We start from the raw sequence: 288,358 nt of genomic DNA, 5'->3' as shown, positions 1-288,358 counted from the left end.
TGGGCAGTGTCAGTGGAGTTTCTTATTGTTTGATCTAATTTGAAGTCTGCCATAAAAGAGTGTAGTGAAAAGTTTTATTTACACATTAAGCTTTGTGATTTTGTAGTCTGAGAAGGACCTAATATGTAGGGGAAAGGGACCAGAAAAGGGAAGAACAAGATAAATTATAATGGGGTCTGAAATGTGGTTAGATACTTCATGCATTAAGGAAGTTATGTTAAACTAACTTTCTGGGCACAGTCTTTTCCTGACACAGCACATGCAGTTCTGATCACCTGGGGAGAAGGCTGAGATTTATACCATTTCCTAATTAAATTAGGAAGAAGAGTTTAAGTACCATTTACATTAGTATTGCAGAAGAAAGAGCTGGAGACTGTTTCAGTTTTAAAGGTATATGAACCTGGGCTGAGAATCACTGCTCCTGTGATGTGCTCAGTGTGTAATGCACTAGGGGTTGCCACCCAGGCAGAGGTTGTGCTGTCACAAGGCGAGCAACGGATTTAGCCACTGAATGTCCCACTGTCCCAAGCATCATCCATAGCGGAGGATTGTAGTGGTGGTAGTTTTTACATTAGAAGCACATCACCAGTTTCCTGAGGGTATGGAAGGGAATTGGAGCCAAATATCTCCATCCTGAGCTTTGTGAATAAAGGCTCCTCTTTCCCTATAAAAGAAGTGTTTCTATACACAGAATTGACCCTTTCTCTCTTCAGATGTACTGTGTGATGTTTTATGTTGTGATGCACAATGTTGGGTACTGTCTGTCAGGTCATGTTAAGCTAAAGGAGTGGCCTGCAGCAGAGACTCAGTGTGATTCCCAATAAATTATCAACAGAGTGGAAAGCAAGAGTCACCCATAATTTGAACTTCATGCCAGCTCATCATGGAAATCTTACGTGACAGTTTGATGTGCCCGAGAGCTTGCTCAAATAGATGCCTGTATCCTTAGAAAGTCTGTCCGTTGGTCTGTGTTGCCCACACAGCTCGCTGGACGCTCATCACGTGGCATAATGTTGTTCCACCAGAATCACAAATGCTTAAAATAAAAGCTTTGTCAGTATTTTAGAGGGCCCATGTCCTAATTGTAACAGCTGTGTAGAAATGGAAAGCTGGAAATCACTGAAATTGAGTTTTAATTTGGCAACAGAAAAAAACAAATCTAGATGCTTTTGTCCTGGCTCAAACAAGGCGTACACAAAACATCCTTCTGGGCTGCTACTCTATTTTAGGTTCTTGTGCTGCCCAGGAGAGATTTCTATGGCCTTTCCATAAGGCAAATAATTCTGCAAGAGATAATGCAGTGTTTCCCCAAGGTCTGCAGGAGCTCTGCCCAGCCCCAGCAATATTGAAGTTCCAGTGTTCACACAGGAAGATAAATAAGGCAATATAAGCTATGTCACCTGATGGGAAAAAACACCAAGGTGCTCTCAGTCATTGCAAGGAGCAGATGTCTCTACACCCAGTGGTCTGTTGTCAAGAGGTTTCTCATGGGTAACATAGTCTAGGAGAGTTTTTAAAAGAGATTTGAAGGAAGGTAATAAGGGGTCTAGTGAATTTCTGCAGGAAGTTTGTTCAAGCAGGAAAGGCAGCATGGGAGAAGGTGGGAAAGTGTTTGCAGTGTTAATAAGTTGAGGGCATTGGAGGCTGCTGCCTTGGGCAGGAAAGAAGCAGGAGCAACATCTTAATGAGAGATAATACATAAGGGTAAAATACATAAATAGTGAAAGTGAGGACGAATAACAAGTATATTTACTGCTTGACAGAAGAGGGAGAGCTGTGGAGAAGTACGAAATGAGACACATAGTCAAAGGGAGAGGTTAGAAGAATTCTCTCTGCAACAGCATTTGGGACTGATACCTGCCAGTAATGAAAAAAAGGTAGTGCTTGCCCATCTCACATACTTCATGTGCATGTGAATGAAACTGAGGGTCTTTCCCTCAGAAAAATCCTTGATGAATTCTGTCCTTCTCACAGAATTTCACAGGAGAGCCAAAAAGTCTCCAGGACACTCTAGTTTGTTCTCCAGACCTTTAGAGCCGTATCTGTCGAACCTTTTAATTCTAGCATTAGCAAATTCTATACATTTCCCACAGGAGCATTTACTACAAAAAAAAAAAAAAAAAAAAAAAAGGTACTAGTGGCCTATTCCAGCCAACATTTGTAGTGTTAAGATGTGCACTCCAGCCTGAACTCCACCTCGGCCACCAGTTGAGCAGCCACTGAGAGAGAAAGCAAATCTCCAAAACACCAAGATCCTGTGTTCAAAACACTCACAGATTCTTCAAGCTTTGTACAAACACCACAATAAATTTAATTCACAAACCAAGGTAAATAATGAGGAACTACCTAACCTCAGCTGGCACCTTCCCTGAAGTATTATTTATGGAAAAATCCAGCTGTCTCGTGAACAGATCTGAGACTAGACTTCCAGGCACAAATACAGCACTGCTGTTATTGCTGCAATGATTGCTTCTACTACAAATTGTTCATTAAAAATGAGACATCATATGTATCTAAAGGCAAGAGTTTATCTGAAATGAATGACTATCTCCTATATCTACTGCTGATACCAGGCAGAAAGCACATGCCAGCTCTTTGCTTATGATAACAAGCAGAGGGCAACTGACACCTCCACGTTTTTCCAGGGAATACAGAATGTGTTTTTCTCTCACATTGCCAACAAACAGGTTGAATCTGTTTATGATGCCTAGTAGAAGGTAGGTAGTATAGGGTGCCAAGAAACAGGTAAGTGGCATTTGCTCATCATGCCACACAATTTTGAGTCAATTAACATTAAGGTTGATATTTAAAATGCTTTAAAATAATGAAATTGGAAGTTAATTATTTAAAAAAAAAAATAAATAAAAGAAAGAAAGAAAAAGAAAGCTACATTTTTATCCCAAATTGTTTATCTCTAACAATTTGGAAGCCATCTCTGACACTCCGCAACTTATCACAGGTAACCATCTAAATCAAACTCTTTCAGGGTCACCTCCTGCAAAGTTTTGTTCACAAAAATAGCACTGATGCACCCAAGAAATTGAACAATGGAGAAGAATCTGTGAAAGCAAAATACTGCAGGACTTGCATAGGGTAAGACAGCACACAAGGAAGAAAAGGCAACATGGTTTGGTCTCTCTCTGCAGCCCCCTTTTATTCCTAGTTCTAATACATGAAAACCCCAAAAGCTATTTTCATCTAATGCTTTTCCTTTGTAGTAGTAGGCTGTAGTCCATTAAAAAAAGGAATTTGGTAGATCCCTAGTGACATGCTCTCACATTATGTGGCTTTCTGACAGTCTCATACCCTTGGACAGGATCTAGTTTTCCCACTTACCCACCTCCAAGAGCAGAAGCAGTGTGAGAAAACTTCAGAAAAAATTATATTGATTAACAACTTTTTTTTTGGGAAAACAAAATTGAATATTTCATTTTGTAGTGAAATCTCCAGGACTAAGTAATTGCATTATTTTCTAGCTGGACCATTTCTCCACCAGATATCCAGATTTCTTTCAAGAGAATGGAGAGCCTTTTTCAGCCTGTCTCTTGGAATGTAATAGCTGTCATGAACATCTTGCATGGCCCATCAGCTCTTCTCTCCAAGTGTTTCACCTCTGGCCAGGGCTCACCCAAACACCTTCCAGGGCTCATTTAGGACAGGACTCCTTGTCCCAGTCCCAGTACCAACTGACTCATAATAGGACAAGACAGGATATTCCAATACAAGCCAAAAAGGAGTTGCAGAAATATCACAGTAGTGATTCAGACAGTCAAACACTGTCCCTTCTGAGAACAGTAACCCCTTTGGAGGGGGCAGGAGGCTTCAGCCAATGCTGACAGATACTGGTGAAGGACTGAGTATTAAACCCAGTCACAAACCCATTGCTCAATAAAGCTCACCCAAACTCAGTGCCAAGACCCTCTGGGAGCCCACCCAGTTTCTGAGCCCCTAGAACAATCACCCAGGAGAAATATTTATTACCAGCAAAATAAACTCCCAAGGACTTTCTCGTCATGTGATTAAAGACTAGAAGCAGTTTCTCAAATTGAGGGCTGTGTAAACCTTCAACCTTTTAATTAAATGTTTTAGGTGTTAGCAAAACCACAGCTATTGCAGGAGATGGTTAAATCCCTGACTTGTAATATTAGCTCAAGTCACCATCTTTTCAGCTCAATAAGTACAGGCAGAAAAGGGTGGACTGCTTAAATTTGATAAAACCTAAAAATAAGCTAATTTCACCTAAACCTTCAGACCCTGGAACAGTTTCCTGCCTGATCTGTTCTCACACCTCTGCCTCAAGCCAAACGAAATCTACATTTAATAAGGAAAAAAGTGTTAAATTATACAGGTTCAGTCCACTATGAAATAGACATTCAATACAAGGCTGAATATAGCTGATAAAATCAAGGAGAAGTAGCATTAGCACATCCTTTTCATGAAGCATCAGTATGCACAAGCTATGGTAGTCCGTGATTTACAGTGTAGCTGAATGTTACCTGTATTTGACAAACATGCATTCAAGCCCATCAGCTCAAATGAATTTCAATGCCTTGAGAGGAACAACTCCATTTATTTTCTTTTAATCTTTGAATATACATGTTCTCGTAAAGTGAACTACACCAACTGTTCTTGAATATGCTGTTTTCTCATGATTGTATAGCAATAATTATAGCTATGGAGTGGAAGCATTTCTGAAAGATGCTTTAATGTTTTAAGGTGCCAATTATAATTATGTATTCCCAGCAGTTCAGCTAGAAAACGGGTACTTCAGCTTGCCATTGTCTCCCTTTGCCCCCTGCTCCCAGCCCAAATTCTCTAAACACACACAGACACACTTGAATAAGCAGGAAACAAATCTTATTATGCTAGCAGGAGGTCTAGGGGGTTCTGATTTTTAGCGCTCTAAGATGCTATTTAGGGAGTGAAGTGATATGTGAAGAGAATTGCAAGTTGGAGTAGTAGTAAAAACTCCCAAAGCCATTTAAAGTCTCTTTTACAAGATAGGCTCTTTGAGCAAGGGTGGTGCATTGCTTAACTTTTTGAGGTTTGCTTGTTTGTTGTACTATAAGGTGTGCTGCACGTTTCGGAGGACTGGAGCGCAACCTGAGCTCTTCCCCAGGGCTGTTAGGAGCCATCGCTGTCTCCTTCCAGCAGGGCTGCTGGTAGCATTGCCAGCATCACAGGACATGAGAAAGTCCTTGGCCTCCCTGCCCTGTTCATACAATATCTTTCTTGCTTTCTGCTTTTTTCAGGGATGAGTGGAGAAAATAAGATACCAGAGGCTGTGTCACGGTTCAAGCTCTGGGGCAGAAATCATGGCAGGAGTCAAGCTCTCCCACTATTCCCCGAATTACATCCCTGCTTGAAAACATATGGCCAATAATACGCTTCCACATCTCCCATATACCAGAAAAATAAACTCAAGGAATCCAGAGATAAATAGAAATAAAACACAGGCTTTGTGCACACAATGAATTATTTATCAAAAACTCATTCTTTGAGGGTTGCTGCTGCATTAATCTTGAAATTCAGATAACCCAAGAATTTTTAAGCATGCTCATTTATATTCTTAACAGCTATTCATTGCAGCCATGTCGATTTCCCATGATGTTTAATATTGGCTGCAACAAAGTTTCGTCTGTGCGGTTTTCTGCAAAAAGGTTGTTTTTCATTTAAGCATCCATTTATCCCCACAAGAAAAAAAATCAGCCTGCAAACAGGAGCATATGTAATTAATTATTTAGCAAATACTATCTCCTAATCTCCCATTTATGAATTTTAAATTACCCAACCAGAAGCCAGAAACACCACCATTTTAGGTAGCTGTTCTGTTACGCAAAGGTAACAGGAAAACAGTGAGGCTGAACTGTTTGACACCAACACAAAAAACTACAGTTAACTCAGGCTTGTAAATGTTTACAATTGAAGAATACATTCACCAAAACCCCCTCTCATTTCAGCAGTGTCATGGCTGCAAAAATCCAGACATGCTGATGCCATATAATTTGTTCCAACAATACGAGCACAATACACTTTTTCAGTAAGTCTTGATGATGAAACAGGATTGTCACCCAGACATTTCTCCACCTAGAGCAGGAGACAGTTACTTATCCACCATACAAGTGGCCTGAACAACAGGAGAACCACCATGTCTGCACTCCTAACACTGAGAGGACAAGTTGTTTGAAAAGTCTGTACTACATGTATACTGACATCTGTACTACTGAATGAACCCACTTTACCCATCCTGCAGAAGATGGATCTTGCTCCTCCAATGCTGAAACACAATGGGATTTTCTCTGTGATAGGCTGGCCCTAAAACTGCATCCCAAATTGAACCACCTGGCAGAGCTGATCCTCGTTAGTATTCCTCCCCTTTCCTTAATCTAATCAATCTTTCTGTGTTGTAACTCACTAAGTCAGTCATTAAAGATGAAAATCCTCCACAGAGAATCCATATTATTGCTAACTGCATGAAAGTGTCCACTTACTACCTTTGTGGTAGTAACCACCTTTAACCCTGAAGGATGAAAAAGAGGAATTAGATGCAGAACTGTCTTATAGTCACAGGCACAAGGCTGACAGTCTCAGGGTCTCAAAAACTGAGTTTTGACCTTTATTATCTCTGTTTTAGCAATAATTGCTTTTCATTAGAAATACTGGTTGGTTGTCATCCCAGTGTCTATCTCCCCTACGCTTTTAACTTGTCAGATAATGATGTGTCCTTTTAGAAGCTGTTCCTGTTCACAAGTTCAGTCCAAATTCTTGTTGATAACTATAAAAATTAAATGCTTCTTGGGAGACCATCCATGCCTTACAGGGGCCTTCCCGGAAGGCAACTCACCAACTGCTTGACTGAGTTCTTTGTCACTAATAGAAATGTATGTTCCTTCCGCTGGTTAGGATGAAAGCTTAGCAAAAGCCCATTCTTGGGGGAAAAAATGTGCTTACCTCTTGAACAGATGATATCTGAGACAGAGATTCTCATAATATCTTCAGAGACACCAGTCAATTTCCTAAGGCACCTTGAGCCCTCATTCATCTTATTCCTTTGGAGAAGGGATGGTCAGGGAATTTTGTGGGGCTTTTAAATCCCCTTAGCAAGTACTCTTGCCAACCTGTGCAAAATATTGCTGTCAAGGTAGTTTCCCCCCTTCTTCTAAGCTGAGAAAATTACCTCCCTACATAGAAGTGAGAGACACTGTTAGCTGATATCTGAGCCCCACCAGCCATCGTAAAACTGATCTACTCCTCTGGTTTGATTCAGGATGCTGGAGCACTCCTTAGGCATTTCAATATTATTTCTGCAGGTCTCAGAATAATTTAGCCTTTTGTCTCTCCTCCTCTGAGGCATATTTAATATATCCTACGTGTAAGGCATTCAAAGCTTCCCAAAAATTACTTCAGAGACTGTGGGAGACTCACTGAGCTGCAGAAGCTGGCCTGAGGCCATCCCAACTGGTGTTGTGATTCTGCCTAATTTTGCAGTCCGAAACTCATGTTAGGTTGGTAGCTGGTGGGAATATGTGTTGGTGTATATGAGCAACAGTTGTCGAGGAAAGTCCTATAAGCAGCAGAATCTGGAAAAAATGCATCTCTAATGTTAATCTCATTTCCCCCACTTTAGTTCTGTAATACAATTATTCAAAGCCTTCTCTAAGCTCTTGTGCAAATTTGTGTGAAACTTGTAAAAATGGATCTTACACTTTACAAGTTTTATTATACCAAGTCTTGACCAGCAAATCTGATGGTGAGGTTTCTTCCAGAGGGCTATCCAGCCTCTGCAGCCCGTGGTCCTGTCATAACCATATTAGCCTGCAGCTTTCTTTACAATTTCAATGGTGTTTGGGCTGTTTATTTGGGAAAGGTTTTTGCAGTGGTTTTGGGTGAGCTAGCAATCAGGAGATACTCGCTGAGCACTGAACACAATATGACAAAAAGACACTTAGTAAGAGGCACTTTTGTCCTTCCAACATGCTGCTTCAAGAGATCCAATCTATCAGCAAGATATGTCTAATTATAGAAGTTATTTGCATGATCTCCAAGGTCACATACAGGTACCTTGATCCATGGCAAGACAAATGCAGTCACTCCATGGACCAAGTATATTAATTTCAATTCTTCTCAAATATTCTTAGATTATCCCAGCCTTATCTGGAGCTGGGCGTCAAAGCTGAGATGAAAACTGAAAGGCTACACACTACTGCTACGTCATGGCACCAAAGTAACAAGGGTCCCCACAGACAGTTCATCCCTCATTCTCCTGTAGAAGAGATGGTGATTCATGAAGCTGGGAGATGATCACCACCTATACATTTCATCTAATGGCTGCATGCATATGCATGGCATTTACACCTGCATCCCTCAGCTTAACCAACCCCGAGAGCCGCAGACAGGGGAATCTCTCATGGCACAGTTGTACAGACATGACAGGATTGCTGGCACAGACCTGCATCACAGCCCAGCCCCTCAGAAGCATTCAAAGCAATTTTGAACTCGTGTCCTACTAGGGGAAATGTATTCAAAACCATAAGTCACGTCCTACTATCTAAATAGCTGAGACATCCAATTACTAATTAACAGCTCTCTTTATACCCAGAGGGTGCAACCTTGCTGCTTCTGTGCATCTGTGAGTCTTCAGGAAAATCACAACTACTTGTATTGATTATTTGAGATAGTGTGAAGTGCTGCAAGGCAGTGATCTGACTCTGTGCTATGGCAAGCAATGCAGTCCCATGGAAAAAAGGGTTGGGCTACCTTTGGACTCTGCCAGAAATTGTGGCTTGTGGCAGAAGACACGGCTGGATGATACAAACTCAAGGCAGATCAACACCCAGTTTCCAGATCCAGCAGCACTAGAGTCTCCCTGTCCCTGAAAAGCTGGACTCCTTCCCCACCTCTACCAAGCAGGACTTCAGTGGGGCTGGCTATGTGGACACTGCCAGGTGCCCAGAAATGCACAGAAGTCATGTTGGCGGAAGGCTGGAGCTTGTGCAGCTCTGGCTGAAAGCAATGTGCTCAACAGTCCTGAAAATCAAAACCCTCACGCCATGGAGTTAATATATGTCCAGGTGATTGGTATAAAAAATAAGTGCATTAATATTTGTAAAGCATTTAGATACTGTAGCAATGAACATCAAAAGAGAGCCCAAGAGGAAATTCACATTTGTTTTCCAAATAAGGTTTGAATGGTGTGTGCAAATAATTCACGGGCCTGCACAGGGAACAATGAGGAAAACAGGACTACTGAAGGTCTGCTCATTCTTTAAGGACCCCTCTTCTGTGCACTGAAGTTGTGGAGAACCTGGTGAAAAAATAGCATGTAGGCATGTACTTATTGAACAGAAAGGTGGTTTACTATATTTGGATAAGCAACCTAATTGTCTATCTTTTCCTTTTACTTAAAAAACATAAGACAATCAAATGATAAGGAAGAAATTATATCAGACACGATTCCATCACACCTAAAACTTTTTGTGCCCATTCAAACCACAAATATGGCTGTGGGGCACAGCACTGTGGTCCCCATTAGTATAGAACTAAGTTTCATTCAGGTCCAGTTTTCTGGCACAGCTGACTGATTTTTCATCCTTAAACCATCAGAAATGAGGAAGAAAACAGGCAATTCTAAAAAGACATATACCAGGTCCTCTACTGCTGAAGGAGGCTAGCCAGGGTCCAAAGACTTTTCTTAGAGTAATTCTATACACAGAAGAAATGGTTCAACATATATCAAAATTTTTTCTTTGCCTTGCTCATTGGGTACAGCATCTATTTGTACAAAAAGTTTGGTGTCTTGAAGTGCCATTTTTTTTGTTTTGCTGATGAAATAATATAATTCTGTCGGTCTACGCATCCTTAATTTAAGTAATTCCATTCAAAAATGTTGGATTTGCTCCAATATTTTACTATCAAGCACTTAACATAAGCTGCAGAATGAAATCCAAACTCGATGTTTGTGCAAGTGACAGATCTGAAAGACCAGGTGCTCATGGCCTGTTCTGATTCATTAAAATCAGTGGAAGTGCTGGGATTGACTTTAACAGGAGCAGGCACGCACATTTATAGAGGAGGGATGGCTTTATGCAAAAGGGACTCATAGGCCTGTTCTCTATTTTTAATCTTGACACAGAGCCTCATTGCAAACCTGATTTAAGTCACTTAATCTGTAGAGGGGTTATATTAATCTTGTGCTTTATAAGCTCACCTGGCTCCTGCACAAATTGCTCTAAATGTTTTTACAAGACTTAACATGTTTCTGGCTATCAGTGATCACACTCAAATCCGCAGGCCAGGAAAAAACAAAAAAACACATTGAAAAAGTTCAGGTTCCAACTGGCACAAGGAAAAAAACACGTTGAAGGAAGAAATGCCAACTGCAAGTGCCTGTCAAGAGATGTGCCCAATTTTCCTTCTTTGAGACCCCTCCAAACTTTGTCATCTCCCTCATGCAGCACATTTTTTCCTGTGCATGTTCCTGTTGGCTCAGGTCAGACACAGCACTCACCTATTCTGATCTCTTACCCACTATATTTTTGCAGAGCAAGGCAAGAGCACAATGTGAGAAAAAGCACTCTGTGTGTGCATGACAGCCTGAATGGTCCAGTCCTCAACCAGCTTCACTGCTTGAAAGTTAGCATTGATATCAGTGAGGGGAACACAATGCCAAAATTCTCATTTAACATGCAGAGCCAGCACCTCCTCATTTTGATTTATTTTTCCTGTAGTTTTTTTAATACCACTTGATTTTACTGCATTTATTCACTGTTCCTCTTGCATGCAACATCTTGGCCGTGTAACACTAACTCATGTGTCTCAAACCACCACAAGTCAAAGTATTTGCACAAAAGTCAGTGCTGAAAAATGCTCCCACCCTTAAGTCGTTAGCATCAGAAGCAGTGGAGTTGTACTAGCAATACACTCGGTGTCTATTCCACTTTATAGATGTAACATGAAATTATTCCCTCCAAGAAGCTCCAGATTGTCCTGTACTTCCCTACTTTCCAGATCTGAATTACTGAAATATAACTTTATTAGGGACACAAACCAGTTTGCTGGTTGCTAACCATTTCACAACACATGAGTCTTGGATTTTACTGGCAGGTTTGCAGCCACAGGACTCTCCATCCTGCACACTGTCAGACACACTTCTCTGTTGAAGTCGATGAGGCTTGTCCAATTTTCACCAAAAGAGATTATTCCTAAACTGTATTTATTTGTTGTTCTGTTTATGAACAGTTTGAATTAAAATATTTTGCTAGCTCAGGAGAAGATATAAAATCTATTATTTTGTATGCAGTAAAATTATAAAGACCTTATTTTAAACTTATAATGATGGTGGTTGTGCTAAAGAGAAGTAGATTATTAAATGAAGGCAACAATAAATCTGTTAGTATAAACTGTAGAAACCATGGCCACAGCGTGGTAAAATGGCTGTACACTGACTGTTGTTTTACTATAACAGCTACCATTAAACTGCAGTTTTATCACTACCATTATTGATTTATTTTGCTGAACTACCAGAATACAGCCCTGTTAAAATCTTAATTCAAAGCGTATTTCTTTTTTGCTAGCACCAAAAGAAGAACATTAGGTCTTTCTCTTTACATCAGAGACAACTGTGTCAATCACGCTGGTCTGCAAAGAGCCCACTAAAACAATGTTTGAGCTTTCAACTGGAGGTGAAGCACTGGGAAGGGACTGGGCTGTGACTCCAAAGGAGTTCAGTCACCGTAGATTCCCTGGCTGACAGTTCCAGCCTGGATACCTCCTGGCTGGGATGATCTGAATCCTGAAAACACCAGCAGAACCATCCCCATCCAGGACATCTGGACTTGTCCAAAAGGTGCAATGAGAAATAGTCATCCTTTCAGCAAAGCCAGCACCACCTTCTAACCAATTTTACAAATGGGGGGCGGGGGGGAAACCTGGAGGTTTTATAGATTTAACTAGGCAGGTTAGAAATGGATGCTTAGTTCCCAAGGTCAACAGATGCTTAACCTCTACAGAAATTCAAGGCTTCATGAAAAAGGTTCCTTTTGGCTCTGGATGCCTAAGGCCTACCACACCTGAGCCTTGCATAACTGTAGACAGAGGAATTAAACCAAAGCAGAGAAAACAGAAAACTATGCAAATATATCAAGCCTTATTCTTATGCAAACATGGAGGGAGAGGGGGTGCAGGGAAGAGCCTACCTCTATTAATCCATGAGCATTTTACAAAAATCTGTCCCATTTAAATGACTCCAAATTTTCTATTAATAATGGCAAGGCAAAGAGTGTACCTACACAAACAGAAAAATTAATGAGAAAAAAACCTAGAAGCAGGGTCATCTGGTGATAGATCTGCTGCTGCTGTAAAAGCAAAAAAGGTAGCCAGCTAGGTGGGACAGAAGACTGCTTTGCCTTTGCTACTCTTTCCATTGCAATGCCCTTTATATATGCAGGCTGAGTGGAATGCATCATAAAAGGTGACATTTTATAACAGCAGTTTGTAAATTTTACAGAAGCTTTCTGCCTGTAAATCACACAGCTTATTCCCTCACTGACTTTATTACTGCAAACCCAACCATGGATAAATTCCATGCCAGTTTACTTGAAATTTATCTTTTTTCTTCAGACTGAACCGAGGTCTTTTAATATTCCTTTTCTTCTAATGATAAAGCCATCCTGATAATCTTATTTCCTTTACAGACATTTTGAAGGACTCTAATGTATCCTGAAAAAGCAATACGTGGTTTTGGTAGTTCCTATCTTAAAATGTACTTCTGCTATCAAAAGATGTGCTTTTCCCCTTTATTTCAATTACGTGTATTTATTTTTATTCCAAATCCTCCCTAGGCACCTAACCCTTTTTAGATCTAAACTATCTCCCTTTGACTTGCCTTGCTGTGCTTTGACTTGTTTCACAGCCAGATATAACAGACTGGTTTTTACAGGATCTATGCACAAACCTGTTCTTTATTTGGTAACATCCACATTTATTTCATAGCAGAGCTGCACAATTTATTCTCCCATCTGTGCAGAGGATATATTCATGGTTAGTCTTCACAGGCATTAATGGAAATCGATGGCACAGATTCTTTGTGCAGTACTAAGAGTTTTGTGAATGAGGTGCTCAGTGAATTAACTTCTTTTTCCAAAGGTCTTCATGGAGCTAATGAGTTTCCCTCTGTTTTCAGCAGTTCTTATGCTCTGCTTACGGCCTTGCTCATACTTCATTTTTTAACCCTAATAGAAAGCAAGCCTAGATTCTGCTCAAAACCCTGTTTCAAGGGTAGACAAGGCCAAACTGTTTGGAAACCAGTGTGAAAATCTATTTCTTCTGGATGGTTCTTTATGCAAATGTTAGAAAGTTCAGTTTTATTTTCTTTGGCTAGCCAAGCAGGACTGCTGGATTCCTCCAAGCTGGAGGACTGGGCAGAGAAGGACAAGGGCAAGTGTAGGGTCCTGCACCTGGGGAGGAATAACCCCATGCACCAGTACAGGTTAGGAGTGGGCTTGCTGGAAAGCAGCTCTGCAGAGAAGGACTTGGGAGTTCTGGTTTACAACAGGTTGACCGTGAGTCAACAATGTGCCCTTGTGACCAAGAAAGCCAAAGGTATCCTGGGGTGCATTAAGAAGAGTGTGACCAGCAGGTCAAGGGAGGTTCTCCTCCCCCTCTACTCTGCCCTGGTGAGGCCGCATGTGCAGTACTGCATCCAGTTCTGGGCTCCCCAGTTTAAGAAGGATGAGGAATTACCAGAGGGAGTCCAGCAGTGGGCTACAAAGATGATTAGGGATCTGGAGCATCTCTATTATTAGGAAAGACTGAGAGAACTGGGTCTGTTCAGCCTGAAGGAGAGAAGGCTGAGAGGGGATCTTATTTATGCTTACAAGTATCTCAAGAGTGGGTGTCAAGAGGATGGGAGCAGATTCTTTTCAGTGGTGCCCAATGATAGGATGAGGGGCAACAGGAACAGAATGAAACTCAAGAGGTTACATCTGAATATGAGGATAAAATTCTTTATTTTGAGGGTGCCAGAACACTGGACCAGGCTGGCCGGAGGAGTCTCCTTCCCTGGAGATATTCAAAACCCGGTGCTCAGTAGAAACAGGGCTTCGAGTCAGCCCATACAAGAATTATTTGCTTAGGTGCTATAGAGATCTGCTACAACTTTGGAGTATAATTGGTTAAAAATAACTTAATGTGAGATTTAGGTATTTTCAAAGGACCTTTTGGTCCTGTAGATGGAGGGAAATTCTTACTGGGATATTGTAAATTCCTAGGAGTTGGGGTTTTCATATGCTAATAGGTTTGGACATGCGGATGGTTTGTTACATTAGTGTGGGAGTTATCTTTTACTCTGTCTTCACTACCATTGACCAATAACCTCAATATCTTGAGAAGATGTCTAGCAAACACAACAGGCTCCTTTTACGTAGTCATCATCCACAGGGATGAACAGTCTCTATGAACACACCACAGAGGACTTTGTAGACATACCCATGGGTGTCCCTGCTGCGGCCTTAAGCTGCCATGGCAATCATGAAGGTGTTCAGCATCAGCACCTGATGCTGAAATGGAGATTACATTTCCCAGAAGACTTCCTCAAAGTGTCCACAAGCAAAATCCATTTACTTCGTATTTGGTCCCCAGAGATGCATCAACATGCACTTAATTGCTCCATTTTAAATGTTCTGCTTGGAGATTAAATACTGCATGGAAAAACTGATTCATTAAAATGAAGCACAAATCATTACGATTCCAAAACATAAATCTCTTTGTTACTTCGGATTACTGTTCTTGCTGTTGCCACTAATTGTTGGCATGATTTATTCGAGCTCTTTTTTGTTGTTTCTTCTTTTAAAGTACGTACACAGAAACAAGGTTGGAAAACGTGGGTGGAGGGTGAGGGCATTTTTTCAGCTGGCCACAGTGAGATGAGGAAATATATTTGTTTTATAAAATCAGATTTTTGCAAGTTCCCAGTTCCATGTGGAAAATAATAGGGGGTGAATCATTTGGAAAGGAGTTCCTAAAGATATTCCAGAAGAACAAACTTTTGAGATTATTCATTCCATGTGCCCAGGACATTTTTTTGTGTGAAATTTAATCAGCAATGTGTAAGGACATTACATTTTATATTGCAAATTACATATTGCAGTTACCTAATTATACTTTGTAATTACAAGAATTTGCACAAAAATTCATAATGACACTTAATTACACTAATTGCATCTATCTAAACTAATCAAGTACAAAACACAAGAAAAAGTCATGCAAACAAAACCTACAGAAATGAACATTTTGCAAGTGAGCCCACATTCCCGAAGTACCCACAGACACAACACTGCCTTATACCTGGAAAACAATTCCTAAGTAGACCTGTGTGGAAAACAGTTTCTCTGACCTTAGGATGCTTTTATGCTCTCAAAAATCTGCATCTGCACTGCAGTGGAGAAACACAGCTTCATACCTTAAATTTTTTTTTAAGGTGGTTTTTTGGTTTGTTTGGGTTTTTTTTTCTTTCTGCATAGAAATACATGAGGCTTCTCTTTCACTATAGTGTGCTGGTTAGTTGTACACCACTGCAGGACAGAAAAGAGAGACCAAGGGAAACAAACCTCAGATCAGCCCTGCAGGCCAAACTCTCCTCTGAGGTATGAGGAGACCAAAATTTTGGTCTGAACTACAGCTGGGCAGCCACTTAAAGTGAGTCCCCACTTGAACTAGAGCTGATTACATAAGCGAACTAGAGCTGATTACATAAGCGAGTGAGGGTAGCCATGCTGTGATGCTGACTGTGTCTCCCTCCAAGTGTAATCCTTGCTGAAGGTCCTCCATTTGCTCCCAGGAAAGGATCTGGCTTCAGTGAATTGCTGGTTTCCACCAGAAAAGTGGATACATTTGGTGCTGGTTTCACTGGGAGCAGCAGGTGCTTCACATTCCTTAAAACAGTCTTTAATCTCACGTGTCAGCAATAGAGCAGGATTTACTTCTGCTCTGCTCAAGGTGATGGTCTGAGGAGCTGGTTTAGCTCTGGAATACAGCCTTGGCCATGGGTTCAGGGCTTTCAGGCCAGCACCCTCATTTTTTGGGGTCTGCCTTGCAGCCCTGGTCCTTAAGCACTCTTTCTTGCAGAGTGAATACCAGCACTTTATAACTCCATTAGAGTAGATATTGCCATGCATTATTATAATTTACTTCCTTTCCTAGTTCGTGGCCTATCTTTCTGTTGGATACTTATCATGACTTCAGGGAAGGTTTCAATCATGGAAACACATAGTACTTTTGATTCACTTTCTGTAATTAAATCTCAACTTACATATATATATATGTTTCCTTCCTTTGGGGGATCAGTTCTGAGGAAACTGATGGAAGTCCTGGTGATCAGAGGGAAAGGCAGGCAATTATGGAGTATCCCTTCTTTCCATCCCTTTTATCACTGCAGTATCTGTAATTAAATCTGTTGTACTGTAAATACAGCTTTACATATCTCAAATGAAAAGGAGCTATTGCAAATAAAGTACACAGTGCACAGGCAGTGTCATCGGGAGGGGAACAGAGAGATGCAGCATGTTTCCCCATGGACGCACTCTTGTAAGTCCCATTCATACTCATAATTTAACGATGGGGTGGGCAAGAACAGGCTATCCCAAGCGTTTAGAAATGACATGACTCAATTGTGGTGAAGTAGATGTGCTTTAAAATGTTGCATCCGTTATCCAGTGCTCTGTTTCCCAGGTAAATGATCTCTCTGGCAGTTTTTCTTATTTGCCTAATAGATTTAAAAAATAAAAGAGCCTTTTCTCTGCAAGTTCTCTCTTGTTGCAAGTGTCCTTTTAAAAATGTCCCTTTCTTCTAATTCAGAACAGTGTTTCCCAATGAATGTGTTGTGACCTTCAGCTGTCCCAAATGGTGAGTGGGGGACTGGGAGGTATTGGAAAACAGCCTCTCAGTCTAAAGCAAAAAAAACCTCACATTCCCATACCCTCTATGTACTCCTATCTTCAAAGGCCTCAGCAAATTGTAGACTGTTATCCTTAGTGATATAATTGTACTCTCACAGTTAATTAAACTATGAGAGAATAGCATGATGTTTGCTGTTCAACCAGAAGATCCTACCCGGGAAAGACTAGACTCATACAAACTAATTACAATAAACATTGCTTATGCTCACAACCAGCAACATTTGTTTATCTACTGCCTTTCTAAAATGGCATCAATCACCCAAAATGTTTTCAATATAGCTAAAATTTGTGTTAAAGTTTCTATTCAAGCATGTCAAAGCTAGGCAGTCCTGCAGCTAAATTTACCCATGTAATCTCAGTTCTTGCTGTCTATAACATAGTCTTTAGGCACACAGCTACACATTATATTTTCCACCGGATTAAGTTTCTTGGCAGCCTTCAGCAGGGCATCACTAATTGCATCTTAGGTTTAGACCTGGAAAAGGACTTCATCTCACAGAGAGCAAAACCATATCTTCAAAATCCCCTCTCTGATTCCAGCTCACTTGGGAGATGATACAGGTTCCCAGGACTTAATTATTCCTCATCTCTCAGTAAATATCCTTAAGGACTCGAGGCACCCTCCCAGGGATACGTGTCCTGGTAATGCTGAGTGGCTTTGCATCTTGTTCATTCCCAGACCCCACTGGGATGAGCAAACTCATCGCTCCTCTTTCTGCTTTCCCTGAAGATAGCTAAAGCATGTTCATGGAGTCAATCTCTTCATGAAAGAGAAGCAGAGGAGAAGAATGTTATTTCCCCATGGTATGCATAATCTCATAGCTCTGGGGTCTCGCCCAAAGTACACACTATTCACATATGGCTCCCCTCTCTCCCCTCTCAAACAAACGTTCAAAGCAGATGACACAAGGGAACTAGTTGTGGCCTGGTTTGCCTACTCCATTTTACTGTAACTCTTCCACTTTACATAACCTAATAGAGCATTAATAAGTGCAGACACAAACCAACACCAAGTTTCATCCTGTCTTTCAATGACACCTCCAAGTATCTGTGGCAGCACCAGGCACCGCGACCTGCAAACTGTTCCATGGGTCAAGATCTTGCGCTTCCAACCAGCTGAATTTTGTCACCACTTGAATGGGGTGAAAGGATGTTATTTCACTTTGCAAAGACGGGCAGTGAGTCACAGAGATTAAATTATCCAAAGTGTCAATCAAATTCCGGTGCTCAGTTTGCTCCTCAGAGTGTTGCCCTCTCAAACCAGCCCAAGCTAGAATTACCCATGAGTTACTAGAGGAAAAGAAGGAAACATTTCTAAAGGTGATTTACCCCATTTACCTGCTCTTTGCCTGTACCACACACATGGCGTCACAGTGGACTTTCAAATATTGCTGGCAGTGGTTTTGCACAGAGGTGAAATTGTGATCTTTGCCTTCCCTTCACCTGACACTCTGTACAACATCAGCTAAAATATGTCCTGAGTTCAACCCCACAGATGAAACTATTTTGTGAGGTCAAGAGTGAAGCTGATGACTATATTGCTGAAGAAATTGTTTCTGCAGTATTCTACTCTCACAGCATCACATTTAAAGCTGGGTAAATACAAATCAATTTTCATTTTAATGTCTGTTTCTGAAGGAAACATATTTGTATACTCAGTCAAATGAAACCTCTCATTGTGGTTTTAAGTAAGCATATACACTTTTAACACAAGGGGGTTTGTGTTGTTGTTGGTTTTTTTTTGTTCGTTTGTTTTCCTAAATAAATTGCCATTTTATCTTGAGAAATTGATACACTTTCACTGTTTTCTCAGGCTGCAACTATTTCTCAAAAAAAATGCATACAGAAATGTCTTTAACCATGTTGCTAATTGTGGTGAACCTTCAGATAGGTGACTGCCTGTCACCCTTGGGTCTGGGCATGACGATCTTGGATACCTTTGGTCATTGGCTTTCTGCTCTGGACAGTTCATATGCCACATTCTTCCTGAAAAAAATCACTGACAGAAAATGGAGCATTCAGAAAAATCTCAGCAGCCATTTCTGCATACAATCCTGTACCAGGCTGATAATATTGTCATGAGATATACAAATTTATGTACACAGAGAAAACAGCTCCAGGATATGTATGTATGTAAAATGTATGCAAAACAGCAGGATATTAGCTAATTGTACTTCGGGCTGTTCTGCATTGTTCTCTATAAACATCAACTTGGTTGTCAGCAGTGTTGGGTATTGATAAGGGTCATGGCTGAAAGCATTGTGGCAAAACTAGTTCAGCCAGGAGATGGCACATTCAGAGCAGGGAGAACTGCGATTTACACATCAGTGACGAGCTAACGAGCCACAGGGTTTTGAATGTCTCCAGAGAGGGAGACTCCACAACCTCCCTGGGCAGCCTGTTCCAGTGCTCCGTCACCCTCACTGAGAAGAAGTTTCTTCTCAAATTTAAGTGGAACCTCTTGTCTTCCAGCTTGATCCCATTACCCCTTGTCCTATCATTGTTTGCCACCGAGAAGAGCCTGGCTCCATCCTCGTGGCACTCACCCCTAATATATTTACAAACATTAATAAGGTCACCCCTCAGTCTCCTCTTCTCCAAACTAAAGAGACCCAGCTCCCTCAGCCTTTCTTCATAACAGAGGTGCTCCACTCCCTTAATTATCTTGGTTGCCCTACGCTGGACCCTCTCCAGCAGTTCCCTGTCCTTCTTGAACTGAGAGGCCCAGAACTGGACACAATATTCCAGATGTGGTCTCACCAGGGTGGAGTAGAGGGGAAGGAGGACCGATCTACTAACCACCCCCCTTCTAATACACCCCAGGATGCCATTGGCCTTCCTGGCCACAAGGGCACAGTGCTGGCTCATGGTCATCCTATTGTCTACCAGGACCCCCAGGTCCCTTTCCCCTACACTGCTCTCTAATATGTAATTTCCCAACCTATACTAGAACCTGGGGATAATGTGTTGATAAGTTCCGTTACACTTTTGCCAAGTCACCATTCGCTGTAACCAATATTCCAACAAGTACTTTTAGTAAAACTCAATCGAATTGGACCCCGGAGATGATTGTCTGTCATTCACATAACCACGCAGAATTAACCCAGAGTTAACTCACACCTGGTCTCATCTGTTGAGTCAGGGCGCGTGTCGCGTCTAGAGTTAACTCATCCCTTATCCCATCTGTTGGGACAGGACAAGCAGGAATAAAAAAGGCAGGTAGAATATTTGGAAAGAAAATGAGAACAAAACCCCAGCATTATGCCAAATCGTATTGCTGCATACCATACCTGTACCTTGGATATCATGTAGTTCTGCTATCCCCTTTCTTCCCCAAGGAGGATGCATCAGGAACATAAAAGCTTGTGGCTATGACCAAGTAGGGAACAGCTCCACACAGGAGATGTGAAATAGGTCAGATTTTTGCATGGATAAAGGATGGCAGAGTGACCACATATGGGAGGTTAAGCTTGGCAATCTTTTTGGACGAAAGAAAGCCAATACAGAAAGATTAACAACCATTGCTCATAATCCAAGAACTAGATTAAAGAATAGTGGGCTTAAACCACAGAGAAGGAAGTATTGTCTTCACACAATGTATAATTAAAGCGCAGACTTCATTGCCACAGGATATTCAAAAAGCTGAAGGTATAAATGGTTCTGACCAGATAAATCCATGGTAGAAAGTTTATCTGAGAGTATTGAATCTGAGGGCTGAGAGTTAAGCTACCTCTCTGGCTTGCTGATTGCTGAAATTTGAGTAGATATAGATTTATATTTTTTCTCAAAATGTTTTCTTAAGTATCTGCTGTAGTCACTGGCAGAGGAAGGGTCCTGGACTGAACAGGTCTGAAGATGTCCAAAGGGGGACAGGTGGGGTAAGAGGCAGTGACAGAGATGGTGCACACAGCACAGCAAGGGTCACATTAATGGAGATGCCCCATCTCCACTGATGTCATGGACATACCGTAGCGGTGTTCAGCTACTGCTTGGTTGAAGCCAGTCTGAGAGCCCTGTGGCTTCACAACAAGGCAGACTGCTTTCACATGTTCATGTCCCCAGCTGGTTGTTCCCACCTCAGGGAGCTTTTATTCCTACGGCGAAGCTCACTCTCATTTTGTTTGTCACAACAAAGGCAGACGGCTTAATTTGCATCCAGGTGTAATAAACAATCTGCCTTTCAGGAGAGCCAGGAGAGGAAGCACCTTAATTCTTTCTAGCAAGCGCTGAAAACCCTGGCACCAAGGATGAAAGCTGCAGGAACCAAAAAGCACTCTCAGAACTTCATCCAATTAAACAGAGACATCCATGCACGCTGCTCTCTGTAACAGGCAGCAAAAAATGATTAGCCTACCAGTTAATGGGAGCACACATGGCTCACTTCTCTGGCACAGCAACAAAGGAGGCAACAGCAATTGCCATGTTTGAGTGGTTTCCTTACAATCACAGCTGGGCAATTAAACTCCTGCCTTTGTTTGATGGCTAAGTTGGGAAACTGGGGAAAGAGGCAAAAGGATTATTTTGGGGAAGGGAGAGTTTTTACTACAGTGTATTTGAATTAAGAAAATGTTTCCTTTATTATTTTTAAATTGTGTCAGGCCACATATCTAAATGAAATACTTAACCAAATGTTCAAAAGTATTTTTCTAACTTTTTAAACAAATCCCTCCCCCGCCATGTCCTTTGCCCAACCTATTTTGCAAATTCACCACATATTCATTAATAGTTTCAGTCAACTGTAGGTTTGGTTTAATATTTTTTTTTCCAATTTTTTTCATGTGATTTTTCTCTAAACTACTTCACTCTCATCATTTCAGTGTAGCTGGGTTGGGATTAGATGTCTATGCCCTTATTCTTTAGATTTAAAAAAGATATTGAAAGGTAGTATATTCTTTTTAACCTACTGAAAAATCTTGCCTTTACACTGTGGCTTTGATCCAAAGCTGAGCAAAACAATGGGAATCCTTCCCTTGACTTCAACAGGCTGGGGACTTGGCCCTTGTGCTGTTGCTGAAGAATAAGGAAAAGCTATTATTTTGGCAGTGTGAGATAATTGTTTCTTTTTTCTCTCACTGTGTCCCAGCACACCAAGCCAACAAAGCCAAAAGCACATCTTGCTCAGTGCAGCCTGAGATACATTTCAGGGAGGCCTTTGCCAAAGTTTTCTCCAATCAGAGAAACATACACGAGACAAATGTCGTTACCATATTCAGCAATATCAAACTCCACATTCTTAATACATATTTTTTAAAAAATCCAGGGGCTCACAAGTCAGTGTCAGTTTGAATATACAATGCATCACAGAAACAGTGCGGCTGCTGCCAGCTGAGCAATAGAAGCAGAAATGCTTTTTGGGAGATGCTGTGGAGCAAGCAGTGCAAAGGACCACAGTAGGTCATCATGGCTCAGGACCAAGAGGATGATGCCTTAGAAGCCAAACACTAGCAATGTGCGGTAGTGCAATAAAAATTAGCATTGGAGCAGACAGTAGGTGCTGGTACATGAGCTGGCACTCACAAGCCAGAGATGGACTCCATTTTACAACTCCAATTTGTTTTACTTACTTGTGCAGCTCATTGTTGTAAAGAAGCTGAGCAAGGCAGGGCCACTTAGGTTCATATTTGTAGCAAAGTATTTCACTGGGAGGGGCGAGGGAAGGAATAACGTGTCACTGAAACAGTTACTTCCCAGGAAAAATAAAAACAATCAGGAATTAAATCCTCACTTTAAGAAAAAAAAAAATGTTTTTTGCAACAAATCCCACGTTACAATTGTGAAGGTTTTTTGTGAAGCAATGTAATGCTGTGTGATTATGTATTTCTGCTGCTTGCTGCTCATGTCAGGGTCTGGGGGCTCTGCTGTTGCAAAACATTGGTTGTAGATACCATACAGAAACCAGAGGTTGTAAATCTGGAGTAAAACGTCAGTCAACCATACCCCTCCATTAGTCTCCCACTAGGCTGGGGCATAATATTGTTTGCCAGCAGAAAGCTTCTAAATCAGTGTAAACATTAACTTTTTAAAAAAGAATTTAAAGACAACTTGAAAATGAGATGGTGAAAAGTAAATATGAAAGGTCTGATCCGGCTCCAGTGATGATTTCACTTCTCCCCAGGAAATTACTAAGAATTGTGACTGCACATCACAGGAAAGATAAGGAAACTGGATATCCAGGACACGGTCTTTAATAAAGGAATGAAACAGAAATGAAACCATGTCTAGGCTTTTCAGTTCAGTTTTTAATGAGTTCTTTGACTCAAAAATTCTCCACAAACAGATTTCTCAGCACTGGTCAAAGTATATCAGGTTTGCTAGGAAACACTGAAGAAAGCAGCCCTCTAAGAAATCAGTGCTTTGCTATGTTAGAGGCCCTTTTAATTTTTCATATGAGAGTATAGAGAAAAATCTCCATGTATGTACACAAAAAGTATATATAAGCACATTTTCTTCAGTAATAAAAAGGTCCATGTGCTTATTGTGATAAGACCTTGAAAATTCTGTGATTTTCCACCATCTTTAGTGATCCAGAGGATTTGTTGAGGTCCCAAGCACTACCTTTCCAGAAGGTTTTCAGATCTCTTAAGATAAAGGGTATTTTACACTTTCAGAAGGCCCTGTTCCCCTTCCCACTTCCTCCTACAGATAGATCCTGCCCTGAGGTAGAATAACTGCAACAGCTTGGGGCTGTGTGTTAGGAAAAAAATTCCAACCTGCAGAGTTTACACACACAGATTTCTTGCACCATCTTTTGAAACATCAGTGACTGATCAGCATCTGAGACATTATTTTAGATTACAAGCAGGTGATGACATCATGTTTGGTCATTCATTAAGTGGGTGATAAGAATAGCCAGTAATTCCAATAAACTTTTCTCAATCTTTGTTTAAAACAAGCAAAACACAAAACAATACATCTTTTCACTCAGTGTGGCCCATTTCCTCCTGCAGTGGAGTCTGGAGCCCCTTGCTAGCACGGTAAATGTGCAGGACATGAGGCAACTTGCAAAGAGTGAAGACAGAGATTGCAGAAAGAAAAGATAGACACAACGCAAGTGTCCACAGGGCAGGTGAAGTGATATCTACCTTCTGCATTGGTCCTCAATGGCAGAGAAAAGACACCAGCACAAAGAAGGAAAATGGAGAAGAGCTTCTGTTAGGGTTACTACAACAAGTATAAATACTTGATATTTCTGTAATACCACCTATTCAAGCTTCAATACTAGAAAAGTCTCAGACTAACATTGGAGCTCTTTCAAGGGGATAACAAGCTCATGGGCACAAGTGATCCACCGATATAATCCGCTTTCCTAGTGATTTTCACAAAGTCCCTCCCCAGACTGAGTGACTGCACAATAAAATGACAGATGAAATGTCATGTAGATACATGTGGAGCAAAATACATGACTGAAAAAAATTCACAATCATAATTTCACTCATAAAATTAATATCTCTGAGCTGACCTTACCCTCCATTACTTGGGTTTTTGGTAGATCATATAGAATAGTTAGGGTTGGAAGGGACCTTTAAAGGTCATCTACTCGAACGACCAGCTCTAGGAACCTGGACAATAAAGATTCATCTCCACAGCCATGTTACACTTATAAAATTCCTACTCAAAAGTGGCCCAATCCAGTCTGTCCCACTGGCACCTTTTCAAAATATCCCCTCCTGAGCTCCTGCAGCAGAGCCAGGAGGACAGTGACTTGGCTGAGAGCGGTGCCCAGAGCCCCACATCTGGCTCCGGGCCCAAAAAGAAGCTGGGACAAGAAGCATGTTTCTGGGAATGAAGAGTCCAGTCCTCGATCCCCGGAGCTCCTGGGGACACTGCCTCTGGAGCAGGCAGAGGGAAGGCTGGGGACACCCTGTCCAGGCTGGTCACCTGGATGTGCTGGGGCAGCGTGATGTCCTCCCCACATAGGGCTGCCAGGGGCTGGCCAAAGAGCACCCTGCTGCAGCCAGAGCCCGCCTGCCTTGGCGCCCAGGCAGCACCCAGGCTTTGCTTCAGAGCAAAGGGCCAGGGCAGCCCCCTCCTCCTCCTCCTGCTGCTCCCTCCTGCTGCAAAGCAAAACAGAGCAAGAGCCCGTCAATGGAGAACACCAGGCCAGCAATCCTGGAGCCTGCCCTGCCCTGCCTGCAGCTAGTGCTGAACAGTGGGGCAGGACAGGCAGGGAGAGGCAGCTGGAGCCACAGCTCTGCCTCAGCAGTTCTGGCTCAGAGGCTCCTGCTAGCCTGTGTGCCACCAGGACAGCCTGAGACACCCTGACCCTGCCCTCCTCCAAGCTGTGGGCAGCAGCAGAGGCTCCACATCCCCGCAGAACCACATCCAGTGGCCGCTGCCCAGCAGGTGTCCTTGCTCCTCCAGCTGACGTCCTCCCTTGGGCTGCCCAACCTGCACAGCGACACTCAAGAGACAGGTGAGCACACCTCCTCCCAACTCTGGCTTGGCAGCAAGGACCCATCCACTCAGTCCTTGGGACAGCTCAAGGACTTGGGTGGGTCCCGAGGGCTCAGCTCTCTCCTGCTGCAGTGTGATGGGCACCGACGTCCTCTTGACAAAGGGCAGTAGCAGCAGCATCCTCAGTTCCACAGACACGCAGGTTCAGGAGAAAAGAAGGCCCTCTCTGCCTTTCCAAAGCTCACCTTGTGAGTGGAAAAGTCCCCCTCTGTTTCCACATGGGGCCGGCACAGGCCCTTGTTTGGGAGCAGCTTGCAAGAACCAGGCTGTGCTCAGAGAGCAGCCCGGCTGCAGAAAGGGCCACTGGTGAGCTGCCACCCAGCACCAGCAGCTTGAGTGCAGCAGAGCTGGGGCCCTCTGCCCTCCCAGGCTCTCTGCCTCCCATGGCCGATTTCCTCCCTGTGCCACCAACAAGGATGTGCCAGCATTCCTGGTGGCTTCCCAACTCCTCTCTGCTCCCCACTTGCCACACATTCTGGCACAGCCAAAGGTGGGTGACAGGCAGCCATTCTCACCTCTGCCTGGTGCTCCATCAGCCTCTCCAGGCTCCTGGTGCTGAATGTCCCCCACTGGGCAAGAGAGAAGGAGGGGAAGAACATGAGCAGTGTTGCTTCTGCTGCTCATCTGGAGGAGCAGTGTTTGGGGACAGAGCCCTGACCAGAGAGACACTCATGGCACGGCAACAGCTCAGCTCCTTCTCCAAGCATTTGATTGATGGGAGACAGGTCACTCAGGCTCTGCTTGCTCCTTCTGGTGTCCTGTGCACCAGGTAGGGACAGGGAGAGAGCTGGGTGAGCTCCAAGCTGCCTCTTCTCTCTTGTCAGCCGTTCTTTCCAGGAGCTGCCCTCAGCTGTGGGGGCACCTCTCCCCATCTGGGGAGCTATGTTCCCCCATCCAGCTGTGCCTGGAGCATCACCCTGACTTACCCCAGCAGTGTGCCCACCCACAACTCCTCCAGCATCTAGGAGCTGCAGAAAGAGAAGAGAAGCAGCGTTGGGCCCTGCTACTCCCCAGCCCGTGGGCAGAGGTGGGCTCTGCACAGCCCTGCCCCGTGGAGAAGGACACGGGGCAAGACAAAGCCCTGTGGGGCAGGATAGAGTTGCTGCCCAAGTCCTGGCTCCTTCTGGACTGCCACAGCAGCTGGTTGTACCATTCCCTTCTGGGGACCAAAAGGTGAGCAGGGGATGCAGGACATGCCAATGCCCCCATCCCTTCCTGCCAGCATGCTGCCCGCCCCCTGCCCAGGCTCTGCACGGAGGGCAGAGGCCATTCCCCGGCTGCTGTAGCCTTGGTGGAACCTGTCCTGCCCTGTCACGAGATGTAGGACTACAGCTCACCCGAAAGTGGCAACATAGGAGACAGTGGGCCAGATGAGGATGATGGAAGTCCTGTCCTCATTGCTGCCTTCCTCCTCTTCTTCTTTCTTCCTCACTGTCTCCTTCCCTTCACAGCTGGTCCAGGGCCAGGTGGACCTGTGGGCACATGGTGGTGCCATGTCTGCAGAGAGGAGATGCAGGCAGTGAGCCGGAGGTGGCCTCCTTTGGGTCCCCCTGGGCAGACCCCTGTCCCCCACCTGTCTTTGGCATGGATATTGGTGCATCCAGCACTAAGGTCCCGGGGCCTGGGGCTGGTACAAGGGTGTCCCTGCCTGGGTCCCAGGGCCAGGGATGGGGGAAAGGCAGGTGGGCTCTGAGGTTCTTGAGGCAATTTGGTGATGACCAGTTCCTCCTGGAGGCGGAGAAGGTGGCTCTCGCTCCTCTTGCGGCGCCTTGCCATGCACCAAGAATGTGTCCCAGATGGCGACAGTGAGGATGAGAAGAGGGTGCCAATGCCAGGGCAGCGATGCTTGGCCAGATCCTGCCTCCTCACAGCACAGATCCGTACTGCTGTCTCTGATGGCTCAACTGACCAACAGTCCCAGCCCAATGGAAAGTGTAAGGGACCTGGAAGGGCATCTGGCTAGGGGTTTGCTGCAGTATGGCCATGTCTGCCTTGTACTGGGGAGCCCAGAGCAGGACACAGCAGAGGGGAAGGACCACGTCCCTCCACCTGCTGCCCATTCTTTTCCTGCAGCCCAGGAGCCACCTTTGTTGCCTCCAAATTGATCAAATGGGGGTCCACCACGACCCCAGGAGTCTGCACAGCTGCTTTCCAGCTGTGCGTCCCCCTGCATATACTAGTGCAAGGGCTTGTTCCTCCCCAGATGCAGGGCTTTGCTCTTGCCCTTTTTACACAGCGGGACATTCCTGTCAGCCCCTTTCACCAGCCTGTCCAGGTCCTTCTGGTTGGCAGCACAATCCTCTCCCCCTACTTGTGTGCCACCTGCCAGCTGTCTGAGAGGACACTCTGCCCCAGCATCCAGCCCACTGAATGGGAACAGAATCCGCAGAGTGCAGTGGAGGGCATTGCAGACATGTGCTTGAAGATGACAAATTGTCACAGAAGGTTCAGAAATTTAGAGGGACATTCCATATTATTTTTTCATATTATATATACAGTGCTTCCTCTTTTTATTTCTGCAAGCTACTTCCCTATATCATTCCCATTCTATGTGCCACTTTGTCTGGCATTCTGCCTCTACTTGCTACCAATGTCAGAGTCTTCCAGGAAAAATTAAACAAAAAACATGTTGTGCAGCTAGCTACCTGTGCAATGCTACAGATGATTTGAAATTCCTTTCTGATGCAGAACTTTCCACCTACAATCAAATTCATGGTGAAGTTTTCCTCCTTCTCAACCACTCACTGGTGCCTCTTCTGCAGGGAAAACCTTTCCTCTGTTACACTATGGACCTCGTTGGTCAAAACAATGTAAGCCCCAAGCCTCAGCCACCACCCAAGGCTACCATCCTTCTTTAACCATGAGCAAGATCACAGAATCATAGACTCACAGAATAATTTGGGTTGGAAGGAACCTTCAAAGGTCATCTAGTCCAATGTCCCTGCAATGAGCAGGGACATCCTCAACTAGGTCAGGTTGCTCAGAACCCTGTCCTGCCTGGCCTTGAGTGTCTCCAGGGATGGGGCATCTATCGCCTCTCTGGGCAACTTGTGGTATATTATCACCTTCATTTTAAAAAGTTTCTTCCTCATGTCTAGCCTGAAACTCCTCTCCTTCAGTTTAAAACCATTACCCCTTGTCCTGTCACAATAGGCCCTGCTAAAAAGTCTGTCCCCATTTTTCTTACAGGCCCCTTTTAAGTACTGAAAGGCCACAATAAGGTCTCCCTGGAGCCTTCTCCAGGCTCTCCCCCAGCCTTCTCCTCTCTTCTCCAGCCTTCTCCCCCAACTCTCTCAGCCTGTCCTCACAGCAGAGCTGTTCCAGCCCTCTGATCATTCCTGTGGCCTCCTCTGGTCCCTCTACAACACATCCACGTCTTTCCTGTGCTGAGGGCTCCAGAGCTGGACACAGGACTCCAGGTGGGGTCTCGCCAGAGCAGAGCAGAGGGGCAAAATCACCTTCCTCAACCTGCTGGCCACACTCCTTCTGATGCAGCCCAAGATACAATTTGCCTTCTGGGCCGCAAGCACACATTGCCGGCTCATGTCCAATGTTTAATCCACGAGTACCCCCAGGTCCTTCTCCTCAGGGCTGCTCTCAATCCTTTCATCTCCCAGTCTGTATTGATACCGGGGGTTGCCCCAATGCAGGTGCAGGAACTTGCACTTGGCCTTGTTGAACCTCATGAGGTTTGCATGAGCCCACTTCTCAAGCTTGTCCAGCTCCCTCTGGATGGCATCCTGTTCCTTAAGTGTGTCAACTGCATTACTCAGCATGGTGTCATCTGCAAATTTGCTGAAGGTTGATAACTTGTTGATAACTGATGAAAATATAGTTCGGTCTTAGTTAGAGGTAGAAGAATAACTCATATGAATCATTAGGAAATAATAGAATCAAAACCATCATTATTGCTATTTTAGAAATATTTGGTCCCCTTATATCTCGAACACTACATGCATTTCTTTGCATCTGTTGGGAAAAGTCCACAGCAAATCCTCAGAGAAGGGCAGCAAGGCTGACCACAGTAACAAAATGGCTCTCCAGCACAGACCAACAGCATTAAAGTAGGTATGTTAGTATTGAAAGCAGGAGACTGAGAAGGAATATGGCAGGAGTTCATAAAATCATAAATGACATAGGAGATGGTAGACAGAGAGCGAGGGCCAAATGGGCATCAGTCTGACCCATACAACCTTCCTATGTGCTCTATCTTGAAGAGGCACATGAGGCATTATTGGCTCTTGCTAATCCTAAGAAGGAAGGAGCCGGAGGGAAGAAGGACAGCAAAAAAGGAAGACTTCTGGTGAAGTTACTGAAAATCAATAGTGTGTCAACACCAAAATACTTCTATAACATATTTTGTCCACGTCTCAATCTACTCAGTCCAAGGTACCTCCATGACAGGTACTGTATTTGTGACTTTACAGAAGGTAAAACTGATACACAGAGATTTCATAATCAGCCCAAGATTACACAGGAAGTCTGAGATAGAAACAGGTCTGTGCTCAGATCTTCAGCTTCTATCTACAAAACCCAACATGAAATGCCGAGACGAGGAAAATGTTCCCTGAGTGGTACAAATTAGGGGATGGCACACACAGTGTGCCTTGTTGTAAGCCTACAAATGAATGTTAAACATGGATTTTTAATGCAATTATTCTGCCCTCGTCATAGAATATATCTGAAAGGGCTAACTGGCTTATGTCAGCTTTCATCACTGAGGACCTCTACAACCAGCTCACAAATCCAGGGCTCCACTCTAGGTGCTTAAAAGTGACCTGGCAAAAAAAAAACCTTAAAAATTCTACTCTTGGTCTGTCATAGGGCTCACTTAGGCCACATTAAACAGAGCATTTTCACAATTCGAGGAATGTGAGCCAGAAAGAAAAAGCAGGAAAGGACTGCAGATTGCAGGACAAATCCTGCATGGTCACACACAAGAGAGAATGCATTGAAATGGTTGGGATTGCAGTGTTTTTTCGGTAGGGGAATAGAACAATCTGACATATCTACAAAATACACCATTTCTTGGAAAATATCGAGATATCCATGTAGCTTAGGGATGAGGAATAAACACATAAACAAATATTGAAATCAGTTTTTTACTGTTAAACCAGAAGTGCCTAATCTACCTGTCTCTAGTATTCAATATATTCTCGTGTAGCAGTTTCAAAGAGGGAAGTGGGCATTCAAGTTGAAAAAAAAAAAATGCAGGTATCATCATTGCTCATTTAAATTAGGCTGAAAAATCAGCTGTAATGTCTGCAAAAAGGTTGCTATGGGATATCCTGGTCCTCAACTCCACCCAGCAAAAGCCCTGCAGAGATTGCTCTGAAGTGCTTCCCATGGAGATCGTGAGGTTTTGCAGAGGATAAACACAGTTTGGCAAATAGATTTGAAATGACTGATTTACTCAGATTTCCATGTTTACTGGTTTGCCACTGCTATAATTTGTACTTGTTGTCACATCTCATCCGGCCACATTCTGCACATTTTGTAAGAGTGGGTCTGGGAGGATTCATCTTTTGTAACTTTAGCACCACCACATGGTTTGCTGTGTTTAAAACTCCTGTTAAGAAACAGTGATTTTTTTTTTTGCCTTTTCCATTTTTTTTCTTTTCAGTATTTTTCAGATACATTAAATAAATATTTGAAGTAATTTCCCACTTGGAGCAGGTGCAAGATGAAATATCTCATTCCTGAGCAATCAAAATCTGAATTCTCTCTTAGGGCTGTAGGGTTCCCATTATTCCCTTCAAAGCACCTAAAAGCAAATGCCATTTTGTGCTTAAATGTACTGGCCAAAAACATTTGTAATCTGACAGCAAGAACACTCAGTTCCCTACTGCTTCACATATTTCTCACAGAGCATTTAAAAAGAAAAAAAAAAAAAAAAAAAAAAAAGAGCTAATATTATAACAACTCTCCTAAAGAAAAGAAGAAAGAAGGTACCCGCACTGATGGCAGCAGCAGCAAATGCCAAAAAGACATATAGTTCATGTCTCTAAACACACTGAAGAATTACCTTCCTTCCCATTTCCCTTGCCAAGTACGTTTGTATCCATTTTTTTCTAACATGAACAAACATCATGGAATTTTCAGTGTTCTTGTTGATGAGGCTATTTAGCTGCTATGTTATTTTTCTAGATATATGCCTGTAGGACTAGAAATGTACGTGCCTAGTATGTTCCTCTCCTTGTTCATTACATGAACAGACTGATCAGTCTGCTCTAACTGGCAAGAAAACATCTCAGTTTACCTGAATTCTGCTGCATCTCAAACACCAAACAAAAATTCCTAAAGAAATTTTTAAAAATTTAAAAAAGAGGTGAAAATCAGAGAACCTATGCCAGGAAAATATTTGTATAATGGTCACATAGGAAAATTTGTAGAGCAGATTTGCTTTAGGGGATGAAACAAAGATAGATGTGACTTACATTCTGCTTCTTTTGAATAATTAAAAGTCATCTCAAGCTGCAGAGTAAATGCAAATGGCAAAGTCAATGTACCATTTATCTCCAAAGTTTATTCCTTGCTGAAGTTATTATTCCCAAGGACTTTTTGTCAGTCTCTAAAGGCAAGATGGGTGACTGTGATTCTGTGACCAACCCTACACTGCAAGAGGTATTTGCAGGTGCTAAGTGACATGGGATGCTCTAAATGTGGCCAAGTTGCCAACCTATACAGACACAAAATGAGGTGCCCTCATGGGTCAAGTGGAGTTATTCCTCAAAAGAAAAGGTGCTGACAAGAGTCTGCAGTCCAAAATCACCTGTGAAGTTTAATTTACCACCCTGTTGTATTTATTTCTGTTACATGATCCAAAAATAAAATGTCAGTGTCTGCAATCAGCTGAGAAAGACCAGAAAGACTGAGACCAAGGACTACAAAAGAAGAGTGAAATATCAAAGAAACAAACAACAGCACCACGTTTGAGGTTAAAGGGTTAAGGGGGGCTTTTTTAATCAAAATGTAAGAAAAGCTACTATGCCAGTGTGTAGTAGGAATCTAAACCCCCAGCTGGATTGGTGTGTCTAGAACGAGAAAGTGCTATTGAGATCAAAGGGTTTCAGGCTGACAGAAAGGTCTGCCCAGAGGGATTTGAATCAAAGATCAAGACCTTGTATTTTAAGTTGACACCTCTCAGGAGAAAACTTTTTACTGAGGACCGTAATGACTAACAGTTGTGTTTAGACCACGTTTTAGCATATCAGGTTAGCACAGGAGGTCACGTCTGCTTTTTTACAACCTGTACTTTTTTCCATTGGAGTATTTTTTCCCCTCTATTTGTGGTGGAGCAGAGATGAGTGTTAACATATATTTTATTCCATGCTGTAATATTAAAGACTTTGCCAAAACCCTGTTGTCTTTACTCTTCCTGACAGCACAATTTGGACAAGTGAGGCAGCTTTGATTGATGCTCTACATGTCACAAAACATTCCTTCACGTTTCATTTTCTTTCCTGCTCCTCCAAGTTTAATTTAGCTCGGATCTATCTGGCTCTGCCGAGGCAGCCGGAGAGAGGCACTGTGGTCCAGCAGACACAGGACCAGCTCCCACGAGAAGCTTTGCCCCCAGCTGAGACAAAGGGTCTGCAGAAGAGCCAGCACCCACAACGCAGCGAATTGCCAGTAGCTTGGAGCCCCTGTTTCTAGTCTTTCTGATTTCAGTCTCTTTGAAACACTGCAGACGCAGCTGTCTTACCACTTCAGTGTTTCCATATTGAGTTCATGACACGATGCTGCATCAATTTATGAAAAAACAATAACAAAGACATCATGCAAAGCATTTGCTGTGCTGGAGTACAGGGTATACCTGATATCTGCCCTCTAGCCCATACTGAATCAGTACTGGGCTGGAGTAAACATGTCTTTCCTTCTCACTTTTTTTACTTGGAAAAAAAATGCACATATCAAATGTGACATATTTTTCCGCTCAAAGCAGAGATGAGAGCGTCTGGACAATTTAATCCGGTCTCTATTCCAAAGATTTTGCTAATATTGAATGAAAAGTGCAGGATTGAGTGCATGTTTCAAGGAGAAAGGTGTTATCACTAAGAAAATGAGCAAGCCTACAAGTCGAGTACTTCCTTGGCTTAGATATTCAGAAGTAACTTAAAATCTTCCACATTTAATTTCTTGAATGCTTAGTTGGAGACAGGTTAAAGAGCTTTGCTCCTTAGAGACTGGGTGATAAGACACATGTTAAAAATACTGCTCCTCCAACATGTTTCTTCATCTGCATTCTGAAAAATCAGCTCCTGCCCTTCCAAAAGCTTGGGCTCTGTGTCTCATTCAATAAATACAAATTCCCAGTTACGCCACTGTTGCATCTCTGTCTATAGATCTGAACTGTGGTGTTGATGTTTATGCCTACAGACAGACACTGGCCACTTCGGTGCTCTGCAGAAGGGAGCCCTGCAGTTCCCTACCCGCCCCAGAACGCACATGGAGGGGCTGCCCATCCCAGTCTGCACCTACTTAATCCATCCTGGAGGACAAACAAGATGGTATAGACACACGTATTCTAACTTCCCTGCAATTTTCCACCCAGAAGCTGTAATTCACCCTATAAACCCACTGTAATAGGGGAGATCTCTAGTTATAGGCAACAGGTTAAGGCACAAAAATACCACCCTTACTACACACATAGTAAATGAGTCCATGAGGAAATTGGCTGTGAAAATTTCGAGGCTGCCACCAGAGACAACAGCAGCAAACTGATGGACCAACTATGAAAAGTGAGGAAAGAATAATTTCTCAGCACTTCAAAATATGCTTTGGTTCACTTGAAGGAGAGAATTCTGGATGAAAATAAAATAAAGAAACTAAAATAAACTAAACTAAACTAAATTAAACTAAACTAAACTAAAATAAAATAAAATAAAATAAAAAGAACCCCACACCTCTAACAGATTTACCCCTTTCCACTAAACAGTATAGATCACTAAATAAGACTCTATAACCCATTACTGAAACTATTATTTCTCTGCAAAGCTGCATCATGAGATGGGCCTAAAAGCCATCTGCTTGATTTTCCTTTCAGATCATTTATCAAAAGACATTTTTAATGGTTTCGCCTAACCAGTAAAGACTTTTGAGTTTCAGCCAACTGGCAAACCCCGACGAGTAATAAAGTGTCAGTGCCATGCATAATCCTTCCTCACGCAAAATAAAACACTTTTAAAGTTAATAGCAGCTGAAAACAGAACAAGGAAATGAAAGTTTGGGAATTAAACCCTTAGGGCATCCTAGCAGTAGCACAGCTGATCTAGACATACCTCTCTACTGTACAGGAGGCACTGGCTGGATAACTATCATCTTATTGCTGTCAACATATGTACACCGAGGTCCATCCTCAGCAGGCTATGCAAATAAGGCAAAACCAATTCTTTCTGTTTAAGACTTCCACGGAAGTATACAAGCATGCTTTATATGCCTTCTGTTCAAATCAGAAAAGAAATAATTAAATTCAAGTAGCACACAGAATATCTGGCAAATATTTTCTTGTTACGTATCACTACAGAAAAGCAAATGGAAGAAAAGCTTTGTGGAACTGCAATACTATATTTTGCAGCCCACAGAGACCAAGATAGCTGGACATTAGAGTTGTGTGCAGTTTAGCCATCTAACAAGCACCAGCATTGTCTTTCAATTAAATAAAATGAGCTTTGAGCCCTCAGATGATTAATCTGGGCACAATACTGTGAATCAACCGAAGGATTAACATGTAGCTCTTCTGCACAGTTTTCCATACAAGCCTTTCAAAGCACATACATAAACATTTAATTAAGCCTCACGGTGCCCACACAAAGTAAATAGATATAATTAAGCCAACGCAAAGCTTCATACTTGAACCCAGGCGCAAAAGGCACGGTTAAACATCTTCCCCTGCGGATTGAATGGGCAGCTCTGAAGATGCAGCCACTCCTCCTAGTTCTCCCTCCTCCCCTGATGAGCATCCTCCCCTGGCCAGAATGTCCACCAGGTCTTCTGAGCATGAGGCGTGACCACCTGTCACACTGCCCCAAGGCCATGCTTACCCCATCTATGTTCAGCATATAACAGCAACTGCATGGTCAATAGACAGCAGAAAGAGTGAATAATTTTTATATTGTCATCAAAAGTCCCACTGGCTGCATTTCTCGGATCACAAGTGAAAAGCCTGTGACCAGGCTCACACTGCACATTTATCAACTAAATTGAATGAAAGGTGTATCACACAGATAAAAAGTTGCTTCACTGTAACTAATCACATTTTACGTTTACGCTGTGAATCCCAAGCAGATCTGAAGAATTTAGCAAACCTCACAAATTGTGCAGTGGGCCAAAGTACCAGCTTTGTTAACTTGGCAAAGCAGGAGTAAAACCAGCAGACCCAGAACAGTTTATGCCAACTTTACATACATTTATATATGTATAAGTGCATGCATATGTAAGAACTTCATTCAGCTGCTGTTTAGCAAGCAACTGCAACATGCGGCTGCAGTTTAAGACAAAAAGGGTAGAACACACACAAAACACCCATCTCCTCTCAGGGATTTAGGGACACAACTCAAGAAGGGATCTGCCCACCATGCCTGGCTCTCTTCTGCTCCTCAGAGAAGACTCGTAAAACCTAAGTATCTTCTGTCACCAGTGCTCTTGAAGGACCAGTTGCAGGCAACTGTTCAGTTCCCACCTTGGAAAAAGCTTTTTAACTGAAATATTTTCCTAAAAACTACATTTTCACCCGTGCCTGGGAATGATTAGCAAAAATACCCTGTGATTTTTTGTTTGTTTGTTTGTTTTAGCATGTGAGTATCAGGTTTCTCACTCAGTGGAAGCTGGCTAAAGTCTCAAACCTCTGAGACAGTTCAGCTATCCAAGGACTATGGTACCATGATTTTTTTTCAGTCTGACTGATTACCACTTAACATAAATGCTAGAAACTGTGAAGACTGTGTCATGTTTAGTCAAAAGAACAGATAGTTGGTCGTTTGAAGCTGTAATTTCAGCCTTCAAGAATGCCCTTTTGTATCCTTGCAGGATTGCAGGAATCCAAGTGTCCAAGGAGGATACTCCACTCCCTCTGACCTGACAGTTAATTAATCTTTGAAGACAGCTGCCCTCTCACACACTGAGGAAGAGCCAAGAGTTGATGAGAGGAAAGCTTTGCAACCAGGGGCCTCCTGGTGGGCAAGGAAATGCAAATTATTCCTAGGTGATAGGTACAGGAACAAAGCACAGTTTTTATATGGTGCTTGAGTCAAGGTAATGCATTTATTATTGGACAAAATATAAACCATTTATCTCATTCATCATTTACCTTTAGAGAGAGGAAGATTTGTATCTGTTCCAAATTTAAAAAAAAAATAAATAAATAAAATAAATAAATAAAATAAAACCCCCATAGTTTGATAAGAATATGTACAGCCCCACCATGGCAAGCCTTGCAGTCATTTTGTACATCAAATAAAATATCAGCCTTTTATTAAGTCTATTACATTTCTTAATTTGTTTTAGACTGTGTTCACTTCCTTGTTATTGTTTTAAATTCACAAGGGATAATTTTAAACTAATCTTCTCATCTTTTGCGGCAAAACCTCATCAATAAGCACTGAAAGGATGATTAAAATATCACTCCATGTAGAACAAACTAAGTCAAAATTACTGTGGGGAGTAAATTACCGTAACAGAGATGTAATGTCAATGACTTAATTTTATGAAAGATTTATTATTGGGAAAAAAAAAAAAAAAGTAATCCTACCACTGTAAGCATGTCTTTGTCAAAATAGCTTTTTTATACAGATAAATGACATGCTTTGGTCTAATACTTCTTCATCTACAGTGAATGAACAAATCAGTGGAGAAAAATGGTAATGGCCTTATCAGCATACACATTCAGGTTTCTGTGACACCAGTATTGGTCTCCCCTGGCCAGTCGCTTGCTCTCCGAGCACCCACAGGGCCTGAAGGACCTTCTGTTTGCTGCTTATCTTTGACTTTCACATTAAGACACGAAGCTGCAGCACTGCCCACAAAGATCTGGTGGCTGAGATCCTGGTGGTTTCCCCCGGTCACCTGAGCAGCAGTGGGGTGCAGGTACCTGCAAGGCCACCTGCACACGTGGTGAGGCTGAAGCTTGCTTTCTCAGTGGGTTGAACCAGAGGAGCACTACCAGGACCAGATGAGCATTTCATCCCAATTGCAGCAGCCTGGCGTGGCTCTGCAGTCAGAGCTGCAGTCCCCATCAGCTGCAGAAGTGGGCAGTGGGTCCAGAGCTTTGTGTGGGACCTGGGTCCACCTCTATTCAGAAGACACATTTCAAATGGAGAGGTGGACGGATCTTAACATGCCTGATTGAATCAAAGTCCCAGGTTACAAACACATACAACTGTCCCTCTCTGTACATCTGAACTACATCTTAGTAAGCAACATAAAACTTTATTCTGGACTGACAAGCACTTTATAATTACAACACAGATTTTAAGTTGAATTTCCCTAGCTCTTTTACTGTTTGTTGTGGGTTTGGTTTTGGGGGGTTTTGTTTGCTTTTTTTGTTTGTTTCTTTGTGGGGTTTTTGTAGTGGTTTTGGTTTTGGGGGTTTTGTTTGGTTGGTTGGTTTGTTTTGTTGTTTGTTTGTTTGTCTGTTGCGGTGTTTTAAGCACTGGGATGGCAGCAGCTGAATTAAATGCAAAGCAAATAACAAACTGCAAGAGGCAGCTGTCTTTTTTCTTGGGTTCATTTCTACCCATAGTTGGACCGCAGACAGCACCATTAGTAACTACACAAGATTAAAATGCAAAAATTAGGCTAAAATCAGCACTAGCATTTAGAATTGTGTCTCTTAGGAAGGCAGGAAGCTTTTAACATGGCAGTAAAAGGTGTTTGTACTTGTGTACTCAAATCCAGCCTATAGCGATGTGGCAGTACTGGTTTCTTTCATCCTTCTATCTTGCATTGAGTGTTTTGCCACCTCTAGGGTTGATATTTCTGTCCTGAAGCATCCCTGTAGTCAGCCAAGTCCTCCCCCAGGTGTTCAATCCCACCCCATCTAATGGGAGCTGCAGCATCTCAGGCACATCACGCTCAGCCTGCCCCGCTTCCCCAACTCAAGACAGAACCGCTCCATGTTCAGCCGCTGCAAGATGGGCTTGGCTTGTAAGTCAAACTTCTCACCTATCAGCTTTAGAGATTTTTTAATTCTTTAATCTAGATAAAAATATATCTGAATGCTGCAGCTATTATATCACTTTGTTTTTAGCTAAATGCTTTAAAGATGTCTCACATTTTCACATTTCTTCCTGGCACTAACTGGTGCTGAGAAGGACCACATTCAGGTCCTTGACTGATACAAAAGAGCACACCATGCTGTTTGGCATTACAGCCTCTTTGAATTAAATTGTTTTACCTATTCAGATCTGATACATCCGTCTTTATTCTGCTGCACTTCGCACATATTCATAACAAGAGAAAGCCAAACCACCAATACATTTACAAATCCTGCCTGACGCTGTGTTCGTAAACTGACCAAGTGTGAATTTAGCCCATTAAAACAATTGTCAGCAGACCTTTCTTTTGCTGTTATACAATCAAACAGATTCCTGTGACGGGCAGCTAACAGACATCTAGGGCTGGTCTAACTCAAACGCTGTCAAATATGTATTGTGGCAAATTATTCTACAAGATAAAAGCAAAAGATGTGGCTGCCAATTTTTTTAATTTTTTTTTTTTAATCTAAATTTCCTGCCCTTTCAGTTATGCTTCCAGTACAGGAATGACAGTTATCTGGTAGTTTCTTGGTGGTGGACTGTCCTGGTGTAGTCCTGCAGAAGTAGGACAGGTCCTCAGGCAGGTCCTGCCTCCCACCAAACTGCTGGACAAAAAGGACAAATCTTTTCCCAGGAGATGACCAGCCTGGCTAAAGCACAGAGAGATAAGCAGACCAGTTCTGTATCACAGAGCAAATCCCAAGGAGAACCAGAAAGGGAGCCACAGCATCCAGCACTCATGCTTTGGTGGTGGGCTTACTCCTATTGTCCCCACCTTGCTCCAAATGGATGGTCCTCACCCTGCCCCAAGAATGTTCTTGTTTCTTATATATTGAATTTCTCCCATTCTTCTCTGTGAAAACAGACACATAATTCATTTTTTTATTCAACAATATATGCCGCTTCTGTTACAAAATTACCCTTTCCATTTTGCAGAATCCCTGTTGTCTCATTCACTTCTTTATCCACTTGAAGTCTCTCTTATTTATTTTTATGTCGTGTCCAATTTTCACTGTACCTTCTATCTTTGCTGCTCTCATGCCTCCTTTAACATTTTCCAGTTTATTCTGTAATCTCTTCAGATCCCCTTTGAGTTTGATCTTTCATAATTCACGTGTCCTTTGCTGCCCCTCTTCCTACTTGAAAGTCCCTGTTAGCTACCTCTGCCTTATTTTACTTTTACAGCGAAGTCCTGCCCTCATCCCAATACAATGGTAAAACTCCCATTGGTTTCCGTGCAAACAGGGCTCTTGGAGTATTATGGCTTTGCACAATTTACATAAACCCTGGGTGGGGGAAGATAATGTAATTAAGCAATACAGCATGACCATGTCACACTGCTGATCAATGAGTACGCAGTGTGTGTAATAAATGTGAGCCTCCAGCACACCTGAGGTGCACATCAATCAGACCTATTGTACAGTCTGAGAACTCTGATCATTATGAAATGGGTATTTAAACATTAAATGTCCTTTTTTTGTGTGATAGCAGTCATTAATCAGAGAAGAGATCTACTCTTGTGTCCATGACTCCATCAACCTGCAGTGACTTTCCATCACTGTTCCTCTTTAAGTTGCAGAAATAAAGACAGGATCCAGTACTTAGTTTAAATTGACAACTTGTCTATTCACCTCTATGCTTTTGTCACCCTTTGAGGGGGTAACATGTCGCCACAGGGATCAGGTAACATGTGCACCAATGGGGCACATCCCTGTGCCACCATCCTCTTCGGTGCTGAGTATCACAAGCAAGGGAAGACACACAGATGAGCATCTGCAGCCAGCTCACAACAGTGCTACAAGTTTTGGAAAACACCATGCAGTGAACAGCCCCGACAACACCTGCCTGCAGGGCACCTTCCACCTGCCTGGAAATATGATGGGACACTGCTCTTATGGCAATGAAGTCAATCCCACCGCTCATGGGTGACTATATGGTCTGGCATCTTGAATGCTTCTATCAGAAGACAGCAGCTTTCCCACCGGTTGCAATACTGAGCTAACAAGGCCCATTTGTGCTCATATTTTGCTTCTCCTGACTGCCTTTGTTACAGCTTCTCCACTTCTGATGGCCACAAGAAACAGACAACGCACAGGCTGTTTGCCCACCTCAGCTGAGAAGTGGCCTGATTTATCCAGTTAGCATCCCCCTGAGAGATACAGGAGCTCCTGCCTAGTACTACGACCCAAAGAAAGCATGGTCTCGTCCTTCTTATAGGTGCTCTGGTCACTGTGGGCCGCATTCAGGAGGGTGCACTGACTGTGACCATGCCGCAGCCGAGACACGGCCCACACTGTTATTTGCACAGGAGAGAATTAAAAACTACTTTCAGAGCCTACCACAGCGGGTCTTAAACCCATTACAGAACCCTGCTGAACCTGTATCAAGAGTGTTTTGCAGAAAGGATTAGGTGATATTCTTCACGCCGCTTGCAAACCCCAGTGCTGCGTGCTCCTGCCGACACATCACTCCTTCCCCACGCAGTTCTGGGCTCACACATAGCCTCTGGCACTTTCCTGAGCAGATGCCTTCAAATTCACAATTTAATATCATTTTCCTGTAGCCTTACCCTCCCAGATGCCTTTTGATGGCCAGGCCTTGTACCACCTGCATGCTTTCCTGCAGTGATCTGTGGAGGGGGTGAGGAGGAGGAAATCCAGTAATAGGTAACAGTGAGACTGCAGGAGCAGCACCTGCCATTGCAGCACCTGCCATTGCAGCCTGCTGCTCCTGGCTGCACTCCCTAATACTTTACAACAAACCCTCTCCCATCAGACAGGCTGTACTCAGGGTAAGAGAGGGTGAAACCTATACCCCTCATCGGGGGCTGCATTGCACTCACCAATGTCCCAAATAATCCTGCTTTAAGTTATCAAACCTCCTCTTGTGGATCACCTTTTGAGTACTGAACAAGATAAGTAAGAAACAAGTGACAATGGTAATGTCAGGAAGGAGCTGAGACGCAGATCTCACCCAACAGAAACCAAAGTTTTTTCTTGTCCAGTGCTTTTTCGCCCTGCAACAGAGTGATGCAAAAGACCCAGTCCTCAAATTCACCACTTGACTAAATAGTTGCTTTCTCTCCGTTTGCACTGAGAAGGGCAGCTCAGTGCTGTGTTTGTTTTCCAATTTAGGGCCCACGCCAACATGTTCCAAAAGTGTTGGCATTTTCATTTTGTTCAACTTAATGGAGGGTGACTCAAACCTTAAGCTGTTTGGTTTTGGAAAGCAAATTAAATACATGGTGCAGCAAAGGGTGAGGTATGCTGCGACTCTATACCAGATAGATACTTAAAAGCGAATTTCTATGTTTCCTTTCCAGAACAACCTGATCTCTGATCAGTTGTGTTGTACCTGCCTATTTCCTTGCTGGAGAGACCTACCACAAACTCCAGACATTCAATAGCACCACATACCTTCTATTTATTTTATTTAAAAAAAAAAAAATCCAGTTACTGTTATTTTCTTCAAACTCCCTCAAAGCCAAACTGGCATGAGTCTCTATATACTTCCTCTAACTGTCACATAAGCATAGGCAGAACATCCCCAGAGCACAATGAGAAGTCTAAGGCCCTCTCACATCCAGAAATGTTCCTCCTCGGTGCTGCAAATACAGCACAAAACCTCATTTGGGCCCAAGACCTTTTGCATACAGGTTTTCTGCAAGTTAGGCACTGATGCATCCCCACTCCATCAGTCCCTTTGCTGTCACGCCGTAGGTTATATGTGCACAGGTAAATTGCAGGTGGCAGTGATTTTTCTTTTTTGTATTAATTGGCTCTGCAAATCTGTAGCATATTTAACCATGCTGGATCCCAGCAAAGATATTGTTTTTTTCCCCCGTGTGCAAACTGCATGTTTTGGGGAAGCAATGAAACAGCAGAGAAAGGCACCAGACATTTTGTAGCCAAATCTCTTTTTTCATCAGAAAGACAAATACTCTCAAGAATAGTACGTGCCGCAATAAGAAGCAGGAATCTAGGCATTTGCCTGTTAGACCTGAATTTAGCAATACAGAAGAAAATGAAATCATGTATTTCATACAAAATACAGCCTGAAATAGCATGTTTCTAGGACTCAGCAGAACTTTGTAATTTCTTAATCATGTAACCAGCTGGTAGCTTTGTAGTTGTGCAATGCAAGAGGGGCAAAATTTACTACAAAGCATATGGGCAGCGTGATATTGAAACCTTTGGAGGCTGTGCTCCAGGCACAAAGGGAGCTGCACACCCCAGGCACAACCACGAGTGCTGGTGTAAATCAGAGCTAACTGCAATGAAACCACTGCAACAGAATCAATGTAAATCATCAGAGGCCCATAATTTAAATGGCAGCACAGGAGCAAATAAAGGCTGAGGCGAGTGACTTCAGCTAGAATTAGATCTGGGGCAATTAAAGGGGAAGCCCCACTGAAGAAGACAATCTCCAAGTGCCTCTTTGTTCAGCCTTTACACGTCTAATCTGAAATACTCAAACCGTTTTCAAATTACCCAATTTTGGCTTTATTTTATTTTTTTATTTTTTTTAAACATAAGTGAATCACTCTTTTGGCTGTGACACTCAGCTCTCTATTTAGTATGAAAATTTCAGAAGTTTTTGTAGTAAATAGCTTCCAGCAGAAAATGATTAGCATGAAGATTGATTGTGTGATTTGCCATCGTATATGGTAAGTGTTTTCCGCAACTCAATAAGAAGAGCATGATCCTACTCTGTGGGAGGGCTGGTTTAACTGCTCAGAACATCCCAGGGGAAAAAAAAAAGAGATGCTGTGAACAAACTATAAAAGAAGTACTAAATAGCATTTTCTCTTTCCACTGCAGAAGGTCAGAGTGACCTAGCGCTGTTGCAGTAACATTTTTAACTTAGACAACGTTAATTACAGGTACATTTTCACCTTTAATATCGAGAAAAAATATCACACTTGTTATTAGTTACATCTTCAATACCAAAGAGTCCTGTGTAGCCATCAGTGCCCTTCAGCTCCCTCATAGGACAAGTTGATGGGGCTCAGTGTCTACACCTGACCTGCGTCAGCAATGAGGACAGCTCTGTTCCTGAGCTACTAGCCCTGTACAGCTGTGTTGTGCTTCCAGGTTCACCAGAGATACAAGGTGTTTATTTCATAAAAAGTCTAGTTGGAGGCCAGTATCTAGTGGAGTCCCTCAAGGGTCAGTACTGGGACCAGTACTATTCAATATATTCATCCATGACTTGGATGAGGGACTAGAGTGCACTGTCAGCAAGTTTGCTAATGACACGAAGCTGGGAGGAGTGGCTGACACACCAGAAGGCTGTGCTGCCATCCAGAGACCTGGACAGGCTGGAGAGTTGGACGGGGAAAAATTAATGAAATATAACAAGGGAAAGTGTAGAGTCTTGCATCTCAGGTTCCATTATAAGTTGGGGAATGACCTGTTGGAGAACAGCGTAGGGGAAAGGGACTTGGGGGTCCTGGTGGACAGCAGGATGACCATGAGCCAGCACTGTGCCCTTGTGGCCAGGAAGGCCAATGGCATCCTGGGATGTGTTAGAAGCGGGGTGGTTAGTAGGTCGAGAGAGGTTCTCCTTCCGCTTTACTCTGCCCTGGTGAGACCACATCTGGAATATTGTGTCCAGTTCTGGGCCCCTCAGTTCCAAAAGGACAGGGAACTGCTGGAGAGGGTCCAGCACAGGGCAACAAAGATGATGGGTGGAGCATCTTCCTTATGAGGAAAGGCTGAGGGAGCTGGGGCTCTTTAGCTTGGAGAAGAGGAGACTGAGGGGTGACCTTATTAAATGTTTATAAATATGTAAAGAGTGAGTGTCAGGAGGATGGAGCCAGGCTCTTCTCAGTGACAACCAATGATAGGACAAGGGGCAATGGACACAAACTGGAACATGGGAGGTTCCACTTAAATATGAGAAGAAACTTCTTCAACTTAGTGAGGGTGACAGAGCACTGGAACAGGCTGCCTAGGGAGGTTGTGGAGTCTCCTTTCTGGAGACATTCAAAACCCGCCTGGACGCCTTCCTGTGTAACCTCATCTGGGTGTTCCTGCTCCAGCGGGGGGATTGGACTGGATGATCTTTTGAGGTCCCTTCCAATCCCTAACATTCTGTGATTCTGTGAATAAACTGTTCCTGAGAGTACTCCTGACACCCGTATCCTTTCACCAAAATGATAAAAAGTCTGCCTTCTGCTCACCAAATGCACAACTATAAACCCTCATCATGTGTCTGCACAGCCTGTTTGCTTTAATAAAGACCTTTTAGAGGAATAGCTCCTATATTGTCACTCAGAACAAATATGCAAAATTAACAGCATATTTCAAGATCTTTGCGGACACATTTTGTATGATGCAAGAACCTATGTCAGAGGAAAGCAAGCAACACACTTGTCTGGGACCCCAGGAAAATATGCAAACTCTCCAGACTCTCCCTGGGAGAAGAAAAGGACCCATCTGTCTCAGGTCACCAGTTCTCACAGTGCACAAATAACATGATTTCAGCCACTCCTGCAAGCAGCCTTGAATCATCTGAGTTGCTTTTCTCCCTCACCCATACTGCAGCACTGCCAAGGAGTGAAGTAGTGCAAGGCAGAGCCCTCCCTAACTGAGCACCTCCAGAGCAAAGTTGGGACAAAGAGCCCTTGACTTTCTCCTTTATCTCCCTCCCATACAAAAGGGAAGGGAATGGGGGTCCTCAGATCTGGGAGAGGAGATGGTATGTGGGCAGATGCTGGAATTTAAGACTGTTGTTTGGCAGCAGGCAGCTTTTCATAAAATACTCCATGATTCAGACTCATCTGGGGCTTCGCAAGCAGCAATCTAGCCAGTGATGGCAATACCATAATTTCCTTGCACGTGGTGCAGGCATTGAGAGGGAAAGGGTTAAAGGGTCAGAGTGCAGATGAGAAAATATAGTGTGTGCACAGGAATCCCCAGACATGGGTGGAGGAGGAAGAAATCAATCTCATAATACATTTTCATTTGAAGCTGGGACAGATGATCTTAGCAGCACAACTTTTTGGTTGGCCATGCAAACTTCAGCACGTTTTGGTATGCTGTAACGTACGCAGAAGGAACAAGATTTTTGGCAAGCAGATGAGAAGACAAAACTCCAGCACATACACGAATCGTCACATGCAACTATATATGCCATTAAATACATTACTACATTGCCCTCACAGAGGGGTAACTTTGCAGCAAGCTTCACATACTGAGTATTTGTTCAAAACAGGGCTGAGTGAAATTCCCTGTCTCAGGGTCCACAGACAAAAAGTGGCATATGATTGCATAGGCAGTCATTTACCTGCAAAGGTCATAAAAAGATCCAATTTAATTAGCAAAAGCCAAACTGGAAAGATTAGTCTCAAAAGCACTTCAAACATTACTTTGGTCCCACTGACTTTCAGATAGATTTTCCAAATGTGCTAAAAAAAAAATAAATCATAATCTGTGCTGCAGAGACCCTATGGGAAATCCTGAGCATGATTTCCCTGCCTGGTTTTTCATTTCACTTACCCTTCTATAGCTTGTGGTATCTATGCACTAACATTATTCTCCTTCCTGCTTTAATTTGGGCTCGGAGCCTTCTTAAACTGATTTTATGCTTACTTAAGGAACTGTGTTACTTCCAGCAAGAGATGGCTTTTACTGAGAGCATTTCCCCCAACGACTTTTTAATCTTCCTACCCTTGACCTTTCAGTTCAAAATATTAAACAAATCACAAGATATTACTTGTATTTATTAGACCATTAAAAGCCAAACCCACCTTTTCCCAAAAGTTACGTAGGAAAAAGGGAGCCCAAAGGGAGAAGGACTAGATAATTATAGCACAAAAGACCGAACATAAATGAATTATTCTTGTGACATTTTCCATTCTTGTTACCATCTTCGTAATGAAAATGAGGTGTCAGAAGCTTCATTCCTCATACCCAAACTTTATGTGATTTCAGTTATGTGCTACATTACTTTGAGGTTTTTCAAAATGTGGAAGTTGGGCCGGCTAGTCATTCCTCTCAATTTCTGATTACAGACTCAACAACCCGTGGGAAAAGAATAGAAAGCCCAGCTAATTGATGCATATTTCTTAAGTAGAGTTGACGCAATACTTGGCTGCGGAGGAATGCATTTTAAGACCCAAGTCTGAGTCGTCAACCTTTATAAATGCATAGATATGGAAAGTCTCATGCTATAGCTTTTCTGTGCACCTTATCTATTAAAAGACAACTCACAGAGAACTGCAATGAGTTGAAGGTCTAGAAAGGATTTTTAGTGAAACAGAAATTCTCAGTTAAAAAAAAAAATACACCAAGATTTCAGGAGCAAGAGGTTTAAGAACAGCACCACAATTGCAAGATTTGGCAGTGCTGATGGTATTTTAGATGAAGAAGGTGTTAGTAAAATGAGACAGTTTACAGAGATAGATATCACAGTGGTTACCCTTAGTTTCTTCCAGTCACTACATTTCAGACAAAAAAAAAAAAAGAAAGAAAGAAAGAAAAAACCACATTCATTTACCTTACCATCATCTGTTTTTAAGTTCAAGCGGGCTGTGAAGTATTTGAAAGGTCTATGTATACCAGTGCACTATCAGAAATACTTCCGCATTCAACACTGCCAAATAGAAGCATTTAGTCATTCACAGATGAGGAGCTGCAGCACATCAACTTGAAAGGCTAAATTTTGAGCTCTTGTTCGAAAGGACATAAAGCTCATATCAGTGAGAAAGCGGACAAAGACGTTCAGATGTAAGCCAAATATATTTAAATGTATGATTCACAAGTACAGAGTCAAAAGAAGGTGACAATAAGAATATTTGAGGCAGGTCTTTACTAGTTATTTTTCTCTGCAGCAGAAGAACCATGAACGTTTTCAGAGCTCCTGCAATAGCCAGAGGTGAGGAAGCGTAGATGCACAGCAGTGGCTGGGTGCTTCACCCTGCCCTGGCAGGGGAAGGTCAGCTTGTGACCCAGTACAGCTCACATTACAGCAGGAAAGTCAAAACTCTTCTTTTGGCATGGCTCTCAGCCCAAAAGAAAGTATTATGAGGTTTGCTGTTATTGCTTGTGTTATTGCTGCTCGCATCTGGACAAAGACATTAAAAGATATAACGAAAGTGCTCGCATGCTGGCAGGGAGCTTCTGAGCGGCACTTTCACGCAGCTCTTGGCTGTGTGTAACCCCATCTTCTTAGGAGACCTATTGGCATTTTGAGGTTACCAACCCCATGTAATAAGGTGAAGATGATAAACATTTTCCCTCTAAAACAGCAAACTCAATATTACCTCCACACTACTCTGTTAAGCACACATTACAGCACTGTCTTGGTCTCTGTTAACAATTGTAGATATCAGACATTTCCTAAGAATTGGGTTACAAAAATGTAGCTGAGAGACATGCAAGGACATAAAAATTCCAATGAGATAAAAGCATCCCTGTTTACATAGCAATTCTGCTTCATTAGACTCAATGTTGTTTCATTATATTCAATGCCGTTTAGTTTTGATGTTCATTTCAAGGCTGCTTGTTTATACTGAGGCAGAGCGAGGGAAACACAGTAAAAACTCTGGGTTGAATGCAATGTTGAAATGGGTTTTAACATGCAATAAAATGTATATATCGTGTTCTAGTTAAGAAAGCGTCACTGTTTGCTTACACATGTTATTGTGCAAACTACAACCTAAAATCAAATTGGACTTCAGATATCTGACACTAAATCCCACAAGCAGAGAGACTCTTGATTAAGACTGCTCAGAGAATATTCAAAACAGACAGATTTTTTTTTCCCCCTATTTATGCATACTTTCTGCCAGGCGAGATTCACTCCTATTTGCAGCTTTAAAGAAGGCTTTTTTTTTTCTCAGGGATTAATTTCACTTATTAGTATTAATGTATACATCCATCTAGGGTCTTTTGCCGATGGTAAAATCCAGGGGACGTGGGCTGGTATCTTTGAGGCAGAACTGACTACTTGCTACACTGCAAAATTTCCTAATTTCTTGAAATGCTTTTTATCAAATTTCTTACATGCAGCAGCTCAAACCCACTAAGGGTTTAATTTTTCATTTTATTGTATGCTATTTTGCACGTCTTGCTATAGGGTTTCCCCGAAAGTGCATAAACTTATTTTAATTGTTCCCAGTGCTGACACCCATTTAATTAAACGGTAGTACTATAGCAGGATTTATTATACAGAAACAGAGACTTCTTTAAAGCAGTAATGGAACATATAATAGATGTGTCACATTTTAAAAGCCTAATTAAATCTATTGTTTTTCTGTGTCCTCAGCACGTCTCTCTCAAGTGTAAAATATAATTTTAATTGGTTGAAATGTTTATTTCAATGATCATACGAGTCGGATTCACATTTAGGATAGTTGCTCTTGGCAAAGTTAAAGGACTATTCAGGGAGAGCATGTGTGGTATGGGGGGCTGCATCTAACTCAGATAAGTGGAAGGATTGAAAACAAGATGATGTGTTTTTGCAGTTTTCGTCTGACGTCCTTGGAAGGGAAAGGGAGCTGAGTCAGGCTCAGGGAGGCAGGTGGAAATTCAGTTCCTTTCCCTTCCAACAGACACAGCCTTTTGGGGTATCCCCCCCCCAGAAACTGATCCCGAGCCCTGCAGAGATGAACAGTGGAGAGCTGGAGGGGCAGGGAGCGTTCCCACCTCACCAAAGAGCCTTTACAAGAGAGCAAAACCCATCAGGCAGGGACTGAGCTCTACCTGCCTCTAAGCAGGGCACAGGGGTGGCTCTGAAATCAGCAAGCAGGATGGCAATGGGTGCAACAGTGCCAGCGTTAGCAACGGAACAAGAGCAGGCAATGCTTTCCTTTGGGGATGCCTCCTGGGACAGGCTGTTCTGCGCTGCCCCTTCCTCCGGGATTGCCTCACAAATACAAGTCCTTCATCTGGAGCTGGCTGGGACAGCAGCTCTGCACGAGCTGCCCTCCCAGCTCAGGGGCTTGGGTGCTTGTTTTGTTTTGTTTTAACCACCTCATGTGCCAGCTTTCAGATGCTAAGAAAAAAAAACACCACAGTGATTTTTAGGACGGAGTTGAGTAGGATTTTCCAAAATGCCCGGCATTAAGCCTTAAGTCTACTCCCAAAACAGAAGCTTCCAGAACTTGCAGGGATAATTAGGCTACAGCCTGCTGTTCTCAGACAAATTCCCTTTTCGTCCGTAATCTCAAAATAGAAGAGATGGAAAACATTTCAGAGGCAAGCTGAATTCCAGCAGAAAGGCAGGATTTCAGCCCATGAGGCCAAACTCCTTTGCCCCAGCAGCGTTTCAGCAAGTGAACAGAGCCCAAGGTTCAGCTCAGAGCTGTTACTGCTGTGATCAGAATCACTGCGTTCCATCCCTTCTGCACAGTTAATACAATCATGGCTGATTTTAAGGGCAATCAAATACTGCAAGTCCCTAAAAATGAGACTAATAAGAGGCACCAAGGGAAGTAAATTCCCTTAGAGATCATTGGAGATTATCTTAAAGAAGAAAATGCAGTACAAGCTAGATATCAAACGTAATAACTCATGCAAAATAGCCCTTATGGAGAATCAGAAGCATAGTGGTTATTTAGTCTTTGGCATCTATAACCTTTTACAGTGAAGAATACATTGTAATTATTTAGTCCTAAATAAGTAATCATTTTTTCCTGCTTTAATATTCTGAAAATAATGATATTACTTAAGGTTCATTAACTGTTTCCAGTACAATAAGCAGCTTTATTTAATTAGCTAGATGAAGCTTTTTAGTTACTTTCTTTCTTTCCATCACTGATTAAACATTAGTTTCAGAAGATTAGCAGCTATTTTCTTCCAGTCAATATGCTTTCTAGTTTATTGTCTTTTCAGGAAAAAAAAAAAATAGAACAGTAAATCAAACTGAAAAGCTATGATTACTTTGAAAAGACATCAATGAGAAACAGAGTTTGCTGAACTCTTCCCATAGCAGTAGAAATGCTAAAAATGCTCAAAAAAAAAGTGAATGCCACTTATAAGGGACCAGGTTATCTTGCTACTCACTCTGTTATTGAGTAAGAACTGTGCTCTGGATATCCTCGAAGGGACACTAGCATTAAATAAGCATAAACCTGATGAAATACGTCGGCCATGTATTCCACTCACCTAGCCTCGCTGCCAAAGCACATCACAGGTTGAAATATAAACTGTTACGCTCCCAATGCAAATTCACCATGTGGAAATGAACATCACATCACAGGCACCGAATATTCAGGATTTATTCTTTTTCTTAAATTCGTCTTCAGACAGTTCCTGTAACATCAAATTCCACATGTTTTCTTTACAGCAAGTGGTAAGTAAGCCTTGTCCCGGCATGCTTCAGCTGCCCAAAAAAGACAAAATGTGTGAGTCCTGTATATGTGAGACTATTTCTGCGAAGCACAGTTCCATGTATGATACCGTGGAAGAAAAGGCTTTTGAATGGAAAGGAAATTATGAAAGTATGGCAGAAAGCAACTTGGAAATAGATGCTCTCTGTGTTTTTACCAAAACCACCATCCAGGAAGAAAACACCCCTACTAAGAGGAGGGAGGAGCAGTGAGGGCTGTGGTCCTCATGCAGGAGCTGGGGCACCATGAAGCTGGCACAGGCAGCCAGCACATCCAGCAAGCACCCTGTTCACCTGGCAGGCGAGGAATACATTTATCAGCAATTAACAGTCCCAGCTGATGAGTTACTGCCATCATCAACCACCTGTCCTCACCGAAAACCATCTAGCCTGCACAATGCCGGAGATCTGGACTACTAAAACAAATGACAAGGGGATGATAACATAACTTTCATTGCATTAAGTAAACCAACAACATTGTAGAAAAAAGATGCAGTGACATCAGCTCTCAACTACTGTCTTATCTTTCTAAAATTTTAGCAAACAAAACCTCCACATCTACAAAGCATACAAACATAAGCATAACATTTTACATTCCTCATTTCAGTAAGGAAATAGTGTTTCATCTTACTTTGCCAGTTAATTTTTTGTGCCCTTTGCAAATCATATTTGCCTGCAGCAGTAAAACCAGAACTTTCTCTTCTGTCCCTGCAGCACATTGCCTTGGAAGCAAGCAGAGCCAAGCCAATGCATTCATCTGCCGCAGACTGCAAAACCACACACTCTTTGGACATGCCGTGGGTTTCAGGTGGTAGCTATTAGCAGAGGGTCATGATCAGGATATAGATGTTTAGTAAAGGCATAGATCTACTTATCTACTTTTTTGTAAACATTGAAAATGAAAATCCAATTGATTTTAACTGAAAAATACAAATTTCTATAGACTGCAATTTTAAATTATTATTTACTGTTACATATTATCACACAGTATCACAGTATCACAGTATGTTTGGGATTGGAAGGGACCTCAAAAGATCATCTAGTCCAGTCCCCCTGCTGGAGCAGGAATGCCTAGTGAGGTCGCATAGGAACATGTCCAGGTGGGTCTTGAATGTCTCCAGAGAAGGAGACTCCACAACCTCCCTGGGCAGCCTGTTCCAGTGCTCTGGCACCCTCACTGAGAAGAAGTGCTAAAGGCCTTTTTTTGCACACATAGAAACACAGATCTGAACTGTCAGTCACATCAAAGATCTCTTTGCCTTTGGCAACACAAAATAAATTTACTGTGAACTACAGCTAAACTTCTTAGGAGTTCTTTTATGACTCAGGCATAAAGAGTCAAGTTTTACAGCAGACCTCTGCCTGTCCCCATTTTGACTATAATACACTTCACTTGCAAGAAAGCTGCAGATGTGCCAAACAGCCAAAAGCAAACCAGAGAGTAAAACTATAGCTTCTAACATTTCTGCTTCCAAGCTGTTGCCATGCTACTTTTCTCTTGTTTTCTGAGCACAGGTATGCTACCAGCTAACGTAAAGGCCGCCTCTGATCTGTTCCAGTGCACAGATGGATGAGGGCAAATCCTGCTTATAGCATCTGAGTAAAATAACTCGCTCAAAACATAAAATCAGTTATACACCTTCATATAAACAAGCAAAACAAATGAGATAGGAATATTTAGTCTGAATTCCTATGCAGCATGTGCAATGGATGTCTACATAACAATGCCTGCAACAGAGGGAACTGAGCACTGTAGGCAGCTGACATGCAGGTTTTGGAAAAAGCCTTCTGTTTATTTACACAAAGTCAATATCCCACCAGCTGACAGTCAAAATTCAGGCACCATTTAACACAGCTGTCAGTAGAGTTGTTTACATTATCTCTCTGAGCATTATATACATTTTCACAGTGGGTAAAATCTGTCCAGAATTCAACAGAACATGCTCATCTATTGTCTGGGTATTGCCAAGAAGAAGGATGGAAGAGTGACACCAAACCATTTTTGTTTCTTTTTAGGCAAGTGATAGGGTCACGAAGCAAGAAAAGATTTCAGCCTCTCATTTCCTCCCTGCATAAATGGTTACTAAGTTAGAGACAAGCCTTTGCAAAAGAAGGACTTGATGTGGGTTGGTGTAAAGAACGAGGAAAAACTGATAGCAGGTGGTACTTCAGTGCCTATATTCTCAGAGCAAAATCAAAGCTGGAAGGTAACAGTTCAATTCTACCTGTGAAGAAGAGTTTCTCTTTTCAACATAATGCACCTAGGCAGGCTATTGCAATTCCCTGCAAGAGCAAAGCTACTGGGGTTTCTTCAGTACTTAATAGGCAAAATAGTGAAAACACAAATTATTAAGGATTAAAGACAAAGTTATTTCTTTAAAAAAGAAAAAATATATAGGTTAAGTGTGTTGTTCTGTTTCCCTGTCCCTCAAAATGTGGCTTGCAACAAAACCAGAGAACAAAGCCAACAGCTCTGATACAGACACCGCACTGCGTTTAGACATCAACTTCATTGACTCCCATGAGTTACTGGAGCTGCCACAATAAACTTGCACCAACAGCAAGTTCACTGCTGCAATTTAGCCAGTCTGTAAGAAGAGCTCCTCATTAAGCAAAGGGACTCCTAATTGAGGAATACAAATAAGATCAGGAGCCAGCATTGACTGGCAAAGCTTTGCTGACTGTAACCCTCTCCAGACTTCCAAAAATTTCTTTTGAAATCTTGTGGGTTTGACAATCATTTCACAGATGCTCCTCCCTTCCAGCTCTAAGCCTGTCTGCTGGCTCTGCCCTGCTTTTCTATACTTTGTTGGCATATCAGAACTCTGAAAACTACCATTTTCACTAAATTTCCTAGTCCTTGCTCATTGCCGGTGCCTGGTTATTTTGTTCCTTTTCGGTTTAGTGCTGTGATCTAGATTGACTAAATAGCAAGTCTTTGAATAGCTGTTGCGGTTTTCAACTCATTGTTTACAAAATAAGCCTCTAGTCCTCATTGTCACAGAGAGGCGTTGGAAGAGCAAGGAGGAAGCAAACCCAAAAAGCTAAACAGAAAACAAAGAAAGAAATCCCAGCATTTACTCCTGTTCATGGTGGGGTGATTTGAAGGAAAGCTTCATATGATTTTTAACTGCTTGGGACTATCAGAAGACAGGCTCTTCAGTCTGCAGATCCGTGTCAGGTTTTGGCAACACAAAACATCATTACAGTTAGGCCCCATTCACTGTCCACCAAAAAATAACCATAACAGCTTCCTAGACTGGCCAGCTGGGGATGGGTAGTGTGGGAAGCTTTTTAAAATAGCTGGTCACCAAGCCCAGTTTTCATCTACTCTTTTAAAGAATCTTTTCTTTTTCCCCCTGAGACATTTGCATGCCACCCTGCAACAGGATTCCATTACATCTTGATAATTTAAGATTTTCTTTCCCTGCTGCTTGTAGTCATGGACCTCTTTTTGAAAAAATCTGTTCCATCTGTGAAGCGCAATGAATTTGTTAGGCTTTACAGTGACTCTCCTCCCAGTTTAAATCTTCCCAGAGAACCTGTTTACCACCGCTTAATGTCCAATTTGGCTGTAAAACATCAAGAGATGCTGACCAAGAATACAATTACATTACAAGCAGGAAACTCTCATGTTATAAACATTGCTCTCTTGCATTAAACACAGTATAAGGTTAGATCTTTTATGCAGTAATGCAGGCAGTAGAGGAGGTTCTTCCTCTATATACATCATCAGTATATAGAGTTATCCTGAGTATGACAATATCTTGAACCTGACAGTGGGCCTGATTCTGCCCTGAATGAAACTCATTTCATTATGGATCCTCCTGATTTATACTAGAGCAAGTAAACCTGAATATCCCTTGGGAGATAAACATGTGCACATGTGGGTTCTATATCAGGATAGTATTTGAACAATATTATGAGTACGATATCCTTTCACGAAGCGGGGTTACCCCACATGATACCCCTCCAGCATGCACCAGCGTCTAATGGCACCCTTTCCCCCCCAGCCCTCAGCAAAGCCTCTGGACACAGAGAAGCGGGTGAGACTTGTGACATGTTTGAAAGCCATGCTATTTTATTGCAACAGCACCTAGCATATCCAAGCAGAGACAAGGGCATCATAGCTGTAGCTACTTAAAAAAAAATAAAAAAAAATAATCCTGAAACAGATGGCACAAAAGAAGAGGTATTACCATCATTTGATAAAGAAGAAGAATTCAGATGACAGATTCAAAGATGACCACACCAAAGCATCTGGCAGAGCCACGCAACATGCCCACACAATCTGGGTCATCTGCCTTCGCACCAGGATGCGCCTCCTTCTCCTTATTCAACTACAAGTCACTCTTCACTTACATAAAAACCTCAGCAAACAGAAACATCAGTTCCTGAAACATTCCATGAATGCATTTATATTATCTGGGAAGATAGTGCTGCCACCTCCAAAGGATGATATACGGAGCAAGAAGCATATCTATATGATACAGAAGGGACCAGAGCACTTGCTAAGTTACAGAGATGACAGCTCTGCATAACCTTACTGTTGAGTCTAGAAAACTCATGTCTACGCTGTTTACCTACATGCAACTCAGTGAATTATGGGGAAATAGGGATGCTATCCTATAGGCAAGGGCTCCCAAGGTATTGGAAGGGGTGGCAGTGCATTGCAGTGTTGTTCAAGAATGGTTGTTCAGAGTTTAGTTAAATTTAGCCTTTTTTCTTGTGGCTATCAAGAGACTTCACCAACCATAACAGAGATAGGATTATAACCCAAAGGCATTGCGAAAGTTCATGATAAGGAGTTAAAGGAGAAAATGAGGTCAAAATGATCCGAGTCCAAAATCTAGTGATATGAAGGGAGGAGAGAAAAGAAAAAAACAGAACAAACCTCCATACCACACACATATCTTCAGGCAGTAGGAAGGGAAGAGTCACAGAAGGATGAGACCCATCCACTAAAGCATTAAAGAGGCAAAATAAGGAGATGTAATGGTACACGAAGCAAGCAGTTTAGCAGCAGAAAAACACATGGAGCGTGCAAATGACTACCACATGCTTGTTGTTACCCTTGTGTTGCAGGCCTCCACTTCACCATCTGAAGAAAAAAAAAAATCATTGGTTTCTCTGGTTACATAGCTAAAGCTTACTACAGACTTAGTATGCGAAGGATGAGGAAAGTTCACATGATCTTTTACACTGTCTGACCAGTGTGAGTTGTAAACTGCAGCATGCTGGCCACAACGGTCAGCTGGCCAAAACCAGCATCTTTATCAGATCAAGAAGAGGGCATCTGCCTTCCCCTAACATTGTCTTTCTTGCTTATAAGTTCTGTAGACCTTCCATCCTGAGAAAGTCTGTGAAAACTCACACAGAAAAGCAATTTCTACTTATAAGGCTTCAGACAACACAATCCCAGGCTTCTTCTTGATGGATAAAAAGTTGATTTCATTTATACTTATTTTTCTAATTCATAGACAAAACATAAGAGTGTGCCAATGTAGAGTCAACTGATGATTCCCTGGGTCAAATTCTGCTCACAGTTGTATGAAAACAAATATGCACATTCACTTAATTGGTATTTACATTAGTGTAACCAAGTGAAGAAATTGCCTAGTCAACTCTGAACTGACTGTCATATTATGAAAATTCAAAGCACAAAAAAGGTGTTTAAATAGGCAATTTTTAGAAATAAACAACACTGTACAGTAAGAACCTACAATTAGATTTACAGCCAGAATTTTACCCTTTTTACACGCCATGAAACCTATTTATTCGGAGATAAATGTCAGATTAACAAGTTGAGGTTAAACTCAGACACCCAGAAACCTAAGGGCCAGATTCCTTTTCTGGCTTTGTCCCCCTTAGCCCATGCCCACAGATATGGGTCAGCCTTGGCACCAGGGCAGGAGGGTACCTGTGGCCTGGGAGGTGTTGGACTGGCCTGGGACAAGTACTTGTGCCCCACCATCCCCAGCACCACCAGTGGGATGCACTGGCTGAGCCTAGAACACCATCACAAAGCTGCAGCAACTCCAAACTTCAAAGAAAGCCTATCAAAACTAGATAAAATGGTATAACACAGATCCCTTAGCTGGCCTCGAATTACTCTAGAGACTGATTAAGCCTCCAGAAAAAGTAGTATGAACATGTTCTTTATTAGATGCCTCTCCGTTCTATCAAACACATCTTGTCTTTGCTTTCCATGCCCTTTGCTTCCTACACGGAGGTTATTTATCTACAATTTCTTTTAGGTTACTGACTGACAAGCTCTGCACCCTTACAAGTCAAAGGTACAACCTCTTAGTACCACAACTGGTTCTTCCCCCAGAGGGTGGTGGAGCACTGGAACAGGCTCCCCAGGGAGGTGTCACAGCTCCAAGCCTGACAGTGTTCAAGAAGAGACTGGACAACACCCTCAGACACATGGTGTGAACTGTGGGGTTGTCATATGCAGGGACAGGAGTTGGACTTGTTGATCCTTGTGGGTCCTTTCCAACTCAGGACATTCTGTGATTCTATGACCACTTCATTTTTAAGCATGCACTTCCATGCTTTCTCCAATAGAGACCTTATCTTAAAAGGGCTGTTTCCTACATATCTCAGAAAGTCAGCACATGGTCCTCCTTATGACCCCATCCCAAAACTTCACTACAAGGTCCCTGCTATCCATGCAGACAGGCATTGACCCACAAACCATCTCCTCTGCCCAATGCTTCCACCCATTAGTTCCCATCCACACCTCCACGAGTTCACCGGGATCTGTTTGTTCAGCATTCGTACGTCTGCTCCATGGGCCATACTGACTGTTCCCAGGCACAAGTGTAACGCAGATCACAAAGAAATAATTAGCAAATCAAAGGGCAGTAAAAAAAGAAGCAGCTTCTCACCCACTTTCAACATATAAGAGGGAACTTGTGCTTTCCCCACACTTCTTAGTGTCTACGTGTACAATTAACACTCCCCAATTTCACTTTATCATCATGGGGCATTTTTCTATTTGAAATTGTTTATTAAACTGAACCATTTTTTTTTACTACATATTTACATTTAATCATACAGCAAGCCTGATTATCTTGAGTACTAATAATAATCAACACATTACTAACATCACTTCAGTTTTAAACCATGTGACTAAACATAGCAAATTAATTCTAAGTTAATCAGTTTCATTAACTATGCAAATATTTCTTTGGTTTAACACATTAAATCAGATTTAATGTGCTAAGACAAAATTCATTGGGACTTTATGCAATCCATTATTGCTTTCCATTAATTAAGGCACGTTACACTGTGGAGTCTCAAAAAAAAAAAAAAGTCTAAAAAGATAAAACTGTTAAACTTGTGCCTTCATTTGCAACTTTGATATTATGACAAGATCTAAAGGCAAAAGAAAAATAGTCAAGTCAAGGAGACACAAGAAATCACAACTTCCCCCTTAGCAGAATGTAGAATGGATTTAGGTATATTTAAATTTAGATGCACCATAAATGTTGTCTCACAAGATCACTGTGTTGAGTCTTTCTTACCGCAAGAAAAGCAACATTCAGGTATTGAATTTATTGAATTTAGACCTGGTTTTCATTTGATGTACTATAACTGTCACGGGACTTCAAAAATCCTTCATTTTCAGATAAACCCTTATCTTGGCTTATCAAATGCCATTGATTTCAGTGAGAACAAACTACGCTTGGCATTTCTTCAGGTGCATCTCAACATTTATCAGTCAGATCATGACTGGACGTACGAGGAGTTACATTCTCCAGTCAGCTCACAGATTTGACCATACTGACATCTGCAGTGACTTGTCATCTACACTAATGATGCTCTCCCATGAAAGGGTTCTTTGGGAAATGGATCAAGTTAGGTCTACATTACCTGAATTTGAGAAAAGACAGACAGGTCTTCCCTTTGTACCTTTGGTATGTGGAACAAGTTAAATAATAATAGATTTGGTTCCCCTGAGCTGAGATATAGCTCTACCATGGCATCCCAAAGCATTAAGCAGGGTGGACAGCAGAGCCTCCAATTTCTCTTCCTCTCCCAAAGCAGCTTGTACTTCTCTTCTGGAACACAATTTCTGGATCACCACTGGGCCTTTCCAAATCAGTGGAAACTTCCTGCTGTTCTTTTCCATTCCTGCAAGCCATTTCTCACAAGCCATCTGCCTCAACTTTAGCATGTCTTTGGCATGAGGACAATCTGGTTAGATGTGAATAGGCACTAAACCTGTTGATTAAACCAGTACTCTCTGAAAAAGTGACTGCTCAAAAGGAAGTTTCCGTGACCATCCATAATTCAAAGAGGTTTCTTTTTCACATCTAAATTGCATCAGTTTTTATATGGAAGTAAAACCACATCTAAACAGCAACGTATGACTACAGCCTGGGACAAGTTCCACCCTGCCACGGCCATGTGAACTTGGAGTAACTGAACTTAGACAGATGGACTGGGTTACAAAAGTTGGATTTGACTGCTTCATCTGGGCAGATGGAAGATGAGAGATATAGCCATCTCATGTAGCAGCTTCAGCAAGTATTTCCCTCTTTAGCAGTTCTTTGCAAGACAAGAGCTATTACTCTATGGATCCACAGACACACAAGTAGCTGTACTTAGACCATTCACGCCCTTAAATTCAGTGGGATTAATACATACAACTAGCTTCAGTCCTACGAGTGCACTCAACTTCTTTCATGAGATTGCTCACGTCCATACAATTTCAATAATTGAAAGATGTCCCAGACATCAGGCATGAATAAAAAAGGCAATCACATCTTGTTGTTACAGTACTCCTCTCTTAGCAAATACTCATACATTTAAATAGTTTAGAATTGAAATCACTCCTCTCCTTCATGTTTTTATTAATCACAAATTAAAATATTCACATTTATTTTCATTCTGAGCCCCTTACTCCCTTTAGCAGAATACAAGCCTTTACAAAAGGGCTCATGGATGCATAAGGGGTACGGAATTCTTTCTCCTTCTTTTACAGTTTGGTCAATCAGTTATTTGTTTATTTGTTAAAGATCAAAGCAACAAATCTTGGTTTTTAAGAGGTTATTCATTGTATTTTTTTCAGTTTCTCAGTTACTAATCTAAACATTATGCAACTCAAAAATAATGAGGAAAGGCGCAAAAAGGGACTATCTTGACCTCTACATTTTTCACAAACGAGGTGTGTTGGATGAATTTCATCTGTGGGGCTGCAGCAATCACATACGAACTCACAGAGAGCGTACCACATTCCTGCTTATTTTAACCCAAAGCAGCCAAAGTGTAGGCTTAAAGCAACCAGCGTCCCACACTGATATCACCTGGCTGCATATTTAGCAGCCACACAAAGAAGTGCCCTCATCACAGCAAAGAAAGATCAGGATCCTCTGGCCAGCCTGCCTTTGGGAAGGGGCATAACACCTGAGGAAGTGAGGAGAAAAAGGCAAGTAGGGGAAGCTCCATAGAACGTCTTTCTGGTGTTTCTCTCACCCATAATCTTCTGCTTCATTTTTTATCTCAAAAAATGCTCTCCTCACTGGCAGCCTGTGTACAGTCCGACACTCTGAGCCAAAAGGAACAAGGTGGAGACAGGAGAGTTGAGCCGAAGGGCACTTGCTGTGTGATCTGGGCACACAGCAGCTGCTGGCTGGCTAAGCCTGAGCTCTTTCCAGCTCCACTTCACACCCACACACGCTTTATCTGTGCAAGAGGCATGGCAGGACTGTATCAGACCTACAGCTGGTGCTGACATTGGCTTCCTGGGCTTCGTGTGAAGGTAGAGGAGCATGGCCAAAGGAAACTAGTGCTGAAGGCAATAAGAAAGGAGGCTGTGCAGGAGCTGGAAATAGTGAGGGGAAAAAAAAAACACCTATGGATTCCAGGGATGTGGGATAGCAGTGCCTGCTTGCAGTTGGCTAGGCAGCAAGTGTACTTGTGGGAGAGACCCACTCTTCTGCGTATCTTGGGCTGGCAGGACCAGGGGAGAAGCAACGGGACTGGACTGAGCTGAGGCATGTCAAGGCAAACTTTGCTGGCATAAATGCAAGGATCATCTTTGGGGGGCAACAGTAACTTCCTACAACTCAAAAGAGGCCAAGGGACACGATCTGGGACACATCAGAGAACATGGAAGAAGACAGATCAAGGAAGGAAGTGGGACATCCCAAATTTATATATAAAAGTAGACAATGAGTCCCAATCCAAACAAATAAATAACCAGAAATACCACACCAAAACATAATCTGTGGCCCTTCCCCACTTCACTGGGCTTTGGTGATGCAAACCATTACCCAAGGACTCACTTTTATACTCTTTTGGCTGGTATTCAAAGAAGACTCTGGCCCTGATAAGCCTGAGCAAAGAACTTCCTTTCACCCACAGTAGGCTAAACTTAGCAGAAGAACAAATAAGAGTGTAGCCTGCAGAGAAAATAAAGAGTGAAGTGTCTTGGGACCATGTGGCATCTGCTGTGCCTGGGCAGGGGGTGGTGATTCCCACGCCCGAGCACCCTCTAGTGGCACCCACCCCCTGCCAGCCTGGCTCCCACCACCACCCCTTCAAACACCAACATCCAGCACTTCCCCGAGCTTCCTAACACATATCTGGCAAATACAAATATTTGGGTGATAGCACCAATGCCAGTAAAGAGCTGTTACCATATTACTCTGTGGCTATGGCAAGCCTATATAAGGAAAATATTGCCGTTGCCTTCCGTGGCGTTGAGAATCGAAACCCTTTGGATGTGCACACAGCACCTACCCAGCACACCATCTCTCTGCTAATTAGAGGAGGCAATTATGTGAGGGTCATTCACAGAACATAGCCCTGGAGCAAGTGATCAAACTCCCATTTGGTGCTAACCCAGAGAAAGGAAAGAAGGTCCATACCAGTAGTCCTGACTTCCAAGTATGCATACAGAGAAACTAAAGGAAACAGTGAAGTCAGTTGGAGAAGGGAGTGCAGAGGTTTACACAAAAGATTTTTCATCCTTAAATCAATAAACACCTGGAATTCCCCTTTCAGCCACACAAAAAACTTGCAGAGAATTGTTCAAGAGATAACTGGCAGAATACAGGGAACAGCAATAACACCACATCAGTAAAGACTGCCCAACTAATCAGAAATTACAGAGAAAAATAAGATCAGGCAAAAGTTATAGCAGCCTAAACCATAGAAGAAAAATGATCACTTACCTTCCTTTCTGCAAGGCAGCAGCTTACAGGTGCTCAAGCCTCAACCAAGAGCTGCGTCACTGACCTGCAACATGGGAGGCACAAATCCAAAAATCCCCTTAGAGCAGGAAAAGGGACAAATACATGTTCCCTTCCCCATATGCAGCAGCATTTCTTTCCCCTGAGGAAACACTTTAGAAGACTAGAACAAGTTTGCAAGGGTTTCTTCCTCCCAGATGACACACACTAGCGTAAGCTGAGCTTCACACTCATGCCTCTGCCCAGAGCTCCCTGGCTTGTGCTGGATGGCTCTTTATACTGCTTGCATAATTTGGGATTGCTTTTTTGGATGTGTTTAATTCCTTCTGCGAGCTTTACAAGAAGCTTACAGACCAAACTATGGATACAGATACTGCTGCAGTGGTCAGGTAGGTAGAAGCTCAGCAGAGAAGTTTGGTATCAGCTCCAGCTCTTCAACCTCAGCTGATACTATTGGCTTTTGCAAAAACACGTCACAGCTGAACCCAGGTAAGATATGGAAGAATTGGGGTTAGTCACCTCCTGGGCCTGTTCCCAAGCATTACTCTAGATCCTTAACCACACTAGTGAAGCACTGCATGCTTCACTATGTGGATCACAAATAAACTGAAAGTGCCTGTCATTTAGAACTCAATTCCTATCTCACTTCATGTTGATGTAAATCAAAATGTCTTTCATTGTTCTTGTATTTCTGCCAGTAATCATTAAAAGTTTTTACAAAATAATCTTTCTTTAAGGCACTGTACATTCAGGGAGATAGTCTGGTTGTCAAGATGGTTGAAAACATTCGTCTTTCTGGATTTTGGCCTCGCAATGCAACACACATACATCTCCTCCAAAAACATAATGTCTGCTCTAACTCATTACCTAAACAGCTGACAAACTCCATTAATTTGACATTGAGTTTGGGGGAAAAAAAATAGCTGTATACTTTGTAAGTCATATAAGGACAAGCAGAAAACATTCCTACACACTTTATCAGTATTAAAGCATTTTCTGACTGATGGCCAATTACACTACGTCCTGCACCCTTGGAGAGAAGCACCCTTGGAAATACTGACCTTGAAATAATGTAACCCTACTGGTTTTCAGTTGCAGAGGTAAGAAAGTGAATAAGCTGAGGATGGTTAACACTATTCCTTTTTGAAAGGAACACTAAGATTTGGAACTACTTTCCCTTATAAGTCTACATATATTGTCTAATTCAAGAACTCCCAGAAAAAATGTATTAACTACTTTCCAAACCACTTCATCATGTTTACCAGAAAAAAATTAATATTTTAAAATAAATATAGTATGGGAAGTTCTGATTTTTTATCAACAGATTGTGAACTTTCCTTTTATATAATGAACTTCTATTAACTATTAAACCAATATTTAATTATTGAAATTACTGCAGTCTTTTTTGACTCCTATCCATCTGTGCATTGTCAGAATCAGACAAGCTGGCCTGTGTTAGGTAGCAAGTGAAACTCACTGTATTATAATTGCAGCCTTTTTGAACCTCAAAGTCCATGAAATTCTTTAACTAAATCTCAGGATCTAGGCAGCATGCCTTTATTTTTTCATGCAGTATTTAAATATCATGGGAATGGCAAAGTGTAGAAACCCCAGTGGAATTTCACCAAGCTGGCCACATTTAGCATTAGATCAAAAATACTCATTCTGACTAAGATCATTAAAAAGAGATCAAATGTACCATAAATATTTTTCCAGGGTGATGTACCAAAGCACAGAGTCAGTAAGAGCATACATACAGATAAAATGAACAAGGTCGGGTTCAAAACTGCTTCTTACCTTAAGAACTTCTGAAGTCACATTTTCATCTCATTTGCAGTACTGTTAACCCAGAGTTCAATCAAATTCAAATTTATGCCATTATAAACAAGAGCAGAATTTGGGTCTTAAATTACAGCAGATAAGCACAACAGTTTTTGTTTCCCTTGGAGTGTTTTTAAGCTCCTGATGAAGAGACAGCTTTTATGTCTTTAATAATCCCTTCTTCCGGAATTCAACGAGGTAAGCATCAAACACACACTCGGAAGCTCAGGGCTTCCTTCATTTCTCGTGACAGTTTTAATGTATTTTAAAATAGTTTCTAAATCAGTGCATAATACATGCTAAAAGTGGCAGGGGAACCAGGCTCAGACCTGATTGCAAATGGCTGTACCACCCTTTTTTGAAATTTTGAGACAACAGGCAAAAGATAAATTACAATGTGAAAGAAAGTCTTCAGAAGAGGGACTGGAAAACTACACTGTACATAATTATTGGATTTATGATCCAACTGACATATGGATTACTGGATGAAAGACCACCGTTTTTGCTGTCTAGTGATTAAAGCTTACAATTCATCCTGCTTCAAACCTTACCCAGCTGTTAGGTTTTAGCTGTATAACACGTGCATGTACAAATTCACGGGCTGCCTTTTCAGCTCAGTGCCTCTTTCAGGCACCCAGACGTTCTTGCAAACAAGGAGCAACACCTGCCTCATTTAACAGCTGCAAGTGTATGCCGACGTACAGTTAGAAATAAGTAAAACTTGACTGATGCACTGGTCAAGAACTAATACTATGGCCCAACTGAGAAAAATCCCCACTTCTAGACTCCCCGATTTACTTTTACTCTCTGGCAGCTCTGGTCCCACTGCTCAGACCCCAAGGTTATTGTCCCATCACACTCTCAGCCTCCACATAAGGACACAGAACACTCACAAGGTGGTCATGGTCCTCTAATTCATAAATACGCATGTACTAACCATATGATATGGTATTAATGAAAAAGCAACAGCTCTAGCACCATGATGAAAGCGTTCACAGTAAAACACTGGGACAGTGTTACAGTCATACAAACACACAGCCAGAGCCAGACTGTGTTCTCAACTACTTCTGGAGAAGCCATGGGCTTCTTTCTCCCTCAGCATCCTTCAGGCTTTACTGGAGGTAAATCACAGGTTTATGTGCCCTGGACCAAGCCCTTCCAAAAATTTAATAATATTTTTGTTGTTGTTACAAGCTGCCACAAATCACAGCACAAGATTGCCAAATAAACTGGGGAGAGAGACTGGATAATTAAGTAATTGGCTAAATAACAGAGGCCCATTTTCTACAAACAAACTCGTATTAATCACTACTTAGGAGAATGGATGTGATCCAAAGCTAGTTACTACTTGCTGCTTTGCGACTACAGTGACATACTTTTTAATAATGTCTTTACAAATGCATTTCTTTTTGGAGTTCTGGGCTTGGTTAAAGCAGAAGACAGTGAAATGTTAAAAATGTGATTAAAAAATAAAATAATAGAAAGGAGCAGAAGGTTTGTGTTAAATTTGAAGCAGTATTTTACTAAGCTGGCTCAGTCACTGTCAGCTCTAATTCAACTGTAATTAACATAGTTCAACACACTGAACAGTATATTAGCAGGACTACAACTATTCTGGGATGTTTTGGACAAGGTAAAGTTAATCTATCAGCTAAAAAATAATGAGCCATTTTAGGTTTAGTTCACTAAACAATACCCAGAAGACCACTTCAGCTTTCCTATACCACAATGAAAAACCCCTGCAGAAAGCAGCAGTTCATCCTTTTTATATGGTAATTCAGTGAACAATGAGGAGCACCTCAGAGCTGAGCACAAACTCATGCAATGTCACACTGCCTGTTGTCTCCACACTGTTCCTGGTACAACACCTGCCCTTAGGATGAAGGATGGGATATGAACTACCATTGGATCATTCTAAGTCTGTCTGCATGGAGGAGTCTGAAGCCAAGAAAGCATAATTCATCATGACAGATGTATGCAGCATCAGATATTTCTAACAGAGTTTGGGTGGAAAAAATACTGGAGCATCTGCAGGCTGCTCTGCACTTCAAGCAGAAAGCGCAATCCATGGCAGCATACACGCCCACTGTTATCTTCTGAAAACTAGAAAAGCATATGGTATAGCAGATGCTGCACTATGATTTCCCCCCTTGGACCCTGTTAAGGGCATTCAGCTAATTGTAATGCTGTAATTAGCTGTGTTCTGTGTCTGAAAAGCAATTTTTTCTACACATGAGTATTCCATTGACAATACTTCTCTGAGGAACTGTAAAAAGGCATGTTAAGGTTAACAAATGGAGAAAGAAAGGGAAAGATAGTAAACTAGAACAACTGGCCTAAACGGGGTCTGCCGTGAGTGCAAGTTAGGGGCTGCTCCGGAGCAAAGCAGGTCAGCAGGTTCCAGCCCTGCTGTTAAATGTCAAAGTGAGAAACCTCGTACCAGCTCCTGTGAGCCAAATCGCTCAGTCCTTGCTCCATCAACCCCACATTTCAGAGCAGTGGGGGATCTGATGGAGGAAGGACTTCTGGGTTTTCCTGTTTACATTGTTTGCCCGTGCAGAACAAACCTACAACCTACAGCTGCAGCCCTCACGGCTGTTATCGCTCCTGCAGCTTCTGCCTGCAGAAGGGCTCACATACACTTCTGCAAAGCAGCCTTGAGGCAAGGATTCAGGAAAGCACTCCAACATGTGTAAAGCAATCCCTGCGTATGCTAGAACTTGAGCAGAAGAATAGTAACAGGCATATCTTTAATTCCCTGCAACTTCAGTTAAACTTCAACACATCAAAGTTAAGCTCCCGCTTAAGTATTACCAGAATAAAGATGGTTCCATGAATTGTAAAATACATGTAGTGGCACTCATTACTATGTAGCCATGTATGAACCTAGGTGTAAAACTACTTGTACATGTAGTTACAGAATCATACGAGGCTCATCCATATAGGAACAGCTGTTATTCCTGCAGATGTAAATTTAGGTTAACACCATATGCATCTATGCTATACTTAAGCATAATTACTGTTTCATTTTGGATAGATATTAAATCAAGTCCAGATGTTCAAGACTTCCTAATGACCATGTGTTTCCATCAGAAATAAAGCTTTTTGCTTGCAATTCTAATTTAGGTATATTAAAAATAGTATGCGATCAAAACGTTTGTATATATGTAGCTAACATCTCTTAAAGATATTTTCTGAGGAAGGAGTTTCAAGGATAGCTACACTTGTGGGGGGTGTAAATTTGCTTTTCCCTACAACGTGTACAAGATTCCCTGTGACTTGTTAGGTGAATCAGTGGGCTGAATGCAGATCAGTGGGCTGAATGCAATTAAGGCTGTATGATTGTCACAGATTATTAAATGGGTTTTGCAGTTGATCACCAGATCTGTGCTCTGTACACACATGGGCATAAAGATGCATAAATAACAAACTGCTTTATAATTACACGGCTAAATGTGATGCCCTCCTGTCCTCAGACAAACTTGCTGAAAGGGGGAAGGAGAAGGCTCAGAGATGTGATATGTCTTGTGGTCAGCACAAATCTAGCCCTCACAGCTATTGGCACTTTACTTCGAGGACAAAATACAGAAGGCAAGGAAAGAGAATTGCCCCTACAGCCTGTAGTATATTGACATTACTGCCAAAGATGTAACTGCAGCTCGTACCCAAACCAGCTTCAAGCTCACCAGTTCCCGTACGACAACTGAAGCAGCAACCCACATGCCCCCAGGCACGACCCGCCACTTGTGTGTGACACAGGCATAGCAGTGCCACCACTGCAGTGCTCCTGGGAGACACGGCACTGAAAAGAGTAATAACCTCAAACACCACACGCTGCTCTAGCACCCTTGTTAATAATATCCCTGAAGACACCTGAGCATCAGCAAAATCCTACAAACCACCACATGCTGCAGATAATGAGGGCAAGTCACAGCACCTGCCAGGCAAAGAGTGACAGCAAGTGTCACTCAGCGGTGCTCTCCCAAGATGGGTTGTCAAACAAGTGTTTTTTTACAAGACGCACTCTTTTGCCTGACTTTGGCAGTATAGGCAGCTTTGTGGACAGACAAGCCATATGGCAGCAGGTAGTTTGCTTCCTGACATAAAGTCTGCATGCAGCTGATTCAGGAACTGAACTGCTCCTCAGGAACCTTTGGCTTGGCAGGTAGAGTCCAAGAAGGGACTTTCTTGCTTGCCTTCTGGCCATCTCCTTCCCAAATCAATGTATATGAGCACATGCAAATAACACAAGAATATACCCAGATTTTTCCTCACTGATTGCTCCTCCTGTAGGAAACAAAGCTGCAGGACCCCAGACACGGTGCTGGAAGCTGGGTGTTGTGAAAGGGTCGGCAGTAGCATACGGACAGACCTCAAGGAAACTGCACTTCACACGAGCAGGTCCTCGCAAGGACTCAATGTTATCCTATGTTTGTCAGCTGGCAGGGTTCAGTCAGTCCCTCGCTTTTATAACCCCACCACTTTCCTTGGCTACAAAGGTGATGGGAAGGTGGGGAGGAGGAGGACAGATCAATATAAAGGCACATGCTAGCTGGAATTAGATAGAACATCCATCAGAATAACCCTGCTGTAGTGGTGGAGAAAAAGAGTATGCCAAGCATAGCAGAATAAAGTGATGGAGTGCACCTCATCACCATTGCAAGGTCAGAATAAAAGCTAACATCACTATCAGTTAAAGCGGACGGTATGATGCTGAAAGAAGGAGGCTGAATGGATGGTAGTGCTCTTGAGAGGGACAACAAAGCAGGGCTTTGCCACCCTATCCTCCTGCGCAAGATTTGTTTCTCGTTCCCGATCCGGATGGACACAGGTCATGCTGTTGATGTCAGAGCATGGGAGTTGTTTAGTGCTTTAGTGCTCTGTCTCCAAGCCCTCACTGAGAACACGGCGATGCACCTGGACTCCACACATCTCACACACCTCACTCCTGTCTCGTATTTTAGTCCTAAACACTGAAACCTGTAAAATGCTTTATTATTTAATTCCATTATTTTAAAGCTACAGTTGGAAGAATTGTCTCAGGCAAAACCCATGTTGTGCGTGGCCATTCCCTCCTTTACTCCTGGACTTTTTCCTGGATACATTTGAAGAGAGAGGTAGCTTTTGATGACATACTCTTTCACTTATTTTGCAAATCATACTCTGGGGAGCGATTATCTGTTTTGCTGGTTTACTCCATCACACGTCATAAACAGGGTCCTGATTTCTAAGTATATTTTCTAGAAGCTATAGCTGCAGTAATAAATAATAATAACAATAGCAATAATGATAGTTATGTGGAAAACAGCCCCTTACAATATGAATGGACCTTTGTGAAGATAAGTAGTCCTGAAAACATGATTACTTCTTTCACGCAAAGGGTATAATTGATCATAAAGTAATAAGTCATGCACCCTTAAATGCCTCTCTTTGATCACCCAGCAGACAAATTATAACCCTTCATCAGCAATACAGCAACTGTGTGTGGAGCCATAAGAGAGTGTTTGACAGGGACATTTGTATCCCAACCATTCCCATCCACTAACGAGGCTGCTGTATCAGCACAATAAGCATTTACCCTGTTAAGAGAACTGCAACCTGTTTTCCCCCAGATAGAAGCTCTCAACGCAGTTAATAGTCAGACAAATGGAAGCTTCTAGGGCCCACACCTCCATGGTCTCATCCTCTTGTTGCCCTGCACACAATGCAGTCTGATGCAGAGTTAGGTATGTGCTTTGCACTGATCCCACTGGCCAAGTAACACTTCTAGGAATGAAGAGCCATCACTTGTGCTCCTGACCCTCCTGGAGAGGGGAGCGTGGGGACTGAGCTGTTTGCAGAGCCCATGAAAATCGACGCAAAGTTTCCACTTGCCACCTGTGGGCTTTGCAGGCAACTTTATCAGTACCGGCACGCTCGGGGAGGCGGTTCCTCCGGAAAGCCCAGGGGGCTGGGGTGCGGGCGCGGCTCCCCCGCCAAGGAGGGCTGCAAGCCCGCCCCGGGGCGGGGGCGGGAGGAGCTGGGGGCGCCGGCCGTGCTCCGCGGGCTGCAGGCGGGCAGAGGCGAGGGGCGAGCGGCGAGCGGCGAGGTGCTCCGCGCCGGCCATGGTCCCCGCGCTGCTGGCCCTGCTGCTGCTGCCGCCGCTGCTGCCCGGGGCGGGCGGACACTGCCCGCACCGCTGCGCCTGCAGCCAGGGCGCCCTGCGCTGCCCGCCGCCCCCGCACGGGGCGCTCCCCGCGCCCGCCCGCGCGTAAGTACCGCGGGGCGCATTGGCCAGAGTTGGGGCGGGGGGGGGGACATGCTGTTACGTGCCCGGGGGAGCGGGCGGGGTGCCGGGGACCTGCTGCTCCGCGTCCGCTGCGGGGGTCTGGGGCAGTACGCGCACCGCGGAGCAGCGCTGCCTTTCCCGGCGCCCCGGCCGTGCTCTCTGCCGGCGCGGCGGCAGTTTGGGGGAGTCTCCCATCCCGCTGAGGGGAGAAGATGTGGTGTAGTCGGGGCTGAAGTTGTACGCGGGTTTCGCAGCCTGACGTGCCGCTGCCTGACCGTGAGGAGTCCGGCGGGAGCCCGGAGGCAGCGGTTTTGTCCTCAGGAAGAAGATGCCCGTCCTTTCGGGACTTTTTCTCAATGGGCAAGGTGTTGCACTCTCAAAAGCTCCTGCTGTACGCCACCAGCCTCGGTGACAGAAGTGGTTCGGTTGTCTGAACTTCATTCTCCTGCCGTGACAGGACGCAAAAGCTGCCTTTCCTATTCTAAAAATAGTGCCTTGTAGTGGCCTAGGTAACTTTAAAGAAACCTGATTAAACGGTCGATATTTGTTCATAAAACCTCTGCCAGTTCTGGAGTTTGTTTGTTTTTACTTTCACAAATCTGACTTTTCCCAGCATCTTCTCCCAAAGCTTATGCAATTTAAAGCCTCCCATATTAAAGCATCAGAATCCTCCTAGCAGTGCTCGTTGCCTCTTTTCAGGGTCCAACTCAGTGACAAGTTAGTGGCTTATCTTTTTTCCCTCTCTGGCAGTAAAAAAGCTGCTGTGAGTTTTCACAGTTGTTCAGATCTCTATGGGGTGGTTCATCATATCCTTCTGCCTAATGCTCCTCTGGGAATTAGGATTAAATTGTAACAATAGGGAATCACAGGCTTATTCCTTTACCTCACTTCCACATCATATTCCAAACTCATGATCTAGTAGACCAAACCAAATAGTTGATATATGTAGGTATTCGAGTGGTGTTGTGTTGTTTAAGGGCTCTATCACAACACTGATCTAAACAATCATGGCGTCAAAATATGGGATTAGACGACCAACAGATAGCACAGTTGTTGTTTCTAGGATCCTTTGGTTATCTGTGGAAGAATTGAGCTGGAGTTTTCTTATTGTGCCCTTTTTGGTAACAAAGCCTGTGTTTTTAATTTTCAGCAATTTTGTTTGTAAATTTAATATGCTCTTGAAATTCCCCAGAGATGATACTATCCCTGGTCTCCTCTTTCCTTTCTCCCTAGCTCAAGAATTGATAGAAGCAAGAAATACTAATTTGTAGTAGTCTAGAGCCATGTGAATCCTTCCTCCAAAGTCAGTTTTTAGAAACATCTCTATCCTGAGGTTTATTTCCTCCCCATTTCCGTTTTACCTTAGTGTCAGAGAAAGCAGAGCCTGTGGATGCTGGAGGGACTCTCCAGAGTTATTGCAACAAGCATGTTTCTAAACTTATTTGATTATTTTCTTTCTTTTTTGGTTTACACTTTTATTTTTCCTTTTTCAATCTGTCACTCTAAGCAGAAATCACATCCCAACTTCAGTGATGAGGTTAAGACAGATAATGGGCTTATGGCTGCTGCCAGTTACGTTTCACTCAAATCAACAAGACTAGATTACGGGCAAAAATAAGGGAAGATTTTTTTCCCTTTCAACCTTTAATATAACATTTAAACTATACAGTTATTTACAAAGTCCAGCTATTAGGCTGGCTGTAGAAACCAACTTTATAGTCAGAAAATAATTCAACCAAGATTCTGCACAATACTGCAGAGAAAATATTTACACTCAGAGGTCAAAAAAATCTCTGTTTTTCAGTCTGCATTTACACAGATATGTCCAGCTCCTGCTTCCAGGCCACATCCAACCTGATTTATAGTGAATCTGGAACTATAATATTAAATTTCAGTTTCTTTGTATTTTGGGGTTTTGTGGTGTTTCTTTGTTTTTAATGGAAAACTTACATTCATCAGACAATTACAAAGCTATACTAGTGAATGTAGTCTCCAAGCCTACAGGTGTATGTGTATTCTTACTGTATTTTAGTTATTTTTCAAGTTTATTTGCTTTCACCTCTTCCTTTGATTTTCATACTAGTGTCTTCTTATCCACTCAGCTGTTGCTTTTTCCCTCCTGTTTGCTCGTTTTCTCCCCCTCTCTTACTGTCTACCTCATGCTGTTTTTCCAGCTTTGTCATTTTACTGACTTCCTCTCTTTCCATACTTTACCAATATCTTTTTAGCCGTCTTCTTCCCCTGCACAGCTTCCTTATAAGAAAGACAAAGCAAGACAAAGTTTCTTTTGTACCTTCATAGTCACATCAGTACCTGTGTGCACCAGGGGAATGGCAGTGTAGTGCTTGCAAGCGCACTAATAATTTCGGGGAGGGGGTGGGGAAGGGTTTCTGCAGTAGTGTGAGTGGCTCACGATTAATTTCAGGCACCAGGTCCAAAGCTTTGTGGCAAAAGACTGAACAAGTAGACATTTCTACCACCACGGGCATATTTGCATCTTTGGGATATTCACCCGTCACCACCTAGCAGAAAGTACTCTTTGGCTGTTCATGTGATATATCCAGCATCATAGTTCACATTTCAGGAAGATAATGCCTGATATACAGGACTTTAGAACTCAATGCCAACTCTTTACGCTGCCCCCAGAAGCTGGTAAAAACTATAGGAAAATACGGTGCTTTCAGTCTTAGTTTGAATCAATATTCCCAGTCCTTCTGATTTAAGGCCAAGGACACCACAGAATAAGATGTTTTCCACTCCCAGCAAGAATTCACCTTCGGGGCATTAGAAATATGAGTAATCCTATAAAATAGACATACTAATATATAACAGGCAACCCAGCTACAGTAACACATTCATACCCGTTGCTATAAAGACATACCTATTGCTGGGTTTTTTTAGTTTATTATTATTATTTATCAGTTGAACTAATCACATTTTGAAAAAGGCCGGTTTTGTGATACAGAGATTTTCTCCAGTAGTGTGAGTGGGCTTGTGTTTTGATTCCTCATGAACAGGTCTGCCAGCGGTCCTGCGGTCTTCTGGTCTCCAGATCTCTCAAAAGCTTCTCTTGAAGCTGGAGTCTGTGATAGTGCAGGAGCAGAAGCTTATCTTTTAGCAGATATAAACTGTTGTCAAATTCTGTCAAGTTGCCTCTGCTATATGCCAGAATTTAAAAAAATTAAAATAAAAATATGCTAGTGGTTTTATGCCACTGCATCCTTGAGACAGACCACCCATGAACATTTTCTAAAGAGCTCTTATTGCTCTGTCCATATATTCACAGCAGAGGAAGCTGAAGGTGGTTTGCTCTCGTGGTTCCTACAGGGCCCAATATTCCTAATAAAAGGAAGACAATCATCCCTGTCAAAAATCCACTCTATGATTTCAAAACAAAAATACAGGAAACAAATGCTAGCTGAAGAGAGGACATTATTTCAGCTACCAAGCAAGGACAGGATTTGATCAATCTACACACTGGTGCTGCCTCTCCTAATGTTCTTGGATAGCCTTACAGATATTTAGCCTGGCCATTTCAAACCTTACTGCCTAGAATTATGTACGTTGAAAACCTAGGTTGATTTACAGAAGCGCTAAGGGCTGGTGAATGCCAACACGGCTGGCTGGCTCCCCACTCCTTTCTGTCCATCCCTTCTCCAAGGATGAAAAGCTCTGCAGTTACCTGGAGCTGCGGTATTGTCAGCTGCTGAATGGCAGGAGGGGGTACAAGCATACAAGTTGTGATGTATTAACTACGAAAGAAACATCACAGTTTTTATTAAAAGTGCAAAAGTTCAGGCTTTAACTAACAACACTCTCAAAACGGTGTTGGTAATGTGTATTAAAGATGGATGCATCCATCCTTTCATGAGCTACAGAAATCTGGCTAGTAGCATGGGCAGGTTAGATGTATAAAGGCTTTGTAGCTTTGTAAAACCCAGTTTGTTCTTTCTTTTTTTTGACAAAAGCTTCCTCAACTCTAAGAGATGAATAACTGGTCACATCTGAGTGTCACAATCTGAGTGCTCTCAGAAAGAAATCAATATTTAATTCCTGCCAGTACCTGCTTGAGTTTCATTGTGTGCTATCAAAGACATCAGTCATGTTCAATAGCACAGACTTCAACACATGAGATAAGACCTCGCTTTACTCGGCGCTTTGGAAAAAAATAATCCTGCAACAAGCAGTTCAAAACTCTATTAACCTAAATGCTTATATACAGAGGCTGGATTGTGCTCAGCAAGCTAAAGGATCTTCTTCAAAATGTTGTAAGTATAGAGACATCTGAATGAACACGTTTCCTTTTAAAACAGGCAAGGTTTCAGGTACAAACCAACAAGATAAAGTGGGCAGGAACAGGGATGGGAACATTTACCTTTTTGGTGAATTCAAATGTTTCTGTCAATGTGGAAGTGTCTATGCATGCTACACCAGTATTTTGAGGATTAAGAGGGAAGGCTGCTTATGCATTGCCTTTTTCCTTCGTTCTTGCTGTTTGGTGGGATGCTTAATGGGACGAGGTAATATCAATGCAGATGAGTTCACAGTTCCAGCTATCAAGGTGAACTCATGAGAATTAAAAAACAAAAACCAATGAAGTTGAAATACAGAATGGATTAACTGCTGTCATGCAGTTTAACTACAGTACGTGTTAAAAGTGCTGGGTCATCCCACTTAAATTTAATCGCCCAGCTGAGGTGTCTCAGCTCAGAGCACTGTTGCCAAGGGCTTTCAGCAGGTCAGTCTGAGCCATGAATTACGGGAATTTACAACTACCATACTGCTCACCGGCACATCACAGGGGGTAGAAGATAGGAGGTTCTTGGGAGGAAGATTTTGACGTCATTAAAAGCCAAGACCTGGCTTTACTTTTTTGCACTTTCAGAAACATTCCTTTTTTTTTTTTTTTGGTAAATGTTAATACTTTTTGCAAACAGTTTCACAAAAGGCATGGTTTATTCTGGAAGCAGACCCAGCCGATGGTGCAGTTATGAGGAGGTTCCTGCTGCCAGGGTTGTAGAGCAGGAATTTCTCAGCTTCTACTTTTTATTACTTCTTGAAGTTGTTTTCTTTTTGGCTCGGAGTATTGAGCCCTACTACAGGATTATCTCTACCCTTCTGTCCCTTCAGGGGCAAATACATTTTTTTCAAAACACATGATTTAATTTCATTTCTGATTTAACCAAACCTCACACGCAACACGACGTGCCAGCATCCATCTCGAGACAGCAGCATCAAAAACGTGCCTCTTAGGTAGGGAAGAACTGCTATTCCCAGTTTGCTGACAGGGAGTCAAGGTGCAAGGAAACTAAATGCTTTGCCCCAAATCATACAGACTATTTGGAACATAGCTAGGAATTGACTCCCAGGCTCCTTGGTACCTCTAGAATTGTAACCCCAAGACATATGTATGTGTGATAGCCTGCCATTATATTGTGTGGGCATGACATATGTGCATATATATAATGTATACATATATATATATAAAAGTTGGAAAACATTTTTAATTGTCTTTGGATAAAGAATTATGATGACGAATTTTAAAAAAAGCAGGTTATATGAATAGCACGGACACATTTCAGTAAAAAAACCTTGAGGGGGGTTTAAGGATGGGAAACAAATGTCTCTGACTAGATATTTGTAATTATAAAACAAAATGGAGCAATTATCTGTTTGCACAGAGATAACGTCTTGAAATATGTTAAATATTTTCCTATGGCCTTTATCAGGGAGAGTGTGGTCATGGCTAGATAAATTGGCTGGTAAAAGTATTCTGATTCAGATTTGGAGCAGAATGGTAAAATGCAGCTCTGTCTTCCACATCGTTATTAACTTCTCATTCAAAGTAACTAAAAAATTAAAAACAAAAATATAAACTTGCTTCTAATCAACTAGCCACACTGATGCAATTTATTAAAAAAAACCCCAAAAAATTCACCACACCAGGCCTGACTCTTCTACACTTGTACACAGCCAGTGCATTGCCAATGAATTCAGGGTGCAACCCTGCAATGTTACAGGGATACTGCTGGGAGGAGAACACGATCCAGAGAATGCAAAGATACTGTTTTATAGAGAAAAAGATTTACATGAAAGCCACTTTTTCTGCAGAACTAACTTTAAATAAGCCTTTATCTTCCCTTGACTGTAAATGTAGCAGACCACTTCCATGAGGTTATTATTTTATTTAATAGGTTACGATTATTATTGATTTGATGGTGATTAGTCTTAAATTTATGCTGTTGAGGAAGTGACCCAATATCCTTTGAATTCCATTTAACTGAGATGAATGGTAAGTGGATCAGACTCCAGAGGAACAAAGAACTGCGGGTGAAATAAAATGGCTTTATGCTTTTTTGTTTTTCTGCCCACCATAATGGTACAATCTGTAAACAAGGAAACCCTGTGCCTCACAATCCCTTCCTCCCTCTCTTCTTTTTTCAGATTATTTACTCACCTGCCTGTAAAAGTAATCCCATCACATGCATTTGAAGGACTTAGAGATGCCTTCATCATGTAAGTTGACAAAATTTTTCATAGGCTTTTCCTTAATTTCTCACTAGAAATTCTATCATAAACCTCCATCCCAAATGAAATCTTTTTACAATAATGTGAAAATATGTTGCTAAAACATAGTATTGGTGAAAAAGACACTGGGGAAAGATAACATAGCATTTCTTTTCTTATAAACCATATGTAAAATATTCTCTGAAAAGATATGACTTCCTGGAGTTCCTTAACAGATCACATAACAAATGTGTTGGAGAGAACTGGATACAGCTTAATAGCTGATGACAGGTGCTTTTGATTGGCAGAGGAGATTTATTTCTATCATAACACTTTATCTTTGCCATGATAGCTGTGGCATTCTGTGATAATACATTTATGTAGTACCCAAATAAGATACTTCTTTGGTGTTTTGCACTGAAATATAAGCTTGGCAGGGGATCAGTAGGGCTGAACCCTTTCTTGGATCTTTCGGTTTAGAAGGGCTGTAATTTTGCACATTGGGCCTGTGTTGCTTCCCCTCCCTTCATTTTGTACGTATTTTATGTCAAGGACTCACACTGTAAGGCTCGTCCGACCACTCTTGCCTTTTTTTCCATTGTTCTAACTGAAAGATGGCACATTTCAGTCTCCATTATTTGCTATTTTTTTATTCTGTCTGCGTTGAGCGGTCTCTTGTCGTGGTTTAACCTGAGCTAGCAATACAACCGCAACATCTGCTCACTCGCCCCCTTCCCTCCAATAGAGGAGAGAGGGAAGGTAATAGGGAAGGGAGAAATTTGGATTGAGATAAACACAGTTTAATAAAATAACAGAATACCAATACACTACTAGTTTTATATAGATATGTATATATATGTGTGTGTATATATGTATGTATATATACATATAAAATAGAAATAAAAGATACTCAAGGCAATTCCTCACAAACTGTCCACAACTGAGCAGCCAGCCCCAGGAAGCAGCGCCCTGGTCCCGAACAGAGAAAAAAGAGGAAAAAGGCAGAAAAGCCCAGAGGCCTCTGTAAAATGGCAAAAGGCAGAACTAAACGTCCCAAACCAAACTCCCCTGGCTCTGATAAAAAAGAGCTAAGAAAGAACGCATGAGAGAAAAAAAAAAATGCCTGAGAGAGAGCAAGAGAGAGAAATGCCTGAGAGAGAGAGAGACAGAAGATGCCAACTCTCCTTAAATATGTGGCATGATGCTAATGGGATGGAATACTCTTATTGATCAGTGTGGATGCCAGTCAAGCTCTGCCCCATCTCTGCCCCCTTCCTCGCTGCCTCACACCTGTGGGCAGAACTCAGAGTGTCCTTGGCTCTCAGACCAGAGCAATTAAAAACATTAACTCTGTCCTGGGGTGTTATCTCTTGTTCTCAAACTAAGTCCAGATAGTGAGCCTGCTAGCTATGAAAGAAAGGGTTTCTAGCTGCATGAAGAAATTTAACTCATTTTCAGTCAAACCAGTACATCTCTAAAGCACAAAGTTGATGACACACCAGTGCAATGCAGAATAGGGGGATAACCTCCTCCAGAACCAAAGAAACAGCACAAACTACGCCACTTTCTTTTCAAGATGTACTTTTTGTACTTCTCTTCACCTGTGAAGAGCACATAGCGCATCAGATATTAAAATATATATTAGATGTTACATAATTTATTTTCAAGGAAACAGAGAAAGTAGAAAACGCTTTTGTGGTTCAGTTTTGAAGGCAAAGACTTGAAGGATGAGGGTAATGCCAATGCCTGAATAGACCCAACTGGATTAGTTTAGCTTTTAGTGAAAATTGGTTAAACAATTTTGTTCAAATTATATGTTCCTGTAACTCTAGCAAGTAGAAAATAAGCTAAACCCTGCTGCATGTATTCCACTACAGTGAAGTATTACAGTACAGTCCAATGGCACTGTATTATTGCAATCACTTGCATCTTAATGATTAATGAGACTTTATCATTTTCAGATGGGAGACCAACTGAAATCTACAAAGTTTCTCCTACCTGTATGACTTAAGGCTAAACTTTCCCAAACTGTATGCATATACTATTCCTCACAGAGAATGTTTTGTTCATTGACATTTTCTCTTCCATAAAGAGAATTTAATTTATTTGCCTGCATCCTTTAATGTATCTCTTCAAATTAACAGCACAGAAATTGATCTATTTGTCTGAAGTAAATCTACAGAACACTTCATAATCTTATTGAGATTTAGTATTACTTTGAAAAATGCATATTTTTAAATTATAAATCTCTAAATCATCTATTTGGCAACTCAGCACCATCTGCAAATCAGATGATAAATTATTCTCACTGCCATAACTCATTCGAACACATATAAATGGGGAGCCAGTGAGCAACACGAAGGACGATCTTTCAGGCCCCAGACCTGAAAGAGCCTTCAAGTTCTGCAACCAGACACTGACCCTTCCCAGCCCATGAGTCTTTAAGGATCAGGCACTCAGCAGGCCACCTGTTCTTCATCCATTTTTCTTTCGTGCAATACCAAAAATAACAATCTCACTGAATTCTGATTATGGAAAAAATAATGGATACTTCTGTAAGAAATTTATACGTATTTAATATATGATTTCTAGTGCGCATCCACCTTTGCCACTACAAATGAAAAAACAATTCATTCTGGTCTAAGGGTTTTAATATCCTTATTTTCTTGCAATTACAATTGCAATAAGATAACTCTCAGGACTATGATAAGACTGGCTCTGATTCTGTAGATGCATTCCAGTTGTTTGGAAAAACATTTTTTTTCTTGACAGTGTATAATCTTAGGTTCAGTTTGTGTGCCCTTCCAGTCAATTCTGTCAAGAGAAAACATTGTTTGGAAGACTTTTACCCTATATATGCATGAATATTTACTTTCAGCAGTCAGTTTTGTGTAGCCCCATAAGTCTTAATCTAGCAAGCATTTCACAGTCATCGAATAAGTATATTTTCTTTTTCTCTATACTCAGCATTCATTATTCTTAATACATGTTGAATAAGAGCATCAGTACATCAAAATCTGACAGTGCCTACAAAAACGGTCATGTTGGTTGGTGTAGTGGTAAAAAAGAGCCACTTCCTCTCCATTTGCATGTATGGAATAAAAAAGGCATTTACATCCAAAAATTATTCATAACGTGCACTGAATGCATATTTATGTATTTCTACATTAGTGGATTAGATGACCATCATTGTGACTTAATAATAGTGTATGAAGCACCATGAACTTGATCTACATCCTTACCCATGCAAATAAATTCACTAAGCAACACCGATGATAAAAGCAAAAGGCTCACAGGCTTAGGCTCACTCTTTACATTAGTTCTGGCCCTGAGCCACTACCCTACCTACAATTTCGTGAGCAAATGGAGATTGGCTGTTAAGAGATTCTTATTCCAAAGGGCTGGCATACTTCTTTGCCAAGACAGCAAAAGGCTGGTCTTTCTCAAACCCTGCTGGCACCAGCTCTCATGAGACCTTATCGCAGCCTTTCAGTACCTAAAAGGTGCCTATAATAAAGACTTTTTAGCAGGGCCTGTTGCGATAGGACAAGGGGTGATGGTTTTAAACTAAAGGAGGGGTGATTCAGGCTAGACATGAGAAAGAAATGTTTTACAATGAAGGTGGTGAAACACTGGTCCAGGTTGCCCAGAGAGGTGGTAGATGCCCCATCCCTGGAGACATTCCAGGCCAGGCTGGCTGGGCCTCTGAGCAACCTGATCCGGTTGCAGGGGGGGTGGACTGGATGAGCTTTGAAGGTCCCTTCCAGCCCAAACTATTCTATGGTTCTGTGCCTGAGGGGAGACATGAACAGACACTGATGCCAAACAAGAATTGGGGCGGGGGGGGGGGGGGGGGTGGTGAACAACTGTGTATAAAAGAAGTAAATATGAAGTGGAAAGCTGATTTCTGGTATCTTTTCCATTAATGTATTGCTTTGTGTCTGCCTTTTCATTACAGTGAAATCTCTCAGAGCGACTCCCTAGAGAGAATAGAAGCAAGTGCATTTGACAGCCTTCCCACTTTGTCTGAAATGTAAGCATCAGTTAAAGAAAGGTGTCTATGTCATGATTTAGGATCATCAAAGAGTAAAGAGTCTCCAGAGAAGCATTCTTGGTACAGATCTTCCTCTGTTATTTTGCTTAGCTTTGGATTAGATCTATAATGAGAAACATTTCTCTCCAAAGTCTCATATAAAATAGTGAGCAATCTGTAAGGTCTAGCCTTGGAGATCTAAATCTTGCAAAGACATCCATGCATAGAAATCCCATTGCTTTCAGTGAGCTCCACAATGGGAGTGGAGCTCTGTGTCTACTTTTGCCGGCACTGTCGAGCCTTCTAAGCGGGGAAGTAATTTGAGATGACAACAGATGAGAAAAATCTTCCTTTTTGAAGATGCAGTTTTTAAAGGCCTACAGTATTTAAATACATCTGCTTAGTATGCATAGCTCTTCTGTTGAGCACTAAAATATCAGTCAAACAGAACATGTACCCATTTTAAATTTGACCTGCATAGTACAGGCCTCTGAGAGAGAGAGTGAGTTAAAGCAATGACTGGGAGAATGCTCTGAAATATTTAGTGAAATTGGAAACCATAAATCTGATTCAATATCTCATTACTGCCTTTTTCACACAGCATGATCAGTGAGAGGCTTAAAAATAGTGCAACTGAGCGAGGACAAATCCATCTTTTTTTTTTCCCCTTGTACTCCGTTGAAGCCAGTTACTTGCTCACATAAGCAAGAGATACAGATTTGTCCACCTCAGACTGGGTCCTGCTTCCAGTAGAATCAGTGGTGAGTTTAGGGACAGAATAAAAGATTTGACCCAATGCATTTACCTACAGTTTATGGATAGCTTGTCATTTGCCAAAACCAAAAAGCTGAGCAAGATCATTAAAGAGCTACAGGAAACTAGCAAGAAAACCTATCTGAACCTTGAATGCTCTACAAGGATCACATTGCAAGGGTTTCATGTCCAAAGCTGCACTCAAGGCCACTTTCAATGGATAATCAGGGCAGGCAGGTTCATTGGCATTCTTGGATTTGAATTCTTGTTGCAAATTCACATGATAAAAGCTTTGAATTTTGTAAAAGCTGCATAAAGAGGTAGCTGGGTTATGGCTATTGAGCTTTTATGCAAATAGATAGGTTTACCAAATAGTACAGCTACAGAAAGTGCTCCTTGATTGAGAGGGTCTGTCCCATTTTTTGAACACCTGCTAGCAAACAGTATATCACAGATGACAGAATCACAGAATCATTTCGGTTGGGAAAGACCCTTAAGACCATCGAGTCCAACCATAAGCCTAACACTGCCAAGTCCAGCACTAAACCATGTTCCTAAGCACCATATCTACACATCTTTTAAATACCTCCAGGGATGGTAACTCCACCACTTCCCTGGGCAGTCTGTTCCAGTACTTGATAACTCTTTTAGTGAAGAAATTTTTCCTAATATCCAATCTAAATCTCCCCTGGTGTAACTTCAGGATGTTTCCTTTAGTCCTGTCACTTGTTACCTGGGAGGAGAGACCAACACCCACCTCTCACATACTTATCTCCATCTCCCAGTTCATGCAGATCTAAGCAGGCATCTGGTGCTACTAGCCACTATCTAATGAAGACCGTGGTGGTCTAACATTTTAAACCATCTGAGGAACTGCCTCATTAATATGATGGAGACACAGGATGATGCAAAGGAATCCGATTGCAGGGCAAGGACCAGGCATGCACACAGATGCGCAGAGCTCAGGCTCCTTGCTCAGCCCCACCCCCAAGACCACCAGTTGGAGGCACCGTCACCATGATGGTAGTGGGCTTGTGCCTCAGAGCTCCTGCAGTAAAGCAGAAGCTCACTGTGTTAGACACGCTGTGAACCCAGAACACATATAGAATCATTTTGGTTGGAAGAGACTCTTAAGATCAGAGTCCAACCATTACCCTAATTCTGGCACTAAACCCTAAGAACCTCATCCACAGATCTTTTGTAATAAACACCTCCAGGGATGGTGACTCCACCGCTTCCCTGGGCAGCCTCTTCCAGTGCCTGACAACCATTTCCGTGAAGAGATTTTTTCCTAATATCCAATCTGAACCTCCCCTGGCACAACTTGTGGCCATTTCCTCTTGTCCTATCATTTGCTACTTGGGAGAAGAGCCCAACACCCTCCACGCTACAACCTCCTTTCAGGTAGGTGCAGACAGCAATAAGGTCTCCCCTCAGCCTCCTTTTCTCCAGGCTGAACAGCCCCAGTTCCCTCAGCCGCTCCTCATCACACTTGTGCTCCAGACCCCTCACCAGCTTCGTTGCCCTTCTCTGAACTCTCTCCAGCACCTCAATGTCTTTCCTGTAGTGAGGGGCACAAAACTATACCAAGGAACCACCAGATGATGGCAAAATGCTAATTCCCACCAGTGACCAGGATATCCAAATTGTCTCAGCTCAGTGAACAAAGAGAATTCAGGAGCCATCACCTTCTGTCAGCTACCTAACAACTACAAGCCACTTTTATTACCAGTTACCAACAGTGCTTCAAAATGGACTCGCAGTGTATTTGTAGAAAGTTTGTGTGCAGCTGGAGAGCCTTCTGTCATGTTCTACACTTGACTGTTTTCTGACAAGGCCAATGGCTAGCAAAATTCAGGATCCTCCCAAACGTATAACGAATACAATACTGAAATACTTTTTCCTCATTACAGATTAATCCTGAACACAAAAAACCTGTTGCACATCGAGGACGGAGCTTTCAGAAACCTTCCAAGGCTAAAATACTTGTAAGAAAAAGTTATTTTCTGTTTGACTTCTTTTTTCATGCATTACGGTACACTAAAAGTACATATATCATTTACAGTACCTTTAATGGGCAGTTAACCAGTAGTGGAGTCTTTAAATAGGCAAGAAAATAAAGTAGACCAGGCCTGGGTAGTAATGGACAAACCAGTAGTCAAGTCTGCAAATTAGCTCTGATAAGTGCTTATTTCTAGAATAAAGCTTTCAGATAGACAAGATAACATGCTAAAGGGGTAACTAAATCTCTTCTTTGTGCTTAATGTAGAGGTAACATACGTTGCTTCTCCAGGGCACTGCTTGAGGATACTACAAACTTAATTTTTATAGGTCTTACAAACACAATTGGAGCCTAATCAAAAACTGAAAATTTGTCACCTTTTAATACATTGTTAAACTTGCACCTACCAAGTTGACTTCTTGTTGCATTCACTCTGGTAATCTTTTCTCCTGTAAATAAGAATTATGCTTTTCTCTAGGAGCATTTGTAACACTGGATTAAGACTGTTTCCAGACCTGACACAGATCTTCTCATTAGAAGCTCATTTTATTTTGTAAGTAGATACCCAACCTAACCCAGCTGGGAGTCTTTCCATCTTGTTCCTGGATCACTGACAAAAATGCCTTTTTTTTTTAATCCCAAAGGGAGCTCTGTGATAACTTGCGTATGACAACTATACCACAAAATGCTTTCCAGGGGATGAACAACGAATCGCTGACACTGTAAGTAAAACAGTCCTAGCTGCAGTTCCTTCTGTGAAGATAACACTTCAGCTTGAGGAGAGCAGCTCAACTGTATAAAAACCTTGAAATTAAGCCCCATACAATACATGTCTGTATTATGAGTTAAATGAAATGCTTAGGAAGTAGAGAGGTGTTCTTCAAGCTGAAGAGCAGGATATTATCCAAAAGCTAAATTCACATAGGAAAGAAAATATGAGAAAAAATCCAAATCCTCATCTTTCATGCAACACCGTTTTTAAAAGTACTATCAACAGGACATAAATTCCAAAAGCTGCGCTGGAGGCCAGGGTCTCTCTCCTTCCTTCAGTGATGCGGTTTCCTGAAAAAAATGTTTGCAGGGACCAAGCAGGTGGATACTGTGGATCAGGTTCCCTCCAAAGACGAGGTACAAAGTACCAATGTTTGTTCTTACCCTGATTTCACTTGACTTGGATTATGTTGATTCTCCCCACCAAGACTTTTCTTTTAGCAAACTCTGAATTCATTGGCACAGCCACCTGTGAGACAGGTTGGTTTGATGCCAAATGAGATGCCCCACTCGAGGGATGCAAAAAGCAGCAGAAAGCCAAAGTGAGATGTCATCTGTCAGCACAGCAAGAACCACGTGTGGATTCCACAGGACTCTTGCCTTCACAAAGACTTCCATAAAGTGCTGAAATAGGAGAAGAATCACAGACTGAGCCTCACCGTAGGACAGGGCTGGAATTGAGGTTTCCTGAGGAAGGACCAGCTGAGCAACAGCTGGCAGCAGCAGGCCAACTACTTTGTGTATATAGATACAAATACCCATTTGGAGGCCAGTAAAGCCAACCTTTGCAGACCAGACTGATATTTAAAAGGCAGCACACATCCAGATGGAGAGTCTTGCCTTGAGACAAAAGTGTACCAAAACCCCCACACAAAACTCCATCAATACTTGCACCTGCAAATGAGCTGTGCACACAAGCAAGTGCTGTAGTTGACTGGATTGGGCACTACATCAGGCTGATGTGTGAGCATGACAGTAATTTCAATAGAGATTTCTTTTTTTTAAATGCATTGACCAATACCTTCTGCAACCATTAGAGGAGCTGAGCATAAATGTGACTGAAGACTACTCCACCAAACGTTAAAGAGGAGCAATTGCTTAGTTTAGGGTATAATTTCATCCTATATGCCTCTTTCCTACCAGCAAGTTCTCCAAGTAACTTCAGCAAAATTATTATTCTGTTAGTGGTGCAAGAAAATGAACGTGCAAGAGACTGAGAAAGGTGCTTAAAATTTTTACTGTAACTCTAAAGTGTATTAAATGGGAGTCAAAATCAGTCTGGAAACAGCTAATGATAATTTTCTCCCATCCTTTTCTGATAGAGAGCTCACCACAAGAAGAAAATAATTACCTTATCAGCAGCTTCCTAATTGTAGAGCTACATGTTAACTCCACCCCATGTGGTTAACTGTAATTAGCTGAAATAATTCTGGTTGTTGCAGCACGGTCTGGTGAAACACAAGTAATCCATGTATGAAGGTGTAAAGTCAACCTGAAGTAATACTGTGCACTACAAATAGCTAATTCAGTCTTTCAAACAGTTAAGTGTTTCATGTGGATGGGGAAAGTGATCCTACATATCCTCATGGTTTTTTAAGGAAATCACTTATTTCAGCATCGTGCTGAGATAGATACCTTCTCACATCAATTGTAGCCAGGCGCTCTGGAGCCCATACTTCCAGCTTTTCTTGGGAGCACGTTTCATAGCCCCAGATTCTGCTCTCCCAAAAACAAGTGAAGAAGCAGAGATTTTGTGTAATTTATAAACTTCAGCACATTTTCCATTAGGGCTTAATATTAAAGAAAAAGTACTATATACAAATTATAATATTGAAATTCTAATGGAAACATGAACTTAATATCAGAAATGGATTTTCCTCAGGGAAATGGGACTCATAGGTTAGATCTCCTAACAAAGGACAGCTGGACCTCAGGTGCAGCAGAGCCCAGCCATCTGGTCCCAGGGTGGAGAATGAAGAACTCAACGTGGCACCAAGCATCCGTGGTGCAGCACAGGGGACAGCAAGGTTTCTGCAGCACAAACCCAGCTTAGCAGCCCTGCTTTGGAGGAGCTGGTAGCTCCCTGACCCCTGGATGATGCACAACTCACCCCTGCCTCTCTGCAAAGCTCTCTCTTGGGCTGCTGGATCTGCAATCCATCAGCACCCTCTTGTTTTAGAGTTGCTTTCCACCTGACACTTCTCTAGCCCTGGCAGCCTTCCATTGCATGTGCTGAGACCACAAAGTCCAGGTCTTCTGCCTCCAGGTTGTTGTCTGCCTACTTAGAATAATGTCTTGTTTCTGGATCTCAGCCCAAGGCAGGCACAGGTGAGCTCCTCAGAGCAGGGAGGATCTGTACGTAAGCAGAAATTCTCTTCAACAGCTAAACAGGAAGGTGCTTAGGGAATTTAAGCTGCAATTTTATCTTCATTTTAGAGTTAACATAAATCATGCAATAGTTACTTATGTTCTTTATAAGCAAGATCCTCTCTTCATTAAAATGAATGCAGCATTAAAATTTTAAACCTGTAGTACCTAACATAATCTCATATCTTCCACATGTTTTTTCCTTGCATGTTTTTTTTGCATCCCCAGGAGATTATATAAAAATGGATTTGAAGACATCCACAGCCATGCCTTCAATGGGACAAAGCTGAATCAATTGTGAGTACATTTCACCTCCTCCATATTTTTTTTAAACAGGAAATAGTAGTTCAAGTACAGTCAGAGGCTCTTCCTTCAGCTTAACGAGCTGTGTCTTGCATTTTCTGATACTCATTAGAAAACTGCACATTTCAGTGTCATTGCGACTCAGTTGTTAATCCTGCAGTGCTTACTGCTTTTCCTCAAACACTATCCCTTAGAATGCTGCAGGTTTTTTATTTAAAAAGCTCATAATTTTTAACAAAATTTAATACATTCTTAAACTTAGCAGCAGTAGTGGAAATCTTGAAACCATAGCCCAAACCTACATTTTACATCTGGAAACATCAACAGTTTCTAGATCACTCTCGCAGGCTCTGGGACTAGCCTCTTGGTTTAGACACAACTTTTGCTGCATTTATATATGCTGCTGGAGTGAAGGAACCAGATTGGTTGCTGGTTTAAGTCAGAAGAAACTGGAAATTATCAGAATTAAGCATAGATTACAGTGATCTGGTGGCATCAGCAGAAGGAAAGGTCTCATGAGAAATTCAAGCGCTCCCAGGCCAGATATTGCAACAACAACCACTATGGTGGGAGAAAGGATTGAAATAGACAGAAAGAAGAAAACAAAAAAGGGTTATTTTAAAATATGGATGTAAAGAGACTTAATGTTCAATTCCACAGAATCTTGAAGGACAATAAGAACCTCAGGTGGATACATGACGACGCCCTGAGAGGGGCCATAGGGCCAGATGTCCTGTAAGTACCCACCGCTCCGTTACCTGGGATTTTAGGTGTCCTATGGGAACCTGGATGTGCTACGTGGGCTGCATCATCTCAGCAAACACAGGCTTTGAGTCTGGAAGAAAACATAATCTTTTACCCTCTGCTTGTAAAATGGAAATATGTCAACGAGATGTCATGAAATCACAGAGTGGAAGGCTCAGTTTGCACCATGACAAATGTTTATCAGCCAGTTTTAGCGTTGGCATTGACCTCTGCCTCTTAGATATGTTGGCCTTTACTTTGTGTCACATCCTCCTGATTCTATTCCTGTGCCTTACGTTCTGACATTGCAAACTAACTTCTCTTTGGTAGGATGAGTATGTTTTTACAACATATTATTTTAGAATTTGGTCATAAAGCTGAACTAGCTGATTGCATACTATTAGCCTGTGCTGAATACACATTATTATACACATACACATTATTATCATCCTCATGCTTTATTAATCAAGTACTTACTGGAGGGCTGGACTGGCTGTAACTCTGTGCAATAAAACCCAGTGGGTGGTTCCATAAATAGCACTATGAGCTGCACGTGCCATTTTGTTCCTTTTATTGCTGCTTTACAGTACATGGCATTACTAATATCACTTTCACAATTGTAGCCTTTTTTTCCCCTGTTTAACAGCCTGACTCTGAAAATCCTTAGTCATGTCGATGGCCTTTCCTTACCCAACTTGAAAAACATTCCTCTAAAGTTACTCAAAGCCAAAGCGCTTAAGTTTGTCTTGGCAAGAATGATGGATTATTTTATGTGTTTAATAACCATTTAATTAAAACACCTAGAACAGCCCTTCAGAGCCAAGCAGAGAGCCATGAGGGCATCTTACTTGTTAGCTGGCTGGAGAGTCACGTTCACCCACTTTCTCTGGCCTTAAGAGCCATCCCTTGCTCCATGCTTAGTGACTTTCAAACAGAGAAGTCAGGGACATCCCCTGAAACAATGGGGTTTGGTTTCCCCAGAACAAAGTGAGCTCCTTGCCTCACTGGGGCTCCTGGGCTGCAGGAATGCTCTTACCCCACTGCTCTTGTGTTTCTGAGCTGGGTATCAGGTGCTGAAATGGCTTTGCAGATTTAGGCCTTTGTCAAAAAATGAGTTGCGGTTACCTACCATCAGCGCTTCAGTGGTATTTTTATACATGTGAAAAGATAATACTTCCTTTATTTCACAGGGATGTTTCTTACACAGCGCTGGAGTCCCTGCCTAGTTACGGGCTCGAGGCCGTTCAAGTCTTAAATGCAACGTCATCTTACTCGCTAAAGAGACTGCCACCACTGGATAAATTCAGCAATCTTCTGGAAGCTGTTCTAACGTATCCCAGCCACTGCTGTGCTTTTCGAAATCTAAGGACAGAAAAGTAAGTACGAATAGCGCATTATTGTATTGCAATACTTCAGAAGCTCCAAAATGGCAATTCAGTTTTATTCAGCTCACAAGGTTTGATTATCCTTATCCCAGTTACAAGGAAGCTGTGGTACATAGCGAGGCCTCACACAAAACAACAGATTTCTGCTAAAGCCAGGACAATTACCTCGATTTATTTTAGAATAGAAATGGATCCCATCCTGTGCCAGGATGTGCCAGCAGGAACATTATTCTGAGTTTGCTTAAAGCTTATATTTTTCTTGGTATCTCAATTAAAAATCCTACTTGGAAGATAGGCGTCCATCAATAGCCTTTAGCTATGTAGCTTATCTAATGCGGGTGATATGATGGCCTAGTAGAAAAGGCAGGCTTTCAATTACTCACCAAAATTAGGAATCCTGCAGAAAGAGGTTATTTGGTTTAGTCCCCATCATTTCAGATAGCAATAGACAGTATTGGTCTCCTCGCTATTGGAACCATGGCCCAGAGAGAGCTTTGTATCTGCTAATTCGGGGAGGTCAATCTCAGACAACTGGAACTAATTTTTCAGCATTTTTTTTTTTCAAAGAAATCAACCCTCAGTTGGCTTTAGGCAGCCAAAGTAACTCCAAATGAGGTTAGTTGAGGCTATGAGGATGCCTTGCTTCCCATCTGTCTCAAATGAAGGCTACAGAAAAGACGTACGGAGCAGTCATTTGTGGGAAGCCTGATCTGTGCAACTTGTATGCCATCACATCAGCACTGCATTGCAAAGGCAGGAGTAGATTTCAGTTCTTTAGGGTAAAATTAGGGATGATACTATGCTTTCTTGGCATCCATCATTCTACTAAGTGGTTCCTGGTTCAGCAAGAGTAGAGTGAAGATCCTACAGTCAAGGGTTTCAATTGCTACTAAACTCGGATTCAGTTCCAGATTAAATCTCTGAGCACATTCAATGCCGAAGCAACTCTGGGACCAAAATAAACCAAAAAGTTTTATTCATTCTGATGAAGACAACTACTTTTCTGATATTAATTTCAGGTGCTTGAGTTTGCAACGTTATCATACTCTATAAAAACAGGGATGCTTGAGTTAGTCGCTTTCTTATAATTGGTGGCTGTTTTTTTAGTAAAAAAAAAAAAAAAAATGCAAATCAAGAAACTGTGCTGCCCAAGTAACTGGGGCACAGCTGGATTCAGAGCAGTGCTGGCACATTACCCATCTGCACAGCCCCAGCTGCTGGAAAAACCTGTACAAGTCATGGGCTCTATCTTCTATATGACCAGCTACTGCAGAGGAACAAGAGGCAGATCTCTGGCCGTCTTCCTTGTGTCAAGGGTTTAGATTGCAGGGTGACAATAAAACCCTGGCAGATGTATTGTTAACCTCCTCTCCACCTCCACTTCCCCCTTTTGCCCCTCGCTCTCCCCCCTTCCCACTCAGGACAGGCGATCGGGAGGGAAAGAAGGACAGAGAGAACAGAGTTGGAAAAATTAACAATGTTTTACTAATGCTACTAATAAGAATAGAGAAAATAATGCAAAATATACAAAACCAATCTTGAAAGTCTCAGCAACTGCAGAGCCGGCACCCAAAGTCCTGGATTGGACTCTGCAGCCAACCGGAGCTGGATTCAGTCTGTCACTAGGCCTCAGTTCGCAGGGACAACTCGCAAGGTCCTCTCCTAATGTCGGCCATAAGGAAAAGGGAAAAAGGGACAAGATCCTTGTGATCTCCCACTTTTATATGAAGTATTCACGTGAATGGAATGTTACACACAGTTGGTCAGTTTCTTGGTCACCTGTTTCTCGTTGTCCCTCTCGCGAGATGTCCATCCATGCTTATCAATTAGTTTGCATTCCATTGCTATGTTTACCAAAACAAGTATCTGGTTCTCCAGGAAAATGCAGCTAATATGAAGGCTTTAGCTGACAGGCAAATTCACTAAAAGAGAAACTTGTTTTTTAACAAAACCAGGACACCTTGTCATCTACTGGTGATAGCAGAGGGACACAGAGACTGAGGCCTCCCAAGACCTTCCCAGGTTACACAGGGAAGTCTTTGTGTGGTTATGTATTCTCATGGTCACCCAGCTGCAGCCTGCTTCTGTCTCCTAGCCTGTTCTGTTGCCCTGCACCCTATATACAGTCATCCCACATAGTCTTTACTGGCCCATATCTCATTCCTTAGCACCTGTGGGTGGCACACTCTGCTCAGTGAGATACAGGGACAAGGTCTTGCATGTATCTCACCGGGCAAGCAGGGTCACTTAAGTCAGCATCACAGACATTAGGGAAATGATAGTACTCACACCAAATACTCTTGAGATTTCTGGGGTGCAATTGTGGTGTGCTCATTCCCTGAGCCATGTAAGAGAGGTAGAATGTGGGATTCAGTCCCCAAGACCTTTGTCCACTGGTCTGAATGGGAGAGGGATGGCAAGGGGGCAGGGGAAGCAGGTTATACCACATCTTCAAAAAAATTACAGAAAAACTGCCTATTTCTGTTGCCATCCCATTATTTATAAGCATCACATAGAGGCTTAGATTGACATCTTAAAACCTTATGTCTCTCATTATACATAAAACTTTCTATAAGCTTCCAAGTGTCTGATTCTCTTAGGAGTACACAAAAGAGCACAGTGGTTTTGCCAGCTCTTTCTGCTGTTGCTATGAGGTCACACAAAGCCATTTCCATTCACCCTGGCAGAGTACCTGGCTCATCCTTTCAAAGCCTCAGAACCAGAGATTTTCCCAAATAGGTCATCTTTCAATTTGTACTTTTCAAATTGCTTTTCTTCCAGCATGTAAGGTCTACCTCCAGATCCCAAATGGTTTTTGAAAAGGGAGTATCAGGCGAACTTCCCAGCTATTGTTAACATGCGCTTCTCTAAAAGCAGGCATAACTGCTAACATTCATACCGGTAGAGAACCTGGCCCACTTCAATACAATATTTCATGAGGCAAAACATACCTTTTAGTTCCAGCTCAAGTTATTTCACTACAAAAATACATCATAAACAATAACCAAGCTGAAAGACCATCCTTTTATCCCCCCATGAGGTACTGGCTACTGCCACAGTATTTGAAGCATTCTCCTCCCCACTTCTAGAGCTCTACGTGAATGTTCACACTACTGTGAGGCCACCTCTGGCTCACCTTATGTGTCTGTGAAGATCACTTGCAGAGAAGATGAGAACTTGGCCAAAATCCAGACTGAAATTCAACTTCCTTTTCATCCTTCTTTCAGACAAAGTTCCTTGCTTTCTATTTTTGACAACTTCTCCAAAGTGTGTGAAAGCACCATGAGGAAACCAACAAATGAAATATTGTAAGTACCTCTCTGCTTACAGATGCTGGAAGTAGCAAATATGGACCTTGCCCTCCTGCTGTTCATGTAGGTTTTTTTCCAAAAAAGCAAGTCTTTTGCTGCCGACCTAGTCACCCTTACAAGTTGCACAGTGGCAATTTTATGATCATTAGACCAAGATTTGTGATTTTGATGTTAAAAAGCAAAAGGGGGGAAAAAAACAATTTCATAAGCTTTACTCACTCCAGCTTCTCTTCTGAATTCTTGAAAGACTTTCAAAGGCGTGATTAAATATTTAAGAAAGTTAATGTCCTACATGGAGGCTTTTCATGCCCTGAGATAATTGCAGTTATTTGCGTGATTCAAAGAGCTGCTACTGTGGGGGGTTTTTTTGCCTATAGAAAGGATAATTAAAAGTCTATATGTCAGCAGTTTTCCATGGTAGAAATAGAACCCCTGAGTTAGAAATTTTCTGACCCCCTGCAATTGGTTTACCTCTTCTAAATCTGTCTTTCCATATCATCACAGTTCTGTTTGACGGTGTTCAGCAGGACAATGAGAAAGGCTAAAATCAAAATTGTTGCTGTTGGCCATGCTGGATGACACAGGCTCTAAGCCAGTATTTAAAAGAGAAGTTTGAGGCTCTGCAACTCTCCATCCCTCTAAATCTAAATGGGAGACCATGGGACTTCTCTTCAGTCATGAGGTGGGGTCAGAGCATTGCAGTGTCTAGGAAAGAAAAGGTTGTGGTCACAAAATTCCAACAGCTAAAAACAGCCACGTGTGATTGATTCACTGGGATGCTGACTTCCTTGGACATTATCTTAGTGGTTGATTCATGAGGTCTCCTACACTTGCAGTCTAGTTTTATTCGGCCTTGTGTAAAGAAATATGTGAGAAATATGATCACACAAATCACCAGTGCCTACACCAGAGTAATCGCCTGCTTTGGGTTAGCATCTGTTGCACTCCTACTGTGCATTAAATGGTCTGCCCAGTCTATTGGCTCCTGAAGCTTTTTGCTTTGGTAAGTCTCCATACCAGCAATTCTCCAAGCAGACATTATGTTAAGCAAATGAAGGTCATGATTCATGGGCTGAAGGGCTGTAAGTTGCAAAGTTTGGGAACCACAGCAGAAATCAGCTGACAGTCCTGAGCTCTTATTAGAAGAAAAAAAAAAAACCAGCTGGCACATGGCAGCGTGTTTGCATGGCCTCACAGCAACCCACAAACATTTTTTATTAGTAAATAGAGTTAAATATATTCCCTGCTCTACCAGTTTAACTCAGGCAAGAAGCAGCAAGAGATTGGGCATATTTTCATGTACAGGGAGAAGAGTTAGGATAACAGTACTGGAAAGTTATTTGCCCAACAGGAATAGCTGAAAAGCAGCTCAGCTTCATTTGCCAGTTGAGACCCTGCTCCAGAAAAATAGTTTAATGTATATGCTTCAGTAGATGCAGAAATTTAAGCATGTATTTAAGTGATCCCACAGCTGCCCGTTTTCTGAGGAGTTGTCCTCCACAGAGAAGTTTTCCAAGTCTCACACTGCAGATTGAGTGTTTGCCCAAACACAGTTGGAATGGATATTTCTGGATAGTTCTGCAAATAGGTACCCGTTCTGGCAGGGAATCTGAAGGGACAGTGCTTGTTTATAAAATGTTTCTTCTTTGTCAGGCTTATCCTCACACTACTGATGACCTGGAGATTAGAGAGATCAGTTTTAAACACGTAGAAATATTTCTAATTAGGCATTGGGTCCAGTCTAAACTTAATACAGAATCACAGAATGTTAGGGATTGGAAGGGGCCCCAAAAGATCATCCTAGCCATTGACATTAGTTAACTGTGCACTTCTACTCTTCATCTTATAGTACTGTGAATATCAAATTCCTCATCACTTCCCAAGTCATATGTAGTCTCAGGACTTTGATAATTTCATTTCCTGGGGGAGGTAAGGCTGCACAGTTAAAGTCCTTAGGTTATTTTAGTTTGGCTTCTATAAATTTCTGATAGACCTATATACATCAAGCCTATAATCAATCAATTCGAGTGTTATTGCAGTTTGAACAGTGCACTAGCAGCATGAGAAAGATGGCTTGCTTCCAAAGCAATCAATATTAAATACTTGCAAATAAGTTGTATAAGAAAGCATTTCTGTGGATGTGATTATGACCTCTGCTGCTCTCCAAGGCTGCTACCCAAACAAAAAGCATCCTTACAAAGCTTCATTATATGTCAACACCCTGTAGAAACACATGTAGGAAGTAACTGTTTTAAAACAAGTGTTATCTGTTGTATTTTACAAAAGAGTGTGAGCAGCCTGTAACAAATAATTCACTTCTATTTGTGGGGGGGGTTTTTTAAATAGTTACAGAGATTACTCTTACAACACATCGCTGTGGTCAGCAGAAAAGAGCATTTACCCATTCGCAACAGATGAAGAAACCTCTCCTTATAGCTACTCAGCCATTTTCGATGACAGTGAAATGACCGACTTTGACTTTGAGTATGACTTTTGTCAGCCTAAAATACTCACGTGCACTCCAGAACCAGATGCATTTAATCCCTGCGAAGACATCCTGGGATACAGCTTTCTCAGAGTCCTGATCTGGTTTATCAACATCCTTGCCATTGCTGGCAATTTCACCGTACTCCTCGTTCTCATAACGAGCCATTACAAGCTCACCGTTCCTCGCTTCCTTATGTGCAACCTCTCCTTTGCCGATTTTTGCATGGGACTTTACCTGCTGCTCATTGCTTCTGTCGACGCCCAGACGAGCGGCCAGTACTACAACCACGCCATAGACTGGCAGACGGGCAGCGGCTGCAGCACTGCCGGCTTTTTCACCGTCTTTGCCAGTGAGCTCTCGGTGTACACGCTGACAGTGATCACTATCGAGAGGTGGCACACCATCACCTATGCCATGCAGCTGGATCGGAAGCTGCGGCTGCGGCACGCCGTGCCAATCATGCTCGGCGGCTGGGTCTTCTCCATCTTCATAGCAGCGTTGCCTCTCCTCGGGGTCAGCAGTTACATGAAGGTCAGCATTTGTTTACCCATGGATATCGAAACGAGTATTTCCCAAGCCTACATATTGCTGATCTTAGTGCTCAACGTTGTCGCCTTCATTGTCATTTGTGCTTGCTACATTAAGATTTACATAGCTGTTCAGAACCCAGAGCTTGTAGCTGCCAATAAAGATACCAAGGTCGCCAAGAGAATGGCAATACTGATCTTCACGGATTTTACCTGCATGGCCCCCATCTCCTTTTTTGCCATATCCGCTGCCTTTAAAGTACCTCTCATCACAGTGACAAACTCCAAGATTTTGCTGGTTTTATTTTACCCTGTCAACTCCTGCGCAAATCCATTTCTCTACGCGATTTTCACCAAAGCATTCCGAAGGGATTTCTTTCTGCTGATGAGCAAGTTTGGTTGCTGTAAGAGCCGAGCAGAGCTTTACAGGATGAACTATTTCTCTGCTTATACCTCCAACTGCAAGAACGGCAGCTCAGCCCCAGGCCCCAGCAAAGCCTCACAAGTGCTGCTGCTCTTGTCGGCATTAGAGAAGCCGTATCCTGCAGTACGGGACAAGACACCTTGCAATGAAAATTAAACCAGAGCACCAATAGATGCAGCGCTTTGCAAGGCCAGCTGTAATTATTCTAGTGACTAGGAATTATTTTACAATATCTTGAACATTTCACAATAAATAAAAATGCCAATCAATCCTTCTTATGCAATGTAACTGTTCTGAGGTCCGAAGTGGTATTTCCCCTTTCTTCTTTTGTGATGAGAGGCAAAACTCCTCTTTGGGGGGAAACCAGTGGAGCCCAGGAGTAGTCAAGGTGCTCTTGAAGTTAATAGGTACTGCAGTGATTGCAATCTGGCTCCTTTCTCTCCAAATCTGCTTCCCTAGGGGTATTTAAAGCCTGTCTGCTACCTTTCATGCTCTCTTTTTCCACTCTTGTCAGCTGCACTGGCACCGCTGGGTTAAGGAAAGTGGCAGTAAACTAGATGCCTCCCTTCATTTCATTAACAGAAACTTCCAATTACACAGCAACCTACACTTCGTTAAAGAACAGTGTTGAAGCATTAGGCTGTAAAGATGTCACCAAGGAGAAAAGTTGACCTGCTAAACATTTGTTACTAGCAATTTCAAAATTTACATTAGATCTCAGTCTGAGCTGGTAGGTAATTTACTTTAAAAAAATTAACCCATACACAACCGCATATGATCTGGAAATCGCAAGAGGTGCAACAGCTATAAAACCCCACCTGCTGCGCACATGACTGTATTTGTGTATCACAGCGTGCATGCACAAATCACAGAAGCTGTAAAGGCTCCCTCTGAGCAGCAGGAAAGCTGCTGCCTGCACAGGTAAATAAGCACTGCCTTGTTTTCTCTTCAGGGACAGTCCCATGAATTATTTTCAGCTGCCTGCTCTCCGGCATCACCACTGCCAGTGGCATTCAGGATGCACTGAGGACTCCTCAGCACTCACAGTCTGACTCCATTCCCAGCTGATGAAGCACAGTAGTTACTTTTTAGTGACTCTGTTTTCCCATAAAAATCTACCTTTTCTTTCACTATGCATCGCCTGATGCTAAGGAGATCCAGATTTGTGGCCACATTCCTAATTTAAGTAAGAATGGAGTATTCCTCCATTATTGCAGCATACTTGCTCTGTCCATGGCAAATAAGCTGTCACACTTACGTGGTTCACTTGCCGTGAACCAACATGACGCTGTGCTGAAGCTGGAGGTTCAGATGTGTGAGCTCTTACCTGCATCATACGGGTCAAACAATCCGTCCTGAGAGCCAAGCTGCAGGTTGCACTGAACGCCCTGTGGGGGTCTGCCCCAGGCACATCTTGAGGAGGCCACACTCTGTACTGCCTGGTCTTCTGAAAATGAGAGGCTTAGTTATTGGAAATTTCACAGTCCTGTGGGCAAAAGGAGATGTAAAAGCTGCAGACTGCAGATCAAGCCTCTTAGGTGGCTTATTCTTGGCAAGTTGGTTACATTGCCTCTGATGAGAGGAACACACGAGCGCTTACATTTCAAACCAATATGGCAGCATGAGACCTACACTTGGCAGTTTATGGTCCACAGAGGATAAAAAAATAAAACCAAATACATTTTCTTTGAGCTTGTAGCCAAAGTTTTAGCATCTTCGATCCCATTCTGTAGATGATAAGCTATCTGAAGCCAGATCCTCATCCGGTATAATACAAACCTGCCCTGCACTCAGCAGAGCTGTGCAGCTGTGTAAGATCGTGCTTACTCCAGAAAAGTCACAGCCTAACAGTTCTTGCCGGCCACCGAAAGTGCAGGCTCTGATACATAAGAAAATGGTATTACTGCAATCTCTTTAAATTTCTTACATTTTCCTTCTCAACTGAGTCCTTTTCTTTCAAGTCTGCAACAGCAAGAAAGTAAAAATCTGCATTCCAAAGCACACCTCTTGTTGCCAAAACACTGCATTGCAAATTAAATTTGCTTCGCGTTAACAAGCGATTCTTTGTACTAGTGACTGGTTTATCATAATTGTGTTAATTAGAAATAACATCTCTGACCCTCACTTACCTTCAGCTTAATGCCGTGATTTCAATCAGTATAAAACCTCTGTACGCAAGCATAGCTATACTCACAAGCAGTTTGCACATGTGGGGAACAAAGCAGGACTGACAACAGAGGAAACTGTTAAAATTCTACAGTTTAGCAATCAGTAAAAATTCCATATGATGCACCTCTTTATACACACCAGCTCCTGAGCTTAGTAGATGAGCAAATGGGACTGCTATAGGATATTTAACTGTAATAGGAACTAAAGACACCAGTGGGAGAAAAACTACCTGATCTAAGGCTTCTCTGTCACCTACCTCAAAACTGATTTTTGAGACTCGTTTCTTCAGACAGCCCATGGAAGAGTCCTGCACACAATTTAGGACACAGCAAAACAACATCTCGAGTGGGCAATAATTGATTTGCTTACATTATGTTTCAACAGGACGAGAGCCTGAAAGAACACCTTTCCTGTCCACCTACCACATAACATTATCAGGAAACTACATGCAAGAGAAGTGAGTTTGAAATAGTGACAACTGAAAATTGCCTGCCTTACAATGCTGCTTAGGTAACAGCAAAGAAATAGGAGCTGCGGGGCACTTTTTTGTACCTACTGTAAGTTGCGTAAAATCAACCGTTTAGAAAATAATTGCTGTTGGGTTTTGTTCATTTGGGTTTTTTTAAAGAAAAACAATAACGCACAAACAACATAATTTATATACTCCAGTATTTTCTACACACAAAAGTGAGCAAATAAGTAAAAGTAACACTTTAATAAAGACTTAGATTCATGCTAGAGCTTCTCATACAAGTTATACTTTCTATTCTATCTCATTATTTTTGGTAAACTTGCCTTCTTTCTGGTGTAGAGTTTTAGACAGCCATTTACTGAAGTATCTTCAATAGCCATAACTGGTACTGCACACCTCTTCCCATCACATCTGCAGCAACATGTAGGTAGCAGCAATCAAAGGCATTACTACAGTAAACTACTCAGATCAAAAACATTCTGATCCGATTACTGCTCAAGTCATAGGCTACGGCAATTAGCTAGCTGAGCTTGCATTTTAATAAACTTTTTTTTCCCCAGTATAAATATTCCTGAGTTCAGATATTTTTAGTTGTAAATGTCTTATTCAAAGCTATAAGTCTTTGCCAATGTTCCTTCAAGAATGGTGTAAACGAAATGTAGGGCAATTCTTGTATGCTTAGACAGAAGAAAATGAAAGTCCTACTGCAGGAGTCCAAATATTCACTGCAAGCACTCCCAGGGAGTATGTGCAATGTAGTCTGGAGGGAACCAGAAGATCTGCAGCATTATTAATTCGGTAGCCATTTTCCTCAGTACAGGAGGGATTGAGATAGTGAAAGCAAAACTCTAATCCCTAAAGCTTCTATATTGGTAGCTCAGCAAGGCACTGGATGGAGCTCACATTAAGCTTCCTTCATATCAAGAAGGTGCTGGGTTAGGAAATGCAACTAAATGAAAACCCAAGGTATACTTGATGGTATAGCTAAGCCATCTTCAGCATCGATTTTGATGCAGATCAGCTTTGACCAGGAGTAACAGCCACTATGTAGACTGTCAGCAAAGTTTCAAGAGGAAAGACGGCAAACAGTGCTTTGAGATTTTAATTGCTGGTAGTGCATGTGATTTTGTGAAAAGCCAGAGAGAATTTAAAATGTCACAAATGCCCAACCCATAAATTTTGCAAGAAGTTTGAGAAGAAGTGAGTGTTTAAAAATACTTCAGATGGGCAGCCTATATCATCAATATCATACTTGAGCTGCACAGAGGTCACAGCAAGCTATCATAAAAATTATCTTCCAAAACATTAAACAGAAGTCTTTTAAGAGTGGAATAAACAGGTAGACAAGGTTAACAGGTAGAAGTATGCAATAAGTATTAATTGGTAAAGCTGACAAGAGATGGGAATTCCTACTTTTATCTCACACATTTGGGCAGCCGGTCAGAGGAACAAGGTCTGAGAAGAGACAGGGAGAGGAGCTGGGCAGTCGTAAGAATGCTCAGAGCTCTGACTCTTCACCTTCATGTACAAGGAACATAGGGGAAAAAGCTACTTATCTTTAAAACTAGCTAAAATTAGGTACTCTTTAGCCATTTCATTTTATAGTGACTAGTGAAAGCAGATCCTGTTCTCAGAAGCAACAGTCAAACACAGTGCGGTGCTTAGTGAATGGTGCATACCCAGACATGTCCCTTGGATTCCTGTGACACACCACCTCTGCTTCCAGTCTTTTCTGAAGCATTGCTCTGCTGCCCAAGTTGAAGATGGTCCCATAGTTCCTAATGTACACATTTATGGAGCATGAACACCTCAGAGCCTGTGAGAGAGGGCTGAAATCTAAAAGCATCTGTCATTTGGTAAGAGCTGCATTTCTTGTGCTCTTATGGGTCTGAAGTGTGGCATCAGTGCAGCTACAAGTCAACTGAATGGGGAAAAAGAAATCATACACTGTAACATTTTAACTGTTGCTGAATACACAGTTCTCCACATCCCAAAAACAGTAATTATAAAAGACAAAATAAATGCCACACTCAGGTCAGCTCTTCTCCTTCAGTGTCCTGTCTTTGATACTGGACAGCAGCAGATATGTGGAAAAAAAAGCATGCAAGGAACTCAATAGTTAAAAACCTGCCTCCTGAGGGAAGCACCTCTATTGTTCATGCCATCAGCACAAGGGTTTGTACCTTTATGAACAAGAGCTGTTTTTTTCCCACCATTTCTTCTCTATATTCTTTCTAACTCCCCCCTTTATTTCCCTTTTCAAGGCCTCCGTGCCCTCCCAGGGAGTACAGATAACAAAATGTCTCACCATGTCATCTTTCAGAAGACCTAAAAGCAGCAACCACGAGGGAGGGGGTGCCAATGCCCTTAGGTGTAACACTGCCCTTCCAGCAGGATCAGCCTCTTCTGAGTCAGCCTGGCTGTGGCCTTAACCACTTAGTTGCCAGGACTGCCCTACAAGGAACAGGAACTAGCCAGGGGCAAGCTGCAGCTCTGAAGGGCCACGGCCCAGACCTATGGGCACAGACCTTCTTTTTGACCTCTACTGCTAGAGGAACAAACAAAAAGATAATATTGAGGACTGCTGGGAATGCAGTTCTCATGGCAGGCTGAACAACTGTCACGTGCATGGTTTGTATGAATTTTTGTAAGCAAAGTTTATATTTAGGGAACAAAACCAACTCTGCTAGAAAGGTATATGAGATGACATTTTATTATTATGCACAATTTGTATCATTCACAGCTTACTGGTCTGTAGTCCTAGAATGTAGTGGATATGTACAGAAGCAAACTCAAATGACTTTCCATTGACAGTGAAAATAAATCACATTTTAATATTAAATCACACTATTCATTGCATCTCAGTAGGCACATAGAGTATAGAATAAACAATAGTTCTCACATACTGAGAGCTCAAGGGTCTTCCACTCACATTTCCTGATGTACATCTAAAGTGCCTGCCTTTAAGCTCAACAAAAATGCACAAAGCAACAACAAAAAAAGCAACAGAGGAAGGAAAGGCGAGAAAGAAGTGCACAGCTGAAAGTCACAAATCTCAGACTTGCACAGATGTTGCTGGGTTTGTTGTTGTTGTCGTCGTTTTTTTCCTTTTTTTTTTCCCCTTTGGAAAGAAATATATAGTATCACCAACAACTATATAGTTTTATATTTCAAGTCATACTTCAATTCTTATTTTAAAAAATGGAAAGAAAACCAACGGAACTGAAACTTACTTCAATATAGTCACTTAATATTCCATTACTTTCTTGAATTACTAACAGATTCAGTATTTCAGCCTTTAAAGCTGTTCAAGCCAACAACATTTCTTGTGTAGAAAAGTAATTAAATAACGAGAAAACAGCAAAGAAAGCTGAGTAGCTAACAAAACAGTGGTTTAGTTTGCATGGATTAACAAAACTGATTTTACATATTTTTGTCACTGATTTGTTGTTCTGTTGGTCTGGTTTTTTTAATGGCAAAACAATAGAAAGTCTAGAAGTTTCACAGAAGGTTTATAAGAGAATAATGCCACAGTCTTAAAGTACATACTTCAGTGAGGTTTCACCACTCTGCATCACCAACAGCTTTTGCAAAAACATGGTCTTTACCCTCAAAGGACATGACTCCATCTTTTAAGTAGAACTTCCATTTGTTCTTACTTCGATGTATCTGATGAATTAAAAAAATAAATAATTTTTTTAAAAAATCAATGTTCCACACCCCTCAAAAATATGTTAGACCATCCATTTAAAAAGAAAGGTTTCTTAAGCACAACTTGGTTTACAAACCTCATTATTCTTTTAAAATCCTGTTAGCCCAGAACATGTGACACACTGCCACTGGGCACACCTCAAGTATTCAACAGAGACAGTAGATTTCAGTTGTTTATAATGAACTCCCTGTCCTCTTCAAGAGAACAACCTTTTGAATCTCAATAACAGAACAGCTTCATGAGCATATCAGTCCCAAAATATACCGCACCTTGCAAACAAGTATGGCTTAACCACTGAAATGCAGCCATTTCCTTCTCCCATACACATTGCAAAGCAATATTGCATGCACAGAGGCTTTAGGATAAGGCTAAAAGCATGAAAACTTTGCTTAAAAACAAACTCTGACATACAAAAAAAAAAAATAATCTGCATATTCTGCTTCTCTTTAAAGGCCTGCAAAATTATCTATACTGTAGAAAGCTGGGGTTTCTGTTTGTTGTTTGGTTTTGGTTTTTAATACTGTAAGAATGAATTTCAAACATCTCTGAAAAATTCCTTGGATTTTTAAGCATCAGTCCACTTTCAAATCTAGAAAGAAAAAAGAAGGAAAAAGCAAAAGAAATGGAATAGTAATTTTGCGAACAGCTTTCTTTTACAGGTAACAAGGTAATTTAATAGATAGCTGTTTGAATCTACTTTCTACTAGGCCTGTTTTCTGAAATCTATATAGGAAAGGGGAAAGCTACCAAGATCTTCCCCCAACTTCTGTAACTGTTGATTTCTAATAAAATCTGATCTTAAATTTCCTATAAGACATGTCCAATACTGAAGTTCTTATCACTTTTTAAACATTTTCAACCAGTTTTTCAGCTTATTACAGACAAAGCTTGCAGCAGATAACAATATACACTACCTATAGCCTCTGTAACATCACACTTAATGTACTTTTTCAATACAACCCAGACACTGTGGCTTAATTTCAGATACATTTTCTGGACACATTTTCCAAAATAACTCGTTTCAGAAACACATAACCTGTTACACGTTAATAAAGACAATTTTCTTAGCAGCCCACCATTTCCTAAAACACAGACTCCATTAAGGCAGGCCTAACTGAACACAAACACAAAATTATCACTGGTCACTTCTGAAAAAATAAAAGTCAAGGCACATTCTTAAGCAAACTATAGATACATTTTTCCATATTTGTTTCAAAAGAAAATATGAACTTCGTTATGTTCAGCTCTTAAACTACTGACGTGTCCAAATCCATACCAGAGTTAGAAATACTTAATTTGATCTTCAAGAGTTCAAAATAAGTTTGAATTTTAAACATTAAAAACAAGGAGGACAAATTGCTCTTAACAACTGCTCTGTTTTTCAGATACAGCAGAATTCTGGTAGGATAATCACTCAGTAAGCACTTCAAAAGACAAAAAGTGTAAAAGAAAGCACACATACTCCTCTTTCTGTTAGCCATTTCAAAAATCTTAATTCATGGCTGAAAATTCATACATAAATCCATGGAGCTGTTGATATTACTTAGAAGTTAAGGAAATGCATAACTTTAGCAGCTTTACAAATCTGGTCTCCTTTCCTTTTCCTTCAACAGGCCATTATGAGCCCATTGATTATTCTCATTTCAGAAAACAGCAGGTAAGTCTTCAGACTATTGTCAGCTAAAGACCTAATTTAAACACTCAATTATAACAGCATGAGATTTTCTTTAAAGGGCACTGACAGATAACTAGATATGGATTTGCTGAACATATTATTTAGAATGATTAAGGAACAAAGATAAAACTATATACTGTACCTTGTCATACTGACAAAATATCACATTGTCGGTGTCAAACAAGTCTGGAATGTCCTGTTCACTGACATCATCATCAGAATTTAAGGGGTCCTACAGATTAGAATTGTATTTTACACAATGTTTCAGAATAGCATTGAAAATACTTGACGTGAAACACACCTAGAACAATAAAAGGCTGCCACTGCAAAAATCAAGACCTAGAAGCTATGAAGATCATGTTACACAAAGCTCATTTATAAGCATCTTCACATGTTTACATTCTCAAAAACAAACAAACCAAAAACAGAAACACAGGTCAAAAAGCAGAACTACTAACTGATAAAGCTGACCCCAGTAACTGGAATACCAATCAACTGGTATTCATTTGCAGTCCAAATGCTATGAGTTGATTCTCTTGTGAATCTCTAGGATACAAGATTGCACTTCCTTACACAAATCCTGTTTCTAGGAAACATATGTACTTGTATCACATTGTTCTCTGTCTAATCCTCTGCAGTCCTTCAGAAGGAAAAGAAACCTAGACTTTTATCTTGATCTTATTTAAATAAAAAGCAAAACTCCATTCCACTTATGCCAGAGTTTTACCATAGAACTTTAATTCTGGTAATTAAGTATTTTAATTCATCCAATAAACAAATGACTTCTCAACATCTCTTTCGTTTGTCCAGGCTTCTCATACTGAGCTCTCAAGTAATTTCTCAGCAGTACCTCCTGTCTCAAGAGGTATATAATTTAACTATGCATTCTCTGCATTAAACTTGTCAGGAATTGTTCTGGGTCAACAATTCAACAGTCAAGATAAATACACTATTGTAATGTGCTTCACAAGGCTTTAAAGTAAATTACCTCCTCAACTATATCTACTTGGGGCTCTTCATTATCACCACCACTGCTGCTAGACTCAGTGCTTGTAATACTGTCACATTCTTCATCATCATCTTCATCATCTTCGAGAACTTTTAGATCCTCTGATTCAATAATAGCAATGAATTCATTCTCTTCCCTATATTTTGTATGTGGTATTTCTTCCTTGGGAGAAATGTCACCAGTACCATCTAGCTGAATTATGCCTTCAATGTCACTGCAGATATCCTTCTCTGATTGTAAATTAGATTCCATCTGCTCAGTAGGTTCCATCTGACAGGAATAAAAAGAGACCAGAGACAGCTTGTGAATTAACACCGCAAAGCTTTCATTCTCCAGTACAAAGCCTGAGATCTTTGTTTAATAAAGTAACAAGCTTGGGGCACTAAAATGAGAGTTTCAAGTCCTGGACTACTTGTAAACCCTGACTAGATTCGCAAATCTTAACACTTAACCTTAAACAGAATCCCTTCCAAATATTCCTCAGCAATATGAAGAGACATTTTCTTAGACTTTTCTTTAAACACTATTGTACACAACCAACTTCAATCTGTGAACTGGGCCTTTAGAATTTCTACTGCAAATAAAACTCCAAAACAAAAAAAGGGAAACAAGCTACTGCCTTGCCCCCTAAAATAGCATTTTTCATTTTTGAAATGAGTCAAGATTAACTCATCCTTCTCTCTCAATTCAATTGAAATGCTTTGTTTCAACAACATCTAAAAAGCTGAGACAGTAACTATTGCAGTACTTCAAGTTACTGTTCATAAAAGTGCTAGAAATTCCTAAACTGAGTGTTCATAGAAGCATAAAAGGGCTTTAAGCTTTCAGCCGTCTTCAGTTTCTCATTAAATCTTTATTGTAGCACTTAATTCACATCCACATACTCTTTCTAGTTCAAGAAAATAACAATTTGTTTTGACCTTCCATTATTACTACTGACAGTAGTAAGACATCCTGCCATCAAAAAGTTCACGAGTAGCATAACATGCCTTCTATTTACAGTCATTTGTCATTACTGTCATTAAATTTGCATTTAGTAAATTTGCCTCAATCACATATAGGCACTACAACTCAAAGTCAACAAGCCAGCCTGAACTTAAAAACATCTGCAAATAATTTCTGGAACAAAAATTAGATGAGGTCAGGAAAGCGGCTTCCTAATTAAAATCATTCAAGTTTTTCACACAGCTCTAGCTGAATTCTAGTTCGTTCTGTATTTTCTATCAAGGAAATCCATTTCCTTCCAGCAGATTTTCACTTATCAAATCTGACTTTTCATGCTCGATATGCATTCGCAAGGCAAGTTAAATGCTCTTTGCACATTACAAGTTAAAACTACCCCAGCTGACATTGCAAAAGCAATTTGCCCACAGCTGGCCATTATCCACATGCAGATTCACTGTCACAATGACATGGAAGTTCTCAAAGGGTCATTTATGTCCGTTCAGTCAAAAAAACCCACAAGGTATTATGCCCAAAATTTGTCAGTAAGTCTAAGAATACACTATATCTATGCATTACACTTTGAGCATTTTTTTAGATTGACATTCTCTTCAAAAACAGTATTTCAGCAATATTTGTGAGAAATTCTTAACATTAAGCAGACAGCTACTGTTATTCAAAACAAGCTCAAGAATGAACTTCAAAATCATAATGATTTTTCTTACCATAATTTAGAGGTGCTACTTGTCACTTGCAGATGTGTTTGATCTCATCTGTTCTGATACTCCAAACAACTATCTCCAACAAATGTATTTTCACCAGCTAAGAAATAAAAGGCCTTACCTTGTCAGAGGAAGCAATGCTGTCATGGTCTTTCGGAACAGCATTATCATCCAAACTTTTGCCCATGATAATCAGGTCAATGATATCAGGCACTTGCTGTTGCACTGACTGCTGAGGCTCAGTGTCAAACTGCCCTGCCACATCCAGCAGGACACTGCTGGAGTTGTTTGCCAAGGACTCTGTGGGAGAATACCCTTCAGAGGCTTCTGGAGTAAACACAGCTGTGTGAAGACTGCTGTGCTGGGACTTTTCTGTTGAGTCTGCACACTGATTCAACACTGCATTAGATGCAAGTGGCTGCTGACTCAGAGAAGGCTGCTGGACCAATGCACTATTGGCAGAGTTCTCTAGGTGATTTTCTTCCACAACATTTGGTGGAAATACCGTGGTCTGTTGGACAGCAGTCTCCTGGGGTTGTAACATTTCAGCAGCTGCCTGAGCAGAAGATTCATTCACCTGTGCAACACCGACAACGTTGGCTTGCAGAATTGAAGGTTGCTCAAGGGGCTGAAACATCTGCTGAACAGGGTGATGGAAAATACTTGCATCTCCTGGGGCCTGTGTAACCATCACAGGCACATTTACCTTGTAAAGCTGCCCTACAAAGAGATGAGTTAAAAAGTTCATCAGGTTAAACTTACAGGGTTTATCCTGTCCACTCTCTTGTTACCACTAATAACCAATAGCAAATACTCAGGCAAACTATGAGAAACAGGACGTTTACAAAGCAGTACTTTCTCTAAGCACAATTGCAGCCTTTGAAAATTAAGTGTTCAGAGGCTACTTCAGTCAGAGCTTCCATCCAGACCACCATGTTTAATACCCCTTTCTGGTTTTGGCCTTCACAATACCTTGTGGCAGTCAGTTCAATAACTTAATTACATGCTGGATTAAAAAAAATAAAATAAAAGATGCACCACACAACAATAAAAAATAATCCTGTTTTGCATTTGTTTCCCTATCATTTCAGAAACTAAGGAATAAAGATAAAATAGCAAACTATTGCATATCTCCATGGGCAGTTCACTCTTCTAAGGACCTTTAAGTATCCCTTCTAAAAAACTCTAGTTTAAAAACAAACAAACAAACAAACAAACAAACAAAAAAACACACCTCCTAGTTTATCTGTCCTCTCATTGCATGAAAACCACTCTAAATACTGAATCCTTAAAGTTTTTATTATTATTATCAGTGTTAAAAGCTGAGCCAGAGCTAAGCTCACAATGTCATTTAATTATTCTTTACCTCAAACACAAGCTTGCAGACACAGTCACTGATACTAGCCCATAGGTCTCAAAAACCTTAGGAATTATACCTGAAATAGATATCTAGTGACATTAGTTCTCAAAGAACAGCTGTTTGAAGAAAAAGTCAATCAGTGACTGAAATAAGCCTTCCACTCATCACATTCAAAGCAGTACTAGCACATCTTTGTACAAGCAGTACAGGCAGTTTTGTCAGCAAAGAGTGGGAGCAAAAAAGTTTATGGATGATTGGATTTTATTTGAATGAGAAGTCAATTCACTTCTGAAGCACCAGAATGTCTTTACCTTTTTAAAACATGGAAGATATTCCTCATATAGGAGAAGGATATACCTATGTCTGAACTGACGAAAGAACACATTTGTAAGCAGTTGTAAAACAAAAAAAAATGGCATCACCTGGCAGCCCATGTTAACTGATCTTGCAAGTGTACATAACTGACACACTAACTAATCAATGTAATTACTTCCCCCACGCAGCAATTACAAACACAAACTACAAAGGAAGAGGAACATAAATGGCTCTACCCCTCTATGCTTTAACTTCACATTTGTTTTATCTACTGTACTTGGAACCATCTTTCAATGTCCACATACAGTCAATGCACTGTAATATTTTACATCTCCTCTTTAATCTTACCAGATACTGTCTGTAGCGTCACTCCAGTTGGTACATGTATAGGATAAGCAATACCCGTAGGGAGAGTAAGAGTTGCACCCGCTTGTGGAGCACCCTAGATACACAAGAGCTTTAGTAAGAAACAGTGCATACTTTATCTCCTAGGCCCCAGCACGTCACGCTAACATATCCAGACAAACATGAACGAGGGCCTTTTTGTGATGATCTCTACTGAGGAGTTGCTTCAGACTTTTGGGGTTTAGACAGATAAACAGTATTCTGTAGTGACACGATAATCACTTGCCCTATTTCCTATTTTCCAGTTATCCCCTTTTCATTAACAGAACACTTTTCTGTACCCCCTCAACATGCACACCATTCAGAAAGGTGTTTTTCCACTCAGAGCCACTTCTACCTAAGCTTATGCATTACTCCACACAGCACAGACTCCTTGCCTGGGTCTATGAAGTCACTTCACATTCTCTTTTTCTCCTGAAAAGCAAAGAGTTGGATATACAGCTCCCTTTTGAACTAGCTGTTCCGGAGAAATCCAAACTTTCAATCAGGAAACTTGCACGTTATATAAACACCTTCCCCATATTATATTTCAGCTTGGCAAGCTCGTTACCTTGATGCTTAGGAGGAACTCAAATTCATCAAATTCTGACAATTAATAGCCCCACTCCAAACAAATTTTGACATGCCCAGAGTTCAGAATCTGTCAACTCTTAAAACACTCATTTTCTTCTGGATGATTTCTATGCCTTGCAGCTAATGCTCCTCCCAGCTTCACTACTGCTAGCATTTCCCAGCCATGCATTAATTTCATATCCAGTAACAAAAAAAAAAAAAAAAAGTGTGGGGGGAAATCTGGGTGATCTGTAGATGTGCATTTCTACTAGACTTCCTTCTCATGGGCTAAATACAGCTGGGTCCTCCAACACGCTTCTGGCTGCACTGCTTGTAAAACCAACTGGTAGATCCCCATCCTTTTTCACTGCTCAAACAGAAGCAGCAGAGTTACAGCTCTCCCTCTGCAGACTCTTAATTTTTGTATAGTTTTCATTAAAAAAATAAAAGAAAATAATAGGGCTAGAAGTAACAATACTGAGTTTCTTCAGCTGTTGATTCTCTCTCAGCAGGACTCATGCTCCCTTACCTACTATACCATATTGGACAGTTAAAACTGTCATGGGAAGGGGTACTTTTTCAGTCCCTAAATGCTGTCCTAAAGCATCTATACATGGAAAATATTTAATACTTGCCTCCTGTTAAGCCTACTAACAACTGACAAACATAATTATTTAGAATTCAGAATAATCAAAATTGAAATAGATATCACTACAGCTACATACCAGATCTCCTGCTGTCAAATGCTGAAAACCTCTGCCAGTTGGGATGACTAAAGAAGCTATTAAAAAAAAAAAAAAGACACTTTACAAAAAACATTACTTTCTTGGACATAGTTGATCTTACCATAATCTACAGCAAACGTGGCTAAAACTAAAACTAAAGCAATCTACCTTCAGTTCATACTCAGATCAACAAACAACTGAGCACATCTAGATGAGGCCCTTGAATATACTTCCCTTTATGTTGCTTCAAGCTTATGCTGTACTCAGCAGGGAGAGGTTACATCCAAATTTGTAAAACTTACATTTTGCTAAAAGCTGGTCTTGGAGATGTTTTGTTTGTTTTAAAAATATTTCTATTTAACTGTTTGATCCATTTAAGTTGCACTGTAAAAATTAAGCATGCCATTTCTATTTATTACATCAACTAGAAGGATGGATGTGCAATGCTACCAAAAACATATATGTAAAATGAATTAACTTGTCAATATGAGGAAGATATGCAACTACTTTTTTTGCACCACAGCAAATCCAGTGTTGCTCATAGAAGGAACAGTAGGGTGCGATTTTCAAAAGCACTAAGTACTGACTTCAGTGAGAGAAGATAAGACAAAGGGAAAACTTCCCCAGGCTTCAACAAGCAAACAATTTAGGTAGCCCTAACTACTCTGAAAATCTCTAGCTACAGGACAATTCAAATGCCATTTAACATTAAAAAAAAAAAAAAAAAAGAAAATCACTGGCTTCAACAGGTTGTTTTGCCTTAGTACTACCCTTCCAAAATTTAGGAGTAATAAGGTAAAACTCATTAAATATAAAGCCTCCAATAGCAAACAAACCCAAAAGTATACTCCCTTTAACCACATGGAATAAATAAAATATCTGTCTCCAAAACCAGCCCATTCAACTATGAAGACTGTAAAAAACCAGATGAACAGTGCCTGCCCAACTGCGAAGAGCACTATGACACAGACTTTCATTAAATCATCTCACATGTTTTTTGTCCTTAACAGGGAAAGGTCCCAAAGGCCTCTCACATTGGGAGAAGCCTCAGCTGGGCATTATGCTCTGCCATAACATTACCACAGTGGTCAGCTGCACTTAATTGAGAAGAACAGGTCTTGTGAAAGTCAAGTGTAACAGGAATGCTGCTTCTAGGAAAACTAACTGAAAGACAAAAAAACCTCACCAAAAACTCTCACTCTGCTGTTTGAGCAAGGGATTACGTTTTAAGAAGTGCAGAACCAGGTTAAAATCCAATGTGACAGCCAAGCTGCATGGCACAATTATGCCATATAACCTCTGTATACATTATGCCACACATTAAAAGCATGAGTAGAACCTTAGCCCTTCTGGTAAATTTGCAATTGAACGGCAAAACTTCTGAACCACAGACAAGGCGGCTAAAACTCTACACATTTTGTTACTGGAACTAAGCAGTAAATAAAGAGCACATAGCCATAACTGCATTACTTTATCAAAGTTTAATGAATCCTTCATTGGTCAAATTCCACTTTCACATAATTGCTGTTCCCTATCATCCTAGATACATACATAAGTATCCCAAACCAGCACCTTCAAGTATTCTAAAAAGATTCTTGAATCACTGAGCTATTCTTGAATTGCATCTGTTGTGTTCAACACCACCTGACCTGCTGAAGCCTGCAGAACACGGTGAAAATTGTGCGGCAATTGCAGGGTAAACTGTGGAGAATGGTGGTTATGTCTGAAGAGGCCTTCTGTTGCTTTAGACTGCACCACCTTGGTTTCCCAAAGCTGCAGAAAGATTATTATTAAGGTCAACAGATACCAGCTTTAAAAATAAACCACATTTAAAATTATAATCAGGTATTCCTAGCTTTTACAAGAGAAAATTGATTCTATCCAATAAAGATGTTAACAATCACTACAGAATTTCAGCTTCCAGCAACCCAAGGCATCATTCACGTTGAAACTCTAAGTTAGGGCAAAATTTTGCATGTTTTGGAGGGCAAAGAAATGGACAGGTACATAATCTCAAAAGAAAAAGAAAAAAAAAGTAAACAACTTCTCTTAATGCAGGGGAATCAAACAAACCTGTTTCAATTCTTTCAGAACCTGTTCCTCTAAACCCTCTTCTGCAAAGAGCTCCCGCACACCTTCAATCACATCTTCAATAATGGACTTGTATAGTTTAGGCTACATAAATAAATAAATAAATGTTTTCAAGTTAAGATGAACATTAAGCCATTTGAAATGATAGCACAAGGTCTATTCTCACTGCATAAACTACTCTTAAACTGAACAGCATAAACAGATCAGTGTAATAATTTGAATACTCCATCAAGTGCAGAGGTCTGCAGGTCCACTCGTTCTTTTCAATATGACGTCCCTGGGAACAAACACCCCTGGAAAAAATTGGATTCAAGCCTCAAATTACGCTTTCTGCAGGCTATGAAATGCTTATATTTTCAAACAAGCATGTAAAAAATATCAGTTTAAAACCGACATTTACTTCTTAGTATCATTATAGTGTCATTGGTCCTAGCTTAAAGACCAACCAACAATACAAGCTACTAAAAATGGGATGTGCCAATTCTATCAGAATATATATAAAATTTAAGTAACCTGCAAGAAATAACTTCTTTATTTTATTTGTGGTCTGATGCTGTATAGTAGTTTAGCTATGGAAATTTTAATAGTACAGTTATCAATACATATAATTCATCCTATATTACAACAGGACTCCAACACAACATTTGATTACTTCTTCTGTCCATGTCAGTGATCAAATCCTAAATCCTCCAGTCAGACCTGGACAACAGACACACAGGAGCTTCAAGATTCGTCCACTCAGGTGCAAATGTAACATAATAATCTTTTAACAATTTAAAGCTTATTAATCTTGATTATCATTACCAGCAGAATAGGCTAAACAAGGTGAAAGATGTAGCTGAAATTTTTAGAACCTTAGAAATTAAGATTGCGCAATATTAATTTACGTTTCTCTAAGTTAACATCAGATTATATGCTGTTGCTCTAAAGTTGTTCTAAACTGTAGATGATAACGTGTTTAAAAAAACCCTAGCAGTTATTCAAAAGTAACAAGTTAGGCTTTTTGCAAAAGGCTGTCAGCACAACATAGCACTGCTTTAAAATAACCATACTCATGTATGATTTCCTATGGGAGGGTAGAGATCTCCAAGAATTCCCCCAGCACATTTCAGGATATTAGGAATATGCGAAGAAAAAAAAAATTTAATCTTGTACCGCTACACTAGGAGATATTGACTAGCCCACATGTCAAATGCTTTGCCGTCATTGCTAATCCAGAAGAGAAACCAAATTTAAATCTTTCAACAGGCCTATTACTCTCCCCAGGATTACCAAGCTATGGTAAGTACAAATATTTATTATGCTACATAAAAACCGCACATAGCAACTGTAAAACTCAAATGCTATGCGTTTTCAAATTAAAGAAAAATGTTTACAGCACAGACACTGCAGTGCTCTGGTTTTACCCCTTCACACACAGGCAGCCCTTCGCGATGACCAGGCCACCCGCGCTGGGACCCTCCACTGCCACCAAACAGCGAACTCCAGTTTGTTTTGTGACACGGTAGCGGGGGGGGGGGGGGGCACTTATCAACACCCCATTCCAGCAAAGCCAAAAACAAGTCTCAAAGCGAAGCCTCCGAGGCTCCCCTGGGGTTGCCGCCAGCCGAAGGGCCGTTTTACGTCCCACAGGAGGCGAGGCAGCGGCAGCTGGAGCCCGCGGGCGCGGCGGCCGCCGCCCTGCGCCTGGCACCGCCACGGGATCCCGCCCCGCCCGGGGGCTGCCCAGCGCTCACACCAACGCCTGCCGTGATGCTTTTTGCCCATAAAACGCTGCTTTAACTCACTCTCCCTTCCCCCCCACCAAAAATAACGGCTCGCGAGGTCACCCCCGGGCTCCCCACGCCGGGGAACGGCCGGCGGTCCCAGGTATCCTCTGGGGACCCCGCGGGGCGGCACCACCTCCCGCCGGGCCCAGGGAGGCGACGTCCCCGGCCCCGTCTCCCGCCCGGAGCGGGCAGCCAGACCCCGCCGGGCCGCTCGCAGCTCCCAAGCCTGGCTACGAGCCGCGGGGCCAGGAGACGCCTCGCCGCCGCAGCCCCTCACCAGAGGACACGCGTGAGCCATGGCGGCCGCCGCCATCACCCCGCCCTCCCGCCTTAAGGCGCCGTTGTCACCGCGCCGCGGGCTGCCCGCCGCCGGCCCCGCCCGCTCCTGCTCTGCCTTTTCTTCCCTAACCATGAAAAACCCCACGCAGGGCAGCACGCTTGGGTGTAGCCGAGCGCTGGTTACTAAACCGCGGTTTCTTCTTTCAACTGCTCAGCCTGAAAAGAGGGACCAGTCGCTGCAGGAAGCGCGGGGTTTGCAGTTCGCACCCTGAGCTCTTGCCTGGAACTTCAGCTTCTGTTCCTGAGGCTGAGGGAGCTGGGTCTTTTTAGCTTGGAGAAGAGAGGACTGAGGGGTGACCTTATTAATGTTTATAAATATATAAAGGGTGAGTGTCATGAGGACGGAGCCAGGCTCTTCTCAGTGACAACCAATAATAGGACAAGGGGCAATGGGTGCAAACTGGAACACACGAAGTTCCACTTAAATATGAGCAGAAACTTCTCCTCAGTGAGGGTGCCAGAGCACTGGAACAGGCTGCCCAGGCGGGTTGTGGAGTCTCCTTCTCTGGAGACATTCAAAACCCACCTGGACACCTTCTTGTGTAACCTCATCTGGGTGTTCCTGCTCCAGTAGGGGACTGGACTGGATGATCTTTTGAGGTCCCTTCCAGTCCCTGACATTCTGTGATGGAGGGAAGGATATTTTGTCTGGTGAACAGAGTGAATGAGAACCATAGTTGTTCCTGAGTGTGAAAGTATACCTAGGAAAGCTGCCTACAGAAGCATATTATTTTGCTCTAATAAACTCTGAAGTCATTATTACCTCATAAACAGGGAGATATTTGAAGCTACCAGTTAAGTAGCAGCAATCTGGTACAACTATTCAAATTATTGCTTATATTTGCAGCAATCTGTTCATATGTTAATACAGAGATTTACCAATTTAGCAGATACTCATTTGGAAAAATATTCGTTAATCTTGTGTGTGCAGGAGAGTATATACTTTGGTCTTTATACAGCTTTTGTCTGCATATGGGTCATTGCTACCCTGATCATTCTAAGAAGCTGGAAACATATATATTTTTTTTTCCTTCTTCCTTTCTTTTTCCATTTTTAGGTAGCTATGTAGTAATAGCGCTATTTGGCTTGTAAAGGGAAGATTCACCCATTAAGCTTTAATTTTTAAGGCTGACTTACGCACCGTGAAGAATGAAAAGATTTTAATGAAAATACTGACAGACCCTTAATTATATAGCTAAACCAACGCCTACAAAAAGAAAAAAAAAACAGCATCCATAATAATATTGTAAGTTGCATTTTTGCAAGCGAGACAAATGGAATTTGCTATTGAAGTAATTTTGCTCTGCAACGGAATGTGTTTAATAACACTGTGTGGGTCTCGAATTAAACAACAATTGCATATTCAGCTGTTCTGTATGCCCTGCATCATCATGAGGAAAAGGCAAGCCATGTTGCTTTGTGTATAGAATAATTTAAATAATAAAACATATCTTTTAAAGCACAGTACTCATTTGAAACTGTCAGGAATAGTGCATACCAAGAACATCATTATTCTTCTCCTGTCTGCTAGTCTTGTCATGTTAGCAGAGATATTAGGAAGAAGTTGCAGCCTTTAGGATCTCACCAGGCCCTGAAGGTTGTGGACGGTGATCCTGCAGCTGGCTATGACTCATTCATGAGACAGATAAACCTGATGCAGAGCCATCTATCTGCCAGCGTACTGTACAACAGTTTTAGAAAGGTGAAAGTGCAAAAAGAACATTTACAAAGTAGCCCCCTGCTTTCTACAAACATTTGTTCATCTAGGGATTATAACGTGCCTTGAAATTGGAACAATTTGTATGCCTAACTTCAAAAAGAGAGGGAGGCTGGGGAGCTTGATACCAAAGAATTTCTCAGCTGTCTCAGATAGTGCTATGCAGGCCAAAGCAAATGGTCTTCACCTGTGCTGCAAGTTGACAGCATGTGCCTGGGTGTGCCCATATGTAGCACATCCCACCAGCACAAGGCACTGTGGGTGTCCCCCTTGTGTTATAAATTATACCCTGTGTATTGCTAGTGAATACCAAGGCTCCGTCACCAAGGTCAACATGTCAGTTTCCTTCGTGGCAAGGACAGCAGACAAAGCCTCCTGATAACACAGGTATTGCTGGGGAGAAAGCAGAGACTGGAAATGGAAATACAGCTTTCCACGCTGCACAGAGTGGTTGCAGAGGGTGCTTCCTACTAACTAGGGCACTTACACATTAATCTGAGGTCTAGCAACATAATTTATATAATAGTTTATTTCAAAAATTCCTAGAGAATATGTCTCTTCATCCAGGCACTGCAAGCAGTGTCAGCTGAACAGCATGATAAAGCCGGGTATACAATGAAAAAAATTCAGCCTTCTCTGAACAAGAGAAAAAAAATGAAAATATCTGTGAATAACATTACTCATACTGACAGACTAGCTTTGATATTGGTGATCTTAACCTAGTATCAGTGTCCAGCAATATAAAGTGCAAACCTGTCATATTTTTCATGCTTATGGATTTGTTAACATTTAAGCCTAATTTTAAGAGAAGAAACTGAAGCACAGACACACCAGATATCTTGCCCAGGCTCACAAATGGCAGTCAGGAGCAGCATCTAGGTTTTGTCAGTCTTGGTTCAGCTTCTGATCCAGCTCTCCCCATTGCAGTCTTTTTAACAGCACACAAGAGTATTAAAAGTCAGGCTGCTGAAAAGATTAGCATGCTGTTCGAACCCTCCTGATTTTTCAGGGTTTTGTCGGTATTTGGGATAGTGCTGCTTAAGGGCATCTCAAACATTCGTTTACTGGGCAGGTTTTAATTTCTAATAATTTATACTTCTCTTGGTGGATGATGTCTAGAGATTTATTTTTGGATTATGAACCTTTATTAATCATTTAAAAAAAAAAACACAAACAAGCAAAAAACAACAACAACAACCAAACAAAAAAAAAAAAAGTTTTTAAATGCCTTTCCTCAAGAAATGGAGAGCCCTCAGCAAACTCATTTGCTTGGTAATGAATGCCCTCTTCTGTTTAAACCCAGCGTTGCTGCTGTAGAGGAACACAGCTACTCAACCGCAGGACTGCAGAATTCTTTCTCAAGACACATTTTACAAATACCATCTTCCCCTTCCTTCCAAGTAAAATAATCCTTAGGAGGAAGTGGTTGCAGAATCCAGGCATTCCTCATGGAAATGCCTTGACATGGGCAGAACTGTAATTTAATTTTAAAGATATTCTCTAACATGCTCCCTTTGTTTCCAGCTGTTGACTCACAGATATATGGCAATCTAGTCTCATAACCAATTTTATTAACAGCATGATTTTGTTATAAGCTCAATCATTTCCGTCAGAGTTCTGAGACAGATAACACTGGGACCCGTGATTTGTTCCTCTTTCATTTATCATGTGTAACTCCTGTTTTTTCAAGAGTCTTTCGTTTTTTACCTGATTTAAACCACTTTGTCAGAGGAACTGTAGAAAGAATTGTCTCTTAATTCAATTTAATGATGAATTTTCAGGACAGAGTGGCATAAGAAGGGCTCTGGCCTGTACAAAGTGCTATATAAAAATGGCAAGACCTGATGGATTGAATACACTGAATGGTACTGTGTATCTCAGCTCCTCGATAAACCCAGAGACTTGTGTGGTATGAGTAAGTCTAATTAAGGATTAAACAAGCCTTGCCTCTCCTAAACACACCTCCTGATACATGTGCCTTATGTGGAGAGAAAGCCTCAAAGGGAACTAGCAGCCCCCAGCCACTTCACTGTCCTAACTCTCATCGCTGCTTTCTTCACACTCCTGCTGGTGCCCAGCTCAGTGCTCCTCTCTTGTCCCCTCGCCTCCTTTGCTGTCTGCCTTGTTTCCTTGCACGTGACATACCGATGCTTACAGCACCTTCTTTCCCCAGAGACCCCAACCTCCACCCTGTGCCCCCAAGACACACCCCCCTTCATCAGTGCCTGAAATCTGTCCCTTTGTCACCTGTCTGTAATTGCCACTTACCTGCTCCTGGGCTCCAGTCCGGAGGGACTGGCTGCAGGGGTCCGCAGAACCACGCAGAGCCAGGGTGCAGCAGGAGGGTAAATGCCAGAAATATATTCCTCCTCAGCTGAATTAGCTGCTGGAAGCTCATGGTCGAGCAGACGTTTGCTGAAGTCCAGCAGCTTTAATGTCAAGTTAAATAAGAGCAGAGCAGCATGGTTTGGTTAAGGCCAATTTGCTCTAACTTTGCATTGGATAATTTGGAGAGGAGTAAAGCTGAGCAACCACAGCAGCCCCTTTCACCAGCAGTAGGTTTTGTAGCACCAGCCACATGGCTGAAATGATCCAGCAAGTGACTAAGAGACAGGTTCAAGCACAGCTTAGCAGTCAGGTTCTCCCTTTTACTGCCTAATTGATAGTTTAACTCTTCTAAAGAATAACTCAGACGTATGGAAACTAAGCTGCATTGCTGTATTGGGTCTTGGAAGCATTTATGTGAGGATCCCAATATTTGCTCGAGCTCATCTTCCTGAGCTTCGCTTTCTGAGCAAATGTGATGGGGCTCACCCTGTCCTAACACTTGACTGTACACACCCATTTACTCTTCCCCCACCTCCCAACTCTACTTCAGAGAGGATCTACTACACACCCTCTTGGCCAATATTAACCATACAATTAGCAGCAAAACTATTCAGTAGCTCATTCCCAAGGCTGGGTGGAAATGCTTTCCACCTGCATACTGTAGCTTTCCATAAAGGGGACTAAAACAGCCTTTCATCTTTTCTCCTCATGCAGTGGATGGCTCTTTGCATCTCAGATGAGCAGTCATCTAAATCTTGGTGTCAGTACTTGGACAGTAAAATCTACTCAACATTGCAGATGACTTAGCAGATGACGGTCCTTTCCTAGAGAGCAATCCAACAAGGTTTTAACAGTAGCTTACCTCTGGGTATCATCAGGCTAATGCCAAAATTCTTGCTGTAAATCCTGTGTGTCCTACTGCTGGGTTTTATTTGTTATTTTCATTGAATCTCCTATAGCACAACTGTGTCATTGGTTCCTTGCATGAACAAGATCTTCCTGTCCAGAAAGGTAGGTTACCGTTACTAACAGCTGTACAAATGTGAGGCAGGGATGCTAAAGACAGATTGAGCGAGTCGTGCTGCCCTGTGGGATGCCATGAGCAGGCACCAGGTCAGTGTGTTCAGGCAGGGCACATCTCACCGTGACACATCCGTCCCACATCTTGCCTCTGGTGGCTCTGCCCACGTCCCCTCTTCTTCAGCTGCTCCCGACTTCTCTTCTTCCCCACCTCAGAACATTCAGTTCATTTCCCCCCCTGCAGCTACTTTCAACTTCAAAAGCTTCCCTTGAAGGCCCTTCTCTGCATGGGTTCCTCACCACTTATCTATAATATTCCAATCCCCTTTACAGGTAAACTTTTCCCCTTGGCTTAGAGAGGCTGCAGTTCTCCTTAGCCCTTGCAAACAAGCTCTGCCCAGTGCCTGTTCCTTCTGCCAACCCCTTCTCACTCCTTGCCACCCTCCTCTTACCCCTGCCAGCTGTCACTCAGGCATGGGTCCTTTACACTCCCAACATGTCCCCACTTCTGACTTTTCCCCTCAGACTTTTATTGTTGAATATGGAAATGGAAGTGAAAGTTATTCTATCAAACCAAAAAGGCCACCACAATGCAATATAATGCTAGACTGTACCTACCTACAGCCAGAAATATCTAATCACACTGGGTTTTGTGGGCTAGCAAAGCAGAATTTGAGCCAATGCTGTTTCTTTTATTTCTGTCAGTAAGGACTGAATGGGGAGTGTGAACATCACTTACAACATGTTATGATTGTTATTGTAAAAAATTACAGGTTGTTTTTACTAAGGAAAGAACAGGGCTATAAAGTAGCACATACTAGGAAACTGTCCCCAAAATAAGTTTTCATTATTTTGCTTGTGTTTCAGCAATATACCATCTCACTTTTTCACATACCTGAATCATATTGTTCACTGATACTTTTAAACATTGCAGAATGTTTAATCTGTGGAAGGGGACTATACTTTTTCTTGACACCTGCCTTCCATTTGCAGGTGCTCAATGAAGGAAAGAACAGCAATGAAGTGAAAATGAATGTTAACTGTATTTCCCATTGTCTCCCAGAATAGCTGACTGGTTTGCCACAAAGACAGCAGCATAGCAAGAGTGGGATGGTTATTTTATACTTGAAGCCCATTCTCTGGATGCTGCCCCATAAACCTTTGCCTTATTCCCATATTTCCCCACAGATGTTTCACTGTTTCCCTAGTAACAGCTCATTTCAAGAACAGACTTTGAAATTTGTCAAAGTCTTAAACAGTTTTCACTACATTATATTCAAATATTCCAGAGAGATCGGAGGAAATATTCAATAGGAAAAAAACACAGTTATTTTTTGGATTACTATTGTTATACAAAAAGAGCAGGGAAAGGGCCTGCCATAAATGATCGTTAATGGAATATAGTGCACCATTCAGCTTTCTACAACTAGCTCTATCTAAGACGAGGAGCGCTGTGTTCCCCACATAGAGCAGAACTGCTCTAATAAACTGCAATACCTGATGATACAAGATCAAACAGTTAATTATAGTAAAGGTAAAACAAGCTTGATAAATTTCTAATGAGGGGACAAGAAACTGCTAGTTTGAAATACAACTTTATTTTTTTTAATCAATATGCAATCTACAAAATGTTATTACAAGATTATCAGCATGATCTGTTTATACTTACACTGACAGAAGACCCGAATAAAATTATATTTTCCATTAAGAATAACAGCACTGCTTCAGAGTTATCAAAATTATGGCTAAGAACTACTAACTGCAGCAGTTAGTTACTGCCTTGAGTCAGAAAAAAAGACAAATAAAGTAAAATAGAGGTGTGGACACCAACACTGCAGTGAAGAAGTCCATCAAATAAAACATACGCAACTGAAAGCAACACGTGAAAACACATTTTCAGATGTAAAGTACTTTTGGACAATTAATATAGAATCTAGAGAAAACAAAATAAGGCAAGGAGCATAAGGATGACAGCAGCTTGGCACAATGTTCAATGGAATGAAGCATCATCCTCACTTTTTGGGAGCTGCTACAAAGGAGCAGCGGGACCATCATTCCCAATCACTGCAAAGCTTCAGTTTTGCCACCCAGTAGCAACTCTTTTCTTCTCTTCTGTGCTCTTTTCTGGTTGGAATAAGCAAGCATAGCAGCTTGCTTACTTACTAGCATTGGTGTTGGGGTTTTTACTTTTTTATTCTGCCCATTACCACTATTCCTTTCTTCTTTTTTTTTTTTTTTTGCCTCTCCTTTTTTCTTAGAGACTTTGATGCAGATCCCATTTTGTCAGTTAAAAGACTTCCATTGACTTCAATGGGTGTTTGAATCTAAAATTACATCAAGTACCATTTACCTACAGTAATACAATTAGTATGACAAAGATGAAGGCAAAGATAAAGTTTGTTGGTTTCAGCAAGTAAAACACTTTGTAAATAAGGCAAACACACTACAAAAATAGCTGTTCTCATTAATTTCTGTTTAAAATATAAAATATCCCAAACCCTGCTGGTCCACTGTGAAGGAAACGCAGGTAATATGGAAATACTGCCCTGTAGTAAATGTCAGCCAAGTGTCAGTATCGTAAGCAACCCAAAGAGTTGGCAGCGTTTCAGTGATGGCAGGTGTGAAAAGCTCCAGTCCTTCTGATGGCTGGACACTGAGCATCACAACAGCTCATAGCAAATGTTCCTCTTCTCCATTCCCCTCCCAAAATTCAGATAGACTCCCTATAGCCCAGATATCTAAAGAGTCAAAGCCAGCATGTTTACTCACTGTCACCCGCTGTAGCGTTTGTAGAAAATGGTAGCAAATGAGTCTTAAACATTCAGAATTTTTGTTCAGTAGGTCACACCCAAGGACATCCGACAATGCAGAAGAGCAAGCCACGGTGTTTCTACGTTGGCATGTTGCAATAGTATAGGAAGTTAGAAGTTGATGAGGGAAAAAAAAAAGTCAGACAACCCAAACTTACTTTAATTAAACTGCAGCCTATTTAAAAATACTCTGACAGCAAGGCATATAAACATCAGTTTGAGACTGAACAGGGTAATTATTCAGCCTTAGGCTGCACTAATTGTCAGGTTTAAACTGAAAGTCATGCATGAAACAGAGTCACTTTCTTTCAGTGTGGCAATATTTCTGTGGAATCAATTCCCTGTGATCCTGATCCAATTCCGATTAAAGTTAACGGTGAGTCTTGCAGGCCTTTGATAGAAATCCAAGAGTGTGCAACATAGATAAAGCTGTAGCTTGACCTTTTTAAGTTAACAAGTTCAGTAAGGCTGAATGATCATTTGTACGACACCAGATATAATACAGACTCACTAGCAGGAAGCATGTAATGGGGCTTTTCATCACTTAAGCCATTCAGAATAACAGCTCATATCTTGAGGGGTCAGCGCTACATGGGCTCTTGAACACATCCCAAGGCACAGCAGACACCTGACAGAAGAAAAGCAGCTGTTGGTTCTGCGGGACCTGTAACACCACCCGATGCCCAGGAGATGGGTGCTACCAACAGGGACCCTCAGGTGAAAGGGTCCCAGAACAGCCTGACCGCCCCTCCTTCTTCACAACAGAAAAACAGGGGCCAGCTGGGCAAGGCAGGCTTTGGACAATAACCACTGCTAACAGAGTTACTGAATTAGCTGTGTTAATGTCAATCAAAACAAGTCCGCCTCAGACAAAGGTTAGCACAGGTATCTGTAACACCTATGTTGCTTCCTCTTCCTTACCAAGCAAAGAGGTTAATAGATAGTGTAGCTCTCGTATAACCATGGACTTCAGCGAGCTGCAGAGCTCTGCTGTGATGGTAAGTATAAACACTTCGCCCTAGCACACACTGTGCCCCTTAGTTCAGCTGAGAAGTACATAAACCAAAATTAAATATGAATAAAACAAACCAAACATGACTTGAAGGTGCTAATGGCTTCTGAAGTCAAAACACGGATGGAGGATACAACAGCTGAGACATATTTGGATCACTACTACACTCAAACACTTGCTTAGATTTATAATAATATAATGTGCTAATAAAAAGGGATATATAGAGAAGCCAAAATACCATAATAGTCTATTTGGGGCTTTGGCAATGCAATACCCATAAAAAACCTGCCCTCAGGACTTACTATAGGATCTATTACCCATTTCATTCTCAGCTTCCAAATGGGGGGAAAAGTTTATTGTGATGAACTAGGTTCATATTATGGCCTTCTGTTTCCTCAGACTGGTAATTTTCTCAGCGCAGATCCCACATATTTTTACTTTTGGGGAATAACATTTATCTGTATTTTTACACAGTGTTCACATAAACAGTTACAAGCTGTGACAAAATATAAAGTGAGCTTTAGTGCATTACTATATTTTTGTTCTCCATTAATTTCAGTTTGAAGTAAGGATAATTTTAGGAAAACTGCAGCAGGGAAAAAAAAAGTATCAGGAGTATTTTTTTAATTTATCAGATTTTTTCAGACCTGGATTACAGCTTGCAGAAAATGACAAAGGGGATAGTGGCTGAGGGGAAAAAACTTTTCCCTAAATGCCAATAATTTATGGAAAACACAGTTAACAGATTGATATGGGGGGAACAGCTCAAGCTGCCTGTTGAAGCATCACAGCTTCCCTTCCCTTGCGATAGTCTATCCCTGCTTTGTTTCCCCATGGAAAACTCTGCCTTCAGAGCCAGCTGCATGGAAAGACATGACCTCTATCTTAAAAGCAACTCAAAGCAACAGCTCCTGCAGCTTCCAAACCAACATCTGGAACTTACATCCTGAAGGGAGACCCACAGCAAATGGCAGCAACCAGCCATTTCTTCCATTTGTAGGGAAAACCCGCCGCTGGTGCAAACTCTCAAAGCTTCATCAAATGAAATGGGCCTGGACTGATTTACACTTGCTGGTGATTTGCCACTTTGTCTCACTTGCTGCAGTAGTGAGAAAAGATTTGTCTAATGCTGGCACAGAAACTTCAATCATATCTGCCATATGTTTTTTTTCCCAAGAGATTACTTTGAGTGAACCTATAAAGTGCTGGGAAGGAAACGCTTGCAGCCACAGAACAATGAAGAATATTATTGTGGAGAGACTTTTCCCATTTTACCAATGAAATCACTCAGTTTCCAAATCATTAACTGAGGCTCTTGTAGACAATAATATTACAACTTGTTCCATTCATAAATATCGAGGGGAGCAGAAACACGGGGGACTTCAGTTTTCAACCACCACTAAAAAATCTAATTGTTCCTGCTGGACAGATGCTGGTCTGCACATAAGCATTCTGGCAGTTTTTATTGCTGAATATTATATGTCCAAGTGACATGAAGTCTTTGAGTAGTACCATTAGGTTTCAATATGGAGTATGAGATCATTCCTAAGTCATAGATATGCAAGAGGAAAATAATATATTACAATCAGTCAATTAAGCGCTCACATCTTGCAACTCTTTACAAGGAGACCTTACTCATACCACCATTCCCATGACAGGAAGTTTACTTGAACGTAGGCCAGCCAAATCAGTACCGGTTTGCAGAATCAAACCCAAAAGCACCAAAAAAAAACCCAGAAAAATTCTATGACCATGTTTATCCTAAACTAGGTCACTGTACTTCTTCTAACAATAGAATTTCCTATGTAAATTGATTCCTACTCATATTCTGTGACCATGTCTCCTGTCCTCCATTACTGCATTAGGCAGTTGCCGGCCTTATCTGGATCTTCTCCATCAAGCCTAATCCACTTCTTTTCAATTTCCACCTGTAATTAGAAAACAAAAAAAACAGGCAGAATTAGCAAATAATTGGGCACTGAAAGTGTGAACTGAAGCAACTCCAGGAATAAAAGCTTTGACACAGAATCAAAACATTTCCAGACCCAACAGACTTCAAAACCACTACTCCCAAAAATAGCTCAACTGAGGAAAAACAATATGTTGCATTTGCAGTTCTGTTTTTCAGCATCATCTTTGATCTGACAAGGAATTATTTTTTAATGATTCTTTTCCTCAAAGTCATTACCACAACTGCATGTAAGATATGGTTAGAATACAAAGCACATTTGCCTTGCAAATACTGTATGGAGGAGTGGGGAGGAAGAAAAGGAGGAACACACCAAAAACAGAGCCCTGAAAATACCTGGCAATTGTAAAAAGCTTTCTGAACCACGTGTTTCTGGGGCTGCACATCGCTCTCTATCCCCAGTGACTTGACTTCTGTTCCTGAGGCACAGGTATCATGAACGACAAACTGGACAGTAGCAAAGGGATACCAGTCAGATGGGATTTCCTGGTCTGATCCGAGTTCTAGTTTGTAAGACAGGCTGTGTGGATGATCTGAACCTTGGAAAATAAAGAAAAATAAGCATCATGAGTCAATTATCTTCTTTGTTTACAGTGCAAGGTTAAGCTGCTAGCAAGAGAGCACAGCTTTATCTTTTATTAATACAAAGCTGTTATTATGACACAAGATTATTCTATCTGTAGTCTTTTACTATTTGGGCATAAGGTGGCCCCTTACTCATTTTTTCTCTGCTTCAGCACACTTTTCACAATCATTGCAGTTTTACAAATTAATTCACACAAGATTTACCAGATCCTCACAGCTTCTGATTAAGAGAAGAGTATTACAAACTTTGGGATTGGTTGCTAAATTCAGACTATTAGGGAAGAATCTCAGTTTTCACTTCAAAATACATTGCTTATTCTTGTAGGAAAACAAAAACTGGATGGCCCCAACTTAGCCAAGGCAGAGATGCCTCCCTGGGTCCAACAACCACCCTTTCCAGACCTCTCTGCTGTAGGAATTTTACTGGAGTGTTTATTTCAAGCACTACAGCTATCTTGTGTATCATCATTTATTACAATGTGTCTACGGCAGGAAGACAAAGGTGCAGGTCAGAGTGCTACTCAAACAAAACACCTCTCAACTGCCAGGATAAGGGATACCTGGACTCCCTTTCTAGCTTGATGGGAAAAGAACATACTCCATTTCTTCCAAACAAAAGTATTACTAAAGTAACAGTCATGTTATAAAGCAGAGTCCTGAAGGACTGCCCATGTACTGCAGCATATCTTAAATTACTCTAATCCAGCCTTAGATTCTAGGGATCATTTGCTTTAACATTTTTTTATGTGGCAATGGTAAGGGAAAGCATTTCTACTCCTCCTGGCATACAGGAACACTGGGGTGGAAAGCCTGTTTTCCAAAGAAACTGAGGTCCGCAGGCTCACTATGTGCATCAAAGCAGCATAACATAATGAAAAGAATCATTTCACAGCTGCCTCTCCAAATTCTTCAAGGCAAAAAACAGTAATTCTGCTTCCCCTCCTCTCCAGGATTTTAAGCATCAGCATAAACAGCTATCTACAACTTGGCTGCAGGCAGGAAAAATTCAGAGAAAGGATTGGCCATATTTTGTCACAGGCAAGCCTGGCAGTGTATATTTAGTTTTCATCCATTATACTAACAGCATCTCAAAGTTCAGGCAAAAAGTCACATTCTTTACACACTCACTTTCTCCGGTGGCAGGAATCAATTGCATATCGGAACGAAGAAAATACTGAAGATGGAGTTAACATACACCAAGTTTTATCCATCTCGTGGGATAAAAATCGTTATAACATTCCACTTCCACAGGCTCACAGGCATTTCACAAGGCAAAGATAAATTTAAAAAGCTACATATCCATTGCTCCTGGGAGCCTTGGGCTGGGTGCACCCTCTGGTCTGTGCCACATGTTTTCCCTGCAACCTGCCTCACAGTCTGCCCAAGCCAGTTCTCATTTTAGGAGATAATTTGCATTCAAGCAGTTTGACGGGCAGAGTTCTGTCAAACACACGTGTCTCCGACTTCACCAGAACAAAGTCAAATTCAACAAACTGACCTCCAGATTTCATCCCAATTCCAGCACAAAGTTAATGGGTCCCCAAAAATCAAGGCAAAGAGGCTGAGGGAGAGTTGAAAGGAAGCGTCCTTCAGATTATCAGTCCTTGAAGTTCACATGTGGGAGGTCTCCAACTCTTTTTTCAGCTTTTCTTTTTTCCATGTTTACTAACAACCAGTAGCTTAAAAAGCTGTTTGCTGACTGCAAGTGTTCCTCAGTCTGTTTGGTTGACCCCAAAGGCACACACACAGAAACACAGCAGCGTTTACAGCCACTGTGTTGGACAAGGGGCATGTCACTGGCCAAGTGCATTCCTTCACCAGCTGGACTCCCTAAGTGGCGGATTTACAAGCATCCCCTACAGGCTGGCTTCCAGCAGTACATTGCATTCCTTCCTTATCCGAAATGCTGCTTCTTTACATAACTACTTGTGACGTTCAAAGATGACCTGAACTGGATTTCAGAAAATAATGCTATATACACACTAGCTAGAGTCCTGCACCATGGTGGAGTATCAGTCTCTGGCCACCAAATCTCCCAGATGTCTTTAAAAAATGTTTATCACATGGAGAGCCAGCAGCCATTCCCCACATGGGACTAGCTCCTTCTTTCTAGCAAAGCACAGCTCTAATACATACTCATCAGGAACTGGTTACAGAAATCGTAGGAATAGGTAATACAGCTTGCATTTATAAATGCAATGGCAAATCTATAAAAGAGACTGGTAAGGATCAATACAACAACAATAAAAAAATATGCAGATCCTGAGTTTTGGGAATGAAACTCCCCTAAATATGCCCAGTACAATAGTGCCTTCAAGGTGATTGGGGAGAAGTAGGTGCCCAGCAATGGCCAGCACTGAAGTAAGGAAAACTAACCAAGCCGGACAGCTGGAAAGATTAGATAGAAAACCTCCCCCTCCTTGCAGACTTTGCAACCTACCTGCCGCACCAGCCAAAGCACAATGCTTTACAACCCACACACAGTTAAATAAATGACGACCACCACCCAAACTATAGCCTATGACCAAAAGTAGCAGTACTGTCACCTCCTTTTTATGTAAAAGCTTATGGCTTAGTTCACTTGCACATGAATCGGGCTCAGAGTCAGCCACACAGATATATGGCAAGGCTGCTATGGGGGTGGAGTAGGAGGTACTGGCTGTGATTTATGCTAACACCATGCTCCCAGCGTGTGCGAGACATTACTCACACCTCCGAGCACACTACAGGACAGGGTCCTTCAAGGCACTAAAGCACAAAGATACCCAAGCTTGCAGCCTCGTGAAGGTCTTAGCCAAAGGCATGCAATGCCAGGGGTACGTGGCGTTTGGCTAAAGTTCTCAGGACAATAACACAATACACAGAGACAGGTGAAACCATAACATTAAGGAGTTTATTACTGAAATAGAGGAGGGAACAAGGTCAGAAACAAACATTACAAACACCTGCCAGCTCCTAGAAAAGGAATTTGGAGGAGGACGGAACAAGTGTGAGAAGGAGATGGCACTTCGTCACTCATGTACACAGTGACAGGCAGATCTGTATACCTCTGTAACATAAGCCTTGTCCACAATCTGCTGCTAGCCATGTCTTCCTGTGCCCAAGCCCATTGCTCCTGCACTAGCACTCTCTTGGTCCACAGTCCCTCTTCCAGACTTCTTGGACATGGTGGAATGAGCCCTTTGTGGGGGTGGGCCTCTCCATCCTTGAATCTGCCACCATCCCAGCGACAGCTGTGGTGACAGCACCACCAGGATAATGGTGACCAAAAGCAGCACTTCATTCCACAGCCAAACTGTGAGACATCATCCCCTCTGTAGTACCACAAACCTGTCAAGCTGTGGTCCTCTTGGATCCCAGGACCTGCTCCACTCTTCAGTGGTGGTGCTGGGATGCAGCCTGGCAACACACTTACTTGACCTGGTCTTTGTCCGGTTTGTTGGGTTGGGATGTGCAGCAACAAGTGAAGGGTCCTTCATAGCCAAAGTTGCAATGCTAAGCTGGCACTTCAAGCCCTGTAAAGTGGCATGGTCTGCCTCTGGGGCTATGGTTGACCAAGGATCTGAGGAGAAAGGATTTGTCAAAGAGCAGCAGCATCTTCTTTGGAGTCCATTTGTGGTAGTAGGAAAAGGGTACAGAGCTAAGGACTTTTGGGGGTCAAGTTCAGCATCTTCCTGTTGTGAGGGAGGTCCATGTAGAAACAAGTAGCAATGGTAATTGTCTGGAGAATTGTTTTGTCTTCTGAGAAAAGGAATCCAGAAATAACCACTGCTTGGAATTTTCCTGGACAGGTATCTGACAGTAAATGTTGGCTGGCAGATGTCCACTTGAGCCCTGGCATAAATGGGCCATTCCTCTTGGCCTGCTGCTAAAGGCTCTTGTGTTAGACATGATACAGATGTGGTTCAGTTCCATATAGCATCTCTGGGCTTGTATTCCAGCTAATCCACACCCATGAGGTGGTCTTGGTGTTAGGATCTGATGAGTTCTGGCGTCCTTTCTTTCCCCTAGGTGGTAACCTGCAAAGGCAGAGATGATAGTTTGAGGATCTGGGTAAGGCTACTGCCCTGGGTCCTCTGGAACAGCCTCCACTGGACCCTTTTGCCTACTCCAAAAACACAGGGTTCCTCCCACCCATGTGTCTCCTGTATCAACGTCAATGTCAGAAGGAGGTACTCACCACGTCAATTGAGAAGTTCCTCTGTCCACTGCTGGGCTGTGGTAGGAGTGTGGAGCAACTTCTTCCCATCAGGTGTCAGACAATAAAGTGATCAACCAACACTTCGGAAGACAGTGAACATTGCCTTAGTTTTCACCTAAAACTGGCCAGTCATTGTAATCTCTGCTCTGTTAAACTGCTGTTTCCCAAACCTTGTATTACACTGAGGTTAGAAGAAGGAAGAGCGGCTGCGTGTACAAGATCCTTTTGCAAAAAAAAAAACAAAAGAACAAATAAACCTGAATGCTGAATAAGCCAAAAAAGAGGAAAGGTTGTGCTGTGGAAATACACAGTGAATGAAGCAGGCATGGTCTAAAGTCTGTACAGTTGCCCAGTGGAAGCTAAGACAACATATTCAGATGCAAGCCCAGCTATCCACAATGTGGCCCATCAGGCATCATGGAGACATGACCACCTGGCCTGATGGAATGAAATCACTCCTGAAAGGCAATCAGATAATCTGGGGAGATAACTGAGCTTTTACTAGCTAACTCAGGACACAGAAGCCCTGGGCTTTAGGTGTCTAGGCAGCTTGTTAAGACTTGAAAATTTAGCTCTTATTTCCTAAAAGTGATCCAAGCCAAAACAAACAAATCAGTAAAACTATGAAACTAGATTCAAACTGTCATTTAGCAGGTTGCACTTTACAAACAATTTATAATCTAAGCTTGCTGCATTTACTCACACTATTTATCCTTTATTCACCTGTATGAGTAGCATTCAAGCAACCTTGATCTGAGAAATGCTCATTAAGCCAAGAAATTTAGGCAAAAATAAAGTGCTAGTTATTTTAGTTAAGTAGCAATTCTATTTTTGTCAAAATAGGTTCAGTTCTAAGTCTTACTTTAAACATGAAAACATCAACAATTGCTAAGAATGAATTTACATTGTTAGAAGTTAACAAGGGGTGCATTGATCCAGCTCTCTGGGAGAAATACATAAGAAATTGGGGAGTGGGAGGGTACCACAGCCAAGGAGCAGTTTGCTGTGGTGCTGATGCCAGAAGGAGGTGCTGGGCAGGGATGGAGCCCACATAACAAAGTCATGGCTTGGAGTTTCCACCCAGGCAGTCTAGCAAACAAGAAAAGCGGCAGCTGAAGGTTACTGGGAGCCAGATCACGTCCCACACTTGAGTCCACGCTCTGATGCTGGAGGCTGCCAGCAGCCACCAGCTCCCCTGGCTCCATTTCCCTGTGTTGCTTAATCATGGCTTCCTCACTGTACCTCCATCATGCAGCAGAAAAGGAAAGATAATCAGCTGAAAAACTGTAGCTTTACACAACAACCATACATACAGTTTATCCAGTGCAAAGACTGGCCCCATGGCCCCAGTAACTGTGCTGAAATCGTAACATGGTCTACATTTCCTCATATGATGCCCTGATTTCACAAATGTAGATTCAATTTGCGGAAATTTCAACTCTTCAAAGGCTATGGCTTTTTAACTTTTTTTTTTTTTCTTTAATAATGCTAACACTCTGGCTCAAATCTCTCCATTTATGTATCTGAATAAGCACAGGCAGCTTTTAAAAATCTGGGCTATCTTGCAGCTCACATCAACTTCACTTGATCAACGCTCTTCCAAGGAAGCACTTTAGTACAATCTAGTGGATACTAACATAGTTTGATGTCTATAAATGAGGCAAAATGTAACCATAGGCAACCTTTCCTTTCCTTTCCTTTCCTTTCCTTTCCTTTCCTTTCCTTTCCTTTCCTTTCCTTTCCTTTCCTTTCCTTTCCTTTCCTTTCCTTTCCTTTCCTCTTTTTTTTTAAAGCATTGGACAAAGGCTTTTTGAAAGCAAAAGTCTCAGCATATTTTTCTTCCTGTAATAAATGTATTATGAAAGTTTACATATTTCTATGAGTTTTGAGTGTCTCCAGATTTTTGGCATGCCTTGAGACAACTCTATTTTTAAACTCTTAACTGCATACAGAAAATGCAATAGCGAGGTTTAAAATTTGACTGGGCAGTATTACTACAAAAATGTTTTTTCAAATGCATGAACATTTCAAGGATACAAATGATTTTGCAGATCTCAGCCAGGGGAATTATTCAAATGTCAAAAGTTTAAGCTACTGATCGAAAACAATGTAAAGCTGTAGAATGCCACAAAAAAGAAAAAAAAAGGTTCTTACTTTCAAATAACATACATCTGAAGTTAATTGTGTGCATCAAATCTTAAGGTGAATGAACCATGGAGAATTAAAGACTTCGGAAGACTTGTAATCCTCTTCAAAATTGCCTGACTAAATTGCTGACTTGATTTAGCAGAAGGAAACCTACATTAAATAGCAAAGAATATTAAAAGCTACCCAAACAGTCAGTCCCGTAAGCCTTGGGAAGACACATGGGCCACAGCAGCATGGTGCAAATTCTTGAAGCCTGGAGTGCAAGACACACATCACAGAATCATAGAATGTCAGGGATTGGAAGGGACCTCAAAAGATCATCCAGTCCAATCCCCCTGCCAGAGCAGGAACACCCAGATGAGGTTACACAGGAAGGTGTGCAGGTGGGTTTTGAATGTCTCCAGAGAAGGAGACTCCACAACCCGCCTGGGCAGCCTGTTCCAGTGTCTGTCACCCTCACTGTGAAGAAGTTTCCTCTCATATTTAAGTGGAACCTCTTGTGTCCCAGTTTGAACCTGTTGCCCCTTGTCCTATCATTGGTTATCACCGAGAAGAGCCTGGCTCCATCCTCCTGAAACTCAACCTTTACATCTTCATAAACATTCATGATGTTAGCCCTCAGTCTCCACTTCTCCAAGCTAAAGAGACCCAGCTCCCCCAGCCTTTCCACATGCCTACAGATTTTGAAGACCCAAAGAATCTTATTCAGTCCACTAGTTCTCTTACATCTACCCATCAGCTTCTCTGCTCTCCCTGTGCATTTTCCAGTCTCCTCAACCCCTCTCTTACTGCCTCCCCTTATCTCCCCTCTCTCTGTCATCTCCCTCCCCCCATCATTCATTCTGGCTTGGCTGCCTGCCCTGTGTTGGCCGATGCTGCATCTCCTCCGCTTTCCCGCTGCCCATCACTTGGCAGCCACCAGTGTCCTGTCCCAGCAGAGCGTGAGATACCTGGGCAGCGAGCATGACGTGGGGCTCAGCCAGCTCAGGAGCAACCAGATGGCATTAGCCACAGGTCCAAGCCAATCACAGCTTCTTCCAAAACAAATGAAGGGGAAAAAAATGAGATGGCGTTAGCATGACATCATTTCTGAACCTGACTGTAGCGGCGTTTGTGCTGTTCCTCCTGTGGCGCACATCGATAGAAATTGAAAAGGCAAAATTGCTCAAGGTTTGAGAGACCTCATGGCTCAAGCAAGACCCAGTCTACGTGCAAAAGCCACCAGCATTTCCATACAACATCATTAATAAAAATACCAGGAGCCATGCAATAATCGATTCTCTCAGAACTGACACATTAGCATGTTGATGAGGATGCTTCCAAATGCTCTTTTAATACCAAAACCAATGTAATTCATATTTAGGCTCCGGATAATACTCCCTTTTCATTTGCTCCTGCCTCAGTTTTTCTGTTGACCTGTTACTTCTGTCACTGAAATATCAATGAGAAATATTCAAATATCAAACTGTAAAAACACACCAGTCCTAATGACCTAAACCACAGATCAGATCAATTAAAATTCGCAATTAGATAAAAATAAGAAAAAAATATCCTCAGGAGTTTTTTTGCCATTACTGTTGTTTTTAATAGTTTTGATAGAGAATTCTTGCATGGACACACATCTAGCTATCAGAACCAGTGAGTGGATATGGCGATATAGTGCTACCATATCTGAAACCAGGACTCAAGAAGCTTATATCTTTTCTGTACATTTTAAAGAGGCAGTTAGTCCAGACTTCTAGGACATTACAAGACTAGGCCAATCCATTTGTTAATACTGCACACTTAGTCCCTTCTTAAAAGTACAGATTTTACGGATATTTTAGGCAAAACGCTTTAATAGATGCCCTTGTCTTACACAAATCCCCAAAGCCTCAAACACAGATAATGCATATCCAAATGCCTTCACTCTACAGAACCTGAAGCAGAACAATATATTCCTCAAGAAGTTTTATACCTTTAAAAAGTACTACATAGGGATATTAATTTGTTTTCGTGAATGAAAACTGGAACTTTAAAACCATATATTTACATTTTCTTTCCCCAAAAAATCATATTTTCTCCATTAAACTAAGGCAAATTAACTACTTAGTGAGAAATTAACTCCCACTTGTACTACTGTGAACTTAGGTAGTTTTATTGCTGCAGGTTTTCAGTGAGGTACCACCATCAGAGACAAAGAAGCATTTTTAGTCAGTGTAGTTATTGCTGTAAATGTCCAATCTCAACACACAAACTCATAAAGGAGGTAATCGATAACAGCCTTTGCAAAGCACACTCAACTTGCTACAAGGAGTTTGACCGCAACACCTTCTAGTTACGTATCTAGTTATGCATCGTACCTACTGCTTCTTAAGAAATGCTGGAAAGCCAAGATGCAGCAGTTACAATACCACCATTTCTATTAACTGTGTGACACTGGGTGGCTACTGCCATTTGCTTCTCATCCCACCGTTATCCAGCTGGTACATATGAAACATAAACCCTTCCCTCTTCCTTACCGTACATTTGAGGTTTACTTTGAATGAGGAGATCCACTTCCATGATACCGTACCCTTACAATTACTGAAAATAATACATCTGCCTCCATCAAGTAAGTTAGGAAAATGTGCTTTAAATAAAATTAATAAATAAATAAAGCTATATTTTCTTTTTCCCAACAAGTTACTCCAGCTTCTACCAGTACTACCACCCAGATAATAATCCAAACTATGGAAGCTGATGGAGTTACACAACCATAAAAACAGTGAAGACATGCACCCAAGCCCATAATTTTATAGCACAAATTATTTACTTGAGTTTTTATCTGGAAGCCTGTCTATCTTCCATACAACAGCCCTGTAGGCACTCTCGTATTTTGCTGTTCCAACCGAGACTTGTATTACAGGATCAGATTCAATCTCATGTAAGGAGCCAAGGCATGCTCTCCTATTCATTTTTGCTTTTAAGGACTTCTGCCGTTGGAGGTTCATGGTCCAAAGTGCTTTGACCCACTGTGTGGGAACAGGAAAGCGTATCATAACATTTTCACAGTATTTCACAGTGGGCAAACGTGTTGGAATCAGAGCAGCTGAAGACATGTTTATAAAAGCCTGAAGTTCCACGCATGCCCCCTGAACAACTACCAAAGCCTTCACAGAAAAGGGAAGGTCTTGCCCATTATACAGTGTCCTGAAACGCATCAGTTCCAGCCTACAGGCATCTGGGGGCGTAAACTTAATAATTCGCGATTGGTCGAATTCCTGCACTTTGACACAGTTATGGAAATGGCAATCGAGAATATCGATCCATTTCTTCTCCTCCTCCTTCTCAAAGTAACGCTCGTCCCTTTTCTGGAGCTCCAGGTCATTCAGGGTTAGAAAGCAGTCGGCATTTCCATTCACGAAACACAAGCAGTAAATGTGTGTGATGACGGCACTTTCTACGAGTTTTCCGTCCACCTTAGTGACTTTCCCCCAAAAGTTATCTACTATCTCCAGAGTCATTTCCTGCTCCTCATAATTCCTCTTTTGTCTAGAAATGGAAGGAAGTTTCATCAGCTCTTCCTCAACCGTTACAAGGAAATCAATGAAGTCATTATAATCTGTGGTACCCAGCTTTAACATCTGCTCAACCTCTGGTTCATGGGTCACTTCTACTTTGGGATGATACCTCCTTTTCTCTGTGTAAGACACGCACTCAATCTTCACTGTATGGATTTTTCCTGAGACATTATAGCTCTCTAATTTGGGTTCAGACAGCTTGCAGTGTGGCTGCAGCTGGAATTCCTTGAAAGGTTTCTCCAGGCCCTTTTCATAATACATCTGCAACACACCTCCAGCTAGGACACTAAGGTAAATAGGGCCCCATTGCCGAGATGACATCATGTTCTTCTTTTCGGGAATCCTCAGCATGAATGGCCACCCATCCGCCCTCTGGCTCCTGAAGAGGCTGTGTGGGACAGCCGGGGCGAGCTTGTGCCACGCATGGGCGCTGGGTTCAGGTGGGCTTCCCATGGCATCACAGCTGTCAGCTTGCAGGTGTTCAAGCCTCTCGCAGATGTAGCTGAAGGAGCCCTGGTTAAGGCTTTTCTGATCGTGGCAAGTTTCTTTGTCTTTAGGGTAGCAGATGCTCTTGTCAAGTGATTTGTCCTTCCTGTGCATGCTAACATTAGCTGGTGATGTGCTGAGTGAGACTCCTTCCTTCCAAAAAGGACTGGAAAAAGCACAGTCACTCTGGAAGTATGGGAAGCCCCCGTGTGCTGAGGACAACTCTTCTAATTCCTCACAGCTTCCTGGTGGGTTAGGGCTTCCTTCATCTGTTGATTTGGAAACCAAAGTCTTACCTGGATGGTCATTAGGTGAGGTGTTCAAAGGAACGCTGCTGGGTTTCTGTGAGGTTAGGGATGAGCAAGTCATGGGTGATGGAAGAAGGTTAACGTTTGGTGGCCATTCAGGGATGGGATAAAGGATGTGAATCCCAGGTTTTGGGATGCATGGACTTGGTGGGTATTCTCTGGTAGGTGTAGTAAGTGGAGAGTTGCTTGGGGGTCCAGGGCTTAGGTAGAAGTCAACTACAGGAGATGAGAGCGGAGTGCTGCCTGTAGAAGATGATCTACTTGAAGACTCATGCATGCTAGAGAGATTGAGTTTAAGGCCATTGGCTTTACAGCTACTCTGATTATCAACCGATTTCTGAGGCGACTGGAAGAGTGGCTCATCATCAAAGGTGACCCAGTTTGCCGGATTTGTGGAACACATCTTGTAGGAGAAACATGAGGCACTTGCACATGTATCACCCGCAAATTATCTATGAATAAACAAGAGACAGTCGAATTAAATTTTCTTGAAAGACAAAACAAAGAAACCCAACCCTTAAACCACAAAAAGCTTAAAACATGCATGCAGTTCACAAATCCAGAGTACTTTGTATTTTACATCTATAATCTCAGACAGACATGTAGAAAGAACAGAAATGGCCCATGCATCCCTGCTGCTGTCCTGGGTTGTGGATCCAAGGGAGATCTAAGCTTTGTGGGCTATTCAGAGCACCTGATGTTTGAGGCCTCTGGATCAGAGAGAGCAGAAAGTCCCCCAGCAGTACAGGACCGCTTGTGTAATACTTTCTACTATAATGCTTATCTGTAGCTGAAATATAGAGAGCTTTTCTGTACTAGGCCTCTGCTCCAGGTGAGGTTTCCCCTCCACCCCGCCATTAAACAAAACAGTGTTTTACTATGAATGTATGCACTGATATGTAAACGCTCACTGTATCCTCATGTAAGAGATGTCATCCCTGAAGTTATTCCTCCCCACTGCTCCTGACTAATGAGGAAGCAAGCAGTAAATTGCTAATGACGGAGGAGGAATTGAGTACAATGAAGCACCACAAGGCACAGTTGCAGCTGTTTCCAAGAGCAAAATTAGAAGGATGAGGGGGGATTTTTTTGTTGTTGTTGACAATCTGTAGCCACTCAGTGCTGACAGCAAAGGTACACATGCTACAGCCATCAGGGCAGCACCAGTGCACAGAGATAACATGTCACTGAGGGGACAGTTCCTGAGGTCTGTCCAAGGCAGACGCTCCCCTCCTGTGACGGGCACAGGCGATGGGGCAGTTGCATGGGCATCCCCAGGTGAAAGGCAGCAGGGAGTGTATTGTAGCCACCAGAACTTGCTCACAACTTGTAACCTGCTCCATGCTGCCAGCTGAGGTGCCTCCTGCCAGCAGCCAAATGTGCAGATCAGTCCCAGCTGCTTTCCAGACCTGGGCAGGAATCACTTCATGTCAGTTCCTTCAACCCTGGCCTACGCTTTTAGGGACCAGACACCTCAGAGTAAAGTCAGAGAGGGGCTGGAAAAGCATTAGACTTTATTTATAGACAAGAAAGAGTTAGCCCTAAGGAGTGATACATCCCCATTGAAGGGTATAGTCTACAAGCGAACACCAGAGATAAAACACTGGTGAAACTCAAGCCAAGGCCAAGTAACAACAAACACATCTGCTAAGCACTGAACTGGCTGGTGGCCTGGAAAAAGTACAGGACTTTAAACAAATTAATAAACTACACTTCATCAAATAAAGTATCTTTGGTAAAGGGCTTGGCTAGATGTCCTCTAAGCAGGCCTTGCAAACAGTAAATAATTGATCGTGCCTTTGTGGTTTTAAATCATGCACTGATATGTAAACGCTCACTGTATCCTCATGTAAGATATGTCATCCCTGAAGTTATTCCTCCCCACTGCTCCTGACTGATGAGGAAGCAAGCAGTAAATTGCTAATGACGGAGGAGGAATTGAGTACAATGAAGCACCACAGGGCACAGATAAACATCGTTCATTTGAAAAAGGTTATTCTTGTTATGTCAGAACATATTCACATTTGCCTGAAAGCACAAGGCAGGCAGAGTTCATGCAGACAAAACCACCTGCATATACATTATTCCATTAATTAAGGTGAGGCAACAATGTCTTAAAGCCATTCCCCTTCAGGCACAGACAGCCATAGTTTGGCTGTTTATTAATTGCATGGCACTATAGCATATAATAGCATAACCACAAAAGCCCCTCTTTATCTGTAGTGTTTAGAGAACAGTTTGTTTCTAGAGATGCTGAAGTTCAGCCAGGGGAACTCTTACGCTACGAGTCATTATTTTTAGTATTTCCCCATTATTTCTTGGACAGTTTATAGCTGTTAAGAAAGTACCATAAACGTGGCACAGCCCGCGCACTCTGCGGCCGAGCAAACAAGAGCTCGCATTCAGAAGGACTCTGGTCCTTCATTATTTTTTGAACCCTCGACCTTTTTGTTCAGTGAAAATATTTGCACTATGCTAGTTATTTTATAAGCACTCTCCTCTCCGCTTATAGAAAGAGAGAAAAGGAGCAAACAAGTTACGACTACCACAGCTCAGACACACACAGCTACCAGTGTATCCTTCACCCGCACAATCACTTCATCAAAATAAAGTGTAGCAATGCAAGGAAAAATCACAGCTCTCTGGTCTATAACTTGGGTATCATTTTTTCCTCCCATTCCACACCCTTCTCATCCTTTCCCTCTGGTTGCTGGCAGTGCTCCTTCAGCAGTATATATTGATTATTTCTACATCGGGAAGCTTCAAAGTTGTCAGATCTTGCTTCATCTTAACGAGCCCCGTGCATTAACAACAGCTTATGCAACGCGAACGCGGAGCGCGGCTTCTTCTCTAACAGCCAGGGCTGCGGGGCACTCTGCAAATAGAGAGCAGCGGGAAGCGGCCTCAAAGGCTGCGACTGAAAACTCCTCCGGCATTTGCAAGAGGGAAGGGACCACCAGCGAGAGAGAAAACCGTGCTGAGCCAGGCGACAGGGCGCCTTTGTCCCCAGAGGGGCTCCGGGGCCATGCAGGGGTTGTGCGTGAGGCGCTGCAATCGGTACAACCACAGCTAGGCCGGAGGGGCGAATCACAGAACATCGAGATGTGCCAGTGAAAAAGAAAACATTAAATGGGAATGTAAGTAAATGCAAATGTTGTTCACAGTAAAGAACACATTCCACAGCCTGTTTCCCTTTCTTGCTAAAAAAGAAGTTTTTCAGCATCCTTGATTATTTCCAGATGTTGATTTCCCGCCCCCCCCCCCCAATGTCTGTTGCTATTCACTTTTTAAAACGTGATGTTACAGGTTATTTGCCAGGGTTTTTTTCCCATTACAAAACAAAAAGATGTTTGAAATTCACCTGCCAAATATTTAACTTCAGCCAATAAATGTCTATGAAGCAAACCACTTTGGCAGATGGAGCTCTCATCTGCAGTTACAATACCCTTTGCATACCTGTCAGAGGCTGTAGCTTTCACCTTTCATTGCTTTTCCAGAAACGTGTTTGGGTTTTGTTTGGTTAGTTGGTTTGGTTTTTTGTGTGTGTATTTTTGCTTTTTTTGAGGGTTTTGTTTTTTGTTTGTTTGTTTTTTATGATGCTGATGCTAACAAAAACACACATGCAAGAAGTTAGTGTTGAAACAAAGAGCAGTTCCCATTATTGCTCACTGATCCCCCAAACAGACTGCTAGGAATGGAGGGAAAAAATCCAAACGGGTCTTTAAAAGTGGTTTTTATAATGTCATGCTAATAAAAGGAAATGCACCCACTCATGTATTATGGACAGCACCATTACTCTAGTATCAAAGAAAAAAAAACAGTCTTATGCTACTTTATGTAGTTTGTTCTCTGATGCTTTTACATCTGCACAACATCATAAATTAATCTTTTCTCTCAAGTTCTTTTTTGCTCTAAAAAGTGCTCCCAAATTCCTCCTCAAGAATTAGGACATTCTTCCTTGAAACTGCAGTAACCTCAGACTTTAGGATGGATGTGTTTTGACTCCAAAAAGCTCCCAGGGGACCCATGTAAATGTAACCCAAATGTTTTGGGTAAGAGGCTCTCTACGTTATGCACATAACGTCACATACATTACACAGCCCATAACATTTAAATTACAAGCACGTGTGATATCTTGTTCAGATATACGACAGGAAATACCATTTTTAGAATACGGAAACTGCAAACAAAAAGGCTGGCTGAAATACCAGTTGATCCTAAATCCATCTATTCCAGCGAACCCAAAAGCTGCAGCTCATCTCAATTCATCTTCTTCTGCCTGAAAACACTCTTCTCATTTATCAGATTAACTCAGTCCCTCAGCATCTAATGAACGGTAGTTGCAGCTTAATTTCTTCATTTTAATACCTTGAGGATATAAGCAAGAGAAATCCTATCCTATTGTTGAGAGATTTTATAGGCTGTAGCTATTACTGGGTCCTTTGTTGCTTTGAAAATCCCAGATCAAATCTGCAGCGAAAATACTGTTCAACTTTTGTGCCTTGCTGGGGAATATTGTTATCTCTGCCTATGGTCAAACAGTCGTAATAACTTCCTACTTGCTCCAAGGTGCAATTCAAGGTATTGACTTTGGTACTTTTATCCAGATACAGCCTGTTTGTCAGCTAGCTGAGGATGCTGAGTTGTCACCCAGCAATGCCCCTGACAGTATGGCCTTGTGTTGCCTCCTCCATGCAGGGAAGCAGCAGCATGTGAACCAGCTCAGTGTGTGACTGAATCCCCGAGCACCCCACTACCAGGATCTTCCCTGACATTTGGCACCAGCTAAGCCCTCCAGCACATCCTTGTGGATATAAACACAAAGGTCCTTTTTTTAAACACTGGAGGAGCGTGGGGTCGGTTTGCGGGGAGTAGCAGGGAAAGACCTCCCTTCCACAAAGCATAAAGCAAGTGAATGTAATGTTTAATGCACAGTACTCACATTCCAGAATACACAGAAAAGCATAATTTTATAAACACATTCCTTATTGGCTCTCTAACTACAGCCGCCATTGTGGCTTCAAACCTACTAAGCTATATGTCCTCTGAATAAATTCTCTTCGTAACACTTGAGCACATATCTTACATGTGCCACTTCCATGGTGAGGTCCTACTGGGCAAATATCAACCTCACAAATTGTTTCCAGCTCAAAAAAAAAGCAGGTTCACCTACACATAAAACAGTTTTGTGACAAAACAGTTAAATAATCCCTTCAAAATAAGCTGAGCTCTTCACACAAGCTACTCCATTTGTGGACAACACCTGGATGTTCTATTTCCACCCTTCCAGAATGTCTATGCACCCCATATGCAACTGCACAGTGTACTTCTAGGAACAACGTCAACCATTGTGCATAGGCTGAACAGAAATTTAACGCAAACCCGTGCATAAATGTTGCAGTGAAGCTGTCCTCTAACTATACCACATGAGTTATTACTGTTTCTTGTACAACTATGTAGACAGTTCTTTAAGCATTTTGCCATAAAGTGCAACAGTCTCACAGGAAAGCACAAATTCTCTACAGTTTAAGCAATAAAGCACATATGGTATATAAAATACTCTAAACATTTGTGAGCCCTTGAGATATCCAAGTAAAATATGGTAGATTTATCTCTGTATTTAACAGCCATATTCTTTTTTTATTACTTAAGTAGGCAAAAACTTGAAGAATACCTTATATGTAAAATACTGCTTGATTTATGTTGATTTGCCTCAAATTTTATTTTAAGACTACATATGGCTGCACTTTTGTTTAACTCTACTTGATGTCTCCTAGACCAAAAAACAATGTTCTCCAACCTATACCCTTGAAATAAACACAAGCAAAAGGCACAACTGTCAGGAAACAGGAATTTCTTGGCTTTCGCTTTTATTGGGGATATATACAGAGATTAATTCTCCCACTGCATTACTCATTTCATTAGTTTTAGAAAATAAGGAACTGTTGTAACAGTCAAAAATATACACTGACTTCAAAGTGTAACGTGAACTTATATTTACATTGCATGCTCTCTGGGACATAGGCACAGCTGGGAGAAGTTCAGAGCTCGCAGCTGATCTGTTTAATTTGGAATTCCTTACTTCTGGCCCCAAGAGCTGGAGGAATTAAAAGCTTTGAGCTTTTGACAGCATGCACGTCCCCAGAGCAAAGGCAGACGTAACTCATGCAAACACCTCTCACTATTACTCGAGTCTGCCTTGAATCAAAGGGGAGTTTACAAATAAGCTGGTTGGTACTTGCATGCTCAAGCATGAAAAAAACTAACATTTTTAAGGGCACCAACAAAACACTTCACAATATGTTCCCAAGCAGAGGAAGCGTTTCCTTTCCTCTCTGGGGAAAAGGATATGGCAGAAGCTGAAACAGCTGAAACAGCCTCTGGAGAGGATGGTGTCACACAGTTTGGGACGTGGGGACTCCCAACCACAGGACCACAGCAGCGACGCTCTCAGCACGCAGCACCAGAGGGATGCTACACAGAGGCGCCTGACCAAGGAGGTCTGAAGAAACGCCAGCTCCTCTGCCTCTCAGAGACACTTCTCATGCTTTAAAGGCTGCAGCAGATGGGAGATTCACACAGGAGGAAAAACCTACAGGAAGGTCTCAAAAGAAAATAAAAGCAGCAGTGCTGTCAGATTCACATCTCTGATGACTATTCTAGCCTGCTGGGCTGTGGTTGAAGTGGGTATTCTCCAAAGAAGTAGCTCTTCTTCTTATTCACAACAGAAAGAGGTTAGACAGTGAGCACCTTCCAATTTATATGAAAATTTAGCATGGCTATTCAAAAAAAATCCCATTTTTGCCATGGAATAATCACCCAAACCTCAGCTGCTATGCACTGTAATTAAACTCCTTTTCATGTCTAGATCCTTTCTAAGAGACCTTCCCCAACGTTACTCAGATGTGAGGTCATTTCAAAGCTGCCTCAAAAAGACAACAAAACTGCATGCATGACCGGTCTTGTGTGTAACACAATCAGCTTCAACCCATCTCCCCATGTACTGCAAGCCCTGATTCCCACACCCTCCCTCGCCCTGCTCCAGCATTCACAGCACCACGGGTGAGTCAGTCCAGCCTGCTCCTTCAGTGTTTTCTTAGCTAGGAACAGAAATTAAGGCAGTAAAGCTTAGTGACAACATTTTACTGGAAGTGCCTGTAGGATTTTACAGGGACACGCCAAAGATGCTTTCTACAGGAACTAAGAGATTTTCATAAATCACTTCCTCACAGTCACCTGGGATCTGCAACACCACTCCTTTCCAGGCTTTTTTGCAGAGATCATTATCATAAATGGAACTTTCAGAATGAGATGAAATAAGCATATAGACAGCTAATTTAAGTGTCATTGGGAAAGATACTGGAATGGAGAAAAGAAGCTGCTCTTGAAAGTCACTTAACAGTCTCTCCATCAGTGCACGCAGCCAAGCACTGAGCTGCAAAAAACAGTAGTAGTCTTCTTACTCTGAGGCCACCTTGCTCACCTGAGGGGAATTATAAAGTTACTTGCAGCAATTCCTATAGTGCTTGCTGTGACATAGTCACTATGCAGGCACATTACAAAGCACATGAATCAATGAGGGCAACAGCATGGAGAAGTCAATCAAAAGCCAGTCTCCAGCTACAAACCATCTAAGGATCACAGGCTTGAAATGCACACTAATATATATATAAAATTTTCCCAATCCACAGCTACATGTAACTGTTTTGTTTCAAGAAGATGCAATAACATCACCAACTCTAGATAATTATGCTGGTACCAGAAACAGGTACACTTATAACCTGTTATGGTTGGGGTGGTTTTTTTGTTTTTAAATGTAACAAAAGTGACAACAAAATGTGCTTGTCTCTGGTATATCACCAGGTCTAACCACAAGAATGGCAAACACCAGTACTCAACACAAGTCTAACCATGTTTCTTGCATCCATCAATTCTATCTTCTCAGTCAGTTCCTCTGGAAGAGTCTCATCTCAGATGTCCAGCATTTTCCTGTCAACAGGTGGATTTTCTGTCTTGGAAGGTGACAGGCTGTGCCAGGTCTAAGTAACGTATGTGTGGTAGCACGTGCTCCTGCGCACCTCTGGATGCCAGGCTGGTGACTGAGCCCGTAGGACAGGCTGTACCCATCATTGTGCTCCATTTGCTGGCACATGGGATGGTCAGGAAAAACCTTGAGAGCACTGAATCTGCTGTCAGAGGCAGCACAAGCATTTCTACTAGCTCAAATTAAAACACCAAATGTTATACTGAACACCTTTAACAGAAGTAAACTTGCTTTGCTTGGAAGAAATAATAAAAAACATTATCAAATCAATATTAACTATGTGGTCTTTTTGTTTTCTGCCTTCCTGGATATCACAGTGCCTTTTCAGACACACCACTTGTGTGCAAGATGTGATTTCATCTTCTCAAAACAAAATAGTTACATGTAGCTGTGGATTGGGAAAATTTTTTCCTTTTTTTTATTTTGATGTTACAAAGTGCTGGTTGCAACCTTGCGATCCTTAAATGGTTTGTAGAAATCATTTTTAATTAACTTCTCCATGCATATGCGTGTTTCTCTCACGCAAACAACACACCTGTCCAGAGGCCCTTCTCCCTGCAAATGAAACCCCCAGTCAGCAGACTGATGGGCGACGAGGAGGCTGTGGAGCTGTGGGGAGCAGCACGGGTGCACCCCAAAATGTGCTTCTGCTCCTGGTGCCATCCAGTTCGCTTGGCCAGTCCCGCTTTATCCTGAGCCGCGCTCCTCTTCAGCATCACCATAGTGACTGCATAACTCATGGTCCGCAGGCAGATTTCGGAGACCCAATGCACAGTCACAGAAGAGTCGCCTGTAAACTATTGACATTAGCTGGCATTTTACTGTACAGAAGGTTTGGTGGGTTTTTTTTTAATTAAAACAAACAAAACAAAACAAAAACCAAACAACAAGCCCTCAGCATAGTGCTTTGGCCTGGAAGAGACAGGAAAATAAATCTATTTTTATTTAAAGTACTTCTGCAGGTCACTAAGTTAATGGAATGTTAGTGCATCTGCTGAAGCAACTTTAAACTATGTTTAGGAAACATGTTATTAGTAGGAATGCAGAAACATCCCACAAAAGCCCTCTGGTCGCAGCAGCGCTGCAGAGGGCTCTGGCAAGGAGTTTAACATCCCAACCCCTTCCTCCTCCCCTCCCCCTGACTAGAGGCAGAGATTTATGCCACCAAGCAGCAGAAATGCAGTTACGGGTGGCTGTTCCACCTCTGTACAAATCAACAGCCTTTTTAATTTTTTTTAGGATTAAGCAGCCCTCTGGATGAAAAAAAAAAAAAAGGCCTGATGGTTTTGGAACACGGATCATGTCAAAATACTACACTGGTCATGGTCAGAAATGAATTTAAACCTGGTCCTCTGCGTGTGCTTGCAGTGTCCAAGGAAAACGGTGGATGAAATGCCACAAAGAACACACAACGCAAAAGTACACTTCAGAAACTCTTGCCACGAATCTCAGCAGTGAATAATAAAAAGTAGGGAAGCTAATGGAAATAGGATCTTTAGAATTTTCACTGCACAACACAATACACTTCTTTTGTTGTTCGGAAACGGGTTTTAAATCCTCATTTAAATCTGTCTCATGCTTCAGTGCCCAGTAAACATCACTAGTACCTTCCCGAAGACTAACAGCTATTAGCAATGTTTTCTGACAGACCGACTGTCTCAACTGCAGATACTCCCCTTCTCCCTGCCTTAAAGCCTTATAAGAATACCAGCACTAAAGAGAAGGGGGGTCACTATTCATCCTCCTTGTTTATTTGTAGTGAGGTATTTTTAATAGCAACTGATGACAGTTGCATCAGAAAGTATAACTCATAATGCCCAAAAAAAGCCTCACTTGAGTTCTTCTCCAAAGGCTTTTTAAGACAAACATGTGGGCAGCCTGGCTTTCTGAAGCAAGACACTCCAGCTCATATTTACACCAATCAAAAACATAAGGAGTGCTTGACTAGAGGAACTTTGTTTACCAAAACATGAAGTACGACACTATGATAGTGCATCACTATTCATGTAGTTGGGTACATTTCATGTTGGAGTTAACATTCACACACAGAAAAACTTAAAAGTCATTTGCTATTTAGAGATCTGGATTTGGGCAGCGATATCAAAAAGCTGGGCCATTAAGGTTACAAATCCCAATAATTTTTAAAGTGAGGGAAAATAACATTATTTGTGCAGGAGGAGATGGGGAGAAGGAGAATAATGAAATCTGAGCGTGAAACAAGGATCCCGTACCTGCCTTCGGGCGGCATTTCCCAGTGGTGTGATCTACAGCTCTGACCTCCAGCCACACTCCCTGTGGCACAAACTTCATCGGTGCTCAACTCCCCCTTGTTACAGAGCAGTGCTGAGCTCTCCTCTGCTCACACACATCCCCAGGAAGGCAGCTCATCTCTCCTTGTAACACTAAGCCACGCAAAGCAATGTTTTGTCTTCAGCTACCTTAGTTTCCTCTTCTTTTACACACATAGAAAAGCCTCAGCTTCCACACAGGGAAAAGTGAGTTAACAGTAAAATGAATAGTTCGTAATTAAAAGCCTCAGGCTCTGAAACTTCTGTTCCCTCCTCCCGAGACAGTCATTAGCACTCGCCCAAAAAAAGCCAAGTCCAGTTTGCAGAGAAATCAGAGAGAGTTTCTGGTGTGCTCCACCTCGGAGGAAAAACATCCCTGCTGGGGAAGGTAAGTGTAGACTTCTGCAACTTGAATTTTGCTGGGCTCCTACAAAACACCCTGGTCAGCATGTTTCCAGGCGCATTTCAGCAGTGCTCTTATTTGCCAGAAATACCAGAACACCTACACCTTAAAAAAAAATCCCACACCACACTCACGGAAAGTCATTCCTTCAATGAGTACTTGTTTAAAACCAGACAGTGAAAACCAGAAAGTGAAAACTTTTGGCATTCTTTCTGGCCTACAGTATGCTTGACAAAAACATCTCTAGAGTTTGTGCTAAGGGTATATGTGGTTAAGTGTGACCTAATCATTTCAGCACATCCTTCTGCATCCGCTCCAGTTGTTTTCCCAAAGCCCTGCGCCCCGCTGTATGTACAGGAGGGATTTCTGCAGCGATCGTTGCAAACACCGTGAGCCTACACACACACTTTAGCATTAGCTGAACCACTAGAAAATATGAGAAAGGCTCTAGGAATTCATTTCACTTCAAGTACTAAATGAAAAAACTTCTCGCTCGCCTCGGTCTCCTCCCTAGCAAGGCAAAAGACCGGGGAGCTGGATCCTGCGGGATGCCCGGCACCCAGACCCCACCGGTTTCCACAGCGGTTCAGAGCTCCGGGTATCCCATGCAAAGCCATCCCCGTTTCACCACTTCTACTTCAAATTTAATCATTAAAAAAAAAAAAAAAAAAGAGGGAAAAGAAAAAAGAGGAGCAAGAAGGGGAAGGGAGGAAAAGGGGAAAAAAAAAAACCAAACAGGGAAAAAAAAAAGAGCTAAATATACACTTTTTAGAAACCCCTTCTTAATCAAAACAAAGCAGCCCCATCCACTGGCCCATTTCACGCCCGGACTTCTATCTGCGCCCCAACTACCGGGAAAATTCCACTTTTGACCGAGCCCCTCCCGCGCCCCGGAGACCCGCTCACCGCTCCGGACCCCGGGAGCGGCCTCCCCCGGGGCACAGCCGGCCCGGCCCGCCGCCCCCCGCCCGCCCCAGACCCTCCCGGGCCGCTCCTTACCGGCGAGTCACCGCCGCGGCGCCGCCACCAGCACCGCCCGCCGCCGGCCCGCCGGGGGGCGCTGCCGGGCCGGGAATTAAGCCCCGCCCCCCGCCCCGCCCCCTGCCGTGCCGCTGTGGCATCCAGGCGGCAGAGGGGTGGGTGTCGTGTGGCGGTAATGGGAGCTACAGCAGCAGAGCTGCTTACTCGTACTTAGAGTTAAGGCTGCTTTGTGTGTGCATGTAGTTGTAACTAGGACCATAGGGAACCGACAGGCCTGTCCTGCCCTTCCACAGGTCAGGAAAGGGCGGAGCTCATCACTCAACCAGCCAAGAGGTGCGGAAACAAAAACCATAGAATGTCGTGGGTTGGAAGGGACCCACAAGGATCATCGAGTCCAGCTCCTGTTCCTGCATATGGCAACCCCACAGTTCACACCATGTGTCTGAGGGTGTTGTCCAGTCTCTTCTTGAACACTGTCAGGCTTGGGGCTGTGACACCTCCCTGGGGAGCCTGTTCCAGTGCTCCTGCACCCTCTGGGTGAAGAACCTTTTCCTGATGTCCAACCTGAACCTCCCCTGGCACATCTTCCTGCCATTCCCTGGGGTTCTGTCATTGGTCACTAAACAGAAGAGATCAGCACCTGCCTCTCCTCCTCCCCTCATGAGGAAGCTGTAGCCGCCATGAGGTCTCCTCTTAGTCTCCTCTTCTCTGGGCTGAACAAACCAGGATGGACAAAAGCAGCAATTGACAATGACTGATGGGCACAGAGCTCAAAGGACAACTCTTCCTGGGAAAAACTTCAGTTCATTCCTTCCTAAGCTCACTTCTCCTTCAAAAGTTTCCTCTGGAGAAGCCTCACAACTCTAATGAGGACAAGGGCTCCAACATCTCTCTTCAGTTGTGCACCCTTCCTAGGTGTCTCTCTGGTAGCACTGTGCTGGCTGGAAAGCCTGAGTAGAGCTTCACAGCCATTTAGTTTATATCAGACATATAAAGCTGCTGGTTTCTTTGAAAATCTTAAGCCAGGAAAGGGACATTTCAAATTAAAAAAAAAGTACCCATGCCTTAATGAAGATGAGACTCAGCCCCTGGGAAAGAAGTCTATGGGTAGAAGACCAGCCAGAAAAATCTGTTACTGTTGTCCTCAAGAGTAAGAGAATATGAGGTGCAGGCACAGAGGGGTGAAGAAGGGCAACCTACTGAAAGACTAGGACACCTATAGGCAAACTACCACTGTCTTGTGGAGATGGGGACCTCTTGGGTAGCACGCTTGGAAGAAGCATGTGGGCATCCTCCAGTGAGGATACAAGACACTGCCACAGGACCGAGGTGAGCCAAGGCTGATTTGTTATGGGGTGAGAAGCTGATGAGACTGTTCTACAGGTTCTTATGCTGTCAGAAAGTCATGACAAAGCAGACAGGCTTTTCTGGAAATTGAGTAGAGGCAGGCTCCAGTAAATTCAGTGGTGTAAGGTGGGATCAGCAGTGGCCCTGAAAAGCACAAGACAGCAAAGATTTCTGTCAGCGCTGAAGAACAGCATTTCCAACAGCACCCTACAGATCTCTTTAAAGCATCACTTCTTTTTCTTTAAGGTAGGCCATCAAAATCGCCAAGGCTTCCTAAAAATACAGCAGATCTATGGACAGACCAAGCTGCAATGTGAGATGACCAAGTCCAGGTCAGGTCTCACCCTCTGTTCACCCTCTGCAGAGCCCTCTCGGAGCAAACACCTCCCAGCTCCAAGACAGGACAGGTTATCTCCTGCTTCAGAGTTCCTCTGGCAAGAGGATTTCCTTAAAATAAATGCAGCACAAGGCTTGGGAAATGGCTTAATTACCAACAGGACAACACAGTCACATTATCTTAAGTAACAGAAATTCCTTCTTATCTGTTACACTAGAGTGCACCTCCGAGAGGTGGCAAGGACCGCACACAAAGTCTGCTCCTGAAAGGACAGAACACGCAGATGGTATGGGTAGGATGAAGAGGGCAAAACCACCCACCAGACCCTCCAGAGTGTTCCCAGGGGCATGGACCAGAGCCACCAGGGACTGTAGATACTCCAGTTACCCATATGAGAAGCAATTGATGGTGGTGACAGCTCACTTTGAGTGGTGAGCTCCCATTTCTTGTCTAACACCTCCAAAATCCTTCATAAAGCACCCGGTCCATTTTAGCTCCACTGCTTTTCTGTGATGTTGAACTTTCCCTGGTATTTTAAAGAGCATAAGAAGGGATGTGCTTTCATAAATTGCTTTCTTTTGTCCTACTTATCATCTCACCTTTTCTCTGAAAATGAAGCAATCCTGCTTCTTTGCCCTATGCATGGGAAATATTATTCAGGCTATGTCTGCCTGCATTTGCAATAGAAATGTTAAATAGAGGTTTCCCAAAAATAAATTCCTCTGTAAGCTTAATGCCATTATAAGAATTGCACTAGGAAAAAAAAATAGTAATTCTTAGTTTAAAAGATTCAATTTTTGTCATCTTAATTAAAAGAAAAAATCCAGTGCCTAATATACTTATCCAGGTCTTTGTTCATGAGTGTTTATCATTTCAAACCAGGCAAGATACTGGTTGTTTAAATTATGCTCCCAATGAATTTTACATTGGTAACACATTTAACCTGAGGGCTACCTGCCAGCTTCTGACAGAATGCTGCTGTTGTTCACATTCCCTTTTCAATGTGACATAAGGGACAGCAACAGCTCACACACGAAGGATCTGAGGATCTCCTACAAAGGCAGGAGAGGGGAAAGAAAGGATAGTGGCCTTTTCTTCTGATAGCCCAGAATTTTGTCACCATCACTTATTCTGTAACTTTCAAGCCAGTGAATCGTTAAATTTCCATTTCTCTTTCTTTAAATGTGTTTCTTCAGTACTGGCACCTTGAGGCCTGCAGGCCGGGATGGCCAAGCCACAGCACTGGCAGCAGCGGGGTCGGGAGCTCCATGAGGTACCAGAACCTGATCCCAACCTCTTCCCTCTGGAATTCCATCCTAGGGAGCCCTGTGCCTTCTCCCAGGACACACTCAGCCTCTTAGCAGAGGGGCCCAGAGGATCAATACCTTCTGTTTTGTCAAAATACCAGGAAATTAGAAATACTTTCCAATTTCTAATATTTTCTATATACTCCAAAATGAGTCCTTCAGACTCTGATGTACTCCTGCACAACATTCCACAAGTCTTTTCCCTGTTAGCTTCCACATTAGCCCTGTCTAATGGTTTTCAAGTGGGAGAGGTATTAATTTCTCTTCTCCCCTTATCGAGGTCAGCATTTGTCTAAAACTTGGTCAGATTTTTCCTTTGCTGAGACAAGTGTATATACATTTTCAAAAGAAAACTCTTCTTCTCCAGTAAACTCTGCTATACTTTTCCTCCAAAATAATTCAGTGCAATAGAAACTCTAGCAGCAGAGAAAAAAGATTGAAAAAGTGATACTGAAATTTAAAAGCCCTTAATATAATTTGACTTTATTGAATAGGATATGCAGGACAAATTAGAACTATTAAAATTATTTCTACTGTAAATGCAGTTTGAAGAATATTTTACATACAGTATTCTTTATTGCTTCAGGCAATTATTAAGCTCATTCAACATATTACAATGCTAACAAAGTCAGTTTACGTTGCTGACTATGCTGATGTCAATATGATTTGCAGTATATTACCCTTCTTATAAAATGTTGACTGTTTATGAGTATTTTGTCAAAAGTTAAACCTGTCAGTTCATATCTCACTATAAACAAATATTCTTAATTGGAGACAGAGGAGCACTCATTTCTACAACTATTTTAACTCTTTACTACTTTACCTTTTATTTTAGCGAAAAATTTCTGCAAAAGTCTGTCTTAACTGAGAATTCAAACCCAAATGCGAGAGTCAAATTCTTCTCTCCCTCTCATTTAGTAAATTCATTTTTGCACTCAGTACTATCACCGTTAAAAAAAAAACAACCCTCACAAATTAAGTATATTTGCTATTTAAGTACTGTACATTCACCACATATAAATTGATTATAGAAATTTAGCACACTCATGCTCTTTTTGTGAGAGATTGAGTGCTTGCTGGCTTCAAATTGTCTTGACCTCCTGGGCTAGATTGGTACTCTAGAAGAAACTTGTCCTTGTCAGCTTGTTTGGACTGCAATTAAGCCAGACTTTCCACATGTCAAAAGCAGCTTTTGAGCAGCTTTTGGTAAAATTGACTGCCCCTGTCCCAAGGCCAACATTTGCTGTGTCCAACATCACATATGCTAAATGCCATTTGAGAGTCAGTAAGCAAAAGCCACCTAAGGGGTGCAGCACCAATTCCAGTATTACAGCTGCTCCTTAGGCCAGAAGCTGCAGTTAAGGAAACTGCACTGAAGTTATCAGTTCAGGCTTTTTCAAGCTTATAACTTAATTAAAATAATCTTTCTTGAATAAAGTGTTCTGCATTTACTATTCAAGCACATGTTGAGGCCTTCCAAGTCCGAGGGGAAGGAAACTGGAAGCTTTAGTGGGAAGGCAGACAAGGATGAAGACTCTTTCTGTAGCAGGTAGGAGGGTATGCAGAGATTTAAGGTCCACTCATACCCATTTTGGAAGCAATGAACTTTATACAGAGAAGGTCTGCAAGAAGCTACGTGCCACCACAGACTACCTTCCAAGTCAACTCATCGAAACTCCATAGTGACTGGAAATTACCTGCCTGGACTCTTCAGTTCTGTGGTTTTAACTCTTCTCAGGACCAAGCTGTATTGCTTACGGGAGACCATAAATATAATTTTCACATCAGGCTTGCATTTCAAAGGCTACTTCATTAGTTAAGACCTCATTGATTTATAAAGTTTCAGAGTTCAAAATTAGAATTAAAATCAGTACAGAAAAGGTACGATTTCTACTGTTGTCTCTACAGCTTCATGCGTAAAAGGTCTGAAAGTAGAATCCTTCCAGGGCTGTTAGCACAGTCGCTTGCCGTGCAAATTAAGCCCAATGAGAATCATGCGCTTCTTATCTTGCGGCTCAGCTGCGTAACCTGGGTACCGCGGCGATACAAGCGTTTGCACTGGAAGCTTCTGTAAGAGTCAAGTGAGTCTGAATTAGCACTGACATGTTGAAGCTGCCGAAGCAAACAGTGGAGCCAGACAACGAGAACTGCCCCCAGGCAAGTTTCCATGGGGTGGATTTCATGGCCCCAGTCAGGCCTTGGTTTATAAAGGTCCCCAAAAGCTCTTCTGCCCACATCTGTAACCAAGTCAGCAGTTCTGCAGACACAACAAAGCAAGTTCCTAACTCTCTGATTAAAGGAAACATGCAGGAATTAGGGCAAACATGGCCCCTTCTAAACAAACATGGTTTTAATTCACTGCTGAGTAATGCTGGAAGTAGTAACAGAAGCAGAAAATGCAGAATAAGACAGAACAAACATCCTTAATAGAGTGGCATCTAGACTTTGTGGGAGCAAGTAATCAGACCTCTGGTAGCAATTACCATTTTTTACCGCACTAAGCTTTATTTTTATTATGGCCCTGCTGTTGCTAAGACAGTGCTCTCAGATTACCTTTAATACAGTATGTATGTAAGAACAACAGGTTTGCCCGGTTTATAGGGCCAATTTGTTCTCCAAAGTTTAATATAATGCTGGATTTATATTTTTTAAAAAACCATTCAAATTGCTCAACCAAGCCAGTAAATAACTTCTCCAGTCTAATGATATGTGGATAAAAAGTTTATTTCCTTTCCTGTTTGCAACTGACGCCAAGTCTGAGCAAATCTGTTCTTTGGGGTTGTAGTGAGCACTGTTGAAGTGACAGGGTCAGCATTGAGTAAAGAGGCTGTGCCAAAGGCCTTTCCCACCAAAAATTCAACTCATCTGTCAGTGATGGAAGGTAAAATAGAAAGGGCAACAGGATTACAAGTTAGAAATGAAGCTGGCTTGGTAAAAAGGAAAATATCCTGTATAAATAGCCAAGGCATTTCCACAAAGATGGGAAAGCAAAGTGTTTCAGCTTGATACTGATGCTGCTTTGATGCTGAAATGTTGAGCCAGTTAAGATTTAATCCAAAGGAATTAGCAAAAGACATCACAAACACCACCATTTTTAAGTCAATGATCAGTATTTAAATCACAGTTGTACAGTTACGTATGTAACAATTTAAAATAATCACATTTTTTAAACAGCAATGAGATAACATCCTTGTGCAGCTTATGACAATGTGAGCCCATGACTCCTGTTTAGGAAGTTAATATTTCAGGCAGGGAAACCTCTGACCTATAAGACCTTAAGGCTTTTTAAAATAGTCAAGATCTTTGATGCTTCTTCGGTACTTTCAAAACTCATGCAGCAGTAGTTCTTAAGAGTCTTGAAGTTAAATTCATTCTTGGTTATAGCAAATATTTATTTCGAAGACACAAAATGGTTACTGGAGATGTATCTTCAGAAATCTAGGATAGATACACATTTTGCAATCTTTCAAAGCGTTAGAATGGGTTTAAAGCAAAGTTCAGAAAGAATTTTTGAAGACCCAGTTATTAACACCATTAATAGCAAATAGTGCTGTTATCCAAACTGATCAGTTATTGATCAGGATGAGATTATTAATGAGGTGCCCAGCACTATGGAGAAATGAATGAAACCCTCTAAAAATGCTTTAAAAACTTGTGTGTCAGAATGAACTGCCCATTAAAAAAAAAGTAACTAGCATGATGATTTTTCTTTAATCCTGGTTTTAGACTCTATTGTTCTGAAGATTTTCCTAACTTACAGTTTGTCATTAGCATCCTGATTAATCAACTAAGTCGAGCACCCACACTGAATTTTCAAACAATAACTCCAGAAACAGTACAATTTCTTTGCACAGATTTTATGCATTCCATATTAGTCTGCAGAAAACATTTCATATAGACAAAGTAGTTCGAATTCTTCCTTCTGGAAGACTTTGTCTAAAAGATGAATTCTTCACTGCAATGTTGAAGACAGCTTTCAGCTTTTTCGTAGTGTAGCACTGTTCAGTAAGTTCAGATATTTAAGAGCACTTGAAATATTCAGAAACTGATTCAGAACCAGCTGGTTAGCAGATTAAGCACAAGCCGGTTGGGCCTTTCCACTTGTTCCAGTTTCTAATGCCACTGAGTTAGATGGAACATACTTTGCCCCTTCACAATGTTACTAGAACAGTATCCAAAATATGGGTTTAATATTTTCAAGATTCTATTTTAATGTATTGATAGCTTACAATTGCCTGGAAATTACTTGAAAACATTTCCTTGAAAACCTGAAGGCAGTTTGAGTGATCAAAATTGCCTCTTCCTGAGCATGTTTACTGCTGATTGGTGAAAGGGACACCCAAATTTATTTCCAAATAAATACTGCAAGGAAAAAATGCTGACAAACTAACATACATTGCAATTGTACCTAAACGCATACACATTCTCTAATAATTTCAGTTTTTACATTGGAGGGGGGGGCATATTCTGTTGTAAAAACAGTTTGAGATAACAAATGCATTTAACTTTTTATTTGCATATTTTTAAACACTAAACCTTCAAAGCATATTTTTAGTTGGGCCTCTCAAAAATGGCATAAGCCAAAGCTTTTTCCGAATGCAGCCACCTAGGAGAAGTAGCTTCAGTGAAAAGTTCAGCAATTTGATCCAGAGAATTAACACAAGATAAAGTGGTATCTTTACTGCAAGATGAAATTCCTCAGAAAAGGCAGCTTTGCACACTGCAGCATTAGGTAGAGAAGCGCAGGCTGGCTCAAGCAAAGAGAAGCACTATGAGTAACTAGACAAGTTTTAATTATTTAAGCTCACCTCACCAGGAACAGCTGTTAAAATCTCACCCCAATACCACCTTGTACAACATGGGTATAACCAAAATCAAGAAAGAAGTCAAGCTTGTTTCATGTAGTTGATTTTATTATTACATACTAATAATACATATCAACACAGCTGTTATCAGAGTAAACCCTTATGCGACAAATAAGTGCCACAATGCAAAATATGGAACCGAAGATCAGTGTAATGTATGGAGCAGCACAGCACCCAAGTAAATTAGAAAAAAAAAAAATCTCTAAACCAATGCTGTGAAAACTTGTGGTGGTAGTAGACTGCACTTAAAAAACCCCAAAATCTTAAAAGTTTGCAAACTTCCCAAAACACAGGAAAAGCCACGTGCATCCCCCCCCCAAGTGAATCCATCAGAACTTAATTCCATGAAGACATTTTGCAAATTCAGTGTTTAAATCTTCTACGTACTTCCTATTCTTCTTTGCTGTAAGAGAGCACAGTAAGCCGATCTATTCTACACACATCAATTGCTTCACTCTTCCGGGGCAAATTACGATCACAATTTCCTCTAGCTTTAAATAGCTATTTCAACCAATATTTATACATATGTGTAAACAAAATGCCTAAGGGCTTAAAGCAATTTCATACAAGTATCCCAACTCAGTTATTTGTGCTCTTCACTTCAAAATCCAGAGTGCCAAATACAAGCAGCAAAATTTTCCACTGTTGCAGTCTAAAATAAAATAGTGATCCCATTTAGTTATGTGAATTTACAGAAATCATTTAAAGCCACAATTCCAATTAATTCAAAATGGCTGAGAACGGGAATAAGACATTTACAGTAACTGCACAGCTTGCATGGCCAAAGAAGTCTTAGAATTAATTTTTAGGTTGTTGTTACAAGTAAAGGAATGTACACATATTGACAATTTAACATATAACTCAAAAATAGACAACTACTGCACTGATCCAAATTCGTTAATGAATAATCATATTTTAAAATATACAAAATCTGAAGTTATTCCATGAAATTAAACCCTAGTTTTAAAAAGTGCACAGTAAAAACTGAAGGTTAATTACTATATAAATTATCCACAGAGTGTGTATTTCCTGGTTTAGGGCCAACATAAAGTTCTGTTGTATCCGTTACGAGTTGTAAATATTTTAAAGCCATTTACAGCACCAAATCAATTTTACTCGACCCAATACGACCTCTGCTTCCTGTCACAAACAGGAATTGGACAATGAACGTTCACTGACTGCATCCGGTGCAGCAGCAGCAGCTTTTAAAGACAGTTGCTCAGCTGTAAGCTATCGATTCTTGTTCTTTTTAGAATTCCCCTGCAACAAGAAACAAGCCAATAGAACATATAATTTAGGTAAGAAAATCTAGGCAGACAACATACAAAACCTGACATCTGATAATTTATGCCTATACCAATCAAAGAAGAACAGTCAAACTGAAAATAAGCAGTCCACAGGCTTTTAATAATGGAAGCTGGTAACTCCTTGCTCTGAAAATCCCTCCACTTTTACAGAGGAAAGTACCAGACATTTCAAACAAGCACAACAGTAGCTTACTTCAGTTGGAACCTGTGGAAAAGACATTTGAGTTCTGCCTCAAGACACTCAGTTGTATTAACACCACTAATATTGTAAGGGCAGCGGAGGCAAGTCAAATAATAATTCATCCTTAAGTGATATTTCAAATATAAACCTTGTAGGATAATTGCCTCAAATTAAAAATCAATCTCCCACCCTCTCATTTTGCTCTAAAACAAGTTTAATTTTAACTTGCTCTACACAGAATACTCCTAGTTTAGAAAAGAATTTGTTCTACAGCTAACCAATTCACATTTGACTTGCAACAATCCCACAAAGCAAACGTGCAGCTTAAAATAAACATTTGACCAATAGTTACTTGCTGGCAATTCTCTGTCTTCCTGTTTCCTTAAGATAACTTTTGTTTTTAATCTAACCAACAACTCTGTCCAAGTGATAATGGCTTCAACTGCATTGTTTGATTGCAAGCAAATCGCTGCCTACATTTGGTACCATGTGAAAATCTGTGTCTACTGTTGTGAGATTCTGAACTACCTCCTTACAGCCAGAGTACCACTTCAAGTCCTAATAGCATGACAAGTGAAGCATTCCAGAAAACATAAGAACAGGCAGTGCTATGGTCAGTATGCAGCCAAGAGCTCCCCTCTGAAAACATAAGAGGTTATAGACCAAAAAGTAGTTTTAAAGATTGCAATATCAAGTCAAAAACCCCCAGGCATCTGCAGAAAAAGTTATATACATGAGGGGAAGAGTCTACTCTAAAAAAATTAAACAAACAAAATGAATCATTGTCATGGGGCCTTTAGTCAAAACATGGATTTTTTTTTTTTTTAAGCCTTCAGTGACATCTGCTTCCACAATTCCACAATTACAGAGAATGACACTTATTACTTCCACAGCCAAACTAGTAAAGCGCAGAGGCCTTCACAAGATCTGTTTCTCCCTAGAATTGTCAGAATAATATATACCATGGTTTAAGCACTCCCTACTTGAAACAGCAGACTTCTGTAATTTTTTTTTATCATTAAGAGAAGTTAAAAACTTATTTCTGGTAAATGGATAGACTCCTTCCTTAGGGAAAAAAAAAGGTGAATTTTAAGTTAATGGAAGAATGCAAGCAGCAAATTCTTCATTCTTACATATGAGAGACAAAAAGGCTAGAATATGGAAACAAAACAGAGAAAAATAATAGCTGCCAAGAACAGAGTATGCTGCAACCAAGAGAAAAGTGCAGGAAGGACACAACTTCATCACTAACACCCAGTATCACTAGATGAAATTGCAAATACTTCTATTTTCACCAAATAAATTTTTAAAACATAAAGATGTGCCAATCATCCAGAGGGTACACTTTGTCACTGCTTCAAAGTGGGCTACCAAAGTGTTTCTTCTTTCCTGCATGCACGTTTTGCAATAATTTTTTCTTCATTGAAACATGCAGGACCAGGTTTGGAGTTTTCTATCCAAGAAAGAAAAAGAACTATAGCCTGTGAATTGGTTTGCTAAAGGGTAGCACTGTAGGAATGCCAAAGGCAAACCACGGTCCTCCAAACTGCAGTAAGTGCTGAAAGTCAACAGCGGGCAACTTACCTTACTAGCCATCTTTAATGTATCAATTTCTTCCCTTTGTTTAGTTAGTGTTTCATTCATACTGCAGAGATGGTCACTCATCATACTTAACTGATCCTCATAACTTCTCTTTGTTGTCATCAATTCATCCTAAGGGGGGAAAAATTAAAAAAAAAAAAAAAAAGCCAACACTGAATACTAGTTACAAATGGCAAAGCAGCCAATTTCTATCTCCACTTTTGAAGCTGAGTGGGTGCAATTAAGCTAAAACATTGGAAAACAAAAGACGACCCCTCACTAAAAGAAACTCAGTAGCTATTTTTCTTTTACCCAAAGTCTCATTTCCCAGGCTTTTTATGACTTACATAAAGGACTAAGCCAAGTTTTCTAACACTGCTTCCAGCCAAGAAACAAGTAAAGCCTGAAGGATTAGAGCATGACCCGTACATGAACATCCACAGCATACAAAGCTGAAGGGATCAGCAGTCCATGTGCAGCACAGAGCTCTGATCTCTCTGGCATTAGACAGACACAACAGGACAGAGTGCATGACTAGAACACAGCAATGAAGGGATACAGACAGTACGGGAAGAGGAAAAGTCACGCTTTACATGAAGACAACAATCAAGATCTCATAGGTAGGAATCAGAAGACAACAAGAAGGGTGATATGGGGGGCATCTGCTACAAGCAGACAGAAGTCTCACACCTCCAGACCCTGATCCTTGTGAGGGATTTTAACCACCCTGACATCTCCTGGAATTGCAGTAAGGTGAGACACAAGCAGCTTGGGTGTTCTCATGAGTGTGGTAAAGAACTTCTTGATAAGAGTGATCACTAGGCCTAAGAGAGGCTCTTTACTGGACCTGTTACTCACAGGTAAGGAAAATCTGGTCAGGGATGTGAAAGCCAATGGTAGCCTTGGCTGCAGCAACCATGAGTTAGGGGAATTCAAGATTCTGAGAGAAGCAAGCAAGATGAATAGCAATTACAGCAACCCAAGATTTAGGAAAAGTAAATGTTGGCATTTTCAAGGTCTGCTTGGCAAGATCCCAGGTTAAACTGCCCTGAAAGTTAAAGGGGCTCAGGAAAGCTGAATGATTGAGGACAGATCAAAGAATAGTCCAATGCATCGGAAGTTGAGTAACTGTGGCAGAAAGCCAGCATGGCTGTACAGGAAACTCTAGTTCAACAGCTCTGACCAAAGGAAGAGACCAGATTACTTTCAGAGGGCCCTTCCAACCTAAACAATTCTATGATTCAATATTACATAGATTACTGAACATACAAATGGTGCACCTGCTGTCTTAGGAAGCTTAATATGTAGTTGGAGATAAATGTCTCATGCTGAACAAATCAAAAGAGTACTTTGTGTTCACAAACAATTCCGTTAAGTATATATCATTCTATTTACTGCCTGTATGAAGCATTTTAGGTACTCACCATCTCATACAGGTGAGCAATAAAGATAGGAACTGACTATAAAGAAAGCACTGAATGTTTATCTATACTTTATTTTACTATTGGCTCCTTTCTGAACTATGTAGAGGGGAAGGACAAAGGGACAGGACATCTGGTATAGGAGTTTACTATCTATTGTTAACAACAGCTTCTTAAAGATAATCCCGAAGTTATTTTTGCTTAAGTTTAAACTATCCATCTCAAAAAAACATGCTACCATTTCTAAGACTTTCAGTCCCAGGTGCTAGGAAGGAATCAAGAATTTGGTGCATCATCTAGGAAACTGCACTTCCATCGCTTTCCTACCTCTAAGTTAAATGGACTGTTGTGCAGTCAGCCTTGTTGGTATCACATCTAACTGGCGAGTAGATGCAAGTGCTGGCTGTACACACAGTAATCCTCCCCTTCCAGAGGGAAACAAGCCACTGAAGTCAGACATACCACCACACAACATAAGAAAAAACATTTTAATATAAAGCCTGGACATCAAATGTGCAAAAACACAGACTCAGCTACTATAACCTTTCCATTGCAAACATGTCCCACTTCAACTTTATGCCTGGGATTTGAAGTGTATTATTTAAGTCTCTTCCCTACAGACCATTACAGATTTACATCACATAACTAATGACCTGCTACAGGCATAACCACACTCAATGACCACACATGATTTTTCTCCTCCAGCTCCCCCTTAACACACAGTTATGAAATGCATCTATAAAATTATTTAACATTTTACTTGCCTGTAATCTACTGATGTTTTGACTAGCTAGTTTCAACTCTTCTGTGAGTAATTCCTTGGACTTCTCTGCTAAAGACAGTCTTTTGGCAAGTGCTCGACACTGTCAATCAAAAGTAAGGAAAGTTAGTTCCAGAGTATTGTCTTGTGCCACCTTTAACTGGTTGCTTTCAATGTTTCCATCTTTCTGTAACCCTTACATTTCAAGTCACCTAGAGCTTGTGCACATTTTTAAATGCAAAGGTAATGTAATGGTTGTTTCATTTTACAGAATTACATAGTGCTAATCTTCTGAATATCATGTTTTCCACATAATTACTAGGAAATATTTCATAAGTAAAAAGCAACACAAACAACTCTCTTCATACATTGCTCAAATATCAGAGAAAGATGGTTCCTCTGTACTATGTCATATACTGTTAAAATAAAATATTTAAAAGGCATTGCTCTGCCAACCTGGAGCTTTGGTATATTCCACATCAGTTAATTACACAAATTGAAATGGTCACTACTTTCAAGAAAAATTACATATGATGTGAATTGAAAACAGGAAGTCATAGCTACAATGAATTGTTTTGTTAATTCTCAAAGTTAAGTGTAACTTCTGCCTCAGAACCAGTTTCTTGGAGGAGAGCCATTTTCATCACTTAATACACACTCAAATGTTTTTTAATGACGTCAGCATCACTTTAAAATGAAGTCAAAATTAGCTTGGTAGCTAAAGCCAGCTGCTTCAGCTTCTATGAACAAACCTATACAAGACATACATTGCACTACTTAATACACCCAAGACAAGGCTACCGAAGGATTTATTTATTTAAAAATAAAACAAAACAAAGCAAAACAACAAAACAAAACTTTCCATGAAGTCCAGTTCTATGCATACAAGACCACAGCCGAAACACATATTCCAGGAGGGGATTTTTATGAAACATTATGTTCTATATACCTAAACTCACTGTCATAACACTTGCCTGTGGAAAGTGCAAAAATGGATTAACTCTTTTCAGTATCAACACTGCCTGCATGCTCACCTCAGCATGAAAGTGTACCGATTTGCTGTCAGCAAGCTGCAGATGAGATGTAAGCTCTGCTATCCTTGCCATATAGTGGTTTTTTATCAGGTCTTCACGAGACTGGCCATCTGGAGCCTGGCAAAGCAAAAATTTAGAAAGATATTTAGTTTTAGCACACTGAATATTTGCATCACTATACTGTCTTCTGTCCACTATACAGACTTCTCTTCTTCCCTCCTGAGGCCTGGCTGAAAGCATTAAATTCCCCAAAACTCAGACAAATTACAGCAGGTCACTCTGCAGTTTGTCACTCTGACGGTGACTCTCAGTATCAGACTTCAAAGGGCAAAGAGATGACTGAAGATTTAAGAAGTTAGCTTGATTTACTTAACAAGTTTCTGATGAAAATGCAAATTCACTGTAGAAAGAAGCTGCTTTCACTTACATAAAACCTTACTAGATTTTCCCAACAAGGAAAAAATCCTTTACATAACTAAATTTCAGAAACTCACAACAGTCAGAACTATTTCTTATGTTGTATATTCCCGAAGTTTGTTTAGACATTTGAAGTTTAAAACCAACACAAACAAGTCCCCAGTTCACTGTACATTACAGAGTAACCCACTAGAGGCAGCTTTCACATAACTTGTCATTGCCTTTGAGTTTAGCACTATGCAGCAGCTTCTAAGAACTTCTATCAGTTATTATCTGGCTCCCAGCCCCTTTTTAATCATACCTTCAGAAGAAAGGGAGAGTAAACTAAAATATGCATCAGTTCCCTGCAGTGTCAGAAAAGGGAAAGTGCTGAATCTTACCCTGCTGAACTCCTGCTGGGTCAAGCCTTACACTATAGCAGTGCTAAACAAAGAGTTAACATTTAGTCTGGCAGCTGGTTTGGAGTTTTTCACTGTGACCTCTGGTTTGGGATAGCCTGTACTTAAGTGTTAAGCACCAGGCACTACAGTCAGAGGCTTTTTTGCAGCTTGAGCCCCTCCTCAGGAGGTAAGAATTGAGGCTTGGAATGCAGTTAGGGTTACTGAAGTACAACCAGACCAATGCCTTCCTCAAACTACAGAGGACAAACCTGGACCACAGCTCACACTGCACCAAACTGCTTACATGAATATAAGACAACAGTTCACTAAACAGAAGAAGAAAGTTAAGAAACACATGCATTTCAGAAACTTGAAATTATACTACACAGACTACATGGGTGACTCATGCCATTATGTGACGGTATTCTTGGTAATTAGACCTCTGTAACAAGTTTAACAGAACCAGAATTGAAGTATTTACCAGATGTATGTTGATATGGTTTAAAAGTGATTACCTTTTCATTATCAGTAGTTATAGCCAACATTCCAATCTAGAACAAGGAAGAAAATATGCTTAAGTGAGAATTACAAAAAATAGATACTATAGCTGGAAGTCATTTTGGTTTCAGTCACAGGACTTTAATTAAAAAAATCTTGCAACAGCTAAAACTAATACCGAATTTAAGTAATTCAATCTGTAACATAAACAAAGAAAATAATATACATTAATGCCCTGAGCAGAATTAAAGCTCATGCCACTCTGCAAATACAGCCTTTGCTTTATGATGTACACAAAAAGCAACACCATACAGCTAGCTTTCATGATTACGCAACTACTTGATTACAGGAAACTAATTCAGTGGTTCATTGGTGCATTGAAACATTACTTTTCACGTTCAAGAGCAAGGAAAGCCAGCACGGATTTCTTGAGCACCTTCCGAGTTTCTTTCTTTCCTGTTTGACAGTTCAGTGTGAAGCACTGACAGAACTCTAGCAGAGGGGTGTGTGCAAGTAACTAGTTCCATGGAAGAATATCTTCATAGAGTCAAGAGGTTTTTTCTGAGATCAACAGGACCAGAGATTTAAGTTTATGGGAAATACTTATACAATATGTTGACCTCTGAGTTACATTAAGCATCATGACCAAAAAAAGCCCTTCTCCTCAAGCTCCTAGCAGATCAAATACAGGACCAAAAACTTAAGATTCCAGTTTACTTCAAAACAAGGATTTCAAAACAATCTCACGTGTGAATGCATTTTGCCACAGTCAAGCAGCTTTTATTATTAGTGTTCCACTCATCAAACAGTACTACTACTGTAAAAAGCAGGTTTTTCTTTATTGAAGGAAAAAGCTCACTTACCAGGCTAGTATTTTTAATAAGTTCCCTTGGACTCTTTTCTGTGGCTTCCTTCTTTTGTTCAGCTACATTTGTCAAAACAGAACGCTCTTCTGTAGTTTCAGTTAAATGTCCACTAAGAGAGTTCTTCAGTTTTTCGTTTTCTTTCTCTAGCTTTATTTTAGCTAGCTGGGCCTCCAACATCCAGTGTTCTTTTTCTTGTTCAAGTTTTGCAATTTTCTCCAAACTCTGCTGGACCTTTAGGAGGAGAAAGTTTACAGTCCAGGTTATTGAACGCAAGGGAGAAAAAAGGTCACACACAGGGAATGTCTGTAGACAGTATTCTTTTAAATCATTACATCAGTGAGCTCATGAATAATGCAACAGGTGAACAACTATTGATTTGAGCTGTACATTTAACTGTAGTCATGTGTCAAAATTGATCATGTTATTTAATTAGCCTGAAACACGCATCACAAAGTTACAGGTCATAGAACTGGCAACATCATACTAGCTGATAATCAAAACACACACTTCTGTTGAAATTCATCTCATCCTTCCTAGTACACTTTGAATACAGGCTACACACACACAACACTGAAGTAATCTTCTTCTGTAAAAGTTCAATGATGGTGACTCAAGCACAGTCTGAACATTCAAGCTAATAAAGAAATTATAACATTAATCAACCAGCTGTTCTATTTCACTTAACTATTTTGGCAAACTGCATAGGTCTTTTGAATACCATTTAACCTCCCTCTGCCTCACCTTCCAGAAAAAAACCACACACACATATATATATAAAAATATGCACACTGCTAGAATGACAAACTAATCTGTTAATAGATTTTAACTCAGAAGAAAAATAATTGTTCTTAACCAGTGCTAATAAATCGTGCGCAGTCCAAAAACACACTCAAAACAGCACATAATATTAGAAGTGAATACATCATATACCTTATTCTTGTCTCTATTTTGCATTTATTTGAATTAAAGACTGCCTAACTTCTCATATTTATAAATGAAGACAATGGCATAATCCTGTCTCTTATAATTGCACATACATTCTGCAGGTACAAGAAAACAAGTCTTGGATAGCCCAGATTGACAAGGACAAGTTTCAGTTTCAAACTCTGCAGATAAGACACCTACGGTCTAATTTTAAGCTTCAATATATGCATTTATACATACAAACAACCACACACATAAATATGTGGAGACTATTTGATACTACACTATCATATACGTTAATAAAATTTATACCAAAATACCTGTTGTGCAAGACCTTCTCTGCTTTCTGTGGAACTCAGAAGAACTCTGCGATTAGCCAAAGCCTCTTCATAAGACACGGAATCTGCACAAGGCTGCAGACGGATAAAAGAAACCTCAAAACATGTTTCACAGTACATTAGAATATGTATTCTACATTTATTTTCTTATTGCCCTCCTAACTTTACTGAAGGGAAGAAAAACATCTATCTAGTGTGTACCAGACAGTTAAAAAAAATTACCACCTGAATATACACACTTGATTAAAAAATGCTCAAAAGAATCCAGGTGTTACTTAATGATTAAATGCATCTTAAGGTCCACCTTACAGACAATGATAACTGTTAACTACACCATCACTTAATTGTTAATTTTAATGGAGAGAACAGTAAGATCTGGAGATGTTCAATCCTTTGGTTCAGCACATTTTCTCCTTCTCAGCTGCTTTTTTTTTCCTCTGTTGCTCTCAACTGTTTTCCAGTGAATGCAGGTTTAACAATGTGATGTAATTCACCCCATATTCCTGGTGAATATTAGAGGAAATCTAAATAAGCAGCCACCCTCTTTTCCTTGGCACAGAAATAATGACCAGAAATGGGTAATAGCAGAATTGGCACATGCCCTCAGTTGTGAGAGCAACTATGCTCCCTAAGTTTTTCAATAGCATAATTGCTCTAAGGGTTCCATTTCCTCAGCCAGATTCTCATTCAGAGGAAAATCCATGCCAAATACTGAAAAACCTTAGTTTGTATTCTCTTTGGCATAACCAACTAGCAACTGAATTGTGCTTTCTCTGTGTGAGTGTGCTAGCTGAACAAACCTTCTTCAAAGACTTCATGTAAGCAACTGCCTTTTTCTTGTACTGAAGCATACACTCAGCTGAAAGAGGGCTGATGAACTCTGTTCCTCCTTTGGGGCCATAGCTCAGCGAAGTAGTGAAGTGATCCAAGTTGTTGCTAAAGAACGAGGCAATCTAGACACATCAAGAAGAACCACTTTTCAAATTAAATTGACCAGAAAAACTCATGAGAGCCATTATTCTTTCAAGAGAAAAAACAGTATTTAGTGAAAATGGACTTCACAACAAGAAATTCAAACAAGCTACAGGGTCTTCCACATAACTTAGGCCTTACTAAGCCAAAGCATCCACTTCACAGTATCTATTTTATTAGCCATTCAGCTGTTTTTATCTTGTAGCCTGAAAATACCTTAGAACAAACCTGATACTATATATTATTAATAAGAGGCACACCTAGATTTTCCAAATCACTCAACTAAGGTTAAAAAACAAACAAACAAAACCAACTCCACAACCACTGTGCACAAATGAGGGCATCACATTGAAACAAAAATATCCATTACCTTGCCCGCTGCATTAGTTAAAGCCACAACAGAGGATAAAATACAGTCATTTGTAGTCAAGAGTTTCTGTGTGGCAGTTGGAGCATCTTGTTCTAAAGTAGCTTTCTGACTGTAGTGCTTGGAAATGTCTAAAAAAGAACACACAGTTACATCAAAATACTTTTTTTTTGTCTGTTTAAGCAACCATTTTCAAATTCAGCTTATGACTTAGGGCTTCAAACGCTTTTCTCCTCTTAAAGCAAGTTGTGTAAAAGTTTATTCTGGATGCTTTTAGTTCTTTGGCATACTACCTTAGACAGCTGTGATCACAAGGAACAGATATTATACATGTTACATAAGGCAGAATAAAGGTGTATATTTAAGTATACTCTGTATCCCAAAAACCATAGCTATTTAGCAGATCCAAGCTCACACTGAACCAGCATTTCATTCCCCAAGTATACTTTCCACTTCCATACGTTTACATCAGCACACAAATCATCCAATTTTTAGTCATGTTCAATATCTGAGTCTTAAGATTACATGACTTAGAATGGAAGAGTATTTTAATTCTGTCAGAGCAGAACTAAGACTACCAGACATTCAGAATGCTACTCCCTATATTCTAAAATCCTTTCAGGCAAAAATCAACACAACAGTCTTCACTGAAATTTCTGAAAGTCATTTACAAAAACATCCTAGGTTAAATACACTAATTGATTCCAACAGCACCAAAATTTAAAAAACCTCAAGTATTTATCATGTAAGAACAAACATTCCCAGCTTCGCCTAATTAAAAGTAAGTAATTATTTGACAAGTGAACACTTCTCACTTGTTTTACAGTAAAGTACTATTGCTACAGAACAGAAAAAAATATCACAGGCCATGACCACCAGAAATTATAATTTTAGGCAAGCTTAAGCACTCAGAAATTAGTTTGGGTTAGGAAGGGAGAAGTGATAAATCAAGCATTCTGGAGGAGGGGAGTGAGAGGTGTTAAGCATAACCTTTCTGTTGCTAGCAACTTAATTCTACTTACAGTTTTCTTCAGTACTTCACGTCTATTTTCTTTATTTCTTTTGATGAAGTATAAGTTATGTTCGGTTTAGATTATAGTAACTATATTAAGAGGCAGAAGGTATTTATTAATAAACTTAGCTACGTTACAAAACTCTTGGTTTAGTGTCTTAACTTTGTAATACAACCTCTAATAGTACCTTTTAAAAAACAGGGAAACTGCAAAATGAGGCAGTGCAACTGACATTATTATTAAAAGACTAGAAGAAATAAAAAACCATTTTGTTTAAAACTATAAAAGCCTGATGTTTAAACAGCTGACTATTATTTAAAAAAAAAAAAAATCACATATATGGATTATTTTCTTCCTGGGAACAGCTACATGGACATGTTACAGAAATTCTAAGATATACAGAGATTATCAGTGGTTTAAAAATCTGAGTTTTAACCAAACATTACTTCATTGAAAACGTAACATGTTCATTTCTGATAAAAGGAAGATAAGTCATTTTCAAGGAGGATGGTAAGTTTCAAAAGGAAATCAGGCTTTTTTATAAGCTTTTGTTATAGATTCATGTTAAAAATAGTAATAAACCTAGAAACTGTAAGAAAAAACCCACTTTTAAGGCAAGTACTATGTCAATAGTACAAAAGAAGAGGAAAATGTGTATTTAATGGCATTCCATTCAGTATGCTGGTTCCACTAAAGCACTGAAGTTCAGTAACTAATGTGATACTGCTCAGGAAGATCTAGAGTGCACAATTAAACATTCCAGCAACTTAGAACAAAGCCAACATAATGGAGCAGTGAAAAACATGCATGCATGTCCAAAGCAAGTAGAAGGTTTAGTTTCTTATTATCTTAGTTTGTAAAGGCAAAACAAAGCAGATTTATCACAATATTACACAATTAACATTGTTACCAAGAGTGTACTTGTGCTATGTTAAACAGAAAAAAGCAGAGCTTGAACATACCACTCCTCCTGTATTCTCACCTTTTAAAATGTCATGAAACCCATGAAGACTTGTAGCAATATTTGTAAACACCATGTTGTAGTTTGTCCTAAGAAGTCCTGTTGGTTTTGTACCTTAAAGTACCATACAGATGAAAAAAAGAAAAAAATAAAAGAAAAAACACTCAGCCTCAAATGAAGTTAGCTTTGAAAAATCATCCAATTCCACCTACTAGAATTAATTCCATGGAGTAGGATCTTTAGATCTAAAGAATCATAAAGGAAGGGGAAATTAACTAATCTGTTAATATTAGATATATATACTAAATTTTGCCAGAGTAGGCAGGTAAGAGACGTCAAGTTCCCTACATTTCATTCAGATTTTACAAATAACCTTTCAGTCTCAAAAAGTAATTACACACACAAATATTTACACGCCCACTGTTGTTGGAAGGACCATCTGCGTCCTTCTAAAGGGTGAAGACTGAAATAACCTGTAGCTATACAATAATTATTTCCGCATATTATTTATAGTAAGCATTTGGATATACTTTTCCCACACACATACACACAAAGATTTTACCTAATTTTATTTAGTCATTACCATGAAAGTTGTCATTTAATAGAACAAGAGGAGTTGGAAGCAGTAATTAGTAATAAAATATAGTTTATTAGCAATTTGATGATTAAGAGATGACAAAAGACATACTGTCAATTTTACTATAAAAACCTACAGTAATTTCTTCTCTTCTACAGTTAACTATGACTATCTAAAATGTGGCACCTCATGACTGCTTGGTAATTTCCAGGCCTACCCCATGCCCATGTCTACCCCAAAAGAAGAGTGCAGAGCATTAAATAAACACTCCACAGCACACTCAAGTCTCCTAGCCTGGATCAAAGCATCCAATTTGTTGGAGCATAATGCAGAAGTCACTTGCCCCACGGTTTAGACTGTGCCTAAAGAGTAGCATTAACCTTGTTTCCTGTTTTCCTCTATCATGGGGGGTTTGTGTGTGTTTTTTTGGAGTGGCGAGGTGTTCTTTGGGATTTTTTTGTTTGTCTGGGTTTTGTTTGTTTTTTTAAACTGATCTGAGAGGAAAACTATATCTTCCAGTCACAAAGTAACAAACAGAGCCAAAACTTACTTGGTAACGCAAGAAGACTAACATATGTATGTAGCTTCTCAAAGATTGCAGTCAGCCTTTTCATGTCTCTGTGTAGATCCATATTTCTAGCTCTCAAAGCAGCTGTGCAAAGAGAAGACTCACACTCTTCTTCCAAACTAGGAATATATGAATTATGTTTTTTAAAAGTGAGCATTTATTTTAAAAAACAAGATCATGAGTTTTGGAGTAGGTAACTAGTGTTCTCTACATGCCCAATCCAAAGCAATAAACAGACTAGGAATTTATTTTAGAAAGGTTAACATATCAGAGTAAGTTAGCAATATATGAAAATTGCTGTGTACATGTACTAACCCCACTCTTGGGAGCTTCAGTCACAAGCCAGGAACAGTTCACACTCATGGCAAGGAATTGGTTGCGTTAGTTTAAAGACCTTTTCCTCTACTATGTATAATTTACTTTTTGCTTCCCAAGGAGTGGAGAACATGTACAAAAAAAGGAATAAAATAAGCTTTTCCCTTCTTCCTTAATTCAAAGACTCTCTTTAAGCAAGCCTTTGCACTAATAATTCACAACCTTTCAACCCACTCAGGAACAAGGATTTTCCCTGCAGAAGGGATGTGCAACTGGGCAAGTTTTACTACAGTGTTATATTTACCATACGATAAATCATCTTCAGACAGACTCAAGAAATTAACAGTTTCAGTGTATTGTACCTGAATAGTACCAATGCTATAAAATAACATGAGGAAACATTAAAAAATCTGTGCAGCTTTCCTTAAATTCTCATCTGTGAGAGGGGAAAAAAGGCTTTAAAATACCTATTTTTAACTCTAACACCCAGCTGAAAAAAAAAACATTCATAACCTAAAAGCTCAAAAACCAGTAGGAAAAAAAAAGGTTCTGCCTTTTAAACATATGTAGATGTTGACAATGCTGCACACCTGACACTTAGTGCCCCTTTCATTTGATCTATCAAATTAAAAGTACCTTTTTAACTGATAAGGAAGAATCTTTCTTAAAAAGCATAAGTAGGAAGCTAAATGTTCTGAGAAGGCCTTCAATTTCACAGCTGTTTCCTAGAAGGAAAAACACTACATAAGCATTTTTGCTCTGTGAAAATATTTTTCAATACTAAAAATATAAAATCTTACCAGGACTGTCACAGTATCTTCTGTAATACTCTCAAACAAGTGAAGCATTCCTTCCTCCAGAGGGCGAACATATGAAGCATTTTCATGAAGATACTGTGAAAACTGAGTACAGAGAGATTTTAAAATGGTGCTTGCTGAGGGCTCTTGCAAACTGTTTCAAGTTAACAATCGAACAGTTCACTTTAGCAAAGCACCTGTCATTTTAAATGATCCCCAGAACGTCATTAACAAGATACAACAGTTCAGTGATGTACAGCAGCCTCCTCTACAAGACCCACAAACACACACCTTGAGGGAAAGTGAGAAACAGCGAAGACTACAATGGAACTCCAGGCAAAACCCTATCTCGGGCTTTGCCACAGCACCCTCTCTCATTTTAACTGCCATGCACAGCACACCAAACCCCTGCTTTTTAAGTTTAAATATTGTTGCATTCCTTGCTCAACTCCATCAAATTAAGACTAGCTCCATGCACCATTAAGCCACCAGAATAAACTATCCTACCTTCCTCTCATGTATTGTTTGCCTCTCAGCGCTTGTCCTCTGCATCAGCACAAACATTCGCACAGCTATGCTGTACAAAGCATTGAAGAACTAAACCCAGTTAAAACTGAGAGCAAGAGATACATTTTAATCTTCATCTGTGTCCAGTCCAGTTTCCAACACCGTCAAAGCATGCCTATGCCAATGCAAAGGATGGAGCGGTAACTAATCAAACTGAGAATTCTTCCGTTCAAGAATTATAATAGGTTTGGGCAATTATAAAACTTTGACCTCATAGAACTGACTTGGCTAAAAATTGCTTAAGTAAATTCTGTGAGTGATTTTGCCCTCAAAAAAGTATGCCCAAGAACCAAGGTGTTTACTCTTACAATCAAAACGTAACAGTACTGTCAGCTCTCAATTTTGATACCACAGTATTACAAAAAGCTTTTTCCAGAGATTGACATAGGTAGTCAAAAGTGATCTTGGCTTTTATTTTACCCCATGGAAAGATATCTTCACCTTTAATTATTTATACCACAATAGTAGCTAAAGGTTCCAGGCAAATAAGGTGTGAGAAATTTTAATAATTTATTGAATTACTACAGTGCAGTAACACAGTGTTAACAAGAGGAGAGATGCCAAGCTCTCATACATGCATGCACAAATCTGGATGGAATTAGGGAAAATTCCGATATCTAAGGAGGAAGAAGTAACACATGCAGAACGCCCCTGACTTGTGTTGCAAAAGAGAGGACTGGAATTATCTGGCATGATGCTGAAGACCCAGCAGAACCCAGCAATCCAATACTTAAAGAGAAAAGGAATACTTGAACCTGGAAGAGAATTGTCCACATCTAGTTTGAGTGTTTGGTGGGGAAAATAGCTCGAAAGCGCCAGACAAGACCTGGAGTTGGGGAAAAATAAATCAGTGCAAGAGTGCTAAGCCACTATGTGACACTCGTGTCATTTTCTCTACCACATTATGGGGAGGTTTTTGAACCACTCAGTGGAGGAGCTAAGACCACACTGAGAACACTTGCCAAACAGATAAATTAATCAAAAATACAGGAGCAACAGCAGCTTCAGTGAGTGATGAAGATGCTTCACTGCTGGAAAGTCAAGGCAAAAGCCCCAAGAAACAGCGTGCACTGTGGCAGTTAGGTCATGAGTACACAATGGGGTAGACTACAAGACATAATTATGAAAACAAACAAAGCCTGAACTACTGAATCAGAGTCAAAAGAGGAATCAAATTACAGTTCTGATTAAGTTGCATGTTTCAGCTGTGTGGAAGCACTTCCCTGCTGAAAAGCAAATAAGTGTTAACTACGACATTAAGAAAAAAAAGTGCGTGACAAGTGACATCTAAGAAACCTGATTTTATCTCCTTCATGTAAAGTGCAGTAGTGTCTGTAGAATCCAATCACCACACTGTGCCACTTAAACAAGGAGACACAGTTCCTGTCCCAAAGAATTTCGAAGATGACAAAGCAGAACAATTTTCACAAGAAAGATATGCCATTTTGAGTACATTTGGTGGCAGGAGCGAGAAAATACTGTTCTCAAACTAAGATCTGTACTGAATGTCTTTAAAAGCGTATTCTTGACTGAAACAGTTGAAACAACTGAGAAGGTAAATAGAATGTGATTTTTCTAGTGGATAAACACCTTCATGAGCAAATTTGTTGCCTGCAAAGAGATTAAAGAAGGTCTTCCCAACAACAGGAAAGTTTTATGATAGTTAATATTGCCACTACATGCATTGCAGCCATCTGATGAATGCAAATCATGTCCCTCTCGGTAGCTTAAGTGTCACCCTACAAACTAATGAATTGAAAGTATAGTCTGAATCAGAAAATACTGTCATCTAGCAACTTAAATGCACATCAGTCCACTTGCACTATGAAGTCAACAATTCTGATGTTAAAGCAATTTTATCGCAAAGCATACATATATGCAACCCCACAAAAATCCATGTGTACAAAGTTCTTTTCCATGCTTCATCGCATAGAAAGTCAAAAGATGCAGCTTAACAGCAATGAATGATACTCTCAGAAAAGTCTCCCCATCGAGTTGCACAGAAAGAGACAGGTCAGGTTTCTCATAATGATTTCCACATGCTTTATAAACTTGAAGCTTCAGAAAACTTACAGGAAAGGTCTTCACACAAGAAGCCCAAAATCAGATTATAAAGTTGTTTTTTGACAAGGAAGCAGAGTCCAAGTTCTCTCCTTCGTAAGCCTACTCTGCATCCAGTTTATTTCAAATTACTATTGAACACTTCAAACACAAGATCTTCTGTGTCAACACCTCCCATGCCCCAGTGCATTAACTAAGACAAGCATCTATTTAGCGGTGCAATATTTGTGTATTTTAAAATAAGCCAGCTGAATTTTTGACAAATGTACTTTAATTTAGCACTTAAAAAGCAAAGTTTTGAGGCATAGGGGAAAAGGATTCTCTGCAGCTATGTACCTTCACCCACAATCAGAGAATTCACCCAACAGAAAAGACTTCTCATGCAGGAGAGTTCTCAGGAACACACTCATAGCATTCCAGTAAAGGTTGCAGAAGTCTGCATGACTAAGATTATTCACTCACGAAAGTCTACATAACTAAATATACTTGTAGCTGAAATCTGTAACCTTTACCTTTTGATTTAATGGCGATATGGTGTCTGTTGCAGAATCAATGGGAAAGATCTGTACCCTCTGCTCAGTGTACGTATGGAAGTTCAAAAGAGCTGTTACAAGTTCTTGAACAAAAGCCAGGGCCTGGCCAGCGAGATCTCGTAACTTCAGCTGTAAAGACAGTTATAAAATCATTATATTGGACATGCACCTATTTAAATTTGAAAAAATTCTATGGTTGGATACAAAAAATTGCTAACAATGATTTCTTTTTACTAGCTCAGCCTGAAATACATAGCAGTAATTATCTTTAACTTAATTTTTAAAGTTTATGAATAAGCGACAATGCCACACAGAAGGGCATGTTTTCCTATGACTAACAGAGCATGCTTGTAATTCATACAACCAGTGAGGCTTCGGGAACAGAATTTCCTTGGAATATTATGATAGGTGTGAGATAGCCTATCTTCTGCCATTTCAGGCCACTAAAATGATTGGTTTTATTGAATATCTGTGCAGAAAGTTGCATCTTTGCATACATAGCCATAAAAAGTGCTTACCTGATATCTTCTGTTGTGCAATGGTACATTCAGAGCATTGTATTGATTAGATCCTACAGGACAAAAACTGAGTTAAATGCACTTATTAAATTTTGCTTTTAAAACACATTTATCGGTAAATCGTGACTTTTTTAAACACAAAATCTCATTGCAGTAATATTACAGTTAAAATAATATTAACTAAAAAGATACAAACAATTGGCTTCAGTAAAGTACACCTGAACATCCTTACATCCTTGCTTAAGAATTGTTACTGTGACCAGGTAGAGAGAAAGCACTTCCATACTTGCCTCAGATTGTAAGTCAAATTTAACCATCTGAACACTCTGAATTTGATAGGTAATAGTAGAATCCTCTTGTGTAAAAGAACAGTATTCATCTTTAAAAAAAAAAAATCAAACCCTTAAAAAAAAAAATCCCTTAAAAAAAAAAAAAACAAACCCTTAAAGCATTCAAGATGATCTTCAAATTTCAGTTACATTCTGCCAAATAAGAGTAATATATTTTTTAATGGTTTGCCTTTTTTAAAAAAAAAAAAAAAAATAAAGCTCCTGTGTGTACTTGGTTTATTGATCATTTAGACGAGGATGTACTCTCCACACATTTCAGCATTCTATTCTGGTTACAGAGCAACTAGAATGATTATTCAACTATAAACAGGCACAAGTTTTAAAGAGGTAGAGGGATATTTGCACCTAGAGAACAGGTTACAAAGTCTTATAAATTTAAAAAGAATCACATCCATTCTCAGTTAAATGGAACAATTACCACTTCAGTTTAAAATCTGAACACAAAGGAAATTGACAGTTTCTAATTCCTTTTATATCATTCACATTCAGCAATTAACACATGAGAAGATGCAGTTGCATTCAGAACAAAAAACTCTGTCCAAGATTACTGATTCTTACTTGTAGTAAGTGCTTCAGAAAGCTTTTATCTTTCAATTCTCAAAATCATGCTTAGCAGCCAACAAGTCATTTGATTGTTACTGGAACTGAAGCCAGCTGCTAGTTACACTTTAAACCAATTACAGAGCCTACAGCAAGACAGTTGGAATCCACAGCAGACACTTCCTGACTCTCATTCTTCTACCACTAAGGAGCCATCCAACATTTGTAGTGTTTTCTACACAAGTGAAGACATAATGTTATGGCAGCTGAGGTAGCAGATAATTTATCTGCAAAGTTCTCACTACAACAATAACTACCTGTTAAAAAAAAAAGAGCTCTAAAGAAGCCAGAGAAGTAGAAACAGGCAAGAGATGCCAGGCAAAGTGATCTTTGTGAGAGGAAGGAAGTTAAAAGGGTATCAACTCCAGGCACCAACACCTATGCATAACACGCTGTATGAGAGTCAACATATCCTAAAGAGAAAATGATCTGGTGTTTCTAAGCTGAGACTCAATGCACTGCCAACCTAGCAGAGAACTCAGAAGGCTTATCCCTGCTGTATGCACCAGATGAGCTTATAGAGAACCTAAGGCTATTCAAAACACTGCCACCAAGTTTTAAATGGAATGAACAATGCAAAAGCTGCAAATAAAACCTACTGGAAATTCAGCAGCCCGTTTTCACTTCTCTGCTCCTTCTCCACTACCTTCAGCTTTTTTCACTATTACAAGTCCTCCTAGTCTCATTGCAGGAGAGTACAGACTGAGCCTGGCCCAGTACAGCCTTGTGTTCAAGCTGTTTACAGAAACAGACAGTATGCAGCACTGATCTGGCACAAACTAACCAACTCTTGCACCAAAACAAAGCACAGGCTGAGCGCTCCGAACTTCTAGTGTCTGTTGCACTTTGGTTTATCTAGTAGCTGTTGGAAAGGAAGCACAGGAAAAAAAAGGCAAGGAAAAAAAGGTTGCTTCAGGCAAAGGTCCCCAAAATTCAAAGGTTTCCCCTCCCCCCTGCGAAAAGACTAAAAAGTTTGAGACAAACCACAGGTAAGAACTAGACTGAGTGTCCTCTGACCAGACACGAGCCACGCTGGCAGACTTCCCACTAATACTAAGTACAGACCATTACTGATGCAGTGCCTCAAAGTCAACACCTCTGCAGCCACTAGTTTATCCCCATCTTACTGTAATTCTTTAATATATCCTGTCAAAAAATAATAGTCTGAGATGAGTAACTAAAGAAATCTTCATGGAGAAGACAGTAAATTGACAGTGTTCCTTCATCCTTTACAATATTCTATCAACACTAAGCAAGACAAGTGGTAAATTACTCAAAAGCTTTTAAAAGTTTTAATTTTCATTAGAGAGAAATATTTATCTAAAAACTTGAAATTTTAAGATTGCTAGATGAGATTATGATGAGAATTATGAATATTTATTACAATTACCTCCAGGAGTCTGTTCAGATGTCCAAGATTTCTTACAGCTAATACATTTTAATTCATAATGAGTACTTCCTCCAGATGGGTACCCAAAATTAAACAAGAAACCAAGGCAATACATACTTGTGTCATTAAAAGGTACTTTTTCATTGATTATGCATAGAGATTCTTCCAGTCTACTGCCCAAAGCTGCTTGAAGATTCTTTAACTGTTGCTGGCTAAATAACAAAAAGACAAAACAAAAAACCACACACACACACATATATTGTAAACCTTTAAAATTTAACCTGTATCACCAATATCCCAGCTCACCATAGATACCTGTATACTCAAGGGATGCCTATCTCCTAGAAGTTAGATCAAATTAGGACAACAGGAATAACTTTTCCTCCTTTATTTAATATATGGCACAGTATTTTAATCCCTAGGAAATGCAGTGAAAGATGCAATAAACTGTTGTAAATGCTAAATTCCACTGAGAAGCTAAACTGACTTCAGAGTTAATCTTTACATTATTTTCCAGTTCTGCAATTACTGTAAAAGCTGTATGAAAGTAATATTTTCTACTGGAATTTGAATGGGAATGCAAAAGGGCCTTTAAAATAGTTACAATATATCCAATGCAGTATTCCAATATGCAAGCAGTGAGTTGTTGATAACTCAGTTACCTAGGTCACATCACTATTAGAAATACGTCACGAGCCTTTGAAACCCCCATATCTGAACCCTGGTATGACACGGCTCATTCCAACAAGACTTGGCAATTACGTTTCTGACGCATTCAAAATAGATTTTTCTCTAGATCTGCTTCACTTGCATTTGATTGTGTACATAGATGTGAGCCTTAGTTATTAAGATTACCACTATCATTAGTATAGATTCTTGAGATTAATAGTAACATACTCCAGCATTATACATGTATATATGTCAAAGATTACTGCATATTGATTCAGACCAAATTCCACACCTTATCCAACTCAGGCCCCCAAATTCTTCACTGTTTTGCTTTCTGTTTAACATCTAGAACTCCCGCTCATATAGCAGAGGGTGGGGGAAGGTGTCAAAGTGACAGTTTTTTCCCTTTTTTATAAAAACACTGATACATGGAAATTTATCAGGACTAACAAGGAAAAGTAATCAAAAATAGACAAGTAGGATATGAAGAAACTGGCCAATAAGTAGCTCATACACATTAACAAAGATTTATCTTGTATAGCAGCTCCAAAATTGCATAGAAACTGTATAGCATGAACCACAGTAGCATTTGGCATGATAGAAAATAAACTCACAGACAAACTGCAAATGTATGGATTATGTTTTCTTTCTGTACTATAAAGGAATGGCAAACAAGCAGTGTGATATATTTTGTTTTACATTCTGCCCTTTAATTTTCAAGGCATGCAGGCTGTCAAGTCTCATATCCCCTGGCTTTCCCAAATAAAGTATAGGTGTTGGAGGCAAATGGATCCTTTCCCCTGAAAGAGTAGGGAAAACAGAAGAGTAGTGCTCTCAAAGACACCTTCTGTCACGTGTGCATTAGATACCAACTTCAGTATTTAAAATAAAGTAGTGTCAGGCTTTAATATTTTTTAGAAGCCTTCCTTCTTAAAACAGTAGGGACAATTTCTTACAGTGACATTAACTACTCAGTCATCATAGAACATGATGGACAAGCTCTGAACACCAGCAGATCAAGACTATACTGTTTTTCAAACCCCACAAAAAAAGCAAAACAGCAGCAAACCACAGCTTTCATCCTCTTTTGCAAGTCATTCTTAGTGAAACCCTGACCTGTATTAGAAGAGAGTAATTGGAATTCAAGTATCTTCGCATCTATCAAAATAGTTAAAATATATGCTCCAAGGTTACCATTTGAAAGAAGGAACTCATCTGATCACTCACTATGCATTTTATCCATTAAATATCTATACTGCACATATATCTTTAAAAAATGCACCTTAATAATGAACCTCAGGGAAGTGCACCGTAATTTGGTTTGGCCCACAGTCCTCAATTTCTTCCTATTTTCTACAATTTGTCTTCAAGATAATGAAGCTATTCCAAAACTAACAAAACAATCCCTCAATACAAACTTTCAAATATTTTAGCTGAGCTTGTTATACCTGAGGCAAAAGCTATTGCGCAAGAAGCCTTTGGAGTGGAGGGGGATTTTTTGAAATTCTTTTCAGTCAGTTGTCTCCGTATATCTTACTGAAGCTTCATTTTTAAAAGCAGTTCATAAAAATCTCTACAAATCTTTGCTTCATACAAGTTCAGTAGTTTCTTTACTTTTTCTAGAAATCCATTACAAATAAATTCTTCAAGCTTTCATCACCTTTACAGCTATTCAAAATAGTTTGAGATAACTGCTCTTACTGAAAGTTGAATCTGTGGAATTGATTGTCTAGTTACACACTCAGCAGAAGGAAAAGAAATCCGACCTGCAGTCTTGATGTTTATGTGCTGTTGTCCAGAATTTTGAGTTTCAAGGTGTTGTGGTTTTGTTTTGTGTTTTTAAGGTATTATTCTCTAAAAATAAACCAGTTAATCTTTTACAGCATTTATTTCTTTAAATGAATTTGTCATTATATTAAATAAAAACACTTACCATTCTTCAGTTCGAAGCCTACAGTCCTTAGCTTCTCTTTCTAGTGTCTGAGACTTGATCTTTATGCAAGAAGATAATCTCACAATGTAAGTACTGACACAGCAAGACATTTTATTTCAGAACTTTTCAAACTTGCAAGTAAGAGGAAAATTCCTTACTTCTAATTTGGCTTTATCATTCTGCAGCTTTTCTATGGTATCCGTGTATTTCCTTGTTAAACTGTCTACCACAGCTTGATGCTGGGCAGCATCAGTTTCCAAAACCTCAAGTCTAGTTCTCAGCTCCGCCTCTAAACGTTTGTGTTGCTCATCTGCTTCAAAGAACTAAAAGAAGAGAAGCAGAGTTCATATGAAAGGCTTCATTTTACTACACAATCTAGTCGTATGAGTTATACCAATTAGCTAGTCCAGATAAATAACAAGTACTATTTCTCATATAAATACAAATTTTATGATGGTATTTACATAGAAAAGATTCAAGGGAAAAAGCACATTGTATTTATTAAAGTTTTGTAGTACCAAGCATTCCTTAAATATATTGCTCATTAATAGTATACACCTGCAAAATTAAACTTGAGCCATAGATTTTTCTCAGGTTTTCTAAACTGAAGTAAAACGCATTCCATTTCAGTAAAGTAACTCCAGACTTAATTATCACAACTTGCAGGAAATATTTCAAGCTTTAAGGCAATTTTGAAACAGTGAACTAAAAAGAAATTTTGACCCAGTACCAACTATATGGCTATTTTCAGTAAGGTGGCTAAGCATCACCAGAAGTTAAAAACCTAAATGAGAAAACACATATTATGTGAATTATTCCACATGCTGTCTTAAGAATCTAAAGTCAAAATACTTTCTCATTTGCCCAGTGAACATCTTTATAAACAAGTTATCTGATCTAATCTACCATTTTGCATACAACTAAGCTTCAAAACTCACTAGTTTTCAAACGGCATTTTCTTTTCTCTATCTTTCTTAATGTGACCAGTTTTCTCAACTAAAAAGAAAGGCTAAGAAAAGTTTCACTCACAAGTATATGTAGTCGTTCATTCTCTTCTATCTTCTTCTGAAGATCTTCATTGAAGACACTTTTCTGCTCTTGACTCAACTGAGATGAGGATTCTGCACTTTTCTAAAAGAAAATAAAATGCATTCATTATCTCCAAATCTTTGCAGGTATCCCAAAGCCCATGTCCAAGTATATGAAAGCACTTAACATTGCAAACTCCCAATAGAAATGAGTATATCTCTTTCTTACATTGATTAATATATCCATAGCTACACATATTCCAATCCCTAACATTCCGTGATTCTGTGATATTGCACACAGCATGAGCCTAAAAGCAGCACATTTTCCTTCACACTGTTGTTACAGTGGAGTGGTAGAACACTAACTCAATAAGGACTCAGGAAAGCCTCTACTCAGGCATCACACCCACACACACATGAAATTGCTTGTAGGGGCAGATGCCCATTTGACATCATTTGAATCTTGCATGATTCCATGAAGCCAGTAATACGAAGCCCTACACACACAGAGGCTTATTTGTTTTGGCAGCTGTGCTTAAGGCACATCTCCTCCCACCAAGTGTCCAGGTGTAAGCTGGTCTGGTCTCAGCAGGGACCAGGAATAACCACTATCCCATGGTGGGCTGCAGCATGAGGCGGCACTGGAAAACACATGGTCTTCACTGTCCACCAACTACCCTGAGAATGCAGATATCTCTCTGCCAACTGTTTCCTCATTTGCCAGTCATTTCATCCGAAAGACTCAAGAGACCACCAGCAAATCCCACACTGCGGAACAAAGGCAGCACCATCATCAATCAAAATGAAGACTGTTTACATTTAAACTTAACAGTGAACGTCAAGTGTTTGGGACAGCTAAGCTACCTCTGCATTTGATGTCAGCCTATGAACACCTGAGATACAGGCATATCTTCTCCTCCTTCTAGAAGGATTGCAGTGTAACACAGGTAATCTATCCCAATCTTAATCTCAACAGTTTTCTGAACTTTAGTCTATATAGTTTTAGACGTGATTTACATGGTCTCTCAATGGCAAGTCTCTGAAGTAAGGGTGACATGAAATTTAGTGGGGGTGTGTTCAATACAATTTACATAAAATAAGGCCCTACAGCAGGAGTGTCAAACTCATTTTCACCAAGGGCCACATAAGCCTCACAGTTGCCTTCAAAGACCTGAATGCAATTTTAGGACTGTATAAGTGTAACTACAGACATCTGCTAAGCAAGACTTTTTTTGCCTTTAGCACATACTTTGTTCTTCTTGCCCCTTGTTTCACTTAATGCAAGTTCATCTTGAAGTAACTCCACTCGCTTGGCAAGCTGCTGATTTCGAAAGGTCAAGCTGTCCATTTCTTGTTGCAGTTTCCTCAGTGATTGATCCTTCATCTTCAGTTGCTCCTGAATGACCAAAAAGTTTAATTTTAAAATTTCACACTTACTTTCAACGCATGCTTTTAATAAGAAGTATTACATTAAAAAAAGAACACATTAAAAAATTGCTTTCTTCACTATTTGAACACTGAAGAAGTAAAAAGTATTGCTTTTTAACTAAAACACAGATTTCACTTCCTTGAGCTGCCCACAGATCACACTCAAGTAGGTGCTTCATTCTCCAAGTTACTCATGAAGAAGCAACCTTCCACTTTTAAAAAGTAAAACTTGCAGAGAACAATGAAGACTAGTTGCAGAACAGACATTCTTTTACTAAATCAGGCTCCTTCCTCATTGTTTTAATTGCAATACTTTGATTAAAAAGTATTCCCATTTACCCCTCACATTTACCTGTTTTGTGACAGCCTAATACATCTGACATGAGCAGGTTTTAGAGATTACCTTCAGAGAAGCAGAGTTCGCTTGCTCATCCACAACCCCTTTTTTCAGTACTTGGTTCTGAGCTCGAAGCTGAAAAATAGAAAATGCGAATAACAATGCAAGACAAAGAAATATGTGCATCATATTCTCTCATGAGAGCATCAGTTGCATATGTTTTGCAAAGTATTCTGCAGAGGTAGACAGTAGTGGTACCAGGTTGAAAAAATTATCCAATTCATATCCTAAACTGCTAAGAAACAAGAAGGTGCTTTACCATCTGAATATTTTGGTAAAATAGAAGATAATTCTTTCTCAATAAAATCTTGGAATATCAGTTACTTAAATATAGTTAAGGTTTGAAGAACATTGAACTAATATGGAAAAGCTGCAATTTCTTCCTTGACCGATCAAGTTCTTGCTCATATTCAGGGCTATTTCTGTTTCTCCTCTCTTCTCCCTAAAACTGTTCATGACAGGTCCTGGAACATAAGCACGACTCACAACAAAGTCAAAATCTGTATCAATTCCAGAAGACCTTAACTATATTCCAATTCAAAAATGCTCATTACCAGCAGCAATAGATAATCTAGAGAGAACAGCTTGACAAACACTTCAGGAAAAAACATAGAAAGCACAGAAGAAAAAGCCCTCTAGGACTTACTTATCTTACTTATCACAAATCTGAGCTAAAACCCCTGTGGTGGAAAGTGATACTCAAGAAATCTATTTCCCAGTCACTTCACAGAGTACCTATACCCTGCAGCAATGAGGATACCAACAGTTCCATCTTCTCATTCCTTGAATCCTGGTTTCTTCAAGGGCAGTCTGTATTCATTTGACATGCTTGAGTCCAGCTGTTGCAGATATAAATTAAAAGGGTTTGTATAGTGTTTGGGAATACCTCTGGCAGGCACATAAAAGGCGAGATTCATTGTAAAACAGCAACGGCTAATCTTTTCAGTCTGATGACTGAATATATTTGAAAGGTCAAAAGTCAGTTGACATTACTAAGCACAGGCTTTGCTCTGCAGTATTCCCACTGTGCTGCTCAGGCATCACAAAGGCAAGAGAAGAAACTTGCAAGAGCACCACAGAAAGACTTCAAAGCAAGACAAAGCAGTGCAGTAATCTTCTATGCCTTTTTTTCCTCCACAGCTACTAATGCAGGAACGTGTCAAATGCAGTGAATAATCTAGCTCAGTCGTGTTGCACTGAGATAGCCAAGCTGAAGGGTGACCCATCAAAGCCTGTCACAAGTTCAAAGAGCCTTTTGACCATTACTTCCATCAGGGTTGTGTAAGAGAGATAGAAGCTGAAACTTGAGGCAAAGAAGACTCTGAAAATACACATCTATCTTCTGGACTGTGCCATAAACTAAGAGAGAACACAATCCTTTTGCAGGTACGTCCCTTGGCACTTCTTGAGTCTCTACCTCTGCCTTTGGCTTCCACAACATGATTAAGTGAACAGGCAAATGGTTTCCCAGTGCTAGTCTCCATTTCTACCTGCACATAAACAGCCAATTGAACAACTGATCATTTACAGAAACAAGAAATTTATCCGCAAATCCACAATGCCCTGAAGTTGTTGCACAAGGAGCGGGATGAAGCCAAGAAATAGTTCCCATGAAGAATCCATGAAACACCACCAGCTTCAAGTTGCAAGGCGGAAGTTCAAAGAAAGGTTTTAGACACCATGATATTAAAAGAAAGAGGATCCAGTAGCTAGAACTTTCACAAGCTATAATCAAAAGCCCACATCTCAAAGTTTCATTCAGGAATCAAACAAAGTCCCTCAATTACCTTATCCTGAGCCATTTCTAGTCTCCAAGGTACAGCAGAGCCACTGTAGAAAGCAACATGAAATATGAACTCTGTGACCTACAAAGCCTCAAAGTGAATTCTGCTTTCTTAAAATGATTTTGTGGAAGCATTAAAAAAAAAAAAAAATCTGTGAACAATTTAGATTCTGCATAGCTTTTTTTTATAGCAGTTCCAAGGACAACAGTATTTAAAAATACATCAGTCTGTAATTTAGAGAAAGGTGTCAAATACAGTCAAGTGCCTTTTGCCAAACACTTTGATGCTGGGCTACACAAAACCAAAGTGCTGGCTTTCTTTACCAAGGTCGTTGAAGAATTATGCCATTCAAGACCATCAGTTTCCTCTTCCTTTTAGTGAAGAAACAAGAATGAACAGTTCCGTGTTAATCAGGTCTCCATCATTTAAAGAGTCACCTCAAGCACCTTAGAAAGACATTCTCTGCTATGGGCCAGAAGTGTTCACAAATACTCTGTTAAGCAGCACCAGAAACGGGAAGCAAAGTCACCCAGGGCAGCTGCAGAAGACTGGGAACAGACATGAGGCAAGTATGAAATCGAGTGTCCTCACTCCCAGGACACCGCAACACCACTGCAAGTACCGCTCGACTCCTACACCCACCAGACAAAGCAAACTCGGAGTCTAGGAGTGGGATACCAGAACAAGAGCCACAACGATAACTAAGCCCCACGCCTGGCTGGGAAGTGGAGCAGGAAGGGAAAGCACTGCTAGTCTGGCTTCCCTGCTATAGCTGAGCCCGCCGTCCTACTCGGTGCTTTGCAGACGAGGCCGCTGTGCTGCTCAGCCGGCACTGGGCAGCGCTGTGCGCCCTCGGCACCTGCGAGCCCGCAGCTCCTCCGCCTGCCCAAATCCGCCCTCAGCTCGCCCCGAGGGGAGGCAGCCTCGGGCCCCAACACTTAGCGCTACCACAGACACCTGCGTTCCAGCCCTGACCAGCCCCGCTCCGGCTGGAGGGCTCCGGCTCCCGCCAACCCGCGGCGGTGCCGGGGCAGAGCGGGCGGCCCCGCCAACCCGCACCCCGGGCGGGAAGGTCCCTCCCCTCAGAGCGGCCGTTGGGCGCGTAACGGCCCGAGCCCGCGCGCAGGGAGCGGCTGGAGGGGGCGGCACCGGCCGGGGGGCGGCGGCCGCCGCTCGCGGAGCATCGGGGACGGGCTCTGGCGCCTGGTACCTTGGAGTACTCCTGAGCCAGCTTCTGGTACTTCCCCTGCAGCTCCGCGGCGGCCGCCATGGCCCCGCCAGCTCGGGGCGGACGCGGGCCCCGGCCCCGCACGCCCGCCAAGGGACGACGCACTTCCGGGTTCGGGCGGCGGGAGCGTGATGACGCCGCAAGACCACCCACATGGCCGGGGGGGGCGGAGCTTAAGTCGCCGGCGCCACCATCTTGACGCAACTTCCAAGATGGCGGCACGGGGGTGAGCGGGGCCGCGAGAGGGGGCGGGCCGGACCACGTGACGGGGAGCGCAGCCGCCTCCGTTGCCATAGTAACAGCCGCCGGGCCCCGCGCGGCCTGAGCCTACGGGGCCGCACGCCGCTCAAAAAGCATCGGCCGCGCTCGGAGCAGCGTCCGGCCGAGCGGGGGCGGCCGGGGAGCCCGGGGGCGGCGGCCGGGGTGGTCACGTCGCGGATCGCGACGCGGACAGCGGCGGGTGCTGCCCCGGAGCCGTTCCTGCCCGGGCAGAGCGCCGGGGCCGCGGCCCCCGGCCTAGCCAGGGCTGTCGCTAGGGGGCGCCCCGCGCTCGGGCCTGCGGCTCCGGGCGTGCGGAGGCGGCGCGGGGAGGTCACCGGGGGCCCGGCCGGTCCCGCGGCCCGTGTGAGAGGGCGGATCCATCCGTGAATAAGTGAAACAAAAGGCAGCGAGGTAGTTTCTCATGGTTTGCAGCGAGTGGCAGCGATGGGATTAGTCGGTGGCAGCATCTGGCGCTTCCTACTGCGTTCAGCCGTCCCCGCCATTACCCTGACGGAGGGGACGCGGGTGACCCGTGTGTTACCGCCGGGCCCGCCCTACAAACTCCAGTTCCACAGGCTTGGGGGTCATTTTGAGTATCTGCACCCAGTGGTTCCCGGGGGGTCCCTTCTGTGCTGCCTCCAGCCTGCAGGCTCCTTTGTTTCAGAACCTGCTTTCAGCTTCACCACTCGGGCATCGTCCTTCGGAGACTGCTTGGACCGTGCTCATTATTATCCTGTTCTTCTATATCCTCAGATTTGCCAAACATTTAAATGAGTATATACTAGCAACACTCTTTAAGCAGAACCTGAAGACATCATAGTAGGTGTGTTTGGTCCTGCCAGACATCCAGTGAATGCAGGATTTTGTTTCTGAAAGTGACTGGAAACAGATGTGTAAAGAAAAAAATAATAAAGCAAAAATGTGATGATACTTCACCAGTATATGCTGAGCATCTGGTGATTTGCAGGTTAAGGGCTTCCTGGTCTAGGATAGACATGCAACAGCAAATTATTATTTTTGTTCAGTTTCCATGGTATCATTTTTTCCACTTGATTTAAGCATGGTGTCTTCATAGCCTTTCCTCAGGAGTGGGTAGTGCTAGAGATGCTAAATCATCATTTCCTTACCTTCTTTTCTCTTTGTTTCCCTTAAATAGGAGGAGATAGTAGGTGACTGTAACAGGAACTAATCCTATTCCTTAGTCTTGAGGCTTCGATGGTGTGTGCTATTATTTTGCTTATCACAGTAATGGAGTTGGCAAGCACTAAATATGATATGGTGGCCAGATAATTAAATATGTTTCTATCTCCACAGGAAGTCTTAATGTTGGAGGAGATGTCACTGATCCATTTTGCCAAGAACAGAGACTGCACATTTTTAGGAAGTTTAAAAAGGGAAAAAAGCAAAACACATCTTGTCACTGTTCATCTAAATGGTCTTGCTGCTGTTCTGCATGAACAAAAGAGCTTAAATAGCAATATTGGAATAAGAAATAAGTCAGCTCTAGTTTTTAATATTAGAGCCATGACGAACTACCTCTTCTACTCCATTTTTGTTCCCTACAGAAGCCCTTAACAAAGTAAATGGAGTTTGCAGTTGGTGTTCAGCACATCAGGGTTAACAGGCAACATACCTTGCATGGTATGTCCTCACATGACAGTGCAGTAAAATTTCTACTGAAAAATTATTAAAAACCTTTACAATTATTCTAAGCCTGTATTTTTAGGTTTGCATTTTCTAGGATATGTCTTTCATGAAATATTAGCTTGAAATGCTTTGAACATACTTTGCAAAATACAGTACTCTCAGTTTGTGCTGTGTTCAAAGATGCTTTTGTGATAAAATTTTCTCCTTGTATCTGGCGCAGTAAATGCTGGCAGAGAGGTTTCACAGCTGAAAGCTGGGAAAGGGAGCTGAGGGAATTACAGTGCCTAGTTGGAGCAGAATGAATTGCTCTCCCACCGACCACAACGGTGTTTCTGACTGGACAGCCAGCATTCAGGCTGGAGGAATGGAGAATTTATTTGCCTGCATCCATCCAGAATGGCAAGATTTACATATACATTATATAGGGCATTTATCATAGGAGGTAATGCCAGTTTCTTAAAACACAAGTGGACAGAGGGAATAAAAAATGGGTGCTTTTCCCACTTAAGGGCTGTAAGGCTGAGAGCTGCCTGCAGGATTTTTAGGCTCATCAGAACACCCCTGTTTCAATGTGTTTAAAGCATCAGGCCAGCTTTTCGTATTTTAAAGTGGTCCTGCCTCTTACTCAGTTTCATGGATCCTGGAGTCCATATAATGTTAGGAACATATAATATGATTTATCACCATTCCATGATGGTACTTGGTGAACAGCCTGAGTCAAAGTTCCCCAAACATACAGGTAATAAAGTTATGTGGCTTATGTTTGGTTTTGTTGTTGGTTTGTTTGTTTGTTTGTTTTTTTAGTTACTCATAGGAAGTTCTCAGATCAATCTTTTTGATTTGTCATTGCAGCTGCAGTGCTACTTCCCCTGCTTTCAGCTGTGAAAAAAAATGTCTGTATTGCACTGTTTCCTCGCAAGCACTTCCCTAAAGCTCATCTCTCCCTAGAGAGCAAGTCTGTCCAAGCGCTGCGCTGGAGAGGCTCACAATGCGAGTTGCTGCAGCGTGGTGTCGTAATGCTTCCATGTCAGCAACTCCGTGTGTCACCGCAGAGGCTGATCCTGTCACCAGAAGTTCAGAGCGAGAAGAGTTCAACTGACTGAAATGCCGAGCAGCATGGGGTGGTTGCCACAGAACCCCCAAAATAATACCTTCCGCAAATCCATCCACATGATCTTAGTACACGTTACGGCAGCAGAGCTTAATGCAAGAAAAAATGTGATGTGTTGAGCAAGGAAATATCTTACAAGGATCACAGCATTTTTGGTTGTCTTTGTTGGCTTTCATGGGGAAGAACAAAGAGCCAGGGGTACACATGGGAACAGAACCTGTCCTTATGTCTGTACCTAGCAGCTAGCATAATGGGTGCTGAATTTTAGATACTGTCTCAAGACAAATAATTTATGTAAGAATTACCGTGATTGTTTCAATGTGTTCTGTTTTCAAGCTCTTTTATTCTCCCTTCCCTGCCCAAACAGTGCCTGCCCTTCTATCCAGTTAGTCAGAAATTGTACTCACATACTCTGTGAATAGGTGCAAGTAGAGAAACAAACAAGGAATATATTTGGAATAATCCAGGATGTTTTCTGTGCTTTGGGAAAACAAACTTCATTGTCATCACATGCTTACAAGTATTCACAACAAAAGGGTTTATACGATCCGGAAAAAAAATAAAAAATGATTGGAAGGGAGCCATAGTCAGCAGACTATCACAAGCAATGCATAAACCACATCCTCGGAAGCTGCAAACACCCTAAACTGGTGTTTTGTTTCTGTTATCTTAGCAACGGCAAGTATGAACAGCAGGATATGTACTCACGATATGCGCTTGTTATTTCTCATGGTGACTGTAACAAACTGTTCGTTATGTATAACCTTTCACCTCTTTCGAAACCCAATTGTTCTGCTGATTTTTTTTAATTGCCAAGTACTCAAAAAAATGTATATGCATGTACAGATATGCACTTCACAGAAGTTTCTTTTAATTATTTGTAATCTTCATTATCATAATTTCAGTGTTTCTGTGACATTTAAAAATAGAAATTAAAACAAGTCTCTCTGTCTCTCACGTCCCTTCCCAGCCCATAGGATAAATAGCTTGAGTCATCTATAGGGTGTGTGCATGGCCAGGGGAGTGGTGCTTTTGTGTAAAAATAAGTTGCTGAGAACGAGAAAATGGAAAAACTGAGCAGGCAGCTGCCTGTAATAATTCAGAGTTGACTTGGCAGCTCATGTTCAGCTCAGGTACAACACATACTGGCGCTTGGTGCAACAGGAACAATTTCTGTGTCTTCACAACAAACCCTTCCTGACATTCACAGAATGTCAGGATTGGAAGGGACCTCGAAAGATCATCTAGTCCACTCTATAAAACAGCAGAACTTACAGCTGAAAAGGTTTATGTTTTGTTTTGTTTTTTTCTTCTGAATGCAGAATTCCCTCTCTTCCAGGAAAATGAAACCTCTTCCCTAGCTCTGCCATCTTTTATTGAAGGTCTGCACATCTTCTACAGCCTTGTTTCCTGCTTTTCTTTACGTTTGCAGGGGCCATAGCTGAGAAACACGGCCCAGCTGAGACTACCTGCGCTCAGAGTCTGGAGTCTTCCATGTTTGGTGGAGAAAGAAGCATAAAATCCATGTACTTTAATTCCAGAGAGACAAAATGTTCATTTCATAGAGAAAAAGACTGAATTGAGAAGGAGCATTATGAAGATTGTACAGCGAGAAGTGGATGCTTTTTCACGTACACCAGGTGCGGACACAGACCTCCAAGCCTTTGTGAGTAACATCAGCAAACCAGGAGCTGGTACCTGCAGCAAAGACGGCATGGGTTTGTCTTAGTTTTCTCAAATCTCCAGAGACAGACACGAGTGGAGAAAAAAGAGAGATCTGGAAGTTTTACCAGTAGGTTTGCAAACATTTTAATCAGAATTGCTCCTGTTAATGAAGATATTTTTTTTTTTAACTATTTTTTAAAAAGCTTGTGGCACCTTCAGAAACAATTTGCACTTTTGGAATGAGCTAAAGCCTGGTCTTTGGTGCATAAAGACTGTAATGGAAAAAGAAGAGGCATGGAGGAGATGTGGGGCAGGGTTCCTCACCGACAGCGCAGGGAGAAGGCACAATGTGCCATGTAGAAGGAGTGGGCGATAAACTGTTACTTGTACATCGCAAGCCCAGAGATGGGAAATGTGAACTTGAAGCAGTGGAAGGGGGGATGCCCTGGGAGGATCGAAAGGCAGCAGGGAGTATTACAATCAAATTGTCTGCTGGGAAAAATGCTTTGGAGGAGACAGGTTTGTCTTTGTGGATTTGTATGAACTGGAAAGGAGAAACAGCATGAGGAGCAAAGCAGTGTCGGTTTTGAATCTGGACAATGGGAGGAGGGATAATCTTAGGGAGGATTACGAGGCTGAGATGGACTGTATAAGCATTTTTTTAAATATGTATTGTCTAATTTTTTTTCTTTGTGTTTTACTACGTTGAGGGGTGGGGGGTTGGTCATTTCTCAGTGGCTGGTGGTTGTTTTTGTGTGTGGTTATGATACTGACCAGTAAAAGCAGCATCATGGCAGCTGAGTGAAATATCACATACCTTTAAGAGTAGCAGTGAACTTGAGTGCACACACAGGGATGTGTAGTAAATAATCACGGAATGACACAGTTGGTCAGGTTTTTTATTTTTTTTTAAATATGGGAGTAGGCTTCCAGGCCTCTACACTTTAGAAAGGAATTAAATGTAGCAAACTATTAAAAAAATACTCACTGGAACTTCATGATAAATATTCTGTGTAATATTTTAAAAGAGTTGAAGTTTTTCAGTGTAAAAAGAACAATCCTTAATTTCAAAATGACAGCAGTTTATTGGAATGGTTTTAGATAAGAAGACAAAAGCTTCTTAACCTAGATGAAATTCAGATAGAAGAGAACACATAACATTACTAAAAATTGATGCTTAATTTTTATTGTCAGGCACCCTTCCATACACATTCATTCACTGGAAAAACAGCATTTCTTAGAAAATAGGTGCAAGCCACTGGCACGAGCCAGCAAAGAAAGGAAGACTCACAGAATGACAACGCACTCTTTTCCACCTCTAATTGCATCCCATATTTCCATTAATAGATCAGCACTAAAACGAAATTTGGTATCGCGATTGACCCAGGGTGCTTACGCTTCTCCTTGTTATGAGCCACTACATATAAATAAACCAGCAACGCTACCAGAAACAGGGTATCTGCGAAGTTGGACACCAACAAGTAGGGATTAACAACCATGTCGGAAATAATGAGCCTTGACAGATCTAGGGTTAAATACTTTAAAATTAGATCCTGCTGAAAGCCGAATCTTGTCGCTTAGCAACGGCTGCATGGGATGCTGCTGTCACTCAGCGGATGCTTCTCTGGGGAGTTAACGTTATGCTGACAGAAAATGGGTTATGATTGGGTCAAGGTGACATCATGCCACACGGCGGCATCATTTTTTTAAGGTGGCATACAACACGATCACACTCGAGTTAATACCCAGGTTTGTGTAGCCACTCGGAGATTTAAGGAAACATCTTTTCTTTTGAAATGGCTCGGCTCTGCCTACACCTCTGTGCAAAACACCAGGTCATTTCAGCCAGCACAACGTGGTCAGACTCAACAGGTGAATGCTTAATCTTTGCAAATTACTGAGAGCCAAAAGAAAAGAAAAAAGCCAGTAATTTGTGGAGGTCCAACTGTGTATTCAGAGCATGGAAACCTCCACCAGCAGTTCAGAAAACATGCACAAAGCTTATGAGAGAATAAAATGTACTCTTACTGAAAATAACTGAAGATGTAGTTTGCTGAGCTAATTTTAGCATTTAAAACAACTGGGAACCTACTGGATGTTAATAAGAAACCAAGACACCGAGTTAATTAATTTTTTTTTTTAAAAAAGCCTTTAAGGCATGAAATCTATTTTTACAAGTGATGCTGGTTGATACAGGCACCTACAGAGATTTGTCTGAACACCTGCCGGCCAACTGCAAAGCACAGGAGCACATCAGTGCTCCTGAGGTCAGTCTGATAGGGACCATCCTGCCTTTCTAGACATGAAAACACGCAAGTGCTTAACTGCTACCAGCGTCTCTGGAATGGATACAGAAATTAGGGACTCAGTCTGATCTAGTGTACTGCCCATTAGGGCTTGGGAAGTCAATGTGCTATGGTAATGGAGATTATGGTGCCCAGCATAAAAGCAACACTCAGCTAGACATACCTAGTTTAAAGGAACTAGATGTTCTTCTCTGAACGTTGAAAGAGAGCAGATGAGAACTTCATTGTGGGTGGACATTCTGATGACTCACATGAGGTGTGACGATGGCAAATGTAGCATCTCCTATCCAGACATGAGGCAAAGACACCTTTGATCTGTCCCCACCATTTTAAACAAAAACAGTCCTGTAGGTAAACCGCAACATGAGCTGAACTGCAACTTGCATTGATGGAATACATATCATGGCTGATAAATCTTGTCCTTCTTCCTTTATTCAGACAGGCTGTGCTGAAAGGGAATTCCTAGTGAGCAGGAAGGTTACCAGGAGAGATCACAAAGAGTCAGGATCAGGACAGATCTCATTAAATCCAGTTCCAGGTCACAGACTACCAACTCTTTCTGCTGACTGGCTCCTCACGGTTTTACAGTGACAGAAGATAACGAAGAGGTGGACATATTAGATGATAACAGGATTAGTCGACTGTATGCGAGCATGGTGAAGGCCATGACAAACCTAGGACAAGCAGGCAAGAGTGGTGCTGCCAAGGCAGGGAGGGTATGAAGGCCACGTTACAAAAAGCACCAACACTCTCACAGAGTAGCTCTTCTCATGCACATGCCAACAGGCTGAATTCAAACCGGAATCAATGTACAGAAAAGTGGTTAAGAGGAAATAAGATCATGTCTTCCAAACGGAAACCAAATAATCTTAGTTTGTTTAACAAGTCAAGAGCCTAAGGAGTGAAATGATCCCTTTTGTACAATGCGATAGGAAAACAAACACTCTGATGTTTAACGAAGAGCTGTTTAAACTAACACTGGCAGAGGGCAGTTAATAATCTTGCTTTAGCTGTAAGTAGTTGAGAGCTGCAGGAACCTTCAGGAAGGCCTTTGGGAAGAGAAGGGAGAACAAGGCACCCAGCTGATCTGAAGACTCAGCATTTGGGGAGGGGGTGATATTGCTCTGCTTTCTCAGGTGCAAATCCATCTTTCGCAGGTGAAAGCAGGGCTGAGAGTTTCTGTGTCCAAATATGCTGGGAAAGTTCACAGGAACATTGCTGGACTAATACCGATATGTGATTACCTCCAGGCACACCGGCTCATATATTTCTTCAGACTACTCAAACTAAGCTTAAACAGTGGTATCTGGAAACTCAAGATCTGTGAAAGTATAGCCATATTCTGTGTCAAATTTAGACAGCCATCCTCACAAAATAAGTAAGTATTTCCTCAACAAATGTCCTTAAAATACAGCTGGTGTGAGCGGATAATTGCTTTAGTTAATGCTTTATTTTGAGAGTTGTGGCTCCATACAGAGTGGGGTTCCCAGCAAAGTTGTCACAGAGGAAAACACTTGGAAAATTTAACAATGAACTTAAGGCTTTCTTGGCATGATATAGTGGATAACAATTAGAAAGATATCATTAAGATATGATACATAGCTGTGATTTTGTCTGAACTCATTAAAGCAGTTGTTCTCTTATCAGTATGTTAAGATGAACACTAAATCAAATATATTTATAGTACATATGTATTCTATAATTTATGATTTAAATATTATTTGATATGGTGATGAAGGCATGCCTTTGTTAAAATCTACTGTATCACTTCAAGTATTGCAAAAGGAACTGTATTTCCATCAGATCCTACAGAAGAAACTTAACACAGTGATACTAAAAAATTAGAAGAGAGGGATCAATGTCTGCTCTTAAGAGAGATAAACATCGTGTCGTATTGTTTCCCGCTGTGGTAGTTCTGCCTCCTGGGCATGGGAAGGGCATGTGTGTGCGCACTGGAGGGGACGCTGCTCGGGCACAGCAAGGGATGCATGTGAGAAGCGGGATGGCGAGTATTTATCTGCTGCTAAAGAAGGGAGGGGTGGTCCCACCACTGTGCTTCCCGTAAGGCCTTATGTATAAAGACCCAACAGATGCCATAAATCATATCTAAACAAAAGTAAATACTGAAAAAATACCAAACAAGACCTATGCAGCTTTATCCAGGGACATGCTTGTAAAATTACCTGCCCTGTACAATGCTGTTGATCTTTTTGAGTGTCATAGAAGCAACTTAGCCATAATGATATGAATACAGAACTGTAAGTCACCACAGATCTTTCATCAGGAAAAGATTCAAGTTATTTCTGTTTAAACAAATCTTTGCACAAGGCAGCAAATGATATGAAGTAGTATCTCAGCAATTTCCAAGGTGTCAAAATATAGCTTAGCTTCCAGGTTAAAGGGTGAAATCTTGCCTTAGTAAGATGCTCTTCAAATATTATGGGCCAGCTATGGGTGAACCTGACAGTAACCAAACTGTACAATGGATTGATAGGGTTCTGTTATTGTACAGATGACATGCACACGCATGCAAGTCTTAACCAAGCGGAGACCTACAATGAATTACGTATTTAGCTTTTAACACTAGCCCAGTCTTGTGGAAGAGATTTACATGGCAAGGTTGGGGACTTGGCACACCACCTGAGACCAGGGTCTGTAGATAAAGAGAGAACACAGTCCTTTCTTGTTTGCAATGCTGTTTATTTTAGAAAAGCCCCTTTGATCATCTGAATGAAAAATGTGGGCAGAAAAGTCACAAATGTTATAAAACAAAGTTTTATTCTGCAACATTTTGTCATAATGAATTGCATCTCTTTGGTAAAAATAAACTTTATAAACATTTTAATTAACAGAGATTAGCATACAAAAAACTAAACTTCTGTAAATCGTCTTTAAAAGGGGTAAAGGACTAAACTGGAGGAAAAAGGGTTAGAATTGGTCACCTACTGGCAAAATTATTCTAAACAAACCCAAGGACATTGCTTATGCTACATTAGAAACAAGCTAAGGGGAACGGTTTAAAAACAACTCTGGTTCATTTGATCAGAAAGCATTCTTACAATTCACTTTTAAATAAATAATAGTTACAATGAATTGGCAATTATAAAATGTTTTATATCACTATATGGCAGTAACATAATACTTTTAATTATGCACTTTTTAGTTTGAAGAAATGTACATTTATAAAACAGACTTGATAATGGCACTGGCAGTTAGGTGTGAAGAATGTGCTTTAAGATATAATGGCAGGTGCAACATTTAAAATATTCTACCTTTTCAATAAATATTTTGACTACACCATTATTAATGTGTATGAGTGTACTTTAACTAAAGCTTGTATTTACTTTCAGGCTGATGAAAAGTTGCAAACCCTCCAACTTCGACTTTACAGTCGGATTGTAAAATGATTGATGTGACCTTTACAAAAGCAGTAATTTAGTATGGGAATCTGAAAGGCCAATACAGGTTCATACAGTACTCACATCAGATTTACCCTGAACAGAGCAGCCTCCCTTGTACACAAGCCTCATACACTTCTTCACTGTATTTAAAGAACTGAATGTGGTCATTAATACTTTTCTTGCCAAAATATATCTGAGTCAACTGTTGGCATGAACGTTTTACATATGTCACTTAAAAAACAAAACTGAATCAAAAAACCAAAACCCAACAATCAAAATAACTTTTAATTATATTCCATTTATACTATATACACCAGGGTCTCTAACTGAGGTGGCAAAACAACCCAAACCCAATGCTAGGTACGTAAGCGAAAGGAAGGGCAGCTCTTCTCCCACTACCAAGGGAGCTCTACAACTGAGCTGGAAGCCTTTGCCTCCCAAACCGTGAGGGCAGAGGCATGGGACAATGTGGTGGAACGGGTCAGGAGCACGGATCAGCTGCCTTCTCCTTTGCAATGGGAGAGGGAAGGCAGCAAAGCATGGAGAGCGTGGCCCCACTTCCCCTTCCACGGTTCCAGTCCTCCCAGGCTGAGAGCCGTAAGGTTGGATGCAGCTTTCACTGCACACTTCTGATTAGTATGGTTTTATTGCTTGTTTCATATGGTAATTAAACACACTGTTAGCATCCCAACCCCATCCCTTCAGAAACGCTGAAGTCATTATCACCAGCTTCAGGGTTAACAGTAGCACAGCCACACTACCAGTAAGTATTAACCTTCTTAAATTTTATCTGGGGCAAGCAAGTAATTCAGAACCAAACCAAAGCATGGAGCTGAATACAACCGCAGTTTCCAGAGTACTTGGCCCTTGATCCGGCTTTCACTGGAAGCTACAGAAAAGCTGCAACCACCTTCAGCAGGAGCCAGGCAGCACCCCTCTTCACCAGTGTGCGGCTGGAACCGCAGCCCCAGCAGCATCCTGCACGGCTCACACCATTCCTCTGCACCTCAATCCTTGTTTTCCCATCAACACTAAAATCAACAAATCCTTTGCAGTTTTCCATCAAGGTACAAAAGCCAACCCTTGAGTTCCACCAAGCATTCACATCTCCACACCCCTAAATCCTAAGAACCGCTGCGTTGGTACTTCATTTTTCCTTTAAATAGCGAGTTTTATCCCTACTTTCCATCAGTAACACATGTGATATCAGATCTAATCGGCTAATGCACAACTTGTGATATCCAGAATACACACACATCTGCACACACGTTGCCCTGTTACAGGTGTAGGCTAACGGGTGTTCACACAAAGCAGGAATGCAGCAGAGTATTTTTCTTCCCTTTCAAGAAATAAAACATTCTTAAAACTGAAGTCATTGAAAAACAAAAAACGCAACTTTTTTTTTTCCTAGTGTTTGTGCTTTCAAAAACAATAATATTGGCTTTAAATTCCAAAACACAAAGAACCTGAAATACTTCAGGCTTGATCCAACAGCCATTGAGTCAGCGGGAGCACCAGCGTTGTCTTCAAGAGGCACTGGGACAGGCCCTCAGAGCAACAGACCTTCAGCAGCACGGCTGTGTTCGTATATTAGTAGACGGTTTATGGCAGTATTCGTGAAGAGACTGACAAATAATTTAAAAACAAAACAAAACAAACCACCACACTAATCTAAGACAGGCCTCCAAATAGCCAGAAAAAATGCCCCATTAGGGAAAGGTTAACTTTTGGCTGAATCCAACACTGTTTTTCAACAACCCAGACAGTGGGTATTGGTTTCCTAGGTGGCTCTGCTCCTAATTTTCAACCAGCTAGCCCAACGCCTGCCGGAAGCACCAGCTTCACGTGCTAGGGAGAACATCTATGGCACATCACGCTACCTTTTGGGAACAGGAAAAGATGACCTTTGATAGCTGTATAAGATTCTGCAACATACTTAAGGCATCCTTATACTTACAGTACTGTTAAAACCCAGTCCAACAGAACTGCTTAGCCATTTTTGATCAGAAAATTATAAAAAAACCAAAAAACTAAGAAGATGTAAGCAATTACCAAGATTAAAAAAAAACCAAACAACCACCAATAACAAACAAAACACAATAGAGGAAAAAACGTCACCATACCACTAAAACATTTTTGGCCAAAGGATGTCTGGGAAGTACCAAGAGATTATTTTATTGCAAAAATGAATTGTGAAGGAGTTTCTTCCCAAAACAGAGAGGTCCTCCTGAGCTCCGATGCACATCCATAGGCTGAAGCCTTGCTCGCTAGATGCCCTCTATGTGGCAGGAGGCTGACACAGGACTCACACAGCACAAGGCACAGTGATGAGAAACAAAAGGTATGGACAGCCCAGGTGACCAAAAAAACCAAACCAAACTAAAAACCCAACCAAAAATAAAAAAACACACACAGAAACCCGAGTGATGGGTGGAAGGGGCAAAAAACCCCAAAGCAATTTAGGGTTCACTGATCCAAAAGGAAGCTATTCTATTTTGTCTCTCAGATTATGGGGTAAGATGTTCCCTTTTCAGCCGCCATTCATCACCTTGGCCACTTAAAGCCTCCACCTCGTCCATGTTGTCACCACCATCAAATTGTTGGGTCCTTTCTTCCCCTGAATTGGTGTAGTGGGGCAGAAGGGCAGATGTTGCAGGACTGCACAGCTACTACGTGTTCAACAGTAGTCATAACACAAAGGTAACACAAGGACAACATCAAACTTGGCAAGTTTCACTGTTGGCTACATCCAAGGTGCGTGTATGCACGTTGTGCATCTGCATGAAAAGGACACACACCACCCAAAAAAAAAAAGACAATTCGTCTCAAGATGGGAAAAAAAAGAAAAAAAAAAGATTTCCTTCAGGGATCTGACCTGCACACAGCAGATTTGGGGGAAGGAGTTAAAAAGAGAAAGCTGTGGGTGGTACCCACCTCAGCTAACCCCAATCCCCACTCTTCCAGGCAGCACTTCGCATCTTGCTGAAAGCAGCTCCTGCAGTGCTACAGGTTTTCTGCTGCTGTGTCAGATGGGCTGAGAGCTGCAGCCACTCAGAGCTGCTTCACCAGCGTTTCCACAGGACCTGTCTCAGAAGAGCGAAGAGAGGATGAGTGGGAGGAGGCAAGCAAGGCCAGAACCCTTTTTTTCCCCCCCTTTCTTTTTTCTCCTCCTTTTTAATCCTTTACATGGAAGTCAGAGCCCTTAGACAGGGCAAGAGTCTCCTCTGCAGATGGGGCCAGCAGAGACGTAAATATGATCCACAATGTGCATCTGAATAAACGTATCTCTAGAAAAAAAATAAACTATTAAAAAGAAAAAAAAAATAAAAGGGATCATTAAGGAGTATGCTTTCAGGTTTTCACAAGTCATGCATCTCTTCTAATCTGAGAAGATTATTTTTCTTTTTTAGGCAGTGATTTAAAAATAAATGGCTAAATTATAGTTAGCGCCAAAAATAAAAAAGTAATGAGTCCTCTTATGGCTTTGATCTCCCTTGTGAAGGGTAAAAGTAGAAGAGTATTGCCACAATTAAAAAAAATATATGTATATATTCAACACTGACAAACACACTATTTTTTCCTTTGCTTGTGACAGTGGGTCTTTGCAGTACTTATTAAGGAACTCAAACACGTTTGGATGCCAGCAAGGTGGAGCAGAGACCCTGCTGCTTCTTTCAATTCCTCATCGATTTCTTGACATAACTCCTCAAGTGCTTTGTTTGGCTGACATCCCTCAGAGGTATCTACACAAGGTTGTGATGCATAGCCACTGTCTCCAAGAGGATCATCTTCATAGTCAACATCTGTATCCACTTCGCTGTGAAATCCTTCGCTGCCATCGCTTCCGTCATGGCTGGTCTTGGAGATAAATTCATACACCTCATCAAGGGAGGACAAGGAAGACACGCTGGACCGAGATGCACAGCGCTGGGAACCCATGCTGCTGGCACTGTAGTTGTGATCCTCCTTCGGATCGATGTTGGTGGCTGCAGAATCATTTTCTTGCAAATTTATGGAACTGGGAGGATTGAATGCGCTGCCATAACTCCTCTTCTTAGGCGCCTTCAGAGGCTGAGGTTTCTCACCTATTAAGGACAAGATAAGTCAGTAAGCAAATGCTTCAATAAGTTCACCTGCAAAATGAGCATGCTGTGGCTGGCTGACTGCAAAGTAAGCTGAACGCAAGCATTTCAGAGTCATAATATCTTGTGCACATTTACTGTCATGCACAGAGGACAACAGCCTTCAACTGATCACAAGTAAGAGCCGGAGAAGCAGAAGTAGCCAAGAATGTCTGCTTACCATCTCACACAAAGAGGGCAGGAGAAGAACTTTGCAGAAAAAAACCCCAAAATTAACTGGGGGCAGGGGGTGGGGGGAAGGTGGTTCTATAGAACTCTGTGATGCTAGCACAAAGAATAATCAAACTAGAATTGCTTCTTGACTGCTCTTACTATTTGGAAACCAGACCATACTCCCTGAAACTTTACAGAAAAAACATTTAGCTAGTAGGTAGAGAAGAAAAACAGAGTAAATGGCTTATGCTTACAGTCCAACATCCCTTGTTGAATGGAAGTATTTAACAGCATCATTGCAGTAGCAGCATCAATGTCGGATTCTGTGAAGGAGAAGTAGCAAAACGTTAGACCTCAGGTAAGCCTGACAAAATGAGGTCCCTAGAACCTACGAAGAATATCTATCTGCATATATTGGCCTACAATAAAGAGCCAGGGGGGAAATGGATTAATTTAGACAGAGCATGACTCTTCTACAGTGCAATACAGTTATAGAACAGTCTCATATCTTAACTATGATATTCAAAACCTGAATTTTCAAAAGCTGAATTCTCACACTGCACTTACCAAAGCTGAAGCCAAGAATCAGCAACATTATTAATTAGACATTCATACGATGATGCTGCTGCTATACTTATCAACAAGTGGCTTTTGTTCACACCAGCTGAGAGAGAAAGATTATGCATATGCCACAGCAAAGCATCTCAGCAGCTTCATACCCTGGTTATGTGAAGAGGCTGAGGAGCGAATACGCTCATTAACACAGCACTAATTCAGCACACTTCTCTCCTCCAGCAGTATTTTTCACACTAACAACAAGCCAAATGGAAGAAATTGAGAAGACGAGTGGGGAAAGGGCACTGCTCTAGAAAGCATGAGGATCTAAATAATAAATAGGCACTTTAAAAGATTTAGGTGAATGGCGGCACTTTTAACTACAGTGACAAGCGCTGCTGTAAAACTCCATCCTTTGCCACACAGACTGGACTACTTACATCTCAAAAAGGGCACTTTCAGGATATTATGGCAAGGAATGACATTTCCAACCAGAACAAGGTGAAAAGGAAAAGAAACAAGCACGCCTTCCCCGCTCATTTCAGGACATGCTCATGCACTTTAAAAAAACAGGGAATCCAAAGTATTCCTTTGCTCACTTCAGCTATGGATGATGGAGATATAGGCTATATATCTCTCTCCTGATACAGGAGAGAAATATATAAGACATATATATGTAGTGGACTAACCAGGCAAAAGAGGAGCAAAGCGATGGTGAGCTCCCACAAGAACCTTCGTGTCTCAGAGAAAAAGACCACATCTGAGGGGTACATATGTATGTACGTATGAGTGATGAGTGGAGAAGCAGGGCTGGAAGACAATGCATGGAAGGTGCCGGCAGCGAGCTGAATGGGCTCTCAGTCCTGCTGAACTGGAACCGGGGTGAGAATTGCTGAAGCAAAACATCAGCAACGTCATTTTTTATAGCATTTCTTCCCCTCCCTCCATCCAGCTTCCATCATATGCATTAACTATGTTAGGGTTAGTACTGGGAAAGGGACTGCAAAATCATCAGTTTGGCTTCCTTATCTTATATAATTTGGATATTAGGAGAAATTTCTTCATGAAAGGGTTGTCAGTTGTCAGGCACTGGAACACGCTGCCCATGGAAGTGGCTGAGTGACCATCCCTGGAGCTGTTTAAAAGATGTGTAGATGTGGTGCTTAGGGACATGGTTTAGTGGTGGACTTGGCAGTATTAGGTTAATGGTTGGACTGCGTGATCTTAAAGGTCTTTCCCAACTTAAACAATTCTATGACTCTATAATTGTCCTTAACTTCGTCTTGGTCAAGGAGAAATATTAGTATAATGACATCACCGTGGGAATGTTGTACCAACATGGAACTGAGCTGCTGTTTCCAACACAGGTTATAAAACATACACATGCTCCTTGTGTTTTCACTTTCTATCATTTTAAAAGCAGTACACTTTAAGGTCTATCGCATTTCACTCATTAAATTATTTTATTTTAGCCCATTTTGTCTTTTTTTTTTTTCTTGGTAGCAATAGGGCTCCTGAATTTACAAGTCATATGTATCCAACTGATAAAACAAAAAAGGATGAGGAGTTACTTTCCTCCACTACCATAATCAGAAAGTGAAATATTCCCATTCCTTTCTTGCTATCACAGACATTTTATTCAAATATATGATGTTGGTATGTAAGTACCACCTTGTTAAAATGACAAGGAATTGGAGGCATTAATGCAACACAAAATTACTACAGAATGCAAATCGCATTTCTGCATGTTAGTACCCAAAAAGAAAGAGGAGAGACACCTATGTAGCAAGTTCTTAGCAGTGCTCTGCATCACCATTAATGTGCTTTGGCTTCATCTGCAATCGCTCTCCTCGACAGAGCAGTATTCCCAAATTTATGCTTCCCCAGCAGAATGGCTGAGGAGGCACCTTATTACAAGGAATTATTTAATCTGAACAACAGCTGCCCTGTATGACCCCAGGAACATTAATGGCTTTCCTCTAATGCCAGGGAGATGCTGAACATCTTCACCAAGATGCAGAAATTAAGTGACAGCAGATACATGTTGTTATTTCAGCACCCCCAGTGTAGCAACTTGGAACAGCATCAGAACAGCAAAATCTCCAAACCTGCCACAGGACACACCAGCAAAATCATTAAGAGGAGGGGCATTTCTTGTGTTCTCTAACAAGCCCTGAGAATCCTGGGTCTTCCCAAGGAGACCTCCTTCACCAGGACGCTGCCTGGCTACCTGGGTACCACCAGAAAACCTCCATCTGGATGCACGGCAATTACCAGGCAGCTGCTTGGTCTTTAAAAACCACTTGGCTTTGCTGCCTAATCAATGTTTCCGGTTTGTGGCCAAAAACTACAAGAAACCCTCTCACCTCGACAGCCCACTGCACTAGCAACACCGGAGAGCTGGATGTCCGCTGTGCTGCTGAAGCCCTGCTTTGTCAGTGGCCCTTGGTTATCCTATTGAAAGAGCTTTACCAATACTCCTCCACTACAAATTAACATATGCTTGCTTTTTCTTGGGATCAGCCCTTTAACAAATGAGCACGATTCACTTTTCAGCACTTCTAAAAAAATTATTATCTTTGATGAGGATAAGCCTTCAGTGGCTTAAGCTTTATTACTGAGGTAGAAGACCTGTGCTCAGCAGGCTTCTGAAGAAATGCTGTGATACCTCAGCATGGTGTCTAGCTCCGTCCTGCTACCAAGGCCCACTTACATGTTTTAAAATGAAGAAAACTTTTTAAAAAGCGCATAGGGGAAAATGAAATAACTGTCTTCTGTTCAACAGCTGTTGCTACTTCTATTTGCATTTGACTGTCAATGAGAAACAGATTTCTATCTTAAATACACAATCTGTCTGGCTGTTTTTCACCATGGAAAGTGAAAGTAGAAATCCCTAGGACAGAACCATGGCCAAGTCCTTGTTACCCTAACGCTCGTTAAAACCTGTAAGAGTGGGTATATCCCAGTAGGCAGAGGAAGGGGACACCAGAAAGGCAAGCGGTGCTGCACTTCAGCAGGGATTCCCTGAAAAATAAACAGCAAAACAACCCCTCAAAACCTGCATTCTTTCTCAGTAGCAACACAACTTCGGGGTTGTCCCTGCTACAAAAGCACCAGCGTAGCTACCTCAACATCTCCTGCCCAGCTCACACGCTGCTGCCGGTGCCAATCCGACCCCTTGGGCAGGTTTGCAAGTGCAAAAGGCTGCCCAAAGAGCAGTGCCAGCTACTGCAGGCACAACCATGACGGACAGACACCATCCAAAACATCATCTACAGACACCTATGGTCAGCTTCCTAGAAGGGGAAATGTGTTGTGCTACAGAGTTCCTGCCATGGTTGGAAGAGATCATTCACCCACAGTAATATCCTAAGCATGACTCGGTCCAATCCAAGCTTTTTCTTTGACTACAGTTAAATAACATTTATACAACATAAAAGCTTGTGGTTGTGGACATGACTTGTTTTCTCCTGCACTTACTTCATTACTAGTGCAGGAAACGCAGAAGGATACAAACTTGGTTGAGGAGCGGCACTGCAGCCTACAGCATCAAGACCTGTATTTGGAGTCCATATATTAAAGCCATCTTATTCCTCTATCCCAGGAGTTAAAATGAACATTTTTCAATTTTTAAGGTGATACCTTAAACTAAACAGACATCATGAGGATCTTCTGTTTACCGAATTAATATCTAGAACTTAGGTCTTCCTGCAAAACAACATTGGCAGAAACACCGGCTCGTGCTCAACTTTTTGGTGAGGAGTGAAAAGTAACACACACCTGTGAAGCACTCATCTAAAGCACACCTGCCGTTCCACATTCCCCTGCAAATCCTGTCATGCTTTCCCACCCACTTATATCAACCAACCAACTTTAAGGCACTTCGGCGGCCACATCCCCAGGTTTTATACATTAAAGTTTGCTGCCTTTTGTTCTCAGTTCTTGGTTAGCAACAAAACTACTGTAGAGATATGCGGCTTTCAGGTTTGTTTTGTACCAAACTCTTCATTCTTAACTAGGTCATATTTGGGAGTGATGTGTCTGCTAATACCTTGCTGGCAGAACTAGATGGCCTGTGTTACATCTTGAAATTCACCTTCTGGCTTTAACTTAATACACAGGTGGCTAACATAATGAGCATGCATTCTACTACATCAGTTGTTATCATAATCTAGCAGACTCTTCAGAGCAGGTCCATACACATCATCAGCTGGGTTTCAGTACATGCTTGTGACTAAAACCCAGGGAGCAGAGCGAAAGAAAATTAAATGTTTACCTTTGAGAGATCGGCCATGATTCTGCTGAAGGACTGAAGTGAGATAGTGAGGGGATGCTGACCTACTGAAAAGAAATTCAACACGTCAAAGTCAAGCCCTAATTAAATAAATGATTTGTACAAAGTACAGTAAACACAATACTATGATCACAGAAAAGTAAAATCAACACAGTTTGGTGGGCAAGCAATTTCTACTGCCCTAAGTAGATGGCTTGATACATTGGCTGATGGTTTATGTAGCACTATAAGCCAATGGATGTAAAAACATCTCCAAACACACACTAAGCAAAAGTCTTGTTGGCAAAAGATACTAACTTCTACAGATTTTATGTACTCGCCTAAAGGCTGGAATTTAATGAATATATGTATTTTTTTATAGTAAGTAAAACCTACATATGAACAAAACATTAGCTTATACAGGAATGCTGACAGCTCAGGAACAACAGAACAGGTAAGGACCGGTTGTGTTCATCTGCTCCTGGAAACGGTGGTGGGAGATTAACAAAAACAAACGATAGTGTCGTGCAAAAAGCTGAGGAAGAACAAAAAGAAACCAAACCAAGATATCTGCTCATTTTGAAGTTATCTGAAGCCAGGCTGTTTTGGTGATGCTGTCTGCTTTTTTACCTTATCAGATCAGCTTTGTACCTGGTGAAGTACTGCTTAATACCTTACAGCATAGTGGGCAAGTTAAAACTTTCACAGGGTTTTCTGCTACACATTCAGTCCTAATTACTCAGTTAATTAGCATGCAGTTATAAATAAATACAATAGAAACAGTACACAACAATTAAAATTGCATGAAACATAGCAATCAATGTGCATATTTTATAGTGTCACTGGAAGAATTCAAAGGGTGTTAAGCAGAATTTTCAAGCCCAACCTTTAACAGCAACCTTATGAGATTAATGGGGTGATTTCTATCATTAAGGTGCATTTACCTTTTATATTTACCAGATTTGGCAGCATTATTTTCCAAAATAAGGCACAGCCACAAATCCCCACAAAAATCACAAAGCTGGTAAGTGCTTAATCTTTTTAGTTACTTGTCTAGATCATGAACTGAAACCCAAACAATTAGTTCAGTTTTCAAAACACCTTTTTAAAACTAACATCTTCACTCTTTAAGTTGCATTTTGAAGAAAATATTTGTCCCTGGCTGGTGCTGTGGCTGCACACACCTCGACAGCCCTGAGACCAGCTGCTCTGCGTAGCTGTTAGTGAGGGATGTCCCTTCAATACTCACTGCTACAACTTGCCATCATTATATCCAAACTCAGCCAGCCATTGGCAACAGCTCCAAAGGCTGGGATAGTACAGGAGAAGAAATAATAATAATAATAATAATAATAATAATAATAATAATAATAATATCTCGAAGCAAGGTGGCTCGAAATGCATCACCTGAGCTATGTAAGGAGCTCTTGCACCACTGCAGCCTGCCTGGCGCTGGTAACCAAAGCTACTGCAAAGGAGAGTAGTATTCAAGCATTTCCCAGTGTGCTAAACAAAGGGAAAGGATCCAGTGCAGCTGACCATGAACATGTGCAAAACTTGAGTTCACTGTCCAGTATGTTTTCTTGTAGGGGTGATGGAGTGCAAAGGTAACAGATCCAAAAATGGGGGGAGGCGGAAAAAGAAACTAAAAAAAATCACAAGGAACGCAATGCACCCACCCCAACAGGGCTGGTTCTGCAGTTTGCAGGTAAATTGTACAAAGAGATGCTAAACACCTGCATACTTTTGGCTGAGCTCAGATGCTTTAAGAATCACATCCACACAGAGCTTTCCTACAGCAAATTAATGCTTAGTATTGATTAAGAAAAGCTATGCATAAGGTATTTACAAGATGAGGACCCTGGCCATCCCCTCAGCCCAGGGATATAGTACACGTAGTATAACACGAGAAGCAGAATGCAGCTAAGGGCCTTGCACCGACTTGTTGAATAAGCTGTGCAGGAATAAAATGCACCAGTGATGCCAATCATTTACAATGATACAAATTTCAGTGTAATCAGACACAGATTACCATTTTGGATAGTTTCTGCTCAAAGTAACACTTTAAATTTTAAAATCCTGCTGAATTATAGGTATATTCATGGCAAATGCGTTGTAAAATAATTATGAACACTAGAAAAATTCAGAGACTCTCACAGTCAAATTCTAGCATCGCTCTGTAGATAAATTTGGACAGTCCTTCCAGCCTCCCTCCAGCTGTACTCTCTGGGCGTTCTCTTTCTTTCCACACACAAGGCAGCCCCTTGGGGCCCCTTCCCCAAAATTAGGCCAGAATTTAAACCTAATCCAAGAATTTTTAAACATGGAAGGGGACAAAAAAAAAATCTGTTTTTCTGCACATGAAAGTTGTACAAATATTTTATTATTAAAGGAAAATACACTAGCTTCCATTAGGAAGAAGTCAGGTGTCTTAAAATGCTTGTTTTATTTTGTTGTCCTCATAAATACAAGCACTGCAAAATCCTTCACATATTAGAGTCAGTGGGAATTTTGCCATGTGGCTTCATTAGGACCAGGATTTCCTTGTAATTGTGATTGTTGGCAAGTGTGACTAGTCCTTCAGTGAAGGAAAAAAGTTACCAAGAACAACAGCTTCAAATAAAAGTCCTGATCTTGCAAGTACTTTAGCCTTCAGATAAAATCTCTCCTTCCCTACACCTTATTTCAGTATCTTGTATTTAAACAAGCTAAGTAAATCAGACTTCAATGCTTGTATCATCGGACTAATCTTGAAGACCTTGGAGATATTAAAAGCTTAACTGGTCAAGGCTCTTAACCTGCCCTAGGCTGAGTCTGTCTTGGCCCTCTGTTCCTCTAGCTGGACAAACAACATCCAGAGGTCCCTTCCCATCTGTATTCTCTAAATTTTCAAGTTTGACTGTGTTAACACAGACACAGTGTCAACAAAGCTTTCAAGGACCACATCTTCACTCGCGTTATACTGAAAAAACAGAAGTCTGTGCCCTTACATAGAAACATTAATGCCTCTAAAAGCATTATCATCTTGAGACCAATTACAGTAGTTTCCAGAGTCTTTGTTCCCACAAAACAAAGCCTGACAATACCATCAGCCTTCTCTTTCCGATTTGAGTATTTCTTAAATACTTCAGGGTTATTTTAGTAACACTCCTGTTCCAGGGGAAGCTGGAAAACAGGACACTTGTGCCTGGCTCGTTCAGACCCAAGATGACCCTTTATGGCTCAAGACAGCTGGAAGGTCAGACATGACTCTTACATCTTGCAGGTTACAAGCCCAACTGGAACAGCCCACGCCAAACAAACCGTCAGCTGCTGCCAGACAGCGAAGGTTTGCACCAGGGTGCCAGCTCCCAGGGTCAGCGTCCCGTTGGACCCTTAGAAATGTCTGCTTAATGCTATCTGTTCTACATCCTGCTCCAGTAACCCCAGTTCCTCCTGTTTGTTAAGGAAACTCCTTGCAGTAAAGTTAAGGCATAGGGCAATGTACAGAGACCTTAATTATCTCTTATCTCACTCAAATTCTCTGCTGAACTAGCTAAACCAGCCACATGCCTTCCTAACAACTGAGTTCACCAACAGCAACGCATTCCTCTCTTTCTGTCCTCCTCCTCCTCACCATCCTGCCTCTGTAGGCTGACCCAGCTGCCCTTCCTCTTCCTCTACTGAGAAAGCATGACGTTGACTTCAAATGCTCCCAAAATCTCTTGCCCAATATTAAAATGTGTCAGATGAGGAAGCCTTGATTTCAGAAGTCTTGCTCCACCTCAGAGTATGTTTATGGTAAAGGCTGTTTTTCCCATCCCTGCTGCAAAATGCTTTTAACAGCCTCAGAGAAAAACACCCCGCTCTTAGACCCACCTCTCTCAGCACTTCAGGTTGCAGAAGAGTTAATTGTTTTTGACAACAGCATAGAACATACATATTTTATAACCAGGTGACTGACTTAGAGAAGACACACACCTCCGTCCAAGCTAGCAGCACCAGCCACCCTACATCAGTCCCAGTGCTTCAAGAAGGATTTTGCTCCAGTTCCTGGGGCTGCCTTCCCTCCAGAGAAATGCAGCTCACCAGTAAGCACCCAGCACAGCCCTGACCTCTTTCTTTTAACCTCTCCCAGTTACAAAGATGACTGGGGCAGGAACCCCAGATCTGCTGTCTGGGAAGCCTGAGCTCATTACGTCTCCCCGCCTTGTCTAGCCGGTCTCACCTCAGCGCCACTCAAATTCTTCTCTCGGGTGGCAGCTGGTAACAAGGTGTCAGCATCTGCCCGGGCATTTCCTCTGCTTGGTGGAGGAACGTAACCACGCACCATGCTCCGATGGAGAAATTCACCTACCTTGATGGTGATGCTGGCGGAGTATAAAACGCAAGTGCTGAGGGAAAAGGCTGCTTTTTCAGTGCTTGCACAAGAATAGGTTTATATTCTGGGTCAACACACCATAATGAACCTTTTCCATTCACCTGCAAGGAAGAAGTAGCGCAAATTAGAAAATCCAGGGAAAAGGGTGTTGTAGTCATTTCTAATTCAGTATTCCCATGAAGCAGCAAAATGCAATGACGTAGGCATCCACCGCCATACAGCTGGTGTACATCACCTGCACAAAAAGTGGGTGCTCCAAAACTGAGCGCATGGTGCCTGGACCCCTGTTATACCATATGGAAACACCCGTCTTGCAGCTTGGGATAGCACCTCCACTCATGCTCATCCACTGAAAGCTGTAAACCTTATTTAAACACTTGGTAAACACAGCTGTGATTTTAAGGATCCGTTCAGGCATCAATGAATTGATCAGCAGTCTTTTGATTAACAGGTTTCTAAGTAAGAAACCAAAGCACCTTTCCCTTTGCTTAGATATGGCCACATACTAATTTAACTTTACACCACCCCATCAAAGCAACTTGCTGGATGCTCAGCTACAAGAAGGATTATTCCCACTTTTTCAAAATCTGAAAACCTAATTAATATATTTTTTCATGCACATAACAATGTAAGCACCACTGTGCTAGTCATTCTTGATATTAAATTTGATATGCCAAAAGTTCAGCAAGATAAAGCATCTCCTGCTCTTCTCAAGTGTTTCTTCACATACTCACTATATAAATTTAAAAACCCTGTTTTTCAAGCCTGTTAGTTCTTGGAGCATAAAGAGGAAAATTAAATAGGAAGTTAAAACAATTCTATAATCACTGACCTGATATTCCAGCTAACAGCTCTACAAGCAGAAGAGCTAGTTTTTTTGGGGGGAAAACAGATGTTACGGGGTGATCGTGCGCATGGCAGAAGGATGGGGCAGCTCTACACCTGAATGGGAAGACCTTTCTATAGGACTTTTTGGGGTAAAGTCTCAAGAGCAAAACCCCAAGCTTCATGGAGCACCTCCTGCGAGCCCACAGAAGTCAGATAGCCTCCTCCAGCCAGTATCGAGGGGGTATCAATACCATTTTATGGATGGATACTCCATGACCTATTTAAGACAGAAAAAGACCCAAAAAGCGTGTAAGTCTGTGGTCCTGTTTAAGTCACAGGACTTTTCCTGAAAAGAGGAAATATTTTGCTCTCAATAGTGAAAAATCAAACCAGGGAGAGCTCCAGCTGAGAAAGAAAGATGCTGCTCTGTAATTTTAGTTGAAGCTACTGTCCTTCATACAGGTGTCTCTGAGCTGCAGCATCTCTCAGTTGTGTTATTTTTTTTTTAACCTGAAGCTTTCTTATACTAAACTTTTCATGCTAAAACTGAGCATAGCCTTTAAGATACCTATCAAGAAGCTTATCTTTAATTAAACAGACAGTTGCTTCACTGTTGGTGGCTAGTGGAGTGACATAGCTGGCTAGGCACTTACAGGGGGTACCCTCCCAACAGGTTCCATCATCATCTCAGTGACAAACACCCTAGTATCTTCCCTGCACCTCTGCTGGACCCCAACCCTTTCCCCAGCATCCCAACCCTGCCCAGCTCTGCCTTTTTTTCCCCACTTCAGTAGCTTTGAGGCTCTCGTCCTCAGGGAGCAGTGGGAACTCTCCCAAATAGCACACCACTGCTCTATACCCTTTTATCTACTACTTAGGACAAACACATCCACTTGACACCTAATTGGGTTCAACTGTGGGCTGGAATGGGGTTAGCTTCCCCTCTTTCATCTTCCCACCAGCTTGCAGCCCTGATAATATAATACAGTGATTTTGGGTGGGTATTACTTCGTGCAGTAAGATTAGGTTAGGTGTAAAGCAAAAATCACACTCCTGCCCACCATTATTTGTACTAAACGGAGACACTGAGCAAAAGAGATGATATGGCCATGGGGCTGTTCCTGTGCACCCCTGCACTCACATCTGCTGATGAGCAAAGACACACAGAGGGAAGTCAACACAGGTCCAAAGTCCGTGCCATGCTTTAGGGGAATGCTGTGCACAACTGGAGCTGAAAACCCCACAGAACGCTGATACATCCAGCTTTAAAACAAAACACCAGTCTAACTACAGCAACAACAAAACACTCTGCCATTTCTCCTAGCAAAGACAAAGCCTAGATGATCCAAAATGCTAAACTGCCTCTGGAGGTCAATATTTCACATCAACAGTGGGACAACTGTTGATGTGCTAGCTGAAATGTACATATAACTTCTATTTAACATGTACAGAAACAGCCCTCCAGAGTCAGCGTGGAGCAGCCACCAGGCCATTTTGACTCTTCATCTCAAAATGAACTGACAGTTAAACTGTTCCAAGATGATTTTTTTTTGTCTATCATCTTTTTCTTCATATTTCTAATTTGACTTGTAGGATTTTATCTAGTCAAATAAAGGAAACTAGGAAGGAAAATAATTCCTGTGTTTTGAAGCACTGGGGCTATTTTGTAAAGACAGTAAGTTTCCAGCCCCCAGCATTCTGGGGCTTGATTACAGCAACCTGTGTTTGAAACAAGATGCCCATCATGGTGCAGACTTCTCCTTTACCTTCACCACCAACCTGCAGTGGTCCCTGCCCTGCCAGCAGTGAAGTACAACCACTGGGTATGACCAGACCAGCGAGGAAAGCCCAAGGAGCAACTTAAGTGAATGGAATCAGCCAGTACCGGTGGCTCAGGGTTGCTGCAGATGTGGGCACCCATCTCTACACTGCAGAAAGCCCCCCATGAGCAGCAGCCCTGGGCAGAGGCTCCATTGGGCTTGGGCAGCTCTCACCAGCTGCTTTTACTTGAGCTAGGTCAACCACTGGAAAATATTGTCTGTGTCCATGAAGGTATATCGTATGTTCACCAAGAAGTTTATCAGATAATAGACATCTCTCTCCCATCTCCACAGGCTTATAGATGGGACCTGCTCTTTGTCTGGATATTTGAACAGCCACAAAGATTGTTTACCACCATCTCTTCACAGAACAAAACAAAACAGACAAAAAAAACCCTAAGGAAGGAAAAAAAAAAAAAAATCACCTAAAACACATACCTACCAAAAAGGAAGGGAGACCTTTTGCACATATTCAAGCCCTGTTCCCTCAGCCACCAGAGGAGACAGTGGCAGGGCCACATCCGTTTGAGCAGTGGAATGCCAAATTGATGCTTGACATGGACACTGCTCCAGCCTCCTCACACCTTTTCTCCCCAGTAGTATTAATAAAAAAATCCCCAAACCCACAGCTGTAAAAACAAGTCTAGCAAAGAGCAGGGGGACTCTTCAGGACTTCCAACTCCAAAATACTTTTCATTCCAGATCCTCCCAAGCTATGTATCAGACACCACTCCATCAAATAAAACCACATCCCACTGTAGACCTCTCTTCACCTGACTCCAAGCTGTGTGACAGGGCTTAAGATGCAAAGACCATTGGCTGTTACTTCTGAGGATCACTAGCCCACAATCACACCTCATCTTCAGGGGCACCATGGCCACAGCAGGTATGCTGGAAGTCAAGCAGGTGTCTCAGGTACCAGCTCCAGCACTGTCTCCTTACTGTTCATCAGTTGCAGCTCTCATCCACCATTGCTAGAGAACCATCAAAATCTCATTTGTCTGGGTAACTACAGACATCAGCTCAATTGCAACTCTAATAAAGGGTATTTCAGCCTGTGAGTCTATCACCTGGGGTACACCTTGACAAACCACTTAAATACGGCAGCACCACAATATGTGCATACAGAAAAGGTAATGTATATTTTAGTAGGGCAGAGATTTGACATACATACATCCTGTTTCCATGGCATGAGAAGTTCTTCCTCTCAACTGAAGTGCTGGTTCATGAGACATCTCAAAACAGTTACTTTCCCCTCAGCACTCTTCAATTCATTATAGGAAAAACACAACATAAAATATTTTTCAGTGATCCAAGCAAGGACAGCCTCTCTTCAAGCTCTGAATGCCATCGTAGACTTTTGAACACCCACAGCCTGCTGGGACAGGCAAAGCAAAGGTATTTATCTGGCTGATACGAACATACGTGCAAACAGAACAACCATCCACAGCTACGTCTGCAGCACCATGAGATGCAGCTTGGTGGAACTGGCTCTGCAGAGTGAGAGAGCTGGTGCTGGGGTACCACCTGCATGTGCCTGAGAGGTTTCTTCACATCTGCTACAGCAGGGTCTTGTGGACAATGTCTGGGCACAGTGAAGGCACAGCAAGCACACTCCTGCAGCACCTCTTCCAGGTTAGCGCCCGCCAAAATTAATCCAGTTCATGAGCCCCAAAACTGCCCTGCAGTGCCTGCTCATGTGGGTAAGTAAGTGGTGGGGGAGGTAGAAATGAGGAGATTCACTTTGAAACATGAAGTCCAAACCAAAATATTAGCATTATGACAAACATGAGGAAGGACTCTTCCTAGTTCTGCTGCCAGATCTCCAAGAGATGACTTTGTAGCTGACAGCCGCCACCAATAGCCAGGGAGGTATCAGAATGCAGCCTGCCCTGGGATGGGGGGACACAGATTCTCCCCTCCTGTCAGACTTGTGCACACTCTTCTAATACAAGAGCCCAGATTCATTTGAAAGGCCTTAAAACCCTTCTTACCCTGATATTACAAAACAAAACATGCTCCTCATGCAACAATGTCATAAGAAGCTCTGCTTCCACAGGCACTCTGGATAGAAAAAAGCCGTCTTCAAGACATAATTAAGATCCCACTGTAGGGGAATATAGGAGAAGATTTGGCGAGGAGGTTAGTTAAATGTAAATATGCTCAAGTGACTTGCACCTGTCTGCAGAAAAAGCACATACATCACACTAATCGTTTTACTGACCTCGTGTGCTTGATGAGTAGAACCTCTGTGTTAGATAACATAGGCCTGTGAGAAACCCCAGGCACCTTATCACTATGTCTGAGATTCCTGCTTTGTTCACAACAGAAAGACCAGGAGGCTGTGCCTGCCTGAAGCCTTGAAATGCAGGTGAGCTCAGCAGGCCTGGTGATCTTCCAGCAGGGCTGAACTGACCAGAGCCTGTGTCCCAGCTGGTGTCACATCTGCCTGGGAGCTTAGGTGCTACTTCGGAGATCCCCCAGCAGAGAGATAACTAAAATAAAACTTGCTCTTTGCAATGCATTTGTGGCCTCTGGCTCTTCTTGCGACGTGCCTGTGTATGTGTACACAGCCACTAACAAAGAAAAAAGGAAGAAAATACAAAATTATCTTGGCCTCTCAGAGAAGCACACAGGGCATTGCTAGCACATGGTTACAGGCAGCACAATCAGCAAGAGAAGCTTGCAAACTCCAGCCGCTCACTGCAAGTGACACATGAGGAGCTCGTCCAAAGGGGTCTGCAGCATTCCAGTCATGCCCTGAGGAGTCTGCATATGTCAGACTTACTTTGCAGGAAAAATTTGGAGCAGTACCCTCATCTGGTCCTTTTCTAAGTAAAGATTTAACTACTATGTCCTGGAAATGAGAAAGCTTCGGCAAAGTTTCAGGAGGGGCTTTTTTGGTGTGGTGTTTTGGGTTTTTTTTGGTAAATGCAGTTTCTGTTTTTAAGCTCTAAGAGAGATGTGCAGTCTTCATAGCCTTGTGAAAATAATGACAGAGCATATCAGCATCACCTTACTGGTAGTGGTGGTACCTACTTTATGTTTTGTCTTTCCTACCACAGGTGTCACATCGAGCAGCAAGCCCTCCTTTAGCTTTTCTTCAACCACTCCAAGCCCAGCAACACTGGCGGAGTCAGCAGGGTGAGGAGAGGACCAGACACTCTCAGGCTCCTGCTGCCCAAATACCAGGACACCAGGTTTGGCTGATAACTGCTTAGCGGCGAGGGTTTCCAGGCTGGAAACGGCTGAGCATTACAGGGCAGATCCACAGACAGCAGGAACTCGTACACAGATTTAGGATTCTGGAGGAGACCAAGGGGAGACCTCATGGCGGCCACAGCTTCCTCACAAGGGGAGGTGGACAGGCAGGCACTGATCTCCTCCCTCTGGCAACCAGTGACAAAATCCGAGGAAATGGCAGGAACATGTGTCGGGGAGGTTTAAGTTGGACATTAGGAAAAGGTTCTTCACCCAGAGGGTGCTGGAGCACTGGAACAGGCTCCCCAGGGAGGTGTCCCGGCCCCAGGCCTGACAGTGTTCAAGAAGAGATTGGACAACACCCTCAGACACATGGTGTGAACTGTGGGGTTGTCACATGCAGGAACAGGAGTTGGATCCGATGACCCTTGTGCGTCCCTTCCAAACCAGGACATTGTGTGATTCTAGATTTCCCTTCTCTGCCCCAATTTTTCTGAAACTCATGTCTCCCTTCTTGGAAAGAGATACCCAGTCCTTCAAGGGGATCTTTGCCATCTGCAGCAGCTTGTGGTTGCTGCTCAGGTCAGCATCCTTCACACACACACAGATTGCAGCATCTTGGTCCCCTGGAGCCACATTAAAAGCCATCCTAGCACTCAGCAGGTCTCACCTATGGGGGAGTTTCTGGCATTGCCACACAGCAGTAAAAAGTATTTTTTTTTTTTTTTTTTATTCAGAGCAAAGCTGCTACTTGGGAAAACAAGACCCTAACAATTTATTGTAAAAGCAGGGATACTGAGAAGTGGTGATGTTCAGTCCGAACAGGACAAGGCAGCCCTTCCCAATGCCCATGCAGCTCCAGGATTTCCCTCTACAGCGAAAAGCTGTCAAGCACGCCAAGCATCACATGCATTTCTGATAACAAGCCTGTTACCACTTAGGCTGATCTCCAAGCACAGGGGTCCAGGATTTGTTTGTTGACTTTTGGTATGTGGTTTGTTGGTTTATTTAAGCCAGAGCCGGCTCTTTAAGGAATAGGATGAGAAATGACAGAGGGAGGAAAGAAGTCACTGATAAAATCATAAGAGGCAGAAGAAGAAAGAATTTGTACAGAAAATAGTATCTTTGACTTTAAGAAGTTAAGCTTGTGTCTGCACCATGCAGAGACACACGCTGCTATGTTATGACAGACGTTAAAGCAACACAGTATATTAAATGCAGGAATTAAGTGTAATTGGAAAGCTAGAGCTGTGCTAAGTGTAAAAGAAGATCACAAGTGAAAGAAAGAGTCAGTTTAATATTCCAGACAGCTATTAGACTGAGAAACACTCAGCCACGTATATACAGTGTGCCTGTAAGCAAGGGCGCCCTGCAGAAGACCACATCTGCAACCAAATGGGCAACACCTGCACTGGAAAAGCAGGGAAGGAGGAACACACCCTGAAATTTCAGTATGGGAAAATAGAGAGAGCATCAGTTTAAGAAGCTTCAGCAAAAAGACATCCTAAGACAGATGTCTAAAGTTTCAGGTGGGTATTGAAGGATAACAAAATCACAAGTAAGTGGAAACTGTGTCCTTTGCAAATCACATCAGCCAGCTTTAAAAAGGATGCAGCACAGCTGGCTCTACCCAGGTCAGTACTAAAGAAAATCAAGAGACTTTTGTCGTCCTGTGATTTGTCAGAAGTGGCATTTCCAAACCAACTGCAGATGAAGTGTTAGAGGACATGAAGGGAAAGGGGGGAAAGAAAAAAGAAAAGAAAATACTTTAGAACCACAGAGTCTTCTCCATTTTCCCTTGAACTTCAACCTTAACCCACCTCCCTCCCGCCAGGTCTCACCTTGCCATGGCTTCTCTCCACTTTCCGGAAACACTTGTTCAAGGAGAGGTTGTGTCGGACCGAGTTCTTCCAGCCGGTGGGTGCCGTGGCAAAGTAGGGGAAGCGCTCCAGGATCCAGCTGTAGATTTCTTTGACTGGCAAGCTCTTGTTGGGGGAATGCTCGATTGCCATGTAAATGAGAAGGCTGAAAGAGTAAGGGGGTTTGGAAGTGGATGATGTCTTTTCGGGGTTCTGGTAGCAGGACGGTGAGAAGGATGGCACGCTGTCGCCCTCAATGTCATACAAGGGGCTAACGATCGGAAGACCTTCACTTCCAAGGCTGAAGTTTGTTAGAAGGTTAGTACTTTCATGCAGCCAGTTCAAATTTGTGAGCTCGTCATCTGCTGAATCTCTGTCCACCACAGTGGCCTTTGGCCTGCCGGCATCGCCTGCATCGGGCAAGCTTCCCATCCCATGACACTGCCGTAGTCCTGCAGCTTTTTCTGTTCCTGGCGTTTCAGCTTTCTTATCCGGAGTCATTCCAGTGACTGGACCCATTTAGCTTTATCGGTCTGCAACAAAGGACACAGTCAGAAAGCAATGCAAACCTTCAAAATCATGTTCAATGGCAGCCCACCAAACCCAAATACAGGTTTATACCACCCCCATGCTGTGCAAGAATACTGTAGTCACAGATGAGAGCCAGGGTCCAACACCAGCCCCCTGGTAATCTCATGAGCACATGATAACTCCCCCTGGTTTATAACTGGTAAAACACTGGCCCAGGCTGCCCAAAGAGGTGGTAGATGCCCCATCCCTGGAGACATTCAAGGCCAGGCTTACTGGGACTCTCTTGCTCATTGCAGGGGGTTGGACTAGATGACCTTTGAAGGACCCTTCCAATCCGAACTGTTCTGTGATTCTATAACCAGAACATATGGTAAGGACTTGGAAACTGCTGTATCTATCTTGAAATGCCAATTAGGACACAGAAATAGTGGCTATTTTGACGTCAACATCTGAAATCTGAAAAAAGACCTTAACAGGTAGAATCTGATCCATTCAGCTCTCACATTAACTCTGCAGTTATACTCATTGTATTGCAATTTGACCCTATTTAGGTGTGTTTGCCTTTTGTGCCCAAAGAGTAAAAAAATAAGTTGCAGAACTTGAATCAGCATAAAGTGAATTTGTGGCTTCAGCACAAATGAAGTCTTTACAACCCTCTACAAGTCACCGTCATTCCCAAGAACTGCCCCCCTGCTCCCACCAGGGAAAGATCTGGCCAGCCCATCTGCGGCGACTAGAAACGACACACAGCGGGACGCAGACAGAGACGCACAGAGTTCTTGTTAGCAGCGAGAGCAGAGCCAGGCAGAGCTGAGCTCTCTTTTATTAACAGTTCTCAATTTATATCTTCACAGATACAGGGCTGCACCAAGAGGTTAGAAAGTTTTTACAAAAAATGTTATTCTAAACATGCCACACTCACGTTGTGACTGTTTTCAGTCACGTTCCCATGCATATCTTGTGGGTGGTATTCCGACCCACTCATTCACGCACCCAGGCCCAACATTCATACATATGGGGGCAGTTTTCCAACCCAAGATATCATTCTCACTGGCCTGGGCTATCACTTCTTACACTCATAAAAAACATACTTCTGTATAATCTCTCCAAGGGCCTTTAGCTGGAACTGCTGTTCCCACACCCATTGGTTCAGCTGGAGCTGCCCAGGTCCGAAAGAGCTTCCTTCCCCTCTCACAAGGGCTTGCTGCTCTAACTCCAGCTTTCCCGCAGAGCGGAGGGTGGTGAGACCAGCATTCAATGGGAAGGAACCACCTGCTGGGGTGGCAGCTCAGACCTCTTGCAGCAATAACAGCTGACCACTTGCTTTGAACATTTCCTTAAAAAAAAAATAAATAATAATTTAAAAATATATATATATATATAAAAATATATAATTATAGCTAATAAAAGCTGCCACTCAGAATGCCATATCTAACAGGTTACCTATGCTTTAGAGGCATTACACTACCAAAAAGCATCATCTTACTCAGAGTTTTCAAAGATGTCATCTATCAAACTACATTATGCTAACAGCTGTTTTTCTGCTGGTGTGACCATGTTGGAGCTTCGCCGCACCGACAGCTTTGGCCAACATAACTGTACCACAAGTACAGGCCAACAAGACCCCTCTAAAGATGTGGTGTGTATATCTATACATACACGGGCTATACCAGCCTACTATAAACATACGGCACTCCAACTATGGATGCAGTTTACCAGCAAAGCTGAGGTTTGTATTAAACTGTAAAATCGCCCACTAAAAAAGAAAAAAATAAATTTAAAAATTTTAAAAAATCCACAACCCACCACAGTTCTGTGTCCCTGTACATGTGCTATCATTCTGGTTTCATGCTCCAGTTCCTACTCCAAGAGCACAATTGCAAGACTAGGACAGTTTCCACACCATATCTCACCAGACAGCTCTATGCAGTTACTGGATATTTCCTTACAACCGATTTTAGTAAACACATGGCTTTGTACACTTGCATCTTCTACAAAGTGAAGGCAAGGAGTTGGCCAGCTTGCGTACACCTTCTGGCTGTTCCACCTACAAAAGCACACTGTTGGCTGGCTCCAACCCAACAGCCTCACTGTGTCCCTGTAACTACACTGCCCGGCCTGTCTGGAGGTGTATTTCCCCAGCCTACTTATTTTGGAGGAGGGGAGTAATGTGTGCAATGGAGGCATGATGCGGTGACATAGAAAGAAAACAGGATACAACCCTATTATGCTTCCCAGCAGCAGCCAGAGCCCTGCCAGCCCCTGCCTGATTCCAGGCAGGTGTGGGGTCCAGAATTTGTGCCTCCCTCTCATGGTTTAACCCCAACCAGCAAACAGGACCACACAGCCGCTTGCTCACTCCCCTCCTCAAGTGGGATGCGGGAGGGAATGGGAAAAAACAAAACAAAAACAAACAACTGAGTTGAGATAAGAACAATTCAATAGGACAGCAAAGGAAGACATAGTAATAACAGAATATACAAAACAAGTGATGCACAATGCAATTGCTCAGTGCCCATGGCACTGATAATCTGTTCATTCCCGAGCAGTGGCATTTACCTCCATCTAACTCCCATTTATATACTGAGCATGACATGGTACAGTGAGGGATACCCCTGTGCCAGCTTGGGTCAGCTGTCCTGGCTTTGCTCCCTCCCAGCTCCTTGTGCACCTCCTACAGCAGGGGAAGCTGAAGAAGTGCTTACAATAACCAAAACATCAGTGTATTATCAACATTCTTCTCACACTAAATCCAAAATATAGCTACTAGAAAGAAAATTAACTCTATCCCAGCCAAAACCAGGATACTCCTCCAGAAAACAGACTGGGTTTCACACCAGAAACTACTTCTCCCTTCATCTGCTTATATGCTTTCACACCAGCAAGCGCAAAGCCGCTTTGACAGTAACACCTCTACCTCTGCTTACTAGTACTAGTGCTGGAAACCATCCCCAAGTTTTCTGTATAAGTGCAGGGACGGGCATGGTTAACTACCAGCTCAGTTATTTAAAAATAAATAAATAAAGCGAACTGCTCAAATAGCTGGTCAAAAATAGCTTTGCTCTCCCTACAATTTATTTCTCCCCCAAGCCACCAGAGCAGATTTATATCAGCAGTCAGTGACTGCTGGCTTTTAAACACAGCAATATATACATATGCTCATGTCACTTCTTCAACCCTTTCTGAAATTAAAAAAAAAAAACAAAACAAAGAGCTAGTTATAAAATCAATACAGTGAGAAAAACCCCAAATCTGCTGCAACATGAGTTGCACCATTTTCTTTGTAACAATTAACTCCACCTCTTTGTTCAGTGCCTCTTTTGCCAGTTACATACTAGCTTACACCTCTTAGCCATGCATTAATAATTTTAACACTCAGTTCACGTTGCATGAAATATCCCTTTGCAAATCTTCAGTCAACATAGTAGATCAACAAAATGCACATGCGCACACAAACACATGCAAGTATTAGGTCACTATATTTATTCCTTCGGTGAAATGGGGCAATGAAGTCTGTTTTACAACTCAAATATGGCCTGGGCACGCTTACAGTCTTCTCAAAATACAGCGGAAAGAAAACCACATTAATTTATTAAACTGACACTTAAAATCAGGTAGGCTTTGTGGTGTCAATGCGCTATTTGTTTGCACACTATTATATGTTAGCAGAGAATCATTAGAATAATTAATACCCTACTTTAAAAAAAATGAAAGCAACACACTTGCAGTAAATAATGTAGGCTAGTGCCGTGTTTCTCTTGGTAGACGCATTTTAAAAAATCCACGTCTCATATTACCTTCTTAGCGCCTAGTCCACCACGTTGCACATCTTCTACATGAATGCATCAGCAGAAATGAAAACGTTTTTTCTAGAAAGCTATAAAGGCCATTATTAGACTATTATAACCTAATAAATAAGACAAAAATTAAAATCATGGTTCTGTAACTACTGCATTTTTCAAAGGGTGTTCTCCAGTGGTCTAAACTGAATGCTGCAGCAGGGATAATTTAAATATATAAACAACAGAGTTATTTTAATGAAGCAATACGTAACTCCATTAGGATGGCAGTAGTGAGTGGTAACATCAAGGACCATCAACTGGTATTTTTGGAGCTGGTTTTCTGGAGATTGCCAGTGTTCCTGGGCAGCACCACCTCAGCCCCAATGGCATAATATGCTTTATACCACGCTAACCTACCCTTGCTTTGCTTGATCTCATAATATTGTAACCTCTAATTCTCTCCAGTTTACTCTGGCGTTCTGCTGCATTGGTCTGAAGCAGACACCAACACTGGCAGTCTTCTTACCACAAAGGGCTGCAAAGCCATCAAATCTCACCCTTCCCCTAGGCAAAGATAACAACCACAACTCCAAGGGCTAGTCACTCCATAGACAGGCTCATCAACAGACATGTTAATGCCTGTCTCGCCTCTCAAGCACCCAAAGGCCACGGGGACCACAGGATCTCCTCACCTCTCAATCATCCAAGAGCCATGTGGACCACAGGATCTCCTCACTTCTCAAGCCCACAAGGGCCATGCAGCCCATAAGACCATCCCTATCTATTCAGCTGAGACAGCACTGCTTTCTGCCAGTAGCAGCCTGGTGGGGAGGTACAGCAGTGCCAACAGAGTCTACCTGAAGACACTCAAACAGTCAGCTTGCATGGTCTCCAAAGCCCCTCTTCATTCACGCAAACCCTTAATGACATCCAAAACTCACAATTTCTTTTTATCCATGTGTGCTTTGCCTGGCTATAAGCAGGTGGGGCTGTGAGAACACAGCTTTCAACCTGTCATTTTCAAGATTACCACTCCCAGTATTTGGGTTTAATATTTTATAGAAGAGTTATGTGATTCACCAAAGCCATCATGGCTGTAAGCTATAGCAGAGTCTCGTGGTCAGGGACACCAGTAGGTGTTCCAGTAGGAATATCACTGGAAGAGCAAGGAGAGCAGACTGAGAAAACCACAGGAGAAGCTCTCCCATGCAATACCACAATAAAACAGTATACACTTGGATGCTCAGATTTTTTCTTAACGTTTCTCACTGTTAGCAGCTAGTAGGGCTGATGCAAACAAGGTCAGAGGTAGGCCCTAGGACCTGTTCTCCACAGTGCTCCCACCCAAGCTCATCTGAAACAGGGAAGGGGAGAGGGAAACGTTGCAGAAAGGCAAGGTTAAAAGCACAGAGGAGCATTTTAAGGCTACTCAATGAAATGTATCTTTCACTCCTTTACTGGCACCTTCCCCACCTCTTCAACTATTCCAGGGGCAGCAGAAGCCTTGCAAGAAAACCATCTCCAAAGGACACGCACTTGCTCAGCTGCTGAGACGCACTCCCTGTCGCCCTCCTACAGGTCTCGCGGAGCCACTTCTGACCCAAGGAGGATGGCAGATGGCAACCATTTAACCCACCTCTCTGGCTGACGCCTGGAACACCCAGAGACTTGCTGCAGTTCCCCTGGGGACAGTCCCAGCCCCGCAAGCAGGGCCGAAAGGCAACCTCCGGCTACGCAAATGCAGAAATAACATGCTTTAAGCACACCTCTGAAAAATGTGCAACAGTTTATGCTCTGTCCCATGAGCTTTGCCATACCAATAAGTATACAGTAACACAGCACTCTGCTGTTAATTAGTATTACCACCTGCAACTGATATTCTAAGTATTCAAAGCCTAAAAGCATCATGTACCCAAATCCTAAGGAACTGAAGCATCCATCTCCTGCAAACACCTTCAAATGAAGAGCTAACCAACACACCTACTCCTCAAACACAAAGTACTGCAGTAGAGGTCCATGTTATTTTGCATGGTAATTATAGACAGAGGACCATGATTCTTGGGTAAGAAGATTAAAAGGCTGCAAAATCAAATGACAGTACTCACATAAAAGTTCGGATGCATCAGAAGTGAGGCAAGAGAGACAACCTTCATTCCAGCAGTCTTGTGATTTTTGGCATCACTAAAAAGTGCATGGAAAAGCCAGGAGAGGAGCTCCCTTCCAATAAACACTGGTCCAGCACCCAAAGCCCAGTGAAGCCCTGTTCTTCCAGGCCACTTGCTACCCAGACAGAACAGCTCAGGTCCAAAGGGGCTGATTAAGGCTGGAGCTGTATTCAGGTGGCAATCAGGTTCAGAGAAAGAGATTCACCACCACAAGACAATCTTCTTTCAAACTCACTGAAGAGCTAAATTTATGAACAGTTATGAGGGCTGCAAGGTCCTCAGACTAGCAGAGCACATCTGGAGTTAAACCGGGTTTGTACACCCCCAGCTACAACTTTATTTTGACAGAAGACCTTGAGCACCTCTATGTTCTGCCACAGAAACGAGTGCTTTGATGTGTCAGCATTTCATGGAGACAAAGCTGCTTTAATCTAGGCCAACTGGGTACCAATGCTGCAAGTCTGCTGGGGCAGGTCCAGGGGAAAAAGCTGTAGCAGACACCTCCATCCCACTAAAAGTGATGATTTACAAAACCAGCAGCATTGCAGGTGATGGTGTATAGCCACTATTTTAGTACTACAGTCACCATGCCTGGACTCACCTACCCAGCAAGAAAGAATTCAGCCTTCTTGTTAAAAAGATGGCACAGCCTTGTCTGTGCCAAATTAGTACATGAGCAGAGTTGCTGCTTGACCCTTTTTCACTCTATGCGGTGTCAGACGAAAGGTGCTATTTGTCATCTGCACAACATCAGTGCCCCAGGTTAGGACAACCCCCTCTACAACCTATTTATTTCTGTAGGACCAGCCAAGCAACTAGGTCACCTCTGCTAGCAGTGGGGAGACCTGGAACCTGCTAACAGTGCAGTCATTTACTTTCAGATGTAAAAAGATAAAAAAATTGCACCCCTCCCAAATGTCACCATGCATTGTCTAAGGAGTAGAACATGAGTTCAATCTAAGAGAATATATTTTTAGCCATATCACACGTTAATGAGAGCAGCTTTGCAACTGCCCTCTCTGCAACAAGCTCGGGGCACACCGGCCTTAGGTACAGAACTGGGCCGCTTGTGTACTCTGCAACTTTAGCACTAACATATACAGGCTCCAAGACAGTATTTTAAAAGATCAGTAATGCCTCTGCATGCAAACAACTAAACCAATAGCAAACTCTTCTATTGATTTTTCATATTCCCTTGCATTTATGGGAAGCATACTGACAGCAGGGACAGTCCTGATTTAAATACATCAATGTAGGTATTGTGTTGTTAAAACAGCCCAAGAATTACACAAATAAATGACTGTCACTGCTCACCTATACAGGTTTAGGATGAACTTTCAAGCCAACATGCGCACGGCACAGGACCATCTACAAGTTTCTGTGCATTAGAGACAAGAGCAACAATAAAAATCTTGGCTTATGTAGTAAAAACCCATTGATGAAAAGCACCACATCCGCTTGACCCAGAGCATTAAGAGCATGACACCAGACCATTTTCCCCCCCATTAATTTAACCTTTCCCTGTCCCTCATCCCCGTTGTCTCAGGCTGCCCTGCTCCAGCCCCTGCCCACCTCACACGGGCAGATCGGTGGGCTGGAGGTCAGCCCAAAAGCCCCCCGCCAGCCCTGCAAAAGGCCTCTATTCGATTACAACAGTATATGATGTCACGTATCCAAGACAACTAAAAGCATTACAGTCTCCCAGGGACAAAACCACCTCTCGGCCATAGATGTCAGCAAGCCAGGACCTGTTGTCTGCAGAAGTGTGGGCAGCTGCGCCCCCCACCACGAAAGGCACCAGAGATGCTCCCCCAGGGCAGCACGCATGGCAGGCAGGGCCCTTCCCTCTCCTCGGCTTGCAAAGGGGGGGAAATTAAAAATAATTGTTTTTTAAAAAAATAAACAATACTAAAATGTGGTTATCGACTTCTTGAAGCCACCCTGAAAACAAAAAACAAAAACCCACAAAAACAAACAACAACAACAAAACCCAAACCAAACAAACCCGCACAACCAAAACCAAACAAATGAACTAAAAAAAAAACCCCAAAACAACAACAAAAACAAGGACGAGACAAGCCATAAGAGTCATAAGTAAGCTCAAGGGTTTCTTTTTAACCTTGGCATCGGTAGGCTCAAAGGATAAGAGAGTGTTTTCAGGTATTTGCTGAAATACTTCCAAGCCTCTCCCACTTCAATACCCCTTTAATGTCAATATTCTCCCACACCCTCTGATCTAATTAAAAGCAGGAAGACAAAAAAAAAAAAGAAAAAAGGTAATGAACACCAATTAGAAGGTCCAGTTGTAAGGAAAAGTTAAGAAACATTGCAAAATTTAAAAAGGGAAGGGATTAAACCCTTAGCATAGCCCAGGGAAGGTCAGAGAGTGAGAGAGAGATTTCATTGGAGATCTAAATTGTATGAAAAAAGTTTGGTTTTTTGTTTTTTGAAGTACATATATACACAAACAAGTGGGTTTTGTGATTGAAACAAATGTCTGAAACAAAAATTATACGTCAAGTCACAAACAGGCCCAGGCCCCAATTCAGACCCTGTGCTTGGCCCAGAGGCTCCGGGCCGTTCATTCCAGCGCTGTCTGCAGGGACTTTGCAGTCGTGAAGCCTTTCCAAAGGCTGCAGTCACTGTTGGACAGGGTTCCCTGTGCCTCAGATTTAAAACATGCACATGAAAACAGTGTAACTGAGAAACCGGGAAGTGAAAAAGGAAAAAAATAAATCCAGCAGCAAAATCTAAACTGTTAAGAAAAACCCTTGGTGTCACAGAAAGGGAGGAAAAAAACAGAAAAATGCTTTACTGCTAGTAGCAGCTTTTCAAAAGATGCGTTTGGGTCATGTTCCTCAAATTTAATACATTGCTCGCTAAATGGACTAAAATGCAAAAAAATGTAAGCCATTGATATATGTTCACAAGTAAGCCATTTGAGCAAATGCCTTGCAAAATAATTCTGATGCTAATTCCCTTTCCAGGGTAACTCTCTCACATGTTTCCCTACCATCATCTTGAAATGGAAGTGAATATAGTTGCATTTCAGCTGGTGTCAGTACCAATTTACCAACACTAGAAAACACAGTGCTATCATTTCCATCCAGCTTTTCTGCCTTCTTCAGCCTTAAAGTACCAGAACTCCCTATTTCCAGCTGAAAACCAAAAATTTGAAGCTTCACCCCAAATGACCCTTCTTCAAGATTCAGTTTAAAAGCACCATCGCAGCTGTGGCACAAAGCCACCACCACATTACCAGCACAACTCTGTGACCACAAAGCTGCCACCGATCGCTGTTTCCCAGCTCCTGCTTCCGAAGCACGAGTTTTGCTCCAGAGTCCCTGGCATGGCAAAGCCATGCTCTGCACCCTGCTGAGCCTCCACGGCCAATTCGCTCTTAATTTTACTCCGCAACTGTTAACTTGGCTTTCTGTTTCCAAATTACTTTATATCAGAATCATCCCTCTGCTTCTAATGGTTGTAGCATAAAATTATATTTTCTTCTATATGATGGCTGCACGCTAGGACAACTGGACCAAGCGGGTTTCTCGTATAGAAAAATTGCCCAGTTTAATCATACAGGGTCTGTATGTTGAGGTACACCTTCAGAAGATACCAGTTTCTCTAAACACAGAGGAAAGGCACCCATGCTAGCAAAACTAGACCGCCCAAGTCCAAGATGCCATCTGACACTTCTCATATGGCATGGTCAAAAGTTCAAAAGCTTACCAGCTCATACTTCTGACTTCTCAACATCCCTAAACCAAAACAAACTGGCTGATAACTGGTCTGGTGACGGTCCTCACACACCAGAGGATGAAGGATGACTGGCTGCTGCTTGGCAGCAAGCTTCCCAGCTTCCAGTCACTCAGCTCTACTTTGCACAAGTTTTCCAGTTGCTGAGATTTCTTGCCCCAAATCTAAGCACAATCTAATGCAGCAGGAGTATTAAAAAGGAAGTAACCAGTGGACTGCACGTGAACTGGGAAACTAAAAGTAGCTACAAACCAGAGACAGGAATGCACTGAAAATAATCCGAGAGAAGAAACAAAGCCTGAGCATGGTATTAAGATAAACTGCTCCAGGAGATGGGCTTTGTGAATACATCCAGTCACACATCACGAAGTCCACAATAAACATGCAATGGCAATTCATACGACGCACACCGGTGGGACACCAGATGCGTCAGTAAAATAACAGGAGGATCGAGCAGCGTCACCCACATCACACCCACCCAGTGCTTAACAGGTGGAAAATACAGTCACGATGATGAAGTCAAAGGTACCTAATGATGCTGTCCAAAGGCACGTCCAGGCGTGTGGGTCTGTGGCTGTAACGCAAAGACTGAGTTTATCACCAGCTGTAGCGGAAGGCTCGCACACAGCCACAAACGCTGCAGCTGGAGGCTGCAGACCTGATCTCAGCCCAGCCTTGCATTTCAAACCCATCCCATCAGCAAGTCCAGAGAAGCAGCATCAAACACCTTTGACCACAACTGCCATCCTGCAAGGCAGCCAACACACACAGGTCCTGCTGACCTGAGTAAATCATATTAGGATTTCCTGCTAGTGGGAACTGGGTGAAAATATGCCCAACTTACAGTGTAACCCTTGCAGAGTGTGCAGAAGAGCAGCAATGGGGGGTGATTTCTGCAGCAGCCGATTTAATGGAGACTCTAACACACCCTAACCTTTGAGAAAAAAGTAGAGAGCTCAGAGTTAAACACAAAAGAAAAAAAAAAATTGAACATATTAGAGGGGGGGGGAAAAAAAAAAAAAAAAGGTCAAAAATCCATATAGTTGTCTTTTGATATAAATCTTCTTATTTGCACTTCCAGGCTTCTCTTAAAATGGTCCTAGTGCATGAGCAACCATTTGGTAAGATGGGTGTTTCCACCCCAGACACAACAGCCAGTCTTCCTGCTTGCCGACTGTGCAGATCTCCAGGCACTCAGCACTGCGGAGCACCCAGCGGCGCTCTCCAAAAGCGAGTGTGACCCAAACCTCGTGTTTCTGCTGTAACCTGGAGCATGCTGTGTGCTTTGACCCAGGATGGTGAGCATGGGATGAAGAGTTCATCATCACAGAGCACGCACTAAGTCAGAAGGCACGTGTAGTATGACAGGGAACGAATAAACACGTATCACACATTAAGGTCCAGCCAGAAAAAAACTGATGCAGCATCTCAGGGTTTTCTTGTTTTACTCCTGGGTATTTTCTTTGGAAGCCGATCTGGTAAGAGGCACATTGCATGCACCCAAACCGACCCTCTCGGCTGCTGTGCTGGGATGCGGACGGGGTTTGCAGCCTGCAAGCATGCACTTGTCGAGAGACGGAGCCGCGTGCTGACGTGAGTCACCCAGTGCCGCTGACAACAGCATCTCAGCGCAGGAAGTTACCCAACACCATTTCGGTTGTCAAGGGGTGAGGCACATATGCGAGGATGAGGCACTCGCTGCCTCCATCTACTTCTCTCAAAAAAGTTACAATCAATACAGTGACATCCTATATACGAGCTTACACACAATACATCTCATTAGTGGGAGGGAAGGAACCACAACAGTCATAAAAAGAAAACTCGAGGAGCCAAATGGAATAAAATGGACAGAATTCACACCTGTGCTAAAAGGTAGTGAGCATGCATCCATACCACTGACAGCCTTTACTTGTAGGGACTAAAGGCTGCTTTTCATTGATTTACAGCCAGGAAAGGAAAGGTGTATTTGACATAGCTCGTTTTGCACCATGGTGGTACAGTAAGACCACTCTGTTGAGGGAATGATGTAAGAGATGCACAGCAGTGGTGGCTGCAGGCACACCATCCCTCCTGCCAACATTCCTACTTTTTGACACCATGACGGCTATAATCCCGCTGTCCAGCTCATTCTGATAAGGTAACATGAACTTTTATTTGGAAAAGATCTTCCGTGCGCCTAGGATATTTCCTGCCATAAATACCAGCTCATTCTAATCCCAACAATGAGAAGCCAAGGAACAACAACGTGGGAGGAAGGTGGAATTACAACCTAGTGAAACCAGCATCAAAACTTCCACCATTTTTATGGGAACCAATGCTTCCATGCAAGAATTGCATCACTTACTCATCAGTTTAAACCAAATCCATGCACAGCATCTTCAAGTGCAAAACTATCTCCTTCATCAAAAAAGTTTGGCTTTGCTCAACGCATCAGGTTTCCAAGCCAAATGCACTGAGCAGGCAGAGCCTATGGTTAAAAGAGATGGTAAAAATGAGCTTCACGTGGCCTTAAGCCTCTGCCTTCTTTCCCAGTCACTACAGCAGCTCACCAGGCAGTCCTTTTTCTAGTCCAAAAGGACCACTACATATCCCTGTATCTGTTCTGTTACTGGACTGGCATGTCCTGACACTGAGATAGTTGCTGGGAACGCTGGTGCCTTCCATCCTGAGCTCCCCAGAGGACATGGGAAGGTTCCTCGAGCAGAAAACCTGGGGTGGTTGGAGCTGTTGAGGCAGCATGCTCCTTGATTGGTGTTCCTTTTGGGTAAAACAAAACAAAAAAAAAAGAAAAATATCTTACTTCTGAGCTGAGCAATCCCTGTGGAGCTCCTTCTGTACAGCCTCGGCACCAGCACCCAAAGGGGTCACAACTTTATTCTCTGGTCAAGATGCTGACAATGAAGACATCAGCCGAGTTTCATTCCAGTAAGGTTCTCAAGAGCACTCAAGGCCACACATGTGAAGCAATGTGGAGTCAGCGTCCCCAGCTCCTTCCAGCCCCCTGCTCCCCAGGGCAGCACCGCAGGTAGAGCCAACACAGCATCTCCACCATGCTCTGCAAGCGTAAACACTGTGTGCAGCGGCACTGCTCACTGGGGGTGGGCATATGGGGGGGTGGCAGGAAAAAACATGAAGAGCACAGAAAAGTACTATACATATTTTAGGCAACTCGAATATACAAAGCAAGAATTACCACCTCCTCTCTATTTCTACAAGACTCAAGTCACGCAGCTGGACACAAGTGTGCTCCTAGCAGAAGCCAAACTGCTGTGGCAGCACATGGCCAGGCTCCGAAATAACATACCCTGGCACTCAGCTAAATTCATCGGCTCAAGCTCTGTGCCGTGTTAATTGCTACTACATAGTTTTCAGTTCAGAGCTGATGCATCCAGCTATCTTCTGCAGAGCTTGGGAAATGTGAGTTAGCACCTGCCAAGAAAAGAAAAACAACTGCAACAAGTTCAAGTTTTCTGACATAACTCTAGCTTAATATATCTTGCACAGATGTAGCACCACAACAGACTTCTAGGAGGTAAAAAAGACCCCAAACCAAGAAACAAAACAGAAGTTAATTGATTTGCACATCGGTATATTACAACTGACCTATTACCAAAGTCCATGTAAATGCAAGTCCACCGGTAACAAGATTGGGAGAAAGAGTGTCTGTGCATGTATATACATATATATACATAAACATCTTGACTTCACAAGTTAGCCACAAACCTAACCAAGTGACTTTCACAGCATTCAAGTCAAACATAATTCAGCATTTTCAACTTTACGTTTTGCACATAATGTCCACCCCTAGGCAGTCACCAAGGTGGGGAGGTGAGTTTACTGAGCCCTGCTCAAGGTTACTCCTTATTTTCTGGTTTTAGTTTTCTTCCTCTTTACTCTTTGTTCGGGCCTTGTCAGAATCCAAATCTTTACAAAGAAAAGCCCGTCTCCACTCCCACCTAAACTGGGAGAGCCGGAATATTTGTGTGCCGGAGCAGAAGTAGGTCGGGCAGGCAGTGGGATGCTGCTCCTCAGCCACCACTGCGCTTCACCACCCAACGCCACCAAAAAAACCCCAAAAGCCAGAAAACTCCGAAGGGCCACGTGCAGATCCCAGCCTCACCTCGAGCACCTCATGAGTAGTTTCCAGAGTTTTACCTCAAAACGCGGGACCCCCGTAACACCTCTCCTGCTCTCCCTTCACCTCTGCAAACCACACACGCCTCGCACATCCTTGGGGGCTTCCTACCTATTTTGGGGACAACGGGGCACACGGGAGTAACGCCAAAAGGGTGACTATTTAAATAAACCGCTTCGAGGTTTTGTGGGGGTGACGCGGAGACCAGGGGCACGGCGGGGCCGCGCTGCCGGGTCTGTGCCCCGGGCAGACCCGGCTCCATCACCCCGGCTCCATCACCCCAGCGGGAGGCGCTTGAGAAGCGCGGGCCTGCGCTGCCGCGGGAGGTCACCCGCGTAAAACCCGCTGACGGACAGACGGACGGGCAGACGGACAGGCAGACGGACGCTCCGCGGAGCCGCGCCGGCAGGAGGAGCTGGGGGGTGGGAGGGTCCCCGCTCCCGGCACGGCCGCCGCGTGGGGGGGTCCCCACGCACCGTGCGCCCCCCTCCGCCGCCCCCGCGTCGTCCCCGACACTGGTTGAAGAGGAAGCGCCGCCACCGCGCGTTGTCCCCGTGCGAGGGGAGGGGGCGGGTCGCTTCTCCCCCTCCACGCGTGGGGCGCAGCATCCCCGAGGGGGACACCAGCCACCCGCCCCCCCCAGCACCAGCCAGACCCGCCGCGCCGCTCCCCGCGCTTTCCATTCCCTCATGAAACCTTTCCAGAGCGCTAGAAACAAAAAACACCAACCCCTCAAAACCTCTAAAACCCCACAAACTAAACAAAAAAAAAGGAAGAAAGCAACAAAAACAAGCGTGGGGAGGGAGGAAGCGGGAGGGGGCCGCCGACTCCACTCACCACGGTCATGAAGCCGTGCGGCCGGCAGCGCGGACACAATATGGCAGCGGGGGGATGTGTCAGGGAGCAGCTGCTCCCTGCGCAGCGGCGGCGGCACCGCCCTCCCCGCCTCCCCATGGCAACCGGGAACAACCCGCCCCCCGCTCCGCCGCCGGTGCCGCCCCCCGGCCCGCCCCGCCCCGCCGGGAGACGCCGCCACCCCGGGGCCGCCGGAGCAGCGGGGCTGGGAAAGGCCCGCAGGCTCCTCATCCCTCCCGAGCGTCCTCACCTGCTGCGAAAACTTTCCATCCCCCCAAAACACCCCCCAAAAACCCCAAGTTTAAAAACATAAATACTTCTTTTAGTTTCACTTCCCTTTCCTCTCCCCTCGCACATCGTGCGCTGGTGTATTTTGCCCATTTTTTTTTGTCCCCCCTTTTTCTCATTTCTCCCATGACATTAAACCTTCCTTATTATTTTTTTGTCCTCTTAACAAAGATGAAGCTGCCGCCGTGTTTGCCTTGCCTCGTAGCGCATTGTCCTCCACTCGTGCCTTCAGCTTTAAGCTTTTCAGGGCGAGAACTTTGCTGTTTGCTTAGCGGGGTTTTACAGTCCTGCGTACACTTGCAGTTTTACAACGCAATAAAGAGAACCTTGGAAAGTTGCTCGCAGGGGGAAATGTTGTTCTGCGGCTCATCTGCTGCTGCAAAAAAGTTTACTCACCTTTCCAAGGTTTCCTCGCCTTCTGAAGGACGCTCAGTTTTCACCTGCCTCGTGATGCATTGCAGTAATTCTACTTATAAGGGAGGATGGGAACGTGTTTCAAGGAAATTCCCCCACTCCATGTTAGCAGGAACCAGTTGTTGCTTTTTTTAAAAAAAAAATTGAAATTCATAGAACAGGCTCTTGTTTTCTTTAAGACTGAGGATGAATCAAGCCCAGGATTATAGCAGGCAGAATCTTCTCCCAAGGGCAGAGGATGGAATCCAGCGGCCTGGAGGCTCAGCCCAGCACGTACAGGCTCCTTCTACTGCGCCATGAAGCACCATGGGCTTCAGAAACAGAGTCCAACTGCACGGTTTTGACCAGGATAAATTGTTCTCAGCAACTTTCATTTTGCTCCTACCTAATTCCCATTACGATTCATTCAGCCTTTTCTTTTTACAGCTTCAGAAGTCAGCCAGGGCCTTCCCACCCTCTTGGCGGACAATGGAAGTGCACTTATATTAATTATGTATTACTAAAGCAATCTAATGCTGAAAGCACCCTCCATTCCTAAACCATTAAAACCAGACCTAGCACTGCTGGTACCAGCTATGCTTTGCCTGTAAGAGGCTCTTTTGCCTAAATTCCCATCCCTCCACCTCCAGATAGCGTGTGCTGCAGGTTGCCTTGATTGCTACCACACCTCGGCAGCTTCCAAGGGAGGAGGAATGAGGCTGAACCCAGCGTTGTTTGCCTCTTGGAATCAGGGTGTGTTGCTTTGCCTTTTGCCCGGCTGGGCGGCAACCTGAAAGAGAGTGATGTTTGAATCTGGGATCCCTTCAGCTTCAGTTTATTACATGAAAGGTTTGGTGTGGGCCACAGACCATGATATCTGTTGCATTATACCCTGGCCTTTAAATCGGAGCTGCTCACAGATTTTTCCATTTATCCTTTAAACACACAAGCTGAGTTTTAGTAAGAGTGTACGCCCTCTCACCCTTTATATTTTAGTGGAAGAAAGAAAAAACCTGAATGAAACAAAACCTAAACAGATAAAAGCTGAAAGTGCCCCGAATTTGCCACCCCTTGTGGAAATAAAAATAAGACCTTTGAATGGGTATTTTATTTAAACCAGGGTGTAACAAATGAAATAAAATGTTTCTATACCTCCTGAAAAATGCTATCACCTTTATCTTCCTTGGTCCTTTCTACTCCTCAACCTGCTCATAGTAGTTTTTTTTTTTTTTTTTTTACTTTAAATCATACTATGTTGTTAAAAATCCAGCAACTATGTGTCAAAGGCAGTAACCAAGATTTGAAGCTTTCTGGAGTGCTTTCTGCATCAGGTCCTTCACCTTCAACATCAACCAGAGTTGCCTTCACTCTTGTGCTGCCTGTGGAATGACTGGTGGCTGCAGCAGTGGATTTGGGAAGGGGGCCAAGGGAGGCCAAAGAAAGCCCAGCACAATCCCTAGAAAGGTTTCAGCTTTCTTCCTCATATCACACTCATCTCAATAGCGTGCCAGAGGCAGAATTACGTCTTCTAGAGGTGCATGTATAGTTGCAATTCTGCAGCAGCTTGTCCGTGCAGTGTTGGAGGACACAGAGCTGACCCAGCTCAGCTGGGGCACGGAAAATTTTGAGTGGGCATTGCCAGGCCAGGTACCAGGTACAGGGCAGGCATGTGTCACAGATACATGATGCACCATCCCTAGCACTACAGTGATGGTGTGGGGTCACTCCTCAAGGGTGTTCATGTTCCCACCAGCAGCCCTATAAAAACCAGCAGGTTGCTGCTGGAGCACAATTTGCACCTCAGGGCGATGCTTTGTTTCCACCCTGTCTTCAGCAGCAGCCTGGGTCAGTGTCTGCAGCTCATGCAGGAGCTGGGGCACGCCAGGGCTCCAGGCTCTGCTGCTCCCCACCAAACACACAGCCAGAGAGAAGGGCACACTTCCTTCATGAACCGACAGGGACAGCCCTCCTCCACAGGCCTTTTTGTGTCATCATGGAGGCAGTGACACCTCTCATGCTGTTTGCTTGCTCTGCCTGTCCCTGCCTGTACTGAATCCCAGCTCGCGGCCTCAGCCAGCATCAGAGCGCCTTTGCTTAGTGCCCAGGCAGCTGCCGGATAATCACAGAACCTGTGTTTGTCTGTTCAGTGTCCATGTGGAGTTTGATCCCTGCTTCTTTGCCATGATCCAGTTTGCCTGCTAAATCCTGCACGTGATTTGTGAAAGCAGGAGGGAGCAGGTGGTGGAGGGCTGGGAGCAATGGCACCAGACAGAGCCAAGGCCACCAGTGTCATCCTGCTGTGTGTTTGCTCACCTCTGAGAAGCTGGAGAGCCACGGCATGGAGGATACCCTGCCAGGCTGCTTTGTGTAAAATCCCAGAACTCTGCTTGTCCCCAGATTTTGGACTGAAGGCATTAAACCATTCTTTCCTGCAACTTACCCTGTCCCACAACATAATGGAGGGCTGCAGATGCCAGCAGACCAAGCCCAGACCTTGATTTCCCTCTCACTCCATCTCAGCTTTCCACTACAGGCAGGACAAGCACCAGAGCTACTGAAGAAAATCTACAGCAAAATAGCAACCATGCAAAGCAGAACTCATCCAACAAACACGACAAGGATGTGGTGCTATTTCCCAACACACACCTTTAAAATGAGACAGACATTAGTCATGGTGCTACACCACAGGCCCTCACATGGCTCCCCAGGATGTCTGTGCAGCACCTCTGCAGTCCCCCAAGGCAGGAGGTGTGGGGAACACAGGCTGCAGAGTGGAAGCAGGTGCTGAGGATGTGGCAGGAGTTGCCCTCCACCTTACCCTTGTCACCTCATGCTCAGAGCCAAGACAGATGCAGCAGAGGCTGCTGGTATCTCCTGGCATGGTTCCAGGGCTGCCCATGAAGGTCCTGCTTGATCAAGGACAGGCCACGTCTGCTTTGCTGAGGCCACTCTCATTGCTTCAGCTCTCCCTCCTGGTTCCTACACAGGATCTGCCAGTGGATGGCTGTCCTCTCCCCTTCAGGGCACAGTCACGGCTCTGGGTGACTTGTGCTCACCACAGGTGGTGGATTGCAAGCAAACAAACAAACAAATTTAAAAAGAAGCGGTTTGCGTTGGGGTTTTTTTTGTGCTTTGGGCAGAAAAGAGGCCCTTCCACCTTTCTCATGGCAGTGTCAAAATCCTCAGACCTCTCTTACTTCAATTCGAGGTGTAGATGGTAGATGGCATTTATACATGCATTGTGGCATAAGTCTTTGCCCAGGCAGAGAAGATGGTCATCCAGAGCTGTTACGTGGAGGATAGACCCACTGGGAAGATGAAACCTGCTGCCCAGCAGCTGCAGTCTTCCTCTCCTGAGAGGAGAGGGCACAGCAGGGACTCTCTGAGGGCTGTTATCAGCTGGATGCGACCCATGCCACCCAGAGCCATGAAAGCAACTCCTCAGCCAAGCCAGCCACCCATCCTGTCATCTGAAGTACAACACATGATCAGTGCTCTTCGGTTGCACCTAGAGCACAGAGAGTAAGGATGGGCAAAAAAGAAACTGCTAAAAAGCAGAATGGCAAGTGCTGGGGGACATGTGATACGAGACCCAGTGAGCCCCAGTTTACTGTGATGGGATTTCTGCCACACGTGTGAACAGTCATGCTGGGTTTCATAGTGCCTCAGCAATTTGTGTCGTGACCTACAGCTGGCATGTCACTCTGTGCGAAGCTGTCATAAGAAGAGTTTGTCAAGTTAAACCACCCAGGAATGGTGGTGTCTCCTCCAGAGGAGCAAAACAGGGCTCTGTTCATGGGATCTGGTTAAGCTTTGTTTCTGCACAGGGATGCCATGCAATGCTGGTCCAGCACTTGTTGGACACCTGCTTCTCCTGGGACTTCTCTTTGCAAGCGGCATCTCCAATTTGCATTGGCAGCTTGTGTGAAGTAATAACTTCAAAGGCACTTCCTCCTTCTCCAGGTTGGTGTATCTGCCTACTCAGCTCCCACACCATACCTTTCTGCTTGGGCTTTCTGTCTGGGAATGTCTCTTGCTTTGCTCTCTACTGCCACCAGTCAAGCCTAACATTTGATCTCTTCCCTCGCCCTGGGCAAAGCCACCAGCGAAACTGCAGTGTGTGATTTCTTCTCCCACCATCCTGCCACATTTGCTCTCTCTCATCTCTTGCTACATCCTAAATGGGACCCAGTGCTGAATTTCTTGTTCAGATCTGGTTGTAGCTCTACACAGACAAGTCCAAAGTCCCTCATTTTAGGGACTGAATGCACACTCTGCTTTTTTAAATTTCCTCCTTAACAGCTCCTCTTAAGACTGAGGATCTATTAACTTCTCCTGAGGTCCACTCTTCCTTACTGAGTATCTCTGCAATATAGATCCAGAGATCAGATAAGCAGGTAACTATAAAGGAAACCTTAGGGGCAATATTATCTGGCAAAATTAATAATTAGGTGATTTCCCAACCATCCAATGACTGATTGGGAAGATGTTCAGTGCTCATTGCAGTTTTCCTCCTGCAACACATGCTGAATGTCCAAGAATGGAAATATATATGTTGAATCACCATTGAAACATTAAGACAACACCATTGGATATCCAAAACTGTTTACAGACATAAGGAGGTATCTGAGTTAGAAAGAGTTTGACATTATTGCAACACTGGGAAACACTTTGGGTGGGGAATATTAATCGTACTTGCATCTGGTTGTTTGGTATAGCTTATGCTAGCTCAGTAAATGATATAAGACCAAACCTGCATGCAATAGATCTGGCAAAACGGAAGACTGAACATTTTGCCAGTTCAGCTATGTCACTTGAGGGTGACATTTTTTTTCAGACTTCTGAATGATACAGCTGGAAAATCATCACAAAGAGACCAGGCCAATGCTTGAAAGCTTGTGCAGAAGTACCTACTCAACTATGGGTAAACCAACCATAGAGAAAAGCAAATGTGGTCTTCCTTAGCAATGCATTTAGAATATATATTTAGCACTGTCATCTATTTACAGTTAAGTGCGAAGAAGTTTATCCTCAACAATGAACGAGGAATAAAACAAGCATTTTTACTATTGGAAAGAATCCTACATTTTTAAGAGATAACTTACCTCCCTCATCATGGGTAATACAAATACCTTACAGAAACCAGCAGCAATTTCCTCAATAAGACCAAGTCAATTGTTTCTGTTGTGCACAAACAAAAAGATTCATGCCTTTTAGTAGATAGCCCACTATGTAATCTGCCAGGCTGAATTACCCAGAGATACTTTGTTTTGAAAGGAGTGCAGAAATCCTGCAGGTTTAATTGCCAATAAATCAGCATGACCTCCACTCCCTGACACTTTTTTTTTTTTGCAATGATCTTTTCAAGCAGAAAATGAAGAGACTGATTTTTACAGTGTGTGCATACTGCCTTTGGAGAGATAAGAGCAATGACACACACACAGGTTCGTCCATTAAAAGCTACCCTAGATAATGAAGGACTAAATCAATGGTGTGTTCTGTTTGCTTTCTGGTTATTTTCACCTTGTGTTATGGTGCTCTCTTTTTGTTATGATTAGGAGAGTACTTGCTTGTTTAACAATTGACTTTCAACTTCTTGTATCTGTGTATTCTGCAGTACTTGAACTTATTTGTGGTTTATTTTTATGCCGATTCTTAACATTTTAAGGCAAATGGCAATAGTTCAAGTTCTGATCTGGGGCTGAATATCTGACTAAGAACTTCGCAGTTTAAAGAGAACGTGAGTATTTTTACAGTAAACTATTTTGATTGCAATGAATATGCTCATTATGGTGCCTCTCAGTAATAAAGGTTTAATGGTTTTGCATTATTATTCAAAAGAAAAGGTATGATTTAAATAAAGCCCAGTGAAAAACCTGAAACCTAGCCCCTCGTCTTACTGCACATTATAAGCTTTACTTCCCATATCAGCTTTTTTTTTTTTTTTTTTAAGCCTATCATTAATCCAAACATCTCCAAGCATTTGCAAGTGCTTAGCTTTGAAACACCATCTGAGGCAGCTGGTTATTATAATTTCCTCTAACAGATAGGTGGGTTGATAGAGGGAGTGACTGAGAGCTGAAGAGCATCTTATCAGTGCACGGTGATGGGCTGGGGTTCAGCAACTCTGAAATAATACCTGAAGAGCTTTCCTTTCATCCTGTCATCATATTTTTGGCTGAATTAGGAACAGTGCAGATGAGCTGTGGCTCTTCTGTCCGATGTTTTTGGACTCAACTTACACAGGCCAGTGAGCCTGAGGTGATATCATCCTAATGTTCAGCCCAACAGCAAAAGGAACGCACATGCTTTCCAAGGTTGTTGCTGGGAGGACAGCTTTAGGAGATGCCTTCTGAACATCCCCTTTTGCACAGAACATTTGCAAACCAAAGAACACCTAGCACAAGACAAACGGTGGCAACGATCAGCCTGCCAACTCCCTTCGTCTATGTGTGTCGTGCAAAAACAAACAAACAGATTCTGCCCAGACAAGGGAGAAGAAAGGACCATCAGTCTCCATATGCAGCTTTTGGTGTTGGATGAGTTAGCTTTCAGACAAGAGACAGGGGCAATAGGAATGGCAGTGATGGGGACTCATGGCAGTAAGGGCATAGCTCAGACGTGCATAGCTCCTTGGCTCTCCTATTTCTCCTCCTTTATTGCCTATATACCGTAATTCAAGGGATTCCAGACAGGGCAGAAAGATTGCACATTGAACTGGCATGTCATTCTTATGAATTTCAAAGTGTTTGCAAAAATATATAAAGGTGAAAGAAAAGAAGTCAAGACAAGGAGTGGGATTATGGATGGGGCAAGCAGGAGTACATATTTCTTATAGACATTTCTTATATACATATCTCATACATGAAGCTCTTTGTGCAACACTTTGATGTCAAGAGATTGCCATAGAGTTATACCATCACTGTTATTAAAGTATTTACCCGGACAGTCCAAGTTATCAGTTCCAGTGACTTAAAAGCCCATAAGGAGAGCAGTGTTGAGTTTCTGATCCTCTCTGTCTAAGCCCCATACGGTTAGAGACTCCAGGTGCATTGATAATCATGGGTTTGCAGCCTGGTGCTGCAGCTAAGTTACCCTTTGTCTGAATCTCCCTCCATTCCTGAATGAAGTTGTTTGATAATCTCTTCATGCAAGAGAAACTCAAGATATGTGATTGTCATACGAGGCAAATAGCAAAGGCTGGTTTGGTACCTGCAAACCAATTCTCAATGAACTTTTCAGGCAAGCTAGGAAAAGTAATTCTCACATGGATGATATTCCAATACCAAGCTGGAAAACTCACAGCCTGTTCCAGTCAAGGATTTCAAACAGGCTTCCTGCCTAGAGATGTCAGAAAGATAATGGTCAAAGGCCTTGTGTCTGGTTGCTGCACTGTCTCCGACAGCCAAAACCACATTTTTACTAAACTTTCTTTTTCAGTTAATGAACTCTGAAATCCTTATCACTGCGTGTCTGGAGGGTGGCACGGCTCCTGCTAGCTGTTTCTGAGTGGCTGATATGTAGAAATGAAATGAAGGCAGACCAAGTAGGTAAAAGTATGAACTTGTGACGTTGCCGTCACTCAGAGTATAAAAGGCATGAGAGAGGAGAGTGATTGAAATAATATTCTTCGTTCTGTTGACAAAAAACACTCTTTCACCTTTTCATTGCCTGAGGAGGATGTGCTGGGCTGAAGAATTAATTGTGTTGAAACTTTCAGCTATGGGATAACACCCATTCTCCTCAATGCCCTGATACTGAGTATAATCTCATGAGTGAGAGCAGGAGGTGGATGTGGCCCTGGAAAATAAGCTTAGACTCAGATGTCCCGTTGAGTACGGTCTTATCCGGAGAGAAGAAAGACTACTCAACACTAGCTGGTGCATTTCTCTGTGGCATTCAGGAAGGTGCCTTCCAGTTGATTAAGGGCAGCGTAATGATCACACAGAATTTCGTTTGGTTGATATATTCATATACTCATTGCGGCCAGCAAACCTTATGCCACTTATGGCCCTGGAAGACTTTTGTGGTGAAGCCAGTCCTTTTAGGTGCATTCACAATAACCATCACTTATGGATTATCAAGGATTTAATCTGCTTCACTATCAAAGCACCAACAGCTGGCTTGTCAACACGAAACACGTCGATCACGGATCTGCTGTATACCTGAGGCAGTCATGCTAATAATGGCAGCCTTTTGGACTGGTGGTATAGACCTCTACACAGGTTAACATGTCCTGCTGGGGAATGGCCCTTGTGATGCTCAAGTGGCATCTCTAGCTCTTCAGCTGGGTATTTTTGGCACCTCATGCAGCTCGAGCAGGGCTGGTGGGTCCCCATGTAGCACAGCGCTGTACAGCATTGTGCCTCTTAGACACATATCACCATGGCATCCAATGTGAGTGGTGGATGTAAGCTCCCTAGGGATGTTTCCAAATGTGAGTGGGAATTTACAAACTGTTAAAATGCCACTAAAATGATGGATGGGCTGAACATGAAAAAGATAGAAAGCAATTCTATGCAAGGTCATATGTGTCTGTGCACATATATCTAGAAAATGTCCTGATCCCCATCTAAAACTGGTTTTAGTCAGGAACCAAAGAATAGGAGCAAAATAGTGTTACCAGATTTCACTCTGCACATTTATTTCAACTCGAAACCCTGATAACAAAAGAGACACTTCAAAGTTTGAATGACAGCAAAGCGACACTTTGAAAAAGAGGTTCTTCAGGCCGCTGAGCATCAAACCCAGGCTCGGCTTTGGCTCCAGCTGTGCCATGCGTGTTGCTGTTGTGCATCTCACCCTTCACTCTCTTTCCTGGTCCATCCTTCTCTATCAGTCCATGCCACTTCTGTGTCTCTGTCCTCTTGTCCTCCATTTGTCTTCCTTCCTGCAGCTACTTCTTCAGCCTCATTCCCCATTCAGCCACACAGGGACAATTTCAGACTTTCACATAGCTCTCCCTCTCCTTCCCTAGGTGGAAGGCAAAATGTGGGTGAGCAGTCAAAGACAGTCCTTAAACTCCTTGCTTTGTTCAATGAGCACAGTCTTTGTAGAACGTGCAATGGAGAGAACCAGCAGAAAAAATTGTATAAGGTTCAGTTATGAGCCTGGCATTGCCTTAAGTTGGCTGCTTTGACTGGAGCTGCTCGGTGAAGGAATGATACCATCAAGTTCATTAAAACATCAGGAATTAGTGATGCATACTCCCCATATTCTGCTACTTATTTTTCATTCATACTTTTAAAAAAATGAAATGTTTTGTCCTTGTATGAACCTGGGGCTGAGGGGCGGGGAAGAGAATTCAATTAGAGATCATTACTGCAACTGCATGTGATAACTGCAATATGTCTGGTGAGGCAGGACAACAGACTAAGTGAACAGTGTGGATCCCCAAACCGGAATCCAGTGTGGGAGAGGGGACAGGGTGAGGGGAGAAACAAACTCTCCCCCAGTCCATAGTCCACAGACAAAACCAGTTTTAAGAGGCTGTTTCGCACAGAGTTGGTGCTGAGAAGGAAGATCCAATGCTGTGCTCTGGCAAGCTGGCTTCCTGAGCTGTGCAGATCTGTCCCTCCTGAAAGACAGGCCTGCCCGTCTTATCTCCAGTATCTTCATAAAAAATAGTTTCACAACAGAAGTTGTACCTACCTACCTCCCTCCTGTAAAAAATCATTTTTTACAACCAGGATTTCATTTGGTTTTACTAGTCCAAGATTACAGTTCAGCCAGTGAAGCTGCCTGCCCACTTTTGGAGAGCTACTAGTGAGTTCTCCATACCTGCACCTGTCAACAGGGTGGTTCTGCACTCTGGCATTCACAGGCTTTAATAACCTCAATGTCTTGATCTTTCTTCCACCTGTAAACACTCAAATAATTCAGAATTGTCTAAAACTTAAAGCTATGCAGGAGAGAAAGGTTTTCTCTGTCTCTCACCAGACCCAAGGCTTGAGATGATCCAAGGTGGAATTAACATTCTTTCAATCTCACTCCTGCCATATATCAGACTTCCCTAAAATTACTGTAATCAAAACACTTATCACTGAGCATTACACTTAACAAGCAATTTCCGCGTTTGCATGTAGCATTGGTTGCCACTCAGCAGCAGTTTACAACTCTTTAATCATTGCAAGAAATTTTGTCTATACGCCACTCAAAATATCAAAGCTGATGTTCCTGAGCTGGGCTGTCCTATCTATTCAGCAATATCCTCATATCAGTTACTGATTGTATTCCACCTTTAATTCTTTTTCTTCTTTTGAAATGTAGATTATCATAGGTGTAGAGATATATTTATTTATATACAATGTGTGCACACATATATTTTATGTGTAAATATATATGTATATTTATGTATCTATAATTTAACTGTAAGATTATATCTAAATATTAAACATAAACCTACTTTGTTGTAGGCGTGCACAGGGCCAAGGAAAAGAGGTGGCTATGTTCAGGTTAGAGTATCTGCAGGTATAAGGTGAAGAAGAGTAGTGTGAAATGGCTGCGCTCAATCACAGTCATCCTCATTTGAGTAAACTTTCCAGGACTTTTCTGGGCATCTTGCTTGGTCTAGGATGAGAGAATTTGCTCCAGAGTGATTTCTTTCCTTTCTGGAGTCTGTGATAATGTGTCTGGTTGGGCGTAGAGTCAAAAGCGCCTTCTGCACACCTATTGCCCGTGTGCGACTGGAACTGTCTCTGCCAGCACCATATGGGGAGATTTCTCTGCCCCTTCCAAGGAGGCAGAAGCGACCAGGGAGGAGTCCCGGCTCCAGCACCTTTTCTCCCAGTCGGCTTGAGCTTGGGCTCCCAGGATGGTTACTGGAGAGCCTTTTAGAGGTCTTTATCCCCTGGCACAGGAGCAGTTGCTGTAAAACCCATCGTAACTCATCTGCAGAGAATTGACCACCACCATGACTCCATTCTGCAGAGCATCTGCACTTTTACCAGTAATCCTGATGGCAAAGCTGCATGCTCTGCCTGCTCCTTGCTTCTCGCCTCCTTCCTCTGTCGTGTCTCTCTTCATCTTTTCAAAGTCACTCCAGATTAAGTTACAGCAGTGTAACTTAGATCAAAATCAGGCTCTGAGGCATGCACCAATTATTCACATCCACAGATCACTGCACTTTATCACCAGAAATCTTTTGGATTTCTATTATTTGCAAAGTAATCAACAGAGTTTGGTACAACAGTACACTGGAGGGGCTCTGCCCTGGGCAAAGAGAGTAGGACTTTATTAGATTCCCAAAATATAAGTACTTCCAACAGGCACATCTGTGGAGCAGCTGGCAGGAATTTCTGCCTGGACCTGATTCCAGCTGTCCAGAGGACTCATACATTCTGGCATCTACATGAGGATAGCCTCTTCCATAGCTGAGGACCTGTCTATTTATATTTAATACATACCTAAAAGACATTAACAAAATTGCATTGTTTGTGTTCCTCCAGAGAGCCCAAGTCCTTTACTCATCACAGCTGCTTTGGTCAAAACCTGGGGGTGGAGGAAAGCCTCCAGCCCATGCGGATGAGTCCAGAGAGAGGTAGTGGGGAGATGGGAACCTGATAAGAAATGTGATAAGAGACAAAATAAAATGCACAAAACCATCAATGTTTCACGTTAGAACACCATACTTGATATCAGTTCTTCTGACCCCTTTGGTGCAGCAGAGAGAAAAACCTGAGACAAACTCAGCTGACTGAGAGAAATACAAGTGCTAATTAATGAATTATCATGATGAACAACACCCACATTTAATTCTGTCTGAACCAGCGTCATGCTCAAATCAGATTTGATCTAGAAACACAGAATGAGACCATCAAGTGGACCAAATAAAGGTTACTACACTGACATCTCCGAGGCAGTGTGAAACCATGCTGTTGTTTTTCCCTTATTTAGTACAAATTGAATTTTGGAGTTCCAACAGATCAGGATGAAACATAGAAACTACTACCCCTTACCTAAGGGTTTATTTGTTTATTCTGGAGACCCATGAAAGGTTAGACAAACCAAGTTTGTTTTGTGTAACTTCTAACCTAAAGAAACATTGCACAAGTAAAATTACAATTAAAGTAGGATTAGGCTCTTGTGTATAGCTGTTCACAAATCTGTCAGTACATCTACCAATAATAAGTAATCTTGCTCTGTTAACTTTGAAAGATCACTTCTAATTACTTAAGATGATGAATTTACTTAATGTTTAAGCAAAAATTCAGTGGAATAAAGCTAAAAATTATTTTTGCTATTATCCACTGTTTCTATACTCAGAGATCTGAGCCACCAATAAGGCAATCCATCCAAATCTATCACCAGCAAACCACTTCATGTTGCCCATGATCCACATGAGAAGGCACAAGTGTTGCTCTAGACCCTACTGTTTTGAAGATTAAGCCATTAAGGAATGAAATGCAATAACTTCTCTTCTTTAGAGGCAGCACGGGACAGCTTCTGCCTGTGCATCACCATTCAGGGGCTATGTTCTGCCCCTGAAAGCCGCTGACAAGGTGACAAGGCCATGCCAGGAAGCAGCTTAGTGAGGGGAGAGGTGGCCCCATGACCAGATGGGGACATCTGGCTGTCAAATGAGGAGCAGAGAGGGATGGGGCACATGGGGGTCCCAGGAGCAGGGCAGTGGGTGCACCCAGGGCCCTGGCAGCTGACAGCAAAGGCCAGACACGCTGCTTAGGGGTTTTTGGCTCAGTTTCCAGTTTCAGGAGGAAGGATGCTGTGGCAGGAACATAGGAATTAGTCTTCTGGCTTGATCTCAAAGTCCAGACTGTTCAACAACTCTGTTTCTGATGCAGACTAATATTGGACGCTTCCCAGGGAGTAGAAAAATCTACATTTCTCATCCCAACACCAGGAGTTAAACACTGGCTTCCAGGAGGCCATTCAAGAGCTTTTTCAACTTTACTCTCATTTGGTTTAGCAATAACAATAGTAAGGCTCGATACTCTTGATCGTGCCCGCTCCCTTTTGAAAATCAGTGGCAACAGGAAAGCGGAACTGGCAATTATTCATGTGGCTAAAATCTGCAGAACAGAGGTGAACTGTTGGCTGAGCCAACACAGCCTCGTAAAGATAACTTAGAGTTTTGTGAGTAGGGAAATCTCTACATCTGAGAAACGGAAAGACACCACAAAAGGCATTGCCCAGCCATTTTTAACTTCCTGATCACATAGCTGTGTTTACACCATCCGCGTTATTTATTGGCCTTGTGCTTGACAAGCAGTTACCATGAGGAATACTAATTCAAGGTGGCAGTAAATTTGAGGAAGAGAAGTAACAAGTTTTTTTCAGTTAACTTTATTTGCAGCCTCATCTAGACATGGTGACCTGTTTATATGGAGATTTTTACAGTAAATAATTTACTATGTCTATACACTTGTTTGATTATTTCAAATATATATAAAAAAATACTTGTGTTTCATTTTCTGCTAAATCCAAATGGTATTTTGATCAGCTAATCAATAGCATTACACCTTTATGTGCATGCTTCCTTGCTGATTTCTGTGTCAGCTTTATATGAGGCAGGAAGGGAATAATATCACTTGCTTCAGCTCTGCATCCACTTTCCAAAGAAATGTGTAGATACTGCTCAGTGAGAATAAAGCAAATTATCTATTAAGTTAGCTGCTACTGTTCTGCCAGGAGAATTTTTATTACCATACCAAATGTTTCCAACTCTCAAGTCAGCTGTAGCTGTATTCATTGTTTTTAACAGCTTCCCAAAAGTGAACACCACAGCAGTCAGGGCTGGAAGCTGCTGGGACCCAGTGACTGCTTAAAGGTGGATCCAGTTTGGGGAAGCAGGAGCTAAATTTGCCAATCAAATGGCCAGTGTTATAGAGATTGAGGAAGCACGGATCAAAGTCCTGTCCATTTTGCATCACCACCTCAAACTGAGATAATCATGGAATAGATTGATAAGGGCACAGAAAAATCAATCCACAGTATGCCATAAAAACATATTGGCATGTGTGAGGACACGTGTGATGTGGTATTTCACAAAACTGCAGCCATGCATGACAGCAGATTGCTCTGCCTTATGTAATCATTGTATTGGCATTTGCTGCAACCTACTTGCAAGAGCATATTTTGAATTTTCAAAGTATGGCTGAGCTAGCAGGCACTGAATGAGTCACCACCAAAAGGCAGAACTGCATGTGAGTGATATGCTGTCATACATGAATATTGGCGTGGAGCAACAATATGAAAAAACTTTTCAAGGTTTAAATTAAATACACTTTAGTTAATCATGGCAGTGATCTCAAACTGGATGCAATCACAGCTGATGACTTTTTTAAAAAAATGAGGCAAAAGTTCAAAGAACAGCTCTGAGTTTTTAACCACTGGAGTTGCCCTTTTGCTTGTTTTTACACCACATTTTGAGATTTTCAGGAAGTCCCTAGAGCTGTTGTGGCTTTATAATGTATAAGTGTATAAAATATAAATGTATTTATTCATTACCCCCTGTAATCAAAAAGCAAGGGGTCTGTTAAGAAGGGGAGTGATGAGAGGTAAGGGATTACACCGACCCATGCTTTTGTTGGCTTTTGCCAGGTGTGCACACAGCACTGCCTTGCAGCACTTTGGGGCACGTCCCCTCCCAGTGCCACAAACGCACACCCTTGTCATGCACAAGGAGGCCTGGTCAGCGCCTCGTGCTCTGCTGTGCTGAGCCACCCAGGTGCCCGGGAAGAAACCTAGCAGCCAGCAAGGTGGCCAGATAACATCATTCCTCTCTTTGGTGCTCAAGTTCCCATCCACCGGACGGACAAGTTCTTCCCTCGAGCCAAGCACCTTCACCCTTCCTTTTTGAAAATATAGAAATTGTGTTTCTGAGATCACACGACAGCAGTCAGGCTGGGTATGGGCAAGCCAGAATCACAGAATGTTGGGGATTGGAAGGGACCTCAAAAGATCACCTAGTCTGCAGGTCTCACCTCCTGACCCGAGAAGAAAGTGAAATTTTTGCTGCACATCTGTCTCCCAGCTTCCTTTGGGAAATAAAATGAAATAAAGCGTCCAGAAATGTCACTCTGAGGGACTGTACTGATGTGAGGATGGGCAGGGCAGAGTTACTTGCATGTGACAAATCAGGCGTAACATCAACACTATCAACGTGCATCAGGCCTGCGTTCAGCCCACAGCGTGGTGCAGGACGGCAGCATTGCTGTGCCAGCACAACCGCATCAGCATCAACACCCTTGTCAGTGCTACCCTGAAACGATGGGCTGGGTCACAACAGAAAATAAGGCTGACCTTGCTGTGAGTTATCTGGCTGCCCTCATCTTCAGGGGATATCATGCATAAGAATCCAAGATGCTGAATTTGAGGGCAAATGGAAACTGCAGTTAGACTCAGTGGAAACAGGGTTTAGTCCTTGGTGTAAATCAGCTCTGTTTTGTTTATCCAGAAAACATCAGGCTAATGCAAGTCCCGTGAATTTGTCCCTTATGGCTGCTTTCTGGCTACTGTGGGGGGATATTCTGTGTTACATTTCTTCTGAATTCTCCTGCTGTCTTTTCCTGGGTCTTCTACAACATTGTGCTCTCTGTCGGGGTATGGGGATATAGCAGAAGATTTGGCGAGGAGGTTAGTTAAATGTAAATACGCTCAAGTGACTTGCACCTGCCTGCAGAAAAAGCACATACATCACACTAATTGTTTTACTGACCTTGTGTGCTTGATGAGTAGGACCTCTGTGTTAGATAACAGAGGCCTGTGAGAAACCCCAGGCACCTTATCACTATGTCTGAGATTCCTGCTTTGTTGTGAGAAAGAGCAGGAGGCTGCACCTGCCTGAAGCCTTGAAATACAGGTGAGCTCGGCAGGCCCAGGGATCTTCCAGCAGAGCTGAACTGACCAGCGCCTGCGTCCCCGCCTGTGTCACCTCTGCCTGGGAGCTCAGGTGTGGCTTCGGAGATCCCCCAGTAGAGAGGTAACTAAAATAGAACTTGCTCTTTGCAAATGCATTTGTGGCCTCTGGCTCTTCTTGCAAAGTGCCTGCATATGTGTATGCAGTCAGCATTCAATGAGTTACAAGAAACTGTAAAGGTGAACTTTTCCCATGAGAATTAAACCAAAACAAGGCAGAGGATAATTTAAGAACTTTATTAAGTACAACAGAGGCCAGTAAGACTCCTGAAAGACATCTATAGTAGTTTTTCATTACATTTTATAACTAAAACACGACTTCATGCTTAATTGCATTTATCATTGTGTTGCAGGCTGAAAGCAGGCAAATTTTCTCTCAAGTTATGCGACTGGACAGCAGCTCCATCCAGCCACCTTCAGGCTGCTCCGGTGAAGATTTCCACCCATGGTCAAAGCCGCCCTTCCAAACAAGCCTTCAGTGTAGCACGTGTGCTGGGTAGCTGGGCTGGGTGGGAACCTGTATGGTGGGGATTCTCCCAGTTTTAAAGTTTCTCAGGATTAATTTAACGCAGCAAAGAATGCAGCCTATATAAAGGCAGAGAGCAAATAGTCACCTTTGATCGAGATTGGGTCCCATGTAGACGCAACCATGCAACTGCTGTGAAACACAGGGGCAAGAAGAGCAAGAGGCAGGAGGGCACTGGGACCGCCCTACTTGGCGGCAAAGGATGCCAGATTAAAGTATCGGTGAAACTGCAGACTGAGAGCTTTCCTTTCTCATTACTAGGCAGAGCTTGGGACTGAAAGGCTAAAACCTTCCCTGGAGCTGAACATGCCGAGAGCAAACAGATGCCCCATGGTGTAACGCTGCTTGGCGCTCTTGCTGTGAGCACTTTGCTGTTTGCTTCTTCCCACTCATCCAGCCCTCTCAGAGGGTGATGCAGCAGACGCAGTGATGGGCTCCTGCACTGAGCTACGAGGACAAACAGAAGGTTCTCCCACTGCTGGGGTAATGCTGGTAAAATAGCCCCCAATACATGCACAACTCATAGAAGCATAGAGTCTTTTTACCACATTAATGACATTAATTGGGGGATTTTAGCTCTCTAGGAAGAAGATTAGTTTTAACACCACAGGCTGTCTCTGTACTGTGATCTTTGCTGACAAAATCCTACCAACAAAATTTTCTGTACAGTAGCCTCTAGTTGCTTTTGGGTCCCCATCTTAAGATGTGGATGCAAATGTACTGCTTGTGTTAACTGAAGAAGACTGATCTTTCTGCTCCCAGCAGGATTAAACTGCTCCTCACGCATCCTCTTATTCATATTAATTTCTCCCCAGCTTTAAATATGTTTTCCCAGCTGCTAAGCCAAATCTTATTCACATTTATGACAATACAAGTTTAAAATCTGTATAAAACAACAGTAGCAAATTCAGATATTAGTCTTGAAGGCAGAATTTAGGCCATGACCACAGAAGCAAGAGCACTTGTTTATTACCACTGCACTTACTAGTAACACTGCAGTTGCTTGAAAAATACAAGATTCTTTTAAGTAAATTCTTTTGGCATTCGCTAAGATGTGTGTTAATGTAGCTAGCACATTTTTAACAAATACAACCATGTATTCTCAGTAATGACTGTAACAGTGAAACTGTTTTTCATGTTTTTACTGACGTGATAATTGGTTTAAACATTGCAAAGTATGGGACGTGAAAAATTGCTGCTGTTATACTCTTAAAAACTCTTCTTTCTGTTTCAATAACACAAGGGAATGTCATAATTAATGTAATTTGCAAATATGTTATTACATGAGTTGTGCCACACAAATCAAACAAGATAAACAACTGTTTGAAAGTGTTCTTGATATCTATCATACATTTTCTGTGATGAAAGCAATGCTTCTGTAGCTGCCAGTTAAAAAACCCTTGATCACCTTTTGTAACAGCACTCAATAATAAAACCAGAGGAAGGCGTTGGATTCGATCCCATGAGAAAGGTGAGCAAGTAGAATGATGATAAATTCATTTAAAAAAAAAAATTAAACAGCCACTTTGAGGAGAGAGAATTGGAACAAGTGTATCACTACATTTGAAACTGGGATTTATTTATTTTTGGTGGTAAGGAGAAAGTTTTAAACAAGGAATCAACTTCACCCATGCTGGACCTCCAGGAGTGCAATGAAGCCACTGAGCTACTCCACAGATGGAATGAAGCCTGCTGCCTTTGTTTTTCAAGAGTCACATCTTGCAGACTTGAGTTAGATGGAGCTGTCCTTTCCATTTCCGGGGGTAAGGCAAGACCTACAGCTGGCACAAAGAAGGCAGCGTTCCTGACTCCCACCTGTTCAGCTTTGCTGTCTCATGTCCAGCTCACCCAAGCTCAACACGCACTTCCATGTCCCATCATCATTCCTGTTTTGGCTTTGAGATTGGCTCGATACAGGATTTTTCTTTCTAATGGTAATTTGCTCCCTTTAATATTGAAGCCGGAGCTCACAAGCTTCTCCAGCAGCCAGTGGCTGCAGGTTGTAGCACAGCCCCAGCTGGTGAGGTGTGGCAAGCCTTCAGTACAGATGGCACTGCCAGCCTGGCTTGCTGCTGTTTTCCTATATTTTTTTCCAAACCCCTCAAATGATAAGGTCAGGACTTACCAAAAGCCACCCCTCCTATGGTGGTGGGATGAAAGAGGGAGTCACAACTTGACGGCGGCAGACAGGAAGGCTGGTGTGTGACCCGTATCCTCGTCCCGCATCCAGACAAGTCTCTGGAGAGCTGTCCCAGGCCACGGGCAAACAACCCTGTCCTCACGACCTGCACATCCAGCAGGGAGGGAACTGACACGTGAACCCCACCAGGCCAGCAGCCCTTTGCTGGCACCAGCGCGGATGAAATGCACAGCAGCTGAGTGGAGAAACGTGGTTCAAGGTTTAGTAATTAGTGAGATATGAAATGCACCAGAAAGGGAGGAAAAAAAGCCTTAATTGTTGAAAAAAAAAACAGTGGTAGGGGTCATTTCAGGTGTCTTTTCTTTATCATTCATTTCATAGAGAGACAAAACACAGGCAGAGGACTGGGAGGCAGATGGACAGTTCCTGCACCTTACCCACCAGCATGGCAATAAAACTACTGTTGTGTTTTCTCCACTGATACAAAGTTTGTAAGAAGAGATTGTATTTTTATTAAAGCAACCACTCACACAGAAAGAAAATTACCCATCACTTTGGGTGCACAAGCCTTTCTCCTGGTCACGAGGAGGACTTCAGACCAAGATACTTGAAGCAGACCCATGTTTTATCCATGAAAGCAAAACAGGGCAGTTGTGCCCAGCCTGAGGTTTCTGCACAAGGAACTATGTGCCCTTTACCATCATTCCAGCTCACAAAATCAGTACTCAAGTGCCTCATTTTTAGTAACACAGTGCTCTCAGAAGCAATCTGACTACACTTCATCAATTACTGCTGCAAAGGGAAAGGGACTTCCAAGGTTTTAGGGATTCAGGAAAAGGCAGCTTTGCTGCAGCGTCTCAATTAGCTGCCCTAAAAGAAGAAAGAAACAGGATGTGCTAATAATATACATGAACTTGGATGCCACACCTGGGAATTTTCCATGTAGATACCCTGGTCAGATCCTCAGGAGACAGCAACTGACCCACTTCACAAGCACAAGCATTATTTGTAGGGAAAGGACCACAGAGGCATCATCAGTGCTGTGTGTCTTACTTGTACAGAGAAGTATTGTTAACAGGTCTCTAAATTGTCTAAAAATGCACTGTGCCTCGTCACTGAGACTCTAAACCCAAACCTTAAATGGCTCCGATATTCTGCTTGTTCAAATATTTTAATAAATTGAGCCATGCTCTTGATACTGCACATAAACTACTCACAACAATCTGACTGGAAACACATCTCTGAGGGAAACTCTTTATCTGTTTCTTTGAATTTGCAAAGCTGCAGGAATGTTTTATCAGTGCAAGAGGAACATGGCTGGAGAGGCAGAGGATGCGGCCTCTGTGACCTTTCCTCAGCCACATGGTAGGGGATGCTGGTCAAAGATAACCTCAGCTGAGTGATTTTCAAGGAAAATATTTGGATGTCTGTGCATTTTACCTGCCTCTCTGGCATCTATGTTGCAACAGGGCAATTTGTGTGCTGAGTAAATCCTACATTTTTAGCCTTGTACTCAGCACCGACAGGGTTTGATAGCAAAGAGTTTAATGGCATGTACTCAACCCCTAGAACAGGCAAGAAGGGCATGTCCTGTCCGAATGAAGCTTTCTTCAATACCCTGACTATTGGCAGTTGCCTCATGTCCAGTTTACAGCTCATCTGATGTAATTGGGGATATTCTCATTGTTCTCATAAGCAATATAACATCTGCTCAGCTCCTGCGTGCACAAAGTCTTGTTGCAGTAAGTGCCACAGCCCTTGGTGCAGAAATCCCTCCCTTACCATCTTACATCTGCAGCCTCCACTGCTTCATGGGATGCCCAGGTGCAGAGGTGAGTAAATAAATGGAGACAGAGAATGTTTTTGCCAGGTATTGTTCTGGACAGAGAATCCTTGTGTAAGCACAGATATTGTGTGCCTCAGTCTTCACCATAAAGCCCATGTGGCGCTCCGCATCTCCCATTGGTACAGGGACATGGCAGGAGTGGGCACTGCGGAGTCACACTGACAGACACAAAATCACACAATGGTTGGTGTTGGAAGGGACCTCTGGAGATCATCCAGTCCAACCCACCTGCTAAAGCAGGTTCACCCAGAGCAGATCACACAGGAAGGTGTCCAGGTGGGTTTTGAATGTCTCCAGAGAAGGAGACTCCACAGCCTCTCTGGGCAGCCTGTTCCAGTGCTCTGGCACCCTCAAAATAAAGAAGTTTCTCCTCATATTCAGATGGAACCTCCTGTGCTTCAGTCTGTGCCTGTTGCCCCTCATCCTGTCATTGGGCAACACTGAAAAGAGTCTGGTCCCATCCTCTTGACACCCACCCTTCAGATATTTATAGGCGTAAATAAGATCCCCTCTCAGCCTTCTTTTCTCTGAGCTGAACAGACTCAACCCTTTCCTCAGAAGAAAGATGTTCTAGACCCCTAGTCATGTACATAGCCCTCCAGTGGACTCTCTCCAGTAATTCCTTGTCCTCTCTAAACTGGGGAGCCCAGAACTGGACACAGTACTACAGATGAAGCCTCACCAGGGCAGAGGGGGAGATAGAAAGGAGTGAAGAATAGGAACTTGACCTGCCTGTTACGTCTGTGATGCAAATGCTATTTGATTGACACATAAGGTAAAGTGGAGCCTGTTTTTCTCACTGTTGCTGTGACCAGCATGAGCAAACACTGTTAGAGCTCAGAGTAAAATATTAGGAAGGCAGTAGGTGATACAGATATTCACCTCTTGCATGTGAAAGCAAACTGTGCCAGCCCACACTGCATGCAAGGACAGGACTACTGCGACGTCTAGGAAATCATTATATACTCCATAGCATTAAACAGCATTTTGTTTCACTTTATTTTTAGCTTGGTTCCTCCTCTTCCTCCTCACATCTGAGCCCTTCAGCTCAAGGCAAAGGTCCAAGAACAATAGCGTTTTGAGCCAAGGACTAAGCTCACAATTGGAAAACCAAAGCCTAGATATGACAGGCTGCTCTATTTACTAACACATAGCACATAAAACCAAACCAAACCAAAATAACCTACTTCAATATTTTTATTTCATACAGCAAGGAAAGCAAGTCTCCCTTGCACTCAGCTCTGATGTGCTGCCATCAGGAAAACCCTGAGAAGTTGGATAAAATTTATATAAAACACTGGAACCCTTGTGTGTGGGTTCTTGCTATAAATTTGAACCTCAAATGGGAATGTGATTTGAATTTAAACACTTAAAGCTGTGGCCTTAACAGTAGGCACTTTTGTATATTCATGCTCCTGCCACTGTCCTCAGTCTCCCATGGTCTTGAATGACGTGTTGTTTTCAGACAATTAGCTTCTTGTCTGCAGAAGACCAGTTTGGCCCTAGCCCTTCCATTGTCTGTTATGTCCAGTAAGGAAAAGGGCAGAGGGGGGAGAGACATAAAAAGAGACAGATTTCAATCGAAAGCACTACATTGATAAGGGATTAATAACAGCCTGCTTTGTGATCAGATGAAACCTAATATCAGCCTGAACGCCTTATATTTAATTAGCAAAAATGATCACTTGCAAGTGTTGCACGTGCAGCCGGCTGCCTACATCACTCCAAGCAGCAGCAGCTCCCAGCGGTGCCCATTGCCAGCAGGTCTGCACCCCAGCAGACCCCACTACGGCCAACTCATTTTAAGGACAAGAATTTGTTGAGCTAATTGAGTGACATAAAAATGGTGTTAAACAGGCACAATTAATGCAGAAGACACAAACAGCTCTTCCCTAAATGCATGCAACAGAACTTGTGATGGAGAACTGAACAGGAAAAAGCAGCTAGTCTGGTAAGCATGGTGTTCCTGTGCTTTATTTTAAGTGTTCCAGTGGTTTTTTAATGCTTGAAATTTCAAGGGCCAGATATCCCAGTACTGCAAAGGAGCCAAGTGATGCCAGACCCAGCAGAGAACAGCAGATACAGGGCAGACAGGCGCTGCAAGGCGAACGCAGTGGTTTGGGTGCAGGCTTGGGGGCATGCAAGGTATGGGGGAGGCAAAGTCCCTAGCACACCTTGCTGCTTCTTGGGGTACCCTAACTGTCCCCACTGAAGATGAAGCTGGCAGAAGCACCATCACCAGGGAGGTGCTTTTGCTATGGGAGTGAGGCTCAGAGACTCTGAAGAGAATAAATTTCCCTGGATGCCCATGTCATCCATCAGGATGGATCCGTCTATATCACTGGGGATGTGTGATTCACTCAATAACGATCCCATTTCCACTGCTGCAGAAGACGGGTGCTGTACCCAAAACAGTCAGTCACCCTTTATCCTACTCTTCATGGAGGTAATGTGGAGTTATTATCGCTGTGTGCTGTTAAGTTTCTTTTCATTCATATTTTTATAACCACGGGTATATCTGATCTGGACCAGTGCCAGGGAGCCATCAAAGGGGAGGAATACCTGTTGGGTGGCGGGGACCCCTTTGCCATCTCTGATGTCTCTTTATGTCCAGGAGAAGAGAGAAAGGGGTACATCCCTATGTGACTTCAGGTTGCCACGATGAAACACACAGATGTGCTGTGTAGGTACCACAGGTAAAGATGGTCTTGTTACATTTCTTGAGAAATAAAACAACCAGTTAAGAGTTACAGGTGACAACAGCTACCTCATGATTTTTCTTGGCTTCTCCTCAGTATCTCTCATATTTTGCTGGGGGGCACTCTCGTTTGCATAGGAGTCAAGATTTCCAGGAATCCAGCAGATTATCAGGAGAAGTTGCTGTAAAATTACTGGTAGAAGTGATAATACAAAGTACTTGAGGTGGCTGAAAGAGGGAGCAATATGTTAGGTGAAAATGAACACCCAAATCAGATCACACAACTGGAAAACCAGTGCAAGCTCAGAGAGCACTAGCAGAAGAACAAACATCCTAAGTGCAAGGCCATGCTGTCTCTGGTAATTCACAAGATCTAGAGATGTCAAGTAGGGTGGCCACTAGCACACAGCTTGTTTTCTCTCACCTGGCTTAGTTCCCCCAGCAACATGAGACCAATGAAAGCTTCCCACAGGTTTCAGCCTTCCCCCAAAACATGTCTAAACACTCCTCTTGTAACTTCTGTTGATCTAAACTTCCACTGTCCCTCCCAGCCCCCTTCCTTCAGAGCAGAGAAAGTCCCACCCCCTCCCTAAATCAGCCCTGCCACCGTTTATTCAAGTAAGCTCTGGTGCAATCAGGACCCACCTCGGCTACGCACAGAAGTGCTCATGGATAGGTATGGGTGACACAACGGTTGATAGAGCATTTTTCATAGCAACAGTTTCATACTGTGGCAGGAGTCCTGCAGGGACATTCCTCAACAGATCCTATAGTGCCACCCACTTTCTGTTTGAACATGTTCACCTCCTCCCTCTGAAAAATGAAGTAGAACAGCAAATGCATTTCATTCTTCAATCAGGTCAAATTTGATCCATACAATGCAATGGATTTAAGAGGCTCATGAGAATGACTGAACTCCTGACAAGTGTGAGTTTATCAAACTCATTTGCAGTTGTCCCACAAGCAGTGAGTAATCCACACATGCAGCATCTTGCCTGAGTGCACCCAGAGAACCCTCCCATGCTTTGAACATTTCATGTTTTGCTGGGTAAATTGGCCATGTATGATGAAAAAGCTCACACTGTGTTATGGAAGATGATAGTCTATATTTCACCTATATTATTTGTTAAGCTCAGGAAGTCATAAAGCAATGCTGGCAATTTTCCACCCCACATAAGGCGTATGCTGCCCCTAGTAGCAGCTCACCTTCTGAACGAGGAGAAGTGGTGACATCCTGGTGCTACTGCTCCAGCCCAAGAAAAGCCCAACGGGACTTTTAAAAAATGACATTGCAAACATTTTACTAAGCTCCTGTTCACCATCTGCTCCAAGTGACACCACCAGGTTTCTTTTTGAAAGGTCAGACCCCATGTCATCGGGAAGACGAATGCCGCTTTCATGTGCTTAGCTACACAGCTGGGCTGTGCTTGGTTACACCGGGAGGTGCGCACAGCGGCCACCACAGGCTGGCTCCTCGTTATGGTAATCGCCCATCTGCCAGAAGACAACCCGGCAGCGAGAGCCAGCGGAGCTGAGCCAAGGCAGCCTTGTGAAACAGCGGGAAATAAAGGTATAAGCTCTTGTCTGGTGGGAGGGGGCACAGCTGCGCGCCGTGCTCTGAACGTTAGCCCGTCTCTTTGAAGGAATGAGATCTGCTGGGCTCGTAGAAATATGTCTATCATGGTGATCCACGTGGGAAACAGAGATACAGATTGATAGGCATCAATCACACTCCAGTTATGGGAGACAGTAAACACCTTGTGTTATATATAATAAAGTATTGCAAAACAAGACATATTACCATATTACGGTATTTATTCTGACACTAACTCACCTTCTCACACAAGACATTTTAACTATATTCGTATAAATATACCCATTATATAGTATGTTAGTGTATACTGACAGCATGTCTAGTTATTAAGGATAAATTCCAGCATCATCTATAACCATTCACTTCATTGGTTCCTAAGTATTGACATAATTGTTCCACTCAGACAGCAGTTTTTTATATTTAACCTCTTTTTAGAAGCAGAACAAGTTAAGTTCATAACAAAACTTTCAAAACTTAAAAAAGGCTGAAGAAACACGGCTGTAAAAATGTATTGAATAAGTGTGGTCTAAGCAATAGGTTCTGCTCACTGTAGCATATGCAATATGATTAAGTCATGATATCATAATATATTATACTTTTATATAGTTCATCTATTTAAAAGAGAAGGAACAGAAAGATAAAAGCAGCCTGGAATGAACATTTAGGCATGAACTCCATAAGAGTCAGTGCAGGGATTTTCAGCTAACAGAGGTCCCGGGGATGGGGCCCAGAGGGAGTATCAGGCAAACAGCGCCCAGCACTACAGCACCCATGGGACAGCAGGGGTGACAGTCACCGGATGCTCCTGCCAGAACTACCATCATCCAGCCCTTGATAGTTCGCAACCTACAATGAGTTTCAGCTGCCCGACAATCTCAGCAATGCTGGCGCTGGAGAGGGTAACTGCTCAACAGGTTTTTGCATTGCCTTTCACTTATAACTTTTATGAAGTTTTTGAAGAGTCTTTGCCATTCAGCTGAGAAGTGAACAAGGAATGCCAGAGGAAGCTCAGACCCCTCAGCACTTTTATTAATCTGTCACTGTGAACATATCTCCTTTATAGCACACAGCTCCTTTCCGAAAGGAAACAGCCAGCAACTCCCAACATAACACATTTTCTTCCACTCTTCAAAAGTGTTTTGCTCACCAATAAATTCTGAAATAATTTGTATATCCTGAAGGAGACATATTTGTGAGCTTCAGGAGAAATGACAGTGAGGATGATTGGAAGAAGCTTAAGAAAACTCTGAAGACACCAGTGCAAATATCCTCACTTCAATCAGAAGAAAATTAAGGCCTTTTAAACTAAGGAAGAAAAGACACTTTGCACATGCCTATGGCTTTAGCGGGGACCTTGGGCGGAAGACAGCACAGAATTACATCTGTTATTCTCATGACATTCACTGTAGCACAGCACTCAGTTGTGCCCAGGTTATTTCTCATGGGCTGAAGCTGTTGTGGAGCTTTTCATACGAAAACTGCAAGATCACAGAGTCATGGAATACCAGGCTGGAAAAGACCTCAAGGATCACCTGGTCCAAACTGTCTTTGCAAAAGCAAGGTCTAGACAAGATGGCCCAGAACCCTGTCCAGACGAATTTTAAACGTGTCCCATATTGGGGAATCCGCCACTTCTCTGGGGAGGTTATTCCAATGGCTGATTGTTGTTATAATGAAAAACTTCGCTGGTGTCCCATCAGAATCCCCTCAGGAGTAACTTGTACCCACTGCCTCTTGTCTTTTCCATGTGAAAAGGGAGTCTCCATCTTCTTTGTAACCACTCTTTAAATACTGGAAAATGGTGATGACATGTCTCCTAAACCTTCTTTTCTCAAGGCTAAACAAGCCCAGGTCTCTCAGCCTCTCCTCTTATGGCAGCTGCCCAGTCCTTTGATCATCTTTGTGGCCCTTCTCTGGACCCTCTCCAGCCTGCCCACATCTTTTTTGTATAGCAGGGACCAAAACCAAACCGCGTTCCAGGTGTGGCCTGACAAGTGCTGAGTAGAGTGGGATAATGTCTTGTCTCTACTGGTGATGCCCTTGTTGATGCAGCCCAGCACTCTGTTGTCTTTTTGTGCCACAGCAGCACACTGTTCACAGGTTCTCAAAGCCAAGGATACCCACCCAGTTGTTTCAAGATCTTCCTCTTCTTCTATGCTTGAGGATATTGCTACAGCCTGCCATTGTCATGTTTTACAAGACCCTGATAAGTTTTAAGGTATAGCAATAGTGTAACTTAAAATTCATATTTTATGTTTCAGTATCTAAGGAGCAGAGAAATCAGATCCATGTCCACAACTTTTTTTTGGCATATAACTCCTTTCAAGGCAGAGTGGAGGATTAAGGCTACTACAAGCTAAGAGTTACCAAGGAAGATCTGTCGAAATTAACCAAGCCCTAGAGAAAACAATGGCCAATAATGTAATCAATAATAATTTTGTCTGTACATTTTCCCAGCTCTGGAACTGGTTGGGGATTTACTGCCTCACTTTGGGAGATGGACTACACAGCTCAAATGAAGCAGTAATGGAGCATTAACAAAATTAGTGCACTGAAAGTGCTTTGTAGGCTCGAGTTAGACATATTCATCCAGGATGATGCGATCACTTTCCTACAGTAATTAGTGGAGCAGCTGACATTAACTCCATAAGTGACCTGCTTGTTGCCACCACTGTGAATCAAAATTAGATTAGCAGCCCCCCTACAGGTGTGGTGTGCAGTATGGAGGTTAAAAGCACACAAAATGCTTTCCTGATTCAAAATGAACCCAACTGCATCAAAAGGATTACGTAGCATTTGGATCACTCACATGTGGCAAGGATTTGGGAAAGACCACATAGCCCCTGGGAAGGGAGGTGAGGTGTCAATACAACTAACAATTCTTGTTAAGTCTGGAAATATTTATTCCCAAGTCCTTATGAAATTTACAGTGGTCACAGCACATGTGTGCTGTGTTCAAAAGCAACCGATGAAAATAATTTTTTTAAAAAAGACTGGCTTAAATAAATAATAACTAAAAAACCTCCAATGCAGGGGAGGTTGCTGTAAAAACACACTTTGAGAGAACACCTGAAGGACTGGCATCTCTCACAATTATATCACACAGCTTACAGTAAATTGTGTTTTGAAGTGATGATCCAAACATTCCAATTTTATTCCAAAATATAAGCTTTTGGCCCTCACAGTTGCAGAACAAGGCTTGAAGTAATGACCCAAATGTATCCAAAGGTCTTAAAAACCCAGACAAAATAAAAAGAGCTCTAATATCTTAAAAACAGTCTCATGATTTCTGAGCTACTCTCAAGATGCTGTGGGGGCCTAGCAAAATTTATAAAACTTTTTTTTTCTGCTGCTGTGTTTAAACTTACAGTTTTTTGGGGACTTTTTAAAGTAATTTCCTTTAAGAAAACTACACAAGATGTCAGACCATAAGCTGATATCACTGTACATAGCTGTATTGTAGGAAATGAGGGAAAGCCAAAACATAGCAGCTGTAAATCTTATTCTGCAATCTTAAAGTACAGAATGGTTTCATTTTAATTTAAAATAGCAATACATAAAATAGAAACTGAAAGGGAGAATCATTATGATGAAGATGAACTAGAATAACCCAGAAAAAAAAAAGCTTTTCTATATGTAATGCTTTTTAGAACGAGCCTTTATGATAAGTCAGATATCCCTGTGTTAAGTGTCATTCAGCTGAATGTCTTGATTCTTGCTTTGCCTTTCATGATTTCCATCTATTATTTACTGAAACATCCAAAGAAGATTGCAAGCTGATCTATAAAGATTCTCAGCCCAACGCCTCCCTCTTTCAGAGGCACATGCAGACAGGAGCTTGCAGGAGGAGAGTAGGAAAAACTTCCCAGACATCCAAGATGCACTAAGCAGGACATATCTTCATTCAAACCAACAGCATTCTCAGTAAGGTAGGAAAGTAATGGCAGATTTTGGAGGCTGTGTTCCTTTACACTCATGGGTTGGAGTTTTTGATTTTTGTTAGGTTTTTTTGGGGGGTGTTTTGATTGGTTGGCTTGGCTTGTTTTTCCCCAATGCATGCAGAAGGAAATATCTGCTCCAAAATACAATCCATTTGCATTACAAAACCCTCTCTGCCATTGCTTTTTCCTCCCCACCATAAAAAGGTTCCAGCAGAAGCTACATACACATTTGCTGGCACATCCCCTTTCTCAGAAGCTGCCCAGTACCTGCTCTAGAAGTAACCCAAAAATAAGTAACCAACTCTCCTCCCACATTTTTGGGTAGGGAAAATAATCAAAAGGAGACATGGAAACAGCTTGCCAGTTTTCTTCAGCTCCAGCCCTTGAAATCCACAGACCTCCGTTTACACCAAACTGCACAAGAGGCTCAGTCAGCTGGTATAAACCCACCCCAATGAGCTGGAGGAGAGAGATTTTAGCCAATGTGTAGCTGGTGATGTTCTGGCAGGGTGGGGTAGATGATGGTAGTGGGGGAGAGAAGGTAGTATGAATTCCTCTTCTGTAAGATTTGGGGTTTAGTTTCATGTTTGCTGCCACTTTGGATCATCAATACTCATATCATAAGGCAAAACAGCGGAGGGAAAAGTAAAAGTAGGGTACAGATTAATTCATAGTTTCTTAATTGTCCACTGCAAGACCATGTTTAAGAGGCTGGAAATTAGCTTCACATTGGTTTTTGCAATTTTCAGAAAATCTTAAGCTTATCTGAATGCAATATTCCTGCAGCACTCACATGTTATTTTTTCCATCATCCAGAGTAAGCAAACAGAATAACTGGCAATAAATTCACCTTAGGTAAAAATCTTCAGTATAAAATTTTGTATTGTGTCTTGAGATTACAATCTAGAAATTTCAGCTTTGTAGCCTTAAAGGATCCTTCTTGCTGCGTTGACCAAGATCTCTCAGATATCCCCAGGTCTTTTCTATTACAGATAGAAAAAGGGCATTTTAGAGCAATCCGTCCTCTTCACCAGGATCCAATCTGCTGGTGCGGCATAAAAGAAAAGTTAACACTGCTGTGGAGCTGATGGGCACAGGAGCATTACAGAAACTGAACAAGACAGAGTTTAGGATTGCACACTGAATAAAGCAAGAGTTCCTAATGTGTGCACGTCTTCCTCATAGCTCAAAAGCCTTTGGCTGAGGTGCATAGACAGGCTTTAGAATTGCTAAATCCATACAATCATTTAGGCTATTTTCCTGCTGTGAAAGGATGGGAAGGAGCGTCTAGACACTAAGAGGCCAAGCCTATTGATGCTGGTGAGATCCGTCCCCATGGAGCTGTCAGCACCTGCAGGCTCTGGCTCTCCAGCTGTGCTGTGTGGCAGCAGACTGCCAATGCTCCTACCCTAAACAAAGCAGAGCTATTACGTGATGAAGAAAATGAAAATTATTTTTTTGGGGGGGATTCACCTCTTCAGATCCCCAGCATAATCTAGTGGATCTTCTCCAAATGCCTCTTAGAGAGCATATTCAGCAATTTATGGATGAAAACCCAGAAGATTAAGTAACTTTTAATCATGTCCCAGTTTGCATGTATGTGTAGGTACATATAAGGCCGAAGAGATTCTGTTTCTGAGCACTGTGGAGGGAAAAACCAATGTGCACTCCAACCATCATTTCACTGAGAAGACATAGAGCTGGACAACATCTGTTTCCTCCCTTTCAGTGTGAATTAATGTAGCGGGGCCTGGGGTGGGGGGTGATGCCCGAAGTAGGTACATTTGGCATCTTCTTGGCTGAGCTTTGCTGAGGAAAACTGCAGAACCAGAAAGGACTGACAAGGAGGAAGCAAAGGGGAATACACACACGGAGATGGCATTCTCACATGGACGCTGAGTATGAAGAATGAGGGATTTCTGGACCAGGGCTCCTGCAAGGCAAATTCCTGCTCCCTCTGTGTGCCCTCACCTTCCTCTGCAGAAGAGAAACAGTCAGCAATACAGACAGGAACCAAACCCGATACCTCATCTGAGGACAAATTATTGCTCTTGTGGGAGAGTAAAACAGTGTCACTTGGAGGTGAGTCCACATTTGTGGGGACCATCAAAAGGCAAACACTGAGGCAACTCTGTGACAACCCTGGAGACCACTTTCAGAGAAAGCCATTTGACAAAAATGAGCTCACTATAGTTGCAAATTGAAGATCACAAACTTTTTATACCCAGCAATAATGTTGTATTCGGTCACTTCAGCTTGCCTGAGATGATAATGCTATGCTCAAGACAACTCTAAGAGCAGCTTCAGGAGAATATGAGAAAGCTGGTTGTATTTTCTGGAGCACTAGAAGGGAGTAATGACGTTGAAGACTTTACTCATTTCCTCATCGCTGTCTGGAAGCATAAGGGAGTAATGTCAAGTTTCCTAGGAGCTATTTGTTCTCAAGAAATTCAAGTTCCAAGGCAATTAAAAAAATTTATTTATGACATGTATTTGATGAAAACAACATGCAGCTGGAACTTCTGGGCAGTGTTTATAGGTGATACACCTTCTATGATGAGAAGGACAATGAGTTTTGCAGCTCTCATGTCCAACATGGAGCTTGAAGGGTTAGAGACAATGACAGGTTTGACTGGAATGCGCCAGATCAAATTTATAGCTGTTATTGCTGTTTAGCTATTAATTGCCAGGCTCCTGTATTTGCCATGGGGCTTCCTTGTCTCACTGTGTGTTAGAGTCTTGTGCTCGTTAGTGGCTGGTTTTTGCTTTTGCTGCTTGCTGAACTACTGTGCTGCTGATCATCTTAATCTTCTGTGCCTTGGAATATTCTGATAACAGCGAGTGGGCTGGCAGATGGCCAGGGCATCACTGCTGCTTCTGTGCTGCCGTACTGGACAGGTTGGAACTCCAACATGAACTCAAGTCAAAACAGCCATGCAGACAGCAAGGTCAGTGTAGAAGGAGGAGGAGGAGGTGCTCCAGGTGCTGGAGCAGAGATTCCCCTGCAGACCATGGTGCAGACCATCGTGAGGCTGGCTGCCCCCTGCAGCCCACGAAGGTCCATGGTGGAGCAGAGATCCACCTGCATCCTAGGGAGGACTCCATGCTGGAGCAGGTGGTTGCCCAAAGGACTGCACCCCATGGAAGGGACCCATGCTGGAGCAGCTCATGAAGAACTGCAGCCTGTGGAAAGAATTCGCTGGAGAAGTTTGTGGATGACTGTCACCCGTGGGAAGGACCTCACACTGGTGCAAGGGAAGAGTATGAGTAGTCCTGTCCCCGAGGAGGAAGGAGTGGCAGAGACAATGGATGATGAAGTGACCGCAACCCCCATTCCCCATCACCCTGTGCCACTCCAGGAGGGGAGAAGGCAGAGAAATCAGGAGTAAACTTAAAGCCAGGATTTGTGTTGCATGTTATGGGAATTACTATAGAATCAGAGTATCATAGAATGTCCCGAGTTCAAAGGGACCCACAAGGGTCATCGGATCCAACTCCTGTTCCTGCATGTGACAACCCCACAGTTCACACCATGTGTCTGAGGGTGTTGTCCAGTCTCTTCTTGAACACTGTCAGGCTTGGGGCCGTGACACCTCCCTGGGGAGCCTGTTCCAGTGCTCCAGCACCCTCTGGGTGAAGAACCTTTTCCTAATGTCCAACCTGAACCTCCCCTGGCACATCTTCCTGACATTCCCCCAGGTTCTGTCATTGGTCACCAGAGAGAAGAGATTAGTGCCTGCCCTTCCTCCTCGCCTTGTGAGGAAGCTGTAGCCACCATGAGGTCTCCCCTCAGTCTCCTCCAGGCTGAACAAACCAAGTGACTTTAGCTGCTCATCATACAGCTTCCTATCCAAACCCTTTACCAACTTCATAGCCCTCTTCTGGACACTCTCCAGTAGCTTTATATCCTTTTTATCCTGTGTCACCCAGACCTGCACACAGTGCTCCAGGTGAGGCCGCACCAGTGCAGAGCAGAGCAGGACAATCACCTCCCTGCCCAGCTGGCAATGCTGTGTTGGATGCACCCAGGACACGGTTGCCCTCTTGGCTGCCAGGGAAACTGCTGGATCATGTTCAACTTGCCGTCAACCAGAACCACCAGATCCCTCTGTATGGAGCTGCTTCCCAGCATCTCATCCCCCAGTCTGTATGTACAGCCAGGGTTGCCATGTCCCAGGTGCAAAATCCAGCACTTACCATTGTTGAACTTCATGCGGTTGTTGATTGCTCAGTTCTCCAATTTGTCCAGATCCCTCTGCAGGGCATCTTGTTGCAGGAACCCCTTGTTGCTAGCCAGGAGTTCACTGAAAAGTTAAACCTCATAAACTGGCCCAAAGGGAGCAGGGGTGGAGATCGTAATGGATATACCATAAAATTGTTGTAACCCATGGTTTAAGTCACATGTTTTAGGAATTAGCATAGTAGGAACCACCTGAACTAATGGAGGACAAGTCTTACAAGAAGCAGTGCAAATACAACAGTGACTAGACCTAAGCTGGCTTTGGTGCCTAGTAACTCCACCCAGCACACCACCTCTCCTGTCCTGAGTGACCACCATAACAGATGGAGCCCAAAGTCATGGACTAAATGAACTCAATACACCTTTGTGGACATTTATGGACATTTTAGACACTTCACATGGGTGATCCATAGACCAAGGGAATTATATCTGTGTATTGTATCAAAGGATGGGAAGGGCTGTGGTGGGTAATTAAAATGCATTGAATAGTGTGAGACCTGACCATGACATAAATTGTATAGAATAAGGGGTGGATATTGTCCTGGTTTCAGCTGGGACAGACTTAATTTTCTTTCTAGTAGCTGGTATAGTGCTGTGTTTTGGATTTAGAAGAGAAGAATGTTGATAATACACTGATGTTTTGGTTGTTGCCAAGCAATGTTTATACCAAGTCAAGGACTTTTCAGGAGAAGGCTGGGGGTGGACAAGAAGCTGGGAGGTGGCACAGCCAGGACAGCTGACCCAAACTGGCCAAAGGAATACTCCACATCACATGATAAAAAGCTGGAGGAAGAAGAAGGAAGGGGGAGAAGTCCAGAGTGATGGCATTTGTATTCCCAAGTAACTGTTACACACGATGGAGCCCGGCTTTCCTGGCGATGGCTGAACATCTGCCTGCCCAAGGGAAGCAGTGAATGAAATTCTTGTTCTACTTTGTTTGCATGTGTAGCTTTTGCTTTACTTAATAAACTGTCTTCATCTCAACCCATGAATTTTCTCACTTTTACCCTTTCTTCACTGCAGGGGAGTGACTGAGTGGCTGGGTGGTGCTTAATTGCCAGCTGGGGTTAAACCACAACACAAGGGATATCATGGATCTGTTGTGTTGCTATTAAGTCTGGATATCCAAAGCTTGTTTTTTATCATCGTATTATTCACCAGAAAGCTGTTACTGACAACTTCTCCAATGCAATGAGAATTGTTGGAATGTCTGTAAATGTTCCTAAATTCAGAATAATACACCATCGCCTGTTGGAAACTTTTCTAACAAAGAGAAAGTCTATTTCAGCAGCTTTTTGATACCTGAGCAGGTGCCAGCCTATAGTGATTTTTCATGCCATTGGAATAAATGGATGAAATTAGGAATCAAAAGGAGGAAGGCTTTGCTTAGCCAAGCTATTTTGAGTGACTATTTAATTTGGCTTTCTCAGGTGATACTGCTCAGGTAATGTTTCTTAAGTTAACTCAAACCAAAGTGCAAGGCCAAAGAAAATTTCCTTTTGATTTACAGCTGAGAGAAAACTGAAACCATTGAAGAAGAATACAAAAAGTCAGCAGACAAAAAAGTAGGGAAAACAATCAAACTCCTTCACTTGAGCAAATACTTGAAGATCACAGAATATTTATAAGTAGAATTCAGTTCGCATCTCAGGTTTCAAGCCCCAAGAGCAACCATTTGCTATTTTTGAAGGGTCTTACACTTGTGACTTAGAAAATTCTCCAATACAGAGCTCCAGACCCAGCTGTTAGAGTTTATTGACTTCACTGAATAACGAGACAAGGGTTTGCATGAAGTATGGCTGGTTTCTATTAAAGGCTGCTATTATGAGCTGTACAGTGTTTATTCAGTTCTACCGTTACCATTGTTGAATATCTCCCTGTAGAAAAAAGGAGAAAATCTTTTCCATCATGAATGTACATTAAGAAGCCTAAATTCTGATCACCATTGACAAATGCCCACTTTCACCCAAACTCTTGCACTATGACCTGCATAAACCCCATTGACCCATCAGCTGAGTAATGATGTCCCTATTGTGACTCTGCACATGTAGGCATGGTGCATCAGTTTAAATAAAGGCGCCAGTGACATGTTTCAGAAGTTGTTGGCCAAACATCCTACACTTTAAATGGCAAAACATGAGCCAAACTCGAGGAATCAGTGTTTCAAAGGCTGATTCCTGTAATCTTCACTGGTGGAGTGAAGGAGTCTGTGCAAGACTCACCCACCACCCACTGGGGTCGATGCAGATGCCTACAGCAGAAGCAGGGCTGCACCAGCCCTTGCTGGTACAGCAAAAAGCTGGGGAACGTCAGTATTGCCGAGAAAACAAAGATTAGCTATTTCAACCTATTCCTACCATTTTACATACAGTAAGATGTTATTTGCTATGTAGAGGGTAATTCCCCTAAAGGACACCGCGATTAAGTGGCAAATTAATTTGCTGCTTGCATTCACTAGCTCTTCCAGCTGGCTTAGTTCTCATCAGCCACCATAATTTATTAACAGTGAGGTGAGAAAAGACATGAATCAGCTTAATGTGCTATAAGTAGGGCATTGTCATGGCAACAAGATGCAGACTGTTTTCTACTATTTATGTATGGTTTGTTTTGTACTCAACCTTAAGAATACCGCTTGAAACAACCAGAATTAGAAACATCTTTTTTTTTCAACTTTTTTTTTTTCACTTCAGTGTATCTTTTAAAAAATCATTAAACTAAGCATGTGGAAGGCTCCGAAGCTTCTCTCCAGGAAAATAGCTAGCTATATGCTCTTCCATGAGTCTTCCTAGAAACAGAAGCCTTTACTCTGTTCTCCCAACCGTTTTCTCACATTGTCACACAACCGACTCCATGGATTAACTCCTGCTTTGTACCAGTGTGAGATCAAAACCCGACCTTCCCTGGTCCGTGCTGTACATAGTACTACTGACTGGGGAGGGGGAATTCAACAGTACTATTAAAAAAAAAAATTATCTTTTGAAAATTCAATACATTATGCCTAGCATATGACATGGGAAAATAATTAAGAATGTTGCATTTTTATAGACTCATGACGGGGATGTATAAAGTTAAAAACCGAAAATTAATTGTAAAGGATTTTTATTGCCTTCCCGACTAACCCTAAATCCCATGCACTTTTTGCATCAGCAATTAATCTTTTTTATAAAGCCAGCTCTTCTTTCAAAGTACATTTTATTTACTACCCTGCTGCATAAAGGGAATGGTTGGAATACTAACACAGCCCTTTGAAACAATTACCAATATTACTGTTTTGATTTCTTTTTTTTCCTCACCATCTCAGGAAACTGATATTAAATAGTTAATGAAAATAAAAGTATCTCTAAGATGTTTCAGAAAGAACACATGAAAAAATGAAATCCCTTTCATGAAAAATTAAAAATTTTGTAAGCTTAAAACATTGCTTTGTTCTGAATAAGCACCAAAAAAAAAATCAAAGAATTATTCCCCTTTTCTCCATCCAGTACTCTTTTTTTTAATATATCTGGGTTTATATTACCCTGGGTATTTGTTTGCATAATATGTAGGGCAACAGGCAACTGGGCTGTACCATAACACAAGATTAAACTGCTGTTACTTAGCAATCTGAGAAAAAATAATAAACAATATAATTTTGAAGTAAAAACTTCTGTCAAGCTACAATTGCAAATGTTCAATTGAACACTACTAAATGATACCTGCTGAGGTCAACTGTAGAAGTTAATTAAGACATGAAAGATCTGGACAGCCTTACCTAAAGGTTCAATGGATTTGTTCAGTGTTGCTGATGGCCCCAAATACACAAGAGTTGATAGCTGTTAATTAAAAGAGCTTAGGGAAGCCAAGTCAAGAGAATGCCAGTCTTGTTTTCAGCAATTCTTTACCCCATGTCAAGTTCAGCGAGAAGTGGCTCTGAGCTGCAGAGTTTGGCCGTGGGCCTGGATCTAACATGGCACACGACGTGCAGGTGTGCCAAAACACGTGGTGGGCAGCACAGGCAGAGGTGTGAGCTCCGCCTGGCAGCCAAGCGTGGGCTTTAGCTGGAGGTGCCATGTGACACTGTCCCAGCTCTCAGGGGCCGGCAGTGTCCCTGGCAGCCAACAGGGCAACCGTGTCCTGGGTACATCCAGCACCGCATTGCCAGCCGGGCAAGGGAGCTGATTATCCCGCTCTGCTCTGCACTGGTGCGGCCTCACCTGGAGCTCTGGGTGCAGTTCTGGGTGCCACAGGATAAAAAAGATATAAAGCTACTGGAGAGTGTCCAGAAGAGGGCTATGAAGTTGGTAAAGGGTTTGGATGGGAAGCTGTATGAGGAGAGGCTTAAGTCACTTGGTTTGTTCAGACTGGAGAAGAGGAGACTGAGAGGAGACCTCATTGGGGTCTACAGCTTCCACACAAGAGGAGAAGGAAGGGCAGCTGCTGATCTGTTCTCTTCTGTCTGGTGACCAGTGACAGAACTTGAGGGAATGGCAAGAAAATGTGCCAGGGAAGGTTTAGGTTGGACAATAAGAAGAGGTTCTTCACCCAGAGGGTGGTGGAGCACTGGAACAGGCTCCCCAGGGAGGTGTCACGGCCCCAAGCCTGACAGTGTTCAAGAAGAGACTGGACAACACCCTCAGACACATGGTGTGAACTGTGGGGTTGCCATATGCAGGGACAGGAGTTGGACTCGATGATCCTTGTGAGTCCCTTCCAACTCAGGACATTCTATGATTCCATGATTCTATAAGATGAACGACAAAGTCATCCCCCAAACCCTATGGTTAAGAAGGGGGACGAGTACTGGTTTGTCACCATGTTTACATGTCTGGTGGCACTCTGCTTGGTGCAACAGGTACCTCCAGGGATTGGCATGTGAAGCAACCCAGGCATTCCCTCCATGGGATGAATGCATTGTTCAGTGAACTTCAGCCGCAGGAGAGTGGAACAAGCATTACGGGGGAAAAATAGCACAATCACCAGGCCATGCCTGCTCTTGGCTGACACACTCAGTGCTGTTGGTGGCAGATTTTGCCTCACAGACATTTATCCAGTAGGAAGTAGTTTGCAACCAGCACACTCCACAAGAGCTAAGAAATCACTGAGAAAGCCATGACTTTCCCCAGCCACTGGTCCAGGCAGCAGAGCTGGCCCCATTAGCCACTCTGTCCCTCATAAATAGCACCTTTCAGCAACAATGAATGACCTGTCAGGTATCTGGCTGCTTATGCAACATGTTCCAGTCCTTCCCTGGATAGTTTTTCATTGCTCAAGCTATGCTCTTAAAGGTTGTAGTGTCTAATGGACAGATTACATTTCAGGTGTCCTCTCCTTGTGCAGAAGGTGATTATCATTAACTTGGAAAGGATATTTTCAAAATTGGCTTGTGAGCTTTTTTTCCTTCCCTGTATGTAAGAAGACAGTCTGAATAGTTTCCCACTCCTCAATATTTTTGACTGCTCAGAGCTGCTGGGCATGCCCATCACGTTGCTAAGTTTCTGACTGAGTGGGTGGGAATGCTCACCCCTCACACGAGAGTTCCTTCACCCACAGTGAATGCTTTTTTGACATTAGAGGATTGTTAACATCCCAATGATTTTTTTTTTCCCTGGTGTTAAAATGTATAGGCTTTGTGTCCCAGATTGCTACAAGTCCTGGGCTACTGCAGGTAGCTGGCGTGACTCCTTCGTGCTCATCCTGACTACTGGTAAGTGCAGTGATTGAAACTGTATTAAAACAAACCAAGTCCCTGCCCTTGGGCAGTTACCTGATGCTTTCCTCACATCGAAAACAAAGGAGATACAGCCTCACCCTTCCCAAAGCTAGCCCTCCTCTCTTAAAAATGAATATACATGTTGATACCAAATCTTTCTTTCTAGTTTTCTGCTTATGCCTGTAGGAAGTAATACATACTAATGTATTACTTATGTGTTGTTTGACTCTAAATTGATCTTTTCACTTCTATGTGATTCTTGTTACTGGAAGGTACTGATGCAAGAAACCACCAAGGAAACAAGACTTTGGAAAAAGCTTTGTTATTTGCTTTACATTTGTGTTATTTAAAACTGAATTTCCACCTTAATCAGAAGTATCACTAGTATCACACATCTCTGCCCAGTCCTGACAAAATGGCAGGAGAAGAGAGAAAATCTCTGCCCAGTCCTGACAAAATGGCAGGAGAAGAGAGAAAATACCTGTGATGAAGCTTATGGTTCCCAAGACGAGGGGAGAAAGAAGGAGGAATCTGGGCTTAGTTTGTCTCTGTTACTGGAGATCTAACATTTAAATCAAACCCTGGGAAACGTGAGTCTGGGCAGCTATTTGCAGAAACAGCTAGAGGAACCACATATCCCCATCCCTTAGAAGGCAAATAGGTGGCAGGAACCTTATTCTGAATGTGATGTACCAGCCCATGACTCAGGTGAAGGGCTTCACCAAGATGTTGGAGGCAGAAATTCTTTACTCAGCCCCAGGGTATTTTGAACTCCTCACCTTCCTGCAACACCTCAATTCTAGTCAGGAAATGTTGCTTTTGTTGGTAAAGAACCTGTTGGTTCTTTCAGGAGATTACTTTGAAATGAGGTGATTAACACTGCTGCGTGGAGTCAGCCTACTTTGGGAAGTTTGGGCTTCAAAATGAAGACTCCAAAGATCATGGTAAGGAGCCAGCTCTTCATCAGCTGGAAGGAATGTATCTGATTTTGCCTGCAGCTAATGACACTGGATGTAGGACCAGGCGACTGAAAAATAATTAAAATTTAGATGATGAAGAATATATCTCACATTACATGCATGCTATGCAATTTAAAAGACAACAAATCAGTAAAAGCAAGCAATATTTTGCATAACACATTGCAAAATTCTGCAAGAGGTTTTGTATGAGAGGACAGCTGCTGGGTATTGAATGACTTAGTAAGTAAGATATTTAAAAGATCTGGAAGGACTGCCACGAATGGCAGATACAAAGAAAACCCTTGAGGGTTTGCAGAAGTTGCTGTGTTAACCACCATGCTTTGTCACAAAAGCATTGTCTGCTATGGTGACGAAATTCTCTTCCTGGGATTGCTACACAGCATAGATGCCTGTATTTGTGAAGGAAATGTGAAGGAAATGTGATTGATCCCATTGAAGCATCTTGAGTCGCCATGTTAGAAGTGGTATTGCTCATAATCTAAGACCTGTGTATGAGACACATGACCTAACGGCTTATTTCTATAGAGGGACATGACTTAACGGTTTATTTCTATAGAGGGAAGCATTTATCTCAGACTTGGAGTTGAGTTTCCCATTATCCACTGAGATATCTCTTCACACCAACATAAATTAAGTGATTAAAATAAGGTAACACACATAGTTGATGCGGGAGATGAATAATTTTGTTAAGTTCATAGGAAAATGAAGATGGATTTAGGCAATATTTTTAGAGTTTCCTAAAATATACATACAACTTTATGTGCTTCTCACAATACAGCAAGGACCACCAAGGACCACCAAGGCCTGAAGTTACTTGCAATGCTAGCACAACCACGACTTGCAGTTTGTGCCCATTTTCATGAGGATCAATAAAGATCTGGAGAAGACCAAGTTCAGTAGAGTCACTTCCTTAGCTTATCTCTTAATGCTTCCCGAGTTAACCATCAGGGAGAGAAGAGCAGAAAAGGCTTTTTCCCACCCTATAAAATGTCCTGAGCCTTGAAAAGCACCCCTGCTCTCCAGCAAGCCCATTCCTGGCCCCTGGCCAAGAGAGGGAGAAAAAATGGGGCTGTAGGAGAACAGGTAGTGGTACTTTGAGCTATGTCCAGCTGCAGGTGAGACCTACCCAGCAGAGCCCATTCCCATCCCTTCCTCACCCAAGCCTGACTGAACAACCACCTGGGTCTCTGTCCCCCATGTCCTGGCTCGAGGCATCACCAGAAGCCTCCATGTAGAGAAAAAAACCCAGGAGAGCTACTGGTTCCCTGCTTTGGGGAAAGTGGTATGTGGGGAAGTATCTCATGGATATTTTGTGTGTGTGAGCAGGATGGTTCCACAGAAATGTTGGGGTGGTTGGTGTCCGAGAAGAAGCAGGGTGGCTGGAAGGCTCATGATGGCCCTAATGGTGTGTGGCAGGACCATGGCCTTGGGCCTGAGCCCCAGCCCCAGCCAGGACACGGTTCCAGGCGGGCAGGTACAGAATTTAAAAATTAAAGTTTGCCATCTAGTGGTAGGCCTCGGGCTTTTTGGGTGCAACAACCCAAACCCCCACAGTTTTTAGGTGATCCGCTTATGCTTTCTGAAACATATATATTCGTTTTTGGCAGGTGACCCCTCCTGCCATTAGGTCTGTAAAAGTCAGGACAGGAGGACTCTAAATCTTGGTGTGTTGCCTGGCAGCAGCCAGGGAGATGGTTCTGTGTAGTATTAAATCCTGGATGATTTAAAAAGAAAAAAAAAAAAAAAAGCAACACACACACACAAGAAAAACCTTCAAAAACTTCACTGTGATAAAAAAAATGAACCTTCCTTCCTTCCTTCCTTCCTTCCTTCCTTCCTTCCTTCCTTCCTTCCCTCCTTCCCCCTTTGAACTGAGGTACATCTGCAAGTGAAACATGAGCCCAGGGTTTGTCTGGTTCTCCTTTGCTTCAGCCCAAGGCTGCAGGAGCCAGCATACCTGCAGAAGCACGTGTGGTCCTCTTGAGGGTCTCTGTGAGCTTCCTCTGAGCTGTGCATGTTGCCCAAATGAGATGGAAGATCTGGAAGGTGACGGGCAGCGTGATCTGCTTGGGTGCTCAGGCTGTAACTAAGGATCTGCAGGCATCCAGGCTGATGCCTGCACAATCTCTCCTCTTTCACACACAACACTTCTATTAACAGAACTCCAGGTGGGATTAGCAATTTTTGCAGCATAATCACATTGTTGAGTCACATTTAATTTATGAACCACTATACACACAAGATCATTTTCTCATATTGATGCTGAGCTGATTATTTCCCATATTGTATTTATGCATTTGATATTTCCCTCTGCAGTGTAGTGCTTGATACTTGTAATTAGTGAACTGCATCTTGTCGATCTGAGACCAGCTCTTCAGTTTATCATTTTGCATTCTGATCCTGCCTGCCAGACTAAGCAAATTTTATAAGTGTGTACTCTATATTTATCCTCCAAATCACTAATAAAAATATTGACTAAAATCAGTCCTGAAGATCTCTGCACATCTGTTCAGAATACTCTCTTGAAATTTACTTTCAGCTTGACATTGAGTCATTTGCAATAATACTGTGAGAGTTTTTTCATCTATTTGTATACACACTGATAATTTTGCATAAACTGCATTTTGCTAATTTATATGTAAGAACTCAGGTTATTAGTATCAAAAGCCTTTTTAAATATAGTATCTACTGTTTCTTCCCATCATCAGTATTGAGACTACAGATATTTATGTCCTGCTACAAAACCGTGTCAATGCAACTGTGTCAGAAATTAATAATTTTTACTCCTCCTTTATATGTATTAATTTCATCAAGCGAAAATTAGCTCTCCTTCTTCAGTGAAGGAATTGATGAGGAATAACGTACCTAATTTATGCTGAAAGCCCAAGGGGGAAAAAAAGGACCAAAAACCCCAAAAAAGGCAGCACTCTACCTTTGAGTTTGACTTTGTGTGCAGTATCAGCACAACAAAAATATTTGCTGATGACGTAGATGCTTCTTAATATAGCACACCGGACAGAAATGATGCAAGCACCTATTAATCATAAGATAGAATTCCTGGTAAAAAGTGAAAAAAAATAAAAGGACTTAATAACCATAACTCTGTCAGTTTTACTGCTAGCACATAATTAGAGCAGAAGAGGGGGATTTCAAAACGTCCAGAGCATAACTGCTTCCTGCTATTTCAATGATATGTTTCTGATTCAGAGCCTGCAGTTCATGTTAAATGTTTATGTGTAAGAACCTCTTAAGGGCCTATATCCCCAGAGGGAGAGCTGGAGGATGCTCCTGCGCAGCCTCCAGACTTTATAGTTCGCAGAGGAAAAGTATTTATCCTAAACAACAACAACAAAAATCACATGCTTATAGAAGGGCTTGGTTCTTCCCTCCATGAGACCTCTCACATATAACATCTGTTTCTGGCACGGGTTGAAGGATTTTAGGGACACCGTGGATCTGGAACATAGCATCCGCATGCCAGCCCTCTCAGACAGGTGCTTGGGAAGAGGCCAGGAAAAAGGCTGTCCATAGCTCTGCGATGGAAACAAAGAAATTAGTCAACAACCTCTTCCCATAAAAACCTTCGTTAAGACAATCAAGGAGACAATCTGGGAAACAGCTTGAGGGACAGGACCAGCAACGCCTGGCTTGTGCCATGAGCAATGAGGACGCAGGACAGATTTTGGGTCCGGCCCTGCCATGGAACAGCCCTGCTGGTTTTGAGGGGGTGGATGGTCACACTGCCTTTCTCTTCCTTTTGAGTTTCCTGCTGCTTTTTGTGCCTAAGCCATCCTACTAAGAGCAGGAGGAAATGTCATTTTGTAGGTGTCTGCAATTCAATAAAAGTGGCCCCGACACAACACCCCATGAAACACGTAACTGCAGACAGAGATGAATCATGCCACCACCGAGTCAGCTCTCACATATAGCCAGTGTAGGTGTTATTATGACTGTAACAGGCTTCAAAAGAATAAATCACTCCATAGCAAGGCTGGCAGCCCTCCCTGTTAGCAGTAGTTTAGGTAACACCATTCAGATCACCTTCTCACATTACCATGACTATTCCTTGAAGGAGGTTTGGACATAGACCTATGGGGAACATAAGCGTCAGGTAGGCACAAGTGTGACTCAGAAAATGAAATATTGCCCTTGGTTGGAAGTCAAGGGAGAGTGTTTTTCCTGCCTCCCCGGCACACGTTGCCCTACCCACTAGGTGTCCCTGCCAGCCAGGGAAACAGCTTGCCGCAGCCAGGGCTGCCTTCCCTTGGTGGCATTGACTTCTGCTGGAAACACCAAAAACAAACAGCAACCCAGGAAACATGTCTGAAATAACTTCTTTTTTGTTGTTGTTGTTGTTTTTCCCCTTAAACTTCTTTTTTGAAGCAGCTCCAAATTCGTGCACAATGCACAAAATGGAAAAGGCAGCTCTCCGTTTCACTGCGTGGGGTAATGGGAAGGTTTTGGCCCAAAGGAGGGTGGTTTCCCCTCCTGGGCAGCCCTCAGGTGATGGGCTGCTCTGACCTGAGTCCTGCCAGCTCCATCCCTCCACCTTACTTCTGAATTCTGTAGGAGTCAGACAGGTTGTACCATAATCCATTACCTTGATTTGCTTGCCCTTAAAATAGATGCTGTTCTAATTTGACTCTTCTACCATGGAGCTGCAAGGTTAAATGAAGAGTGATGACATTCTTTTGCTGCCAAGTTAAAATCATGCAAAATTTTTTTAAAAAAATAAATTACTATCAATGTGTGGATGTTCGAGTCCCACAAAAATATGCCTAATTTATGGATAAATAGGCCTAGGTGGATGCAGGTGTCTATAGCCTCAGGATGGAATAGGCATGACACACAAGTTCAATGGCTGTCCTTTTTGCCTGGCTAAGGTTTGCTCTGGTAATCCCTGGGGAGCTTGCAGAGGTCAGCACAGAAGCAGGGGGAAAGTGAGGACATCAAAAGAAGCACATACTTGCAGATGTGCTGGCTTCTGCCAGCCCAGGAAGAGGGAGAGGAAGCAGGAGGTGAAATCTTGAAGATATACTGGGAATTTTTTTTGTTTTTCAAAATGTTTTGTCTTTGTATTACTGAATTGGGGGAGAGCAAAGCCTGTTTGCTCTGTAAGCTGGGGAAACCCGTTCCACACTTCTGTACTTCTCTTTACTGAGTTGTCAAACAAGGCAACAGCATTTCCCCGACTCGTGTTGATGCCCGCTTACCAACAGCCTGAGATCCTCAGAAAGGAGAAGGAAAGCACGCAGCAGAACCAGGTTTTCTAAAGCCACCTCACATGGCGATTTCTGCAGCAGGAGTCTTGTCTGGAGGCTCTGTATTCAGGAACCATCAACAGAGATCGGGGCCTATTGTGCCATGTGCTGTACAAACACACAGCGAGGGACCATCCCAGCCACAAAGGACTTACCCTACAAATAGAGACTTCAGAGGAAACGTAGCAAGGGAGTTAGAAAGCAGCTGCTTAGCTCAGGGTTGCACAGCTGGGTGCGGACGCCAGAGGCAGAAGCCTGGTATTCTGATTTCCAGCCCAGCAATCTGCTCTTTCTCACCAACAACCACCTTTTGCTTACGGGGTGTTAATGGCACTAAAGATAATTCTGTATGACTCGGTATTTTTAACCGGTGGGAACTTCATATCCAGGCACACACCCTGCTGGACTCCGTTGCTCCCAGGGACAGCTTCCCCCTCCTGGCCCTAACACAGTTTGGAGGGTGCTCAGCTGGGATAAGGTGACCTTCAGAGCAGAAATTCGATACAAAGAAAGGGAAAGGAGGGCCTGGCTCTTGTGAAATCTGGCTGTTGAAACACCTTCAGGTCTTGCAGCACAAACTCAAAAAATTCTTTGTCTTAAAGATTTAAGAATAGACATAGGAAGAACTGTGTTTATTTCATGTTAATCACCTAGGCAACTGGGAAAGCAGAAGGGAGCTTCACTTTCTAGTGGGTTTTATAATCTGACAGTTCATTCAAACACCTTTTCCTGGCACATCAGAAATACATGTGGTACTGCTGCAAATTTGCATTTTTAGGAAGAAAAAATGTATTGATAAACAACCAGTTTGGGCTTGTAGTTTTTCCTTTAACCCAGGTGTTGTGTGCCTGCATGCCCAGGTAGTCATTTAGCGGCCCAGGATCTGCATTAGAAGTGGAGCCTCCCACCTCATTCTGACTTCTGCTCTAGGGTATTGCAACAAAGATTTGATAGAGCCATAGCCAAGGAGCAGGCTGGGAACTGACCTTTCCTTTCCAGTCAGTAAGGAACAGCTAAAAGCTGCTCGCAAGGTGTTGCAAAGGGTATATCCTGAAAATGAAACAACCCCGTGCACACGCAGACCTGAAGGTTGTGTTATAACCCAGCAAGCAAGAAACAACCCAGCCTGCCATAGGGTCTTGCAGGATTCGAGTCTCACCTCGCAGCTTTTCATGGGCTCGGTCAGGAAGGCTGCGTCTCTGAGCAAGGCCGAGCAGCGAGGTTGTGTTTTTCCAAGTCGTTCCTTCAAATATAGGGTTATTTTATTTTTGTAAATGAAGGTTAGGACTAGCATCTGCTATTTTGCACAAGCGTGTAAAAAAAAAAAAAGAATAGGTTGAAATTTCTCTGTTGAAACCGATCTTTTGTCAGATAATGAGATCTTTAAAACACAAAATATTTCACAGACGGCTCCCACAATTCTAAAAAAAAAAAAAAGGTTAATTTTCATTTGATTGTTCCTATTCTTGTTCAGACAGCTTTGCTTCTGATAGATTTTGATAGCTTTTTCACAGGCTTCTCTATTTCCTAAATGGAAAAAACCCTCCATCCTAGATGGCCATTTCCTAGAAGAAAAACATGTTTTTGGTAATGTCTTTATTTACATTGTTTCAAAACCTATTTTCCTTGAAAGGAAATGTTTATGAGGTTTGGCTTTTCTCCCTACATTTCCCAGGCAGGGTTGGTTGTGCTTTGCTTTGCCTGCCTAAAGCCCAACATGAACTCCAAACCATTAGTGTTATTTTATTCAGCACAACAGATTTTCTGGGTTTTCTAGCTCATTTATAGCTGTGCAGAGGGGGTGTGAAACCCTGATATTCCATTTGGGCAACATTCATAAAAACTTTTCCCCACCAACTTCGCAAAGTTATAAATGATTATAGGAAAGGCGCAAAGCTTCGGAGAAACAAGCCAAGTTTATGAGGCCCAGAAATTGAGGGAATTAGAAATTTTTCCATTCACTTGGATGAGTTTTGGTTTAAACACTAGAAACTCAGATTCATGTGAACACGCTGAATGAATGGAAAAGTTACAAAGCTATGAACAACATAATACGCTTCTACCGAGGCTGCTGAAGAAGGCAGAGAGAAGAAAAGGCGCGTGATCAGATTCGCTACCGATATCTTCTGCAAAAGAGCACAAAACAAACAAGAATAAGAAGGAGGAGATCATCCCTGTGAACCCTTTTAAAAGGGATGGGTTCCTGCGGGGGCTCTCAAGGCAGAAGAGAGCAGCGAGCACAGCCCCTGTGCTATGGGGTGTGTGGGGTGTCAGAACCTGCCTCGGTGCACAGGGACAAAAAGGAAAACCTTGGACATCCAACATGCAGGCTGCAAGGTTGTTTGGCTTTGTGCTTTTCCCATTTGTTTGCTTTGTTGTTGTTGTTTTGTTTTGTTTTCCCAAGGTCACACAGCAGTAAAGGGTAAAGAACTGAAGGCCTTGAAAATTCAGAAAGTGAAAGGAAGCAGTTTTGAGGCTTCTTAAATTTACAGTTAGTAAAAGGTAGAGATATATTGCTTATATACCAAAATGGAATTAAAAATGAAGCATCAAGGACTCACTCTCGGTTATTTTCATTAATTTGTGAATTAATTTGAATTAATGAATGAAATTCCCAATCATGCTGCATCTGCCTTTAAACTATAGCAAGGATCATGACACTTACAGGATAAAGCCATGCGACTGTCAGCACACGACGGCTCTAGGAAGTACCAGAATCCAAGCATTTGCCTGTAGAACCATTTGTTAACATTTAAAAACAGGTAAATAAGAATGCCATTTATTCATTAAAAAGGATGAGCTCTCAGGAACTTGATATATGCCTCAGGACCACTGATATGAAAGGAAGTTATGTGTGCAAAGCAACTATCATCTCTAAACAGACTTGTTGAACCTGGGCCCAGAAATTATGAATAACTGGGCAGTCTTATGTGCAAAGAAAGACTGTGACATTAGCAGACAGAAACTGTTAAGGTGGTAGAATAAAGGGACACTGGAATAAAAGGTAGGAATTTGGCAGGGAGAAAGGTTCTGTGGCATTTGGAGCTAGCTGTATCAGGTGGACTCTTAGGCTTTCTAGGAAAAAAATAAGGTAAATCTGCAGGTTACAAATGGGTGTAGTATGAGACAGAAGCCATATGTTGTCATTTCCACTCCCCCTGCAAAAGACATCCTCCCTAAAGTCTTGGTCGAGGAATGGGTTGTAAATCACAGAAGAGGCAGGATGCAAAATTCATTAATTTCCATTAACTGACACTAGGCTAAAACTATAATTGGTAAGAAAGTGATTTGGGGCAGTCTATTAGCTTCTGCTTTGCTGTCCATCATTCTCATAAGTTCATAACAGAGTACAAGACAATAAGATACTCAGCTGTCTATTAATAATTGATTTAATGTAACACATTAAGTGTGTGTAATCTGTTTCCTTGTTCCTGTTTAATATAATCCATGAATCATGGTGACCAGTAAAGAGGCTGATTGACCACATGTCCTAACTCCAGCTGCTGACTTGCATTTAAGAAAGCTAGATGTCTACTAAATACTTTGTGGTTTTAACAGGGGTGCTATGGAAAAGGGAGACAATTAGTGGAGTAAGATAATGTTCTCTTTTGGATAAGAGCTTGTAACTCTGTCTTTTGCTATTTCCAGTAGTCCCAAGTCTGCCCAACATTAGCTACTAAAATAATTGTCAAACATAGACCTCTCTCTTTTTGGCCCAGTGTCTTCTCTCTAAGGAAAGTAGCTGCTTTTATTCTCAACATATTGCTATAAGTATCAGTGCCATGATATCTATTTACCCCACAATCACAAAAGGTTTCCTATTTTCAGTGCCTCTTCAAGGTGAGGACCTGCTCTTCCTCTTTTATTAATAGGTAAATAAGGCACAGAGAGCATGTTGAGAGCCTGGCTTTGCCAGGGCTTTTAATTGCACTGTTTCAGGCACTTCTGCTTGTGAACATATGGGTGTGTTTCACCAATGCCAAGATTTTCACTCGGTGAGTGTCACTTCCTTTGTGAGCTCCAAATGTGCAGAGGTTGAAAGGGCATCTTCACTAGTGAAAAATCTCTCAAGAACTTTTATAAATCATTCAAACTTCTGGTTGAAAATGTTTTCTTTCACACACTCCTTGGTGCCAAACACAGGCCCATCTGGAATCATTATTAATTCTGTTGAACTGTTCAATTCCAAGTGGGTTGTTGTTTGGTTTTTTTTTTAAAGAAAGACTTGATTCAGTATTTTATAACCATAATGGGAATGGTGCATTAAGACTCAATAGCTCGTTTTTTTATTCCAGGAAATGGCAAGCAACACATCTTGTACTCAATCAGTTACATTAGCAGAGCAATACTGTGCAGCTAGCCCCAGGTTTAATTCTTCTTATACATTTATTTTCCATACATGCATAAATTAAAATGTGCTCTGGATGCTTAAGAAAGCTTCTTATACAGTTTGTAGGACTTTTCTGTGCATGCTTCACTGAGCACATCAAACAGAGAATTAGAAGAATAGATGCCCAGCCACTGAAATGCCCAAGCAAAGTGCAAAGCATATTGTTTCATATACAAACTCAGATCAAAATGGTTGTTTCTGGTTCATCATCAGGAATTAACTACTAAATTCAGTTTGCAAGCAATGTCCCATTCACATCTCGAAACATAAAAACACAAAAAACAATTAGTGTTTTTGTGTAAATCTACTTACCTAGCTTATACTTTGCATTAAACATTGCCTCTAGGATTGGTATGCACATGTTTAAAGGAGAGGAACTGTGAAATCTTGCTGTCATTGATATCAATGACACAATTCCCCTTGACTCAAACTCAGGTCAGCTTGGAACTTCTCTGCATGCTCCTCTATCCACAAGTGATGTGGGAGACACTTAGGTTGTATGTTTGGCTCTTCGACAGTTGTGTTGAGGAGCAGTCACACATCTTCACACATATGTGGGGTTGCAAAGCCTATTCAGTGCCGTCAGGCGGGCTGGGGACATGGAGCCAGCACATGTGGCTGGACAGCGAAGGGCAACTTGTAGATTAAAGCACCGGAAGGTTTTCATCCCTAGAAGCAGGTGTTTCATGTTCGGCTACAGAGATCTGTAGGTATGGAACCAGTCAGTTTTTAGAGTGATACAATTATATATTCATAGCCAGACTGTCATGATACAATTTAGTCTCAGCACTCACTTCTTTGGCAAAACTCCCATTCTTTGGATGCCTTTCTGGTGGAATTTACTGTGACATGAAATATATCAAAAATACAGATAAAAGGAGTACTTTTACAAGTGCAAAATTCACTACAAGTCTTCGCCATAAGCTGACCGTAAAATGAGCTGGAAGGGAGCTTTCATGTCTCTGGTCCATACTCCTCAAAATAGGGTCAGCTTTGAAGCAAGATGAGGTGACTCAGGGCCTCACCCGGGTAGGTTTTGCATATATTCAAGCATGGACAGTCTACAGCCTTTCTGAGCACCTGTTCTAGTGATCGATTACCTCCACGGCAAAGCTCTTCTCCTTATATCTAACTGGGATTTATCTTGCTACAGCTAGTATTCACTGCTCCTTGCTCTTTTGCTGTGCACCCCCAGGAAGAGTCTGGCTCCATCTTCTCTATAACCACTTATTAGGTAGTTGCAGATAACAATAAGATACACCCTTAGCCACCTCTTCTCCAGGATGAACAATCTTCTCAATCTCAATCTTCTCAGCCTGTCCTTGTACTTCACATGCTCCAGCTTCCTGAGCATCCTGATGGCTATTGCTGCACTTCCTGCTGTATAGGATCATAAAATCACAGAATGGTTTGAGTTGGAAGGAACCTAAAAGATCATCTAGTTCCAACCTCCCTGCCAAGGGCAGGGACACCTTCCGCTAGACCAGGTTGCTCAGAGCCTCATCCAACCTGACCTTGAACACTTCTAGGGAGGGGACAGCTTCCTTGGGCAACCTTTTCCAGTGTCTGACCACCATCAGTGTAAAAATGTCCATGTCCTCCTAGTAGTGGGAGCCCAAACTAGCCAAAGCCCTGCAGAGTCATGGTGTCACTATGTCTGTCCTGAGTAGGGGAGAGGAATCCCTTCCCCTGAGCTGCTGGCTGCACTCTTGCTAAGACAGCCAGTTATGCTGTTGGCTGCCTTGGCCAAGAGGCCACACTGCTGACTCCTTCTCAAGGCCCCTGGGCCTTCCCTTCAAATCTGCTTTCTAGCCAGCTGGACTCCAGCCTGTGCTGTTGCAGTATCACAGAATCACAGATTGTCAGGGATTAGAAGGGACCTCAATAGATCATCCAGTCCAATCCCCCCACTGGAGCAGGAACACCCAGATGAGGTTACACAGGAAGGTGTCCAGGCAGGTTTTTAATGTCTCTAGAGTAGGAGACTCCACAACCCCCTGGGCAGCCTGTTCCAGTGCTCTGGCACCCTCATCATGAAGAAGTTTCTTCTCATATTTAAGTGGAACCTCCTGTGTTCCAGTTTGTACCCATTACCCCTTGTCCTATCATTGGTTGTCACCGAGAAGAGCCTGGCTCCATCCTCATGACATTCACCCTTTACATATTTATAAATGTTAACGATGTCACCCCTCAGTCTCCTCTTCTCCAAGCTAAAGAGACCCAGCTCCCTCAGCCTTTCCTCATAAGGGAGGTGCTCCACTCCATCATCTTTGTTGCCCTACACTGGACTCTCTCCAGCAGTTCCCTGTCCTTCTTGAACTGAGGGGCCCAGAACTGGACACAATATTCCAGATGCGGTCTCACCAGGGCAGAGTAGAGGGCAAGGAGAACCTCTCTTGACCTACTAACCACCCCTCTTCTAATACACTTCCTGGCCACAAGGGCACAGTGCTGGCTCATGGTCATCCTGCTGTTCACCAGGATCCCCAGGCCCCTTTCCCCTACACTGCTCTCCAGCAGGTCATTCCCCAACTTATACTGGAACCTGGGGTTGTTCCCGCCCAGATGCAAGACTCCACACATGCCCTTTTTATATTTCATTAAATTTTTGCCCACCTAACTCTCCAGCCTGCTGAGGTCAAAGCAGGTGCAAGACTTTGCATTTGCCTTTGTTGAAAGTCATGAAGCTTCTGCCAACCCATTTCTCCAGCCTGTTGAGATCCTTCTTCAATGCCTTGCCCTTCACGGTATTGACTGTTCCCTCAATTTTGGGTCATCAGTGACCTTGGTGGAGGTCCATCCTATTCCATTGCCCAGGTTTAATGCAGACATTAAACAGTATCAAACTCAGCAGTGACCCCTGAGGAACACCACTAGTGGCCACTCAGTAGTTTGACCTGCTTGCACACTGTTCCTTGAGGCCTGTGGTCCAGCCAATTTTCCATTCATCTTGTCATTCTCCTGCTCAGTCCTCATGTCTCCAGCTCAGGTACTACTGAGACTGTCAAAAGCCTTGTTAAAGTCCAGGTAAATGACACCCACTGCGCCCCATTGCCTGATGAGGTAGCCATTGCCCGCTGGCACTGCCCATTTCCCTGCCCATCGGCATCTTTGCCCTCCACGTTGTCCACAATGGTTGTCACAGAGACCACGTGAAAGGATCGTAATGAAATTGGTTTCCTGGTACAGCTAATACAGCTATGAAGACTTGATTGAACACCAGTGCCAAGAGAAAACAGCAAAATAAATTTTATTTGAAAATATTGCTGCAAAGTCATCATATCAATAGAGAAGGGTTTGATGTATCAGTAATCAGCTCCCCTGGAATATTCCTGGAATTGTTATGGTTCTGTAGGCTTAAGGAAATAATTTTCTTGATTTGGATCACTATGTTAGTAAGTCTGAGAAGCCCAAAATAAAGTAAATTTTCACACATCGATCATTAGCACATTTGCCTAAGAAACAGTGTGCAGAATTCATGCAAAATCAACAGCTTATTCAAGTAAATACATATTCATAATTATTCTATGTGAAATATGGCTTTCTGAGTTTATTCAGTGAATACTAACTACATTGCTAACAAATATACCAAAATAACAGTTCCCCTGTTACTATGGAGAGGGAGAAGAGGAAGTACTCTGCCTGGGGACTAATTGCAAAAGCTTTGGAGTAAAGACGAAGTAGTGTGATTCACTCATATACAGTAATAATAATTCAGCATCCCAAGGTTTTCCATTCAAGGTTTTGGAGAAAGAAATGGAAAAAATGGGAAGTAGCTGATGAGTTGGTATAGAGACACAACGAAGGGTTGTTTTATGGGAGGGACACTTTCCATCATTCTGAGATACAAGAAGGGAAAGTGTAACTTTGACCTGAAGTGAAACAAACATGAGAATGTATCTGGCATTGGCAAATATGCTACATCTTAAATTGATTCTAGCTCACTGGACACAACCATCACTATCATAGCCAAACCCTTTCACATCTCCTGCAGCCCAGCTAGCAGAGCCAAGCGAGGATACATCTCCTTGAAGAAATCAGTATGCACATGTGTGCACATACACACCTGCAGACACATGGCTGTTTGATTCCTCACCTCCATATTATGATTTTCTTGTAGCAAGGAGAATGCAGTTGCTCCTCTTCACTCCTTTGACGCATTGCAAGGAACTAGCATTACATGTTTCACTGCCATGGGTGTAGAAAAACTAGACTGCAAGCCACATTGATCAGAGAGCCAATAAGGCGAAGAACGCTCCCTGCAAAATGTATCCTGCAAGAGCATTGCCAAGCAGCGATGGCAGCACTGCCAAGCGGCACTGCAGCAAGGCACAGAGAGACTTGATACTGCCTTAAATAAAGGACGGGGCACGCTGCATTTCATAATGCAGCTAAACCCAATATTTTACACTTTACCACCTTTTTGCCAAAGATTGCTAAGCTCTTTCACAAGTTAATGATGCTCAGGTTCCAAACACCCGTATGTGGTAGTTTTCCATATGGCAGAGAGGCTTTTTCATCCCTAATAGTGAACTGCACTCATTATTATGCAGTAGAATTTTTGTTTCTGTACGCCAGGCCTGGGTCCTTACAAGGAACTGATTATACTCGCCTAAATGGAAATTCTGGTGACAAGATAATTTACAACGCTCTGTTGCATAATCATTGAGGCAAGGTCAGGGAAACCATTGATGTAGCATAGTCAGGGCAGTTGTAAATAAAACACATCATAAAAGGGTTAACTCTCAGACAGAACAGATGGACATGAAAGAATAGACAAGAAAGAATGTCCAGCATCTTACCACGGTAAAATCTTATTCCCCTCTCTTGTCTCCACAGATCCTGTGGCTGGCTAATTCAAAAAGGAGGTGTAAGTACTGATCTAATCTCAATCTCAAATTTGTCATAATTTCTACACTTTAGAGCCTGGTGAAATGAAACAGCACTACTACAGTTTTCCATTCATCAGCAGGAAGCAAAACAACTCAGGGAATTGGGCTAAAAATAATTAGGGAGCAGGATCAGGTGCTGTGCGCACGCATCTGTGTCTGTGCATGGGCTTTCAGCATTTACTGGAGGTAGCAGCAGTGGCACAGGGGGAGATGAGCACCGCCAGTAATTTTATCTCAACATATGAATATGTGCAGATGTACTTACAGCATACTTAGAGAGGAAAAAACGCCCAAGAAAATCGTGATTAAATTATGCTATAGACAAAAATCAGCTTTTTATACAAATACAGCCACCAGAATGATACTGTTGGCAGTGCTGCAGGAGCCACACGGGAGCTGCTGGAGCAACCACAGCACATGGGGTGCTCAGCACAGGGCCCTTACCCCAGTGTGCTGCGGGTGCAGAGAAAGGGCATCACCCTTGAGCAAGAAGCTTGACATTCTCATGGAAATATTAGCATTATTTCATGTGCATTGCCATTGCTTTGCATTTGTGCAGTAACACCAGAGTTTTTCAGAAAGTATTGGAGCAATTTCAGTACCTTTTCATAGAACTATAGAATCATTTTGTTTCGAAGAGATTCTCAAGATCATCAAGTCCAACCATTAACCTAATACTGCCACTAAAACATGGCCTTAAGAACCTCATCTACATGGCTTTTAAATGCCTCCGGGGATGGTGACTCAACCATGGGCAACCTGTTCCAATGCCTGACAACCCTTTTCATGAAGAAATTTTTCTAATTTTTCAAATCTAAACCTCCTCTGGCACACCTCGAGGCCATTTTTTCTCATCCTGTCACTTGCTATGTAGGAGAAGAGACCAACACCCTCCATGCTACAACCTCCTTTCAGGCGGTTGCAGACAGCGATAAGGTCTCCCCTCAGCCTCCTTTTCTCCAGGCTGAACAGCCCCAGCTCCCTCAGCCGATCCTCATCAGACATGTGCTCCAGACACCTCACCAGCTTCGTTGCCCTTCTCTGAACTCTCTCCAGCACCTCAATGTCTTTCCTGTAGTGAGGGACCCAAAACTCAGCACAGGATTCGAGGGGGGGCCTCAGCAGTGCTGTGCACAGGGGGACAACTGCTGCCCTAGTCCTGCTATTCCTG

General features: G+C 42.3%; 4 protein-coding genes across 7 annotated transcripts; 1 reads left to right on the top strand and 3 right to left on the bottom strand.

Moving 5' to 3' along the window:
• Positions 1-70,127: 70,127 nt before the first annotated feature.
• LHCGR (luteinizing hormone/choriogonadotropin receptor) lies at positions 70,128-96,062 on the top strand (the record flags this gene model as incomplete). Its single annotated transcript, XM_080341951.1, has 11 exons — positions 70,128-70,273; positions 76,736-76,807; positions 80,757-80,831; positions 83,498-83,572; positions 84,065-84,139; positions 84,231-84,308; positions 86,953-87,021; positions 87,688-87,762; positions 88,962-89,147; positions 92,384-92,464; positions 94,820-96,062. The coding sequence occupies 11 exons, from the start codon at positions 70,128-70,130 to the stop codon at positions 96,060-96,062; spliced, it is 2,175 nt and encodes a 724-aa protein (XP_080198077.1).
• A 6,046-nt stretch (positions 96,063-102,108) lies between these two features.
• Positions 102,109-136,692, bottom strand: LOC308038695 (stonin-1-like; the record flags this gene model as incomplete). Its single annotated transcript, XM_080341470.1, has 10 exons — positions 102,109-102,216; positions 104,077-104,166; positions 104,923-105,213; positions 106,729-107,327; positions 108,631-108,724; positions 109,965-110,020; positions 111,614-111,737; positions 112,038-112,139; positions 125,356-125,558; positions 134,748-136,692. The coding sequence occupies 10 exons, from the start codon at positions 136,690-136,692 to the stop codon at positions 102,109-102,111; spliced, it is 3,612 nt and encodes a 1,203-aa protein (XP_080197596.1).
• A 19,196-nt stretch (positions 136,693-155,888) lies between these two features.
• On the bottom strand, positions 155,889-185,723 carry PPP1R21 (protein phosphatase 1 regulatory subunit 21). 4 transcript variants are annotated; one of them, XM_080342646.1, is made up of 22 exons: positions 185,607-185,721; positions 182,619-182,687; positions 182,037-182,183; positions 180,789-180,890; positions 179,918-180,082; positions 179,760-179,818; positions 177,275-177,369; positions 174,818-174,870; positions 174,279-174,428; positions 171,142-171,243; positions 170,978-171,066; positions 170,009-170,145; positions 168,903-168,995; positions 166,911-167,038; positions 166,369-166,521; positions 165,551-165,643; positions 164,304-164,537; positions 163,458-163,493; positions 162,146-162,262; positions 161,116-161,214; positions 158,934-159,062; positions 155,889-157,121 (listed from the first exon to the last, which is right to left on the bottom strand). In XM_080342646.1, exons 1-22 carry the CDS (start codon positions 185,664-185,666, stop codon positions 157,092-157,094), a joined length of 2,340 nt encoding a protein of 779 aa, XP_080198772.1. In that variant the 5' UTR covers positions 185,667-185,721; the 3' UTR covers positions 155,889-157,091. The 4 variants fall into 4 exon arrangements, with proteins under 4 accessions (XP_080198772.1, XP_080198773.1, XP_080198774.1 ...); XM_080342647.1 differs by lacking the exon at positions 155,889-157,121 and adding an exon at positions 183,348-183,451 and having other exon boundaries at positions 158,698-159,062; positions 185,607-185,723; XM_080342648.1 differs by lacking the exon at positions 155,889-157,121 and adding an exon at positions 183,377-183,451 and having other exon boundaries at positions 158,698-159,062; positions 185,607-185,723.
• An 11,581-nt stretch (positions 185,724-197,304) lies between these two features.
• On the bottom strand, positions 197,305-232,453 carry FOXN2 (forkhead box N2). Its single transcript, XM_080340883.1, has 6 exons — positions 232,416-232,453; positions 217,189-217,739; positions 209,475-209,599; positions 205,142-205,206; positions 200,565-200,633; positions 197,305-200,100 (listed from the first exon to the last, which is right to left on the bottom strand). The coding sequence occupies exons 2-6, from the start codon at positions 217,723-217,725 to the stop codon at positions 199,586-199,588; spliced, it is 1,311 nt and encodes a 436-aa protein (XP_080197009.1). The 5' UTR covers positions 217,726-217,739; positions 232,416-232,453; the 3' UTR covers positions 197,305-199,585.
• Between the last annotated feature and the right edge of the window lie 55,905 nt (positions 232,454-288,358).

This window comes from Nesoenas mayeri, assembly GCF_963082525.1.
Source record: "Nesoenas mayeri genome assembly, chromosome: 3".
In the NCBI taxonomy this organism is placed as follows: Eukaryota; Metazoa; Chordata; class Aves; order Columbiformes; family Columbidae; genus Nesoenas; species Nesoenas mayeri.
The sequence above is the reverse complement of the archived record's forward strand: the minus strand, read 5'-3'. Positions and strand labels throughout refer to the sequence as shown.

Coding starts and splice junctions, on each gene's coding strand:
- PPP1R21 (XM_080342645.1), bottom strand. CDS start 185,666: ATGGCGGCCGCCGCGGAGCTGCAGGGGAAGTACCAGAAGCTGGCTCAG. Junction 174,871..177,274: donor AGTACCTTTTAATGACACAA/GTATGTATTGCC, acceptor TTTGTCCTGTAG/GATCTAATCAATACAATGCT. Junction 165,644..166,368: donor ACATGAAGTCTTTGAAGAAG/GTTTGTTCAGCT, acceptor ATCCGTCTGCAG/CCTTGTGCAGATTCCGTGTC.
- FOXN2 (XM_080340883.1), bottom strand. CDS start 217,725: ATGGGTCCAGTCACTGGAATGACTCCGGATAAGAAAGCTGAAACGCCA. Junction 209,600..217,188: donor TGGAGAGAAGCCATGGCAAG/GTGAGACCTGGC, acceptor TCTTCCTTGCAG/GTGAATGGAAAAGGTTCATT. Junction 205,207..209,474: donor CCGCCAGCATCACCATCAAG/GTAGGTGAATTT, acceptor ATTTCTTTTCAG/TAGGTCAGCATCCCCTCACT.